This window comes from Mesoplodon bidens (assembly GCF_964165515.1).
Source record: "Mesoplodon bidens genome assembly, chromosome: 11".
Lineage (NCBI taxonomy): Eukaryota > Metazoa > Chordata > Mammalia > Artiodactyla > Ziphiidae > Mesoplodon > Mesoplodon bidens.
In genome coordinates this window covers 62,649,738-62,932,750 of record NC_138167.1, presented here as the reverse complement: position 1 = coordinate 62,932,750, position 283,013 = coordinate 62,649,738, and the positions used below count along the sequence as shown (strand labels likewise).

General features: G+C 52.0%; 5 protein-coding genes across 7 annotated transcripts; 3 read left to right on the top strand and 2 right to left on the bottom strand.

Moving 5' to 3' along the window:
• Positions 1-2,628: 2,628 nt before the first annotated feature.
• On the bottom strand, positions 2,629-33,696 carry SULT4A1 (sulfotransferase family 4A member 1). 3 transcript variants are annotated; one of them, XM_081247833.1, is made up of 7 exons: positions 33,346-33,695; positions 15,348-15,478; positions 13,998-14,078; positions 12,658-12,784; positions 8,549-8,643; positions 5,971-6,109; positions 2,629-3,088 (listed from the first exon to the last, which is right to left on the bottom strand). In XM_081247833.1, the coding sequence occupies exons 1-7, from the start codon at positions 33,512-33,514 to the stop codon at positions 2,976-2,978; spliced, it is 855 nt and encodes a 284-aa protein (XP_081103959.1). In that variant the 5' UTR covers positions 33,515-33,695; the 3' UTR covers positions 2,629-2,975. The 3 variants fall into 3 exon arrangements, with proteins under 3 accessions (XP_081103959.1, XP_081103960.1, XP_081103958.1); XM_081247834.1 differs by having other exon boundaries at positions 2,996-4,518; XM_081247832.1 differs by lacking the exon at positions 2,629-3,088 and having other exon boundaries at positions 5,778-6,109; positions 33,346-33,696.
• Positions 33,697-44,491: 10,795 nt separating this feature from the next.
• LOC308625749 (patatin-like phospholipase domain-containing protein 5) lies at positions 44,492-52,630 on the bottom strand (the record flags this gene model as incomplete). The annotated part of the gene is made up of 7 exons (XM_081250238.1): positions 44,492-44,661; positions 44,907-45,009; positions 45,252-45,363; positions 47,645-47,777; positions 49,727-49,912; positions 51,069-51,129; positions 52,514-52,630. 7 exons carry the CDS (start codon positions 52,628-52,630, stop codon positions 44,492-44,494), a joined length of 882 nt encoding a protein of 293 aa, XP_081106364.1.
• Positions 52,631-67,522: 14,892 nt separating this feature from the next.
• On the top strand, positions 67,523-93,965 carry PNPLA3 (patatin like domain 3, 1-acylglycerol-3-phosphate O-acyltransferase). Its single transcript, XM_081250321.1, has 8 exons — positions 67,523-67,770; positions 70,423-70,655; positions 71,828-71,893; positions 76,618-76,827; positions 78,118-78,178; positions 87,352-87,567; positions 88,686-88,818; positions 89,813-93,965. The coding sequence occupies exons 1-8, from the start codon at positions 67,584-67,586 to the stop codon at positions 89,952-89,954; spliced, it is 1,248 nt and encodes a 415-aa protein (XP_081106447.1). The 5' UTR covers positions 67,523-67,583; the 3' UTR covers positions 89,955-93,965.
• An 11,165-nt stretch (positions 93,966-105,130) lies between these two features.
• SAMM50 (SAMM50 sorting and assembly machinery component) lies at positions 105,131-137,992 on the top strand. Its single transcript, XM_081248892.1, has 15 exons — positions 105,131-105,324; positions 109,804-109,914; positions 111,353-111,454; positions 112,287-112,374; positions 115,263-115,369; positions 115,851-115,981; positions 116,219-116,306; positions 118,667-118,795; positions 119,289-119,360; positions 120,157-120,243; positions 122,806-122,876; positions 126,845-126,912; positions 131,406-131,552; positions 132,238-132,379; positions 137,780-137,992. Exons 1-15 carry the CDS (start codon positions 105,304-105,306, stop codon positions 137,823-137,825), a joined length of 1,410 nt encoding a protein of 469 aa, XP_081105018.1. The 5' UTR covers positions 105,131-105,303; the 3' UTR covers positions 137,826-137,992.
• A 23,545-nt stretch (positions 137,993-161,537) lies between these two features.
• Positions 161,538-278,056, top strand: PARVB (parvin beta). The gene is made up of 13 exons (XM_081250322.1): positions 161,538-161,746; positions 219,870-219,959; positions 223,784-223,854; positions 238,312-238,414; positions 245,985-246,125; positions 247,849-247,964; positions 251,062-251,120; positions 253,947-253,966; positions 260,481-260,542; positions 263,071-263,139; positions 268,156-268,257; positions 273,733-273,805; positions 275,057-278,056. Exons 1-13 carry the CDS (start codon positions 161,632-161,634, stop codon positions 275,131-275,133), a joined length of 1,098 nt encoding a protein of 365 aa, XP_081106448.1. The 5' UTR covers positions 161,538-161,631; the 3' UTR covers positions 275,134-278,056.
• The last annotated feature ends 4,957 nt before the right edge of the window (positions 278,057-283,013 follow it).

Here is a 283,013-nt window from a genome sequence, read left to right as displayed (position 1 = left end):
CCCAGATACTTTCTGGGATCTTTTTGGTCTGTGAAGTCAAAAGGCCAGGCCACCAGGGACACCCTGGAGGCCCCCAACGTGCAGGAATCCCGAGGGGTGTCTGTAGCATCAGCCATCTGCCCAGGCCTCTCTCTTCTCCATCTGTCCAGACGTTCCTCACCTCACGGCCCCTCAAATCCCATCCACACCCGGATGCTACCCCATGGGTCATTCCACTCTCCAAACTGGCTTCACTCGTGGGCTCCACAGCACCTTTTGCCTTGAATCATTTTGCCCTTGACTTTGCTCCGTGTGCACAAGGTAGGAGCCGGTTCCCAGCATACATGGCCCGAGAACACTTAGAGCCAGCTAAGAGTTGAAAATGCAAACCAGGTAGCATTCCTTCAGTTAAGCCCTCTTGTGCCTTCATTTCTTTGTACAAAATCCAACCCTCGTGACCTGCGAGGACTTCTGTGAGCTGACTCCTGGCCTCCCTCCAAACTGAGCCCCTACCGCCCAGTCTCCGGGCACTGCCCAGCGCACTCCCCCCGCCCTGCCCCTCCCCCAGGCGGCCCCAAGCCTGAGTCCCTCATGTCCTCCTGGTCTCAGCTCAATCAGCATCTCTGCACTGGGCTTCCCCTGGTCCTTCAGGAGCACACCAGTCCCTTACAGCCTGCTTGAGCCTGTACTCACCCCAGGTTTCGTGACGTCACCTCCCCACGAAAGCATGAACGCCATGCAGGCCGGGGCCCTCTGCTGCATCACTGCATCCCCAGTGCCTCTAGCAGGGCCCCGTGCAGCGCAGGTGCTCAAGCGTGTACTCAGTGAGTCCATAGGATGTGGTGAAACATCAACTAGGCAGGGCCAGAGTGGACATTCACTAAATAGCACCATGAATGTATGGCACTGCCCTGCTTCTTGATCCAACGGCTCTACCTTTATTGTCTGCTTTATTTTCCGTGATTTCTAAGTGATTTGGGAGCAGACCCCCTGGGACATAGAAGACTGGGTATTCCTTTAACTAACCTGGGGCCTGGGGGTCTAGGGTCATCCCAGGTACCAAAATTAATTCCGGGATTTCACCTGAGACCTAAAGGAACTAGTCCACTTGAAAATAAACATGACTTTTCAGAAAGCCGAAGCTTTATTCAGTACAGCAATGTCCTGGACTTTCCTTCCACAAGGAATTGGTTAGACGGACTCTGGAATTCACAGGGGCGAAGTGCAATCAGCCGGGTTGGTCTCTATACCACCGCCCACCTTGTTGAAAGTGGGACCTTCCAAGACAGAGACCAAGACTCCTGGACCCCCAGGTGCACCAAAACCTCTCCCATGCTTTTCTCCTTTCCCCTCACCCTTCCTTTCACTTCAGCTTTAAAAAGATATCAAAGGCGAAGGGACAAACAGTGAGGGAAATTCAACCCTCGGAACGTTGAGTCTTGAGTGACCCAGCCCGACACGGGCCCAATACCCTCTGAGCCCCAGCGACGGAGGTCAGCGGGGCTCCCTCTCGTTGCCCTGAAGTGCTGAGGGGACCACGCAGGACCCCCATCTCCACCTGTCAGCACAAGCTGGACACAAGGCATGGGACGTGTCTTTATTAAAGATGCAAGCAAACACAGAAGTATCATGTGTGGAGCTCAGTAATATCCATACAGTACTAGAAATAGAAAAATAGAAAAGAAATTTCACAGAAAGCTGCCTCTCTCGCAGATACACAGAAAAGGTGCAGCTGAGCCCACCGCGAGGCGCCGAGTACCACCTGCCCTGCTGCAGCTGCCCTCCTCAACCAGTAACAAAGCGCACGTCCGCGCTTTCCAAAGACACCACACACGACAGACCCCTCGCGCGCGCGGTGGCGACCCCTCCGGCCACCACTCCGGGCACTTCCCAGCCAGACAGCCGGGACGGCCCCGTCCCACCGCGGCGGCAGCGTGCGTACAAACTGGCCACTGGCCCTGCTCTCACCTGGCCGCCCTTCCGTCACTCCTCCGGACTAACGTGGGCCAGTTAACGAAGCGAGTGGCGGGGCAGTAAAGACCGCACCTCCGCTCCCTCAGACACAGCACCGAAGGGGACATCGCCAGCCCCGTCTGGGTGAGATAGGGCGCTACACTCGCACATCGGGTCTCTGGGGCGCAGAGTTGCGGGCCCAGATGGAACAATGAACGGTATGTAAAGACCCAGTAGTCCTAGAATTTACCATCAATCATCTGTTTGCCAACATAAGCAGGTTTCTGCTTTGGGGAATGAAAGTAAGACTGCAGAACGAAAAGTCAGGTTCCGAGTGGACTCAGTGTCTCTGTAGCGGGCTCTCCAGTCACCGCGTCGCGCACCCATCCCGCCGGGTCCTCTGCATCAGCCTCGGAGCCACTGGCCGGGGGTCGCTGGCAGGAGGGCATCCTCTCTGAAAACGCCCCAGTGAACAGTTCCTGCTGTATCCCGGGACGACTACCAAGAACTGAATGCCACCAGCAAAAACAAGGTCCCCCCAACACCCGACTCACCCTCGGTCCTCACCAGCGTCTCACAACCAGACAAGAACCGAATGGCTGTGCCTTATGGAAGAAAACTACAAAAATAAAGAGTCAACCCTGAGATCTTCCTACCATTCGGTGTGGCTCGCTCCTGAGTCCCTCGGAAATGAACTTTTATTTGGTTTACTGACATTTATTTAGATTTCCAGTGAAAAGCTCTATAAAATACAATAAATAATGTGGGTTGTAAAAGGTAGACATTCTAGCTGCATATGTTACAGACAGGATACGTATGGTCCAGGTCATCAGAACCGCAATCTTTGTAATCAGACATGTAGACTTCAAATTCCAAAGGTGAGACAGCTGCTCTGGATCGGAAATAACCCCACTTCCTCCATTTCTCCGCCGTGTCTTACACTGCTTCCAGAGTTTGTCCAGCGAGTAACAAATGAGTGCAAACGGGACTCTGAGCTATTAGTGTCTGGGTACTGTGAGCATGCAAGTTTGCTGTTGCTGTTATTATAAGTAAAAGTCGAACATGAGGTCACACTTTCCCATCTTCTGCTTATACACCAAATCAAACTTCTCGTTCATGGAGACAGTGAAGATGTCCTTCCACAGCCCGACTCTTCCTAGAACACAAGCGAGCAGAATGTGCTGAATTCACTTGCTGTCAGGCCAGCTACCAAACCACAGGAAATGGATCTGGAAGGTTCCAGATCTATTCCCGGACCCCTCTGAACCTGGCCTATTGGGGCAGGATGGGCCATGTGAACTACAGACCAGCTGAACCCTCTTCCCTGAGTCTGGTTATCCCGATGTGGTTTCCACCCAGCACCACAAGTGTGCAGAGCTGCGGGCCTTGCCCATCCACCACTGAATCCCCAGCACCAGGCCCAAAGCAGGTGAGTCACAACACCCCAGAGGACAGACAGTGTCTGTGGACAGATCTGCGGCTCCGGGCACCATGTGGATCTGGGTCCTCGCGACACCACTACTCAACTCACTCACGGCTCAACAGCTCCATCAAGGCAGGATTTGCTTCTGGAGAATTTTAAAAGGAAAAAAAAAAAAATCATCCAAAAAGGTAGAACATTTAATGGTGAGCAGGAAGCCGCCTGACCAGGTCAAGGGTGAAGATTTCGAGAAGCCTGCTCATGCAGCGTCAGGGAGGAATTTAAAGGGAGAAAAACAGTCAGAGCTCCCAACTGAACATCACAACGAGTCCCGGGCCCCCCAGCCACTCCATCACAGCCACAGCTCAGCGAGGCTTGGTCAGAAAATGAGACCTCCTCCTGGCAGACGTGAGGGAGGCTGGAGAGTGCAGACTGATGTGCAGGCACGGGCCTACCCATCCCTTTATGAAGGGAAGAGAGAGCTCAAAATGACGAAAACGGCTGAACCTGCTTTCCTTAACTACAAAATCTTCAGTTGTTCTGGTCACATATGAATGGCGACTGTGAAGATATCACTAGTGGGGGTCCCGCCCTCCTACCTACAGGAGCTGTGAACGCGTCACCTGGAGAGCCAGGGCTGTGCTTTTATATAGCCGCCTCGGGGGACTGAAATGCCCGTTTAGAATTCTATTTACCGTCAGCATCTCTGAGATCAGAGCTCTGACTGTCTCCAGCAAACATCCTTCGTTAGCTCTGTTATTAACAGTCGTCCTTGTCCTGGCAGGACCTCACATATGAAACTGCAACCCTGCAAATGCTGAGCTAATAGATCCAAAGCGACAAGGATTTTCTCTTTGGTGATGAAAAATTATATGTCAGTGTTGGAGAGGAAAAAAACTGTTCTTGCTACCCTCTGATGATACCTAAGGGACAAAACTAAAAGCTTCTAGACCAATCACACCATAAATATATTTTTCCATGATTATTTTTCTCAGCTGAGGCAGCTGAGAGCTCATCAAAGGAGTCACCCACCTGGTTTAGGATTTGGAATCAAGACAGTGCAATTTATGCTGTGATATGAATCAAATCTAAGCAATGCAGCTGGCTACTCAAGCCCCTGCATTCTCACCAACGCAAGGAGGTCTTCTGAGCAAAGAGGCAATATGCTAAAAGAAAACAAAATCAAAGAACTGAAATAAAGCAAAACCAAGGTAAACGATGATAAAGCAAACACATCGGAAGGAGCATATGGGCACGCAGTATGTTCTCGACACTTCTTAACCACACAAATGAACCGAAAGGGGGATTCTGGAGAAGGTCACACCCAAGGATAACAAAACACAGCGAAAGCAAAATAAAAAAGAGCAAATAAATTTTAAATAATAAACATTTGTGAAGATGCAGCCAGGAACGAAACAGCAGGGTGATGTGGCTTGTTAGTGTCTTCTTGGAGAGCGGCCCACCCGCCTTTACAGGAAGGCGCTCACCCCCTGACCTTCAGAACAGCCCTGGGAGCCAAGCGGGTTGGCAGCCCCGACCCACCCTCCTTAGAGGAAGGACAAAAGGCCAGAGAAGCTCAAAGGCGTGGCCCGAGCTTGGCCAGGCCAGGCCACAGCCCAGCTCTTCTCTCCGCTCCAGGCAGCTGCCTGCAGAGCCCGGCTCGTTTCTGGGCCCTCCTCTCCGACACCGTCACCGCCCAAGGGAGCTGGGAACCGGCCTCGCATTCGCATCCACAGCACCGAGTCAGGCGCGACTCTTGCTGAAGGGGCGCTCACAGGCCTCGCCGGCACCCAGTGGCGCCAGGGATTTTAATGCCTGGGCCCTCCACAGTCGAGCAGCCTCAAATACCACATGCCCTGAGGGCACAAAGAGCAACCCAAGTGGGTCTGGGGCGGATCCCTGCCTGGAACACCTGCCTCACCTCGAACTGCTTCACGCACAAGACACAGTTCTCGCACCAGGTGGGAGCGCCAGCCTCTGTGACGGCCGAGGCCTGCACCTCCAGCTCGTGCGCTCCTCTCTCTCTCTCTCTCTCTCTCTCACACACACACACACACCACACACACATGCGTGCGCACGCGCACACACCCCTCCCCGACGGGGCTGCTCCTCCCGTGCTGCGGGCTCCCCCAGGGATGGAGGGAAACGGCCCTTCCGCACACAGACTCTCCGCACCCTCTTCCCTCGACTCCCACGGGCCAGCTGGAGCTCAAGGAGGCCACGTGCACGCACTGCGCTTCTAAACATCACAGCCCCCAACCCATCCCCAGGGTCTGCCCTGGGGGGCATCTGGGAAGGCACCCGCCTGAAACACCTCTTGCCCACAGAGCCTGAGACATCCCGGCAGCCACGCCCACGAACTCCGACACTGTGCGGGGCAACAAGGCCAACTCCAGCAGGGAGCTCCGGGGAGCCTCAGCGACACTTCTCGGGTTACCTTCCTGCCCCTCGAAGAACACAGGGCTCCGGAGAAATGAGGCTCAGGGCAGTGGAACCCTGACATGGGGGGACTGTGGTCCAGAAAGCGCGAGGACACCGGCAGGAAGGGGGACGAGGCCCCCGGGGCCCCAAGCAGAGGCAAAGAGAAGGAGGGTGGGACAGGCAGGCGGCGCGCATACCCCGGCCCACAGGCAGGGCCTCGGCGTTGCAGCACTGGTCTACCAGCTGGTGGCAGTGCTCGATCAGGGACTCCAGCTGGGCCTTGTCACACGACACCCCCAGGAACCGGGCCAGCTGCTCCACCATTGTCACCAGGTCCTGCAAGACAAGAGCAGAGTGCGGGAGCCTGTCGGAGGTGGCGCCTTTACAGAACACGACCTCGGGTACCGTATCCACAGCCTTACTTAGTCCTCAAGACAAGCCTGAAATTGGCCTCGTCTGGAAATAAAATCCAGGTTAAGAAACTGCCCAAGGGCACTCAGCTCTCAAGTGGCACACCTGGAATTCAAACCCAGGTCCCACGGAAGCAGACGTGAGGTCCTGATATAGCTGCGGTCATTTTAAACAGCAGCAAGAAGGAAAAGCACTTTGGAACTGCGCCAGAAGCAAGAGCAGCTCACTCTCTTCCCGTCCCGCCACGCCATCGGCTGGGATCTGGACTGGCACTCGGGAGAACAGGGAGACCCTAGGGACCCCAGACAGGCCTCAGGGCTGGCCCACCTCACCGGGCAGGCGGAGCTGGCTTGGTGTGAAGCAAGATTCAGCTCTACTTGACTCGCTGACATAAAGCCATCTCTGGGCCCCATCGCTGCACCATTCCTGAGAGCGGAGCATTACGGGCGCAGCCCAACAGCCTCTGGAGGGGCCCCACCCACCTGCTCACTCTGGCCCACGTCCCTCTGGGCAGACACCCGGACCTGCACCCCGACCTGCAGGGGCCTGACAGCCGGGTCCACACTGGTTTCCATGCTGTTCCTTCAGCCTGTCAGGCGGGTTCTTTCTGGGACTTTACTTTGCTGTGTCCTGTCTGGAATGTTCTTCTCCAGGTGTCCACATGGGTCACTCCCTCACTTCTTTCAGGTCTCTGTCCCCATCAGTGACGCTTTCCCTGACCTACACTTAAACCTGCCACCCCCCTCCCCAGCACTTCCCTTTTCTGCTTTATTTTTCAGCATTTATCATCATCCAATACATTTTACTGTTTGTGTTTGTGGGGGTGGGGGGCGGGAGGAAGAGGCAGAGAGGCTGCAAAAACCCAGGCCACAGTGACACCGACCTGGACCAGGGAGACGGGGGCAGAACTGGGGAGAAACAGTCAGATAAGAGAGACGTTTTGAAGGTAGAGCCAACAGGATTTGCAAAATGAAGGCCAGGTGTGAGAGAGGGAGAAGTCAGGGATGAGTCCAGACTTCTGCGTGAGCCGTGGAGGACGGAGCCGCTGCCCTGGATGCAGACGGGTGAAAGTGCGGAGGACCCGAGGGGACACCTCCGGAGTTTGGTTGGGAGACGTTAAGTCTGCGATCTGCACCACACACCCAGGCAGAAAGGTGCAGTGGGTGGACGGACATGAGCCTGGAGAGGGTCCAAATCAGGCCTGGGGGCCTGAGGCCCAGCTGAGGCCACCAGGGGAGGGAGTGTGGATGGAGGAGACCGGAGCCGAGGTCTTGGGGCAGAGGCAGGGCTGCTGCCATGGAGGAGTCAAGGGGAGCATCCAGGGATGCGGGACGCAGGACCAAGTGTGACCGACTGCCTGTCTGTCGCCTGCTGCTAGGAGGGCGGGACCGTGGGACCCAGACACACGGGGGTCGTGGTGACCTTGACAGAGCAGCCTGGGGACAGGGTGAGCCTGCCTGGAGGGGCTCAGGAGCGGAGACAAGTCTGAGGCCCCTCGGCAAAGAGAAGCTGAGGAAAGGGAAGGACGTTGGGGGGAGGAGGGCTGGGCTGGGGGAGGTTCGCGCTGTCGCCGTGAGAAAGGAGAGGCGTCAGCACTTCTGCTCAGGCAGCGGCAGGGTTCAGACCCGGGGGCAGCGGGGTTCCAGGACCAAGGGGACCTCGCACACGCTCGGCACACAGCGAGGCTCTCAACGTGCTGAGGACGACGGTGCTGACACCGAGAGGGGACGGGACGTGCCGGCCCCCCTTCCAGACCTCGCTTTCCCGAGGGCACAGGAGCGGTCCTGCCTCGCTGCCCCAGCACCACCGCCCAGCCTGGCACAGGCACTCAACCACCACCTAGTGCCCGTCACCCTCTGTGCCAGGCACTCAAGAACTCGTCACAGGAATCGATTCACAGGTACACCCGCCGGGGTTGTCAGCACTTTGAGAATTGCCACCCTAAGGCAAACAGGCTGGGATGAGAAATTCGGACTCTGCCATCTCAGCCCTTTGCCCCAAGCTGGTCACCTACGGAGAGGGTGCTGGGCGGCAGCAGCGTGAGTCCGGCTACCGCTCCACTGCTGTTGAAGCAGAAAAACAATAAACGGGCCTCTCGAAAGCACCACATGCCACCAACCCAGAAGCTGTGCTTGGCCGGGGGCCAGGGCGGGGAAGAGGCCGGGGGGCCAGCACCGACTGGAGGCAAAACGCTGGTCAGGGGGACCCTGGGCCCACCGAGAACTCCTGAGTCCGACTGTCACCCCTGATGCTCGGGGGCTTGGCGCTGCAGGCCCCGCCCGCCCGCCCGCACTGGGGGCGGCTGTGAGACTGACGGCGGGGCCGGCAGCTGCCTCCCGTGGCGCTCACCCCTACGGCACTCACCCGGTGCATGTCTTCGTACTTGAGGAAAAGCACATTCGAGTCCATACGGTGCTCCCAGAACTCCTGCACGTGCTCAAACCAGGAGCCGTAGCCCACTGTGGAGACAAGGGGACAGGTGACCAGTCACAAAAAAGGAGCGGGCATGTGTGAGGTGGTCTTGCTCCCTGCCTTCCCTGCCAGAAGGCTGCCCTCCTCTGCCCAGTAGCTGTGTTTCAGGAAGCCCTGGGCTCCACCAGCAGCCCCCCGGATGAGCCACGTCCCCTGGCCTCCTGCCCAAGGCCTCGGCCCCTGCCTCCCGGATGCCTAGAAGCCCTGACCCTCACATGGAAGCCTCTGTTCTCCGGGGGTACGGATGGTACCCGGCACCCATGAGTTTCTCTAACAAGGGGTGACCAGGAAGAGAATGATACCCAGAGGAAGTGGGACACAGGACCAGTGAGTTTTGCTGTCGGGGCTAGGATGGGGTGCAGGAGGCTCTAGACAGAGCTGCGAATGGGGCCTGCCAGGCAAGCGCATCACAGACAGAATCCTGGAACCAGGCAGAACCAGGAAGGCACGGGGATGAAGGGGGGCAGCGGGCCCCATCCTGGCACACGAGGTCGGGCAGGACGGGACGACAGGTCACACCCACACCCCAGCCCTCGCATTTCCCACGCTGCTTAGGGCCTTGGTGTGGGGCTGAGGTCACACAGGCAGAGACAGAGATCAGTGTGGCCGGGCTGCTTCACAAGGTTTTTCATAGAAACGATTGATTCTCACTGCCGAGTCACACTGATGTGCCTGTCGCTGTGAGGACACCTCCCGAGGGGGCTTCCACACTAATCAGAGGAAGGTCTCGGCCGAAGAACATGGGGGCCCCTGGGCATCGGGAAGCAGGTCCGGCTGGATAACAGGGGCCAGTCAGGGGTGGTGGCCCTGCCGCCTGCGTCCTCACTCGCCCGAGCACCCGTCCAGCTCACAAGCACTGGGCCCTGCAGTGGAGCTCCCGGCCCGGCGGCAAAGCCCCAAGGAGACTGGCACGGCGACACGGAGTGACCGGCACTGGGAGGGAGGCCCCGCAGACACGGGCGGGCCCCGAAGGATCAGTGAGGGCTGGGCAGGCAGCGGAGGGGAAGAGGCAGCAGGGGGAGCGGCGCACAGAGGCAAGGCCTGCAAATGGGCCTTAAAGACATAAGCAGTGGCCGCGGGCGCCCGCGGAGCGGGTCAGAAGCAGCTGGCAAGGTCAGACAGAGGGCGGAGGGTGAAGGACAAGGACTCGGGACAGAGGCAGCCGGCCCCTCATCTCCTCGCTGGCCGTGAGACCCGGCGGGCCCTGAGCCTTTCTGCCGCCCCCCCAGGGCTGCCGCGGCGCCGAGAGCCCCGCGCACAGGAGGGCCTGCAGGGGCAGCGCCTGGGCGTCCTCCTCTCTGGGGGAAGGTTCCACAGGGTGGGACGGGCAAGGCGCCGGCGAGGGTCCTACGTGTAGCGCTGAGGCCCCTGGGTGGCAGGGCCGCTCCCGCCCCCACACAGGCACATCTCAAGGTGCTGACAATCTCTTACACTTACACGCGTGACCAAGACTGGGAAAACAGGGGTGACCCAATGCCTGGGTCCCAGCCAGCGCGACCCGACATCAGCCTGCCATCCCGCCAGCAGGTGGCAGCACAGCAGCAGCCTGGGCCCCGCAGCCGGACGACGACGAGAGGTCCTGAGGGATGGAGGTGTAGGTCAGGGGTCGCTGAGGGGCGGGCCCTGGGGACCAGACCAGAGCAACTAGGCGCCCCTCCAGTACTTCATGCGGAACGCAGGGCGGGGAGCTCTGGAAGGGGAGGGGTAAGGGGGCGGAAATGAACCAACACAGGGCAGGCTTCAGCCAAAGGCCTTGCTGGAGACCCACCGCTGGGCGAATCCTGGCCCTCTCTGGGCCCCAGTGCTCCCACAGCAAAGTTCTAGCTGCGGGGCCCTGGACTCCAGGCCTGGCACATCCCTGCTCCGTACACGCACAGGGCAGGACGTAACAGCCAGGCCAGCCTTCCCACTTTACAGGACAAGGGGGAGTCCAGAGAAGGAAGGGACCTGCGCAGCTCATGGACAGGCTGATGACCTCAGGGCCCCGAGCGGAGTCTCCCAAGTCTGGGCCCACAGCTGGCACGCAGACCAGGTAAGCCGCGCCCCGGGGCCGAGCAGTCTACTGGGCGTGGACACGGAGGTAAGAAAACCCAGCTCCTTCCCAGAGAACACTCGCAGACAGACAGCCAGGGCTGCTGGGGACGGGGACGGGGGAGGCTGGACGGGGGTGACTCGGGGACAGCGAGGACGTGAGGACAGGGTCACTCGCACGGGGACAGGGGTGACAGGACAGTGATCACACACAGGGACTCCTCCACCCTGCTCCTGTCCCCCAGGCACATGGCTCCAGGGCCCCCCAGCCCTGCAGCGTGCAGGTCACGACCCCCAACACAGGGCTCAGCCAGCATGTCCTCGCTCTGTTAGCAGACAGCATCATTTCACTGCCCCTTCTGCACTTCTTTCTTCAAGTTCTTCAGAACCTCGGACAGAGAAGGCAAGCCTCCTCGAGAGCTGGAATTGGGCGGGAGCACAGAGGATAAACAGGACTGGGGAGGCTAAGCACACGGGTGCAGAGGCTTTGGCGGGACCACAGCCAGTGTGTGCAGCCTTGAACCTCGGTGCCGGGCAGGGCTGTGACCTTCACAGCGTGGAAAGGCCTGTACTAGGCAACCTGTAACAGCTCTGGCCCGAGCGGGAGGCTTTCAGCCCCGCACCGCAGGGCAGTCTGAGCTTGGTGGGCACCACCATCTACGACAGTGTTGTCCCCACGCAGGTGACTGCTTCTATAAAGGCAGGGGTGCAAAGTGGGACTCAGAAATATGGCTTTGGGAACCACAGGAGTGGCTTGCTCCAAATGCCTGGCAGACCCCGAGGGGCCTGAGCCAGGCGGTGGGTGGGCTGGGGGGAAGGGAGGCTGGACAGAGGCCTTCAGCAGGGGCCAGGGGCCTTAGGGTACAGCTGCTGGGGCCACCGACGCCTGTCCCCTCCCAGCCGGGCCCCCCCTCCCAGTCCCAGCTGAAGCAAAGACTCAAGGGCAGGGAAGAGAGGGCCTTCAGGCGGCGCAGGCGGCACGCTCAGGAGGACCTGGGCTTCAGCCAGGCTCAGGAGGCAGCTCCAGTCAGGCCACCCATTTGAATTTGGGGCACTGTATTCCTGGACCGCCATTATGCACCTTACCCCACGCCTGTCCCATGACCTCACCACAGAACCCCTGACTGGGTTGGACAACAAGTGGACAGCGGGGCTGAGGGTTACTTGAGCTGGGAAATAAAACAGGAAGTGTATTTTCACACTCCTCGGGTGCAGAGAGTCTGGGTGCAGGTTTAGTTAACAGGTACGTAAGACCCATTTCAAAACCCTCCTGGGCGCAAGCTCTCAACAGAAGGGTGCCCAGAGAAGCCAGGGTTGGCGATGGGGGAGCCACCCCGGGGCTGCAGGGAACAGAACCGTAGTGAGGAGCTGCCACCCCTGTGCCAAGGCGACAGCTCCCTCCCTGGCCCGCTGCCTGGCCCACTCCGCCCTGGGGAGGGGAGACGTGGAAGGGCCTGGGCTCGCTCGGCCCCAGCTCACCCCTCTCCCCCAGGAACAGGCGTCCTGCCCAGAGCACTGCCTTCCCCCTCCCCCAAAGTGCAACCCGCCTGTCACACGGGCCTAGGGCTGGGGGCCAAGCCTGACCCTCAAGTCCAGCTAAAGGCCCACAGGGCTCTCACACGAAGCCACAGCCTCCACTCTGGCCTCAGGCACTGGTAACAGCAGTATCTGGGCCACCGTTTTCACTGCTCGGAATCCAGGAAGAGGGATGCTTCTTTTTAATTGGGGAACTTCTCAGAACCCCAAGGACGTGGCGAGAGAGAAGGGCTTCAGCGTTGGACACCCGCTCTGTCTGGCACTAGCTCGACCTCGGACAAGCTTCCTGACAGCCCTCAGCCCCAGCTCCTCTGCCCGCCAGCGGGAAAGCAGGCCAGCCCCACGGTGACTGTAGGACTGGGGGCACCGCGAAGAACACGCGGGTGCTCAGCGAGCAGTGACCACCGCCGCTGTAACGCCACACAGACACTTACACTTGTCGTTCATGAACCTCCGGCAGAACTCCTGGAATGTGCCTCGGTAGCTCATGGTCCGCAGCGAGCGGTGGAACTGGTAATAGGACACCACCAGGTCCTTGGGGTTCCGGGCCATGTATATGACCTGCAAGAGGGAGTGGGGGCAGAGGAACGGACAGAGGGACGGACGAGGTCAGTCTGCGATCCTCCGTCCCAGGCAGGCCGCCCTGTGCAGGTTCCACTGACCTACAACCCACTCTTTTGACCCCGTTTCCAACAGCAAAGTCAGCCCCTCGTGCACCAAGGCCAAACGCTTTTTCTCTATTATTCTGTTTCAGCAGAGGTGCACTCCTGTCCACGCAGTAGCATCAGCTAGGAAAACTACTTGAGTGTTTTAGTATATTTCTGTTCTCTAGCACTCCTTTTTTTTTTTTAATCGAGGTATAGTTGCTGTACAATATTATATAAGTTACAGGTGTACAATATAGTGATTCACAACTTTTAAAGGTTATATTCCATTTACAGTTATTATAAAATATTGGCTATACTCCCCATGTTGTACAATATATCCTTGTAGCTTATTTTATACATAATAGTTTGTATTTCTTAATCCCCTACCCCTATCCTGCCCCTCCCCCCTTCCCTCTCCCCACTGGTAACCACTAGTTTGTTCTCTATATCTGTGAGTCTGCTGCTTTTTTTATTATACCCACTAGTTTGTTGTATTTTTTTTAGATTCCACATATAAGTGATATCAAACAGTATTTGTCTTTCTCTGTCTGACTTAGCATAATGCTCTCCAAGTCCATCCATGTTGCTGCAAATGGCAAAATTTTGTTCTTTCTTATGGCTGAGTAATATTCCATTGTATATATAAACCACACCTCCTTTATCCATTCATCTGTTGATGAATACTCGGGCTGCTTCCATGTCTTGGGTATTGTAAATAGTGCTGCTGTGAACACTGGGGTGTCTCTAGCGCTACTTTAAAATCAGCGGAAGACAGAAAACTTACAGTCCTGACCCTGGTGATGAGAATTATAGGCCTCATACGTCTAATGCAGTTGAGAAAAAAGGAAAAAAATCAGAGACAGTGAAAGCAGCCATGAGTCCTCAGGCCTTCAATGGGCAGAGGCTGGGCTCTGGCTGGTCAAGTTCAGCTGTGAGGAAAAGCGAAAGTGAGAAGCATGGATAAAATGCTAGAGACACGGGGTCAAGGACAGCCTCTCCAGCGCTCTTAGCACACCGAGGTTGTCTGGGAACTTGGGCCTGTGACAGACCACCGTTTGGACTGGCACATGGGCCTCTGGTTCCAGGAACAGCGGGGAGTGGTGGGGAGCGACGGAGAGTGGAGTTACCTTGGAGTCGCCGCTGTGGAGGTCTGAGGGCAGGAAGCGGTAAGGGAGGTGGCTTTTGATGAGGCGGGGGGACGTCAGTTCCTGCAGCAGGGCAGAAGGGAGGCGCTCAGAGGACACGCGCCCTTTCTCTGGGGCCCAGGCAGACGGGGCTGCAGACGAGTCAGGACCGGCACCACCTGCACCCCGAACAACCTTCTCACCTGAGACAGGACCCCCCAGCCCCGCCCAGGCTGGACCCTGGGGGCAGATACGGGCCGACGCGGTCCCCGTCCTCGGCCCCCGTGGCCTGAGTCAGAGTGTACTGTCAGGGGTCTGCTCAGAGGACATGGGCCGCGATGGCAGCCCGGAGCGGCCACGGAGACGGGGCCCCGCAGTCAGCCTCAGCACAGAACTCCTGCGGCTCCTGGACCGGCCCGGCCCCTCCCTCGGCCAGCGCTCCGCTCCCGGGCCCTGACTCAGACGTGCCCCCCGCTCCCCGAGAGGCCCGGCCCCGTCCCACTTTGCTCCCGTCTGGTGTGGTCACCCTTCAACCACTAGGACTCTCAGTTTTCCTGCCCTGGGGGCTCCCTCACTGGGATCTCAGCTCTGCGAGGGCTGTGACATCACGGTCAGTTCAGTCCTCGGTGGGACCCCAAAGCCAAGAGTAGGGCAGCCCGCGACGGGGGCCCACGCAGCTCTACTGGAAGGCTCAGCGGTGGGTCAACACGGGCTGCAGCCCTGTGGCGGGCACAGGGGCGGGAGGGGCTGGACGCAGGTGGGCCAACGCTGGGGGCTGGGGTGCAGAGACCGGCTTATGCGGGGAGCCAGCAGTGGGGGGCATTCTCAGAGCTCATTTCAGGATGCTCGTCTAGCGGGAGAAGGGACAGGCAGGCCACACAGGAAATGAGGCCTGAACGAAGAGGTGGCAGAGGGGAGGATGGAGAGAAAAAACTCCAGATCTGTCTGAGGGGTAGAAAGGATGGGACTTGGGAATAATGTTTTTTTCACTCGACACCAAATGTTCGATGCAAACACATCCCACCCAGTCCCCTCAACAGATGGGATGAGCCACAGCGGGAGGCCCCTCACCCCTACACTCCCCACCATCTCCCCTACTCCTGGCATCTGCCTCCTTTCCCCCTCCAAGCCATCCACATCACCCACTGGTTCAGTTCCAGGGTCACTGCCACCGGCTCAGGCCCATCAGTCTTCCCCCCACCCACCAGCTACCTGGGGGTCCCGGGAGCTCGCTGCTCTCCCTCCACCCACGAGGCCCCCAGGGACCCCTCAGGAGCAACCGTCACTCGGGGTGCAACCGTGGAAAGGCCCCAGGGGGGTCGTGTGGGCTGCTGCCACCCGCCCAGAGCCCACCTTGATGATGTCCAGGCCCGGCTGCGGGTACTCCAGGACCGGGAGCTGCTCGTCGATGTTCATCAAGCCGATCTCATCAGGGTCTGCCCCCTGGCTCACCAAATAGACCACCTCCTGCAGCAAGCTGGTGCCTGGAGGGAGAGAGGCCCAGTGAGGGGCGCCAGAGGAAGCCCAAGGGCCAGCCCCACCCTCGGGTCAGCGCCTGCCGCCCAGAAAAAGGGCTGAAGGGCCGCAGAGCTGGGGGGCGTGCAGCGTCCCAGGAGTGCCTCGCGTCTAGTGGAAGAACACTGGCCTAGGCATGAGACCTTGGCCCGAATCCCACCTCTCGGGGTGACCGTGGGTGAGCCAGGTTTTCTGAGCTGTTTTCTTGGCACTAAACGCAGGCAGGAGATCTCTCAAGGCTGTTGTGAGGAGTGAACAGGACACACAGTACCTGCCTCCCCAGGGCTCGAGGACTGTCACGAGCGGACGATTCTCAGTCCTGGGTTTCCAGAAGCTGAATTTTCATTTACCCAGAAGTGATGAAGGTCCAGGGGAATGACTCGCCAGCCAATAATGATTTACAATGAAAACTATGTCTACTGGTACCTGCTAAAGTGAAACACAGGTATGCCCTGTGAGCAGAGAAATGTACACGACAACACCGACACACACATACTGGAACAACCCTGCAGTGCTACTGAGAAGAGCAAACCTTGGAAACAACAGGAACATCGGTCAGCAGCAGAATGAATGAATAAGCCAGGACACTCAGACAACGGGACACTAGGCAGCAGTGGAAGCCAGACGCCAAAGGGCGTCTGCTGTGTGATTCTGCATGTTCCCATTCCTACTGGGTTCCGGAATGGGGAAGTAAGCTGCAGCGACAGAGGTGAGGACAGTGGTTCTCTGGGGGAAGGCTATCGACTCAAAGAGGACATGAAGGAGTTTCTGGGGTGCCGGGATGGCCCTTTACCTTGGTCTGGTGGCAGTTACATGGAATTGTGCACACACAAGGCATAATTCAATTCAAAGGAAAACCACCTGTCTGCCCAGTGCTGTGGTCATCAGAACCTGCTCCCCAAGGAAGACGGAGGGGGTCCAACGAGCATGGAGATGGGACACCTCAGCCCAGTGACACCCCAGACCCTCCAAGACGGAGAGAGGCCCTCCAGGGAACAGGAGCGCTCATGTGTGTGTTGAGGGCGCCTCCCCCACTTGTGGGGCCGCAGCTGCAGCCCTGCCCGCCAGCTCCTTCCCCTCAGACCACCCCACGGGCTGTCCCAGCAACGCGGCTTGGACAGGTCCCCCATCCAGACTCGAGGACAGCCCTTCTGTGCCTTATGAACAGCGAATTTCAGATTCAGGGTGGATGGCTCCCAGCCTAGACCCTTCTGCAGCTTCCCAGTGTCCATACACTAGAGTCCGGTGGTCCCTTCACCTATTCTCTGCACCAGGTCCCTGGGGTGCGGGTTCCCCTCCCCGGGAGGCTCCCTGCTGGCCCTCACCCCGCAGCCTGTGCACAGCAGCTTCGAGTCGTCTCCTCCAGCAAGCTGGCCTTCCCGGACCCCCACGTCCCCCACTACTCATCCTCGCCCGGGGCGAATTGCTTACGACGCTCCCAATTACCACACCGACTGCACGGCCTCACTCCAGGGGCGACAGCGCCATTTCCCCGCCAACACCCCAGGGGCCCGGCACACAGCACACGGCAGGCAAACCCAACATCTGAGCATCTGTGCAGGAAGGAAAAGCAGGGGCCTGGGTCACGACACGCAGTGGGCCGACCCCACAAGGGCAGAGCCCCAGCGGCACCCCGGGGTGGCAGGGAGGGAGCCCGGGGAGAAAGGCGGCTCCCTGCGCTCCCCCAGCCCTTGCACGGCCCCACCCCGTCCAGGTTTTCAGCTCCACTCCGGGACCGCAGCCAGCCAGGGCCTGCCCGGTCATCACCCCATCCGACCCCCCAGAAGAGACACGCTGGCCAGGTCCTCCTCCCCAGCCACTCTGGGCCCTTCGCTTCAGGGGACTCGGTCTCTGCTGCCGATTCCTCATCTCCCCCCGGCCGAAAGCGCTGCCCCCTCGTCTCCCAGCTGCACACACTCCCCCGGGGCCTCGAGCAGCCCCACCCCCAAGGCCAGCTCCACGCTGACCCCCGCACGCACCAGCCCACGTGGAAGCTGCCGCCCAGCGCCCCGCCAGACCAGGTGCCCCACCTCCTGCCCCCCCAAAGCCCGCCTCACCCACCTACCATCAAGGTGAGCGCGGAGCTGACCCTTCCATCGGGGGCGCTGCTGGAGGCCCCGCAGCCCTCTGCCCTGCTCACCCTCCTTTCAGTCCAACAGAAGCAGCCAGGACCACCCGACCATCCCAACAGGGACCTACGAGGGCACCCCGCCCCTCTTAGGACCCCGCGCCTCCGAGGACCCTCCGAGGAGTAGAGCAAGGTCTCCCACGTGGCCTGCAGGCCTGCCGGCCACACTCCACGCCCCACGCCCGGCAGCGCGCTACAGCCTCTCTTCCTTTCCAGAGCTCCTACCGGCCTCCTGGCTGGTCCCATGTCCGGAGCCCTTTCCTCACTCCCTCAGGTCCTTCAGGTGTGGGCGCTCCCCTGACCAGCCACATGACGAGCACCCTTCGCCCTGCCCCGGTCCCCACTGCAGCGACAGTCCGGGAACAGCCTGCACGGTCCTCTGTGTGCCCCCACCCCGCCGCCCTCCACAGGGCACGAGCGGTTTTGTCTGGCATTTTGCCGGGAGAGCCAGCACATGGCCAGGCTCAGTTCACCTCTTCTGAATGCACGAACAAACCCTGGGTTTGTTCAACGGGATATGTCCATCAAGGAAGACTTCTTGAGGAGACAGCTTTGGAGCAAAGGCCCTAAAGGAAGAAAGTGGTGTGGTGGCTCTTCAATCAGAAAGAACTTCTGTCCATCAACCACAGGACCCTCACACCAACCTGAGAGGTGGGGACCACCACCCCCATTTACAGATGAGGCTCCTAAGGCCTGACTGTGCCCAAGGTTACAGAGCCGGTGTGTGGCTCCCACCTGCCCGCTCCTGCTGGTGAGGCCCGTCCACATGGCAGCTCAGGGCAGCTGCACTGGGCGGGTCCGTGCGCTTAGAAATACGACTGTGCGAAGAGTTTCCACCAAAATAGGCCTCTCCCAGGGAGGTCTTCAGGACGCCCACCCCTGCAGCCCCTGCAGGTAATGACCCAGACAGACCTCGTTAGTACGTCTTACATCAATATCGACATGTCAGTTCCACAAGCTCCATCCGTGCCTCCACTAAATATCTGCACCGGAAGACCAGCCTCCTTAGAGCCCACAGGAGGCGCTCTACCTGCGAGGCTGCACACGGCAGAGGGAGGGTTTACAGGCACCCCCGCATGGACAAGGAAGCTCAGAGTTCAGGTTCCAGTGCCAGGTCCCAGAGCTGGGAAGGGGAGAGCTACCCGGGAGGCGGAGCCCACGTCCCCACCTGCCTACGCGGCCTCCCCAGCACCCCCAGGGGAGGGGGGACGGGTGGAGGGTCTTGTGCGAGGCCCGTCACGTTGCTGCAGCAGGACGCTGGGGGGCCGCCCCTCCCGCAGGTGCGGGCAAAGCGGGGCCGCAGCCCCCACCCCACCATCCCCCTGCGTCCAAAGCCCCCGGGGAGAGGCGCCCGGGAGGCCAGCCCGCCGCCCAGCAAGTCCGAGGAGAGGCGGAGCACAGCCAGGCTTTCAACCCGGGAACACACAGGGCTGCCGGGTGGGTGGGACCGCCTGGCAGGGAAAACACAAGCCACTTGCTTTCCAACAGCTCGTTTTCAACTCAACAGACGTGAGGCAGTCCTGATGCAGTCCTTCACAGACGTGCTTCTGCTGACAGCAGTGAAATCACTCCCGGGTGGCACCTCAGCGTCGGCAGTGACTCTGACACCAGACCTCTGAGGCCAAGACCTGTAGGAAACCACTGGGGTTCAGGGCGGAACTCCCCAGGGATCCAGAGTCCAGTCCGAACTGCCACAGTCTGGGGTGGAGCCCATCAAAATTCCCACCAGAACTCTGGGGATGGGGGGACCAGCACTCCAGGGTCAGAACCAATCAGAACTGAGCCTCCAACCACCAGGATCCTGGGGCTGGAACCCTTTGAAATTCTTTTTTTTACTATTATTATTTATTTTCAGCTGTGTTGGGTCTTCGTTGCTGCGCACGGGCTTTCTCTAGTTGCGGCGAGCGGGGGCCACTCTTCGTTGCAGTGCGCGGGCTTCTCATTGCGGTGGCTTCTCGTTGCAGAGCGCAGGCCCTAGGCACGTGGGCTTCAGTAGTTGTGGCGCATGGGCTTAGTAGTTGTGGCGCACAGGCTTAGTTGCTCCGCAGCATGCGGGATCTTCCCGGAGCAGGGCTCAAACCCGTGTCCCCTGCATTGGGAGGCGGATTCTTAACCACTGGTCACAAGGAAAGTCCTGGAAAGTCTTTTATTTTCACTTTTATTATTTACCAAAGTCACACATTTACCTAGTTTAAAAGTCAAAAGACTCAGGACAGAAAATCCAGTTCCCCTCCCCACCCCACTCCCACGTCCAGAGCAAACCCTTGCTGATTCTTCTCTTACCCTCAGATTTCTGACATGCTTACATCATTGTTTCACGATCTGCATATTTTGATGGGCTACTAATTTCTGACTGAGCAAGACGATGACCCAGCCACGTTCCCTCCTGCAGGCTTCCCTCCCCCGACACGGTCCCGGGACAATTTTCAGTCTAATTCAAAGTACACCATGTAGTGATTACACTGCCTTTTTTGCACAAGATTTTGTGTTTCCTTCGCTTGCTTGCTTAGTGTTCTATGTACCTATTAATAATTCCTTCCCCAGCTCTGTGGCAAACCCTCTCCATACGGCCAAATGTAGGAGGTATGCTCTAATCCCATTTATCTCTTGGGGTGGTGCCCCTGCCCCTCAGCGCCCCACGACTGTCTTCCTGCAATCTCCCTCGGGCTGGATGGACTGCGTCCTTGACCCATGTGCCCCTCGCTGGTGTCCGTGCGCACGGTGGCAGAGTCCACCCCCAGCTGCCTCCTGACCGTGACAACTTTGTGGGACGGTATGTGACTACAAGCGCCTGTTTCTACCTCGCTCGGGACCGGCAGTTGGGCTGGGTATGGAATTCCAGGCTGGGGACCACGTCCCCTCAGAACCCTGAATGCACTATTCCCTTCGTCCAGCTGCCAACGCTGTGTCGCTGTGTCGAGAACTCTGAGGTCCTCCATTCCTAGTCCTTTGAACGTGGCTGTTCTTATCTTGGGAAGCTTTGCAATCTTCTCTGTATCTCAGGTTTGAAATTTCACAGTTAAGTGCTTCAGCAGGGCCTCTTACTCAATCACAGTGCCTGGGGGCACATTCAGACACAAGGGGAGTCTTTAACTCCCTCCTGGAGTTCTGGAAATCCTGGTTTCAGTAACTTTCTCTCTCCCATTCTCCCTCTTTTCTCCTTCTGTAACTCTGAGATCTTCCACTTTTTCTTCTCTTTTTGCGCCCATTTGTCATCAATTTCTAAAAATTTTTGCTCTACTTCCTGGGATATTTCCTCTGCTTGATCACCCAAACCTCATAACTGAGTTTTTAAAATTTCAACTACAATACCTGTCTTCACTCCCTGACGATATTACAGAGTTAGGAGTGCAGGTGGTAGGACTTCCCTGGTGGTGCAGTGGTTAAGAATCCACCTGCCAATGCAGGGGACACGGGTTCGAGCCCTGGTCTGGGAAGATCCCACATGCTGTGGAGCAACTAAGCGCGTGCACCACAACTACTGAGCCTGTGCTCTAGAGCCCACAAGCCACAACTACTGAGCCCGTGTGCCACAACTACTGAAACTCACACACCTAGAGCCCATGGTCTGCAACAAGAGAAGCCACCACAATGAGAAGCCCGCACACCGCAATGAAGAGTAGCCCCTGCTCGCCGCAACTAGAGAAAGCCCACGCACAGCAACCAAGACCCAACGCACCAAATTAATTAATTAATTAATTTTTTAAAAAAAATCATAGTCCTACATACTAGGGATTTGCAACTAGAAGCAGAATTTTTAAAAAAAAGAGTGCAGGTGGTGTTTTGTTTTTTAGGTTTTCTTCTGCTCTGTACAATGTCTTTGATTCCTCCAAGCTCCTTTTGCTGCTTTTTGTTTTGTTCTGGTCTTGCAGGTCTCTGTCCTTCATGTTGGAGATGTTAAGATCTGAAGACCTTGAGTCCATCCACAGGTAAGAACGAGCCACTGGACGCAGCCATCTGCGTCCAGGCTTGTCCAGGACAAGGCTTGTTGACTGCACGGCTTCACGTGTCTGTAAACACAGCCCAGCCTGGGTGCCCTCACAGCTGAGATGGGAGATGCCCACACACAAGTAATTTGTAAGTCTTTTCTTTGGGGTCAGTTTCTCCAGAGAAGATGCCTCCACTCTCTGCCCTGGGGGACCACAGGCATCCCAGAAGCCAAGGAGGGGAGGGCGCTGGGAACCTCCCTTTCAAGCATGTAGCTTTCATTTGACCCCCATTTCCAACTAAGCACTGTACCCCAGCCTGTAGCTCTGTGTGGCATACCCAATCCCACAGCTTCTCTGGATCAACTTCCCCCAAAGAAACCCGTCTTTGCAACAGCTGCCTGCTCTCAGCCTCCCAGTATCACGGCGGCCACCGAGGGGCCAGGTGCATGATTCCTGGGGCCCTGCAGTGAAGGGGTTCACGTGCCGGCTGCCCTGCCCTCTGCTGGCATTAGGTTCTCTACCTGCTAAGTCAGCTAACACTGAGCCACCGCATCTGAGCTTCCAAAATCCACAGTCACCACCTCTCCTTCTCCCTGGGAGGAGGGCCTCAGAGCTTCCTACCCCTCGATCGTCACGTAGTGAGGTTTGAAGAGGAAGCAACGATGAGCAGGCGTGCTCAAGTCTGCCCCACAGGCACTCTGCAGGCACCGGACATCAAGGTGTCACAGCCGGGGTCAGTCCAGCTCCCTTACAAACAGCAACAGCGGCGCACCCGAAGCTGCAGCCCACGGAGCTGCCAAACCAGCCGGGCCTGGGGTCCTGCAGGCCCCTCACCAGGGGTGGGACGTGCTAACCCAACAGACACTGAGAAGGCCTCCAGGACACTCCCCTTGGAAAGGAAGGAGCAAAGGGAGCCGCTCTCCTTGAGCACCTCCCCGTCCTGGGAACATTCACATGGGCTGTCTCAGGTCCTGAGACAATCCTGACACTCAGGGGACACGGAGCCCCACACGGACAGGCACAGCTCCCGTCTCAGGCTGCAAGTGGATGGGAACCAGGCCAAGAGGCCCATGCTGGCTCACACGAGGTGCCCTGCAGGCCCCCAGGGACAGCTGAGGACAGTGCCCAGCGCCCCCAGGTGCTGTGCCAGGAGCTCACACGGCCCTTCCCCATCTGAGCCACACAGGCCGCTCAGCGGCCTCTGCCACCACATCTCACACACGACAAAGCAGACTTGGAGGCGAACTGCCTGGGGCCACAGACGCGAGTGGGCTGTGAACCCAGGACCCAGAACAGTCTGACTCCAGAACCAGAGTGCTTCAACACACCACAGCACACGCAGACATGCACACCACGTCCATGTGCCCCCCCACATATACACAGACACCACACGCATGCAGTGCACACACACACAGACACCACACCCATATACCATACACACACCACACACATGCACACAAACACACACACACCACACACGGCTCACAAAGCAAGTGGGCAGCAAAACCAAGGCCACAAGCCACACGTTCTCATTTCCAGGCTAAAGCTCTAACCTCAGACCCCACCACTTCCCAGCTGGGGATGGAGCAAAGGTGAGACAGAGGGAGGAGGGGCTGGACCCTGGAAAGTGAGCCTGGCCTGTGCTCTGGGCCCTGCTGGACACAGAGGGGAAACAGACTTGGCCACTGGGTGTGACTGTCCCTCCTGTGGGACGATGTCAGATGCTGTGACACAGCTGGACCAACAGCCAGGTGATGAGGCTGCCCATCTCCAGACAGCCCTGGCTGCCACAGTCCCTGCTGCTGAGGCCTGGCAATCTGGGGCCCACATTCCCAGCCCCGCTCTGCAGTGACTGTGGGGGCCTGACGAAGTCACCAGGCTCCAGCCTTCAGTTTCCTTAGGGTGAAATTCTCCCGGGCCTTGAGCTCTCGGGTTCCCGGGTTCAGAGATGCGGACACACACTCAGGACCCCGCACACAGGCCCCTACCGAGAGGCTGCCGACCCCTCAGGCAGAGCGGGCGGCTCCCCCAGGAGGCAGAGGCCCCACCTCCAGGAAGGTCTGGGAAAGTCTGGGAAGGCTCCTCTTAAACAGCAGCCTTCGACCTGGGACCCGAAGGACAGGAGCATGGACCAGTGAGATGTAGCACGTCGGGGAGGGGCTGGGGGTACAGCGGTAGGAGTCCCAGTTCTCCACCCTGCGCCATCCACACTGTCTGCCCTGAGACTTCACAGCCCCTCCCAGAAGAGGGTCCCCATGATCGCGGGCACGGCAGGGACTGGCTGTAGCCAATGCAGGGAAGCGAAGGCACAGAGCTTTGCACGTTCCCACTTGCTCTTCTGTGCTTCTAGCATTGCCAAGGGAAGGACATTCCCAGGCTAGCCTCCTGGTCCAGGGACACCTGAATGAGAACCGCCCCAGCCACGACCAGCCTGCCGCAGGGCCCCCAGATGCACGGGCTGAGATCAGGACGGCGGACTCTGGGCTACAGTAATAACTGCTGTCTTTAGGTGCTGATTCTGGGCGGTCTCTTACGCAGCCACGGGCAGAAAATGCTCCAGGTGGAGCCGAAACGAAAGAGGAGAAATGAAAATAAGGGCTAGCAGCGTATCAGGGCTTTCCACGCCCATCACCACATCCGGTCCTCCCAACAGCCCAGCAAGACATCACCCCATCTGAAAAGGAGCACACCGAGATTCAGGAAGGCTGAGCGCCTTGACCCAAGTCGGATTCGGGCTGAGGTCATTACAACGCCTCCTCCAGCAGACCCTGTCAGCGCCCACCATCCACCTCGGCACCCTGGAGCGCAGTGGGCAGACCCCACACGAGGAGGTCCTGCACCCGCTCTCCCTGGGCCCCAAGCACCCTCCACTGCTGGGAGGCGGGAGCTGACGGGTGAGGCCCGGCCCCCACCTCTTTAGGGAGACCCCCGTGCTGTGCCCACCCATCTCCCGAGGGCACCGCTCCTGGCTTCCTCTTTGCCGCCCCTCCTGAGACCACCTCCCACCTCACTCCTCCACGCCGAGCCTTGCTTCCAGGTCTCCAGGCCCCAGGCTCACCCCCTCCCCGTGCTGGGCCTCGCCCCTCCCATGGGGGAGGCAAGACCACGTGGGCACGAGCTTCAAGAGGACACATCTGAAATCCCGGCTCGGCCGCTTCCTGAGGCCTGGACCCCAGGATGACTCAGCCCGTCCCAGCAGGTCTGCCCACCGCACCCCAGGGGAGGACCGCCCACGGATCAAACGCCAGGACCCACGTGCTGGGGCCCCGGAGCCAGCCCCCGTGGGCTCTGTCCCCAGGACCCGGGCCCGCTTCTCCTCGGGCCTCAGTTCCTCACCTAATAAGGGACATCTCTGACCGTGAAGCTCTGAGGATGACAGGAGCCCCCCGCCCCCGTCCCCGGCACAGAGACGGGCCACCCTCTCAGCTCCCAGTCTGCCTGAGGCTTGAGAAGGATCAATGCAGACTCGAGCATCTGTACCATCACCCAGACCACGGCCTGCCGCTGGTGGGAGTGGGAGGCCCAGGAGACCCTGGCCCATCCCAGGCTGAGCTGAGCCTCACGAGACCCACCTGGAAGCCCACACCTCTCTGGCTCTCCAGCCCCTCTGGAAATGACTTGTTTCGCTTCCGGAAAACCCCAGGAAGTCTGCAACATGTTTCGGGGGGGCTTCTGACTCCTGACAGCCCCTGCACTTGCCCTAACGTGCTCCAGAAGCCCCAGCTGGGTCCCCGCCCCCTGCTAACACCTGCTGTCCGACCCCCCAGAAGCTGAAGCACGCCCACCGCCTCACCTGACCATCAGGACAGCAGGAAGCAGTGCTGCCCCAGCCAGGGTGCAGAGAGCTGGGAGGAGCGCGGCCCGACACTAACCGGCAATGGCCAGACAAGCTGCCAGACCCCACCTGACTCAAGTCCGTCAGAGAGCTGAAGCTGCGGGCAGCCAAGAGGCTGGAATCCCAGGAGGACGGGCCAGGAGGAGGAGAAGCCAGGCACCACGCACGCAGGAAAGAAGAATCCAGGTGGAATTTCTACAAAGTGCAAAGGCTGACTGCGGGCTTGCAGAGCAAGAGACACAAGGAGAGAGCTGGCACCAAGCAGACTCTCCTCTGCAGACCTACTAGGCGCTCGTGAGAAAGACGAGGGGTGGCAGGGTGGACACAGCGTTCCTCAACATCATGGCTCCAGGAAAAGGAAAGAAACCTGCTGGGACTCTTCTCCTCTATGGGAAGAATGCATTAAGCCACTGGGGGAGGGGCAGCAAAACCTGTTACCCCCCAGGGCACTGGTGAAGACCCAACACGGCTGGAGACTGGGTGAAAGAAAAGAACTCTGCCCCTGTGGGAGAGGTAGGAACTTGCCCCTGGGCTCTGAGACCCCCAAATGCTGAAAGAGGAATGTGAAACTCTTTCCTGCGCAAGACCCACCATCAAGGCAGAGCTGGCTGCCACTAAGGGGCATCACTGAGAAAGCCCCACCAAGACCTAGGAACCCAGAGCCTGCCTAAGGCTGCAGCTGGACCAGGTGACAGAGGACCTCCCCCTCAAAACCTTCCCCTCTCAGCCAGCAACAGAGCAACAAGAAACAGCAGTCCACACCTGAGGTAGGGGACAGGGTGTGGGGAGAAACCCCTCTGAGACTCAGACCAAAAGCTGAGGGTAGGGCAGAAACACTGAGGAAAGACCCTCTGGAAACTCAGCTTCCCAAGCGAAGCACAAGGTGATGCTATAGGAATTAAAACCAGTCATCACTCAAGTGCCCAGGGGAACAACAGAACCCAACACAGCCCTACTCCTACCAGACTGACTCACCACCTACACTAATGGCAAGAAAAGCCAGGCCCATTTCCAAGCATAAATACAACTGACTCCAATCTCTAATGCGGGCACACTGTGTCCAGCATTAAATCAAAAAGTACTACACATTAAGAAAAGGAAAGAAAAAAAATTTATATATATATATACATATATATATATATATATCCCAGTCAAGAGACAAAACAATCAACAGAATCAGACTTTAAAATTAATCTGATTAAAATTTTAAAGGATTTCATGGAGAAGGTGGACAAAATGCATAAACAGATGAATATTTCAGCAGAGAGATGGAAACTATCGAAACAATGAGACACTAGAGGAAAAATAAAAACACAATAACAGAAATACAGAATGCTTTCAGTGAGCTCATCAGTAGACCTGACACAGTGGAAGAATCAGTTAACACATTACTGACCAGGGGATTTTTGCAGAAACTAACGTCTGTGGCCATAATACACCTCTGGTCAAAAATGTGTTGACCTGAAGATTGGTCAACAGAAATTACCCAAGCTGAAACACGAGGAGAAAAAAAGGGTGAAAAAATAGAATATACAAGAGCTATAGGATAGTATCAAACAGTCTAACACATATGTAATTGGAATCTCAAAAGAAGAGAAGACAGAAGAAATATTTGTAGGGATAATGGCTGAGAATTCATCCAAAAGAAGGAAAGGCATCAAACCATAGACCCAAGAAGCTCAGAGAACCCCAAGCAGAATAAGCATTCCCCTCCCTGAAAAAATACATACCTAGACACATAATATTCAAGCGCTGAAAATCAAAGATAAAGAGAAAATCTTGAAGGCAACGGCGGGGGGGGGGCAGGGAAAAAAGGTCCATTCCAAAAGGAACAAAGAATCACAGCTGACTTTTCAACAGAAGCGATGCAAGCCAGGAGACATTGGAGTGGCAGCTCTAAAGTGCTGAAAGGTAGGAGGGAGGCACAGGAGGACGTTCAGTCCCACAATGAACAGATGAGAGGAGTTCAAAAACGGGAAGTCCTCATCAGGTAATCAGAGGGAAGGAAAAGGAGAGGAAGGGAGGGGAGGGGAAGAGCACACCAGACAGAGGGAGAAAGAAGCAGGCGTGTTCAGACAGTCCTATGTGGCTGGTGAGAAAGGGGGCAGAACAGGTGAAATCAGACCACAAGACGATGGGTTACGGAGTGGAGTTTACCGTGGACTGAAGGCAATGGGGAGTCAGTGAAGAGGTGCAATGAGGGACTGCCCGAGGTCAGGTCTGTGTTTCTAAGAGGTCACTTCCGCTGCAGAGGGAAAGGTGAACCAAGGGGGGAGGCCACGCAATAGTCCAGGTGAGAGAGGAAGAGTCTCAAGACTGTCTCGAGGGCTGAGGGGGTAGACGGACCTGAGAGCTTACCGGGTGCAGGAGCCACGGAAGCAAAGTAACAAAGAGCATGTGGTGGGGGTGGAGTGCGGAGAAGTTGTCACTGTCTAGGAGGAGTGAGAAATGAGAAGCCCGGATGAGACCCTGGAGCTCAGAGTGGGGCCGGGGGTCTCTTCCTGTTCCACTGGTATCACAGAGATGCTCCTCCCGGAGGCCCTGCGCCTTCCTCCAGAATCCTGTGGGTGCCTCTCGAGGCCCTCTCTCCCAAGCCCCGTACAGTGACAAGAAGAACGTTCCCCTGGCCAGCCCAGGCACTAGGACTTGCCACCTCCTTCCCCAATTCCAAGCCCTCTTCATTATGTGCAAACATAGTGAGTAAGAGCAAAGGGAAGGAAGAGGGAGGAGGAAGGGAGAGGGAAGAGGGGAGAGGAAGTCGGCAGTTATCCTGCACAAACCTCCTGGTACCTCTTCAGGCCTCTGCACGCTCTCCCGGGAGGCAGGGAACTGAGTGCTGGGTTGGGGAGCACTCATCACCCTGTGTAGCTGGAAGGGAGGGACGGTCACCTTGATCTTGGCACAAACGTGAGCTCAGGGTGGGTGACAAGTCCCTCCCTGAAACCTTGCAGCCTGCTTCCTGATCCGCATTTGAGACCAGTCTCCTCCCCAGACTGTGGGAAAGTGCCATGTGATAACTGCATGTGAAAACCTGGGGAGCGTCTGGCACAGAATGGATGCTGGGTGGGCGCCGGTTCCCATCCCCACTGTCCCTCTGCCAGCTCTTCCTGTGGCTGCTTCCTCTCCACCGTCTACAAGTGAAAACTCTACACTCACATGCTGATACCGCCCTTTCCCCTCACTGGGCCTGTTTCTATCCAAAAAAGGAAACAGTCACAAGAACACGGGACTGTTCTGAGGCTCAAACAAGGGAGAGGGAGTAGCTGTGATTGCTAATCCCACCTGCCCTCATGGCTGGCTCCCTGCCCACCTCCCCCACCTCCTCCATGCAGGCGCCCAGTGGTCCTCCTCCTGCCTGAGCCCTCCTTCCTGGGCCCCTGACCTGACCCTGGGAATGACCACCCCGGCCTGTCAGACAGCTTTCGGCATCAGGGGCCTGGCTTCCCAGTGTTACTGCAAGCTCCCTGAGGACAGCGTCACCTCATGCATGACACTTCCCAAGGCCCCCTCTCCCGGGCATGGCGACACACACAGTCAAAGAAAACGAAGAGCTCTGCCAGCCTGGGGCCTGTGAGCCTCCCCGCCCCAGGATGTCTTAACATTTAAGACTTACATGAACCCATCAGGCCCAACCCTCTCATATTTCATGAGCAAACTGCAGTCGCACAGTGACAGGGCTAGAGCTGGCACCAGATGCTCCCCCCTCCCCAGCAGCAATGCACTGCTTCCCTCCTCATCAGTAACAGGAGAACGAGGATGCACTTCAAGACAGGTGGGAACCAAAAGGAAAAGAAAGTCAGGAGGTGGGCGCTCTGGCCGAGCCACGGAGCATGTTCCAGAGCCAGTCTCCGTGACCTTGGGGACCCCGGGGACAGACACGTGACGTCTCCCAGACACAACTGGGTTCAACACTCAACATCCTGGGACCAAAGAGGCTATAAGAATGGATGACGATCAACAAGCAACCATGAGGAGGGTCCCCCTCGGAAGGCACAATGGGCTCCCACTGCTGGCGTCGCGGTGTGAACCTGTGCCGTCCGGCAGAACTTCCGTGAGGATGGAAATAGCTGATATCCCATCCGTGCTGTGCAACACGAGAGCCACTAGCCACTGCGGCTCCTGAGCTCGTGAAATGTGGCGACTGCCACTGGGGAACTGAATCTCTAATTTTATTTCATTTCAATTCATTAAACTTCAATACCCACCTGTGTCTAGAGGCTCCTGTATCAGACAGCACAGTCCTTACCTGTCACCCGAGCTCAAACGTCAGAAACACAAAAAAGTTCTAGAAGTAGTGGAGTGCTGTGGGAAAAAAGCAGGATCCACTTACTACTACCTTTACCACCGGACGTCCCCTGTCCTGTGAACCCCAGTTCCCCACCAGAGAGGGTAGGGTGGACAAGGGACCCTGGGGCCACCTGCAAGTTCACTAAGACCTTGTAGACTTGGGCACTGGAAACCCAAGGGGCCCCGTGGTCCACTGCAAGGCAAGGGAAGGGGCCTCTGCTAGTCCTGACTACTCGCCCCAGTCCCAGCACCAACCACCCTGCAGCTGCCTGTCCCCCAGCGGACTGAGCGCTCACTGAGGACAGGCACCAGATGGGACTCTTCTCTGCACCCCCGGCACCTAGGAAAGCGTCTGGGCACCGCGGGTGCTCAGGGAGTGAAAGCTGGCATCAATAGCACGAGGCTTTCCTGTGCTTACGGTACATCCGGGATGGGAAGGAGCCCTCGCCCATCATCTCATTCATCCTCACAGCCACCGGCAAGGCATTGAGGTGGTCTCTCCTATCCCCGAGGAAAGCCCAGCTCAGAGGGGTGATGTCATCTGTCCGGGGCCATGCAGCAGGTAAGTAGCACAGCTGTGTTCAAACCCAGGCCTTCCAGCTCCAAAGCCAGGCTCTTAATCTCTAAGCACCAGTGCCTCCTACAAATCCACTCCTGGTGGGGAGGAGAAGGGGGGGAGGGAAGGGACGGGAAGGAAAGGAAGCGTGAACTGGGCCACCTGAAGTTCATGTGACTCAGAGCAGTGACAAAAACCCTAAAATCCCAAAGTGTCCTGAGACCTCCATCCCAAAGCGCACAGAGAAGGTGGGAGCCTCCCTCTGCCTTGAGGCCTGAGTCTGGTTGCCCTCCTCTGGAGGGGAAGGGGCAAGGCTGGCTGCGGACCAGGGGACCTGACTAGACTGACTGTCCTTCAGCAGCTGTGTGACTCTGAGCAAGTTCCTGCCTTCTCTGAGACTCTGGATTAACATGGCAGAGCACCTGGCACACGGGACTTGCCAAGGGGCTGCTTCATCGTTCCTAGGGCATCCCAGGTCCCATCGCAAAGTGTGAATGGCCTGTGTTCAAAGTAACAGTCGCTCCAAGGATCCCAGAGCCAGAGTCGCCTCTGCAACTTTGCAATTTATGATGTGGATTTCACAGCAGGGGAAACAGGGGCTCAGAATCACCCAAGGGCAACGACTTGGGAGAACCCAGATCCTGCCCCCCAGACTGCCCCTCCTGCTGCATCAGCTGCCACTGGAGATGACTTCCAGGGCCCTCCTCCTCTGGTTGAGAGAAAACCTTTCAGGCAGATTTTTGGGACCAGTTCTTCAGCCCCCTTCCAGATCATTTCGTGTAATGAACTTTACAGGCGGTGTGGGTTGGGGGAAGGGGGGATCCTCAGAAGCACTGGTTTCAGCTAGTGCAGGTCATCCTTCCTGAGAAAACTTCTCATCTATCCTGTCACCATCCCACAAACTGGATGAGAAGGATGGACTGGGCCAAGGTCAAGAACCAGGAAGAAAGCAAAAAAGGAACAGAAGATACTGGCCTACACAAAACCCAGGACTCTGCTTCTCCTTTACTCGTGGTCAGCTCAAACAAGCCTCATACCGGGCATGTGAGCTTGAGCACGTCACTTCACCTCCCAGAGCCTCCGTGCCCGACCTGTGAAAGGGGAGACCACCTCTGATCAGAGAGCTCTGAAGGGAGTTTGCTGTGATGACGAACACACACAGAGCGACAAAGCACGGCAGGTAGTCAGCTGTGCAGTTACTACTGTCATTACTCCTGGCTTACACATAGTTCTAACAAGGGAGTCTTCAGGTTGCCCAGCCCTCAGGTAGAAGGTAAAAGATAAAAGGAGCAGGCAGGGGGCAGACGGACAAACAACGAGGGCCTGGAAAGGTTATGAAGTCTGTGGAAAAAAATTTTTACGTTTCAAAAAGGAGGCTCTCTAGGGCTCTGTGCAAAGGGACCCCACACAAGTATCTCTGGCCACTGTTGGATTCTCCGTCACCAAAAGAAAGAGCCACATGTTTACTCTCCTTGTGAAAAACTCTACGATATGTTTTTGTTTGTCTCTGAAAGATGCAAGTTACAAACATGATGTGAGTTTTGGTTACCTAGAAAACTTCCTTAAACCTACACCCCATTCCCCATCGAGGTGCCCAGAAAGAACCCCAGCAGGCCCCCAGTGCAGGGCCCCTCTAAAGGATCCCCCAGAAGCCCCAAGTACATGCTTTTCAACTAAGCTCTAAGCCTGGTCCTCCCCAAGCCTGCCAGCTACTTAACTTCTCACCCTCCATCTCCTTGCCATGAAATGGAGGGAGAACACAGAACCACAACTGCTCATGTGCAATTCTGAAATCCTCAAGAGCGCCCCAAACCAAGTTTTTCGCAATTCATATGGCGGCAAACCCTGCCCTAAACTAACATGAGACAATTTTTAGTCTTTATTGATCCCACTTAACATGAGGGTCCAAAATACAGCGCCACCACACCCAGCTGGAAGGGGGCGGGTGTCTTACATGTAGGAATGGTATCTGTGGCTCTAAAATCTGACCAATTCTGAATCCCCATATCTCCTTCCTTTCCTTCTTCCCAAGGATGGCTCAGCAGCACCTCTAGACTCTTCCCCACCCTCCACTGACAGCCCCTTCTCCAACCTTCCTCGGAGGACTGGGCCTATTCCTCGGGCGTCTGGGACCCTGCACAGCTGGGACAGCCAAGTGTACAGCTCTTCCTGCAACCTACCACCCTGCTCCTCCAACACGACCTCCAGGCTGCCACCCTCCACACCAGGCGTCAGACGCACTGCACTGTCTGGATTCAGGCGTCTCCCTGCCTCTCCAATTCAGCGGCAGCAATCGAAACCCGCAGGAACGCTCAAACAGGAAAGCTGCTTCTTTTCCCTACAAACCTCAGAAGGCAGTACACGATAATAATCTCTTATATCAGGTACCGGGCACAGACCAGCCTGGCTTTAAATCGCTGCTCTGCCACTCATCAGCTGTGTGACCTTGGGCAAGCAACTTCCCCTCTCTGAGCCTCAGTGCCTAGACTGTAAAGTGGAGATGATCACCTCTACCTTACACGGTTGTCATGAAAATGACATCAGTTAATGCTAGGAAATGTGAATGCCCTGGGTTCTGCCCGACACCAGGGTGATGGAGGCGGCCCTGAAACAGGGGAACACACCAGGCACGCATTCCGGGCACGGCCAGTCCCATCCCCCACCCTGTGCCCACGCAGGAAATGACGGACGCACACAGCCCTGATGCCCGTTTTATCCCCTTCCCCAGATCACCACCAGGACTCTGCACTCATCAAAGGCTGAACCGGGCCCAGGAACAGAGAGGTTAAGTGACTGTCCAAGGTCACACAGCCAGCTGGACAACGGGAGGGGAAGCAGGGAAGCGTGGTGGGCCTGGGCCTATCCTCCTGGCAGCTCCTGCCAAACTGGCTCCATCCCCACGGACGCTAGCTGGCCATGGACACCGGGGCCCACCTCCAAAGACTGGTTTCCCCAAACGCGGGCCGACCACCCCCCACCCCACCCGGTCGGGCTCTGGGCACCGCGCCCTCGCCCTCCGCCCCCGACGGGAAGCCCCCGGCGCTGGCGCATCGTCTACGCGGGCGCGCCGCAGAGCCGGGCGGGGTCTGCCCGGAGCTCACCGGACTTGGGGTAGGTGACGATCCACACGTCGCTGGGCCGCACCGGGAAGTTGGCGATCTCCTCCATCTTCCCGCGGCAGAAGGGCGGTAGCCGCACGCCGTGGAACTCGAAGTACTTGCTCTCGAACTCGCCCGGCGTGCTGGGGGTCTCGGCCTCGCTCTCCGCCATGCCGCCGCCGCCGCCGCCACCGCCCGGCCCCGCAGCCGCGCCGCCCGCTCCCGGCCCGCGCCCCTCACCCGCGCCCGCGCCCGCTCCCGCCACCCTCAGCCGCCGCGCGGCGCTCTGCAGGCGTGACGTCACGGCGCCGCCCGGCCCGCGCCCCGCCCCAACCAGCGCTGGCGGAGGCACTCCGTGGCCGTGACGTCACGACGCCGCGGCGCCCAAGCTGGCGTGGAAGCTGCGCTCCGCGGGTATGACGTCATGGCCCCGCCCGACGCGCGCCGGCTGCCCTCCTCAGACTTGCCGTAGTGGGGCCTCCGGGCCCGACCCGCCCCACACCCGGCAGCAGCCACCCACCCGCCCCGAGGGCCAGCCAAGACCTCTGTCCGCCGTCCTCCTCCCAGCCCTCCGTCCGCATCACCTCCATCACGCGTACATTCACCAACCTAGTGACTCCGTCATTCAGCGAGCGTTCAACACAGAAACATTCCAGCTAGAAGTGACCTTAAAGATAAATTCATTTATTCAACAAATATTTAGGGAACATCCGATCTGTACCAGACTCTGGTCGAGGTTCCCGACCAGTGAGACTGGCAAAAGCCTAGCCCTCTTGGAGCTTACATTTGTGAACAACCGAGATAATTTCAGATCGTAATGGGAGCTGTGAATAACATGCTTCACAATACGCTGAGGGCAGAAAGGGGGCTGTTAATTGCAGATTCCCAGGGCCAAGCTGCAGACCTCGGGATATCCAAGGCTCTTGGGATAGTGCCCCGCAAATCTGCATTTAAAAAGTACTTCTTATGCAGACCACATTTTGAGAACAACAGGATTCTATAGAGGCTTTAGTACAAGCCCTCATCCATTCACTCAAGAAACAGACGCAGACATACCTAATTTTATTGTGTTTTGCAGATGTTCTGTTTTTTACAAATTGAACGTTTGTGACAACCCTGCATTGTCAAATGATGGTTAACAATCTTTAGCAATAAAGTATTTGTTAATTAAGTCGTGTACATTCTTTTTTTATAAAAAATTATGCTATTGCACATTTAATAGACTACAGTATAGTGTAAACATAATTCGTGTGACTGGCTTTATTGCAGTATTCACCTCATTGCAGTGGTCTGGAACCATTGCTGCAATATCTCTGAGGTATGCGTGTATTAAGCACCTACTGTATGCCTACGGGAACACAAAGATGAAAATGATAATGTCCTGGTCTAATTCTCTGAGGTTCAGTGTCCCTGGCTTTGAAAAGGGAACAATAATCTCTACCTCTAGGTACTGTAGTTGAGAGGACAGAGAAAACTACGCCAGCAAGAATCCAGAGCAGAGCAGGTGGACAGGACCTTCTTGCTCTCTCTCCTTCTTCCCCTGGACTGAGACACTTGCAGTCAGGCAAGGGAGCCACACACGTGGGCTGAGAGGTGTGGGCCACATGTACACGGTGGATGGAGAGAACAAGGAGAGCATTAACTCACCCGTGCCCCCTGCAGTGGAAGCGCGGAACCCTAACCACTGGACCGCCAGGGAAGTCCCGAGGATGTCTTTACAAAAATGAAAGAGAAGATTCCAAGCACCAAGACATTGTTAAGAACAATTAGGTAATGGCACAGAGACAGGTAGCCAAAGGCTAGAGGAATTGAGGGAATGAATAAGCTGATGTTTCAGATGAGGTTTCACTATGGAAGAGCAAGGAAGAACCCTTTTGCTCTTTTTAGATTTTGGGGTCTAAGGTATTGACATGAGTTTATTATTTGAAAAACTATCTATTTCTCATCTTTGCTGAAAAGGCCGTTAGGTTCTGTATTCCAGCAATACTAGGCACAGTCAGTGTCCAAATCTTGGTTTCTAAATACTTCCCACCAAAAGGAACCAGGGTTTCTTGGAGAAAAGACTAATTCCACAGCTGGGCAAAGAAAGTACAAGATGAGCCTAAAATATCTTTTGGGGCAAAAAAAAAATAAGAAGAAACTGTTAAAAATGTTGGGAATAGGTCAAAAGAACACAGGAGCTAGTTTGAAAGATCAAATTAGGAGCACTTTGCACATGTTAGACAAGAATTGGAAACAATTCAAATGTCCATCAACATTAGGCTGGATAAATTGTGATATATTCATACAATGGAATTCTTACTACACAGTGATTTAAAAAAAGAATTACTGGTATATGCAATAACACAGGTGAATTTCACAGTCAAAATGATGAGCAAAAGAAGCCAAACACAAAAGGCAATATGTTATATGATTCCATTCATATACAATTCAAGGACAAACAAAACTAATCTATGGTCAGAGGTCAGAAAAGGGTTTAATTTGGGGCAGCGGGAGGGGGTTGACTGGCAATAGACACAAGAGTACCCTCCAGAGTATTGGAAGCATTATATCTTGCTCTCAGTGATGGCCACAAGGTGATATAGGCATAAGTATAGATGAATATAGATGTGGATATAGATACAGATGCAGACACAAGGTCTGCTTCATGGTCATGCAACCAGGGGAGTCAGAAGTGCCCTGCACTTGGGGTTTAATGCTCTGTGTGTGGTCAGCATCTTAAAATTCTTAATAATTTTATCTTGGAACTTGTGCTTTATAAGTGAAGTCTGATGGACAATGAGGCATGTGCTGAGGGCTTGGAGCCTTGGCTCATGGGAGGTCCCACCTCCTGCCACCTTGCAAGGTCTTGACTGCCCACTCCTCTGTTCTCTAGCATCCCAACCCTGTGGCCATGGGGACTTGGGGCCAGCGCCAAGAGGGTCAGGTCTGATGTTGACACCCCATGGCATCTCAGAGTGGGGCATGATAGAAACCATCCCTGCCTTCTCTGTTCTAAACTGGCAGCACCCCAGTACATTTGGTGGATGAATCAACAAAGATGAGCCTCTCTCCCACCATCAATTCAGGTATCCATTTCTCTGGTGGGGATGTTGCAATTCCCTTGGGACATCAGGCCAGTGGGAAGGGGTGATGCCTGGCTTGAGGTCTTCGCTCCCAGCCAGGGCAAGATGTGTCAGCCCCACAGCTGACAGGAGGACATGGGCAGCCAATGGGCTGCTCTGGAAGTCATGGGCTGGGTCCCCCAAGCTCCTGTGATGGTCTGCAGGTACCCCGTGAATACCCCAGTTTTGGAGAGAGTGGCATTAAATAGAAAATTAAAAACACCATGACAGGCTGAGAGATTGTGGAAGAAAGCAAAAAGTTTTATATTTTAGTAATTTTAATGGCATGTTTTAATGCCATTACATTAATGGCCCTACATTTTAATCTTGCACTGGGACCTGCAAATTATGTCCTATATAGTTGTACATGTAAAAAAATTATTGAGGCGTACACAAGATTTGTGTATGTACTTTGTACCTAAATAACAATTTACTTTGTGTGTGCATATATGTATTTAAGCTAAACAAAAATATTTTAATGGGTATACGTTAAAATGAATTAGGAAAGGAACAGTGGGAAAAAAAGAACTTCCATACTGAAACTAAGAAAAACGAATGAATGAGGAAAAAAGAAAAAGGTCTTCTTTCCAGTAAAATGGCAACTAAGAAATATAGAAGGAATGATGGAGTTATCAAATCACCATTTTGCAGCCATAATAATAATAATGAATCAGATAAGTATATCATGTGAAGCGAAAACCATCAATGGGTGAAGAATCGTCAGGGAAAATGTATTTTTCCAATCTACCCACATATTACTTATCAATAACAAAGGAAAAAGGATAACTTTATAGAGAAGAAATCTGGCAGACACCATCTTAACCAAATGATCAAAATTAACATCACTAGTTTGTATGGCAAACTGACACCTGTGCCTCCTGATATGATGTACTGAGAAGGACACAGAATCACTTATGTGGTTTTCCCACCAAAAGTCCATATCCTGAATCTAATAATGAGGACAAAATACAAGACCTAAGCCAAAGGACAGTCTGTAAAACAACTGACCAGTACTCTTCAAAAATGTCAATGTCACGAAAGACAAAAAAAAAAAAAAAAAGTTGAAAGAACTGTTCTAGATAAAAGGAGACTAAAGATAATTGACAAGGACATTCCTGGGACAATTTGCAGCATACGAATATGGACTCTATATTAGCTGGTAATATTGTATTAATTTTAAATTTCATGAGTTTTAAAACTGTACTGTGGGTATGTAAAAGAATGTTCTTTTTCTTGGGGGTTACATGCTGAAGTATTTGGGAGTGTATAATTATGTCTGCAAATTATTTTCAAACGGTTCTGCCAAAAAAAAAAAAAACAATTATGACACTATGTGAGTGCATGTGTATATATACATTGAGAGAGAAGGAAAATGTGGCAGATGCCACAGTTGGTGAATGTAGGTGATGGTATAATTTCATTGTTGTATTCGTTTTCTATTACTGCTGTAACGAATTACCACAAACTGAGTGGCTTAAAACAACACGAATTTATTATCTTACAGTCCTATGTAGGTCATATGTCTAATGCACGTGTCACTATGCTAAAATCAAGGTGTCAGCAAAGCGTCATTCCTTTCTGGAGGCTCTAGGGATGAAGCCAGTTTCTTGCCTTTTCCAGCTGCTAGAGGCCACCCACTTCCTTGGCTCATGGCCAGTCCCTTCCTCCATCTTCAAGGCCATAAATGCCGGGTTTAGTCTTTCTCACATCATATTACTCTGATACTGACTCTCCTTCTACCTACCTCTTCCACTTTTAAGGTCCCTTATAATTATATTAGGTCTACCCAATAAATAATCCAGGATAATCTATTTTAAGGTCAGCTGATTAGCAACCTTAATTCTATCTGCAACCTTAATTCCCTTTGACATATAGCATATTCATAGATTCTGGGCATTGGGACATGGACATATTTTGGTGGGGGGAGGTTTTATTCTGCCTACCACAGTTGTATTACTTCTTGTACCTTTTCTTTGGGTTTAATTTTTTCAGAATAGAAATCTAAAGAAAAACCTCTGTTAATGTAGAAAACCCTGAGAACTCTACAAAAAAAGCTACTAGAGTGAATAAATGAGTTTAGCAAGCTCATAAGACACAAGGCCAACAAACAAAATCATCTATTTTTACATACTAGCAACAAACAATTGAAAATCGAAATTTTTAAAATACCATTTGCAATAGCATCAAAAAACGTTAAGTGCTTGGGAATAAATCTAACGTGCAAGACTTGTATAACAAAAGCTGCAAAACATTGATGAGATAAATTAAAGAAAACCTAAAGAAATGGAGACATATACCCTGTCCATCGATTGGAAGCTCAACATTGTTAAGATGCCTGTTCCTCTCAAAATTCATGTATAGAGTCTATGCAACCCCAAGCAAAGTCCCAAAGGGCTTTTTTGTAGAAATTAACAAGCTGATTCTAAAGTCTATATGGAAAAGCAAAATAATTAGAATAGTCAAAACTATTTTGAAGAAGAATAGCAAAGCTGGAAGGCTCACACTACCTGATTTCAAGACTTGCTATAAAGCTATTTACCTTAAAACTATAAATCAAGACAGTGTGGGATTGGCATAAGCATAGACATAAATAAATGGAAGGATGGAGAGCCCAGAAGTAGACACACGTGTATATGATTGATTCATTTTTGACAAAGGCATCCTTAAAGAGCAAGAAACAGAAGCTTCTTATGAGCCAAAACCGTCTACCAAGGCCTGGTCCTCCCCGTGGGTAGGGAACGTCCCTTATCTGGGGGTATGTAAGAGGCTGGATAGTCTTTTGTCCTGCAGAGACTCTTCCTAAGTAATATGGACCTGGAAGTTCTCTGCCCTCTGAGATCCCTAAGGCTGCAAAGAGGCAGGGAAGCCAGCGCCGGTCGCTGTCCGCGGTGCTGAAAGCGCACAGCTCACCAGATCCTAAGGCCCTCCCAATCTGGCACTCTGGGTAGCCACAACACACAGGGGCCCTGGTTGTGCTTTGTTTCATGTTCTATCTTGATGCATATTTTCCTATTTGTATGTACTATCAACTCTTTAAGGTTACATTCTCTTTTATTAAGGAAATGTCAAACAAATGCAAAATTAAAGAGTACATCATGGGCTTCCCTGGTGGCGCAGTGGTTGAGAGTCCGCCTGCCGATGCAGGGGACACGGGTTCGTGCCCCGGTCTGGGAAGATCCCACATGCCGCAGAGCGGCTAGGCCCGTGAGCCATGGCTGCTGAGCCTGCGCATCCGGAGCCTGTGCTCTGCAAGGGGAGAGGCCACAACAGTGAGAGGCCCGCCTACCGCAAAAAAAAAAAAAAAAAAAAAAAAAAGAGTACATCATGATGAACTTCTATATCGATGTGTACCCATCACCCACTGTCAACTGTTACCAACTCAGGTCTCATCAGCTCTCACCCACCCCTCCCCACTCAGATTATTTTGAAGCAACTCATGTATTATATCACTTCTTCCACAAACATTTTGACACAGATCTCTAAAAGATAAGAACTCTGAAAACACATTCCCAATACATTAACACAACTAAAAAGCAATGATTATTCCTTAACATCACCAAATATCCAGTTAGTGTACATTCTCAGATTTATGGGTGGGATGCTAAGCTCAGAGGGTTTGAGGTATCTGTGGATGCCTAACGTAGCCAGGATTTAGTGCTGGGGCAGAGGTCACCCACAAGCATCACGTGACCCCAGACACAGACTGGCACATACCAGCCTGCTTGCCACAGTTGACATTAAGGAAGTCTGAGTCACAGGGTACTGGCTCAGACAGGTGGTCATACCCACAGGATAGCCCCTGAGGACACTGGTGCCCAGGGACTACAAGCTCCAACCACATTCCTGCCCAGACAGGTCTAGTTCAAGATCAGAATTTCTGCAGAAGAAACCTGAGCGTCAATATTTCTACCCAGCATTCTAGTGTGAAAACAGGATGGAACCACAGCCTGACCTGGGCTAGAACTCTAGCTCTACCACTGACTTGCTGTGGGACCTGGGACAAGGCACGTCACAACCCTTGAGCCTCAGATTCCTTGTCTGTTTAACTTGCTACCCCCAAACTGCCTCTGCATATGCAGTCCCCACTCCTGGAATGTCTTTCTGCCGATCTAAATTCTAGGCTTCCATACAGACTCTCAGTTCAGAAACCTATTCCTCTGTGGCTAATCCCCTCCTGGAATCATCTCTCCTCCCTCTGACCACAGTGGTATTAACTGTCTATGTTATGGACTCAGAGCAGAGTTGGAGGCCCCTTAGAAGCCAACTAGTGATTTTAAAGACAAAGAAATGAGGAATTGATCGAGGAAAAAACTTGCCCAGCATCGTAGAGCAGGTGCACAATGAAGCTGTGATGCTCCAGGGATCTTTCTGCTGTCTGGAGCACACACTTGGACATTTCCAGCTCTACCACTTACCAATGCACATAACCTCTCTGTGCCTCGATTTTGTCACCCATAAAATGGGGGAGAATAATGCTTACCTCCCGGAGTTGCTGTGAGAATTAACTAAGATGACTGGCTTTGAAAACTGTAAGTGGTGTGCACGTGTGAGGGTTAGATTCCCTATTACCTCCACAGACATGGCAATAGAGGCATGTGAGCTCCTCGGGGCAGAGATCTGCCTCAGGCATCAGGACACACACAGCAGACAATTGGCATTCAGAAAGCCAGGGCGGGGGAGCTTGCAGCCAGCCCAGAAACGTGGCTCAAGAATAGAGCCACACGGCTCTACTAGGCCGCAGGGCCCTGAGAGGTCCTTGGCTGGGAACCCAGGAGAAAGAGGAGGGTGGTGGCCCCGTGACTTTAGCACACATGATGGGACACCATGGTGCAGGGTCCACGAGGGCTCTGACATCATAAAGGTCCTGGCCCCCATCTCAGCTCCCGTGACTTTTGTCTGGACTGTCCCCCACCCAGGGTCAGTATGAGGCCCCAAGGGGGCCCAGAGGTCCTCCTGGTCTGATGTCTAACACAGAGCAGAAGTGTAGCTAATGCACTGTCACTCCCTGCTCTCCTTCTCTGAGCAGCAATCCCTATCATATGACGTACCCTGCAAGGAGCGTTTAATTTTCTCAAGTAAATATTCCATGAGGTATGTGCTGTTGTGTCCATTTTATACAGGGGGAAACTGAGGCTCTGACAGGTAAGGGGATTTCCCTAGGTCACTTCAGTGCGAAGTTGCAGAGATGGGACTCCAACCTGAGTCGACCTGAATTCAGAGCCCAGGATCCGTCCTCTGTTCTGTCATACCTCAGGGCTGTGTCAGGAGTCCGTAAAGGTAACAAATCAGGGAGCTCTGACCTGGATCAGCTCCTGGGCTGTCTGCTTTGTCAGCTGAACCATCTTTAGGCTAAAGGAAGAGCAAGGCACTGTGGGTGGATGGTGGCTCAGTGAAAGCCACAGGGGTTGCTCAAACCAAACTCATTCTTTCCGAGACCACATTAATAGGGTGCAGTGACCAGGAGGTGGGAGGTGAAAGGCAATTCAGGCCCGGTGCTGCTCCTATCATATGGAGGGCAGTGCTGGACCCCATGTGTCTAGAGGGACTTGGACAAACAAGGGGCTGGAGCTTACTGAGCAGCCTGCCTGGGTTGGGGATGTCCCTGAGGAGTGGTCGTAAGGCATGGGCTGTTTTCCATGGGGAAGTGCAGCCTCAGAGGGACCAGGTCACCACCTTTCCATCCCTGCCAGGCTGCCCCCAGGCAGAGGGAGCAGGCGGGGTCCATGGGCTCAGAGTGCAGAGCTGGGATCAATGGGGGAAAGCCACATGAGACAGCGTCTAAGAGCTAAATAAAAGAGAAAGCAGGAAAGTACTTATGGACTGTGAAGTACCATGAGCGATGCTTGTGAAAAGTCTCTGCAATTATCAAGCTGAGAATAGATGACCTTGACACATGAGCCACAAATAATAAAGACCAAAGAATAGTTCTCAGAGTATTACAAGTAAGCCAGGAACATTTAACAACATGCAGCTGAGTGAAGGAGGATGATGGAGAGGAAGGTGGGATTCTCTTTCCCCATCTAAGACACAAAACAAAGCAATGGGGACAAAGGTGGCCCCAGGGCAAGCCCCAAAGAACTGACGAGAGAGGGGGTCATGAGGGGAGGCCTGATGCCCATGGGAATAGAGGCCTGTGTCCTTGATGGGGACAAAGGACAAGGGAGCAAGAATATTCTCAGAGGCTTCCTGAGTCTCTAAATCCTTAATCTGGAGACCCACGTGGCCAGGCCTCCCTCTCCACTGGCAGAGGAAATTCCAAGCCCAGAACGTGGGAGTGGGGACAGAGCATCCCAGCTCTGGTCAGAGAGGACCACCAGGGCCTGGAGATTACCTGACTCAGGGGAGGACAGCCCCCTTCCTGCTGCAGGGGTTAGTATCTGTGCCTGCCCCCACGCAGCTGACAGCAGGACGGGGAAAAGGCCAGCTCAGGCCCCTCGGCTCATGGAGATGGGTTGGGAGCTGGAGACCCTCCTGCAGGTCCTCACTCTCCCGTCCCTCTCCTCTCTCCCTTTCACCTCCACCCCCATCCCCAAGCCCTCCTGGATGCCACTCACTCTTCACTCACCTTTTTGCTTCTCTGCTCCCGACCCTCCAATGAATGCCCAATCGAAACACCTTTATCACGGCGACGGTGCCCTCCATGCCCCACCCACAGTGCACCCCGTCACTCTCATGGTCCAACCACACTGGCTGCTCAGTTTCTTGAACAGACCAACTTCATTCTCAGCCCAGGGCCTTGGCCCTTGCTGTTCCCTCTTGGCCCTCGCTGTTCCCTCTGCTCGCAAAGCTCTTCCCCAGCTCTCACTTCTCATCTCAGGTCTTACCTCAAATACCACCTCCTCCGAGAAGCCTTCCCAGACCACCTGGTCCCATGTTGCTCCTCCTGAAAACCTCCCCACCGTCATTCTCAGCCTCCCGTCTCCTCACAGCACTGCCACTCCTCGGGATGATCTTATTTTCACATTTTTCCCATTTGCGGTTTAGCATCTGCTCTTGCACCCACAACAGAATGCAAGTTTTGTTTACAGCTGTGTCCCCAGAGCCTATAACTCATTAAGTGTAAGTCAAATGCATGCATGAATATGTCTTTTGCTCACATATTTACCCCTTTGCTCCTTTTTCTCTCACACCCGCCTCCCTTTCTCCGCCCTCCCCACCCCTCCTCGGGCTGAGTGTCCCTACAGGGCCTGGCCAGGGGCGTAGTGTGGGCTCTGCTCTGAGGACAGGAACAGCAGCCACTCCTAGGAGAGGCCCAAGGCAGTGTGGTGCCCCAGTATCCTCTGTGCCCGAGAGGGGGAGGGGGCGGCGGGGCTGGAGGCACTGCTCCCCGCTAACCCTCCCTGAGGAACAAGGGGCAGGGAGCGCTGTGTGGTGGCATCCAAGGGCCTTTGGAACCCCAGCAGAAGCACATGCAGCTGGGATTCCGAAAAGATTTTAATCCCTCTCTCTCCTCCCACCCTCTCGTCTCCAGTCAGGGGTTCCCTGCCGATGGACCCAGAGGAAGTCAGAAATCAAGGTTTCTAGAGCGACGTAGACCATGGGTCACCCCCGAGGGCTGGTGCAGGACAGAGAAAGGATGTGAGGGGAGGCACACCCCACCCCATCATTTCAACTTGCTCCCCAATCTGATATGAGCATGTGGCATTTTTCCATCTTGCAGTGCCCTGCAAGCAGCTCTACAATGGCACCCAAAGCCCTCTTCTAAGGAGATTCTGCCCCCAGTTCCCCCATATGGAAATTCCAGAACCAAGATGTGTGTCTCAGCTCCCGCCTTCCTTTCTCCCACTGATGAGACAGACGCAGGGTGACTTGGGCACCTGGCGACCCAGGGTGGACTAAGAGGCTGCACCTTGCCCAGAAAAGAAGTACCCGGGGCCCCAGGAGCGGGGGCTACAGAAGGACTCGGGGGCCCTCTTCCAGCCCTTGGAGGCCACCTGCCCACAAGGCCTGGGACAAGAGTCTCTGTCCTCTCGGTCCTCCATGTGGCTGACAATTCCAGTGCCCACCCTGGGCTAGGGGCCAGGCTCTGAGCTCGGGGAGATGGGTCAGGACTCAAGGACTGGGGGCAGATGTAGGCACAGGACCAGGGCCACGATGGAATTCAGGAGAGGCCAGTCACTGGGCTGGTCCAACTTGGTCCCCTCAGGCCTGATGGGCAGGTCTGGGCTCCTTGGGAGGAGCAGCCTCAGGCTGGAGGGGGCTGGTGACCAGTAGGCTGCAGAGGAAGAAGAAGTCAGTGAATGTGGTTTTCAGAGCTTGGGGTTGGGTGAAGCCTGGATCTCTCTTCTCCCAGACCCTGCAATAAGCCCTTTTTCTGGCTGAGCGGAGACTGCAGGAAGGTTCCAGGGTGCCACTCCCTGGGAGCACTGCACTGATTTCCACTGGGTGTGGGAGGACTGCCGGGATCTCCAGCCAGAAGGGAGGGCAGGTCGGGGAGAGGCGGGCAGCCCCACCCCAGACCCCACACAGGGCCCATGGAGATGTCTGGAAAGATGGCAGAAGGACCGGTGGGGACCTGGCAGACCAGGGAGATCCACTCGTCCTCCGTGAGCTCAGGCCGTCTCTGTGAAGCAGGCAGAGTGACTCCCCCCAAACTGACCGATGTGATGGGTCAGCTGCTGCATCTAGTCCATCACAGGTCTGGCCCACAGCAGGGACCAAACACATGTGCTGGGGGCTGCGCGGATGGATGGACAAGGAAACGGATGGTGTGACTGCCTGTCCAGGGTCCGGGGAAACAGCTGGTGCCTTCCCTGCCCAGCTCAGCCACTCCTGCTCTGCCCCAGTCTGCCCGTCTCACCTGACCGGCCCGAGGAGCTGGTCCTTCGTCCTGGAATAGACTTTGAGTACCAAGTTCCTCAGGAAGCCCCGCATCCACCGCAGGTCGGCCGGCATGTCGGGCAGCCACACCACCACCCTGGAGGGAGAGGCGGCAACAGCTTCGCCACCCGGCCAAGCGCAAGCGTGCAGCCCCGCCAAGCCCACCCTGCCCACCCCACCCTCCCCTCTGGTCCAGAGCAGAGCCAGGGGGGCCCTGCAACGAGGCGCCGGGGCTAAAGGAAGGGGAATGGGGGGTATGAAGCACCAGCGGTGTTGGCTCCACCACAGAGCAGGTTGGACACACAGGCACCTGCAGAGGCCTGAGGGGGTGGGGACTGATCCCCGATGGACTCTGAACTTGGTGGAGGCCACTGGGCCCTTTGGGTATTCAACTCCACAGGGCACAAGTGGGAAGCCCAGGGGTGGAAAGGGTGGGGCTTTGGGGTCAGGCTGGCTTGGGATGCAGCCCGCTCCCCTGTTCATCAGCTGCGTGACCTGGGTGGGTCAGGGAACCTCTCTGGGCCTCAGTTTCTCACAGCCAAGTGAGGACCATTTCCTCACCTCCTCCGTGTTTCTGTCCCTTCCTCTCTCTCCTTCCCAGACCAGACCCTGCCCTCCAACCTCCACGCCCCTTCATCCACTACCCTCTCGGCAGCCAGCAACTTCCTAGACACACATCTGACCTTGGTCCTCTCTTGCTCAGCGCCCTCCCATGGCTGCTGTGGCCACTCAGGACCAGCAGAGGGCAGCATCATCCAACTGTGGCTGAGGGGATACCTGGCCAGGCACCGTCTCAGGCTTACTGGACACTGCAGGGCCTCCCCTCCCAATGTACTGCCCTTCAAGGGGCCTCTAAACCAGAGCCTCAAACTGGGCAGACAGTCAGTCCACAGGGTGTAGTGTGACAGTGGACTGTCCCCTCATTTATTCTGGACCTTCTACCTCTATTATTGCAGCCTACACATTGAGATTGTAGGTTACAGAAAATACCAAATATGAATTTCCCTGCGGTCTGGGCAGGCCTCCCCATCAATACTCATAAATGGATTTTTTTTAAATGCAAAGGCTAGCACTTGAATTTATCCTTTTTGATTTCAACCTGTGGTTTCAGTCTAGAAGCTCAGCATAAGAAAAATTCATGTCAGCAGAAAGCTGTCTCCCAGCTTTGGGTCACCAGCAATTTAGACGGCAGGGATGACCTAGTCATTAACTCAGCATGGAGCAGGACAGAGACTTGTGGCTCACTGTCATAGACCTTCTTGTAGGGAATAGAGAAGTTTTAAAAATACAGATCTCTCCATGACACTTTCCTGCCCAAACCCTTCACTGCCTTCATGCAACCATCAGGATAAAGACCACACCCCTCACCTGGCTACAGACTCCTGTCTGTCCAACCCTTGCCAGCCTCCTCAGCCCCACCTTGTACGCACTCCACATTTTGGCCCCAGCCACAGCAGACCCCCTTTCTGTTCCTCAAATGAGCCTTACTCCCTTCTGCCTTCTGCCCCAGGACCTTTGCACAAGCTCTTTCATCCATCTGGAACACTTTTCCCTTCCTTCTTTGCCTAGAGGACTCCTACTCATCCTTCAGATGATAGCTCAAAAGATATCTCCTCTAGGTAACCTTTCCTGACCAGACAGTCCCTCTTGTGAACTGTCCCAGTTCACAGCCAGTGTAGACCTCTCCTAGGAATCCACAGCCAGGGTAGACCTCTCTAGGTATCCCTAGGCTCAGCTGGATTGCACAGGTGAATGTGTGATGATCGGTGGGCTGTGAGCTCCACAAGGCCAGGGACTGGGTCTGAGTTAGTGCTGCCTCCCAGCCCCCAGCCCAGACTTGGCCCTTGGTAGACCCTCAATAGCTATTGATGGAATGAACGAACAAACAATGCAGAGTGATACAGTAACCAGCAGAGTTAGAACAGTTACTGAGGGCCTAACCACAGCCAATCTGCCCTGGAAAGGCCTCGTTTTGTAGAAAAGGAATCTGAGGCCCAGAGAGGTCAAGATACCTGGCCCGGGTCACAAAGTTAATCTGAGGCAGACCAGCCCCTAGAGTTATCCTCGGAAACATCACATTTTCTCTGAGGCTCTGACAGATGCAACAGTGGACCAAAGATCCTAGAGGCAGGAGGGGCCAGGCACTGACGGGCAGCCCTGTTTCCAATGGATTGATGGGTCACAGCTGCTACCCCACCTCCCCATCAGTCCCATCTTGCAGAAGAGACCACAAGACTCCTCGGGGTCATGCAGCCAACAGCAGGCGGCGTAGGGGCACCAGCCGGGCTCTGCCCCCGCAGTGTTCTGGCCACCCTTCCTGCCACGGGCACTGGTCTCAACGAGCCAGGCCCTTCCCAGGACCCCTGGCCGGGCCTCACCTTCTGCTCCAAAAGTAGACATACTCAAAGGGCAGTGCACAAGGCAGCAGCAGGTACGTTAGCGCCCACCCAGGGCCCGCCTGGCAGAAGGAAGCCCAGGTGCGGGGGTCCCTCAGACAGGCTTTCTTCAGCGCTACAAGAGAGGCCGTGGTGGCCCACCCCTCCCCCCAGCCACCCCCTCAAGGTCACCCTTAGGGAAGATAGCCCCAGCCCCTCTCTACCTCGCACAGGCCATGGAGGACACCCCACCCTCAGCTGGTCTGCAGAGGAAGCAGCTGCATTTATGGAACCCCTACCAGGCTCCCTCGTTATTCTTGAAATGACAGTGTGCCCCTTTCACAGATGAGCGGACTGAAGCTCAGAGAGGAGAAGTGACTCACCCAAGCCCATTGCCGGGAAGTGGCAGGGCCAGGATGGACCCAAGGCCTGTCGGGCTCCCCACGTTGCTTCCATCTCTCCCGCCCCTCTGGAAAGTCTGCTGTGGCCCCCAGGGTGAGACAAGTGTCCCTCCATACTTCCCTGGCTAACAGCAACACATCAGCGGTATTAATAACAGCAGCTGTGACCACGTGACCACTTCCCGAGCCCCAGCCTCTTAACGGACCAGAGTGGAAGGGCCCAGCATCCTGGCCGGGGCAGAGCCAGAGCCCGAATCCCGGCCTCCAGACCATGGCTCAGCCACGCACACACCACCAGCCTCGACTCGGGGTTCACGAACAACAGTCCCAGGACCCAGCACCCCGTTACATGCCATGTGGCCTAGGACGGGTCCCTTCCTGTTCCTGAGCCTAGGTCACCTCCTCTGAAAAATGGGGACACGGGCAGGACCTACCTCCCTGGGGAAGGTGAGGATCAAGGGATGTGTGTAAGGGCTAAGGGCGGGGCCTGCGGTGTCGGTCTAGTGCCCCATCTGAAAGCCTCTCTGGTGCCCCCATGTGGCTGCAGAGACACTGCCAGAGTCCCAGAGCCCCAAGCTTGGACCTCAGGGGCTCAGCGCAGATCCAGGCCCCCTTCTGCGTGCCCTGTGTGGTCTCCTGCGCAGAAGGAGGTGCCCTCCTCATCCCCTTGCCCACCCCCTTGTCCCTGCTCTGGCCTCGACCACCATCATCTCTCCACCCAGCCTCCCACCGTGTCAGCCTGTCCCCTCCTGGCTAAGTACAGCAAACACTAGATCCAGAGTTCAGAGCCCTAGCGAACTCTGAAAAGGAGAGGTCGCTCCCCACCCCGGGGGCTCTCCATCTCTCTCGCCTCCTGCAGCTTTCAAGGCCGCCTGCCCCACCCTCCCAGCCTCCCCAGGCTCATCTCTGCTACCCCACCCCTCCTTCAGCCACAGGGGCCTCCAACTCTCCCCCATCAAACCCAGGACATTTGCACCTGCTGTGCCTGCTACCTGGATGCTCATCTTCCCCCTCTTTTGCTTGGCTACCTCCTCCTTTCAAGTCTCACTTAGATGCCACTCAAACTCGCACTCCCATTACACGTGCCTATCCTTTCCTGTTGCGGCAATTGTGACGTGTAGGTCACCGAGCAGGGGAGCTGACTAAATGGTTTGTTAGCTGTGTGGCCTTGGGCAAGTCACTTAAGCTCTCTGTGCTATGGTTTCCTCAACTGTCCAATGGCGACAATTCAGTACCATCCTCAGAGAATTATTGGGGGGGATGACATGAGTCCATCTCCATCTGGAGAGTCCAGAACCTTCTGTGTGTGCCTCTCCTCTGTCCCTCAGCACCTCTTGCCCTTCCCTGGGCAGTGGGCAAAGACCTGGCTTTCTCAGACACAGACATGTGTTCGAATCCCCCAGTTGCAGGCTCTGAGACCTTGGTGAGCTCCTTCCCCTCTCTGAGCTTCAGTTTCCTCATCAGTGAAATGGGCTAAGAAAAACAGGCCCCCAGTTGTGGTGAGGAGTGAAGGGGGCAACATGAAAGGAGCCCCAGCACCACGCCTAGCACTTAGTAGATTGTCGATAAATGAGTCCTGTCCTCTTTCAGACCACGAGCACCTTCAGGGCAGGGTCCCTGGCCCCAGGACCCTGCGTGCAGGGCAGCTGGTAGGTGAGCAAGTATAGGACGGGAGGGGCAGTAGCAGCCTCCAGCTCCGGGGAGAGTTGCTCAACATCGAGCACATTCCTGACCAGCACATTGGGCGCTGCCCAGTTGAGAGACAGGCCCGCCTTCTGGCCTCTGTCACAGTCAGCATCCCGGGTCCCATCAGTTGGGGCTGGGGGCTCCTTAGATACCGACGTCCACAGCACTGGCTCCTTGGTGAGTCCTGGGTCAGGGAGAGGAGGGATACAATAGGTCAGCACATCTGGAGCCTCCCGGTGACAGTGACCTCCCCAGCTCTGGGGACCCGTTTGCCCCAGGATCGATGGACCCGGGGCTTGTCCTGAATGACTTCGTCCTGTGCTCCCCGGCCCTGCTCTGCCCCCTGATTCCTATGCACTTGCTAGTGGTTAACAGACCCCAGGCCCTGAAGACTCAGCCCAAGGTTCAGATCCTGTGGTCACCACCTGCTATAGCTCTGTGACCTAACAGCTCCATGCTTGCTTTCCTTCCCTGGGAAAGGGGAAAATTAAGATCTGCTGCATACGCTTGTTCCGAGAATTAGATGTGATAAATATATAAAGCTCAAGCCCAGGTCTGGAATTAAATGTGATAAATATGTAAAGCTCAAGCCCAGGTCTGGGCACATATTATGTGCTCAGCAAATGCTTCCAGCTGCTGTGTGTTTGGGGCTGTAGAGTAGGGGTCAGGGCAGGGGTTCTGGAGCCAGATGGCCTGAGTTCAAATCTCAGTTCTACCACTTTGAAGAGCATTGCCCTGTGGGATGACATCCAAGCTCTCCAGCTAAGAAAACCTCTCTGGCCCACCCAGTGCTCTGTCACTCACACACTGTGAGTGACACACACACACACACACACACACACACACACACACGCTCTCCTGTGGCCCCACTGAGGTATGTGCCCTCAAGGTACCAAGCTCTGTTCCTTTGCTCTTGCCCTTCTTCCCTCTGCCTAGAGTGCCCTCTTCCTTTCCATCCTCAATCTCTCTATAGTCTATATATGACTAGTTAAAACCCAGCTTATACATCACCACCTCCAGGAAGCCCTCCTTGCCCACCCAACCCATTGGGCTGGGTTTGGTGCCCCCACTGGACTCCCACGGCCCTGAGCATCCCTCCATCACCCTGGGGAAATGCTCTCTCTGGATCTGTCTCCCTCGCACCAGGTGGTGGGCAGCTTGAGAGTAGGACACGTGTGTGATTCTTCTCTGTGTCCCCAGCTCAGGCCAAACACAGAGCAGACACTGAGGAAGAAAATGAGTGAGTCGAGGTCGCTAAAAACTCAAGCAGCTGAAAAACGGGATCCACCGGGCACTCACATGGGGGGCGATCCCCAGCTACCGTGGAGGCTGCCACCTACCGCATCTCTCCAGGAACCTCAGGGCATCCAGGTGGCCTTGTCTGCAGTTGTCGGCCACTACCTGCCAACACACAGGTCAGGGTGGGATGCGGAAGGCCTGGACCTGCCCCTCGAGCTGGTGGTCACAGGCCAGAGACTCATCTTTAACAGGAAGTGATCCCAGGGCAGCCTCTGCTTCCCAAGAGACCCCTCAGCAGGGCTCAAGGACCCTGAGGGTCCCTGCCCAGCACTGGGCAGAGAGGGTCCCAGGACCTCAGGTGGAACAGATCTGCTTCAGCTGCCTTCTTCCCCGCAGTCTCATTCACTTTCTGTCTCTGAGATTCCCTGGCTGGGGGCTCTTGCTCCAGACCCTCCTCTCTGGCCTCAGTTCCATCCCCTGAGAAATAGGATAACAAGTCCTAGCCAGACATTCCTGGTTCCCTGTAGATCAATACATGGTGGTTCCCTTTGCCCTTTGATGTTCACCACCAGAACCAGCCTGAGATGACAGAGGAGTGTCGAGGCTCAGCCCTGTCTGTCTCAAACAGAGCCCCACTCATAGGGAAAAAGTACCCGCAGGTCCAGGAAGGAGCTCTGCCACTTTTAAATGCCACTTTGTTATAAAACAGAAACTAACACACCATTGTAAAGTAATTATACTCCAATAAAGATGTTAAAAAAAAAGTAAAAAGAAAGAGGTAAGATTACTTTTAATAATGTATTTTATTTAACTCAATATATCTAAAATATTATCACTTCAACTTGCAATAAATATAAACAAGAATTAATAAGAGATTTTATTCTTTTTTTCCCTAAGCCTTCTAAACTTTTTGCTTTTAAAACACATCTCAATTAGGATATTAAATTTTCAGCAAGCCATGTTTTAAGTGCTCAGTAGCACAAGTGGCTGGTGGTGATCACATTGGACAGTGCAGGTCTAGAACCCAAGAAAGAAAGAAATTGACATCTCCTGGCACGTACTGCTTCCTAGACCCCTGGTGTCTCCGAGAGGAGTGAGTGGGTGGCTGCCCCCAGGGAGCCCATCATCCATGGAGGAAGACACACAAGCAGGGATGACGGGCTGGGACGGGTTGGGATGGCCAGTGTGGGTTAAGAAGGGTGGAGTTCAGGGGCCAGCCGTTCCATGGAGACATGTCCAGTGATTCAGAGGAAGAGCAATGTTTGAGCTGGGCCTTGGAGATTGAGCAAGGATTCATCAGGAGGTTGAGCAAGGATTCATCAGGTAGGGGAAAGAGGACAGGCACAGAGGGAAGAGTATGAGCAAAGGCACTGGGGCAGGGAGGAGTAGGGAAGGATGAGAACCCAGTGTAGCCCATGTGGGCAGGAGGAGGGGCGGGACAGCAGGAGGCCTGGGTGTCAGGCTGAGTTTCTGTGTATTTTGTGCTTCAGGAACTGGATTTTGCAAACCTTGGGGTGGCTGTCCAAGGTCTCCCAGAGATAGGCACCCGGAGGCCAGTCTTGCACAGGAGCACATCCACAGAGCACCGGAGGCTGGTCACCACGTCCCACCAACCCTCCCTTCTCAATCGTGATCCCGCCTCTTTGCTCCCCAGTCCAGCCATCCTCTCTCCAGTGTCTACTGCTGTCAGAGCCCCGCCAGCCGGCCTGCCCCGCCCTCCCCCATTTTCCCAGTGAATTATTTGGGGAACAACCTTTATCTCTTGTGGTCTTCCTTGGCAGAGGTCAAGAATCCTTCGATGGGCTTCCCTGGTGGCGCAATGGTTAAGAATCTGCCTGTCAATGCAGGGGACATGGGATCGAGCCCTGGTCCGGGAAGATCCCACATGCCGCGGAGCAACTAAGCCCGTGCACCACAAGTACTGAGCCTGCGCTCTAGAGCCCGCGAGCCACAACTACTGAGCCTGCACTCTAGAGCCCGTGCTCCACAACAAGAAAAACCACCGCAATGAGAAGCCCGCACACCGCAATGAAGAGTAGCCCCCACTCTCCACAACTAGAGAAAGCCCGCACACGGCAACCAAGACCCAATGCAGGCAAAAATAAATAAATAAAATAAAATAAATTAATTTAAAAAAAAAAGAATCCTTTGAGTTGGTTTCCTACGGTCCCTGGCTTTTACTCCTGCTTTTAAGAAGTAAACTAATCTGGTGAATTCTTGTGTGATGACCACTGGGCCCTGAGGTCACCCAGATGCTGGCGCCCATCCCAGCCTGGTCCCGCCTTCCCCGAGGGACCCAGGTAGCCACATGCCCTACTCAGTCCTCCTGAGTGTTTATGAATCTCAGGCACAGAGGAGGTGGCCATGCCTGCAGCTTCTCTCCCTCTCCCTCCGGCCTCTCTGGGTAACAGGGCAGGCCCGCCCCATCTCAGGGCTGTTTCTGGAGACAGATTCTTGCCAGAAACCCCAGCCCAGGGGGTCTCGTGTTCCCTGAGGCTCCTTATGCTCCCTGGGGCAGCTACTCATGTGCTGGTGTCTCAGATGACCTCATCCTTCACATCTGTGCCCTGCCAGCTGGGTCAGCCCAGGGCTTCTGTTGCGAGTCAGCTGCCTTCTCTTCCAGAAAGCAGGCCAGCTGCTCCTGCTCAGCTGTGCCCCTTCTGAAGGCCGGTCTGTGAAGACCTTCCTTCTTCCAAGATCCGTCATCACAGCGACCACCATTCAGAGTTACTCTGGGCTTGCCATTGGCGGGGATCCTTCCCCGATGTTTTCAAAGTGGGGTGCGTGTTCTCAAGGCTGGCTTTGCCTCCTCTTTCCTCTGTAGCTCTCCTCCAAGTTTCTTCAAGGGGAACCTGTTGCTGTCATTGAAAATGCCTCCAGGTCACTTTAAATAGATACGAGGGGTTTTTCAAAGTAAAATTCTGTGTCTGTGTGCCAACACACATTGTGGAAACACACATTCCAGTCTTTTCAGCGCACCGTACACTGTTCCAATTTTTTAAATTGGATTTCGAGCTGGGGCGGGCGGGGGCTGCATCAGAAGCACTTGGGGCCCTTTCCCCAAACCTCGTGGTCCCTGTGCGCCCTCCACCCCAACACACACGTGGGTTCTGACATCTCCGCACCACCCCCACCTGGGCCCAGCCCCCCGTCACCTGGCGGGCTGGTGGCCAGCACCAAGGTGAGCCCTGCAGTCAAACTGAGGAAGAGGGCTGGGGGCCAGCATGCACAGGCATTCACGGTGAGAGGAAGGGGCCAGTGATAACGGTGGCCAGTGGGGCGAGGGAGTGACGGGGCAGGGCTGAAGTGAGAGTCTGTGGAAGGTGGGCTTGACCAAGGCTGTGAGAATCCGAGGCAGCTGGGGTGGGAGCTGGATGTGGACCCCACTCTGTTGTAAACGCGCTTTTTTTTTTTTTTGCTTTACGATGTTGTGTTAGTTTCTGCTGTACAACAAAGTGAATCAGCTCTCTGTATACACATATCCCCTCCCTCTTGGACCTCCCTCCCACCCATCCCCATCCCACCCCTCTAGGTCGTCACAGAGCACGGAGCTGAGCTCTCTGTGCTGTACCGCAGGTTCCCACTAGCTATCTATTGTATACAGGGTAGTTAAACACGCATTTCTGGCTCCTTCCTGTCAGACCCCAGGGAAGCCGTCCAGCAGAGAGATCACCCCCTCCCAGCGCGGTCCTGTCCTCACAGCACACTGCTGGCGGGGCCGCCCTCTCCCTGGTCCCTGGGGGACCGGCCCTGCCTTGGGGCTGGGACCCGAAGCTCCTGCTGCGAGGCTGGCGACAGGCTGTCCTGGTGAGCAAGACAGGCTGGCAACGAGGCCCGAGGTCCCAGGTGAGGCTGAGGCTCCTCACGCGTTCCTTCATCAGAGTCACCGAGTCCCCTTGGCCTGCCCCAGGGCCTGCGCTGGGCACTGGGGACAGAGATGTGGACCAGCCCACCTGTGTACCTGTCTCCAGGGGGGAGGTGGGGTAACTAAGATGTGCATGTGTAAATCCCAGAAAATGTCACCTTCTCTGAGAAGCCCTCCCTGACCTCCTTTCCTCCTCCCCAACTGAGGTGGCCTTTCCCTCGGTGAAGAAGGAATCTGACTGCCTGGGTTCAAGCTCTGGCTCTGCCTCTTGCTGGCTGTGGGCGCTGGGTCAGTCACTCCACCTCTGAGCCTCGGTTTCCTCATGTGTAAAAGGGGGTAACAATATTACTTACCTCATAGAGTTATTGCAAGCATTAAGCAAAATCCAGGTACAGCTCCTAGCATAGGGACCATTACATAGCATGCTCTCAATAGCATTAATACTAGCTACTATTATTATTGTTGCTGTTGTTATTAAAATCACTATTGCCCTGTTATAGGACTTCCTATCCTTGATTATACATGTATGTGTCTTGGCCACTAGCCCATAAGCTTCCAGAGAGCAGGAACCACGAAGCATTCATTTCTGCATCCCCAGCAAATTTCCTGGCAAACACAATATTAATAGTAAAAACAATGGGATTGACCTATATACACTACTATGTATAAAACGGATAACTAGTGAGAACCTACTGTATAGCCCAGAGAACTCTACTGAATGCTCTGTGGTGACCTCAATGGGAAGGAAATCCAAAAAAGACGGGATATAGGTATACGTGTAACTGGTTCACTTTGCTCTACAGCAGAAACTAACACAGCATTGTAAAGCAACTATACTCCAAAAAAATTAATTAAAAAATGTTAAAAGGATAATAAAAAATAAATAAAATGATTCTGTGCAATGCTGAAAAAAAATAGCAGCAGTAACAATAACCGTCACACCATCAGTTACCATTTCTTGAGCATCTACTCCCTGCTGGACACTGTTCCAGGCACTCCAGGTGGACTTTCATTCATCTCAGCGACCCTCCCAAGAAGGGGGCCTCAGCCCCATTTCTCAGCCCTGCCCCAGGCCACAGAGCTGGTACTTATGACCCCTATGCCATGAGCAAACCACAGTAGGTCTGGGGCAAGGTGGGGGGCCTCTGTGAGGAGGCCTGGGTCCTGATCAGCCCCCATGTACCCCCGAGGGCTGACTGGACCCTGCCCCTGTGGACATCACCCTGTCTGGGTGTCAGGGTGCTTGCTGGCCCAGACGGCACAGGGGTGGAGCGGGGGTCTGTCCTGCTGAGGCCCCTCCCTCCCTCCTTCACAATTTCCGGCTCTGGGCTCTCCACCCCGAACGACATTTGGGGCCTGTGGAGGCTCCCTCTACACCTGATCCTGGGCACTGCTGCTCTCAAGCGGGATGCAGTGAGGCCCGCCCCCCATGCCCAGCTGCAAATGTCCTGATGGGGTGGGGCTATGGCCCTGAGCGGGCAAGGGGCTGGCCCGGAGTCACATGGCAAAACCCAAGTTGCCTCTGATTCTGCCTGAGGGGGCATCAGAGGGGCTTCCAGAAGCCCCTGGAGAAGGTGCTGGGATGAGGTTGGGCCCGCCTGGGCCTCTCTCTGCTCCCGCCCATTGCAGAGCTTTGCTTCATGTCAGCCTCGAGGCACAGACCTGGACAGTGGGTGGGTCTTCACCCTCTTGGGGTCACAGACACTTTAAAAGTTTAAAGAAAGCACCTGGGACTTCCCCGGCGGTCCAGTGGTTAGGACTCCACACTTCCATTGCAGGGGGCACAGGTTCGATCCCTGGTCAGGGAACTAAGATCCCACATGCCACTCGGTGCAGCCAAAAAATAAATAAATAAAAATAGGGAAAGCAAGCAAACAAGCCCCGGGCCCTCCACACAGACTCACACACTGGGGTCACAGCATCAGGGACCCCGAGGCCTGTCACCAGAGTCAGCTCAGACCCCGTCTGCGGCGAGTCATCAGGGCCTCACCCCAAAAACACACTCACATGGGTGGGAACAAAACTACCTGCGCCTCCTCTGCATATGTGTAAAGAAGGCTGGTGAAGGCGTCCTGGTTTCTGGACATCTCTCTCCATACCAGGTGTGTAGATGGAGCACTCTTTTGAAGAGGGAAATTTCCAGAAGGGTTGAATTGAAGGTGTTCCCCTTTCCCACCTTAATGTCCTGCACTAGCTCCTGAGAGGAACAAGCAGGGGTTCACTTGTCAGGGGATTGGGGTGCAGCGATGGGGTGGTGTTTCTCCTCTAACACAAATCTTAGATACCTAATAAGATGCAGAGTGTTCAGACACCATCATTTTCCCACCAAATTCCACATTCAGGGAGACTTGGGCCTCTTCACTTTGTGCTGAGCTGAACACTGAGCCCCCAGGGGCCGCGTGCTGAGTACACACACCTATTTTACAGAGGCAGAAACTGAGGCTCAGCAAGAGTGTGTGACCTGCCCAGGTCACAGTAATCAGCAGTCAAACTGGGCTCTGCCTGGCCCCCTGGCTTGGTGAGGGGAGTGGAGGAGGGCTGGGGAAAAGACCCCCGAGAGAGGACAAAGAGTGGCTGCAGCTCAGCCCGGAAAGCACAGGTAGGAGGTAAAGATGCAGCGAGACCAGCCCACAGCCCGGGGCAGTGTTTGAAGTGCTCCAAGTTCCCTCCACCGTGTACAGACTGGACCTCGGCAGCCTTCCTGCATCCCGAGGCCAGCCCTACCTGGGCTGGACCTTTGGGTCTCTCTCATCTCCCCTCACTCATCTCGGAAGCCCCTCTGCCAGGATAAGGCCTCAGAGGCTACTGGGAGGGAGGTCCATAGGCATGACAGAATCCAGTGGAGCCAGGGTCACGGCAACACCCGCTCCAATGTGTGGAAAAAGTCAGAGCTGTCGCAAACCTAGGTTTGCACTTGATTGCCAAAGAGGGGGTGATTCCGTGGCTCAGGCATTGTCTTCTAAATACTAGAGAGGACGGTAAGTGATGGGGGAGGGACGGGAGGCTGGCTGGTGCCTTCACATGCCCCACCCCTCACTGCTCCAAACCTACACCTCTCCCCAAGGTGACAGTCACGCCCTCCCCAAAGCCCCTGACATATGAAACAGCAATCGGTTCCTCCTCCTTGGGAAAAAGATGGGGACGCTGCCAGTTGATTCTTACTGTGCCTCACCCTGCAGGCACCTCTCGGAAGGACAGCTGTCAGTTAAACATGTAACACTTACAGATTTTCGGTGCGAAGTCCTTGTTTCAAAACCGTGCCAGCCTATGCTTGGTTGGATCTTCTAAGGACAAGTGGCCTCACAGTGGACAGTCAGCAGTGCCCGGTGTGGGCCTTCCCCCAATAGCCGTTTCGTGCCACACCACCCCTACCCCCCACCAGAAGAGCTGGGGGTGCCCCAGAGGGCCAGATGTGCTTTAAAAAGTAGAGCACAGGACTTCCCTGGTGGCGCAGTGGTTAAGAATCCACCTGCCAATGCAGGTGACACGGGTTCGAGCCCTGGTCCAGGAAGATCCCACATGCTGCGGAGCAACTAAGCCCGTGTGCCACAACTACTGAGCCTGCGCTCTAGAGCCCGCGAGCCACAACTACTGAGTCCACGTGCCACAATTATTGAAGCCTGTGCGCCTAGAGCCCATGCTCCACAACAAGAGAAACCACCGCAGTGAGAAGCCCGCACACCGCAACGAAGAGTAGCCCCCGCTCGCTGCAACTAGAGAAAGCCTGCACGCAGCAATGAAGACCCAGCGCAGCCAAAAAAAAAATATATATATATATACATACATATATATATATATATATATATATAAAAGCATACATATATATATATATATATATATATATATATATATAAAAGCAGAGCGCTAGGCAACGCTGTGCAGAGAGCACTGAGGTGTGGGGAGAACCGAGGGCAGGTCAGTCATCCTTTGAAGGGTCTCCGGGCTCTGAGCCTCTGAACCACTGCCTCTGTTAAAAGAAGGAGAATTAGGTCTCTGGAACTCACCCCTGATTTTGACAAACCCTGATCCAAGTGTCTCAGGCCCTGCCACTTAGCAGGTGACCTGGGGTCCTCCCTCCGAAACCAAGCTCTGAGTCAGGGTCTCCCTCCACTTCGCTCTCTTTGGCAGCTAGAAAACTGCAGCCTAACCTTGCCCCTCTCCCGGCAGGCCCTGCATCCCTGCTGAGCCCCTTCCCATGCTGGCCCCCTCCCCATGGTCATTAGCAGCGTCCCCCCGCCCCATCCGCAGCCTCCGCTCTGCTGTTGCGCCCTGGAGATGCTGCATCTCACCAAGAGGCAGCCCCTTGTTCCTCACCTCTGCCTCCAGGCTGTCTCTCCACCCTCCGTCAAACCTATTTCACTCCCAGGCCTACTTCCCCATCCTGACCTGTCCCTGTCACCGTCAACACCCCCTGCTGGCCTCGTATCCTGGCTCGCTGCTTCCTCTCCACCCCGCTCCGGTCTCCATTCCTGGACACTGCACGTCCACATTCCACTGTCTCAGTCTCCGTGGGCTCCTCCGATGCCCTTGCCCTCCACCCCATGCCCGTGCCACACCCTCACCGCGTCACCACCACGAACTGCTCCACGCCAGGACCCCATTACAATCCTCTCATCCCAGGACCCCCACCCTTTCCTCTGCAAGCTGCTCCCCAGCTCCAGCGATGCTCCAGCCCCATGGACCCCCCAGACACTGACCCTAAAGCTTTGCCACGAACCCACAGTTCCTTTCAGTCCCTTATGTCCTCCTTCCTCAGCTTACATTCTTCTGGTCCGCTCGTTCAAAGATAAACTGAAGCATATTAAAACTGTCGAGTTTTCAGGACTTCCTTGGCAGTCCAGTGGTTAAGACTCCACGCTTCCACGCAGGGGGCACAGGTTCAATCCCTGGTTAGGGAACTAAGACCCCACATGCCATGCAGCACCTCCAAAAATAAAGCAATAAAAATAAAAATGTTGAGTTTTTTTTAGCAAAAACCAATTCCATTGGGGGAGTGCCAAACGGGGAGTGGTTAGGAGCACCCCACCCACAGGAACTGGGGCGGGACCTCGTAGAGAAGACTTGGGAAGCCAAGCCAAGCCAACAAGGACAGTGCTCCGTGGGCTGTAGCCTGAGCCATGGCCTTACATGGGAAGCCCCGTGGGCTGCGTGTGATTGGCTGTCCTCAGGCTTCCGTCTCTTCACCCCGAGGCGTTTACAGGCTTAGGTCTGGGCTTAGATTTGGCTGCTAAATCTAATCTAAGCGAACCTACGGGCTCCCATTCAATGAAGGAGCACGGGTCTCAGTGGCTCAGCATCTCCAGGCAGCTCTGCACCTTCTCCATTTCTCTTCACCTCTATGCACCGTCCTTATAACCCGCACCCTCCTCCCCACTCTCATCAGTGACCTGGTTCTTTCCAGAAAGCACGCAATCCCTTCCTTGCTGACAACACTCATGCCCGTCCCCATGGCGCCTGTCCCCATCACAGTCGTTGATGGCTTCCCAGCACGTCCAAAGGCAGTTGCTCCCTCGGCACCCTCCTCCTCCCACCGGGTCCTCTTCTCTAAGCACTGGCTCTAGCTACCTCCCCTTCATCTTCCATACCATCCGCGCCTCTCTCCTTGACCCACACCTGCTGCACGCAAACACACTTTAAAACCAGCCTCTTCTAAAAGGCCCTCCCTCGACTGACTCCCACCTCTCCCTCCACCTTCTTCAGAGAGCTGACGCCCCTGGCAGTCCCCATGCTTTCCCCCACCCATCCCCCCTGAGATTTTTGTCCCTCCCCGACACCCCGAGCCCCACGGCCACCTTCAAGATGGTCTTGTCTGCGTTGCCAAAGCCGGTGGGCAGTTACCTGCTCTCATTGTTCGTCTCAAGGTGTCTAGGACACCTGCTCTCTCCTTCCTCCCAGACCTCCACGTGGGACCACTGCAGGCTCTGTCTTCCCTGTTTCTCCGTTTACCGGTCCTGGACGTTCTCCTCTAGTCTCGTGACTTTAAATATCACCTCTACCCCAGCAACCCTCAAATCGTGTGCTCTGGCTTCTGCCCTGACCTCCAGACCTGCACATCCAACTGTCGACTTGACATCTCACTTGCTGGTCCAGCAGCCTCTCCAGCTCAACGTGGCCAAGGCAGGATCCCCAGTTGTCTTTCCAAATCCTTCCCTGTCCCCTCTTTCCCTTCACACTCATCTCCAATCCACCAGTAAGTCCACTTTTCTCTATACCTCCAGACTCCTCAGCTGCGTTCACTTCTCTCCATTGCCATCTCTACCCCACTAGTCTGAGCTGCCCCCCTCTCCTGGGTGCCTGCAGGGCCCCTAAGCGACCTGCCCACCCCCAGTTCCTCCTCCCCTCGGAGCCCCTTCTCCGCAAGCCGCCCCCAACCTGCTTCTCCTGGAGCCAATGGCCCCTTCTTAGAAGAATGTTTTTAAACATGTGAAATAAAATTCATAGAATCACAAAGGACACCACTTATTTTCAACTACAACTATAAAAGTACATTTTAATTGTGATAGCATAATCGATGTGCTTCTTTGTTCATGCATTAAATAAGATCTAGGGAATTCCCTGGCAGTCCAGTAGTTAGGACTCCGTACTTCCATTGTATGGGGCACAGGTTCAATCCCTGGTCGGGGAACTAAGATCCAGCAAGCGGTGTGGTGAGGCCAAAAATAATTAATTAATCGATTAATTAATACTTATTTTTTAAAAAAGGTCTAACAGAGGGTCTTTTCAGACACCATAATTTCAAAGTAATAAGCATAAATATTATCTTGAAATTTACAACCATAATACGATGTAGAAAGATCTGTGATTTCTATTGGGAACAAAGTCACAGGTACTTGTAAGAGTATTACTATAGTTTGTTTCCCATACCTGTGTCTGAAGGAAATCCCACATTTCAGGTAGAGGTTCTGCAAATGAACATGTATTAATACCTCTTTCCCATCCAAGTTTACAAGCCTAATGAATCCTGTCCACTGAGGTTTGGACTCCAGGCAGATCTTCCCAATTTGTAAATAAGACTGTGTCCCTCCCCTGCCTAAGCCCTTGAGGGCTTCCTACTGCCACAAGAATCAGATCTAGACTCCATACTGGGCCCTCCCAGGCCCCTGGTCGCCCCACACAGCCCTACTCCCAGCAACTCCCTCCCCTGTCCCCTTCTCTATCTTCCAGCCTCAAGGAGCTTTGCCCAAGACTTGAATTTGCTGATCTTGTTAATCCAGCTCAGCTGTGTCTCCTTCTGGCTCCCTCCCTCCCTCTCAATTTCATAAGCCTCATCCCTCTTACCCCCCATGTTTTTAGGGCACTGACATTCCAAGAAGTTTTCTCTGGTCACCCCAGTAAACGACTTCCCCTGATACTGAGTAGTTTATTGTAATCACTGTTTCTTTTCTTTTTTTTTTAATTTATTTTATTGACATATAGTTGATTTACAATGTTGTCTTAATTTCTGCTGTACAGCCAAGTGATTTAGTTATACATATGTATATATTCTTTTTCATATTCTTTTCCATTATGGTTTATCACAGGATATTGAATATAGTTCCCTGTGCTATACAGTAGGACCTTGTTGTTTATCTGTTTTATATATAGTAGTTTGTATCTGCTAATCCCAAACTCTGAGTTTATCATCCCCCTGCCCCCTTTCCCCTTTGGTAACCATGAGTTTGTTTTCCATGTCTGTGAGTCTGTTTCTATTTCGTAGTAAGTTCATTTGTGTCATATTTTAGATTCCACATATAAGTGATATCATATGACATTTGTCTTTCTCTGATTTACTTCACTTAGTATGATCATCTCTAGGTCCATCCATGTTGCTGCCAATGGCATTATTTCATTCTTTTTTATGGCTCAGTAATATTCCATCGCATATATGTACCACATCTTCTTTATCCATTCATCTGAATTTAGGTTGTTTCCATGTCTTGCGTATGCACAGTTTCTGTCTGCTTCCCCGCAGAGACTGAATATAGGAATGGACAATAGCCAGATCATATATAAAAAGAGAAATCTGACCCACAACCTGCAGCAACCAGCCCAGGAAACCAATCTATCGAGTACAGTAGCCAGCCCGGGACACCTGCTGGGTAAATTAGACTTGTAGGAAGTCAGACCACTATCTCCAGGAAACAGCCCAGAAAGCCAAACAATAACCCCATAACGATCAACCTCAAAGGACCAGGACCTGATTACTCACTGACAGCTTCCCTCATTTTTGTCCCTGCTTCCAACTTAGTACTGAAGAAAGCCAAATACACTCAAAAATGGTTAAAATGGTAAATTTTATGTTCTGTATATTTTATCATGATTGAAAAAAAAAAGTGACTTAGAGCCAGAGCTGGGAAGCTGGGTGAGGGGCGGGGCTGAGGGGTGAAGTGAGGGGCCGCCGGGGGCTGGTAGTGTGGTTAGGAAATGGCAGGCCAGGTGTATGGGGGTGGAAGGGCCACGGAGGGCAGGACGGTGGTAGGGTCAAGGCATCCGGCCTCCCACAGTCTCAACCTCAGGCACTGGGATTTGGTAACCAGGTGAAGGAGGCCTTTCGTCATCCTGCCCCGCACTGTAGAGAGGGGTGAGTGGAGCCAGCACAGCCAGAGCAGGGGTGGGTGGTGGGTGGGGGTGGGGTGGGGGTGGGTGCGTGGGTGGGCTCTCTGGACATCCAGTCCCACGAAGGAAACAAACCCCAGAGTTCCCAGCACCTCCCACTCCCCTCCCTGTTCACAGCCCCTTATGTTCTAGAAATTCACCAGTTCATCAGTGAATTCCAAATCGCTGCTCCTAGGGGAAATACAAGGTGGGGTTCCTGCGAGCTTCCGGTCACAACATTTTCATCAAGTGATCAACATACAACCTTGTGTGATGGGTGCTTCTGTTTAAAGAAACCTTGTGTGATATACACTGATAATTAACACTGAACTCACGGCCACCAGCACTATTACTCATGCTGGAACGAAGCTCACCCAACACACGCATTTTCTTCGTAAGGCCGTCACAGCCTCTTGAGCTTGGCAACACCAGATGGCTCTTAGCACTAGGCTTGGGGCCCTTTTTTTTTTTTTTTGGCTGTGTTGGGTCTTCGTTGCTGCACGTGGGCTCTCTCTAGCTGCGGTGAGCAGGGACCACTCTTCGTGGTGGTGCGCGGGCTTCTCACAGCAGTGGCCTCTCCTGCCGCACAGCACAGGCCCTAGGTATGCGGGCCTCAGCAGTTGTGGCACGCGGGCTCAGCTGCTCCGCGGCATGTGGGATCCTCCCAGACCAGGGCTCGAACCCATGTCCTCTGCATTGGCAGGCGGATTCCCAACCACTGCACCACCAGGGAAGCCCCCTTTATTTTGGGGGGGGGCCCATTTTAAACAGCAAAGTCACCACGAAAAAGCACCAAAATGTGAAAGAAATAAATAAACCAGCCACAAGAAGGACTCTTGTTTACAGCAGGGACTGAAACAAGAAGGGACACCGTGGCCTTGTTCAACAGCAGCTGGGAATGCGCTTATGGGGCAACTCCAATTTTTTGGCTGCTCTGCAGATGTCCATGAATGGCCAAAAAAGAGCTGTGAGTATTAATCTGGAGTTACAAATACGCTTCAGCGAGTAGGCGAGTTTGCAAATAGACAGCCCATAAACAACGAGGAGTGCTGAGCGTTTGTTTATATTCCGAGCCGGTCTCATGCTCTGCACCTTCTCATTGGTCTCCCGGCCAGGGGTTTGGCCATTTCCTATTCAATAAGATGAATAATCCTAGGACCATCCTCTTGAAGACTTACAGGCCAGGCAGACCTACCCCTGATATTTCCAAGTGTTGTGGGGTTGACCCACGGTCCCAGTTCATCTGGGACCAAAAGTTTTCCCAGGATGTAGGACTTTCAATGCCCAAACCAGAAAAGTCCCTGGCAAACTGAACCGAGTTGGACACTCTCTATACATGTGAAAATGATCTAAAAGTTTTAAATCTCAATTATTTAATATGGCTGAAAGTTAAAGCCTTATTAAATATTTGTATCAAGATAAAATCAGTTGCAATTCTACTGTCCCATACCCACCTAGCTGCCAAAGTAAAAAAGTATCAAGTTTCATGTGTTACAGCCAGGCCTGTGAATATACCAGCTTAATAGCAACATGAACTGCTTAATATTGCAAAGTATTCCTCGGTCTTCAGGTACAGCTGTTGCCAAAACATCCCTTGTTATATCACAAGTACCATGAATTAGAACATGAAGGGCCGCAAGAAAATGGACACTTGCTATTTCTGGGTAACACCACCCAGGTGTCCTGCGACCTTAATTGCCTCCAGGCTATCAGATGGAACTTTGACCCTTCATTCCTAAATGCTCCGGCTGCCAGTAAAGTTCTGAGTCCTGTGAGCTGTTCTAGCAAATCATAAGGGGGGAGTCGTGGGGTCCCCCGACATTGGCGCCAAGTCAGACAGAAGTGTGGGTACCCCGGGGACTCGATTTGCCCCTGGCATCTGAAGCGGGGCCAGTCTTGTGGGACCGAGGCCTTCACCCGTGGGGTCTGTGCTAACTCTGGGTAGCAAGTGTCAGAACTGAACAGAACGTTGGACACCCAGCTGGTGTTTCTGAGAGTCGTAGAAGTGGTGTTGGAAAAGTTGTTGACATAATCGGGGTCAGAAGCGTGGTGGGTAAAAACAGCTTACCCTGGGGACTTGCCTGGTGGTCCAGTGGTTAAGACTCTGCGCTTCCATTGCAGGAGGTGCGGGTTCGATCCCTGGTCGGGGAACTGATATCCCGCATGCCGTACAGCATGGCCTCTGCAAAAAAACAGCTTACCCTCACACGGTTACTTTCTCCCCATGGACCAGATAAGGAAACTAAGCTAAGAGGTAAATGATGCCTGCAAGGTCTAACTAACTCTGCTAATGAGTGGAGAAGCCTGCATTTGCGTTCAGCCATCTGATGTCAAAGCTCACAGACCCAGCCACAGCCTTCCCCGAGGGAGCACTGGGACATGGGACCCCTGCCCAGTCCTTTCTTCTCTTTGTTTGGGCAAAGGGGGAGTCCACTTGCTGTCAACATGCAGACACAAAGAGGAGGTCACTCCTCAGCCCTGCTCCTTTCCTACCTACATCTGGGTCACGCCAGGGAGGACAGATTTCCCAGGCGGCCTGCCGTGAATGTGTGTCTGTGGATAGGAAGAGAATACAAATGTCAGTGGGTGGCGGCAGGATGACTCATCTGGGGCCTGCAAGCACAGCCTCTAATTCCTGCCCCGAGCCTAGCCTTCCTGTCATTAGTCCTAAGGGTAGTCATGCAACGCAGGAGGGCTGGCAGGTGCAGGATGAAGGGGTCCCAGGTAAGGGGAGGAGGTGCGAGATTGTGGCCCCAGCTGACCCTGACAACAGGCTCAGTTTTCCCACCCAGAAATCTCATTTCTGTCCCAGCCCTGAGTGTAGGGTGGGTGTGGAGGGCAGTCTGCTGAGACAGACCTGTGAGTGCTGCCCCCCTCCCCCCGCCCAGCAAAGCCAACATGGTCAGGGACAGACAGAGGGACCAGTCCTTTCCTCGCTCTGGGCCTCAGTCTATGAAGTGTCTGTGTGATGTCGCTGTTGGCCCAGGTGGTCACTAGGGCCTGCAGCATCCACGCCCTGGGATTCCGGTCCATAGATGGGAGACAGAATGACCCACCCTGGGGGTCTGCTGTCCCTGAGGCAGCCCAGCCTCAGCCTCTGCCCTGATCCTGGGCCCCCTGACACCTCCAGGCACAGGTTCAGCCCAAGCAGGGGATGCCTCAGACTTGGGAAGCTGTGTGGGTGGGAGGGTCATGCATAACCCCTGTGTCCAGGGGCCTCACAGGTGGCATTTTGAATCCTGGCAGCATCTCCACCCGTCGTTTTACAGAGGACACGGGGCGGGAGGTGGGGCCTGATCCCAAAGCCCACACTCTGCACTCCATGTGGGCCTTGGTGGAGAGGGGAGGGGGCTCCTCTGTTCACAAAACAGGGGGTAGGATGGCCCAGTAACCTGGGTTGCTGGCTGTGCAACTCTGGGCAAAGGCCTAATCTCCCTGTGTGGGCTGCTCTGGAAATGCTCCGTGCAGTGTGGACACAGAGGTCAAGGGGATCCTAGACACTTCCTAAGGGCACCAGGAATCACCCAGGCCTGAGCCTCCAGAACTCCCATGGTCCTGCACTGCCCACCCCACCTCCCAGCACCAAGCACCTGTTATTCACAGTTTTTACTTAGAAGTGAAACTTTGAAAGGGAAGCTTCGTGTCATCATTAAATGAAAAATCTCTACCTCTTGCCATGAATTGAAGACATCATACAAAAACCTGCAGGAAATCAGACATGAAATTCTATTTAGATGCTGGTGTCTGCTGAAGGCTTGCTGACTCGTAAAAGGGAAATGATAAAGCGTCAAAAAGATACTAACAACCTAAGTGGGCCACTGTTAGTTTCTCCCTGGTTTAAGGGATGAAAAGGAACGGAAAAGGAGCTGTTTCTCTCCACGACACCCACTGCCATTGGAGCGTCGGAAACCTCTCTCCACCCTCACGCGGGCACGGGTCCTCCCCTCTCCTCCGCCCGGGTCCAGGCCCTCCCAGCCCTCCGCCGCCGCCCGCGTGCTGCCCCAGCATTGGGCGGCCCACCGGCTCCCTCGCTTGGTCCGAGCGGGGGCGGGGCCGGCCGGGTGACGTCACGCCGGGAATGCCTGGGGTGAGTGCACCCGGGCCGTCAGAGAGCCAGAGTGGGTGCCGGGCGGAGCTGCGGCGCTCTCAGACCCCGGACGCCCGACCCGCCGCCGCTATGTACGACCTCGAGCACGGCTGGAACCTGTCCTTCGCCGGCTGCGGCTTCCTGGGCGCCTACCACATCGGGGTGACCAGCTGCCTGAGCGAGCGCGCCCCGTACCTCCTCCACAACGCGCGCAGGTTCTTCGGGGCCTCGTCCGGGGCGCTGCACTGCGCCTTCTTCCTCTCTGGGGTCCCGCTGGGTAGGTCCGGGCCGCCGCGGGGCAACGCGCGGGGAGGGGGCGCGCGATGGAGCCGGGATTGGAGATGGAAACTGCGGGGTACACCCGGGGTCTCCCCAGACAGATGCCTCCTCCAGTGCGTCTTTTTGCCCCGCACCGGGGAGCTCTGTTGCCGGGCCTGGGAGGGGGGCGCGCCGGGTGGGTGGCTCTTTTGGGCGTGGGAATCCGGAGCGCCTCCGCGCCCCGACTCCCTTTTGGCGCCCGGGCTTGAAGAAAGCCCCCCCCGACCCAGCCTGGGACTGAGAGCCAGGTTGTCTCGGAGCGACGGGAAGGAGGGAGCGCGACGCCTGGTGGGGGGGGGCGGGAGGCGGGGAGTGGGGGTCGGAGGCCCGATTTGCCCTGCTTCCGGCCAGGCCAAGAAGGAGGCTTTGGACTGTGGCCCAGGGTGGCTGCCTTCTTCTCTCTGGGGACCAGAGGGACTGGAGACCCCTGGCCCCGGGCGCCTTTGATCTCCGCCCAGCTTTCGTGGGAGCGCTGGGGGCGGCTGGGTGCCTCTCAGGTAGAGGGCAACTTGCTGGTTTGGATTGAAAGGGGGTTGAGGAGAGGTGTTTTGTGGAGCGGGGGAGAGGGGGGTGAGGGGAGGTAGGAAAGTTGTCTCCTCCTTTTCCGGTGTTTGAGACCCTTCTTGGGGGCTGGACATCCCACATCCCCTCCTCTCCTCCCCACCACACCCCTGCTCAGTGCCCTGGAAACGAGGTCCTGTGCATTTGAATCTTGTCCTAACGAAGCATCTCTGTACTCGTGGGTACCAGTGAGAGGGGCGGACTGGGGCTTGTAGCCAGCCGGCCTAAATTACTAGGGTATGACATCCTGGGCCTGGGATCCTAGCCAGGGAGCAGGGCCTGGAGCAAGTGGCAACATGGAGCTGTTGGCATCCAAAGGTCCCCAGACAGGAAGATAATGCACCTTTTCATTAGCCCCTGTTTGTCTCGGCTTCCTTAACGGTTTACTCTTTACTCTACCCAGTGACTGCTGTGTCAGACACTGCCAGCAGGAATCCCTTGCCAGTAAGCACAGCCCTGCCATTGGATAGGACCAGGGAGCAGACCCTGGGCTGATGGAGAGGTGGGGATCAGGAGAGGCCACCGCGGCCGCCTTCCCCATTGAGGGGGAGAGGAGCAAAGGCAGGAAATGTGACCTCAAGGAGGATTAGACTGGCCACCTTGGGCTTGAGCAGTGATCAAAGCCAGCCCTTGTGTCCCAGGGTTGTTACCTGGAGACAGCCACATAGTCAAATGTTTAATTGGGACCAGATTCAAATGCACAGACCCCAGCACATGAAGTGCCCTGACTCCAGCGTAGAGGGCATTCGTAACAGGCAAGGACAGGTGCAGCCTGGGGTTGTGTCCTGCAGGGGGTGGCTTGGGACCACCAAGTCCCTGGAAAGTGGATCTGGAGGTCCTGGCAAGAACTACTCCGGAGGTTCTGGGTGCCCCATTTTCCTGCTGTAACTGCCTGTCTCACTTGGGGACCGCCAGGGAGCATTTCCCCAGGCCTGTGACTTGGGCGTGGCTCCTGAGAGCACCTCCAAACCCAGGCTGACTTGGCAGGAGAGACTGGCAGAACCAGCCAGCTGTGTGCAATTTTGTGCCTTCTGCCCGGGCTCAGTGGGACCACATGTGCAGGGAGAGCTGAGTGGAGGTCAGAAGTGGGTCAGGACCTGCTGATGTGTGTCCGGTCTTCTGCATCCCAGGATTTACAGATGACTAGGGCTCGAGCTGGGACAGGTACTCTTGCCTGCTAGGGCAGTGCAGACCAGCCAGAGGGGACCAGGCCAGTGAGTGAGGTCAGATGGACCATGCACGTGCCCTGTGCCCACTGGATGGTCTGGTAATTCTGACATTAGAGGTTAAAAGCTAAGTCTAGTTGTTTATTAGGTGCTTCATCTGGGTTGAGCACCTATAGATTGTAGTGTATCTAATCTTCTCTATTTCCAAAAGGTAGTTGAGTGTGGTCCCACATTAAAAACATGCAGTCTAACACTCAGAGAGGCAGTGAAGTGGCTTATTTTTGTTGCTCAGCTAGTAAGAGGTAGAGGCAGGATTTGAACTCAGGTCCAAGGCTGCGCTTGCTCTCTGCTCCCTTCAGTGTTAGGCCCATTCACGCTCAAGCTCCGACGCTGTGAGTCCCTGGCTTCTGGCCTTGATGGAGGGATGGAGGTGAGGAGAGGGCTCACTGGGCCTCTGGAGGGTCGTTCCTGTGGCCAGGGAGGGCCTAGAACAGCACTAACCAACAGAAATAGGCATAGCTTACATTTCCTAGTAGCCGCATGGAAAAAGTAAAAGACATAAGTGAAATTAATTTTATTTATCCCAGTCCAGCCAAAATATTATCATTTTCACATCTAATCAATATCAAACATTATTCATGAGATATTTTACATTTTGTTGTTGTTCTAAGCCTTTGAGATCCAGTGTGTCTTTTACCCATCTCAGTTTGGGCTAGCCACATCTCAGGCCCGGGAGCCACACGTGGCTGCTGGATCAGACAGCCCAGGCCTAGAGAAAGGGAAAGGTCAGCAGCTTCCCTGCTGCCAGGTTTCTGATCCTGCTGCAAAGCATTGCCATCTTCAGGGTGGTACATTCCTTTGTATATTTGTCTCTCTCCGCCCAGAGCAGACATTGCAGGCCTTCGTGGACCTTGTCCGGAGTGCCAGGAGTCGGAACATCGGCGTCCTCCACCCGTCCTTCAGTTTGAGCAGGCACGTCCGAGATGGTCTCCAGAGGTACCTCCCCGACAACGTCCACCAGCTCCTCTCGGGCAAAATGGTCATCTCGCTCACCAGAGTGGCCGATGGAGAAAATGTGCTGGTGTCTGATTTTCGGTCCAAAGACGAAGTCGTGGACGTAAGCAGTTTTCTTATCTGGGTGTTGTCAAGTCATAAAGACCGTTTCATTTCAGAAGCAACAAAGAGAGGGCTGTCGTAAGCCACCTGACCTGTTCTTTTCTTAAGATGCAAAAGAACCTGGTTGCCCACGATGCTGGTTAGCTTCCTGTACCAGGGCGATATCAGCTCTGAGTGCATCCAGCAGTCTGGTCCAGAGCGTATGCAAAACTGGAGTGTTCCAGGACAGTTTCAGTTTCAAATAACCCCTCCCCATCCTTCAAGACTTGGCTTATGACTGCTTGCTCCAGGGACCTCATCCCACATGTGTCCCTCCTCCCAGTGATGCCTGTTCCTTAATGAGGACCCCTCCAGTGAAGTCCCACAAGGGTGGGAGTATGTCTTATTTGCCTCTAGCACAGAGCAGCTCATTGGTAATATGAAAATACCACTTAGTTTGGCTGATACCTTTTATGAGAATTGCTTGGATATCATTTCACTTAACACAGGTCCCTACGAGCACGCAGCCTGGCACATATAACCAGCAGCTTCTCAGCAGCCAGTGCTATCTTCCACTTCACCTTGTTTGTGGAGGCTTTTTCTAGGCAGCCAGCACCTGTGCGTTCCCACGTGAGCCCTTTCTCTCCCTGCATCAGTGGTACATCCTGCTGAATGCTCGCTAGCGTGGCGTGACTCAAAGCGTGGGCCCCGGACCAGCAGTAGCAGCAGCGGCATCACCTGGGAGCTTGTTAGAATTGCAGGCTCTCAGGCCCCGCCTCCAACTTGCAGCATCAGAACCTTAGGGGTGGGGCCCCAAGTCTGTGGTTCGCCAAGCTTTCCAGGTGATTCTGATGAATGCCAGCGTTTGCAAAGCCCTGATCTAGCCCCTTCCCTGTCCATCAGCTAGTCACACACTTGGTTCTGTCTCTGATGGCCCAGTGTGACCCTCCTGGGGAGCAGGGGCAAGAAGCTACAGCCTGCAGATGGTGTCGTTAGAGAATTGATACTTGGGCCTGAAATAATAAGTGTGTAGGTTGGTTCATGTTCATTCAACCATTTATTAAAGCACCTCCTCTGTGCCAAGAGTGTTTTCAGGCTTGTTGCTCTTCTCGCTTGGAGAAGGCTTATCAGGACCCAGGGGAACAAAAGGCAGCCTGCTCTGGGCTGTGGTTTCACTCCCTTTTGTCTTCACAGGCCTTGTTTTGTTCCGCCTTCGTGCCTCTCATCAGTGGCTTGATCCCCCCTTCCTTCAGAGGTGTGGTAAGTCCGCTTTTAAACTGTGTTTGAGGGAATTCCCTGGTGGTCCAGTGGTTAGGACGCCTCATTTTCACTGCCAAGGGTCCAGGTTCGATCCCTGGTCGGGGAACTAAGATCCAGCTAAGCCAGGTGTCCAAAAAAAAAAAAAGAGGCACTGGGCTCAGGTACCCTGGGCCCCTGAGACCTGTCCCCAGACGTGGAGCCTTTTTGCCTCTCAGCCTTCAGACAGAGATTCCATAGCTGCCCCCTTCCAGGCTCTCTGGGCAGCAAAACCAACTTCGTGTAGAATAATTAGCTGGTTATCTGTAAGGTAAGCTCTTCACTTAATCTTTTTTTCTTTTTATTTTGGGAATTTTTTTTGACATCTTTATTGGAGTTTAATTGCTCTACAGTGTTGTGTTAGTTTCTGCTGTATAACAAAGTGAATCAGCTATATGTATACATATATCCCATGTCCCCTCCTTCTTGCATCTCCCTCCCACCCTCCCTATCACACCCCTCTAGGTGGTCACAAAGCACGGAGCTGATCTCCCTGTGCTATGCAGCTGCTTCCCACTAGCTACCTATTTTACATTTGGTAGTGTATATATGTACATGCCACTCTCTGACTTTGTCCCAGCTTACCATTCCCCCTCCCCGTGTCCTCAAGTCCATTCTCTACATCTGCATCTTCATTCCTGTCCTGCCCCTAAGTTCATTAGAACCATTTTTTTTTGATTCCATATATATGTGTTAGCATACAGTATTTTTCTCTTTCTGATTTACTTCACTCTGTATGACAGACTCTAGGTCCATCCACCTCACTACGAATAACTCGATTTCATTTCTTTTTATGGCTGAGTAATATTCCATTGTATATATGTATCACATCTTCTTTATCCATTCATCTGTCGATGGACATTTAGGTTGCTTCCATGTCCTGGCTATTGTAAATAGTGCTGCAGTGAACCTTGTGGTACGACTCTTTTTGAATTATGGTTTTCTCAGGGTATATGCCCAGTAGTGGGATTGCTGGGTCATATGGTAGTTCTATTTGTAGTTTTTTAAGGAACCTCCATAGTGGCTGTATCAATTTACATTCCTACCAACAGTGCAAGAGGGTTCCCTTTTCTCCACACCCTCTCCAGCATTTGTTGTTTGTAGACTTTTTGATGATGGCCATTCTAACCGGTGTGAGATGATACCTCATTGTGGTTTTGATCTGCATTTTTCTAATGATTAATGATGTTGAGTATTCTTTTATGTGTTTGTTGGCAGTCTGTATATCTTCTCTGGAGAAATGTCTGTTTAGGTCTTCTGCCCATTTTTGGATTGGGTTGTTTGTTTTTTTGATATTGAGCTGCATGAGCTGCTTGTATATTTTGGAGATTAATCCTTTGTCAGTTGCTTCATTTGCAAATATTTTCTCCCATTCTGAGGGTTGTCTTTTCATCTTGTTTATGGTTTCCTTTGCTGTGCAAAAGCTTTGAAGTTTCATTAGGTCCCATTTGTTTATTTTTGTTTTTATTTCCATTTCTCTAGGAGGTGGGTCAAAAAGGATCTTGCTGTGATTTATGTCATGGAATGTTCTGCCTATATTTTCCTCTAAGAGTTTTAAGTGTCTGGCCTTACATTTAGGTCTTTAATCCATTTTGAGTTTACTTCTGTGTATGGTGTCAGGGAGTGTCCTAATTTCATTCTTTTACATGTAGCTGTCCAGTTTTCCCAGCACCACTTATTGAAGAGGCTGTCTCTTCTCCATTGTATATTCTTGCCTCCTTTATCAAAAATAAGGTGACCATATGTGTGTGGGTTTATCTTTGGGCCTTCTATCCTGTTCCCTTGATCTATATTTCTGTTTTTGTGCCAGTACCATATTTTGTAGCTTTGTAGTAGAGTCTTAAGTCTGGGAGCCTGATTCCTCCAGCTCCATTTTTCTTTCTCAAGATTGCTTTGGCTATTCAGGGTCTTTTGTGTTTCCATAAAAATTGTGAAATTTTTTGTTCTAGTTCTGTGAAAAATGCCATTGCTAGTTTGATAGGGATTGCTTTGAATCTATAGATTGCTTTGGGTAGTATAGTCATTTTCACAATTCACTTAATCTTCACATGAGCACTGAAACAGGTGCCCAGTGGCCTATTAAGGTATAAGATGCTTAAGAGTCAGTTACTCACTTAAGGTAATAAGTTTTGTTATTTTTTTTTCTTGGCTGCATTGGGTCCTCGTTGGGGCACGCGGGCTTTCTTTAGTTGCAGCAAGTGGGGGCTACTCTTCGTTGCGGTGCACGGGCTTCTCATTGCGGTGGCTTCTCTTGTTTTGGAGCACGGGCTTCAGTAGTTGTGACACGCAGGCTCAGTAGTTGTGGCTCGTGGGCTCTAGAGAGCAGGCTCAGTAGTTGTGGTGCACGGGCTTAGTTGCTCTGCGGCATGTGGGATCTTCCCGGACCAGGGCTTGAACCTGTGTCCCTTGCATTGGCAGGAGGATTCTTAACTGCTACACCACCAGGGAAACCCAGTAATAAGGCTTTATTCTTAGGGGTTGAGGGTTATAATCCTCTCTGGGTCTGACTGTATCCTTTTCAGCCCGTGGCTTCGGGCAGAAGCTGCCGACAGGGCTGCGATTTGGTTCCATTCAACAAGTAGGTAAACACACGTGGCTAATCCTGAGCCCTGCCTCTGGTGGAAAAACAGAAGTTGAGGTGTTTGTCCTGCAGGCTCTGGACTGGATGCTGGGCTGTGCTGGACCACCTGGCAGCCTCCTTCTAGGGCAGCAGTTATCAGATGATTCTGTCCTCCCACCCGGGAACATCTGGCGATGTCTGGAGACAGTTTAGGTTGTTACAGCTGTGGGAGAGAAGACAACATCCCAGTGTGTCAGCAGGAAGGCACTTTAGAAACCCTCCTGGTTCACGCTTTAAGAGCAGCACGGTCCTCACATTGCAAAGCAAGTTGCAAAGGCAGGTTACACGTAGCCTCACTCATGCCCCAGAGCATCCCTGGGACAGACACATGGTTGCCCCTATTTACAGATGAGAAAACTGAGGCCTGGAGCCATGAAGTGATCACCTGCAATTCTAACAGCGCCAGCCTGGCAGACAAACCTAGAATCGCATGTCTGCTCTAGCGCATGTTAGCTGGACTACTTTGGACACATTTCTTAACCTCTCTGAGATTGAATTGGCAAGTGAGGGTTAATAATAATGAGGGTTAATAATAGTGCACAGTTGTAGTGTTGTTGTGGGAATTACATGCGATAATGCAGTGAAGATGCAGCATAGAGCCTGGCACAGGTAAGTATTCGGTAAATATGGGTGGTTTTGTCGTTGTTGTTATCTTTTCATTTCCCCCAGACTGCTCCAGCTGTGGTGCACACACAGTCATCCCCCTCAGTGTACTCAGATGAAACCTGCTGAAAATTAGAACAAAACGTTGAGGTTCCACTGAGCAAACTCAGAACATTCCTGTAGAAAAGTTAAGGGTGAAGGGAAAATTATACAAGACAGAGGAGTCATTGGACTTTATCCCTTGAGTGAAAAAAGAGTGGATATATGTATATGTATAACTGATTGACTTTGCTGTACAGCAGAAACTAACACAACATTGTAAATCAATTATACTCCAATAAAAACTAATTTTAAAAAATAAATAATAATTTAAAAAATAGTCACCTGCTTCCTCCCTCCTCGGTCTTAACTAAAGATTCCCGACATTTGGTCCTGTGTCCCTTTCTGCCAGTGAGGGTTTTGATGCCTTCCTGTATCTTCCATAGAAATCATGTGGCAACAATTTAGAAACTACTGCTGTGTGTGCACATCTAATCATTTTTGGACTCAAGGCAAGAATCTCTTGATAGCTAAGCCGTGGCTGAACGTGCCTGATTCTTTTTTGGACTTGTTTTAGGCCAAGGTGTGCCCTGAGATTTCTCCCTTTGGAAGGATTGGCTGGGGAAATTCTCCCAGTTGTGATATTTGAAGGCCCCCCCGTCTGTGGGCACCAACAGCTGGGCTGTGATGGTCGTGGGTTTGGGAATCATTCTAGACGTTGGTTTCATAGGTGTAGACTCAGTCCAAATTGTACCAAAACCTGCCTGCCCCAGCCTGGCTGTGGGCACTAAGGTTGTTCAAGGATATGGCTACAGGAAAACTGATTCTCACAGGACTTAGCCCAAATGCACATTTGTTGTGGGATAAGATGCCATTTTCAGAGAGCTCAAGTCCCAGGTTCACCGCGTCATTTAAGTCTCCAGTGCTGCTTCTCATTTCCCAGGTGTGGACGGGCTTACAGGTTAAGTGTCTTGTCCAAGATTCCTCAAGCAGCAAGGGGCCTCTGGAATTGAACCCATGACCATCTGTCTCCCTTAGGGCCAGGTCTACATCACACTCTGTCCCCAGTGCACACAGTGCCCCTGGTCTAAGCAAATTACATGGGTATGCCTAGGGGCGCCCACCTGGGCTCGGGACTTGGCCATCATAACATGGGCCAGACGCCAGCCTCTGTCTGCCTCTTGGCCAGGCACTTTTTTGTGCAGTGTGCAAACTACACAGCAGCATGTGGCAACCCTGAGCGCCAGCCTACAGCCTGGTCTGGCACAGAAATGCTCAGTAGGGATTTGCTGAAAGAGTGATTCAAAGCCCCTTACTGTATCTGCCTGCGGCTCTGAGAAGCCTCTGGCCATAATCTGAAACACACAGAAAACCCCAGCCCAGAGCTTCTGACAGTATGTCCTTTTTTTTTTTTCTCCCTTAAAAGCGATACGTAGATGGAGGAGTGAGTGACATCATACCCTTCTCTGATACCAAAACGACCATCACTATTTCCCCCTTCTATGGGGAGAGTGACATCTGCCCCAAAGTCAAGTCCACGAACTTTTTTCACGTGGAATTCACCAAGCTCAGTCTACGCCTCTGCTCAGAGAACATCTACCTATTTACCCGGGTGCTATTCCCTGCGGATCTCAAGGTGAGGGGGCCTGGGGGCATTTAAACAGCGCTGCTGTTCAGATCCCACCTCCAGGGGCTATGGCTTAAGTATGGGTAGCCTGGATAGTAGGATTTTTTTTTTAATTATCCCAATGATTCTTATTTGCATCCGTGGTCAAGAACTACACTGCAGGACATCCCTGGTGGCACAGTGGTTAAGAATCCGCCTGCTGAGCAACTAAGCCCACACACCACAACTACTGAGCCTGCGCTCTAGAGCCCATGAGCCACAACAACTGAGCCCACATGCTGCAACTACTGGAGCCGGTGTGCCTAGAGCCCGTGCTCCGCAACAAGAAAAGCCACCGCAATAAGCCCGTGCACCGCAATGAAGAGTAGCCCCCGCTCGCCGCAACTAGAGAAAGCCTGCGTGTAGCAATGAAGACTCAGTGCAGCCAAAAAAAAAAGAACTACACTGCATTTGGTGGTTTAATTTTTTTTTTTGGCTTGTGGAATCTTCAGAGATTGAACCTGGGCCCTTGGCAGTGAAAGCTTGGAGTCCTAACCACTAGACCACTGGGGAATTCCCAGTTTAATCTTTTTTTTTTTTTTTTTTTTTTTTTTTTTTACGGTACACGGGCCTCTCACTGCTGTGGCCTCTCCCATTGCAGAGCACAGGCTCCGGACGCGCAGGCTCAGTGGCCATGGCTCACGGGCCCAGCCGCTCCGCAGCATGTGGGATCCTCCCGGACCGGGGCACGAACCCGCGTCCCCTGCATCGGCAGGCGGACTCTCAACCACTGTGCCACCAGGGAAGCCCCTCATCTTTTTTTGATTGTTGTTGTAGCAACACCTAAAATAGTAAGAAAGTGGGTAGAATCTGCACAGTGCCAGTTCTCTGGGGAGAAGGAAGGCCGTGCCATGCAACGTATACGACAGCGTGTGCTTGTGGGGAGAGGGAAGGCTGGACAGCAGGATTGGTTTGCCCATGTGGTTTGTACACCGAGGAGCAAAGGAGGCAGCTCTTACTGTCCCACGACAAGTAGATCAGGCCCTGGTATTTGTTAGGGTGGAGGCTCGTCCAGGGACCCAGGGAGACCAGAGGAACCAGCACCCGTCATGCTGGGGTGCCAGCAAGGGCTGCACGGAGGAGGTGTCATTCGAGCTGAGTCCTGCAGGAAAGCAGAGCCCTGTCCCACCCCGCAGCAGCTGCGCTGGGCACATGGCAGCAGCTTGGAGCTTGGAGGGTTCTTGGCTTTGGGTCTGCCGTCTTCAGGTGATGTTGAAAGGAATGGTGCTTAGTGACTTAATTTACTTGATTTGTTCACAGGTGCTTGAGGAGCTATGCTTTCAAGGATATTTAGACACGGTCAGGTTCTTGGAAGAGAATGGTATGTATGGTAGGGCAACTGAAGTGCCCCTTTAACAAGCTTTCTGTTCATAGTCTTGGTCAACAGTCTTGGCTCCATCACTCAGCGCTCAGCACCTTCACCCACCGTCTCGCTCGGCCCTCTCATTAGTCCCGCGAGATAGGAAATATTTGCCCCATTTTACAGATGGGGAAACAGAGGCTTGGAGAGGCAGCCCAGGTCCGCACTCCACTCACTGGGAGCAGAGCTGGGACCTGAACCTGGATGTCACAGCCCCAGGGCTAGCTCTCCCTCTGCAGTGTCACCTATCTGTGTGCTGAAGGCAGTTCCTTTGTTTTTCTTTTCTGCTTGAACAATTGTGAACCTTTAGTTTGATAAAGAAGGAAGATAAACAGTTTCTGGGCCCCAGGTGACAGGAATCAGAATAGCTCCCTCTCCCTCGAGGCGGGTGTGGGCCACGCCCACTAGCCCAGCTGTGTTCTGGGGAAGGTTCCTGCCTTTGACTCATCCTGGCTTGTCCAAGCTGGGGGACTTGGGTTCTGGAAATGTTAGAGTGGAACCAAATATGTTTGCGGCTATTTTTCTTCGATACTAACGGTTGGTTCATGCATTAATCCTCTGAATTAGTCTTTGTCCAAGACCAAGGAGATGGTGTGGTTCACGGGACATACATGTATTTATCTACTCAGAAAATGTTTACTGCGTACTGTCTAGGTGCCAAGCAATTGACCACTCCACAGCAGACAGACGGATGTGGCCCCTGCCCTCCTGGAGCTTAGTCTCGTGGTTGTTGCCAAAATATCGGCTTCCCTGTGCACCAATGCCGAACAGAAATACGGAGACAGAGATTTTGGAGGAAGACAGAGATTGCTTTGTTTTTCTGCCAGGCAGAAGGGAAGACACGGCAGCCTAGGGCCTCAAGAACTGTGTCTCCCCTGCTTTGGGAATCGGAGAAGATTTTATATGTGGGGCTCGCAGTCCGGGGTATATGATAAGGATCAAAGTAGTGAAGGTCTTGCATTCTTCTTCCTGCTTTATTTCAAAATAACCACAGCTGGCGTCATGTCAGGCAGCCCGGTAACTGGGTTCATTTGTCTCTGGGTTATCGGCCTGTGACCTTTTTTCTGAAATGCAAATGCTGCAAGGGGTGATTTGCTACAAGGGAGTACAGGACGTAATTCACGTAATGTTACAGAGTAATGGGTTAGCTTTGTGAAGTACAGATTTACAGAAACTACAGATTAGTAACAGTTAAAAAAGAAAAAACAACAAACTAGGAGTGATTTAACTGTTTCAAGCCAGGTTATGTTTCTTCTCTAGCCTGCTCACTGTTACCTTTATTTTCCTTGTTCTCAGGAGAGGGAAAACTTCATTTCTGTGCTGCAACAAATTCCCCACTGCTAGTTCATTCCCTCCATAACAATGTAGGAAGGGAAACAGGCGTATTCTTGTCTGGCTAAGGAAAAAACTTCCGTTTTGCTCCATTTGACAAACACCAGCTGTCCGGCCCAGGGGCCCATCTATCTCCTATTTCAAATTTCCCGAGAGATGTGAACCCCAAGAAATCTTTATTGGGAGGATGAGGGACGACGGTCTGTCTTCTGTAGCTTCTTCAGGTTGGCAAGGGGCTCGTAGACCCTACCTAGTTGGGGTCATGGAGCTCTTGCCCTCAGGCAAGAGAAGGGCCCCAGCATGACTTATGTTGTTTTGGCAGGATCTGTTCTGAGAAATGGCTGGAATCTTTGCATCATCATTATCTTGATGTGAACCTATTGTAATCTGGAAGAGACAGAATTTAACAAGTAGTTTAAAAAAAGAAGCCAAAGATTAGTAAAAGAATTATTGTAGGGCTTCCCTGGTGTCTCAGGGGTTAAGAATCTGCCTGCCAATGCAGGGGACATGGGTTCGGGCCCCGCTCCGGGAAGATCCCTCTAGAGCCCACGAGCCACAACTACTGAAGCCCGCGCACCTAGAGCCCGTGCTCCGCAGCAAGAGAAGCCACCGCAATGAGAAGCCCGCGCACCACAACGAAGAGTAGCCCCTGCTCACCACAACTAGAGAAAGCCCGCGCGCAGCAACAAAGACCCAATGCAGCCAAAAATAAATAAATTTTAAAAGATAATAATCTGCCATCAATTTAAAAAAAAAGAATTATTGTAGCCAGGGGCCCAAGCAAGATTAAGAGCCATGTGTTTGGTAGTAATTTTGATCCTGATGTAGACAGAGTCAGTGCTTGGGTTACCCTGTTTAAAGGAATAGAGCCATTTGGTGTGGTCATATATATAATTTTATGTCCTATTAGCCCAGTGTGATTGATGTAGGTGTAACAGACCCCATTAGAAGTATTTGGAGGCGTGACGACCTAAACGTTAATAGACAAAATAGATCTCATTTCTTTTTAGCAGAATAAGCCTGAAACCCAGTCTAGGCCTGGCATTTCGGGGAGACTTGTAGCCAGGTAGCTGGTTATCTAGTTTCATCAAAGTAGGTTTTAACCTTTGATGTGGTATTAATATATAAATAACAGGAGCTATTGGTCACTACATGTGTGTTTTCTCTTTTTGTTAACATATGACCTAAAGCAGTTTTATCGTGTAAAAGTGTAGTAGTTACAAGAGGACACCTTTAAGAAGTAAGGTTGCAGTTACCAGCGTCAGCAGATGTTGTTTTGGGAATGGCTGGTGGCATCCCAAATCTGACACAGCTCAGAGAGCTCAAGTTCTTAGCAATAAAAGGACTTGGCTAAAATCACACCATAGTGTCACCGTTCATGATGTCAGTGTTTCTCTAGGTATGAGACAATTCAAGAAATGGGGCTGTAAAATCTTCTCCTGAAAGTATTTAACTCTCTGAAGGCCTGTCCTGTCAGTTTTTCCCAGAGCACAGAGGGCCTCATTTCAGATCTCCACCCTGAGCTCCTTGCTGGGGGTGTTGAAGGTCACCAGCTACAGCAACAGCTCATGATTTAATCCTTGTAGAAGTAGATGGCAAGTGTCAGTTTTCAGTCAGCGGGGCCCCTTTATGGTCATAATTTCAACCATGGTTTGGGGCATTTCATGACCATTTTGTCCCATGGTGCTAGGAACGCTCATTCCCAGGTCTGGCGAAGATTTTGCTGATAGGCCACTCCATGTGCAATTACTGGACTAGACCTTTACTAGTATCCAAAAGTCTCTGGACCACCTGTCTTCCTAGTCTCTTATGGTCCAGGACAATATTCCCTCTTGTTGTTTCTTCTCATATCTGGAGTTAGACTATTGCAATCATTGATCTCATATGGAACTATATATCATCATTTTATCGGAGGCTCAGTCACACATTTGGTAACGTAAGAAACAATACTTTTTTTGAAATAGGCAAAATACAAATAACATAGCTGGCAGTATTAATAAAGTCATACGTAAGAATTAAGCCAAGAACTTCCATTAGGTGCAGCCCAGTATATCCCAGGTCATCTGCCTTAGTCTGTTCTGTACCAATCCCTGTTGTTCAGGGAAATTGTCTATTGGCATTGTCCATAAGGTACTCAGCCCAGTTTCCTAGTGTTACTAGACTGATTATCCTTAGTATGATTTAACTGTTCCCAGCATAGAGTAGCCTTTAACCTTAAATTACCATAGCCTGGTGTTAATTACATAAATCCATCCCATAATTGTAGGAGGTTTTATTCCTTGGCTGAAATTTTGCTTGTTGTTCTGACTGAACTTTGAGTAATAGAGGAAAATTCATATTTATGGTCAGGGTCAGAGCAGGTATTATTAATTGGTCAGGTGAGGGGATCTCATCTAGTCATATCAATAGTGGCCTTGAACATGACAATAATTTTCCTTTTAAGATAAATTTCCTAAGAGTCAACCAATTAGAGCCTTGGAGTGGAGAAACCCACTCAGGTAACCCAGAAGTACTAGACATAGGTAATTGGCCACAAACCCAACAATTGGATTGATTTTTAAAACTAGCATAGGATCGTGCCTGTGATAGAAAAACATTTGATTCATATGCAAAGGTCCAAGAAGTCAAGAAAACACTATAAATGAGCATATGAGATTTGGGAAGTTGTATCCAAAAAATCAAAAGGGTTTAGAACACTCAGTCAGATAAGATCATAGTCACTGTGAAACAATAGTTTGTGCACTTAGCCAAAGTAACAATGAAAGATTTTGAAGACAAATATCAAACAAACAAACATTAATACCAGGTGTTAGTTTGATATTGAATATTTCCCAGGTCACGTAAACCTGAAATTAATTTTTCTTGTATTTATCTATCTATTTATTTATTTATTTTTGGCTGCGTTGGGTCTTCGTTGCTGTGTGTGGGCTTTCTCTAGTTGGGTCGAGCGGGGACTACTCTTCGTTGTGGTGCATGGGCTTCTCATTGCGGTGGCTTCTCTTGTTGCGGAGCACGGGCTCTAGGCACGCAGGCTTCAGTAGTTGTGGCTTGCAGGCTCTAGAGCGCAGACTCAGTAGTTGGGGTGCTTGGGCTTAGTTGCTCCACGGCATGTGGGATCTTCCCGGACCAGGGGTTGAACCTGTGTCCCCTGCATTGGCAGGCTGATTCTTAACCACTGCACCACCAGGGAAGCCCTTTCTTGTATTTAGAATTGTTTGATTTGTAAGCGTTTACTTTTCTTTTAAGCCAATTAAATAGAGCACATTTACAAATTAACCTCAGCGACATTATGCAAAGACAAAAACACATACTGAGACATACACAGATAACAGACAGAGATCTCATAGTTTCCACTTGAGATTTAAAATGTCTCTTTGCCTCTTTTTTTTTTTTTCTTGGCCTGAAGTTCTACTAATTAACCCAAGGCTGAAGTCTCAGGCAAAGTGGGCTTTGTTTGTAGCTCAAGGACATTATACGAGTTAACTTCAAGCTTTGTCCTAGGCATATTTTTGTTCTCTCAGGGTCAGAATTTTGAAGAAAAGTATTTTAACAAGCTAGCTTTTTCTAATTGCACATGCAAAAAGAACTTGTTTTGCAATTTCAAGAAAAGTTTTATTTTAACCAATTTTCTCCAGAGTCTAAAGAATATTGTGGCCATACTGTCAAAAATCATCTTTCTCTTTCTGTGGTCATGGTTTCATAGCTAAAATTTAAACTAGATAGTGCTCAAATTGGCTCTGATAACAGGGGCAGACTGGCTGATAAAATGTCCCAGCAGGGATTGTCCCTCTGGGGAGGTGGGGTCTTAGTTTGGTCAGAAGAATCTGAAGAAGTGAGGGAACTTGCAGGAGTGGGGAAAGCTTGGTTCCCCCACCCCCCGCACCTGAGAGCTGGGAGAAGTTAGAAGAGGATCATTTAGAATGTCAAGAGAGTGGATTGTTTTGTTTTGTTTTGTTTTCTGATTCCTCAGGCTTTTGATTATGGAGCCACCTAGAGCGGGATTATAATAAAAGGGACATAAAGTCCTGAGCATAAGGGAACCTCAGTCCATTTTTCCCATCCTGTGGCAATAAAGATCTAATCGTAGGAGACCCATTTCTTTGTCATTGGATCATAGCTATAGGTCCACCAGTCATTTAAAATTTTCCCTAAGGGTTCCCAGGGAGGAAGTGCTTCCCATTTTAGCTCGAGCAGTTGGTAACAGAAGTTAGGTGTTAGCACGCTCAAATCAAAACATAAACCTTCACCTCATCAGCTGGAAGTCACACATAAAACATAAAACATAAAAGGAAAGAGCAAATGGATGCTCAAAAAGAAAAAGGAGAAACATATGGCGGAGACCTGCCCAGACGTGACTTCTGAGTCCCACTCGACCTGAACCGTTGCCCCAAAGTGGCACCTTACATCAGAATCTCCCTTTGCAGGGAGAATTCCACATCAGGATTTCCATTTGCAGGGAAATCCCCAGATTGGAACCGAAGTTCCTGTAAGGGGACAGTCAAAGGTCAGGGAGTGCACTCCAGGAGACTCACCGTAGGTGCTGACAGGTGCGTTGCGCCCTCTTTCTGATCCTCCAGTATTCAGTGTTTTCTCGGAGTGGAAGTCCAGGCCGGTGTGGGCAAGAGAAGAGAAGGTGTCCTCAAGGCAAAAGGAGCCTTGGCCGCTGCTAGGTCAGCCTCTCCCCCGTTCTCCGCCGCAGCCTCAGAGTTCCACCGCCAAGTAGGCAAGGCAGGCCGGGTGTGATCGGGGCACAGCCCTGCGGCAGGGAGTCCCTGGTGATCTGGCCTCAGAGAAATCCTCCAGCCCTCTGCTTTCCCGAAGGAGGCTGGTGTGGAGAGAGATCCCCGAGCTTTCGATCAAGCCTAGGGGCCCTGCGGGGCTGCCTGCCCGCGAGCAGATCCCAGACGGGCCCGCATTTTCTTGCCGAAATCTCAGCTTCTCTGTGCACCGAGGATGAACGGAAATACGGAGACAAGAGATTTTGGAGGAAGAGAGAGATGGCTTTATTTTTCTGCCAGGCAGAAGGGAAGACACAGCAGGCTAGTGCCTCAAGAACTGTCTCCCCCTCCTTTGGGAATCAGAGAAGATTGTATATGTGAGGCTCGCAGTCCGGGGTCTATGATAAGGATCAAAGTAGTGAAGGTCTTGCATTCTTCTTCTTCCTGCATTATTTCAAAACAGTCTCATCTGGCATCATGTCAGGCAGCCCTGTAATTGGGTCAGTTTGTCTCTGGGTTATCGGCCTGTGACCTTTTTTCTGAAATGCAAATGCTGCAAGGGGTGATTTGCTACAAGGGAGTGCAGGATGTAATTCACGTAATGTTACAGAGTAATAGGTTAGCTCTGTGAAGTACAGATCTAGTTATAGAAACTACAGATTAGTAACAGTTAAAAAACAAAAACTAGGAGTGATAAACTCTTTCAAGGCCAGGTTATGATTCTTCTCTTTCTCTAGCCTTTATTTTCCTTGTTCTCAGGAGAGGGAAAACTTCATTTCTACTTTTGCTGCAACATGGTTGGGGACAGATGTGTAAAGAGAAGGCTGACGGCGTGCTCAGTGCCGTGGCAGGAAGATACAGGATGCTGTAGGATCACACAGGGAGCGAGGGGATCTGCAAGGCAGGGGAAAGCAGGGCTTCAGGAGGATGTGAATCCATGTTGACGCTTTGAGGGTGAATAGGAGCATTCTAGGCATGGGGGACATAAGCATGAGGTGCAAAGAAGGCGTGTGTAACTGGCGTGGCGGAGGTGGGGCACCCAGAGAGATGGACAGAAAGGAGAGGGGCAGGAATGGGAGTAAATGAAAAGTGGAGGGACAAGGTTGGGCCTCATGGACGTGGTGAAAGGGTCTGCATCCCACAGCAATAGGGAGCCATGGAGGGCTGCCGAAGTGGGAGTGAGGGCGGTCAGAGGGAGCTTTAGAAGGCCCCCCCCCACCGGCTGCAGTGCAGAGAGGGTGAGGGCAGCATCCAAGAGGTCAAGGAGGCCGCCGTGGGCTTGGCCGGGGTCACGGCAGCAAAGGAGGTGGAAGGGGCCTGAGGGAACAGGACTTGGAGGCAACCAACCAGAGATTCGGGAGGAGGAAGACTTAGGGATGAAGTCCTGGCCTCTGGCTTCTGCAGCTGGCACTGGGGGAGAGGGACTCTGCTCAGTGTTCGGGCCCTCAGGAGGGCGAGGGTTCTGCAGGGAAGCTCAGGCCCCGTGTGTGGTGCCCCGGGGGCATATTTGGGTGGTTGTGCAAGGAGCACAGTGATGTCAGAGTCCGAGGTTCTGGAAAGCAGTCTGGACTGGGGATGCAATTTGGGAGCAACCTGGGAATAAATAACAGTGATGGACCCTGTGGAAGTTACTAGGTGACTTTGGGCAAGCCACCTCCCCTCTCTGGGCCTCCGTTTCCACATCTCTAGCAAAAGACATTTGGATTAAATGATGCCAGGTGATTCTTAGTAATTCTAAAGACCGGCATGCAGCTGGGCGCTTGCAGCATCTGTGCTGGGTTTGGGTTTAATGATCTAAGAGAGGTCCTCCCTCGGCCAGGCTGGCCTCCTCGGGGTCCTGCAGAGGACGTGTGGGGCTGGGCCAGGTGTCCTCTGGGAACAGACATGCCTAAGGGAAAGTAAGTCCCAGGGTGTGAGCTATGTGTCTAAAAGAGGCCGGAAAGATCCAGGGGAGCATAACTGGGAGCTGTAACTTGGGAGCAAGGTGTGGGCATCCAGGGGCAGCCCCTGGTCTTTTGTGAATTCTTCTTCTTGCATCCTCTTTTATTTTTTTAAAAATTTATTTATTTATTCATTTATTTTTGGCTGTGTTGGGTCTTCGTTGCTGCACGTGGGCTTTCTCTACTTGTGGCGAGCGGGGGCTACGCTTTGTTGCGGTGCGCGGGCTTCTCACTGCGGTGGCTTCTCTTGTTGCAGAACAGGGGCTCTAGGTGCCCAGGCTTCAGTAGTTGCGGCACGCTTGCTCAGTAGTTGTGGCTCACGGGCTCCAGAGCTCAGGCTCAGCAGTTGTGGCGCACAGGCTTCGTTGCTCCGCGGCATGTGGGATCTTCCCAGACCAGGGCTCGAACCCGTGTCCCCTGCCTTGGCAGGCAGATTCTTAACCACTGCACCACCAGGGAGGTCCAGCCCCTGGTCTTTTAATCTGAGGTTGGAAGCAAGAGGTGAGCCGAGGCAGGCGTGGGCATCCGAAACTACCTGTCCCGCTGCCCCCACCCAGTGTGCAAGCAGGAACCACCCACTGGTATCGGCTCCTGAGCCCCGGCGCCTAGGGCAGGGCCTGCACAAACCCCCTGACCTAATGCTTCTTTCGAGGCCGTGTGATGGAAGGGTGCCATCTTTGACATCATATCTTGATTCGATTCTCGCTGTGCCACGTATTGGCTGTGTGGCTTTGGACAAATCTCTTAACTTCTCTGTGCTTCTGATTCCTCAGCTGAAAAGCAGAGATGATGATAATGGTAGCAGTTGAATGGCTGCTGCAGGGCCTGGACCGCTGGCTTAACCAGTGGTTCCGTTACTATAAATTAGTTATAACCCTTAGCTTTGAACATCAAGAATCCACACGTGGCTCCAGAGCCCACACAGCTGGTGAGTGATGGAGCCAGGCGCCCTCGTCACATCCATCCGGCGTCAAAGCCCCGCCCTCCTTTCTCCCTGCTAGGACTGCCTGCCCTCGTTCATCTCCGCCTTGTACTAATAACAGGCCTGCGGCTTCCCTCTAATTTGGTGGGCAGGTGTGTGTGGGTGAGGACCGACCCCGCCGCCCGAAATTGCCTGACGGGTTTGTTTCTGTGCCCTTCGCAGGCATCTGTGACAGGCTCCCTCTGTGCCTGAGTGCATCCTCAGCAGAGTCGGAAGTCCTCGAGGCCCCCTGGGAGCACGGGAGCCTGCAGTCTTACCCGGGCATGGCCGCCCGGGAGGCGAGGCCTGAGGAAGACAAGCTGCTGGATCAGCCGCACCTCAGCATCCTGCCCTCGGACGAGAGCATCCTGGAGACCCTGTCGCCCAAGCTCACCATAGGTGCCGGCTCTGGGGGCGGGACGGCAGAGGCTCTCTGTGACCCTTTATGAGGCAGAAGGGGTGGCTTCCCTGTGTGTCGTAGAGGAAGGTCATGTCGCCGCGTGGGAAGAGATGGGGCGGAGCGACCAGGGCAGGCCCGTGGGGACCCGCACCGCCCAGCACGGGCCTCCCATCCCCCTGGGTCCTTGCCCAGCCTCCCTTCCCATGGGGTCCTGGCCAGAGGAAAACACCCTCCAGCTGAGTTTTGTGTTAACTGGCTGTGCTCTCTGCTCCTGAAGTCCAGGCACGCTGGATATTGGGGGGACCCCCGGGGTGGCCTGTTCTTTGAGAATGCCGTTCTCTGCCTGTCCTCCCATCTCAAAGCCTTTTCTCTCTCGAGAAGCCCCTCCTAATTTCTCCCTCCCCGCAAAATCACAGTTTTGAACCTTCACTGAATCTGGTTATTTTATCATGTCATCGATTTTTTAATGGATAGATGAATGCACCGTCCAGCTTCCAGCTGGGCATTTGGGGAAATTCAAAGATGAACAGGACAGGGATTTCCCTGGGGGTCCAGTGGTTAAGACTCCGAGCTTCCAATGCAGGGGGTTAGGGTTCAATCCCTGGTCCGGAAACTGAGATCCCACACACCGCAGGATGTGGCCAGAATAGAATACAATAAATCAAAGACGAATGGGATGCCGTTTCTTGCCCCTCAGGCACTAACACCCCAGGAGTTGCACTAACCAGAAGCTGCTCAGATTCATGTGATTTGAGGCATCCGCAAGGTCATTGCAAAGGGGAAATACAAGGCTAGGGGGTTCCAGGCAGAAGAGATGGAATCCAGCTGCAGGTGCAAAGAAGAGCTCATAAAACTGGGGCCAGGGGCACTTTGAGAAGTTTGTGTATGCCTCCAAAAATAGTCAGTTTAAAAGAGAGTCTTTAAAAGGGACCCTATACCCTGTAGTCGATCCAAGGGCTACTTGGGCACATTCCCCACCTGATCTCATTTGTGGACGCTTCTGATTCTTGGGCTGCCAGGATTTGTATATTTCACAGAAATTCCAAGTGTCCCCCGGGGAAGATGATTTGGTTTTTTTACACTGGTGAGAGACAGACCTCCGAATTATATTTTTCAGCCCTGAGGGAAGCAGTTAGAAACCAAGATGGGTACATAAGCAAGATGTGCAACTTCTTACCAATTAAGGTCATGTCCTACATGGTGCTGCCCTGCACGCTGCCTGTGGAGTCTGTGATTGCTGTGGTCCAGAGGTGAGCGCACCACGTGGCTTTGTGGCATCCTCATGGAAGTGGGGAGAGGATTAAGTGGGAGAAGCTGTGGAAGGCCCTCGGCCTGGGGCCTGGCTCCTTAAACATCGGGGTGGAGTTCACGGCCAGCGTGGAACACCCTGGAAAGGTGCCTCGTTGGCAAGCCCCTGCCCACCCCTCCTCCTTTCTCGTTGCTGTTACAGGTTTGTCACTTCTTGTAGGTCTGCACTTCTATTTTGGGATTTTATTCCTGGTGTGTTGGAGGGATCTGAGGCCAACGCTGGGGTGCCTGCTGGATTCCTGGGCATTTGTTTTCCCTCAGTTTTCTTCTGATTTACTTTGGTGTTTATTTTCTTTTTAGCGAGTTAGTCAACATGTCCCTCAGTCCATCTTTTAAAGTCCCAACCGTCCTTCAAAATCCAGCTCAGTTCTCCAGGTTTGGGCATCCTCCCCAGAGCCCTTCTCCACCCTGCCAAATCAGCCACCCGTTCCCGCACAGCCTTGCCCTGGGTTGAGGGCTGCTCTGGCATTTCCCAAAGCCCGAGATGTGGGGTCCTTTTCATGTCCTGGGTGCAGGGAGTCTGGAGGGCAGTGGTCAGTCCTCCTTGGGCAGCTCCCTCTGCTGCGCTCGCACGTGGCCAAGCCCAGGAGACCTGGGCGCAGGGGGTGGTTCTCAACCGCAAGATGCTCTGCATCGGTGGCCATGTTGCCACAGAGGAGGAGGATCCTGGAAAACCAAGGTCTTTTCCTTTTATTTCCACGTAAGTCCCTTGAGCGTTCCCAAATCAAAAAATGGCCTAATTTTCCTTTGGGCTCTTAGGTTGGCTTGTCTTTGGGAATTTATCACAGCGGGGTTAGAAGTGACCCTGGCAGTTTACCTGGATGATGGTATCGTTGTAAGATGTCTGCCTTTGGTTAGGGTTTGGTTTTGTTCTTTTTGTTTTGGTTTGTCTTCCTGCTCATACGACGTGGGTGTCTCTCTGTTTTATTCCTGCAGACTGGTGACGTGGTTTCCAGACATGCCCAGCGACATCCAGTGGCTGTGGTGGGCGACCTCCCGGATTTGTTCTCGAGTGATGATGCATATGCTCCCTGTGGAGCCCTACATCAAAGACACAGGACAAAAACTCTTGAATTAACCAAGCCGCTATAGCAACTGTTGCCATGGGCTCTCCTAATATAAACCGGACAGCCCCGCGACTGCACAGTAGGTAAAATATTCACCATGTAGCAACCTTGTAGCACCCTGACCAATCGCCTGATGCCATCCTGCCAGCAGGAATTTTCTTTGTCTTCAGGCTATAAAAGTTGGCCACTAACCCACAAAGGGGGTCGGCTCTGCCTGGTCTGTCAAGAAGTGGGCCCGCTGTATTCACAGTGCCCCTCACTAACTCTGCGCTTTATTCTCAGTAAACTCACTCTTTTCCAAGATACTTCTTCGTGTCTGGAAATTCTTCTTCCAACCCACGTGCGGACCACGACGTTTTGGTGGCCTGTACGGGGATATCTCCTGGGGGGATCTCCTCCCCCACCTCCTCTCCTCATTCCTTAAGACAGACTCTCTGTGAACAGGCAAGCTGCCGTGGAAGCAATGGAGGAACTCTGGCCAGGGCCACACCCTGGTGTGTTCCGAAGGCTCCACGGCTCACTTCGCCCCAGTAACTGCCGCCCAGACGGGGGAGGATCCCTCTGTCTTCCTTCCGGCTGAGGACTAGGCCGATTGTTATCGTGCGGGCACGGGTCAGGCATTTAAAAGCCATTAGGGCACCTGCCGCTTGAAGACTCCGTGAAAGGATAAGGGGGTCACAGAACAGACCAGGCTGTTAGAGCATCTGCCCCCAGCAAGACAACTTCCGTGCACCGTGAGGCACGTATTGGTTCAAGCAAATCACGGAGCCCCCTCCCCTTGGCCGCCACCTGCCCGGCAGGACTACGAGGCCGATTCCTCAGCCTGTCTTCTCTGTTACTTTCACCTTTTTCTCAGTCCGGATTGACTTACAGGAGCCTAGGCGTTGCCTCTGAGCCGTCCCCGGAGTGCCTTCCACGTTTCAGGGCATCGCCAAGCGGTGAGCCACCCGGTGGGTCCCGGGAATCTCCCTCTCTTTTCTTTCTTTCCCTGCCTGAGTCGCATGGTGCCTCAGTCGCACGCTCAGGGGTCACCTCTCACGGTCGGACACGATTGTTGGGACGGTTGGCCCATTTTGTGCCTTAGTCGCACGGAGAGATCACTGGGACAAAGGGGACGCCTCTCTGTCAGCCGGTGACTCTCAGTATGCCCATTCTATGGCGTACAGGCTAAGAATGGGTTTTGCGACGTCTCGGGAGCCTCCCTCGGACTCACCCCTCGGCTGTATCCTCAGGAACTGAGAAAATTTGACCCTGAAAATCTCAAAAAGAAGAGGCTCATTTTCTTTCGTAACATGGCTTGGACCCAGTATAAACTGGGGGACCGAGAACAATGGCCTGTCAATGGCACACTAAATTCTAACACGATCCTCCAACTTGATCTCTTTTGGCGGAAACAAGGAAAGGACTCAGAGGTTCCTTAAGTCCAGACCTTTATGGCCCGTAGTCAGAATCTGGACCCGAGGGACTCATGCCGCATGTGTCTTTCTGTTGCCGCCTTATCCCCCCGACCCCCTCTGCCTCCCTCTCCAGCAGATCTCCTAGGCGACCCTCCACTCAACCTCTCCTGTTCCCCACCCCATGAACCCTCATTGCTTCAGCCCCTGCACCCACCTCAGCACAGCTCCCCAGTAGGTACCCCCTTATCAGGGTGAAAGCCCCCCTCCCCTCCCCACACAAGATCCAGGACTGCCCAACGCCAGGAAACAGATTCTAATATACTTCCCTTAAGGGAAGTGGCAAATGGAGACATGGGCACTATTAGAGTCCACGTTCCCTTTCCCGTGTCTGACATTTCCCAAATTCAAAACAAGTTACGTTCCTTCAGTCAGGATGGCCACAATATTCTTTAGAGTCCAGAGAAAATTGGTTAAGATAAAAATTTTTTGAAATTGCAAAACCAGTTCTTTATGCATATGCAATTAGAGGAAGCTAGCTTGTTGAAATACCTTTTTCAGAATTCTGACCCTGAGAGAACAAAAATATGCCTAGGACAAAGCTTGAAGTTAACTCTTACAATGTCCTTGAGCTACAAACGCAGCCCACTTTGCCTGAGACTTCAGCCTTGGGTTAATTAGTAGAACTTCAAGCCAAGAAAAAAAAAAGAGGCAAAGAGACATTTTAAACCTCAAGTGGAACCTATGAGATCTCTGACTGTCTGGATATATGTGTATGTCTCAGTATATGTCTGTGTCCTTGGATAACATTGCTGAGATTAATTTGTAAATGAGCTCTATTTAATTGGCTTAAAAGAAAAGTAAGTGCTTACAAATCAAACAATTCTAAATACAAGAAAGGGCTTCCCTGGTGGTGCAGTGGTTAAGAATCAGCCTGCCAGTGCAGGGGACACGGGTTCGAGCCCTGGTCCGGGAAGATGCCACATGCCACGGAGCAGCTAAGCCCGTGCATCACAACTACCGAGCCTGTGCTCTAGAGCCTGCAAGCCACAACTACAGAGCCCACGTGCCACAACTACTGCAGCCCGCACACCTGGAGCCCGTGCTCTACAACAAGAGAAGCCACTGCAATAAGAAGCCCGCGCACTGCAATGAAGAGTAGCCCCCGCTCAGCGCAACTAGAGAAAGCCCACGTGCAGCAATGAAGACCCAATGCAGCCAAATAAATAAATAAAAATTAATTAATTAAAAAAAAAGAAAATACAAATGAGATAAGAGCTTTGAGTGAACTTTTTAGGAATAATTATGTTTTAGGAATGTCTACTTAAGAATAATCTCTCCAGATATTTGACAATTTAAAACATTTAGAGTTGTGCTAAATTAAATTAAAGGATGGAATTTTATTAAGTAACTAGTCCATTTCCAAATAAAATAAGATACTGAAACATTAATTACTGAACACTGGCTTCCTTTTACAGAGAAACAAAAGGTTTAGAACTACTAAGAAATGTGTGGTGCTCACTGAGATACTTTCTGTAAGAAGCGTATTTTTCAAGGAATCATTACTTAGATTTATGTTTACCAATCTACAGAGTGCTGCTATGAAGGACAGTTCATGGTTGCTTAAGGAAAGTAGGATGTATGTTTTCAGTAAAGAAGGTGTGAGGAATGGAGTTACATTTTATTAAGAAAAAAGGAAGTAGGTCTAATTTAGAGTTGACTGCTTCTGAATGGGAAAATAAAGTGATGGATACAGAAAGTGATAAAAAGTTTTGTGAAAAGTGGACCCTGAGGAAAGAGTTTTTTGTTTTTGTTTTTGTTTTGCGGTACGCGGGCCTCTCACTGCTGTGGCCTCTCCCGTTGCGGAGCACAGGCTCCAGACGCGCAGGCTCAGTGGCCATGGCTCACGGGCCCAGCCGCTCCGCGGCATGTGGGATCTTCCCGGACCGAGGCACAAACCCGTGTCCCCTGCATCGGCAGGCGGACTCCCAACCACTGCGCCACCAGGGAAGCCTGAGTTTTATGCATAGTCAGGATTGACTAAGCTTAGAATAAATTTAATTAAGTAAATGAATTTTAAAAGTAAGCTGGTGCAAAACTTGAATTTGGCTTTTCTTTCTGTTAAGAGGACAAGTTTTCTTAAAATGTTGAACTGCCTTTGATAACAGATTTTAAATTTCTTTACCTCTTAAGTGATCTGTTCTGTATTTGCCTTTGAAATCTTTTATTGTTACCTTAGCTAAGTAAAGAACTATTGCTTCCTTACGTGTTGTCATCTGTCATTAACAGTAACCAAGTTACTTTGTTAATTTTACTGTAATCAGATTTTAAATGCGCCTTCTTAACATGCCTTCTTAAGTCTTTTTTTTTTATTTTTTTTTGCGGTACACGAGCCTCTCACCGCCGTGGCCTCTCCCGTTGCGGAGCACAGGCTCCGGACACGCAGGCCCAGCGGCCATGGCTCACGGGCCCAGCCGCTCCACAGCATGTGGGATCTTCCCGGACCGAGGCACGAACCCATGTCCTCTGCATCGGCAGGCGGACTCTCAACCACTGAGCCACCAGGGAAGCCCGCCTTCTTAAGTCTTTTGTCATTATAGACACTTACAGTTTCACTCTAATGCCTTTACAAAAATGCTTCCTCTTCAAGAAGATTTATAAAAAGGACTTTTGGGTAAATACAAGTTTCTGACATTCAGACTATAATGATAACTAGGTAAGAAATTGAAGAATTCTAATGAAAAACCTGATGGCTTCATAAAGCTGTTAACAAAAAGGATTATAAAGGACTGAATGAACTGGTAAATACGGTTATAATTTTATGGGTTCTATCTGAAAAATTACTGGTTTGAATCTGTGTTTTCCAGGTGTAAGGAAAACCTTCCCCTCAAACTAATTCTGACTTACAGTAATTTGGTAAATTATACCTTTGTAAGCAAACTTGAAACATTTACATTTTTCCTCTGTCTGCTCACTCCAGAGATGGGAAACTCTTAGGTTCCCAGCAGCTTTATCAGATAAATTAGGAAGGCAACCTCACCAACAGGTACAGAAATCTCAAGGTATTTTGGGAACCTTGAAAAGGGAGGAATTCACCTAGATCTGGTAAGCGAAATCTGTGACAAGCCCTTGGTGTGACTTTCCTAGCCCTGAGAGGGCTTTTAAAAGTTCAGTCTGAGACTCCTTATGAAAATTGCTGCAAGCAAAAAGCCTATATGATATTAAACTTAAAAATAAAAAAGTTTATTGAGACCAGGATGAAATTTGGTTCTCTGTTAAGAGAACAAAGTTTTCTTGGAATGCTTTTAATAACAAACTATGTAAATTCCTTTGCCTTTAAGTGATTTGTATTTACTTTTAAAATCTTTTGTTACTTTAGTAAAGTAAATAAATATTATTTCACAATGATCTATGAAGATCATGGCACGCATAGATAAAGTTCATTCTGCTTCTACAAAAATTAACCCCTCATTGCCAGACTTTTGCCATCCTGATGTCCTTGAAACATGACGACAGTCTACTCCTAAATCAGGGAATTTAAAATGGGTTAACAATAGCTGTCAGTCAAACAGTCAGGGCTGTGGAAAACCCAAGACGGCTGCTTGGCTTTTTCCAGCTCCCTGACAAAGCTCATTTTTTTATTTGATGGGATAAAGCCTTCCCTGGCGGCAGAGTTAATTCCCTCACAATGAAAAAAAAAAATTACATTTCACTGAATATTAAATTCTAGTTTTGTTCATTAAGGTCTGTGTTACCAAGACTCACTTCCCAGTTAGTTCCTTGCTGTCGTGTTATATTGCTAAAAAGTTTAATTGAATTATTAAAGGACACTCTTAAGTTCGTTTCTAAAGCTTATCTCAGTAATCTATTTTCGGATGAAGATCAGATGCCCCACGACCTACAATCAGGGGATTATGCATACTGGAAAAGACATAATTTAAAGGACTGTCTCCAACCTGGATGGATGGGGACCCATTTGGGGCTGGCTAAATGACTCTCTTTGTAACTACACCCTCAATTTTAATCACACTAGCCTGGAGTGGGATCCCTAGTCCGAGGAGGATGAATATGATGTACATGAAGGTAATTTCACTTTATGTTGGGGAAATTCAAGGAAAAATGCAACTAAGAAATATATTAATGAAGACCATATCCCCATAAATAGCTCGGCCCTGGGAACTAAATATGTGGGGATCGGTGTGACCACCGGACACTTACTTAGTTTAACCTCCCAACAAGACTCTCCTCCAAAGTATAACATAATTCAGCTAATATTCAGAAATTTGTTATGCCAATGCCCCTGTGACACTCATAATCAGTCAGAGTCCAGATTCTCCCCTTTATGTATAGATGATTACTTCCTCGGAGTTTGGCCTTCCCAGTATAATCCTAGGCCGTAGGACCCCAGTCTGTTTCCAGAGGAAAACTCCCAAAAGGTCAGGGCCTGGCTCTGGGGACCCACAATGGGGGTATCCTTGAGGGGCACCGGATTTTCATTTCTGTGCGGTAACGGGGTCAATCTGGATCTTCCCACACTTTGGAGGGGCTCCTGCACAGTTATTGCTGTGGTCCCAAGGCGACCATTATGACTGCAAAGGATTTAGCTTCCTTAGGAGACATTCCCAACCTTGGGTCCTTCCTCCAGGAGGCCTTAAGACCTGTCCTGGAGAGAAAAAAAATGAACCGCTGATTGCGGGGGGGACATGCTTACGATAACCCAATTTTTGTTTGCCCCGAAATAGTGCATAGTGTCTTTAGAGGGCTCTCCTGGTTTGCAGGCATACCCCTTAGAGAGGAGCGTTCGCCACCTCACCATCAAGGTCCAGGAACCTTGGAAGGCTACGGTAGCAGCCACTGAGGAACAGCAGTCAGCCCTAGGCTCTCTGGCCAAGGTGGTTTTACAAAATAGGAGGGCCCTTAATGTTATAACAGCTGAGCTGGGGGTGTCTGTGCCCTACTAAATGAGACAGGCTGCTTCTATATTAATACCTCCGGCCAGGCTGAAGAAGACCTCCAGATTCTAAAGAAAAACATCAAATTAATAGAAGATTTAAAAGAGAGCAGGACAGGGCCCCAGCTGGCTTTCCAGCCTCCTCTCCTCTCTGGGGATCCAGATATGGACATGGCTATTGCCCTTGCTGGGACCATTAATCCTGATAGCCCTTGTTTTGTTGTTTGGCCCCTGCATTATTAACGCATTATCTAAGTTCATTTCCCGACAGGTTCAAAAGATTCAATTCCAGATCGTGCAACAACAAGGGTACCAGCCAGCTGGCACATCGACTACGTCAGAACAAGCTGCCTTATCATTCCACGGGCTCTCATCTCCCTCCATAAATACACCCTGACAGAGAGCGGGCATTGGGACCCAGGGCCCCACGACACCCCTGTCCAGCAGGAAGAAGCTAGGAACGGTCATCGCCCCTTTCCCCAATGACCTGGGTTCCTATGGCCCGAGATGGGGATAGGCAGATAGTCAGTCATGAGCGGGGTGTTAAGGGGCCAAAGATTTGGCCCATATATAAAAAGAGCGGGAAATGTGGAGCCCTACATCAAGGACACGGGACAAAAATTCTGGAATTAACCAAGCCCCCATAGCAACTGTTGCCATGGGCTCTCCTAATCTAAACCGGACAGCCATAGTCTAGACTAGACTAGGGCTCTCCTAGTCTAAACCGGACTCCATAGTAGGTAAAATATTCACCATGTAGCAACCTCGAAGCACCCTGACCAATCACTTAATGCCATCCTGCCGGCAGGATTTTTCTTTGTCTTCAGGCTATAAAAGTTGGCCACTAGCCCACAGAGGGGGTCGGCTCCCCCTGGTCTGTCAGGAAGTGGGCCCACTGTATTTGCAGCGCCCCTCACTAACTCTGCTGTTTATTCTCAATAAACTCACTGTATTACAAGATGCTTCGTGTCTGGAAATTCTTCTTCCAACCCGCGCACGCGGACCGCGACACTCCCCGCTTCCACGCAGATGATTTGGCTGTGGGGCTGTGAGTCCGACAGTCACCCTCTCATCTGCTCAGGCCTCATGTGCCATTCTAGAAACGTCGTCGGGCCCCGGATAGGTGGCAAGGAGCTTACCCTCTGGTGCAGGAGTTCCTGTCTTAGGGGAGGCAGCTGAGCAAATCAGAGGTCTCAGAGCACCTGCTGAAAGCTAATAACCAAGACTTAGCTGCACAGGAAGCAGTGAAGCCCAGGGAGGGGGCGGGGAAGCGCGTCCACTGGGCTTAACTTTGACAGCAGAGGGGGAGAGAGCCGGCCGATGGAGCTGGGGCAGGGCAGAGGGACAGGTGCAGGTCAGGGAGGGTCAGGTAGCATTGGTTTTCCTAAAGGAAGTAGCTCTGGGTGCTGGTAGCACAGGGAGGGGGTGGAGTACGGAAAGAGAGGCAGCGCCAGGCAGGGCCCCTCAGAGTGTGTGTGTGTTGGGGGGTGGAGGGTGGGATGAGGTGCCTGTTAATGCAGATTCCCGTCTGACCTCAGACTTGCTGAATCACCGTCTCTCCAGATGGAACCCGGCAATCTGCGTCGTTAACACGGCCCGGATGCTGCTGCTGCTTTCTGAATTCTGAAAACTAACTCGGAGGAAGAAGGGCCTGGTGTCGGTTACCAGGATGGGATCTTATCCTGAAGATGGTGGGCCCCGGCTTCCTCACCTGTTCCATGGGGGTAACCCTCCTCTCCTCAGTAGGTTTCTGCGAGGCTTCAGGGAGCCCCTAGCACAGTCCTGGCCACGTGGTGGGCACTCGGGAGAGGAGCCCACGGTTGTTTTTGCTATTAGCAGACACGGAAGTGTTTCAAGTAGGGAGCGGAGGGATCCGGTTTGCTCTGGGAAATGACGGTAGTGGCCACGTGGAGGAGGCCGACCACCCGCAAGAGGACTTGCCGCCCGCTCAGCTGTCCTGGTGGAGGGTCCTAGAATGACTGGTGTTTGGAGGGGGTGTAGGGTGGGTAGAGGGAACTCTGTGGCTGGGGGCTGGGCTGCCCTTTGTGCAGTCTTGGGGGTTGGAAGGAAGAAAGGAGTACGGTCCCATCTTTCCGTACAGGAAGCAGTTACTGTGGGGCGAGGAAGGTGCCATCGTCCGAGGACACCCCTGGTTAGGGGGGCATTAAAAGATGGTAACTTATTTACATTCTGGTACATCTTTTTGACCTACTCTAAATATTTGATAGTTTTATATTAATTATAAGGGAATCTTCGTATTTCCTGTTGAATTATGTATTATGGGAATCAGTGAGATATTAGTAGAAGAAGCCTTTAAAAAAAAATCCAGTTCAGGGACTTCCCTGGCGGTCCAGTGGTTAAGACTCCACGCTTCCACTGCAGGGGGTGCAGGTTCGATCCCTGGTTGGGGAACTAAGATCCTGCATGCCGTGCGGCGTGGCCAGAAAAAAAAAGAAAAAAAATCCAGTGCACAAGATGGTCACCCTGGCACCCCCAGGTCCTCACCTGGCCTCTCCACTTGCAGAGCCCTAATGGAGATGAGCAAGAGGCAGGCACCCACCTTCTCTCCAGGGTGGTAATTTGTTGGCAAGCACAGTGCAATATGACCCGAGGTGAAATGTGTGTGTCTGTTTTTCTTATTTATGCATTTGAGTATAACAAAAAGAAAAGAAACAATGGTAAGCTCAAAATCCTAAATGTTGGCCCCAAAAGTTGCAACTCTCACCCACACTGTGTATGTGTCCTGGAGTTGAAGAACCAGCAAGGTCAAACCCAGCACTCCACTGCAAGGACGTACACTTTAGAGGAGAGTGTGGTTCTGGGGGCAAAGCCTGCGTGAGCTTGGATGTGATCGTGAGCACCTAGAAGGCAGCGGCTGCTTGTGAAAACACGGGGTCGTCACGCGGTGCAGAGCTGAGCTCCTCGAGTTTCCAGGGGCTCCCATGCTGGTAGCGCTCCCTCCCTGAGTGAGGCAAGGCTGTGAGTGGTGGGCTCCCCCGGCCACCTGGGCCCCAGAACAAAGCACTGCCCCCTATGCTGAGCTGGCCTGGAGTGGGGGAGGTGACGCCTGCCTGACACCCGCCTGGACTCCTGGTGACGCGCCCTCATACCTTCCCGGAGCCCGGCTGTCAGGGTTCCCAGTGGCCTTTTCTGTCAGAACCACAGCGTAGGTCAAAGCAGATACAACCACACTTCAGCAGTGTTTTATAGTAGCCAGGATATTTCCATGTAGATAGTATTCTATACACCAGTTCTGTGATCATTATAAGGAAAGAAATATGTTAAGATGGGATTACATGGGACTTATTTTCTTGCTACTTTTTGTGATTATTCAACCTTCTTATGATGAGCATGTGTTTTATAATTTTTAAAAACTGGACAGTGAGACAAAGAAGTGTATTACTTTCTTAGCAACAGCCAAGGCTGCTCTCCCACCTGTGCCTTAAGTGCTACCCCATCTCCTCCTCTTTGTGCTCCCCGAAGTCACTCGTCCCACATCCTCACCAACCCCGACCAAGGCCCTCACCTCTCCAGCACGGCTGGTTTCTCATCAGCATGCAAAACATCCTCAAGTTCCTCTCACCTTGTTAAATAAAAGCCTCCCTCTATTAATGGTTCATTTACGCCCTGGGGAATCATCAGTGTGCAGTCTGTTTAATGCCAGGGAGCAACGGTCTATTTGGTAAACAGCAGAACTCGGTGCAAAGCATGAGCCCAGTCCTGTTAAAAATTAATATGTGGGCTTCCCTGGTGGCACAGTGGTTGAGAGCCCGCCTGCCGATGCGGGGGATGCAGGTTCGTGCCCCGGTCCGGGAAGATCCCACATGCCGCGGAGCGGCTGGCCCGTGAGCCATGGCCGCTGAGCCTGCGTGTCTGGAGCCTGTGCTCCGCAATGGGAGAGGCCACGGCAGTGAGAGGCACTGAGTCCCCCCCACCCTCTCCTCCAGCCTGCCCCTGCCCTGGGCTGCTACCACGACTTCCCGGCGGGCTCCCGTGGCCTGCACCCCGCCTCAAGCCATCCGTAGGCTCAAACCCGGTCAAGTCACCCCCACCTCACCACACGGAGAAGCCGCCTTCCTCCTGGGCATCCCTCCCTCGGTGCCCCCCAGCAGCTCGGAGCCTGGTCCTCCGGCACCTGCCTGCTCACCCCGGGCCTCTGCCTCATGCCAGTGCCCAGAGGCCCGTGCTCTTTCCTCTCACCGGCTCACCTTCACTCCTCAGGTAGCAGGCGCTGGGGACATGGGGGATGGAGGCGAGCCCCTCACTCAGGGTGCCCACCCTCTGGGAAAGGAATAAGGAGGCCAAGGCTGCAGCCCCAGGGAGTCCACACCACAGAGTGCCCCAAACTAAGAGTAGGGGTGACCTCTGCGGCAATCTGTGAAGACCCAGCATCCCTTCCTCGTGGCCTCTGAGATTTGGGGTTTGACTTTATCCAGGGAACCAGTGTAGTCACTAATCTTCATTTCTCTGAGTGATGGGACCAGATCAGCACTTCATAAACCAAATTTTCTGGAACGTTGTGTCCTTGCAGATGGCGCTAGGGATTTTATCAGTTAGGATAGACGGGGTTATGCTGTGTTTAGCAAAGACTCCTAGACTCCCAAAAGGTTCACTCCTCAGACTACATGCCTATCGGACTTGGCTGACCCAGGCTGAGCCTGTCCCAGGCCCTCGAGGGTCGGGGTGGATGGTGGGGGAGGAACACGGTGCTTAAAGGTCTCCATCCAGAGTGACACCTCTCCCTTCTGCCTATAGCTAGTGGACCAAAGCAAGTCACATGGATGGGGGCATGGAAATGCAAGTTTACCTTTTGCCCAAAAGAGGAACAGCAGAAATTCTGGTGAACAGTGCCACTGAAAGCCACAGAAAACCTCAAAACCCAAAAAATCTTTAAGACAGAATAAATAACCCAGGAAATACTGAGTTAAAGAAAGCAAAACAAGTGTATGTACTGCAGGATTTCTGCGAGCGTTTAAAATGTTAATGTACAAGGAATTCCCTGGCAGTCCAGTGGTTAGGACTCCGAGCTTCCACTGCAGGGGGCACAGCATGGGGTGTGCCCCTGGGTGTTGGAACTAAGACCCCGCACGCTGTGCAGCAAGGCCAAAAAAAAAGTGAATGTACATTGTGACCGTCAGAGAGGGTAGAGCTGTGTTTTTGTGTTCCTGACGTGTCCTCTGCCACCCTGGCCCTTGTACACAATAGGCCTCTCAAATGTTATATTTGGCTCAGGACTCTTGTTGTAATATGCAGGGCAAAGTCATGGCTTATCTTTGAGAGGAGGCTTATTTAAGAGAATAACAAGGAAATGCAGGAAGAAAAATTTAGTTTATTCAGTGTTTACAGTGTGCCAGGTCCCATGCTTTATTTCATTAAATCCTCACTTTATGCTTTAAGAACTACTATCCCCATTTTACAGATGAGAAAACTGAGCTTCAGGGAACCAGGAGAATGAATTTTTGAATAAGTGTCCAGCCTCTGTGACTTGTGCTTAAAATTTGTTTGGTCTCATAGATTATCTTTAGAGATCTCTGTCCAAGTTTTCACACCTCAAACAGCCTTTTGAGTTTGAGCTGGGGGTCAGTGAGACCCATGAAGCCCCACTTTGGTGGCCAGAGGCAGGTTGGCCGGGCCTGTGGGCATTGAGCCCTGGGCACTCGGAGTCTTGCTAGGTAACAACTGGGCAGTGTTTTGAGCTTCTCCCACTCAGACACGTGGTGGCTGCAGCCTGTTATGTATGCCCCACCCACCCCACCCCCACTTTAAAAATTGCCAGAAGAGGGGAATCCAGGGTCGGGAGGCTTCTGAGACACCATCTACTCCACCCCCACGCCCCCCAACCCCCGAGACCCTGGGACACGTGGGCATCATTCAGAGGTGGTTAAGAGCCAGAGGTGGGACCATGTCACATTCTCCTTTGTTTGGGTCCCACCTGGATTTAGGGTAAGTCACTTAGTCTCTCTGGCCCTAAGTTTCATCTTCTACAAAAGCCTACCTTACTGTGATGGTTAAATAAGACCATTTATGAAAAGCACTTGGCACCTGGCCTGGCACATGGGTATAGGGACAGCTAATCCTTGTGGGGGGGCACTCTCCCTGGGCCAGGCACAGCTTTACATCTATTAATTCACTGAATCCTCAAAGTGATCCTGTGAGGTGGATGCCATTACTACCCTCACTTTACAAAAGAGGAAACTGACCCAGAGAGGTAGGGGCCCTGCTTACAGCCACACAGCTTAGCAGTGGTAGAATCACGGCTGAACCCCAGCCAGCGGGTCTGTCCATAAAGCCAGCGTCATAACCACTAAACGGGAGCTAATCTGTGATTCCCTGGCAAGTGATGATCCAAAATGACTTAAAAGCCTGCAAAAGCCCAGGACCTATTACTTCCTAGTGGGAAATACAAGCCAATTAAAAAAAAAATCTTTTGTTCAACTGGCAGGGTCCTTAGCAATCTCATTATTTTATAGTGGAGAAAAGTGACCCTTAAAATGGGTGTGACTTGCCTGGGGTCAACAGCTAACTTACAGCCCAGTTCTTTCACCAGCTTGCAGCCTCTTGAACACACGCCCAGGCCCAGACGTCTCTCCCTGCAGGCCTGGCCCTGCACACCTTTCCCCTTTACGTTCGAGGCCGTCTTGCCTGCCTGTATCACGGCCCTGCATCCTCGCCCCCATCTCCCGCGGATGCCCTGCTGCCGCCTCTGCCTCCCCCTCCTGCTGAGCTCCTCTTCCACCCATTTCTGGCCAAGTTCCTTATAAGCAGGTTAGCGGCCCCATGTCTTCAAAGACGTTATAAACTAGTGATGAAGTCAGACATGGACATAAAGAGTTTTTTGGTTTTTTTTTTTTTTGCGGTACGCAGGCCTTTCACTGTTGTAGACTCTCCCGTTGTGGAGCACAGGCTCTGGACGCGCAGGCTCAGCGGTATGTGGATTCTTCCTGGACCGGGTCACGAACCCGCGTCCCCTGCATCGGCAGGCGGACTCTCAACCACTGCGCCACCAGGGAAGCCCTAAAGAGTTTTTTAAAATGAGGGGTTCTTTTTTTTTTTTTTTTTTTTTGCGGTAGGCGGGCCTCTCACTGTTGTGGCCTCTCCCCTTGTGGAGCACAGGCTCCGGACGCACAGGCTCAGCGGCCATGGCTCACGGGCCTAGCCGCTCCGCGGCATGTGGGATCCTCCCAGACCGGGGCACGAACCCGTGTCCCCTGCATCGGCAGGCGGACTCTCAACCACTGCGCCACCAGGGAAGCCCATGGGGTTCTTTTTTTTTAAATAAATTTATTTATTTTATTTTTGGCTGTGTTGGGTCTTTGTTTCTGTGCGAGGGCTTTCTCTAGTTGTGTTGAGCGGGGGCCGCTCTTCATCGCGGTGCGCGGGCCTCTCACTGTCGCGGCCTCTCCTGTTGCGGAGCACAGGCTCCAGACACGCAGGCTCAGTAGCTGTGGCTCACAGGCTTAGCCGCTCCGCGGCATGTGGGATTCTCCCAGACCAGGGCCCGAACCCACGTCCCCTGCATCAACAGGCAGACTCCCAACCACTGCGCCACCAAGGAAGCCCAAAATGAGGGGTTCTTAAACCTAGTTGTCAAAAGAATTACCTGGCACACTTAAAAAAAAATTCAGATCTCCAGGTTCTGCTTTCCAGAGGTTGGTTCAGTAGGTCAGGGCTGAGGCCCAGGAATGTGCAATTTTAATAAGCAGTGTGTGTCTGTTTGCCCTAGCCTACGGCAGGGGAGCAGTAATTCAGCAAATATTCACCAGGTCCCTGCATCACGCCAAGCACTCTGCTAGCCTCTGGGCTCGTGGAGGGAACCAGACAGACTGGTCCCCACCTCTGGGGACTGACAGCCCAGCTGGGAAGACAGATGGATAGGTCAACTGGTAAGGGATGCAGTGTGGGAAGGAGAAGGGCCTGGGAGGCAAGAAGGGGAATGTGGACTTAATATTTACCTCAGGGATGCTGGAGGACGTGGGTGCTGCTACTCAAACAGAAAAGTGTCAGGGTCTCTGGGAAGGGGTGGAAACATTAGTGCACATGATACTGAAAATCCTTCTCTCATTTTGTCTCTTACTTGTTTCTCTCACTGCATTTATCGCCACGTGACTATTACTTATTATATACTGTCTTCTGAGCGGGGGAAAGCTGTTTCCACCACCCAAATGAAGCCCCAGGGCTGTCCTGTTCTCCGATATGAGTGGCCCCCATGCGAACCCCCGATGACATGCACGGACATTTACTGCAGTTGAAAGAATAATGGTCATTTATTCGCTGCTCACTAAGTGCCCTGCCCTGTGCCAGGCGTTAATAACACTCTCATGCGAGCCTTGTAATCCATCCTTGCGAAGCAAATAAGACCGTCACACTTCATTTTGCCAATGAGGAGGCTGAACCCTGTGGGGGTTCAGTGACTTGAAAGCTCCGCGAGGCCATCAGGAGAGGAGCAGGGCGCTAATCCGGATTTGTGCGGCTCCAGACGCCGGGTGAGGCCACTGTTGCAGCCGGGTGTGGCGAGCCTCGGCCAGAGCATGGGGACAAGCACTGCACCATTGGGCCGAGGTGCCAGGAGGGTTAAGGGAGACACGTTAAAAAAAAAAAAAAAAAAGGGAGACACGTGAGTGAAGTCCCGGCGCGCCCACCAGCTGGTCTGGTCTCACCCAGGGCAGCTCCGGCACTCCCAGCGGGACCCTCACGCAAACCCCCCACCACGCGCCAGCAGCGTCCCGGGAGCCGCAGAACGCTCGGCGCTCTGGCGGTCTCCAGGTCGCAGAGCTTCCCGGCGTAGGCGTGAACATCCGGGTCATAGATTCTTAAGGACCAATGAGCGGAGGAACCGGGAGCCAGGAGGCGGGGCGAAGGCGGGACATGATGGCCGCCCCCAGTCAGCCGCGTCCGGGGTCTTGTGGGTGTTGCACCAACCGGTAGCTCCGCCACCGGGGACTCGCCCTCTGCCTCACCCGCCGAGCCTTCGTCGGGCCAGGGCAGCTCTGGGACGCGGCGGCCAGAAGAGGAGCTATGGGGACAGTGCACGCCAGGGTAAGAGGCCCAGCGACCCACGGGCTGCGTGACCTCTGGGTGGGCGCCGCGGGGGACGCCCTCGCGGCTGCGCCCGGGGTTCCCTGGCGAGGGGACTGTAGGGCCCCGAGGCTGGTGCGGAACGGGGCCGGGGATCTCCGCCTGTAGCGCCCCAGCGCTGGGCCGCCGTGGGCCGGGTGGAGGAGGCCGCAGAGATGCCGCCAGCGGGTACCGCAGGCTTCCGAGCAGAAAACGGATACTCAGAGGAGGGGCGTGACTTGCCCAAGGTCACTTAGCGAGGCAGTGGCCCGGAAAGGACTCTCGGGCTTTCCGTGATGTCCTACAGCGGAGGAATAAGTTCTTTCTATCCTCAGCGGTTTCGGGCGTCTTAGTTTCTTACCCGTCACCTTTTCCGAACTCTCCCGCCCAGGCGCTCCTGGGGTCTTGCTAGACTCTTGGAGCACGAAGTAGTGTCTTCCAATCCAGACCCAGCTAGGAGTCCTCGTGTCTCTTGGTTACCGTGCAAAGACAGAACCTCGCTGAGCTTTAGTTCCTCCTTTTAAAGTCGAGGCAGTGATAGTACTCACTCACCGAGCTGTTAGGAGAATTGAAAGACACAATACACGTAAAGCACTTGCTTGGGTGCTTAGCGCGGCACCCAGGCTGCCCAACTGCTCTTTATCGTAATCTTAACTGAGACCCAGAGAGTGACTATTTGTCCAAGGTCACACCGATAGAGTCTCAGAATGTTCTAAAACTCAGACCTCCTGAGTCCCAGCCCTCAACACAACTTCTCTTCTACAACGTGGATTGTTTCAGTTGCCCTGCTGCGAAGTTTTCAGGAGTTTCCCAAAAGAGTTTAGCACAGACTTCTCAGCCTGGTGTGCGGGAATGGACTTAACTTCCATTTCCAGATACTTCCTGCAAATGAAACACCGTTCCTCTTCCGACACACTTTGGACGGAGCTCCCTCTCTCATCACTCACCCCCACTCCCATCTTCAGCTGGCAAAATAGTCCCATCTTGTAGAACTCAGTTCAAGTCACTTCCTACATAAACCTCCTTATCTCTCCTCATTTCCTCATTTTGGATGTGTTGCCAACCTCCTTGACATTTCTACTCTGGTGCCCTGTTTTAGCTCTGCATTTTTGACTTATACTTTTAAAGTCTAAGTTTCTAGATGACAGTAGGAGCTGCATCTTACTTGCCTTGCATCCCTTGTAGCATCTTGGCAGAGTAAGCATTCATTCGTGTGTTCAACTAATATTTACCAATGGTCAGCTCTGTGCCTGGCACTGTTATAGGTGCTAGGAGTATAGGAAGAAAAAGTCTCTGCTTTTATTAAGCTCCTTTGACACTAAAACTGCTGCTCCTTTGATTAATGTATTGACAAGAAATAATTTCAGTTCTTTAATTTGGCCTTTACATCTCACTAGCCAGTGTTGTTTGAATTTTGGTCAGGACTCACAGTAAGAAAACATCCCATATTTGCTACCTAGTACCTTCATGCATATGTGAAACAAAAGTTTTTGGAAACAGTATTTAGCCTTGATACCTATTATTTTTTCTTGTATTTTCTATCTGATTCTAGTCTATATCACTTTAAAGATGCTGTTCATAACTCATTAAATTTATTTCATGTCCTATTTCTTCAGTTAGCACTGGCTTGCCTAGTGCCTGGCACGTGGCGTTTGATAAAATTTGTCGACTCACTAGTAGACTGATCTGCTTAAAGGTTAGAGGCTAGATCCAAATATTTATTTTATTTCATTTCACTAAATGCTTACCCAGACACTGGGATGTAAATTCTGTGAGGGTGAGGACCTTGTAAGCGCTTATCACATAGTGGGTGGATATTTGGTGAATGAATGAATCTCTAGTAGTGAAACAGTTAATTTAGGACATTGAGCTTTAGTGCAGTTGTGAAATTGTAAAGACATCACCTTTTGAATTAAAGACTAAATTTCAGATTTAAGAATACAAATGGGTCTAGCATGTCTTTGGTGAGGTGTGTTTCATGCTTTTGAGGTTTTAGGAACCGTAATGGAAATTTTTTAGCATAGACTTTATGCCCAAAGTCTATTTGTCAAGCATTCAGATTAAGAAGAATGAATATGTGCGTATATTCCTAACCATAGTATATGCTCTGCATAGACACATCTGCGAATCTATAATATACTTTTTTGCACTACATAAACTTAAATACAGAAAGCGTATTCATGAAATGTTGCATTAAAAAGTTACTATTTTAATTTGTTCATATTTTTGAGAAATATAGTAATGATCTCATTTTAAAAATATTTACACAACAAAAACGAGAGGATAATTATGTGAAATAAATTCTGTTTCTTTGCCCAACGTTATCTTCCCTTTTTATTTATGTAAATAATCCACTTCAGCCACTGAGGGAAGGACTGGTTCTGTCTTATTCACGGCTGCGTTCCCTGCTCTTTAGGGGACAGTAGGTGCTCAGATGTTTATGAAATGTCAGAACAAAAGAAAAAAATCATTCACTCACCCATTCCGTAAATATTTGAGTATTTCTGATATAGCAGGGCAGATAAAAATAAGAAAAAACCAGTACCTGTAAAGGTCATAAATTTTCTCCAAGAGGTGTCTTGTGAAGGCGGGACTGATTCTCCCTGAAGAAGCCAGGGGCGGCTCCCAGAGGAGACGGCACTGAAAGTGGTTCTTTCAGCTCTTTCCGGGGAGGCAGGTAGTTAACCTGGGCGGAGAGAACCAGGTGTGCACAGACACAAAGGTGAGGGTCGGGGGTGGTGGGGATTTAATCTGGAGTAGCAGGTGGGGGCCGCATGGTGGAGTTCCTCATGTGCCCTGCTAAGGAATCTAGTTGCATTTGCCCCCGAGAGCACCTTTGAGGACTATCAGAGTCTTTTAGGGCAAGGATGGGAGAGAGGACATGGCGCTGTTAGGTCATTACCTTTCCAGAGGACCAGTGGATGGAGGATGTGCTGACAAGAGGCTGTGAACGTTCCAGGGAGAAGGTGAGAGGGGCCCGGAGTCCCCACTGCTCCACATTCTGCAGATGTCAGACGCTCCTGTGCCCTTCAGATGTGCTTATCTGTAGAGAACTGGTGGAGTGAGGAAGCAGCCAGATACTGCTTCCCATAGTTTTCCCCAGAGTTGCCTGTTTATACCATCACCTGGTGCCACACTAGACCTTCTGAATCCACTTCCACGAGTGTCTGGGAATCCCTGTATATATGTAATAAATACACAATGTTACGTGTTCATTATTATACATACTATTATATTATCATGTCTCCATAATTATTATTATAGAATCCTTATTCAGAAGATGCTAGAATGCTTTTGAGACAATGTCAGTTTAGACTGAAGGAAGGGACTGCTTTCTGGCTGGCCCGTTTTATGAGCATATGCAGTTCCCCTTAGTGTGTGAGACTTTCTGGACCAAAACGAATTATCAGAGTCCAGAAACATTTTTTTTACTAATTTGGCTGGTTAATGTAATTATCCTAGAATGTATCCAGTTTTGATTTTAAAAATTAGGATACTTTCTATAACGGGAAAGCAAAAAAAAAAATTTTTTTTGGGGGGGTCTTCAAATGGGCCTCAGGTGTACAGAACTAGGTGCAGTATAGTCCTCGGTTCATGGCGCAGCCATTGTAGGTGTGTGCCTGACCCTTTCGCTGATGAATTTTCGTCTTTGCTTTATGAATTAACAATACTCTGGACAGCGAGGGCTCAGTGCCAGCCTAACACCTGTGCGTCAACAGCCGCTTATGCTGCCCGTGTGCCCCCCACCCTGCTGCCTTCAGCCCCAGAGGGGACCGCGGTCCTGAGTTTTCTGGGGCACCATCTAAAGACAAAACTAGCAGCTATTTTTTTTTTTTTTTTTTTTTTCTTTTTGCGGTATGCGGGCCTCTCACTGTTGTGGCCTCTCCCGTTGCGGAGCACAGGCTCCGGACGTGCAGGCCCAGCGGCCATGGCTCACGGGCCCAGCCGCTCCGCGGCATATGGGATCCTCCCAGACCGGGGCACGAACCCGTATCCCCTGCATCGGCAGGCGGACTCTCAACCACTGCGCCACCAGGGAGGCCCTAGCAGCTATTTTTTTAATTAATTTATTTATTTTTTATTTGGCTGTGTTGGGTCTTCATTGCTGCGCACGGGATTTCTCTAGTTGAGGCGAGCGGGGGCTACTCTTGGTTGCGGTGTGCGGGCTTCTCATTGCGGTGGCTTCTCTTGTTGCGGAGCACGGGCTCTAGGGCGCAGGCTTCAGTAGTTGTGGCACACGGGCTCAGTAGTTGTGGCTCGCGGGCTCTAGAGTGCAGGCTCAGTAGTGGTGGCGCACAGGCTTAGTTGCTCCGCGGCATGTGGGATCTTCCCGGACCAGGGCTCGAACCCATGTCCCCTGCATTGGCAGGCAGATTCTTAACCACTGTGCCACCAGGGAAGTCCCAAGCTTTTGTTTTTTAATATAAGTTCATTTATCTGTGGTTTCTCCCTCCCTTTCAGAGTTTGGAACCTCTTCCAGCCAGTGGACCTGATTTTGGAGGATTAGGAGAAGAAGCTGAATTTGTTGAAGTTGAACCTGAAGCTAAACAGGAGATTCTTGAGAACAAAGATGTGAGTATCCTGTTGAGGGCTGGATAGAGTTGTTACTAGAAACACTCGCTTCCACAAGCCGCTGGGGAAACATAAAGGGATTAACCTGTGTCGACACCTTTATCAAAGGAGAGTTTGCAGCCAACTACATTTCAGAAAGACTGGACACTTGGAGAAATAGTTTCTGGTTTTAGAGGAATAGTTTTTCCTTGGTGATTATTTACGTGGCCAGTGTAAACAAACACATTTTTGAATTTATGTTACAAAAAAAAAAAAACCAAAAGTATTTCAAAGAGAAACTCTAATTATGCTTAAGTTTATTCTTTGTTCCCTGCTCCCAGAAAAAAGACCTTGGGTTTTGAATAAAAGTTTTTCTAAACTTTGTTGCCTTTGAAATTAAATACAGTGGGAGAAATGTAAGCACATTTTTCATTGATTTTTTTTTTTTTTTTTTTTTTAGATGTTGGGGATAGGAGTTTATTAATTTATTTATTTTTGCTGTGTTGGGTCTTCGTTTCTGTGCGAGGGCTTTCTCTAGTTGTGGCAAGCGGGGGCCACTCTTCATCGCGGTGCGCAGGCCTCTCACTATCGCGGCCTCCCTTGTTGCGGAGCACAGGCTCCAGACGCGCAGGCTCAGTACTTGTGGCTCACGGTCCTAGCTGCTCCGCGGCATGTGGGATCCTCCAGACCAGGGCTCGAACCCGCGTCTCCTGCATTATCAGGCAGACTCTCAACCACTGCGCCACCAGGGAAGCCCCCATTAATTCTTTGATTAAGATCTTAGTATAGTATTCTGATCACCTGTAAGTCATACGTTTCCCTACCACTCCCCATTATCCCTGCTTGGTTTGTCTCTGTTGCTCACTACCATCTACTGTACCGTGTATGTTGCCTGTTTCTCTGCCCTTTAGAATATAATCTCCATAGAGGCAGGAATTTTTATGTTTTGCTCGCTGCTATATTCTCAGTGTTCAGAATGATACTTGGTTCATAGGTAATCAGTGCATTTTTATTGAATGAATGAATGAAGTGAGCATTTATAGACAGGTGAGGGGCTCTGAGCCAGCATTTATCAGGCTATATTGAAATGCACACAAGATCTCTGGCAAAATACATGCCGTTACTAAACCAGGTCACAGTCAGCGTCATCCAGAGGCCAGTGCTTGGGGAACATTTGGGGAAGAATGTGTAGGGGACCTCTGCACCCTGCCTGGGTTTAAGACTGACCTGGTCCTTGGTCACCTGGCTGCAGAGACCTGGTTGATCTCATTCACAGGAAGTAAAGACCTAGTCAGTTCAAGTGACCAGTTGTTTGAAAAGGTGGGGAATTAAGAAGCGTGGATCATTAAATTAAAAAAAAAATCTTTGAAACTAATTTCAGACATTTGTCTTTAGCCTCAATGCCTGATCTCTTGCCCTGTCTGGTACTCAATAATCTGCGTCCCCTTGTCACGTCTAGGTGGTCGTCCAGCACGTTCATTTTGATGGGCTTGGAAGGACTAAAGATGACATCATCATGTGTGAAATTGGAGATGTTTTTAAGGCTAAAAACCTTATCGAGGCAAGTATTCCCTCTGCTTGGCCTTCTTGTCCATTCCCTTCTGAAGATCCCATGAAGCTCTGTGTGCTCACACACTGAGTACCCCGCCCCAGCCTCCGCGGATGACCTTGCCGCCTACGCTGAAGGGGGCTGAGCCCCCTCAGTTCCCAGAAGCCTCCTACATACTGACGTGCGTTTGCCTTCGCCCTTATCCTGGAGAAGGGGTGTCTGTCCTCCCGTCCACGGCTGGCCCCTCTCCGTGTTCCTCACAGCTGTCCCAGCGCTGCCGTAGAGCTGGTGGCAGTGGGTGCCGACCCTTCCCGCACCCCGTTAGCGCTCAGCGAGCTTCCCCTTGAGGGCCCTCAGCGACCGGGCGCGCGGGCTCTTGGTAGTTCCCCAGCCTCGCCGTCTCCTCGGGCCTCTACTCTGTTTATCCATTGGCGTCTTTCCTGGGTTGCACTGTCGTCTTCTCCTCCGTGGCTTCCTTCTGTCCTTCTGCCCTCGGCACCACATCTCCCTGCCTGGGCAGAGTTGCCAGCAGCCTCCTGAGGCCACGTCCAGCTGCCTTCTTCCAGTCCCCGTTTTACTTGACCTTTCAGCAGTGTTCAGCCATTCCCACTTTAAAAAACTGTATTTTTTTTTTTTTTTAAGCTTAAAGTAACTTTTTACTAAGGAATCTTTTTACTCAAGTAGCGGCTCACTTGTCTGGTCTTAGTGGGGCTCTCTTCTCGGGTATCAATACTTCACACCACATGCTGAGCCCCCGGCCTAAATGCTACAGCCACCATTTACAGTCCTGTATCTTAGAGGAATGCAGTCTCTATTTTTATTATTATTTTCTTCTCTCTTATAGGTAATGAGGAAATCTCACGAAGCCCGTGAGAAACTGCTTCGTCTGGGAATATTTAGACAGGTGGATGTCTTGATCGATACATGTCAAGGTGCATATTATGGTGCAGTTTCTCTTTGATTCCCTCCGTCCTCCAGGATCACAGACACCTTGTGTCCAGGCAGAGAGCACCTGTGGCCTCAAGGAAGTAACTGGATCTTTACGTCAGGCCGAGGGAGGATGGGTGACTTTGAAGATGCTGTTGTCTGAGCCCCTGGATGGTACCAGGGCTCCGAGAAGGATCTCCTTCCGAGAAGGAGAGAGCCAGGCTTTTCTGGATAGCCCACCCCAGCAGGTGTCCGGATGGGCTCTTAGCAGACTCCACCAAATGTGTGTTAAAAAGAGGAGGGCGGTAGGAGTCAGATTTCACCTTTGGTTTTGGTTCGTTTGCTCGTTTGCCGTGTGATATTGGGCAGTTCTGTCCACTTGGCCAGTGTTTATTCTTTCGTTAATGAGTCCCTGCCACGGGGGGAGACAGTAGCAGACAAGGCATAGTCTCCTTCTGAAGGAGCTTCTGGTCAAGTGGGAGCGCGTCGGGGGCAGACGGAGAAGTGAGGACAGTTCAGCTGATAAGTCGTGCTGTAAGCGGGGGGTGCTGGAGGAGGAAACTTTGCCTCTCCTGGTGGGGCGGAGGGAAAGACGGATCAGAGATTTCCCGGAAGGGGTGATACATAAGCTCAGACCTAAAAGATGTGTGTGAGTTCATTTGGGGAGCAGGGCTGATGAGGAATGTTCCAGGGAGAGAGAGAGAGCGTTTAATAGGTCCAGTGGCCAGAGAGAGAAAGGGTCATTGGATGGACCACAGGGCTCCATAGAGCCAGAATGCAGATGTGGGGAAGGAGAGTGATGAAAGATAAGGCAGGAAAATGATCAGGAGACTGGATCGTGAAGGACTTGCTATGTGGCTGCGGGCTTCATTCTGAGTTGAGTGTCTAGATGTCTATTGAAAAATACGTATTTGGAATGAATCAAGGAACAAGTGAACTCTTCTGGATTGAGTGGAAGATAGTTTTGAGAAGATAAAAATGAAACAGTATATGAAAGTGCTTGCAAAAATATAAAATACTATATGAATGAAAGGGATTTCTATTATCTGGACTATAGATTCATCTGTGACTGACAGAGACACCAAATACCAGTGGCTTAGGCAAAGGAGATCTCTTTCCATGACAGAGGGGAGGCCACCATCTGGGGCTGGTGTCGTCATAGCTCTGCTCCCTGAGGTCACGACCTGGGGCGGGTGTGGTTTTCTTCTGGTGCTTGTCACTTCACCGTCTCTAGGGTCCCCTGGTCCCTGCGATGGCTGAGCACCGTTCCAGCCTCAGGAAGAAGGAAGGAAGGGTGAAAGGGCACACCACTCTCCATGAGTGCCTGTCCCAGGGGTTGTACACGGTTCTCCCCTCTCATCCCACGGCCACATGGAGCTATAGGGCAGGCTGGGAAGTCAAGTCTGTGTGGCCACAGACCCAGCCAAGACGCGAGGATTCAGTTACGATGAGAACCGTGGTTCTCAAAGTGCGCCCCCAGCCAGCAGCTCCGCCCTCCTGGGGACCTGGCAGAAAGGCACATCCCACTGAAGCCGTCTGGCACGGCGGGCCCTGCAGGTGACTGATGAGTGCTGAAGCATGAGACCCACTGGACTGGTACGCAGCGAGAAGGGGTGCTGGGAGACCGCCGGCTGTCTCTGCCCCCTCGGAGTCGCAGTGGTAATAACAGAAGTGTCTGTGCTGGGCTCCGCGGGGAGGGTTTCTGCACACGACCCAGTGGGGGCCTTACAAAAACCTGGTGAAGTGTCATGGTTATTCTTTTAGAAAAAAAAACATTTTTCAGCTAAGGAAACAGGCTCAGAGAGGTTTAAGCGACTTGCCTCTGGTTGAACAAATGCATGACAGAGTGGCCCTTGCCGCTGCTCCGGAGGGCTTGCTTGGTAGCAAGTCTTGTGGGTGGCATTTAGTTTCAGCGCTCTCCTGTCTGTCGCAAATGTGACGTGTACGTGGTCAGCTGGTCCACTTCTGTCAGTGGTTCTCTGCCCTGGCTGCCTTTAGAATTACCCGGGAGCTTTCAAAAAAGAATGGATGCCATCCATTTGTCAAACACCTAGAATGTACAACGCCAAGAATGAAGCTTAGTGCAGATCACACTTTAGTTCGTAGTAACGTTTCACCATTAGTTCATCAGTTGTAACAAACGCACCACACCACTGCAGACTGAATGAGAGGGGAGATGTGTGTGAGGGGGTGAGAACTTTATGCTCAGTTTTTCTATAAGCCCAAACCCGCTCTAAACAGTAAAGTCTGCTAATTAAAAAAAAAAAAAAGTGCCAGGGCTCCACCCTAGCCCTAGACCAGCTGAATCTGAGTGTTTGGGAGCCAGTGCCTGGGCGTCTGTGAGTCTGACAGCTCCCAGATGCGGCTGGTGTCCAGCACCTGAGGGGTGCCCAGGCTCCTGCAGCGCTCAGCCCTGCTCCCCTGCCCCCCAGGGCCCACAGCGGCTAAGGGGTAGCTGCACTGAGCTCAGGCACCACGCCCCCGGCTTGAGGAAGGACAGAAAGATCCACCTCCTCCATCTGTGTCGACTTGTTGCTTCTCCGCCAGGGTTCCTAGAGCCCCTCTTGTCAGAAGAATTCCACATTTTAATGTCAGCTGAATTGAGGCCCCAGGTATTCTCAAGGACCTCACTAGTAGGGGAACAAGTACGTCTGGCAAATAATGTAAATAACGTGTGTTTAAGTAACGCTGCTGCTGCTTATTCCTTGCAGCAAAGTCCGTTTTTGATACCTTCCACCACGGAAACCAGACCCAGGTTTTTGGCGTCGAGGTGTAGCGGGATTTTGTGTGCGCATGTTCTTGGGCTTTAAACCCAAGCGTTTTGTCATTTGCAGCAGTGGGACCAAACATAAAGCTGCGTACTCGAGCTGTCTTCATCTTTTTCACTTATTAGGTGACAATGCGCTTCCCAACGGGTTAGACGTTACCTTTGAAGTAACTGAATTGAGGAGATTGACGGGCAGTTACAACACCATGGTCGGGAACAACGAAGGCAGCATGGTGAGATACAGGTTTTTCCCTTCCTAACAGTGGAACTTTCAATTGGGAGCTTTGAAAACACGACTGGTGGTAGTTCTGGAACTCTTTCACGCCCCTCAACCTTTGTTTGTAAACTGTCCCGTGGTTCTCATTCATCTTAGAGTTGATTATAACATGCTTTGTTGTAAATGTGGATTGTTTGGGAATGATGTGAGGATATCACATGTTCATATTAAGAGTTTCCTATTGAAATTCCCCTAAACTCCAAACCCATAGAGTTGACTTCTCTGAGCTTCAGTCAGCAGGTTTAGCCTTCTTGAATTCACCAGTTGTGTGCACTCAGCAGAGGCAAGCTTGAAGGCAGAAGAGCAATCACAAATGAAAGGCAGACCCGTATCTACAGTTTTGTTCTGTTTTTGAGTGAGTCCCTTAGCTCACACAGTCTTTCTAAACAGTTATCATTCCTTCCATTTAAATCCCTGCTATTTTTTTTTCCTCCTAGGTACTTGGCCTCAAACTCCCTAATCTTCTAGGCCGTGCAGAAAAGGTGACTTTTCAGTTTTCCTATGGAACAAAAGAAACTTCGTATGGCCTGTCCTTCTTCAAACCACAGCCTGGGAACTTCGAAAGAAAGTAGGAAGCCAAACAGGTCATTGAGTTCAGTGGCCTTGTTTAAAAGTTAAAATAGGTGGCTTGATTGTGAAAAGAAACTTTGCAGAATCAGCTTACCCTTCTACAGTGTTACAGCAAGCCCGTAGATTTCCTCGTGAAGATGAACCCCTGAAGTCTATTTTTAAATCTGTTGATTTAAATGTGTACAAGTTATAATCACTGTTTCAGCTTTTAAAGCTCTGTCCCATTGTCTCCTAGTTTCTCTGTAAACTTATATAAAGTTACGGGACAGTTCCCTTGGAGCTCACTCCGGGAGACGGACAGAGGAATATCAGCCGAGTACAGTGTAAGTAGCTTTTCAGTCTTTCCCTTCAGACACTTGAGTGGGACCAAAGAGTCTGTTGATTGATTGATTCCCAAAGACGGCAAGCGTGGGCGGGGCCAGGCACGCACAGCCACTGTGTGGTCTGGTGCTCGGAGCCTCAGGCACTGCTGCTGGGGTCGCCCTCTGTTCTCTGCCCTGCCGGCCGGGCACCTCTTCACTAGCCAAGTGCACGTGCCGGGGCCAGAGAGTGGCTAATCTCCATGGTGGCAGCTCCTTTGACCTGGTCAGATTTCTTCCCTGCTCCTGACTTCTTGGGACACCATCTGTTTGTCCGTCCTTGTACCTGCTAAGATCGAAACCTGACAGCCAGTGAAAGTTACTTCAAATTTCTGGAAGCTTTCATCATTGGTTTACAGTTAGTTGATGTCTAGCAGGATGCAGCGCATGGAATTACTATCGTTTGACCCTTTTTTGGCTTTACGATGAACGCTGCTCTTTTTTTCCTTCCTTTCTAGCTCATCCTCATTCCTCCCGTCCTGTTCTAGGCTTTAGTTAACAAGGAAAGACCTTGAGACACAATCCCGTATAAAAGTAGTTCCCCAAGTCTTGAGACCAGCAGCCTCGGGCTCACCTGCAAATTCATGGTCCCGAGTGACCTGCTGAGTGAGCATCACCAGGAATGGGGCCCAGGAAGCTGTCTCAGCACGCCCCTCATCGCCCCTGCCCCGTGACTGTGGTCTGAGTCCCAAATCCCTGCCCAGGCTTGCCTCCTGCTGTGTGCTCGGCCCCCTGTGGGCACTCGAGAGGCATCAGCCACTCATGCTTCTTACCCTTGCAGCCCAAAGTCATGAAAGCTCTTGAGTGCTCCGAGGTAGCCAGGAGGGCGCAGCTCAGCATGGAGACGCACGTCCATTCTCACCTCGGTGTGGCCGCCCTTCTCCATGTGCAGGGAGTTGCCCTCAGACCCTCCTGCCCAGTGCTGGGGATGCGGCAGCTGACACCCTGGCAGACACTCTTCTCTCCAGCCCTGCCCTCCCGCAGGACGCGGAGGCTACCAGCAGGGTGGGAGGTTTTTCCCCACCTTTCTCTCCCAAGTCCCCTTTTATCTCTTTCTTTTAAGCCTTTTTGAAAGAGCAGATCCTCAGGAGAGTAGAAACACCTTGTTTGTCCACATGGGATAGAGATGCAGGACATCAGAGTGTTGGAATAGGCCGCGAGGGAGGGCAGGCAAAGGGACGCAAGGTCTGGAGCTCCTGCAGCTGCAGCCCTGCCGTTGAGAGCAGAGGCTGCGGAGGAGAGGACTGCATCCTCCTCATGTGTGTCCTCGGGGTCTGCACCAAGTAGGTGCTCACTACGCAAGCCCAGCGGCGTCATCGGGACCCTGCCTCGTCCTCCTGCCGGGAATCCAGAGACACAAATGTGTCTCCTCTGAGCAGTAGTGTTTCTCCTGTTAAGAGCCGCCTTATAAGGGAGGGAGGAAGGCTTTAGGTCAGCTCTCCCCTTCCCACAGGCATTGGGGAAGTAGCTGAATCTTGGGGCCCTCAGTGCAGAAAAGGCGGCTGGGAAGGCCTGCCCTCCCACCATCTGCCTCCCCAGGGCCCGGCCTGGTGCCTCGTGGCAGCTTCACGAGGAATCGTGCTGAGGTAGTGGCCCCACGTTGTCACCCTGGAAGCCACGTGGGCTGTCTGGGCCTGAGTGCCACGAGAACGCCCAGCGTGGGACTCGCTCTGGGGACTGTGACGTGACGTGGCTCCCTTGTAGTGGTTACATCACTGTTATCCTTCCCAAGGCCACCAAACTATGTCATGCGCTGTTCAAAACCAACCTGGGCATTTCTCTAAGACGGAAATCTAAGGCTGGCTTGGCTTCGAGGGAAGAGGGTCAGGCCAAGAGGCAGGTCCCGCTTGCCCGGACCCCAGCGTTCACTTGGCTCAGGCCTCTCTGGCCGCAGGGAGGAAGCTCTTCACTCAAGTGTAACCTTGTCTCCTGGCTCTTCTACAGGGGCTGATGTGGGTCATCTGGGTCACCCTTCCTGGCTGCAGACAGCCGGCGGGGTGTGTCCGATGGTCTTAGACTGGAAAAGAAAGCAGTCAGTTACAAAGCTGTATGCAGCTTTCAGACGAGCGACCCTGTGTCCTCACCCAGAGCACAGCCCTACCCCTCGTGCAGTTTTTCCCTTTGATTGCGGCCACGGCTTTCTCCCCTCCTCCCTCCTGCCTCAGCTTCCCTTCGTCTCTTCCTGTCGCCCATCCATCATTAAAAACATTGTGTCTTAGCTTTTAGTCCATCCACTTAGTGATGCCTCATCCCAGGACCTGATTTGGGACGGCCCCCTGTCCGCACAGCACAGAAGGCTGACGGTTTCCCATGTTTGCCTGCAGTTTCCCATTTGGAAGACCAGCCACAGTGTCAAGTGGGAGGGCGTGTGGCGAGAGCTGGGCTGCCTTGCCAGGACAGTGTCTTTTGCCGTCCGAAAAGAGAGCGGGCACTCGCTGAAGTCATCTCTCTCGGTAAGGGCAGATGTGTAGATACTTTGATGCAGCCGTGCCTTAAGTTGGGAGAATAGCCTTCGCCTCCATCGGGAGGGATTGAGAAGCGTCACAGTTTGGGTGGCTAAAATGGTGCCTTCTGGTCACTTTGAATTTCTGGACACAACCTCATGTCATTTTTTCTAAGTAACATCAGAGGTAACGGGCAGTGGCGTGCGTAAGAGCTGACCGTGGCATTGTAGTCAGGAGCTGGCTGAGTTGACTGGTCAGCGTGTCGAGCTCCCTGAGAGAACAAGGCTGGCGATGGGGTCGGAATGGCCCACCCAGTGGATGTGACTTGTTTCCCCGACTCTCCCAGGTCCCTCACATGTAACATGGGGTTTCCGTAAAGATGAAGTGGCAGAAGAGTTATGGAACGCTTAGCACAGTGCCTGGCATACAGTTCGTGCCCAGTGAGTGTCTGGTGTTGTGTCAGAGGCCTGTTTGAAGTGCAGACGCCCCTCATTTCTTTCAGCACGCGATGGTCATCGACTCTCGGAACCCTTCCATCTTACCGAGAAGAGGTGCTTTGCTGAAGGTTAACCAGGTAGTATTCCTTCCCCCGTGACCTCTGCAGGCTCCGTGACCGTGGTGGGATAGGGCATCACGCAAGGGTAGTCACGTTTTTAATACTGACATTTTCCTCTCATTGTGAAAGTCCTTCTAGAATGGCTTGCAAGGGTGTCCGTCCCCCTCGGGGTTCCTAGCCCTGGGTTTGCTCCCTGTAGCTCAGGTTTTGCCTTCACAGAGTGCAGAGTCAGGATAAGGTTCCGGTCTCTTTGATGGTGTCACTTACTAGGCCATTAGGAAAGCTGTGATTTGATGGGAGTGATTTCCCTGGTGACCCTTGAAGAACACCCAAGGCAGGGGTTGTGACTCACATGCCGGCAGGGCCCGGCAGGTGACCTTGGGGAGAAGCGGGGCTCCGACGCTCTGTTTGCCTGATCTCAGTGTCAGAGGAGCAACTAGAAATCAGATTTTCATAGGAAATGTGCCAAATTGTAAAAGGTGGGCTGATCTTTTTCTCCCCGCAAACACTGATTAGGCCAAACAAGCCGTATCATCCTTAGCAAGCTCTGTAATGAAATGTGATGTCGCCAGTGTTTTACTCTCACACATAAGGAATGACATTCTCTGCGGTTACTCAATGTGTTTGGTGACTGTGTAGCTCTGTCAGGCCCCTGGTACCATCCAGAGCAACTAGGACGTAGCTTCTAGGAGACAGAAGTGGTGTGTTGCCTTTCTGAACATACAAAACAGCAGACTTAAGGGCAGTGACACTGTTTAGAACCCTCTGTAACAGGTCTGTTGGCTCCCTTTGACCTGAGGACCCTCGCCCACAGGAGCTGGCAGGCTACACCGGAGGGGATGTGAGCTTCATAAAAGAAGATTTTGAGCTTCAATTGAATAAGCAGCTCATACTTGATTCAGTGAGTATCTCGCCAGAATATTGTCGCCTGTGTTTTTATCTCTTATTTTTGGAATCTTATTAGAAGGTCTCAGTTCCCGAATATCTAAAACACTAAAGAGGAAGTCAGAACACCTGATGCTTGAAAGTCAAGCGCTTGATCTTTTCAGTTTAGCCAGACTTGAAGCTACCCTGGGGAGAAGTGATGAGCAGTCCCTTTAAAACCCGTCTGTCAGTCATTTTACGTAAAAGAGCCCCTTCCCCACTTACCAGCTCAGGGCTGTCAAGCAAATGTGTCTGGAGGACAGGGCTGCCGCTTTCTTTGCCTCCTGATGTTACTTGCAGAGAAATTCTGTGTCTTCACCTCGTTCTGCTAGGTTGTCAGGGCTCTGGGTGCCTCCAGGAATTTCTGTGTTACCCAGTTTGGTTTAGTTCCTCCTGATTCCCTCAGGACCTTAGGAGTAAGTGACTGGATTCTGAGTAAGGCAGTGGAGCCCCAGGCTGGGAGACGCCATATGCTTATTCTCCAGTTTCCCAGCGCCTGGGCGACTGAGGGACAGCTCTCCACATCTCCACTGCCTCCTTAGACCCTGGGGGCCAGGAGTGAGTTTTAATGAAGTGGGACATGCGTCTCGTTTTAGCATCATTTGTCGCTGCTGCCGGTCAGTCCTGGACTCAGTGCATTTCAGATTTGGTTCCTGCCTTTTTCCCCTGCCACTGCTCTTCTGGAGGCTGCCAGGGGCTTCTCGCTCAGTTCAGCAAGCTCTTTCTGGTCCCCTCTGTGCTCCCCCCATGGCACGCTGTCAGCCACTGTTGACTCCATAATGACGGCTTCTCCTTCCACGCCTCGGTTTCTCTTTCTCAGCCTCCTTTCCCCCCATCCATGCGGCACCCACCCCTCCCTCCTTCCCACATATACTGGCTCCCAGGCAGTGTCGGGGCACTAAGAATACCTCAGTAAAAAACACAGTTCCTGTTCTTACATGCTAGTGAAGGAAGACCTACAAGCAAATAGATTTATATACAGTTTGGCAGGGGTTCACAGGTGACGTGAAGAACGATCCAGCAGAGTTAAGGGACAGAATGCCGCCAGGGGGGTGCTGCCTTATCTTAGAGGGCCAGGGGAGGCGTCTTCGATGAGGCCCGTAGCACTTAGAGCGACTTAAGGTGAGCCCTCCACCCTCGGTGGCGTCTCCCCAACAGCCGGTCGCCCAGACACAGCTGAGGGGGCAGGGCGGGCTGACCAGGCCCAGGGCTGCCAGCTGAGCTGAAGACAAGTCGGTGAGTCCTAGTGACCGACCGTGGAATTTCAGCTGGGTGAGGAGGGGAGGGAGGGCAGGAGAGAACGAGGGGGCCGGTTCGTAGGTCCTGCTGGCACTGAAGACTTGGGGGGCTGATGCTAGAGGGAACAGCTGGAGAGGTCTAGGTGCTGGGGGTGACTGGGGGCCTTGGGCCCTCGTGGTCACCGAGGTCAGTGAGACACGAGGCCCGTTGGGCTTGTCTCAGGTGGGGAATCAGTTCTCCTTGTTGCCCCTCCTTAGGTTGGGACCCTTAGGCGAGGGAGGAGGGCCGTGCCGGGAGCGCTGGGAGCTCCTCGTCGCGAGGGGGACTGCTCGAGAGCGCGCGGGGCTCTGGCGCCTCGCTTTGTTCTGCAGCATCTGTCGCGCTGTTGAACAAAGACTTGAATTTCTCAGAATAGAGTGTTCGCTTGGCCTGCTCTGCCCACTCTGTCCCGGTTTTCGTCTGTAATCCTTCCTACGGAAGCTTCTAAAAAAGAGACATCTGAGCAGCTTTGAAGGACATGGGACTTTGCTCGTCCGAGAGAGGACAAGGTGGGCAGAGGCCGAGAGAGGACAAGGTGGGCAGAGGCGTGGGGATGCTCAGGAGAGGTGGGTAGGTGGGGGCCACAGCGGAGGCCTGGGGTCGGGAGCCCAGAGAGCCTCGCTGTGGTTTAAGGCATCCCTGGGTCAGTTCTGTGCATGGATTACGTGAGTGTGAAGATTGGATCCCTGACCTAGGGTTAGGTCACTGCCCCTGACCTGTTAGAGGCAGGGCTCCGTCCCCGAGGGTTGGATTGGACGTATGTCTCTTTGCATTTCTTAAATGTAGCAGCCTTGTACCCGCTACCTTCCTTCTCCTGAGATGCCATGTGCCCTCAGTCCTCTTAGGTTTTGAGGCCGAGCCAAAGAGGCCTGGGTGGATGCAGAATCCCTTGTCCAGGGCCCTGGTCTCCCCCTTCAGGCCATGGCTTGTCCCACTGGGCTTGGCTTCTCAGAGAGGAGGGAGCTGCCCTGTGTTGGAACGGAATCCAGGCCCTGCTTAGGGTTTGGGCTTATGTATAGTGTGTCTTTATTCGAAATTTGAAGTTGCCGGTTATAAAAGTATCCACAGAACACTTGGAGCTGTTGCTCTTCCCCTGCAGGAGCCAGGTGTTCCCCTTCCGCAGCCCTTGTGCCCCGACCCAGAGCTCTGCATGCTGCAGGCACTGGGCACGACCAGATCTCAGGGTGATTTCTGTCTGCTAATGCTCTCTGGAAGGAAAGAAACAGTGGAAGAAAACGGTTGTTTGTTTATATTTCAACAGGTTTTTTCAGCATCTCTCTGGGGTGGAATGTTGGTACCCATTGGTGATAAACCGTCAAGTATTGCTGATAGGTAAGTAATAATAAATGAATGGGTGGTTTGCACATGGTGTCCTTTGGATCTTTCTGCTTGGTTTATTAGAAGATATTTTAGAGAAGTTTAACTATTTAGGAAAGCAAATATTTCAAATTTTAATTTAGTTTTTATGTTTAAGCTAATTTCAAAATACCCAGTATACCTCATACTTAATATTTTTCGCTTTTGGGGCAGAGAGGTACTTTATTATACTAACAATTTTGTATTCTCTTTGATTGTGAAAGAATACAGTTCATACATGTTACAGAAATATAAAAACAGAGAAACATTTAAGGAAGTGACAGAATCCTGCTCATTGATGAGCGGAGTTAACATTTGGGACCACGGTCGACTCTTGAACAACCTGAGGGCTAATCCCAGTGACATTTGTAGTCGGCCTTCCGTATCCATGCTCCCTCCACAGCCAGAGCCAGCCAGCCACTGGCAGTGTAGTGCTTTAGCGTCTGCTGTTGAAGGGTATCCACCCGTAGGTGGGCCCATGTGATCAAACCCACGTTGTTCAGGAGTCAGCTGTATTTCCTGTTAGCCAGTATTTTTGCGGGTGTGTATTTGTGTGAGCTTGTATCCATATAAATTCATGTACACATCTGTATTAAAGTGTTGAGATACTGTATTTTGCATACAATTGTGTGTCCTCCCTGCTTTTTAAAAATGATAGAGTAAATCACCGAGTCATGGGAAATTTTTCGTAAGCAGCGTTTTAATATTTCGTTATTTGCATATACATAGCACTGTGAAGAATATAACTTTGTAAATAATTTTTGTTCGTTTTATTTTCTGAGGACAGATTCCTCAATGTGGTATTACTGTCTCAAAAGAATATGAATGTTTCTAAGGCTCACAAAGGATATTGCTGGAGCCTGCTTTTCCGAAAACCTGCTTTTTTAGGAGTAGCTTCTGCTCCTGCCAGCAGAGAATGAAGTTGTATTTGTTGCTATTATTAGTTGCTATTAGTAGAAATACTCACAATTGTCTTGGGGTCAAGGAACTCTTTCTTTAATCTTGCATTAGTTAAACTGTTATTTTAGCTTAACCTAGTTCAGCCTTTTTGGATGGCAGTTTGGGAGTAGAAAAAATTTTAATTTCTAAACTCTGAGACTTAACAGTTTCAGCTCCGTGAATCTAATGTACAGAAAAACATTCATAAGAGTACAAAGATTCATGTACAAGGGTGTCCATCGGGGGCATTATTGAGAACAGCAAATATTCTAAAACTACCCGTAGGGAAATGATTAAATTCAAACACAACCATTCTAAAGGGACTGTGTAATCATTAAAAAGGATGAGATAGGTGTCCCTAAGTTAAAATTTGCATGGAAGTATGTTGAGTTGCTTGCTCTCTGATCAGGGGCAAAGCTTCTGTGTGCACATGTGTGTTTGCAGGTAGCACCAGGGGTCTGGAAGTCAACCACCAAACCAGTGACAGTAGTCACTTCTGGAGATTCGAACACGGTGGACAGTAGGGAGGAGAAGAGCCTTGTCGCTTTTTGTGTTTCCTGGATCATTTTAATTCTTTCAGAAGAATGTGTGTGATTTATCATTTAAAAAAATAATAAAGGGACCTTGCTCTTTGTTTCTGTAATTAATGTTAATGAGCTATTCAGAAAGGCTTTGCTTAGAAATCCCAGATAGTAAAGACACATTTATAGACTTTTAAACTCAAGTTCAAATGAATAAATTCATAAAGGCTTTTATCCAGCGGGACAATGAGAAAAACAGTGCCCTGTTCCCTTTGTGCTGAGATGTGGGACGTTTGTGGCACCGCAGGTCAGTGAGAGGCTGGGGGCGTCTGCTGGTGTGGCTTCCATGACAGCCATGTTGGAAAGACCATACACAGCTTCTCTGGTCATTTTAATTCATTATTTAATAATTACCGTGATCTGACAAAGGATTAATCTCCAAAGTTTATAAGCAGCTCATGCAGCTCAATAGCAAAAAAACAAACAACCCAATCCAAAAATGGGCAGAAGACTTAAATAGGCATTTCTCCAAAGAAGATATACAGACTGCCAACAAACACATGAAAGAATGCTCAACGTCATTAATCGTTAGAGAAATGCAAATCAAAACCACAATGAGATATCATCTCACACCAGTCAGAATGGCCATCATCAAGAAATCTAGAAACAATAAATGCTGGAGAGGGTGTGGAGAAAAGGGAACACTCTTGCACTGCTGGTGGGAATGTGAATTGGTACAGCCACTATGGAGAACAGTATGGAGGTTCCTTAAAAAACTAAAAATAGAACTACCATATGACCCAGCAATCCCACTACTAGGCATATACCCTGAGAAAACCATAGTTCAAAGAGAGACATGTACCAAAATGTTCATTGCAGCTCTATTCACAATAGCCCGGAGATGGAAACAACCTAAGTGTCCATCATCGGATGAATGGATAAAGAAGATGTGGCACATATATACAATGGAGTATTACTCAGCCATAAAAAGAAACGAAACTGAGCTATTTGTAATGAGGTGGATAGACCTAGAGTCTGTCATACAGAGTGAAGTAAGTCAGAAAGAGAAAGACAAATACCGTATGCTAATACATATATATGGAATTTAAGAAAAAAAATGTCATGAAGAACCTAGGGGTAAAACAGGAATAAAGACACAGACCTACTTGAGAATGGACTTGAGGATATGGGGAGGGGGAAGGGTAAGCTGTGACAAAGCGAAAGAGAGGCATGGACATATATACAGTACCAAACGTAAGGTAGATAGATAGTGGGAAGCGGCCGCATAGCACAGGGAGATCAGCTCGGTGCTTTGTGACCGCCTGGAGGGGTGGGATAGGGAGGGTGGGAAGGAGGGAGACGCAAGAGGGAAGGGATGTGGGAACAGATGTATATGTATAACTGATTCACTTTGTTATAAAGCAGAAACTAATAAAAAAATTTAATGATTACCGTGATCTAAAACCGGGTTCTAAGAAGCTGTTAGATTTTATAGCAAGTAGATGGGATTTCTGATTTTTCTTTTGGCTGTGTTGGGTCTTCGTTGCTGTGCGTGGACTTTTCTCTAGTTGTGGCGAGCGGGGGCTACTCTTTATTGTGGTGCACGGGCTTCTCATTGCAGTGGCTTCTCTTGTTGCGGAACACGAGCTCTAGGTGTGTGGGCTCAGTAGTTGTGGCTCGCGGGCTCATTAGCTGTGGCACGCAGGCTCTAGAGCACAGGCTCAGTAGTTGCGGCGCGTGGGCTTAGTTGCTCCGTGGCATGTGGGATCTTCCTGGACCAGGGATCAAACCCGTGTCCCCTGCATTGGCAGGCGGATTCTTAACCACTGCGCCACCAGGGAAGTCCCTTTAATATTTTTTTAATTCATTGTTTTCATTTTACTCAGATATAGTTTAAAAGAGTATGATAACCCAGTCCATTAAGGAACACAAGGAATTCATTAAAAAAATTTTTAACATATACTTTTTTTCTAATTAAAAATCACTGTAATAATACAAAAAAATTTAAGATAACAATAATTCTATTTTGGTCTGTTTCCTTCTAGTATTATTTTCCTCTATTTGTAAAATTCAGATCATACTATTATATAATTTGTATCCTGCTTTTTTTTGAAAACTTAATTAACTTAATTATTGTGAGCATGTAGGAGGCTGTTTTGAAAAGGTGCTGCGTGATGAATTCTCATAGGCTTCAGATAGTTCCTTTATAACAGACAGTCCACCCAAGTGTCTTTATTTGTGCCTTGTATCTCACCTGTGTCCCCAAAAGTTTGATGTGTTTGTTTAGATGTATAGTCTTAGGTTAGATTACAAGCTTGGGTCTTTAGGAAATTTACCATCCTCCCGTGCGTGTTCCTAATCCTGAAATGTTCCACCACGTGGAGATGTGGACGACCCAGTAGCAAGTGTGTGCCTTTTGCACTTCTGTTGTGCGATGGAGACTTTCTCCAACGGCTTTACTCTGACGTCTGCATCCTCTTCCAGGTTTTACCTCGGGGGACCCACAAGTGTGCGAGGGTTCAACATGCACAGCGTTGGGCCACAGAGTGAAGGTCTGTCGTTCCCCACAGCACACCAACTTGAAAAACTCGAAATTACGGTTACTTCTCATTTTTGAGCGCATGTATTTGTTTAAATCACCCCAATAATAGATACTCGTATTTCACCAGTGGAACTGGTACCTAACACAGCATCCACCACACAGCAGGCACAGAAAGGTGTTTGTTGAGGAAACTGTAGAAAGTGAGAAAAGATAGCTAAGCAGAAGATACACGACAGTCCCTTGTGATCCCATTGACCAGAGATGACGTATGTGAGCGTTTTGTTGTTTAAACATGCACATCCATGCACACGTGTGTTGTTTACATAACTGTTCTAACCTGTTTCTCCTACCACCCCTCAGTAACAGTATATGAATAGATTTTTATAGGAATAAGTACTTTATCATTTTGAATGGCAGCTTATTTCATCTTACAGACAAACTATAATTTTTTTAAACTAATGCACTTTATTAAAGTTTTTTAAAATATATATATATAAAATAACTTTAATATTACAGTAAACAATAAACATGCATTTTTTTAAAAGACTTAGGGAAAATACAGCTAAACATTAATTATGGTTTTATCTGGGTGATGGGAATTCTGAATAATTTTAATAAGCCTTTTAAAATGCATTTCTGCACTTTCCAGATTTTCCACAAGTTTACATTAAGCTTGTTTGTTTATTTATTGAGGTATAGTCAATTTATAATATTATATAAATTTCAGGTGTACAACATAGTGATTCATAAAATATTGACTGTATTCCCTGTGTAATGGACTTTATTTTTGAGAGCACTTTTAGGTTAGCAGAAAAATTGGACACAAAGTACAGAGTTCACCGTACGTGCCCGTAGCATCCTTTATTATTAACATCTCGCGATAGTGTGGGACACTTGTCACAATCGATGAGCCAACACTGTTGTGTTACTACTAACTAAATTCCATAGTTCACGTTGGGGTTCACTCTTTGTGTTGTAAAGTTTCGTGGGTTTTGACAGTTGCATAGTAGCATGTATCTACTATTACGGTATTTCATAGAATGGTTTCACCACCCTAAAAATTCACCAGGCTCCACCTATTCATTCCTCCCTCCCTTCCTCCCCCTCAGTTACTGGCAACCACTGACCTTTACTATCTCCATAGTTTTGCTTTTTCCAAAATGTCATATTCTTGGAATCATACAGTATGTACCCTTTTCAGACTGGCCTTTTTGACTAAATAATATGCACTTAAGTTTCCTCCATGTCTTTTTATTTTTTGGTCAGTGTACTTCTTAAATTTTTGTTTATGTATATATATATCTTTTAATTAAAGTGTAGTTGATTTACAATATTATATTAGTTTCAGGTGTACAATATAGTGATTGAGTCCTCTGTGTCTTTTTATAGCTTGATTGCTCATATCTTTTTATCACCAAATAATATTCCATTGTATGGCTGTACCACAGGGTGTTTATCCATTCACCTATTGAAGGACATCTTACTTGCAGGACATCCAATTTTTTGCAATTATGAGTAAAGCTGATATAAACATCTATGTGCAGTTTTTTATCTGGACATAAGGTTTCAGCTCATTTGGGTAAATACCAAGGAGTGTAATTGCTGGCTTGTATGGTAAAACTATGTTTAGCTTTGTAAGAAACTGCCAGGCTGTCTTCCAAAATAGCTAACATTTTGCATTCCCACCAGCAATGAATCAGAAAGATAAAAGCCTTATCATTTTTAATGGCTACATATTTCATCTTCTTGCCTTACTGCAATCTTTTTAAACCAAATCCCAAGTTTTAGACACTTAGTCTGTTTTCTTCTTTCTTACATTTATATAACAGTGTATCAGTGAGTAACCTAACTGAATCTTTGTGCTCATCTATAAGTTTTACTTTATAATATAAAGTTCTAGGTGTGGAATTGCTAGGTCAAAGGATTTTGAGTATCCTTGAATATCCTTAAGGTTTTATATTGTCTCAAGAAAGCTTGTCTCAATCATACTCTGTCCAGCAATGTGTGAGAATTCCGGTTTCTGGAACTCTCTCCAGTACTTGACATTATATCAGAGGATCTCCACGTGTTATTAAAAACTACAAAAACATCATTTAAGTAGATTCATGTTATGACATTATAAAATATTCTATCCTGATTTTCTTAACTTTTTTTAACATCTTTGTTGTTTCCACTTTATGTTATTATTATTATTATATATATATATATATTTTTTTTTTTGCAGTACGCGGGCCTCTCACTGTTGTAACCTCTCCCGTTGCGGAGCACAGGCTCCGGACGCACAGGCTCAGCGGCCATGGCTCACGGGCCCAGCCGCTCCGTGGCATGTGGGATCTTCCATGACCGGGGCACGAACCCGTGTCCCCTGCATCGGCAGGCGGACTCTCAACCACTGTGCCACCAAGGAAGCCCCTAGAGTACTTTATTAGTGTGTCTTTTTTTTTGAAAAGTAACATAATTTCTTTTTCACTATAACAAGTATTATTTAGTGACTAGATGAAAGTTTTGGAGTCTTCCATTTTCCTGAAAATTAAAACACAGTGATATTTCATTTAATTACCTATTAAAAGGCTATTGGTAAGATTATATGAGCAAGAATGTAAATTGCTGTAACTTTTCATGAAAAAATTTGACAATATTTATCAAGAGCCTAAAACATATATATATACAAGGACTGTTGATGATAGAACCAGACTGAAAACTGGAAGCCCAAATGCCCATCAACAGTAGAATAGGCAACTAAACAGTGGTGTCTTCACACTGTGGAATATTATACAGCAATGAGGATGAGCAAGTTAGAGCCACTGGCTGGGTGGCATGAACAGGCCTCAGAAACATGCCAAAAAAAAAAAAAGCCAGATCCAGAGGATGCATACTGTATTATTCCATCTGTGCAGAGTTTAGAGACTGGGTAAAGTGACCTATACTGTTGGGTGAACAGGTAGACAGGTAGTGCTGTACTTGGCGTGGGTGGTGGGTAGTGATTAGAAAGGAGAACAGGGCCTTCCCTGGGGACTGCACTTGTCTGTTTCTTGGTCTGGGTGCTCATTATATGGTGTGTTCTGTGCCTGGAAATTCACTGTGCTGTACACTTAGGACGTGTATACTTTTCTATGTGTATATTATACTTCAAGATGGTTTAAAATACCTGTGTGTGCAAGGAAGTCCATCACAGGTTAATGTCCACTATCAAGAATTCAACACCAACATGACGGTAGTCAAGGGGTAGATCATTATATTATGTTACATATATGTGGTTATTCAGGCATCAAAATCACATCTTCAAAGAATATAAAGTATTAAAGGAAAGTGCTTATAATATAGTAAACTAAAAAAAAATATCAAGACTGAAATGTATAAATATAAAATGACTTACATTTTGTTTTCTTATTTAATTATTCATTATAATTCACTGGATGAAAGAACACCAGGTGTTAGCTGGTTATCTCTTAATGGTAGAAATTAAAGGAGAATTTCCTTTTTTTCTACTTCCATATATTTATCACATTTTGTACAATGAGTATATTACTTTTATGTTGAGAATAAAATAGGTTATTTAAGAAAAGAGAGGAACACTTGCTGGGAAACGAGAAGCAAACCCAGCTGACCTCCTGCTTTTCAGTCCGTTCTTTGTTGCCTCTAGAACTTCAGTATTAATAGCGGTTGAGGAGATGCCGGAGCCTTTAAGTGAATAAGCAGTTCATTCCTTGAGGTTAATCTTGGAGACAGCCATATTTTTCTTTTTCATGGTCTGTCATTTTTTATTAAAGGGGACTAAGGCACTTTACAACTAGTATTTTGTAACAAAGTATAAACATTTCAGGGTTTTTTGTTGTTTGTTTAATGTTGTGGCTCTTTATAGTAAAATGAAATGGTAGGGACTTTTTTAGAAATAACGCAAATGTATACTCTCAGTGGATAGTCTTGAATTTTGGCAAAAGTAACCAAAAAAAAAAAAAAACCCAAGTGGTCATGAACCTTTAAAAACGAGCCTCTTCTCTGAAGATGTTGAGCTGAGACAGCGTTCTTGTGCAGCAGGGAGCAGACACTGCATACCTTTGTCCAGCCACTTCCAGAAACTGCAGAGACATTTTCTTCATTTTGTCTCTCTATATTGTGGTCTTGAAATTTTTGCAAAATAATGCATTTCATTTGCCGAGTGACAGTGATCTGGTCATCTGCAGTTGTGGAAAAAGTGATTTCCATGAGTTTACTTGTTTTATTCCAAGCATTTTACAGATATGGTAAATTACTGGCTTCATTCTTTCCTAAATTACACATTAGCTTTTTTTTTTTTTTCTCCAGTTGAAGCAAATCAGGAGAAGAAGAAAGATTATTTAAGAAAGGCCGACAACGTCAGGAGTTATAAGGGCAGCTTGTCACAGAGCTCGGGCACTGAGTGTGTTGTGTTCACAGCACACACCTCGCTCGTGTACGTGGTGGGACGTCAGCGTGGTTTTGAACCTGTGACCTTGTTTTGATCCGCACTCCTTCCTTGACTAGGAGACTACCTGGGCGGAGAAGCGTACTGGGCCGGTGGCCTGCACCTGTACACCCCGTTACCTTTCCGACCGGGCCAGGGCGGCTTCGGAGAGCTCTTCAGAACTCACTTCTTCCTCAACGCAGGAAACCTCTGCAACCTCAACTATGGTAAAACTTGGACTATTTAGCAACCATTTGGCACAGCTGACCTTATGTTTAAAACACAGGACACAAATGGGTGTCTGTGTCGCATTTAGATTGCATCGTCTCTAAGAGTAGGCATTGTGCCTGCCTGAGGCACCTGCAACACCTGATACAGTGCCCAGAGTGAAGCTGTTGGTCGAATGGCTGGAACACGCATAACGAATCATCATCGAATGCTGCCTTGCAAAGAGAAGCCTATCTGTTTAGCAAACATTTCTTGAGCAGTGGCCCTGTGCCAGTCGTTACGGCCACAGAGCTGAGTGAGACCTGGTCTCTCCCCTAGGAGCTCAGGGCCGGGCGAGGCACACAGATGTCCCCGGCTTGGGGAGGTGTCTGGAAACCAAGGCTTGGAGTAGGGCTTCCTGGGCGGTCAGCGGTGGGCAAATGCCATTCTAGGCAAAGGGAACAGAACGTGCCAGGCCCAGAGAATTGAGAGGACCTGTGTTCTTCTGGGACGGTGAGGAAGTACGGTCCCCAGCCCTGTCTTGAGTTTGGGCCTAATCTCACTTCATGCATTGTCCTCAAGTATCTAGGCCTGGCTTAAAAGATGACCAGAGGCCACACAGAGGGGGAGAGCCAGGGCTGTCCAAGGACAACGTGTGCGGGGGACCACGTGCTATTGGTCACACCTCCTCTTCTCTCTCTTCAGGGGAGGGCCCCAGAGCTCACATTCGAAAGCTGGCTGAGTGCATCCGCTGGTCTTACGGCGCCGGGATCGTGCTCAGGCTGGGCAACATCGCGCGGCTGGAGCTGAACTACTGCGTTCCCATGGGCGTGCAGGGCGGGGACAGGTAGGTGCTGGGAGGTTCTCTCCACAGGTACACGGCACTGTCTTGTCACTTTGTTGTGGACATAGTTAATCACTTCACCAGCGGCCTTTACAATTCAAGACTTCAGGAGAAATTGAATAGTTAGCAAAAGAATGAAAACACAGGGATTTTTGTCCATGGGGTTCTCCATTACAGTTTGGAGGAAAGGCTGTGTGATGTGTTCCCATCCCCCCACCTTATGCTGTTTGCACTTGTCATCAGGTAGAGGGAGCTCCTCTGGCGGCCTGGCTGGAGGTGGTGGCCGCCATTTTGGGTCCTGCGCTGAGGAGAATGAGGTGTTGCCAGTGGGGACTTTGCAGGCCGGGAGCCTGGAGGCTGGGTGGGCGCAGCTCTGCTCGGGCCGCAGAGGACCTGCCTTCTGGCCCTTCTCCCCCGGTCATTTTACTGAACAAGATCTCCTGAATATTCATGGATGAATATGGTATAAGGCCGATTACAGCTACAGAAATTAATTCTGTTTCTTAAAGTATTGGGTATGCATTGTAGAAATTTCAAGAAGTCCAGAAGTATTGTCATGATAGTATGTAAATAATACCATGGACTGGGGGCTTAAACAGCAGACTTGTATCTCTCACCATCTGGAGGCTGCAGATTCCAGGACCGGGGTGCCGGCAGGTTCGGTTCCGGCTCAAGGACCCTCTTCCCGGCTTGCAGACGGCGCCTCCTCACTGGGCTCTCACCTGAAGGGGGCAGAGAGCAGGCTCTCTGGTGTCTCTTCTTACAAGGACACCAGTTCCACCAAGGACCCCATCTTAATTAAGTTGCCTCATCTAAGGTGACTTAGTTACCTCCTCAAGGCCCCACCTCCAAATACTGTCACATGGCAGGGCTCGGGGGGTGGGCGTTTAGTGCTTCAGCCTGTGAGGACTGGGGGACACAGACATTCTGCCGGTCACCTAGTGTTTCTGTACATTTCAGGACTCTAGGCTGTATTTTGTTCTTCTCGGTGTTCTGTCTACATTCAGCTGTGATGCCGAGTCATAGCCGGGCTTCCAGCGTGAAGTTGTAGTTTGTCCTCGTTTAAGGAAGTACTGTACCAGTCTTACTCTCCCTGTCTTCTGCTTCAGCATGGTGGGTGATGGTGTTTTGAAGGGAAGCCGCATTAGGAAGCTTTTAACAAAGCTTTGTTCTTAGGTGCACGTCAGTGTCTGTCATCCAGATCCTCTGTGGCCATCGCTTCAGGAGAGTCTGCCCTCCTCCACTCTCCCTGGAAGGCTGGCTCGGCACGGGGCCGCTGTGCCGCCCTGTGATGTTGGAGCCCTTCCTCCCCGTGCCCTCACAGGTCTGCTGCTCTGACGACTGTTAATTCCCCTCCACGCCTTGCCTGTTCTTGGCACAGAGCAAAAGCTGAGAAAGGTCTAGTTGCTCAGGCTGAGTGTGCACTGGAGCCCAGCTGCACAGGCTCAGAGCGCAGCCTGGCCGCCCCGTGGCTGTGTGGCCCGGGGTGAGTTACTTAAGCTCTCTGAGTCTCCGTTTTCACAACTGTAGAATGGGTGCTAACGGTAGTGATTACTTTGCAGGTTTGAGGACTGAATGAATTAACACACACGCAGCTCGTAGAGCAGCACCCAGCGTGTTGTCAGCAAAGCTGGTTATTTCTTGTGTTGTTGCTGCTACTGGTGCACTCGCCCTGGCCAGCTGTTCACAAAGGAAGCAAACCGTGTGTGTGTCCCCCGCCATCCGCAGTGGCACTGTGCGCGCCACCTGGCTGGCTATGTTTGAGACATGCCGTAGATGGGATGATGTGGCCTGATATCAGGGATAGTGAAATGTGGGGAACTGTGCACCTTCCCTAGAGCAAGCTTTGTGCATTAGATGACATCGTAGCTTCAGGAAATGAAGCTAATGTTGTGGGTTGCTTTCTGCAAAACCTTGTTCCCACCACGGGCATGGGCGTGGGGCTCCGTGGCGTAACAACCAGGTGCTAATTGAGTCCTTGCAGGGAGCGGCAGAGGTGCAGGAGATGAGCCTGCACCAACACCGGGATGAGGTCAGATAGAGCCATCTAGGCCTGCGCTTCTCAAACTGTAATGTGCTTGTGGGTCTGGAGTGGGCTGCACGGCCAGCCCCTGCCCTGTCCGTCCCTGGCTGTGTGACCTGGGCAAGCCCTGCTGGCTCTGAGCCCTCCGGTCCTTCAGACTGGAAGGCGCTGCCGTCCTGTGGCTGCAGCATCATCGGAGGCCACTGGGTGTCGCTGTGCTCCCGGAATCCGGGTGCTGCTCTTGGGAGCCCGGCTTCGACTACTTGCCTTCCCGAATCTCTGCAGGGGGTGGAGCGGGTACGTTCACCACTCCACTCTGCTCTCTCTCTTCGGGTTAAATTTGAAAAATGTGTGTCAGCCATTCATTTCCAATGTGGGTTCTGAAAGGAGGGAGCATGCTGTGCAGGTGATATTTAAAGACCGGAACATAAGGACGCTCCTCTGCCCCCCAGGCTGCTCTGTTCTGGGGTCATGGTGGTTGCAGCAGATGCTTCTCATGTGCAGCGTCCCTGAGTAGGGGGGCTCGCCGTCACTCAGCGTATGGCTCTGTTTGAAGTTTTGTCATCAAAATTGGAATTTCGTGACGTTTGAGTGATCTTGCCAGGGTTTAATCTTCATTTCTAAAATTAAGCAGCTAGCAGGATGGGGTGTTACATGTGTGCCAGTCATCCATAGGTGCCCTGCCCAGTGAGTGCAGTTGCTTTGTAATTAGGGTTTCAGGCCTTTACAGAAATGGAAACCGCTTTGAAATATTTGGCAAGTTTTATACCAGAGGTGATGTGCGACACCGTTGTCTCTGCGCTCTGACGGCGAATGCTCTGTGTCTTACCGAGTGTGGTCCCTGGAAATGCGCTGGTGACTGAGGCAGCTGGCGGAGAGGGCAGCGCACAGTTAGTAACAGAGAAAGACCAGGCAGGGAGTCGTGGAGGGCTTCCCGGGGGAGGTGATAGCTCCAGGCTACAGAGCAGCTGGAGCCAAGGTGTGCACGCATGGAACGCCTGTGGGCGCCAGCGTCTACCCTTGCGCAGGAGCAGAAGTGAGGCGCGGGGCGGCCCGTGATGCAGGCGGGGCCTGAGTTCCGGTCACTCTTGTCCCCCACCCGTCTCTGCCTTCCAGCCTCTCTGGCCTTTTCCCTTAGGGCACATGCCAGGGTCCCTGAGTTCTGGCCCTCGTCGGCCTGCTCCCTGCTGAATTCCCCGTGATAGACCAGCGCCTGGCGTTCCTGGGGGCCAGCTGGGGGAGGATGGGCGCCTGACACTGGGGGACCCTGGTGTGGCCTTCATCACGAGCCCTTGGTGCTGAGTCCGAGGTGGGCTGGGTGCAGGCAGGGAGCCTCTGGGTGGTGCTGGAGTGGCGCAGCTGGGCCGCCCTGAGACTGCCGGTGGGAGGGGGAGGCTCGAGACTCGGGGCCTTTTCTGAGGCGCCTACTGGATTATAAGCATATAGGCACAGGGGACACAGAACAGGAAGATGGGCGTTTGGTGAGGCTGTCTCCGTGCACCTGGCGTCTGCGACACTGTTCTGGATGTTTGTGGTGGGTATTTCTCCTGTGACACGTTTCTATGGTCTCTGGACACAAACCTGTGCTTGTAAAGTTGTTTAACCTGTTTACAGTTGGAGTGGACGAGCCTTTATCGGAATGCCTGCTTGTTTCTGAATCGTGTAAACCCGGGGCTTGACTTGCTTTGATTTTGATCAAGCCTATTTTCAGACATTTTTCTAAACAGCGAATGCAGGCAGGGACCACTTTTAAGGACCTAATGATATAAAAGGTAAAAACACCTCGTTTAGATCTGAGCGGAACGAAGTTGTCCAAGCACAGTCATGGTTCTGACTGTGGATCTTTGCCTTTTAAGGACGGTGGTGAGGTTTACTCAGGGTCACACGGGGACTGTAGCTGTCCCTTTTGGTCAGGTGACTTCTGCTGATATGGTTGATTACTGAGCCCCCTTGACCCTGCAGAAGGTCAGGGACAACAGTTAAGAGTCTCTCTCTTGAGTCCCTTAATTGATCAGATATTTCATTCCCACGCTGAAAAAGAAAAACTTTCTGCCAGTTTTCAGGTGCTGTAAGTTCTGAGATTGGGTGATGGCACAAGTGTTGTGACAATAGAAACATTAGCTTTCCTCTGAATGAGGGGGCTGTTCTCATTGTCCAGTTTTTCTGGAAACTCTCCAGAACTTGCAAAACTGCTGTGTTCCGCAAACACTCCGTCAGCTGCTGGTTGGGATTCGGAACGTTTTTTCCCTGGAAGCTCATGCTTCCTGGTGTTCAGGTCCCAGGGTTAGGCCCTCTGTCCCGAGTACAGTACTGGTTCTGCCCCTGGGCACAGCCAGCAGGTGGGCAGCACGGGAGTCCATCCTCCACAGTGCGGGCTGCAGGGGGAGCGGTTCTCGGCCTGGCGGTGCACCATCATCACTGTGGAGTCTCAGGAATACAGCTGCCTGGGCTGCGGCCGGTGATTCTCACCCTGCATGTGGCCGGGGCTTGAACCAGGACGTCATGGAAACAGCAAGGCCTGTAGCGGGGCCCGCGGACGCGCTTGCGTTTGGGTCCAGAGTTCTGCTCTGAGGCTCCTGCCGTGACCGCAGCCATCTCCTCACTGCCCAGCCCGTTTGCTCATCTGAAAATGGGCTCAGTGATCTGTCAGCCGGTGAAAGAGCAGCACGCTGAATGTAACCTGCACAGCGTCAGCGGGTACCAGATGTTGCAACCCACGTGCCCTCTTTGCATCCTTCCTTTCCTGGGAAAGGAGCAGGTTCTAAAGAGGCAGTCAGGTTACACCCTTCGGGGCTGTGGGTTCTGCCATCCTCCCCGCCCCCTCCTGGTCCTCCCTGTGTCCTGTGTTTTGCCAGGGGCCCTTCCACGGCCACGTCTCTGGTCACCTCTCTGCTCTGCGCTGCGCAAAAGGGGCCTCTTCTCTGGTAGCCTCAGAAATAAACACGAGGCTTTTCTTCCCGCCCCAGGAGTTTTGTTTTCATGAATATTTCTCTCCCAGGTCCTTCTCTTGTCTAGTTGCCGGTTGGGTCAGGACTGGGGAGGAAACAGAGAGGAGTAGAGGGGGGAGCAGGGGAGGGGGATTCGTGTCTCCGTTTTGTTCCCTTTTCCATCCTCCAAAGGCTGGTTTTCAAACCAGCAGAGGAGGCAGCAGTGCCTGGGGACCTCTGGTGAAGCCGGGTAGCCAGGAGGCGGGGAAAGAGGCGAGAGGCGGGCAGGAAGAGCCTGGGCCTCCCGAGAGGCAGGGCCGCCCAGGCATTGCTTCTGAGACGTGCATGTTTCTGGAATTGTGCAAATAGCAGGGTGAGCAGAGCGGACCACAGTGTTGATTTTCTGCCTTAAAAAAAACAACAAACAAAAAAAAAAAAACTCTTTTTTTTTAGGATCTGTGATGGCGTCCAGTTTGGAGCTGGGATAAGGTTCCTGTAGCTGATGCAGAGCGTCCTCTGTCCCCTCCAGCAGGAGCTCTGGGACTTGGGCAGCAGTGAGTCACTCGGTGCCACACACTTTCTCTCCACATACACACGTTTCATGTGATTCTTTGAATGCAGTCCTTGTGGGCAACCATGTCAATAAATTTTACAGACAAATACTCAGATGCACTGTGGATGTGATTTGCTTTCCACAGCCAGCGTGCCCCATGCCGGCTCTTCCTGAGGACCAGGTCAAGTCGCCGAGCGTTCTCTCACGTGTGCCCCACCGCGGGGAGGGACATCAGATGTCTCCTGATTCCTCATCATCCCGCACTCTTCGGGTCTCAGTGTTCGTTCCCATGAGTCAGAGTGGTCGGCAGAGAGCTCGGAGGAGGCGCAGGCCCACCGCTAGGGAGCGCATGTGCTCTGGCTTGATGCCGGCTGACCCGAGGGGCCCGCATCAGCGGGGGCTGCAGTCGCAGGGTCATCTCCGTGTGTGCGAGCGCCCTGCAAGAAGGAACCGTGTGTAACGTCATGGACGGGGAGGCAGAGAGGGAAGAGTGTTCTCTGGAGGGAACAGCAGCATCATTTATAAAGATGCGTGAATCAGCTCCCTGTCGCTGCTGTAAGAAAGCACCACAGACCTAGAGGCTTAACTCGACACAGAGCAGTCACCTTGCAGTCTGGAGGCCAGGAGTCCAAAGTGGGTCTCACTGGGCTGAAACCAGGGTGTCAGCAGGGCTGCGGTCCTCCTGGAGGTTCTAGGGGAGGATCTGTTTCCCAGCCTTTCCCAGCTTCCGGAGGCGCCCCGCTCCTTGGCTCGTGGCTCCTTCCTGTATCTCAGCCAGCAGCTCAGCGTCTTCCAGTCTCCCTCCGGATCTTTGCCTCTCAGTTCCGTCTTGTGGGCCCTTGTGACTATACTGGGCCCACCTGGACACTCCAGGATGATCTTACTATTTTAAGATCAGATGATTAGCAACCTCAACTGTATCTGCAATCTTAATCCCCCCCTTGCCATATTACGTAACATGTTCACAGGTTCCAGGAATTAGAACGTGGACATCTTTGGGGGACCGTTATTCTGTCTGACACACCTAGTATCTCTCAAAGTAATACTTCAGGATATACTTTGTTAGCCACATGAGAAAAAGAGTTTAAGAAATTTGAACCTCCTTTGAATTCTTCTAAAAATGGTACCATATAAAAATGTCCAGGGGTGCCCGTGGTGCCCCAATAGGCCTTAGCTAGAGAGCTTACTGTTGGATATTCCGCCCCCCCCAGCTGGGACTGAGTCCCCTTCCCCTTCATCCTCCTGTAACCTGGTTTATGTCTCTGCCAAGGGCGCTTGGGGTTTCAGGAGCAACCTGAGTCCAAGGACCCACCTGCTCTCAGGCCTCCGAGGGCCATCTCACCCTCACTGCCCGCATGAACTATAGGGATAGAGAACATGTAAGGGGAAGCAGTTTACCTTTCTTAATAGTTGGGAACCTGGGAAAATACACATTTTTCCCATGAGTTGTTTTATTGTTTCCAGTTTCACATTTATGCATTTGGCAAAATAAGAAACCCATGTTACAACACTGTAATGTTCAGACTATAAGTTAAGAACAATAAAATCCAGATAACACAAACTCTCAGACACCGTGACCTTTGTGAATTCATCTCCCACTTCGGTGGAATATCCAAAAAGGAGTCATTTTTTAAAAGGTACATGTTTAATCAAGCAGGGCCAGGTTACCCCAGGTCGCTGGCCCAGATCCTTAATGGAAGCGCGTCAGGTCCGGCTGCCCGCCGTGTCGGGAGCCGGGTTTCAACAGCAAACACGCTCCCGAGGCTGCCCCTTTGCAAGGTGAAGTGGAAACAGCGGAGACACTGGGTAAAAATCAGGATTCTGTTCCTTCTCAGAGGTGTTAAGTGGGCAGACCGGAGCAGAAAGCCAGGAGCCCTTCACAGAGCACTTTCCATGAAAGACCAGAACCCAGGCGAGTTCACTGTGGGGGGTAACTTCATAGCTGCTGTTTTGTTTGTTTTTTCCATGGCCGCTGTTTTAGGGCATCTGGCGTCATAGAAAAGAAGCATGAAGAGCATCACAGACTCCTTCCCAAAGTACCACCCTGACTCAGTGAGGCTTTGCAACTTTTTTTTTTTTGGCCGCACCGTGCGTCTTGGGGGATCTTAGTTCCCTAACTAGGGATGGAACCCAGGACCCAGCGGTGAAAGCACGGAGTCCTAACCACTGGACCACCAGGGAATTCCCTTTGCATCTTAATTTTACTCCATTTTTCTCTAAATACCTGAGCATTTGGGATTAGAACAGAGTTCCATACTTGTTCAATCAGCTTTTCACTCCACTGTGCAAGGAAAGGGTCCCGAAGCCTTCCGTGGCTTCATTCTGAAGGGGAACGCTGCCGTCTCCCTTGCTGGAAACCTGCTGGGTCAGTCATCTTGCATTTGTAACAGAGGCTGACTTTAGCGAAGCTGATAGTCACAATGCTCACAGAAGAAAACCCTCTGTGGTGGGTCTCGTCACCCGTTATCATGAACTTTTGGTGGTCTGTGTACACACTGACCTCTTACAAGGGTTTTATCAGCCAAGTGCTCTCCGATCAGTGCCATGAGCCACTCGTGTCCCCGACTGTTGTCTGCAAGCCTTTTATGATCCAGTGAGGAAACAGGCTGTACTGCCAAGTGTCTCAGTTACTAGAACAAAGGGCACTCAAGCAGGCCCCGCTGATGAAGATCAGGCCACACTTCCCCTTAGGTTGATTCTTGCAAAGGCCCTGCACTTTGACATCCTCCTCATACCCTGCAGCTCCTGAGGCTAAGAATTCTCTTCTGTGCATTTGCTTTTTCTTTTTTAAAGACCAGATAAATTTACCTTTAGGATAACTAGATGTGCTCAAATGCACCGTGTGTTTAAGGATCACCAAAGAGTGAGACTTCCCCTGGCGGTCCAGTGGTTAAGACTCTGAGCTTCCACTGCAGGGGACGTGGGTTCGATCCCTGGTCGGGGAATGAAGATCCCACATGCCGTGCAGCGCAGCAAAAAAAAAAAAAAAAAAAAAAAGGAAGAAAAAAATTTAAAAAAGATCACCAGGGGCTTCCCTGGTGGCACAGTGATTCAGAGTCCGCCTGCCAATGCAGGGGACACAGGTTCGAGCCCTGGTCTGGGAAGATCCCACATGCTGTGAAGCAACTAAGCCCATGCGCCACAACTACTGAGCCTGCGCTCTAGAGCCCGTGAGCCACAACTACTGAGCCTGTGTGCCACAACTACTGAAGCCCACGCGCCTAGAGCCTGTGCTCCACAACAAGAGAAGCCACTGCGATGAGAAGCCCGCACACTGCAATGAAGACCCAACGCAGCCAAAAAATAAATAAATTTATATATATAAAAAAAAGATAATCAAAGAGGAGCGGATTCCTTAGTCTAGGATAAAAACCGCAGAACTGCGTTTGAAATGAAATGTTTAAAGTAAGGTGGCAGTACTCAAAATTCACATTTCTAGCTACTCTTAAAAAACTGTGTCTGATGACACAAGACCTTCATTCTTACAGGGAACGGGGCTAGAGCTGGAGTGGTGTTCCTTCAGCCCTGAGTCTGCACTCCTGGGCGCCCGTGGGCCCTCTCTGGCTGCTTCAGTTATGTAATTGTCCCTGCCTGTGGCCCATCAGGAGGGGAAGCATCTGAACATGTCCAGGGAGGAGGAGGCAGGTTGGGGGCCGAGGGGGCCAGGGCAACCGTCAGAAGGTGGAGTCGTGGCCCTAGTCATGATCCTGGCTCTAGTCCTGTGGGCTTTTTTTTTTTTCACCACACCGCGAGGCATGTGGAACTTCCCTGACCAGGGATGGAACCTGGGCCCCCTGCAGTGGAAGCATAGAGTCTTAACCACTGGACCGCCAGGGAAGTCCTCCTGCGGGCTCTTTACCAAACCCACTCCCTTCTTCCCTCTGGGCCACAGCCGGTCTTCTGTCAAGGGAGAGGATTGGGTTTGGTACCTTCCAGTTCAGGATTCCACAGTCACAGGGATGCCGCCTGTGGGTTTTCTGAGGCTTTGTGCCCCCGTGTAAATGCGAGCTGATGTGTAACACTGTAGAGAGTATTTGGGTTTGGTACCTTCCAGTTCTGGATTCCACAGTCACAGGGATGCCGCCTGTGGGTTTTCTGAGGCTTTGTGCCCCCGTGTAAATGCGAGCTGATGTGTAACACTGTAGATCGCTTTGCCTGTTTTCGAACATTAGCTACAAGGAGTGAGCAGTGGGTACTTTGTGATTCAGACTGGACTCGAACCCCAGCGCTGTCACCAGCCAGACACAGCATTTTCTGAATCAATTATGATGCTTTCCCAGAAATTCTCTCCCAAGCCATCAGTACCCATTCATGAAATATTTACATAGTCAATGATCTCCACAGCATAACCACTTATTGGATGGTTTTTAAAAGCTTGTTTACAGCATCCAACATTTAACCTCAGGAACAATAACTAAATATAAATTTCTTTGCCTCCTTTTTTAGCTTTTTACTGATTTCTTCAGATGATTGTGTATAACAGCAGTTCTCAAACTTTTTGGCCTCAGAACCCCTTAGCACTGTCAAAAATTGTGGAGGACCCGCAAAGAGTTTTTGTTTATGTGGGTCGATGCTAATACTTACCGTATTGGAAATTAAACCAAAAATTTTAAAAATAACAAACTCATTGCTTGCTAACATAAATAACACTTTATGAGAAAACTGTATTTCCAAACACATATAGTGAAAAGAGTGGCATTGTTTTGCAATTTTGCAAATCTCTCTACTGTCTGTCTTCAAAAACACATGGATTCTCCCATCTACTTCTGCATTCAATTTCTTGCAATTGAAGTGGTTTAAGAAGAAAATCCATCCTCACATAGATAGGTATTTGTAAAAGAGGAGAGTATTTTATTTTATTTTATTTTATTATTATTTTTTAACTTCTTTATTGGAGTGTAATTGCTTTACAATGGTGTGTTAGTTTCTGCTTTATAACAAAGTGAATCAGTTATGCACATACATATGTTCCCATATCTCTTTCTTCTTGTGTCTCCCTCCCTCCCACCCCTTCAGGTGGTCACAAAGCACCAAGCTGATCTCCCTGTGCTATGCGGCTGCTTCCCACTAGCTATCTACCTTACGTTTGGTAGTGTATATATGTCCATGCCTCTCTCAAGAGGAGAGTATTTTAATAGCCTTTTCAGATGACAGTGAGTATCCTTTGATACTTCACCAAAATTCAACAAGTGATGATTTTTCAAAGGTTAGTTGCAATTTGGAATTCGGAACCACATCAGTGACTTTTCACGTTCAGTTCCATCAAATGCAGTGGTCCATCTGGCACTGTGACTGGGTCTGTTACCCAGGCATGATTTTGTAGCATCATACATTGATCATTTGGGAAATACTGGTTCACAAATTATGCAAATCTTCCAAATACTGACACATGTCATGATTATGCAAAATTAAAAGATCAGTTCATTAATGTCACCACTGATCTCATCAGAAAAATCTTTTAAGTACTGAAAGCTGCCAAGCTCATGGTGGTGGATACAAGTTTCTCCAAATTCCAGTTTTCACATGAAAGCTCCTTTGTTCTCATTGGCAGCAAACACTGTTAGTTGCTTTCCTTGAAGCTCACTTCATTTCATTTTCAAGGAAACATCTGCCAAAATAACTCAAGTCGGAATAACCCTAGGGTGTCAGTCATTCCTTCAAGTAACAATGATTGATGTTCCGTGGGAAGAGTGGCTGGTTCCCTGCAGCCCAGCCACACAGTTTTTCCCTGAGACAGATGTGCCCTCTGTGCTCCCCGTGTCAGCAGGCAGGATGTTAAAGGGCTGGGATTTAATGAAACTGAGCATTTTACCTCGAGGATGTTGTCCGGTGAGCCTGGCATTTTCTTTCTTTCTTTTTAATATTTATTGATTGATTGATTGGGCCGCACTGGGTCTTAGTTGCCACGTGCGGATCTTTGTTGCGGCATGCGAACTCTTAGTTGTGGCATGTGGGATCTAGTTCCCTGCCCAGGGATCAAACCCGAAACCACCCCCCCAAAAAAAACCAAAACCAAAAACCTGGGCCCCCTGCATTGGGAGCATGGAGACTTGGCCACTGGACCACCACAGAAGTCCGAGCCTAGCATTTTTGTTTCAGTCCCTGGGTGCAGGATACAGTGACCACAAATGTGGGCTGGGGCTCCGCCCTCCCCCGTGCTCACACCCGGGCACTTTTACCCACTGTCACCTTTGCATAAGTGCAAATGTCACCCCAGTGAACTGAGTCACCAAGTAACATCTTAATGTTATTATAAAAATTGTTTTGACCTCGCAAATCCCGTGAAAGTCTCAGGGGCCCCCAGGGGCCCGTGGACCACACGTTGAGAACCCCTGATCTATCATCATCCAAAGCAAGTTATTTCAGGGACTTCCCTGGCGGTCCAGTGGTTAGGGCTCCGCACTTCCACTGCAGGGGGCAAAGGTTCGATCCCTAGTCGGGAAACTAAGATCCTGCATGCCGTGTGACATGGCCAAAAAAACCCAGAAAAACAAACCAAAAAAACCCCAAAGCAAGGGACTTCCCTGGTGGCACAGTGGTTAAGACTCCGCCTGCCAATGCAGGGGACACGGGTTCAAGCCCTGGTCCGGGAAGATCCCACATGCCGCGGAGCAACTAAGCCCGTGCACCACAACTACTGAGCCTGCGCTCTAGAGCCCGTGAGCCACAACTACTGAGCCCGCATGCTACAGCTACTGAAGCCCACGCACCTAGAGCCCGTGCTCCGCAACAAGAGAAGCCACCGCAATGAGAAGCCTGCGTACCGCAACGCAGAGTAGCCCCTGCTCTCCGCAACTAGAGAAAGCCCGCGCACAGCAACGAAGACCCAATGCAGCCAAAAATATAAATAAATAAATAAATAAATAAATAAATAAATTAAAAGCCCAAAGCAAGTTATTTCAGCCTGTGGAGGTCCTCCCCAGAAGGTGTTCCGATATTTGCACTAGAGCAATTGCAAGATGACTACGGTAATTACTGGAGTAATTGTGAGGGTCTCTGTATGGACCTGAATGAGCAGGGACTCTGTCTTTGCTGAGGGACAAGCTGGGAATTAAAAACCCTCCTTTTATCATCAGATGCAAACCATATTCCCCTCCCTGACCTCACATTTCTCTTCTGTGAAATGGGGCTGCTGGGACCTATGTGTAACAGGAGCTGTATGTGGAGGACCCGGCACACAGTGGGAGCTGAGAGCCACAGTCCCTGACAGCTGGGGCGGGTGGGCTCTGCCTTGGATGCAGAGGATGGTGTGAACAAGGGAGAGATTTGAGTCTTCCCGAATTGTTATCACCTGGGAGTGCTGCAGAGAGAAGAGATTGGTTTAAATTTGGAATAAAACATAGGCATGTTTTACATTTATACTCACACATTTCAGTTTGCAAAGTGAACTGCGGGAAGCTGTCTCAACACTGCTTTACTGGGGTCAAACCCTACGCCTTTAAGCACTAACAATGCTTTGCCAGAGGGGCTAAGGGTCATCCCGTTGTCCCCGAGTCTGGTTGTGACTTTGTACGTGGCGTTTTCCTGACAAGTAAATTACTGGACTCCTTTGCCAAATCATTAGATAACTTTAAAGAACAAAGAACGTTTGTGCAAAAGGAGATTCAGCATTATCTTGCTAGGAAAATAAACAGTAATCATTTTTGAGAAGAATGTTCACCCTATGAATTTGGATCAACTACGAAAATTACAGCCTCTCTACCCAGTTCCCACCCGCCCACCACTTTTCAGTCAATCAGTTTCTAACAAAGGAAGCATTTCCTACATTTGTCAGTAGATAGATGTGCTGGTCAATTAAAATATTCCGACTTCTCATGGTTGAGATAATAGCCAGCCTGGATCCATCCATCATGTGAAACAGGTGACCTCCCTAGATTGAGTCAGAGACCCAAACACAATTGCTTCGATCTTCTTATCGTACCCAGAAATTACGGCTCCTCTAAACGTAATTTCCCTGAAATACTAAGCGGGCAGAGCTACAGCTAGAAATATTAGAACATAATAGACCATGGTAGGGATTGACATTGAACATGTAGGGGTAGAAATGGACATGCTGTCCCTACTGAGAGGAAGTGTTGAAATCCAATGGGATGGAATTTCCTGAGCTGTTTCTGTAGTAAAGGTTAAATAGGATTCATCCCTAAGCTTTAGTCCAGAGCTGTTACCTAAGCACTCATAGGAACTAGTTGCAGCAGCTGCGCCATGACTGATCTCCCTCGAATCTTTTTTTTTTTTTTTTTGGCGGTACACGGGCCTCTCACTGCTGTGGCCTCTCCCGTTGCGGAGCACAGGCTCCGGACGTGCAGACTCAGCGGCCATGGCTCATGGGCCCAGCCGCTCCACAGCATGTGGGATCTTCCCGGACCGGGGCTCGAACCCGTGTCCCCAGCATCGGGCAGGCAGACTCTCAACCACTGCGCCACCAGGGAAGCCCCTCCCTTGAATCTGACCCTTCCCATCCCCACAGCCTTAGCCCTGGGCCCGGCCGGGCATCGTTTCCTGTCTATCGGAAAACAGCCTCCTCCCGGCTGGCCCTTCCGGGACTGGGGAACAGGAAGAGTGCATGATCAGGAGCCAGAGTTGGCCTTGAATCCTCACTTCCTCGGCTCATTTGCTCAGTCACTCAACTCATGTGCCGGGCACAGTGCAGGTGCCGCCTCCCTGCAATTTCAGAGTAATGTCTGGCCTTCTTATTTACCACCAGATGCCTCGCGGCATCTTGTGTCGGTTCACCCCTTTATTCCCCGTCTCACCCCAGGTATCCCCTTTTCCCCCAGTCATTTCAAATGACCTTTAGCTGCCAGCTGTTGGTCCTTGTTTCTGCAGGGCCTGCCCCTCCCCCTCCTTCAGAGCCGCTCCCCCTCAGCCCAGTGGTCTCCGCCATGGGGGAAGCCCAGGATGGTTCTCCAGTGGGTCTCAGAGATCCATCGAGGTGCTGGGGGAATGTGTTGATCCTGGTCTGGGGTGTCAGAAGAGGCTTCTCTGAAGACAGGGGACTTAAGCTGAGATGTGAAGAATGAGAAGTAAGCCAGCAGGTGAGCAGGTAAAGGGAACAGCTAGCTAGGAAGGGGAATAGCCGATACAAAGGCCTCAGATGGAAAGCAGCTGGGATTTTCCAGGAATTGAAAGAGGGTCAGGGTTCTCCAGAGAAACAGAATCCATGGGAGATATATGCATATAAAAGGAGATTTCAGAGCTTCCCTGGTGGCGCAGTGGTTGAGAGTCCGCCTGCCAATGCAGGGGACGGGTTCGTGCCCCAGTCCAGGAGGATCCCACATGCCGCGGAGTGGCTGGGTCCGTGAGCCATGGCCGCTGAGCCTGCGCGTCCGGAGCCTGTGCTCCACAACGGGGGAGGCCACAACAGTGAGAGGCCTGTGTACCACAAAAAAAAAAAAAAAAAAAAAAAGGAGATTTCATATAGGGAATTGGCTCATTTAATTACAGATGCTGAGAAGTCCCAATCTTCTCTCTGCCAGCTAGAGACTCAGGAAAGCTGGTGGTATAATTCAGTCTAAGTCCAAGGGCCTGAGAACCAGGGGAGCCAATGGTGTAAATCACAGCTGGGGGGCAGGAGAAGAGGAGATGAGATGTCCCAGCTCAACAGTGAGGCAGGAAAAAATGGGCAAATTCCTTCTTCCTTTGACCTTTGTTTTATTCAGGTCCTTAATGAGTCAGATGAGGCCCACATTGGGATCTGTCTCTCTCTATCTCATTATGTAGGAGAAGACTATATCTATCATCTATCTATCTACCTATCTATTTATCTATCTATCTTTCTACCTACCTACCTACCTATCTATCTACCTACGTATCTATCTATCTACCTACCTACCTACCTACCTACCTATCTATCTATCTGTCTGCCTACCTACCTACCCATCTATCTCTCCTGATATGTGTGTGTGTCATCTCCTGTTGGTTCTGCTTCTCTGGACCCCCTGACTGATACACAGTCCTTCCCAGTCCTTGAGGTCTAAGACCCTAGAGCTAGAAAAGAGCTTATTTTTCTGCATGTCATTCTCTTGTCAGAGAACATAAGGAAATAAGTCCCACCTTTTCTGGGTTTGACCAATCAAAAAAAAAAAAATCATACTAGGCAGTTGCTGTGGATGACCACATCCATCACCAAGTAGCAGAGGCAAAGGCACAGAAAAGGCAAATGCATCTCGTGACTCGAATTCCCCCTGCCAGCCGCAGGTGCCCGTGACAAGCGAGCAGGCTCTTAGCGTTGCTGCGTGATGTCTGTGGAGGTGACCCTGTCTGTGCGTAGCAGCTCTCCTGGGGTCCCCTTGACCTCCCCTCGGTTAGCTTGCACTGCTTCTGTCTGCTGACTAAGCCAGAACGTGCAGGAGGGTTAACACCTGAAATCCATTTTAAGAACCATTGATCCAACAGGATTTTAAAAATATCTGATCGATTTGAAAAGGTTCTTGGGAGTACGCTGCTGCGTAATCATAACAGATTCCCCAGCTGACCTCCTTGTGAGCTTTGAAAACTCTGAAAATCTTTATTTTGTAATAAAGGTGAAAAAAGTACCACTGTTCTTTAAAAATCGATGATGATATTTTTAAAACTAAACTTTCCGTTTTACCGTTTTAGATTTACAGAAACATTTTGAAAATAGGGCAGGGAGTTCCCATACACCTCTCACCCGGATCCACAAACCTCTCACCCAGTTTTCCCGAGTATGAACACCTTACATTAGTCTGGGTACGTTTGTTACAATTAATGAACCAGTAGGAACACATTTTTATGAACTAGTCTAGTCTCAGATTTCCTTAGTTTTTCCCCGATGTCCTTTTCTGGTCCAGGATCCCACATGACCTTTAGTCGTCCTGTCATCTTAGCTCCTCTGGCTGTGACGGTTTCTCAGACTTTCCTTGTTTTTGATGACCTTGGCAGCTTTGAGGAGCGCTGGGCCGGTTGTGTAGAACCAACTGGAGTTTGTCTGGTGTTTTTCTCATGATTAGATGGAGTTACGGGCTTGAGGGAGATGACCATAGGGGTAAGCTGTCATTTTCATTCCATCACATCAGGGCACATGCTGTCACCGTGACCGATTGCTGTGATGTTGGCCTTGATCCCCTGGCTGAGGTGTGTTTGTCAGGCAGGTTCTATAAAAAATATTGTTTTAAAAGAAAAACATGGATGAGATAGGAAAGGTGTGTATTCTTCAGCGATTTAAGTCTGATCCAATCTTGATGTTTATCTTAAGACGTATACGTGAAAACCTATAGCTTGCCTTCGTGAATGAGATGGGACAGCCCAGAAAACAAGTGGAATCAATTTGAACTGCAGACAGAGCTAAGAGGACTGGTAAAGGCCAGGCATCAAAGCGGCTCTTCCAACAAGTTTGTCTCTAGATTTGACAGTTCCCAAACAGGGCTGCCGGTGACTGTTGGAGCCTGGATGATGCAGGAAGACCACAGTGACGGGGGCTGAAGTTAGTGATTCTCTTGCAAGTTTCTGACTGCTTCATGGGGAAATGAATAATGTATCTCTGAAATTAATAAGGCATCACTAGACACACAGGCAAAAAGCTTCAGGATAAAGAATGTTCCAAGTTCTGTACAGGTGCCCAAGTTTAAAATCCAGCAACGAATGTAAACCTCGACCAGCACCAGTCATCTCTAAGGGCCCCTGCTATGGAGTTTAAGCTTCTATTTCAAACATAGTTCTCTCAAATATTCTGGGTTAATATTTCCAAATAATTGGTAGCAGAATTAAAGAAAAATCAAGCATTTAAAAGATGTGTTCATTTCTCCAAGGAGAATGACTCTTCTTATATTAAAATCTGCAATAGTGGCAAAGAATCTGATTGTTAAAAGAGCAAAAAGTTGCCAGGAGACATTCTTTTGTTGATATTTTTTCGCTATTTAAAAATGTAAAAACCATCCCTAGCTCTTGGGCCTTACAAAACAGGCACAGGCTGGATGGTTTTGCTGGTAGTTCGCTGACCTCTGAGGTTTGTGGATCCGGAGCCCAGGGGCTCTTGGACCAGAGAGGGAAATGTGGGAATCGTTAGCATCAACATGGTGTTTAAACCCGCATATATATATGTATATTTTGGCCATGTGGCTTGCGGGATCTTAATTCCTGACCAGGGATCAAACCCACACCCTTGGCAGTGAGGCAGGGGAAGCGAGGAGTCCAAGCCACTGGACCGCCAGGGAATTCCCATAAACCTGCATATCTGCCCTTCACTTATGACAACCTACTATTCTAATTGTGTGTGTGTGCGCACACACGCGCGCGTGTGTGTGTGTGAGCTTCTGTCCCCTAGAATGGAAGCTCTGTACGAGCAGGCACTCGATACGTTTGTTGAATGAATGAACAAGCAAATGAATGATTAAGTAAATGCCGCAAACACCCGTTGCCACCCAGCATGAAGACTCCACCAGAAAAGCGTCCAGGGAATGGAGAGATGCCAAGGAGGAGATGACCAGCTGGGCCTGGAGGGAGTCAGGTCAGAGAAGTAAAGTGGGAAGAGAACAAACCGTGTGTGCAAAGCCTTGGGGTCAAGGATGGCTTGTTTAGGACAACTGTGAATCGGATGCAAAGTTGGAGAGTTAGGAGGTGATGGGAGGTGATGGCCTCGTCTGCCAGGCCAGAGAGACTGGTGAGCCTTGGGAAGCCTTTGAAAAATTAAATCAGGGGGTGTCTTGATTTGATTTGGGTTTCACTGGTTAGCAGACCCTTGCCTTGGTCCAGGTGAGAGATGCGGGGCTGTGAGCTTGGGATCTTACAGAGAAGGACTGAGTAGGGCGTGTGAAGACAACAGACCGACAGGCTGGGGAGAGGGAGGAACCCCTGTGACCCCATCTCCCAGCAGGGGGCCAAGTATGGCAGACTGTCCTCTAAATATGTGTGGTCCCCTGGGGTGCACCTCTCTGCTCCCTTGGGGCTGGCTGTGGATGGAAAGTCCGAAATCAAGGTCCAAATCCACAGGGACACACTCTCTCTGAAGGCTCTGGGAGAACTTTTCCACTCCTTTCTCTAGCTTCTGGTGTCTCAGGGAACCCTTGGTGTGTCTTGGCTTGTGGACGCAGCCCTCCCATCTCTGTCTCCATCTTCACCTGGGCTCTGCTGCTCACTCTGTGGACTAAGGCCCAGCTAATGACTCATCTTAGACTCCATCACATCTGCAAAGACCTTACTGCCAGATAAGGTCACAGTCCCGGGCACGGGGGTTCAGGCTTCCATGGGTTTTGGGGAAACAATTCAATCCATGACTGGGTCACTACGTAACATGCCTTGGGAAGGACGGAGCCAGGGATGGAGGAGTGAAGGGGGTGGTGGAGAACAGAACGTTCTTTCATCAGGAGAGTCAGGAAGGGAGAAGAGAGGCAGAAGGCGAAGGGGGTCAGGATGGGAGAGACCCTCGGCCTGGCCTTTGGAGCCTGGTTCCGGTGACAATGGTTCCTTTACTAAAATGAGGAGCTGGGTTTCAAAGGGAATTTTACACTTTGGTTGGGGGATGACCAACCAGACTCACAATGGCCTTCTGTGCCCTTTCCTCGTGCAGATGGCCCGGGCGTCTCTTCACTCTCAGGGGTCTGCACGCCCCCATCCCATGGCCCGGGTCCCACCGAGTCTCCCTTTCACAAAAAGGGGAGCCGCCAGCATACATTTTTAAACAGTTAATTATTTGAAACAAGTAGTTGGATAATTTAAAAGAACGTTTCGGGGACTTCCCTGGAGGTCCAGTGGTTAAGACTCTGTGCTTCCACTGCAGGGGGCGCAGGTTCGATCCCTGGTCAGGGAACTAAGATTCCCCATGCCACGAGGCACAGCCAAAAAATTAAAAAATTAAAAAAAAAAATGTTGGGAATGCCAGAAAGCTCCCGGGCCCAGGCCTGGTCTCTTGGGTTCCCACTGTGCTCTTTTCATGGTAGGACTGGTGCTGTGGGTCTTTTTAATACAGCTGATGCCTTAAAGGGGAGTCTTCTTAGCATCATACACTTCGAAATTTCTGAGAAAACAAGTGGTGTCTCTGGCGGGCAGCTGTCTTATCCCAGAAGCCCACGGTGACCCTTTAATAAAAGAGTATGGTATAGCCTTGCCACTCAGAGTGTGACACAGGAACTAAAAAGCCAGAGGCATCGGGTGCATTAGAAATGCAGAGTTTCAGGCCCGGTCCAGTCCTTCTCCTCCAGGACCTACAGTTTCTTACGGTCCCCAGGCGACCGGTGTGCATTAACAATTGAGAAGCTCCTGGGAGGTTTGGAGTCAATGCAGTTTGATCCCTTCTGGCTCCTCCTCAAACACTAGACCCCAAATCTCCCACCAGCACAGGCTTTGTCACGGCATCCCCGTTTCCTTCTGAACAGGCAGCCGGAAATCAAGTGACAGTAAAGCTTTGCTTCCTAATATTTCCTTGTATTTCCATGTCACACCTTACTCTCTCATTTCCTCATCACCAAATCTGTCGCCGGGGCTGAGTGTTTGAAGGAGTCATAAATAATTTGCATCCATGGATAAAACCTTTTCTGCATGGATGCAAACGTCACAGTAGTCCCAAGTGGCAGGAGTAATCTCCTGCAACAACTACCACCAACCTCCTGTCATCAATCATTTGCCATCCATCCACCCATCCACACTTCCATCCATCCACCCATCCACCCATCCACACTTCCATCCATCCACCCACCCACCCACCCACCCATCCATCCATCCATCCATCCTTCTATTCATCCATCCATCCATCCATCCATCCATCCATCATTCATCCATCCATCCATCAAACACTGATTGAGCTCTGAGTGTGTGCGAGGCTCTGTGCGGGGTCCAGAGGCAGAGGCGATGCTGCCTGTCTAGGCGGAAGGGCCATGATGGGGTCAGCGAGGAGCTCTGGAAAGCTGGAGGCTGGAATGCCACGGAGGATGGGGAATAAGGTGGGGAGGAGGATGGGGAGGGCCGGGACCATCTGCAGCCCCTTCTTCTGGGAAGCTGGTGATTCCCTCCTGTGCTCACTCTGCAGTTCAGCTGGGGGCCTTCTTGCGAGGCCGTGCACCCCACCCTGGAGGCGGCCAGGATTTATGGGCATTTCTCCCATCCCCATCTTCCCATCCAGGTTGCTCGTGCAGCAATCTTTCACTCTCTCTTTCCCAGGGCTGGCCCTCTGGTTAACCCTCTTCTGCCTCTAGGGGACTATTTATTCTCTGTTCTTCCATCTTTGGCTGGTTGGCTTATTCATCCATCTCTCTTTCCTGTTACTTCTCCTGCCTCGGAAAGTCCTGGCCTTTTCCCACACCCCAAGGCAGCCCTTTTCAGTTTAGTACATTACCTTTCCTTTCAGGGCCTGATTTACTTTGGGTCTTAGACACAGGCTTAAAAAATGGTGGTAAAATATACCTAAGATAGAAGTCGCTATTTCAACCATTTAAAATGTACAGCTCAGTGGCATTAAGTTCATTCACATTGTTGTACAGCCATCACCCTCCATCAGCAGAACTCTTTTCATCTTGCAAAGCTGAAACTCTGTCCCCGTGAAACTAACTCCCCAGTCTCCCCTCCCCCCAGCCCCTGATGACCACCATCTACCTTCTGTCTCTATGAACTTGACTCCTTTTGGTGTCTCATGTGCATGGAATCATGCGGTATTTGTCCTTTTGTGTCTGGCTTATTTCACTGAACATAATGTCCTCAAGGTGCATCCATGTTGTTGCGTGGGTCGGAATCTCATGCATATATGTATGGTTAGACCACATATTGTTTATCCCTTCATCTGTGATGGACATTAGGTTGTTTCTACCTTTAGAGACAGGCTTTTCTGATTCAGGAAATATTTACTGAATATTTACCACGTGGAAGGCATAATGCATCTAGGGAAAAAAGACTCATTTTGCATTTTTCTTTCAGATTACAAGAAAACTACAGCATTTAGTTGTAGAAAAGTGTTTTTCATTGCAGTCTTTTGAAAATTGTATACAGGTAGAGCTGCACGGTTGGGCATCCAGAGGGCAAGGGCCTAGGCTGTTGCTGCCACGGTGCTTCTGAAAAAAAAATCAGCTCCATATTTTAGTAGTTCTTCATAATAAATAAATAGCACTGATGATCAAATAGCCTTGTCAAGCCTTGCATTTTCTGATTTCCTTGCAAATTTGAAATTTTGACAGTCTTAAGACAAATTATCGTACAGAGTTGAGTTTTATGGTTTAATACTCTCCTGATTCCAGAGCATAATTTGCTTACAGCTGCTCAGCCTTCATGTCTCTGTTAGCAATGAACTCCAGTAGGTGTGCTAGGTGGATAATCACAGAACATATTTTAATGTACGAGTCGTGGACCTGAACAAATGAAAATTTGTCTCACTTATGCACGAGACTGCGCTTCTCACTGACGATCACGTGCTTCCTGTCTGAGTATCCACTGTCTCAATCAAAATGTATTCTGATTAGTCCTGAAATCAGTTCTATTCACTCTGCATCAGCATCCATTTGTTATTGTTTGTACTGCCAGATAGAAAGGCAGAGTTCAAATCAGCCGTTTCCCCTTGACAAAGTGAAGATTAAAAGTTGGACTTCCATAAAGGTTTATATATGTGTAAAATGTATAACACATATATGTAAAATGTACACATGTATGTACATGGGTTATTTTTTTTGAAAACTTCCTTTTTAAAAATATTTTATTGAAATATAGTTGATTTACAATGTTGTGTTGGTTTCAGATGTACAGTAAAGAGATTCAGTTATACATATATATATATTCTTTTTTAGATTCTTTTCCATTATAGGTTATTATAAGATACTGAGTATAGTTCCCTGTGCTATACAGTAGATCCCGTTGGTTACCTATTTTCTATATGGTAGTGTGTATATGTTCATCCCAACTCCTAATTTATCCCCCATCCTTCCCCCTTTGGTAACCATAAGTTTGTTTTCTATGTCTGTGAGTCTATTTCTCTTTTGTAAATAAGTTCATTTGTATCATTTTTTTTTAGATTTCACATATAAGTGATATCACATGATATTTGTCTTTCTCTCGTACATGGGTTTTCAAAATTGCTAATTTAATTTTCCTGCCATGAGAATGTAAGTGCCACTGGGCAGCCTTTCTTGGGTTTGTGTATGGTGTGTTCTAAGGCCTGGAATCACGCCCAGAACCTACCTTGACACCCAATGTGCGTGGAATGAGTGAGTATGTAAACGTATGAGGTAGAAGCACAACTTGCTTTTCTGTTTAACCCCACATCATGGGTGGCGTCGCACACCAGTCAGACAGCCCTGCCCTGCTCCACGTAATAGTTCCTGGTGCTGCTGGACTCTGCTTTGACTTATATAATCAGAGATGCACGTTTAGGTGGTTCCCATTTTCCAAAAAAGACAAGCCATATTGCAATATACTCCTACCTTCGTGTAACAGTGTGGAGAGTTTTATAGAATAAATGACAGAAGTGGAACTGTTACTGATCCACTTTGAAAGGGTTGTATTAATAATGCATTTCTTTTTTTTTTAATTTTTAAAAAGTTTTGGCTGTGTTGGGGTTTTTTGTTGCTGTGTGCAGGCTTTCTCTAGTTGCAGCGAGCGGGGGCTACTCTTCATTGCAGTGCACAGGCTTCTGATTGCGGTGGCTTCTCTTGCTGAGGAGCACGGGCTCTAGGTGCGCAGGCTTCAGTAGTTGCAACACGCGGGCTCTGTAGTTGTTGCTCATGGGCTCTAGAGCACAGGCTCAGTAGTTGTGGCACACGGGCTTCGTTGCTCCGTGGCATGTGGGATCTTCCCAGCCCAGGGCTCGAACCCATGTCCCCTGCATTGGCAGGCGGATTCTTAACCAGTGTGCCACCAGGGAAGCCCAATAATGCATTTCTAATGCAAGGGAAGATTTTGTATACTCCCTTGGAGTTCAAAACAACAGGCTCTGAATCCCTGGCACCTTTTTCTTTTTTCTGTTTGCGGTACGCAGGCCTCTCACTGTTGTGGCCTCTCCCGTTGTGGAGCACAGGCTCCGGACACGCAGGCTCAGCGGCCATGGCTCACGGGCCCAGCTGCTCCACGGCATGTGGGATCTTCCCGGACCAGGGCACGAACCCGTGTCCCCTGCACCGGCAGGCGGACTCTCAACCACTGCGCCACCAGGGAAGCCCCCCGGCACCTTTTAAACATTGATTTTTAGTGGCACCATCGTTGTTACCATTATTAGGACTTTCAGGCAAAAATATGCAGTAAGTGAAATGCAGTTTGGGTACCATCTGCTTCCAAATCCGGCCTGTTTTTGTACGGCCTGTGAGCTAAGAATGGGTTTACGTTTCAACTGGTTTGAAAAAAAAAATCAAAAGAAGAATATTTTATGACATGTGAAAATGATATGAAATCCAAAGTTCTGAGTGCAGAGTGCACTTACATTGGAACGTAGCCACTCATTTGCTTATATATTGTCTATGGCTGCTTTCAGATTATGACAGCAAAGTAGAGTAGTTGCAACAGGCTGTATGGCCTGAGAAGTGGAAAATATTTCCTGTCTGACCCCTTACAGATCCCTGCCCTGGTCCACTGTCTTCCCCAGCCCTAGTGATGTTCTCACACGTGCTGTGGTGGCCAAGTCTGCTGCTCCATCCAGCAGCAAGCTCACCGCCCCAAAGTGCCCCCACCCGTCATCGTTTTCCCCTCCGCCCAAGGCACAGCTCTCATTCTCACAGCTCTTACTGCACCCAGTTAGGTGGGAGGAGGAAAGCAAAGCCTTTTACTTTGCAGGCAGGTGATATATATATGGCAAATGAATGGTTAAAGAAATTTAGACTATGGTGTGAATGTCTAACAGGCCTGGCCTTTGTTCTCCCACCCACATAAGAGGTCCTGGCATTTTTCAAGGAACTTGCTCTCTGAAAGCTAGGGGTCAGTCTTCTTTTGAAGGGGGCATAATCTTTTAGGGGCCTTTACCAATTTCTCCTCCGTGGAAGACTAGGAATGAATAAGTTGGTGCCAATCTTTCATTCATTCCTCATCTCTAAAATATTTACGAGAACAAAGTGTATGCATAGTTTAATTTGCCTACTATGCAAAAAGAAAACTCTAGAGAATTTGGCAATAATGAAAATCCAACTTCCCTTGTCTCAAAGTTTGCTGATGTTTCCAAAATCACTTGAGTGAAAGGCAGTCAGGGATTTGTGTTTCGCTCACGTGTGGTTCAGGAAAAAGTGTTACCACCACAATTTTAAGATTCCAGGCAAGTATGGTCATCTTTTATGCTCCTAGTATTTAAAGTGAAAATCACAGGTTCCTCTCTTGCCAGGTCACTAAATTAGCAAGGTGATTAAATCACGCCATTCAAAAGACTGCTTTGGACACTATGATTACAGCACACTTGAAAATGCTGCCCCAAAGGGCAGGAAGATTGCATCAGAAGTGTAACCTGGGGGAAATAAGGTATTTTCTCCATCACTGAATCAATTAAGTATTTCCATCACTTCCCTACACACTTCTAACTCTCCCGAAATTGCTAGGAGGTTTGAAAATGAACAACACAAGGAAACACTTCACAGTCTCAATCCTTCCTCGTATGAGCTCCCTTTTCTCTCCCAAAGAGCTAAGGGCTGTTTTTCATTTTTTGAAAAGATATCTCTTCTTTTTAGTTACACGGAAGCAAAATGAGAGAAGGCATGCAGCTTTTATATAAAACTCCCTTTAAATGCTTCCTGAGCTGCTGTATTATCACAGGAGGCACATCCATAAGGAATGAAACCCAAATGCAGGTAAGGTAGAGAGCTCAAAGGATCCTGCTTAGGGGTATTGTTCATATATTTTCTTTTCCCCAAGCCTTTATGGAGGTATAACTGATACACGGTGAAAGGTACAGCTCTCCAGTGTACCAGGTGATGGCTTTTTACTTAGGTATAAACCGTGTGACCACCCCCCACAGCCTGCGGCCCATGTGCATCACCCAGCGTTTCCTGGTGCCCATATCCAGGCAAGACCTCTCCCCCTGAAGGTGACCACCCTCAACGTAGAAAAGAGGCCACCTGCTGTTGAACTTCAAATAAGTGGATTCCCCCAGTATGCACCCTTGCACTTGGGCTTCTTTTTCTTTATTATTATTAATTTATTTTTGACTGCATTGGGTCTTCGTTGCTGCACGCGGGCCTTCTCTAGTTGCGGCGAGCAGGGGCTACTCTTTGTTGCGGTGTGCGGTCTCCTCGTTGCGGTGGCTTCTCGTTGCGGAGCACGGGTTCTAGGCATGCAGGCTTCAGTAGTTGTGGCACGCAGGCTCAGCAGTTGTGGCGCATGGGCTTAGTTGCTCCGCAGCATGTGGGATCTTCCCGAACCAGAGCTCGAACCCGTGTCCCCTGCGTTGGCAGGCAGATTCTTAACCACTGCACCACCAGGGAAGTCCCGCACTTGGCTTGTTTTGCTGAACGCATTTTTGAGATACGTCGGGCCATTGCTCTTTCTGCGGGGAAGATGGAAAGAATGGCAAGAGAACCTGGAACTGAGGCTGCCTGAGGCCACCCGGTGTGGCGCCCCGCCCAGGGCCTGGAATCAGCACGTGCTCGTAGAATGCTTGTTCCTTATTCTTAATTAAGGTGATAAAAAACTGGACCCTTTGGAAGCCACAGTTCAAAAGCAAATCAAATGGTTTTCTGTAATGAGGGCAGCTGCATGTAATCTGATTTTCATAATTATTCTCCAAATGTAAAATGCATGCAGAGCCATGGCGCAGGCTATACGTAGGCGGCATGCTAAGAAGTGGAAGCCCGAGTAGGTGGGGACAGGAGCTAAGATCATATTTCTGCTTCTCATTGAATTCTTTCTTATTAACAACCAGCACTTTCTGACCTTCAAGTGAATATAGATGTTTGCTGCTCTGAAAGCCATTTGGAAAGTTGCTCCACAGAGAATGCTGTGTAAAGTCCCCAGGAGCCAGGCCAGGAGCAAGGGAAAGTTTCTGGGGTTTAGATCATGGTCCCTCCAGCCTCTAACCCTGAAGAAAACCCCAGATTCATCCACAGCACTTCTTGATTGTCATCTGTGGCGCACACAAGTCAAAAAAAAACCATCACAACTAACACAATAATTTTTTTTTTTTTTTCTTTTTTTTGTGGTACGCAGGCCTCTCACTGCTGTGGCCTCTCCCGTTGTGGAGCACAGGCTCCGGATGCGCAGGCTCAGTGGCCATGGCTCACGGGCCCAGCCGCTCCGCGGCATGTGGGATCTTCCCGGACTGGGGCATGAACCCGTGTCCCCTGCATCGGCAGGCGGATTCTCAACCACTGCACTACCAGGGAAGCCCATGATTATGTTTCTATACGCATGATGTCTACAAGATTCCAGAACCCTACTGTCATGTAAGAGCTGGGTCAGTTTCTCTTACAAACTGGGCCGTCATCAGGACTTAAGTATCTTCTAGAGAGATTCTTTTGTGGTGTAATGGCATCTTTTGAAGTAGGATCCGACCTGTCTTTGCGGTGTTCAAATTAGCAGTGACCGAATGGAAATAGTAAATTCTGTGTATCCACTGGGAAAGCAGACCCACTGATGAAATATCTAAACAATCAGTTATTGACTGGGCACTCACCACATGCCCAGGACTGCGCCCAGGAGCTCCGCTCTTTCCCATTTTCTTTCCCAAGTTTTCTTTTCCGTTCCTCTCCCCTGATTGCAGGCTCTCCCGCTGGGGTCTGTGGCTGCGAGGGCGGGGTGGCTACAGTCCCCTGGAAACACTGTGCAGCATCTCGTGCGTGTATTTCTCCAGAGAAGACAGTCTGTACCATGCATCAGATTCTCAAAAGGGCCAGAGACCCCCTGCCCTAGATGACATTCCCTTGGCATTCAGAGCAGTGTAGACCTGCGTCATGACCCCATCAGGATCTCAATAACCACATTCACCATCTTTCTGTGTTTTCCCCAGAGTGGTTAGTGACACCCCAAATCAGGCCATGCTGGTGAGAAGCCTCAGAGCCCTCTGACCCTTCACTGTCCCTAAACCCAGCCTCCAATTATTCCCCACATGTTGTGGTCTGCAGCCCTGAAAGTTCATTGTTTTTGTTTTGGGATTTTTTTGGGGCTGCACCGCGCAGCATGCACGCGGAATCTTAGTTCCCCCACCAGGGACTGAACCTGCACTCCCTGCAGTGGAAGCACAGAGTCTTAACCACTGGGCCGCCAGGGAAGTCCCTGAAAGCTCATTCTTATCTCTTCCTTCCCTCTGCCACTGGCAACTCTGGCCTCGCCTGTTTCAGCAGCTTCCGAATCGGTCTCTGGCTGGGGGTTTTGCTTCAACCATCCTCTGCATCAACCCTCTGCTCAGACCCCTTCAGCGGCTCCGGGTTCCTTGTGCGGGATTACTGATCTCACGGCCTCACCCGCTCACCTAGTCACACGGGGCAGCCTGCATCCCTGGCTTCTCTCCCGTCTCCCAGGTGCCCGGGTCCTCCCTGGCATTCTCCCTTTCCGTCCTGAATCTTCTCCCTCGAGGGAATAAGGGCCTCTGTGTCCCTTCATCTCCTGCACCTTCTCCTTCTCCTGCTCCCCTCCCACCTCACTGGGTTTCTAACTTCGGGGCGTGCACGTTCCCCTGGATCACCAGCTCCTGGAGGGCAAGGCTCTGCCCCTGTGGTCAGCGCATCCCTGCAGGAGGACAGGGCCTGGCACCGCTCGGCCAACAGAAACCTTTGCTGAGGGGAACTGGAGGAGTTACAGAGCGCTGTGGGGCAATGAGCCAGCCCAGGGGAGGTGGAAAACCCTGTTGACCACACGTGTGGACCTAGACTCCCCGGCTCCTCCCCTGCTGACCTCCTCTGATAGTCCTTTATCTGCTGGTGAAGGGCCCCACCCGACCTGCTGGGCCCAGCAGGAAACAGCCTTAACTCTTCCCACGCCAAGCCTGGGGCTCCTTCCACCTATGAGCGTCTCCAGAAACCGTTCACGTCCCTCCTAAGTCACCGGGACCTCGGAACTGGTCTCCCTGCCTCTGGCTTTACTCCTTCCCTGCCCACGGTCACACGTCACCCAGAGTCCACTTTGTAGAACCCAGATCCACCATGTCACCTCCACCTTGAACCCCTTCCCCGCCTTCCAGCCCTTACAGGGCCTGCCTTGTTCCCTTCTCTCTCTCCTCCCTGGAGCTCCCACAGTGTCCCCTCTGGTCCTGCTTTTCCCTCCGCCTGAACACCTACCCTTGATTCCACAGCAGGGCTCTTTCCTGTGTCTCCACAACGCCTCTTGGGGAAACATCCTGAGCTCCCCTAGGACAGGGTACTATGTGCGGGTATTGCCCACCATACTGCAGGCTTCTAGAGGGCAGGGATAGGTCACAAGTGCTCCCCCAGCCCCAAGCCTGGTTGTGGGTAAAAGCTCAGCAGGTGAAATGACCTATCTGTGCGGTTATCTGATGCACATCGGCTGCGCAAAGGTGGTGGCCCTGGCTGCCTCGCTGCCCCGCGGAGCCCAGGTACGGTCACCAGAGCCGGCTGAGCCCAGGGCTCAAACGTGTAGAACAAAAGGAGACAGTGAGCCCTCGGTCCGTGCCGGCGGCGGCACTTGGGAGCGGAACCGCCGCTTCACTCTGAGAGTGAGTGTGACGCGCACCGTGGGAACGGCCGACGGCCCGCGGGCTGGAAGCGGTGAGCGCAGAGCCCGAGACGGCGCAGACCTCCGGCGGCGGGCTCCGCAGGGCCAGGGGCGGGCGCGGGGCGGGGGCCGGCGCTGGGGCCGCGCCCTCCCGGCCACTCCCCGGGGCGAGCGGCGGCGCCGACCAGGGCGGCTCCCACACGCTCTGCGCCCGCGCCCGGCTGCTGGGGTCCCCGCGCGCCCCATGTCCTCCACGCCGCTGCGCTCGCCCGCCCTGCGGCCCCACAGGATGAAGAAGGACGAGTCGTTCCTGGGCAAGCTGGGCGGCACGCTGGCGAGGAAGAAGAAGGCCAAGGAGGGTGAGTGCGCCGGCCGCCGGCCTCCTGTCGCGCACGCGCCGCGCCCCGCCCCGCGGACCCAGGCGGGTGGCCGACCGCGCCCGCGCCCGCGCGCACGCCGCCCAGAGTCCCGCCGGGACCCGATTGAGTGGTAGCCGGGACCACGCGGCCCGAGACCCGCCCGGCCCGCGCAGCGCGCAGCCGTGACCTTCGGGACAGCCCATGACCCTCGCTCGTTCCTCCTCCGAGACCTTTAAACGCCGGCCGGGAACCAGCCGCGAGCCTGGCCACCCCCCTTCCCCGGCGGCTCGTCGAGCCTCTTTTGGGCTCCCGGCGCCCTGTAAACGCGCATCGCCAGCTCCTGCTGAGGGCAGGATGTTGAGCAAATGTGGGGCGAGTCTCCCGGCCGCGGAGGACAGGCCCGTGCTCACCGCCGCCTGAGTCGCCGTTTCTTGAGCCCCCTTCCCCGCCCAGCTCGTTCAGCTCTTGTGGCCACTCATTCGATGAGCATTTATTGGGCACCAGTGCTGAGCGGGCAAGGCCCGGGGCCCGCTGGTGTTCGTGCGGTGCTCTGCCCGGGATGCGGCCCCAGCCCCGGGGAGGGGAGAAAGGAAAGGGATGCCAAGCGGGCAGGCCAGAGACTGCGAGGCCCACCGGCAAGGACTACGGAGCCCCCTCCATTTTTAACTCCATGTGTCCACGAAAATGATTCTCAAAAACTTCCTACCACCTCTTACCTTTTAAAAGTTTTTTTTAGAGTTGTGAGGGATGTGACTTCTGGCCTCTTGTTTGTGTTCTTTAAATCCAGCTGTTTCCTGGGCCTCTCCCAGGGCTGCATTACTGAATTTTTCCTTTGTTCTGGCCCGGAGATTCCTCCCCTGGGCCAGATTCCCTGTGGGTAAGAGGGTGAGTTATACTGCGGTGGCTGTGAACAGGCTGGTGGGAGCTGGCCTCAGGCAGGACATTAGACCAGAGAGGATCCCGAGTCAGGGGTGTGCAGTGAGTTCCTTAAACCATGGGTCCCCAACACCCGGGCCGCGGACTGGTACCGGTCCCCGGCCTGTTAGGAACTGGGCCTGAGCCTAGGGCTCAAACGTGTAGAACAAAAGGAGGCAGAGTGAGCCCTCGGTCCGTCCCGGCGGCGGCCACTCCCTGTCGCTCGCATTAGCGTGTGAACCATCCCTCTCCCCTCCCCCCGTCCGCGGAAGAATTGTCTTCCACGAAACCGGTCGCTGGTGCCAAAACGTTTGGGGACCGCTGCCTGAAACCACCTGAGCCTGACCTGTGCTTTAGAAAGTCTTCCTGTACCTGGAGGATGAGTGTAGCCCCCAGGGACGTGTGTACCCCAAGGACATACTTGCGAGGCACACGTGTCCCCGTATTAATTTCTCCCATTGAGGTGTGTATTCCTAGGGATACCTGTGATGCCTTACCTCTAGGGATGTGCGTACTCCCACACACTTTCCGCCCAGGGATTTGTGTGAGTGTGTGTGTGGGGGGAGGGGTGCCTATGCATTTCCCACCAGGGACGCTTTTACCGAATTAGATGATTCAGTTCCATGAGGGCAGGGCCTTTCACCTTTAGTTTATCAGTGAAAAAATGTTGCCTGCCATATCGGTAAACAAAGGATGTTGCAGCCTTTGAGCCCCTACAACCATCCCGGAAGGTGAGCCCTGAGGCCATTCAGGGTGGAAACAAGAACTGCCAAGCCCTCAGGCACTGCAGCCACCCCGCTTCGATGCACCCGAGGAGACTCAGGATGAGAAAGCACAGGATGCTGGCCCCAGGGAGCTGAGGTGCAGATCAAAGGAATGATTTCAGTGAGCCCAGACTCTTGCATCTTCCCATACATAGAAAAGTGCTAAATTCCTCGAGATATCTGGTTTTCTTTAATTAACAGTAATCTTTTGATGCTCTGATTACCTGGTCTTTGTTGCGAAAACCTTCTACATATCCTGGTTCCTCCTTTGCCTCTTTGGAGCGGTCCCTCAGAGCTATCTGAGACGCTGTGTCCAGGGCTTAAGTCCTCGAATAAAACATAATTCTCAACTTGTAGGTTGTGCAGTTTTTTCAGTCAATAAGTTGTTCCAAGCAAATGAGCCCCTCCTCTCTGAAGCCTGACATTTAGGATCCAAACTGGCTTGTGTCAATCTCTATCCAGTCACACCTCCGAAAAGATGGTAAATGGCCTTCACCCTTCCCTTCATCATTCCGGCTGCCTCTCTGACCTGCGGTCTCCCTTGCAGTCCTCATCACCCTCACCAAAATCATTTCAGTTCCTCTTTCTACCTTACGACAATTATAAACACAAATGTCATACCCTTTCCAATTCATTCGTTGCCTGCTGTGAGACCCTAGGAAGAAAAGATAGATAAGGCTTCCATGGAACAGGGAATCAGTCGTAATAAATAAATAAAACAGACCAATCATGCTGTCATAATATGTGCTAGGAGGAAGATGTAACAGTGCAGTCAGCCGGATGCCCACGGAAGGCCTCAAAGCAGGTGGTGTTTGGGTTGAGACCTGAAGGAACCAGGAAAGCAATCTCTCACAGAATAGCAAGTCATCAGAATGTTCTAGAGGATGACAGCTTTTTATAGGTGACATTTATGCTCTTGAAATACGAAGAGCACATTCCTGAACTCATGGACTGGCCCCAAGCTCCAAAGCGAAGTGCTTGTCCTTGCCTTCATGAACTAGCCAGCGCCTAGAAAATCGAGGGCCAATCTGCTTTAAGTATAACAAGAATCACAATAGTCAGAGTCATCCTGTGATGAATAAAATAGGCACAAAAACAGCAGGAGAGAGATGCTTCCATAGCACAGCTCTTGTTGTTATTGTTGTTTTGGCTGCACCACGTGGCTTGTGGGCTTTTAGTTCCCCGCCCAGGGATTGAACCTGCGCCCTCGGTAGTGAAAGCCCCGAGCCCTAACCACTGGACCGCCAGGGAAGTCTCAGCTGTTGTTGCTTTGGTGTGTGACTTAGCTGGGTCCCCTGCCTCGTTTCTCAAGATTGGGGTGCCTGGCACCCTCAGGGGTCCCCCCATACAAACAGAAGGTCACGAACACTAATTGGGCTCGCACGCAGGAATTCAGGGAGGACTGGCCTTGGAAGGGCTCAGTGGCTTCTGTCTGGTCTTGCGGGAAGTGGGGAAGGAGTCAGGAGCCGGAGGCCGAGGTGTGAAGGCTGGAGAATGAGGTCCTCAGTGATTGAGAATTGCCAGTATTCCTGCGGGCCCGTTGCCTTGGCAACCTGCCCTCTATGCCATTCATGTGGTTCACAGCTGGAGCAGTTCCTGGCCCAGCTCGGGCCCCCGTGGGGAGGCGCTCATTTGCCTGCCAGGGACCGATCAGGACGAGGAGGCTTCGAGGGGTGCCGGGCGCTGCCAGCTGCACAGTGGGTTTCGTTTCCTTTTTGTTAGAAAGTCCACGGTGAATTCAGGAGCGTGGGTGGAGGTCGGGGGGGAGGATGCTGGGACGAGGACGGCATTGCCGAGAAGTTAGAGATCTGGGGGCTCCGGGGGCATTCGCCCCCACCCGGGTCGGCAGAACTTGGGGCTGTGAGAGGCACGGAGGGACGCGTTGGGGTGAATATCCTGTCACCTTCCAGGGGAGGTCACGTTAGGAAATGTGTCCTGAGGTTTGGAGGAACCCGTGCAGGAAGTGCCCGTGGACTAAGGCTGAGGTCCTGTGGTAGGGAACCAAGTCATGTCATGTGTCGGCCCGGTTTAGAAAACGGAACTGTGAGGAACTGTGGGCTGTTGGGAAAAGAGGCAGGGAACACTTAAAAAACCCCAAAGCTCCCCTTAGAAGGCCTGGGGACTGTTAAGAGCCACTCATTAAAGTGGTTTGGTTTTACTGGAGCTGCACAGAGCAGGCGCAGAGGAAAACTCCCCACGAGGGCCCCCTGGTGACCACGGGTGATAGCCCTACAGGTCCAGCGGGCCAGGAGGGGGGCAAGGGGGCGCCCCAGGGACAGATGCCCCAGCTGCTGTGTGAAGTCCTTAGAGGCGGGCGGCCAGCTCTGGGTCAAGGAGGCCCTGGATGGAGGAGCGGGATGGGGTCCACTCCACCATTTGTATGAGAGGCCCCTGCCTGCCCTTGGCCTCCGCCCTCTGCCCAGACACCAGTGACCGGCACCGGGCTGCACAGCGCCAAACCTGCCACAGCGAGCCTGGAGGCTCTGTCCCTCCTGCTTTTCCGAGGAAAGCAAGCATTAAGGACGTTCCTGTTCCCTGATTGCTTTTTTTTTTTTTTTTGAATTTGATTTAATTTAATTTATTTTTTTTACAGCAGGTTCTTGTTAGTTATCTATTTTATACATATTAGTGTATATATGTCAATCCCAATCTCCCAGTTCATCCCCCCGCCCTTTCCCCCCTTGTTGTCCATAGTTCTTTTTTTTTTTTTAGAAGATGTTGGGGGTAGGAGTTTATTAATTAATTAATTTATTTTTGGCTGTGTTGGGTCTTCGTTTTTCTGCGAGGGCTTTCTCTAGTTGTGGCAAGTGGGGGCCACTCTTCATTGCCGTGCGCGGGCCTCTCACTGTTGCGGCCTCTCTTGTTGTGGAGCACAGGCTCCAGATGCGCAGGCTCAGTAATTGTGGCTCACGGGCCTAGTTGCTCCACAGCATGTGGGATCTTCCCGGACCAGGGCTCGAACCCGTGTCCCCTGCATTGACAGGCAGATTCTCAACCACTGTGCCACCAGGGAAGCCCCTGCTGTTTTTTTTTGTAAATATATTTTTTAGAGCAGTTTTTGGTTCTCATTCCCTAATGACTTACGACGTGGAGTGTCTATTTCTAGGCTCAGGTGTCATCTGTGCCTCTTCTTTGGTGAAGTGTCTGTTCAGATCTTTGGCCCATTTTTTAATCAAGCTTGATTTCTTTTAGTTGAATTTTAGGACTTCTTGGCATATTTTGGATATAAAACCTTTGCCAGATGTGTCTTTGGCAAACACTTTCTCCTTCTCTGCAGTTTGTCTTCTGGTTCTCTCGACCCGGGTCGTCTTCTGAGCACTTGATGCAGAAATGGAGGTAAATGAGCAAGATATTGACTGAAACCTCATGAATTTTTTGGTGTCTAAAGAGACACCAGTGCGCTGCGACCTTGAACTGAGGGCTGAAGGTATTAAGTTTCTTTTGTGCACTTTAAATAACTTCCAGGAGAGAATCTCAGTTTCAACCACTACTGTTAACCCCTGTGCGTTCCCTTCAGTTCTCCCTGTCCTCTCCAGAGTGATCAGCTGCGTAGACGCCGTGTTATCCCCAAATACCATCCCACTTCAACACTGCTCTATAATAAGAGTACCTGGACAGAGGTGCCTGCAAGGTGGGACTTTTCCCCTCATGTTATTATTTATTCATTTATCTATTTATTGATCTATTTATAGGATAAAATATATCAGTATTTTAAAAAAATTTTATTGAAATATAGTTGAGGTACAGCTTTTCCCCTCATGTTATTATTTATTCATTTATCTATTGATCTATTTATAGGATAAAATATATCAGTATTTTTAAAATTTTTTATTGAAATGTAGTTGATGTACAGTGTTGTGTTTGGTGCAGGCGTACAGCACAGTGACCCAGGTATTCCCATCATTTTACAGTTGAGGAAACGCAACCTTGCCCCATAGCCACTTCATGGCAGTTTAAATCAGTGGTTCTCAGGTGGGGATGATTTTTCCCCCAGGGGACATTGCCAGTGTCCCATCTGGGCTGGGGTGGGGATGCTAGTGACATCTAGTGCCTGGGGGCTAGGAATGTTGGTAAACATCCCATAATGCATTGGACAGCCACACACCATGTCGGATAACAGTGCCGAGGTGGGGAAACCTGGTGTTTCTTTCCTGAGGTGTCTCCAGAGCCAGGAGGAGGTTGACCAGCCTCAGGGGGTGGGGCAGCTCCTCGGGGCCCTCGACTGCCAGGGTCTGGAAATGCCCCCCAGAGCCTCCCCCCGCCACCCCGTGAACCCGTTCTCTGCGCAGCGCCTGGGGCCCTCAACTCAGTTTCTCGAGGGGGAGAATCCGCACGGCTCCCCCGGACCGGGCACATTAGGCCGGGCACACATGGCTGGGGCAGCTGGTTCCAGGCAGGTGTGGTCCAAACATGGAGTCACCTGGTGAGTGGGGGTCCTGGGGGGAGATGCGATGTCCTTGGCAGACACCCCTCTCTGGAGATGGAGAGTGAGAAGAAATGGAAAACTTCCATGAAGGTTCAAAGGAAATGCAATCAAACCCTCCATAATTGCTTCAGCACAACCTTGTAAATCAACTATACTCCAATAAAAATTAAAAAAATAAAGATAAAACATAATTGTTTCGGGTGGTAGATAGGAAGGAGAAGGTGAAGGCCCACTCGGCCCCGTCCCAGGACGGCAGAGGGAGGAGGTGCCCGTGAGCTCCGAAGACCTAAGGACACAGGGAAATGAATCTTTACCTGGCAGGCTGGGGGCTGGTGGCAGGCGGTGACCTGGGCCAGGCCTGTCCTTAGGAGCCTGTGGGCGCTATGAGGAGGGGGCAGGCCGGTGTGGTGATGGACACCCAGGGGAGACACACATCCGGGATTTGGGGGTTCTGGGTTCTGGCTGGAGGAAGTGGTCCCCTGGTTGCGTGTAAAGGCTGGCTAGGAATTAGAAGAGGAGGGGCCCTGGAGGAGACCCCAGCTAGTCCCGCTGGGGAAGTCCAGGCCGTTCAGAGTGGCCGGACTGTGGTGTGGTGTGTGGGCCGTGGTCAGCCTCGGGGCAAGCTGGAGCTGTCACTGGGCCCTGTCATCCCCGCACGTGGGAGCAGTGGGCGACAGTTAACAATATCAGCTAATTTAGAGAGGCCGGTGTCGAATGGACTGGAGCTGGGTGACCGGCAGGGAAGCAGCTCCAGCGTAGGTGCAGGCAGGGCAGGCTTCCTGGAGGCAGTGTGCTGGGCTGGGAGCAGCAGGATTCCTGAGACGTGAGGAGGCTACAGCTGCAGGGCGAGATGCAGAGGCAGCAACCCAGAGGCCACTCTGAGATGGAAGGAACTGCATAGAAACAGATTAGATGAGGGCCGGTTCTCCAGGCCCCTGACCCTGCTCCCACTTAGTTACTCTCGGGGCTGAGGCACCTGGGGAGGCGTAGAGTTCTGGCTGTTTGGGGTGTTTGCACAGAGAACTTGCTGGGGCACATAGAGACTTTGAGGTGATTTCCACATCCTCTTTAAGCAGATCTCAGCACACCCTCCCACTTACTTTTGAAAATAAAAATGGGATAGTATCCTTCTCTGTTGCAAGATGTAGGGAAAGGATTTGTAATGAGTTTGGTCTCCTTTGGCCAGGGAGGTGGGACTTTTGGGGGATTCTTTGCCTTTCCAATCCCTCTTTGCTCACGTGATCGCCTTGATGATCTACCCTCAGGAAGTTGACTACCCATCACGGTTAAGGTGGGTTGGACTCCTAACTTACAAGAAGGGAAAGAGGGTGGCTGGAAAGAAGGGGAGGGAGGTGAGCAGGTGAGCGACCGGGGCCATGTACACGATGGGTTCTAGAATGTTCTATGGGAAGAGAAGTCAGTGTAGGTCCTATTTGAATCCAGCGGGCTGTGAGGTTCTCTGCAGACCCTGCCATGTTTCTTGCTGCAAACCCTAAGTCATCTTCTTTGAACAGGGCTGCCTCTGTCCATGGGGGCTGCTCTTGGTCAGAGAGGGAGGTACAGTCTGTCGGCTCCTGTAATGCAGGCAGTCCTGAGGAAGTCACTGGAAACCACTGTTCTGTTTTCCTGTCTCTGGCCTCAGAGAGGAGGTAGCTTTCAGGGGGCTTGGTGTGGCTTTGTCAAGTTTCCTTTGATTATTATTCTGATTATAATCTTCAAATCCAGCACTTCTCCTTGTTTGTTCCACCGTTGTCCAGATGCACCCGGGGCATTTCAGAGAGAAACACGTAGGCAAGTCAGCGTGTCCCACACCGGGCTTTTTACCTGGCCATCTACTGAAATCTCTCGGAAACTTTGCTTCAGTAGAGAATGGAAATGGTGACACTGGGCCTGGAGTGATGACTTTATGTCCCTTACCTTTCAGGAACAGTTAACTCTCTGTGGTCCTCCTAGCATCTTGGTTATACCTGCGTGGTCCCAGGGAGTCAGGTCGCCTTGGCAACTTCACACTCGTTAGAGGAGCTCAGCTTTGAGTTCCTGTCTCCACCCCATGGAATTAATATTTATCGCACATCCCGAAGTTGCTTACCCTCGCGTTCCCTGTCCAGTCGTCAGAATAATTAAGGGATGGTTCGAAGGTATAAGCGGGTAAGCGCCTGTTGTGAGTGGATTTTAAGTGCTCCCTGTGATTGATTTCTCCCCTGTTGTGGTTGGCAGAGGGCAGGTCCCTTTACCCGGCTGTTTTCTTATGTTCAAATATGCAGTTCCATCGCAGGAAAGAGGTACCCAAAGAAAGCACATTTTCTCCTTGCATTAGCCGTACACTTGACTTCTTAGGTTTCAGATGAAAAATGGCTTTACCTCCTATTGAGTATATTTATTATTTACTATATTATGTAGAGGCTGAAGAAACATATTAGTAAGTCTAAGAGTGCCTTATAGACATATGTGGGCCTAGTGGTGTCAATCTGCTAGTCTGTACTTAGTGCTGTTGGGGTAAAAGAATATAAACACGAGGGCTTCCCTGGTGGCGCAGTGGTTGAGAGTCCGCCTGCCGATGCAGGGGACATGGGTTCGTGCCCTGGTCTGGGAAGATCCCACATGCCGCGGAGCGGCTGGGCCCGTGAGCCATGGCCGCTGAGCCTGCGCGTCCGGAGCCTGTGCTCTGCAACAGGAGAGGCCACAACAGTGAGAGACCTGCGTACCGCAAAAAAAAAAAAAAAAAAAAAAAAAGAATATAAACACGAGCTGCAATCAATTCTAGAAGCTTTTGGTGGCTTTTGCCTCATTGAGATGCTACTATTTTTTTTTTAAGTATAGTTGATTTACAATGTTGTGTTAATTTCTGGTGTTCAGCAAAGTGATTCAGCTATACACACACACACACACACACACACACACATATACATATACACACACACACTTTTTCGGATTATTTTCCATTATAGGTTATTATAAGATATTAAATATAGTTTCCTATACTATACAGTAGGTCCTTGTTGATTATCTGTTTTATATATATTGGTGGGTATATGTTAATCCCAAACTCCCAATTTATCTCTATTCCCCCCTGCCGCCGCCTTCCTCTTTGGTAACCATAGTTTGTTTTCTGTGTCTGCGAGACTCTTTCTGTTTTGTAAATAAAGTTCATTTATATCCTTTTTTTTTAGATTCCACGTATAAGCCAGATCACCTGGCATTGGTCTTTCTCTGTCTGGCTTATGTCACTTAGTATGATCATCTCTAGGTCCAGCCACGTTGCTGCCAATGGCATTATTTCATTCTTTTTTATGGCTGGAGATGCTGCCTCTTGGTAACATTAAAGGAGGTACCGCTTTCTGGTTAAAAGAAAAAATGGAATGAGCAGCAGATTCTGGCATCATCTGGTCTCTGGGGCTCACGGCACTGAAGTGTCACGTGATCGGCCCTGGGAAGCCAGTGGTCCTTTCGTTTTCTACTTCCTCTGGGTGTCAGGCCGTGGAATGCCCTTTTGCTGCTATGTGTTTCGCCCTCTGAGTGTTAAAGCTTTGGGGCATCACTTCCTCACTTGTGAGGCGGGGAAACATGGGGGAGATACCAGCTCTGTGTCTCCATGGGCTCGTTGTTTCCCAGAAAGGCAGCATGTCCCTGAGGGAGGCTACACACCGGTGGGTGGAGCCAGGTCTCCGCTCCCATCCCTGCTCTGCGGGTCTGTTACTCCACCTCTCTCAGCCTCTTTGCCTGACCAGCCCACGTGGATCACGTGGCACTTGCCCTTAGGTGATGTGAGGATAAAATGTGATGAAGGTCTTATCAGCAATTGAGTGCTCAGTAAGTGTTAGTTATTGATAATGTGGACAAGTGAGATATTGACCCAGAGCTGGTTAGTGGTAGGGCAGGGCTGGCAAGCCGTTTCCATCCACCCGAGAGCTCGACCAATAATGGCTGCCTGCCCCTGTGTTAAGAAGGATTCTGAGGCTGCATCTGGATGGAGGGGTGGGGGGGGGAAGAACACCGGGACTAATTAGTCAAGCCTGCCGTGTATATGGGAGGGTTAATTGCTGACTGATTGTCAACCCCAGAATAGAAACCTCTTCTCACTCTGGTTCTGTATCATGTCGACAGCTCTGGCTGCTTCTTTCACATTGTGTCTCATGAAGGCGCTAGTTGGCGGGTGGTAACAGAGTGACACAGATACTTTAAATTATTTGCATTTGGGGAATGTTGGGATCCTACTTCTTGTCCTGGACCACCGTGACCAGGAAGCACTGTGCACGCTACCTTGAAGTGTGCACTGCAGAGAAACGGAAGTTCCTGTGTTTGCAGAGCAGCAGGAGTTTGAGCTGGGACGCCGTGGTCCTGGAGTGTGACACCAGCTCAGCAGGCATCCTCGCCTACCTCACCCGCTCGGCCTCTGTCCTTGTCAGCAGCCTAAGGAAGCAGAGCATTAGGCAAATCTGAGCAGTTTCTTACGCTTGCAAGTTAGTTAGTAGTTGAATGCTTGCTCGTTAAGCTTAGGCATTTTGAAATGATTGTCCTTGGTCTGGGTCTTTGAACCTTTACTTGCTAGTAAAGCAGAGCGGGTCAGGAATGTTGGTTTCCACAAGTAAGACCATCTTAATAGGTGACGCCTGTCATTTTCGTAAGTTAGGCGTTTTCATACTTTCATTTGAAAAATTACAGTTCCAAAGGATCTAGCTTTTACTCCAATATTAAGTTATTAATAAGCTAAAGAGGGGCGGAACGTTTCCTAAGTCCTAGGGCTTGCTCAAAGCCAGCACTCCCGGAAGCAGCTGTCTGGTTCGATGGAAGCCGCTGTCTGGTTCGATGGAAGCCCAGCCGCCCTCAGTGTTTGCTGCTTCTCCCATTACCATGGAGTCTGCTAGAACCATCCAGGCGCTGCTTTAAATATGTGGACAGAGCATCCTTTGAGCAGGCTGGGGAAGGGGACACTGTGTTTGTGGTGTTCGAAATTCATTGTTGGTATAAATGGACTTTGAGGGACATCTCTCCCAAAACCTCACTGGAAGTGTCTTCATCCCTCTATTTTCTCTTGTTTTGAAAATTAATATTATCTTTCAAAGTAAGACCTGAACAAATCCATGTGTGATATATACAAACTTAATAGATGATCAACTAAGAAGAAGTGAGGGAAAAGTTAAAAGAAAAAACAAAACAAAACAAAACCACCCAGGCTGGAGTCTACAGTGGTCGTGCTTATGGCCGAGGCTTGTTGGCACCCGTGGTGTTCCAGGCACGGCACTAACCTCCACTCGTTTAATCCCCACCCAAAGCCGAGAAGTGGGTACTGCATGGTTATTCCCATTTTGCAGATGAGCAAACAGAGGCCTAGAGAAGTGAAGTCCTTTGCAGGAGGTCACTCCGCTGGCTGCTGGTCGCTGGCCGGTGAGATTAAAACCTTGGCAGCTTTGGTGCTTAATTGCCACCAACCTTGTCAACTGGAAGAGTGATTCAAATGCGAGTAGGCTTCCCAGCTGGCTCACAGTGAAGTCATTTTCATTCCTGGCATTTGAGATGCACTCAGCCCTGGTGGGAGGAAGGTGCTCCCTAGGAGACGAATGAGATCCATTTTGTGCTGAATGGACCCGTTGGCATTTGCAGAAAGAAGACAGAACCCCGGCGACTTGGTGCTGCTCTGGGACCTGGTCCAGGTCCCCGCTGGTTGTCGGTTGCCTGCCCAGCTCTCGGCCAGTCTCCTCCGTCTTCCTTGGCTCAGGGCCCTCACGTGTGCTGTTCTCTCTGCCCCATCGGCTTAAGTGTCAGCCTCCAGCAGGTGGGGGCCCTGCACTGCCAGATCACCCACCATGTCCTGTGCCTTCCTGCCAGAGGTGGTAGGCTCTGTGACTATCTCCCGCTAGCCTGGGTCCCCCGGCCCGGGGTGTCGTCATCTCTTCTCCAGAGATGATAAGAAATGCTCTCAGCCACTTAACGTGGTCTTTGTGTATTTGCTGAGAGAGCAAGAGGCGGTCTGTGCAGTGGTTACGGCCACTGAACTTGGGACCCACCTTTGAGGGTTGCAACTCATCCTGCTGCGCTCTGGGGCTTTGACCTGGGGGAAGGTACTACCCTGAGCCTCAGTTTTCTCTTCTGTAAAGAGGACTTAACTCATAGGGTTATTGGGGAATTGAGTGAGTTATTAAATGAAATGATGTAAATTCAGCTGGGCCTGATCAGGCGATAGCGTGGGAGAAAATATTCCCATAATTCGGGTACCAATTCCACTTCTGATCACCAGCTGTGATTCTGACACCAATGCTGATGTGTGTGGGTTTTTTGTCCACACCAAGTAATTCTCTGACTCTAGTATCAATTCGGTTCTGATACTGTCTATCCGGAGATGGCATCAGATTCCACAAGTTAAGGGCTCAGTCCCACAAGACTGCCCCCTACTTTGGATGCTAATCCCAAGTTCATGTTATTTACTACCTGTGCTTCTGAACGACTGGGTATAAATCAGAGGTTTTCACGACCCCCTCCTTGGGTTTGATTAATTTGCTAGAGGGGCTCACAGGACTCAGAGAAACATTTTACTCACTAGGTTACCGGTTCATCATAAAAAGATAGAACTCAGGAACAGGCAGCTGGAAGAGATGCACAGGGTGAGGTGTGGGGAAAGGGGCGCCCTGCTCACCCAGTACCTCCTTTGTTCACCGACCCAGAGGCTCTCTGAACCGAGTCCTTCTGGGCGTTTATGGAGGCTTCATTACGTAGGCACGATTGATTAATTCATTGGCCATGAGAGATTGCCCAAATCAATCTCTAGCCCCTCCTTCCCCCTTGGAAGTTTGGGGGAGGGCTGGAAAGTACCAACTCTCTAATCACATGGTTGGTTCCCCTGGCAACCAGCCTCCATCCTTAGGTTACCTAGGGGCGAGGTATGTGGAGGAACTGGAACGCTCATACACGCTGGGGGGAGGGGTTTACGGTGGTGCCATCACTTAGGAAGTCAGTTTGGTAGCTTCTCGAAAAACTAAACCTACATCCTCCCTGTGACCCAGCAATTCCAGTCTGAGATACTTAGTTAAGAGACATAGAAACCTGTGTCCATACGAAGCCTTGTACCAGAATGTTCATAGCAGCTTTACTCAGGATAGCTAAGACCCGGAGACAGCTGCCCATCAACAGGAGAATGGAGAGGTGGGCGGGGCTACTGGGCCTTGAGAAGGAGCAGGTACCAGCGCACGCGACACAGTGACTCTCAAAACTGCTGTGCTGAGCAAAAGAAGCCAGACCCAAGGAGCACATACTGTGACTCCGTTTCTCAGGAGAAGGAGTTCTAGATGGACACAGCTAATCTCTGGTGGTTGCCTCTAGAGTGGGATGGGGCCTGGCTGGGGAGGGGTGGGACAGAACCTTCTGTGACTATGAAAATGTCCTTTATCTTGATGGGGTTTAAGAGACACAGGGGCACGCATTTGTCAAAATCTCTTGAATGTGCACTGAAGAATGTGCATTTCAATGTATGCAAATTTTAACTAGAAAGAAGAAAAGGATTATAAATAAACACTGTACTCTAGTTAGTGATATGTATATTTAGGGGGAGAGGTATCCCTGTCTGCAGGTTACTTTGAAATACATAAAAATTAAAATGGTGTGGCAGGCCCCCAAAGATGTCCACATCCCAATACTCAGCCCCTGTGACTGCATCACCTTAACGTGGTAAAAAGGACTTAGCAGATGTGATTAAGTGAAGGAACCTGAGATGGGGAGATGATCCTGGATCATCTGGGTGGGCATAGGGTCCTCACAGGAGGGAGGCAGGAGGTCAGTGTAAGGGAGAGAGGTGTGTCGATGGAAACAGAGGTTGGAGTGATGCAGGGCCTCAAGCCAAGGAACGCTGGCACCTCTAGAAGCTGGAAAAACCAAGAAGCAGATTCCCCCTACACCCTCCAGAAGGAGCACAGCTCTGCTGACATCTTGATGTTAGCCAATGAAACCTATTTTGGACTTCTGACCCCCAGAACTATAAGATAATACATTTATATTGTTTTAAGCCACTGCATTTGTGGTAATTGGTTAAGGGAGCCACAGGCAACTAATACAGATAGATTTCTGGATAGATAGAGGGATGGATGGATACATAATGAAACAGTTACAGAAAAATGTTAGTGGTAGACTCCAGACAGTGGGTGTACAGGTGTTCACCATCAAGTTCTTTACATGTTTCTATACGTTTGAAAATTGTAATTGTAAAAATTGGGGAAAATGCCTGGGTTAGGCCCATAATAAGCTCTACATAGGTGTTAGCCATCATTCTCATCATCATTACCATTACAGCCACTCCCCACTTTATCCATCAAATACAGAAGAGGTGCAGAAAGAGAAGGCCATGGGCTGGTGGTAACTGGACAGAAATAATAAAATATAATAAGACCATCATGACCTATTTGGATAGTTGCTTCCATTTAAGAAAACTTGATAGAAGAGATCAAGTGAAGGGTTGGGAACTCAGGAGCCAGAGCCCAGTCAGTGTCATTTCTGCCAGTTGGCCGATTGGGTCCAGGCTGCACACAGGTGCAGGGATGGGATGGAAGACGGTGCTCCGGGAACTGCGCCTTCATTCTCAGACTCCCTGAGCTGCTGCTGCTTCTGAGGATGTCTGCACTTTGTTAGGGGAAGAGAGTGTTTTAGTTAAGTTGATCTAGAAAACATATTATTAGTATAATGAGATTTTAATGATTTGAAATTTTGTTGGAGCTGCACACAGAATTTCAATCTGATTGTGTGCAGCTCGGCTTGGTTCTGTTTTATTTTTTGCTCAGGCCCCATGGCAAGGACACATTTCTACAATGATTATTTAGCTTTTCTTTCTGAGAGCCCTACTTGCAGGCTGCTTTTAATTTTCTTGTTTTGAAAACCCCTCGGAAGAAAAGAATATCCTTTTCATAAACACTTGGCTGGCTCGATCAGAAGCAGAGTGTGAGTATTGCCACTGAAGAGATTTATGTTTGTTTAAGGGTTATGCCAGGTCTCTGCTCATTATTCGTGATTGCCACGAAGCGGAGACAACCCAAATGTACATCATCAGCTGAACGGAAATACACAGTGTGGCCTATCCATGCAGCGGAATATTATTTGGCAATAAAAAGGAGCGATGTACTGACACAGGCTGCAACCGGGATCGACCTTGAAAACATGATGCTCAGTGAAAGAAGCCAGACACAAAAGGCCACATATTGTGCACCTCTATTCGTATGGAACGTCCAGAGTAGGCAAATTCACAGAGACTAGTGATTGACAGGAGCCGTGGGCAGGAGAGATGGGAGTGACTCGTGATGGATCCAGAGTTTCTTTCTGGAGTGATGGAAACGTTCTTAAATTGATTGTGGTGATGGTTACAAAACTCTGAATATACCAGAAATCATGGAACTGCACACTTTAAAAGGGTGAATTGCATGGGGTGTGAATTCTTTCCAATAAAGCTGTTAAAAAAAATAGTGTGCGGCTGAGAGCCCCAGCTCAGAGCTTGTCCTGGCTTCCTCCAATCATGGATCAGTTTCCTTGCATGTTTCCAAGGTGAGATCCTTCACCTGGTGGGGAGGATGGGGTATCCTCCAGGAAGCACGTTGACTTTTTCTATTTATTCTGTTTCATTTTCTTAGAGAAGTGTGCTGGTCACAGCTTTCAGAACTGATTTTATGACCCATGGGGTCAAGAGGATAATTTTCAAACATTGCTCTGAGAGATGCAGGGAAGGGGAATGAGTCGGTGGGTGTTAAGGGGTCCACATACTTTTGAGGGATTTATTGTTGGCTCTGGTGTTCGGTGCTCCAACCCGGGTTCTCAACTCTCTGGTTTGTTCATGGTTATTCGTTAATTGTTCAGCCTTCCAGGCACATGGTCATTCATCAGCGTATTTACTGAGCTCCCTCAAGACCAGCCACCAGGGTGGGACGGGCGACCAGTGGAGTGGCCCTGCCCTGGATGCTGGCCCAGCCCTCGTGGTGTTGATGCCCTCCCTCGCTCTTGCTGTCCACTCTTTATTCCCCGCTGAATGACCTTGACCCCCTTGCTGAAAACCAGTTGGCCATCAGCTGTGAGTGTATTTCAGGCTCTATTCTAGTCCATTGGTCTGTGTGTCTAGCCTATGCCATCATCAGACTGTCTGCAGCTTTGTAGTAAATTTCCCCCACTTTGTCCTTCTTTCTTTTTCAAGACTGCTTTGCCTATCCAGGGTCCTTTGAGAGTCCGTATGAATTTTAGGGTGGATATTTTGTTTCTGTAAAAATTGCCCCTGGGATTTTGATAGGGATTGCACTGAATTTCGAGATTGGGTCGTATCGTTGTCTTAACAGTATTAAGTCTTCCAGTCCATGAACACGGATGTCTTTCAATTTATTTAGGTCTTTCTTCCTTAGTTTCCTTTTGTGGGGTTATGTAGTTCTCAGTGTGCAAGTCTTTGCCTCCATGGTTAGATTTGTCCCTGGGACATCTGTGTCTTTGGATGCTGTTATAAGTGGAACTGTTTTGTATGCCAGGTTTTTACCTGAGCGTGCAGCCTGGGCAGTGCCTGGTTCCTGCACTTCAGGGCCCCTCTCTCTTGCCCACTTGCCTGGTTCTTGCCACTTTGCTGGGGCCTCACCCTCGTGGTTGGATGTCGCTGACAACCAGGGGAGGTTGCGCCCCTGGCTGCGCTTGGCCGATGGCAGCGGGGATGCGGGGCTGACTGCAGGAGGGGATGAGCCCAAGTCCCTGGAGGTGGACCAGGTCAGCTCTCAAGTGGCTACCTGGCAAGTCTGATAGAGGCCGGGGGTCCGGGCACAGAGGATGGTGCAGTCGTGAAGGTGAGGCAGGCTGTCTTGGTGACACGTTATCTCCTTACGCAGCCCCTTGGAGACACCTGATTAAAAGAGGGGTGCAGAGGGCACTTACTACCCTGGTCATGTCAGCGGAGTGGTGTGCGAACAGGACGGTTCTGTAGAATCCCTAGCGGGACCACAGGGTGTTCTTATTGGCTCGTTTCCTTCCCGGGTTCAGGACGGCGCTGCTGGGGACTGGAAGGCTGAGGCCAAAACCGAGCAGGACCCTGTGGGCTCCTGGGCACGGAAGCCTTTCTGTCCACCCCCCCCCCCCGCCCCGTTTCACGTAGGCAAGACTCCAGCCTCCAGGACCTTCCCTGAGTTCCAAAGGGCAGGTTCGAACAGTTGCCAGTTAAGGGAGGAGCAGCCAAGAAACCACGTGGGGCGAGACTCACGGGACCAGAGAAGCTCCCTTGATCAGCACCAGGGTTTCGTACCCAGGAGCCTGTGTAGGGTCCTGCTCGGTTTCAAGGCCAGAGTCTGCTGACTGAGTCTCAGGGACCTTATCAGTGAGGGCGGGGGGTGGCAGCCTGATCTCCGGTGACCCTGAGGATTAAGCGAGGTCCTACACGGAAGGCTGGAGTGCAGCCTGACCGGAGGGCGGCCTGGCAGGAGCTGGGGTTTGTCTTCCTTCTCATTTTGGATGCCTCGCCCTCCCCAGCATCCTCCCTGGCACTGCACACTGTCAAATCCTCTGTCCTCACAGCAGCGTGTTGGGTGTGGGTGTGTTGTGATCCCATTTTGCAGATGAGGAGAAAGGACAGAGAGGAGAGGGGCCCCGCGGCTTGTCCCGGAGGAGCTGGGATGCGTGTGAGCCTCTGCCCACTCCTTGCTGAGGACGATACTTTGGAAGCTCAGGAGAGTACCTGGGCCCCCCGGGCACTCCAGGATGTGCTTTTTTTTTTTTTTTTTTTTTTTTTTTTTTTGGTGGTATGCAGGCCTCTCACTGCTGTGGCCTCTCCCGTTGCGGAGCACAGACTCTGGACGCGCAGGCTCAGCGGCCATGGCTCACGGGCCCAGCCGCTCCGCGGCATGTGGGATCTTCCTGGACCGGGGCACGAACCCGCATCCCCTGCATCGGCAGACGGACTCTCAACCACTGCGCCACCAGGGAAGCCCCAGGATGTGGTTTTAACGACATTTGGGGGAGTGACTGAGAGAGGATGGGCCAGACTTGTGGTTCTTCCACTGCCTTCTATAGGGACTACTGTGAAAATGCCATGAGTCATTCATTCATTCATTCATTCATTCATGCTTTAGTTGAGCAGCCTTGGGAATAGAGCCTGGAATGTGCCGGCACAGCCCCTGTTCCAGGTGGTCCCAGAACAGACAGACCAGACCCCCCCACCCCCATGCTCCCCAGGGACGAGGGGACCTTAGCACACGTAGTGGGTCCAGTCCTGGCCTGGGGTTGGGAGGCAGGTGCCCCTGCAGGGGTGGTACTTGGGCTCTGAGCTGGAGGTTGAGTTGCATTTAGCAGGAAGGGTGGGGACAGACGGAGGGAACAGCTCGTGGGAAGGCTGACAGGCGAGTGGGAAAGAAGGTCGTGAGTTGTGCCCCCCGCCAAGTTCAGGCTCTGAAGTCCTAACCCCTGCTGCCTCAGTGTGACCTTGCTTGGAGGTAGGGTCTCTAAAGAGATAATTAAGTCAGAGTTAGGTCATAGGGTGGGCCCTCACCCAATGTGAATGATGTCCTTATAAAAAGGGGGAATCGGGACACAGACACATGGAGGGAAGCAGTGAGGACACAGGGAGAGGGCAGCCGTCTGCAAGACCAGCAGAGAGCCCTCAGGAGAAACCAGCCCTGCATCTTGGACCTCCAGTCTCCGGACTGTAAGACAATTCACTTCTGTTGTTGAAGCTGCCCAGTCTGTGTACTTCCTTACAGCAGCCCTAGGATAGGAAGACAGTGTCTGCTTGGAACATGGAGGGAGTGGCCAGGATTGTGACGGGCGAGTCCCGGGCCCCTCTCTGGCCGTGACCACCGTTGGCAGAGGTGGTACTGTCCACTCAGCTCGAAGATCAGTGCTAGGCCAGTCACGCACCACGGGGAGCCCTGCTCCATTCTGAGCCTCCTCTTTCAAGATGTATTTGTTTCTACAGAAGATGCCTGGCAAAGTGGTCCAAGTAACGGAGCCTTGCTGCAGCGTGACAGGAGGGCAATAGGGCTGTTAACTTGGGGGCATTCGGTGCCCGGAGGGGTTGCTGTTTGGAGCAGGGTGTGGCCCTGGTCATGGGTATCCATCTCCCCACTGACACTCAGGGTCCTTCCCATCCCAGAGAAGTGTGCGAGCAGCCTCTTCCGGAAACCCACCAAAGAGAAACAAAACAAAACCTCCAAACCAAGACAGACCAGGTCTGGGGCCTTGCATTTGAATGGGGTGAGACTTAAAAGAAATCCTTTTTACTTCCTTGTGGAAGGAGATGTCTCAGCTTTGAGCCAGAGAGGCGCTGGTCAGGATCATTTTGGTGGTAAGTGACAGAGACGCAGTTGCATAATTTCAAGCAGAAAGGTTTGGCTTAGGTAAGCGAGCCTTAGAAGAGACAGAAGGGGCTGGTCTGGGGAGGCCTGGCCCAGAGATTGGCCCTGGTGTGACCCTGTCCTACATGTGTAGCTCACATCCCCCCAGCATCAGGGGCCCCGCCTCCCCTCCCCCACCCCGAGTCAGGTCACAGGTGCACCCTCAGCATCATGTCCTATCTTGTGTGTTCCATCCTGTCGCTGGGGCGGGCAGTGGGCTGTGCTTAAGATTGGATGACTCAGCACCGAGGTCTCCAGCTGCAGGTCCAGCTCTCTGGCTCCAAGGCTGTGCCCTGTGCTATGCCTCCTCCCCAAAGAAATCAAATGAGAATTGAGTCTCATTTGCAGATGAGGAAACTGAGGCCCCGAGATGGGGTGGGAGCGAGGTGTCTTGTCGAATGGTCTTCTCACTGTAGGTCTACATGAGCTCAGTGTACGTGGGTGTCAAAATGAAGGCCACCAACCGTGAATGTGATAGACGATCAGTGTAAAAGGGACTCCTGGGGCTTCCCTGGTGGCTCGGTGGTTGAGGGTCCGCCTGCCGATGCAGGGGATGCGGGTTCGTGCCCTGGTCCGGGAAGATCCCACATGCCACGGAGCCGCTGGACCCGTGAGCCATGGCCACTGAGCCTGCGCATCCGGAGCCTGTGCTCTGCAACGGGAGAGGCCACAGCAGTGAGAGGCCTGTGTACTGCAAAAACAACAACAACAACAACAACAACAACAAAAGGGGACTCCTTTTCTCCCGCCTTTCCTCATTTCAGGCACTAGCCAAGAATGGAAGGTCCATTTGTCAAGGTTAGCTCCGGTCTGATTCAGTTTGGATGTTGTTCCACACTTTGAACTGGGGTAAAAATATCCACCCAGTGAAAATGTGAGCAGGGGACACACAGAGTGCAGAGGTCGATTTGATTTCTCCAGTGGTAAAAAGTCCTCTGAGACTGCGTACCCACTGCTATGGTGGCCCCATCGATTGCTTTGATTGTCCCCGGTGTTGGAGTGATCCAACTTGAAGCACGATTTCTGAGCACGTTGCAAGGAACTTTGGGGACTGTGGAAGCCCTGGAGATTCAAGCTGGAAATCAGACTCAAATTGGTGCTTTGTTCCTATTAAAGGCAGCAGATTTCTGCCCAGGACGCGGACTCAGCCATCTGGAACACGGAGCGAGTGGAGTTTAGTGCCTGAGCAGTTGGCACTTGACTCAGCCTCTGCTTGTCTCTGGCGGGGATTGGATCTGGATGTTTCCACCGTGAACGAGCCCAGCGCAGAGTTTCATGGGCATGCAAGGCCCTGGCTGCGTGCCCGGGGCTGGACTTGCCCAAATTCCTTTCGCCTCCTCCCAGCCATCATCCATAGAGGGGTCTGCAAACTTTTATTGCAAAGGGCCAGACAGTAGATATCTTAGTCTTGTGGCAACTATTCAACTCTGCCCTTGTAGCCAGCAGGCAGCCATGGAAGTACTAAACCGATGGGCCTGGTCGTGTTCCAATAAAGCTTATTTACCAGATTAAGCCAGGGACCAAAACTGGCCATGGTTTGCTGACCCCTGATCTATGGCATAGGTTCTACTCCCTGGATTTGGGGTGTTTTTAGTCCTTTCTTTTTTTTTTTTTTTAATTAATTAATCTTGGCTGCGTTGGGTCTTAGTTGTGGCATGCAAGATCTTTCGTTGTGGTCTCTTTGTTGTAGCGCACGGGCTTTCTAGTTGTGGCGCGTGGGCTTTCTAGTTGGGGTGTGCGGGCTCAGTAGCCCTGCGGCATGTGGGGGACTTTCCGCCAGGGAAGTCCCTGTTTTTAGTCCTTTCTGCTTTGTTAAACTTATTTAAAAAGAAGTCCCCGGGCCTTCCCTGGCCGTCCAGTGGTTAGACTTTGCCTTCCAATGCAGGGGGTGTGGGTTCGATCCCTGGTCGGGGAGCTAAGATCCCATATGCCTTGTGCCAAAATACCAAAACATAAAACAGACAATATTGTAGCAAGTTTAATAAAGACTTTAAAAATGGTCCACATTAAAAAAAAAAAAAAGAAATCCCCAAACCCCCCTGCCCCACAGCGATGTTCCTCACCCTTTAAGACTCTGTGTGCAGATTGATGGGAAGAGGGATACAAGAGCTGTGTCACTTGTCCCCTCTTAGCTCGGTGACCTTGAGTTGAGCTCAGCCCATTCGCTTCTTGAACAAGGGGATTGATGGCAACGCCTCCCTCACCTATCTCCTGGATTGCCTGAAGAATTACACTCGATAGTGTGTGCGAAAGGGCCTTGTGAGCTGTCAAGTGTCTTCTAAGTGTGCACGCATTTGTCACCAGGTGCACGTGTGGAGGAGCACATTGGGCAGAGGAGTGAAAAGAGAAGCCGAGGCCGGGGCAGGCAGGGATTTATTTCTGCTTGTGCCACGCTCACACCCCTTTCGGGGGCCAGGTGTCTGGCTTTTGCTGTCTAATCTGCAGAATCGAGTCCCCGGCGGCCTGTGTTTCTCCCCTGTGTCGCCGGCTTCCGAGCTCCATCTGTGCTGAGTAATGACCACGCAGGGAGAAGCATAGATCTTCCGTGACACTTTAGCCATAAAAGTCCTTCTGTCAGTTAGTAGAAAAGGTCTCCTTTGACAGGTGCCATGTAATCAAAGACATGTGCTTCGTGGCTGCAAATTCCCTGCTGCAAAATAGATATAATTCTTATGAAGCGAGAGAGAGGACCCAGAAGAGCTGTTCCGCCGCTCGGGCTGTTTATAGGCATGCACTGGGGGATTAATGACAAAGCGGAGAAGGTTCTGCTGGCCCAGCTGGAGCCGGATATAGCCTGTGACTCCATCCCTGGGCTTTTGGCCACAGGCTTGACCTGTGCCAGGTCAGCGAGCACGTGAGCAGATGATGGTAGCGCGTGGGCGTGACCATGCCAGCGTCCAGCTCTACCCCAGCTGGAAAGGGAGACAGGCAGCTACCCACTTCCCCTCTCAATGGCAGAAACCCTGTGGATAGTCAGCTCTGCACTTAATAAATGAAGCTCAGGCCAGGAAGCGCTTATTTTTTTCTCTCCCCCTGCCCCGGCCATGCCATGCTGCATGTGGGATCTTAGTTCCCCGACCAGGGATTGAACCTGTGCCCCCTGCAATGGAAGCTCGGAGTCTTTTTTTTTTTTTTTTTTTTTGCGGTACGCGGGCCTCTCACTGTTGTGGCCTCTCCCGTTATGGAGCACAGGTTCCGGACACACAGGCTCAGCGACCATGGCTCATGGGCCCAGCCTCTCTGCGGCATGTGGGATCTTCCTGGACCGGGGCACGAACCCGTGTCCCGTGCATCGGCAGGTGGACTCTCAACCACTGCGCCACCAGGGAAGCCCGGAAGCTCGGAGTCTTAACCACTGGACCGCCAGGGAAGTCCCCAGGAAGCACTTTGCTTATGTGAATGTTGTCAGCAGACCAAGAATGGCCCGGAATGGAACATGAAGGAAGATCTGTGTTATGGGGTTGGATTGTGTCCCTCCAAGAGCTGTTCAAGTCCTAATCCCCGGGACCTGTGAATGTGACTGTTTTAGGAAATAGGGCCTTTGCAGATGTGATTAAGATGTAAGTAAACACGAGGTCATCCTGGAGTAGGATGGGCCCTAATATGACTGGGACCCTTAGAAGAGGAGGGGGAGAGACAGTCCCACGAGGTGGGGAGGCCGTGTGAGCACAGAGCAGTGTTAGGAGTGATGTGGCCACAAGCCAAGGACCGATGGCCACAGCCAGACACTAGGAAGAGGCAGGAAGGGTCCTCCCCGGGGCCTCCAGGGGGGTACAGCCCTGCCCACACCTTGATCCCAGACTTCTGACCTCCAGACTGTGAGTGAGAATGCCTGTTGCTTTAAGCCACCCAATCTGTGGGCGTTTGTTGCAGCAGCCCCAGGACACGAACACAGTCTCAGCTGGCCTCTGACCTTCCGGTTGCCTGGTTCTCCAGCCAGTGCGGCTGTGAGTGAAATTCGAAGGTCGCAGGGAGAAGTCAGGTTAACCTGGAGGCATTGCACGAAAGCCCCGTCACCCGAGAGGTGGTGTGAATGGGGACCGGCAGGCCATGCTTGACTTGCTTGGATGTTGCTGGGTAGACCCAGGGGAGACGGAGGACTTCAGCCTACTTTCCTCACCTGGTTCCGAGAATGCAGAAAGAATTCCTGTTACTGTCATCACCCCAGCCCTAAATCCCCCACGCCTTGAAAATATTAAAAGATTGCGTTATGATTTTCGTTAAGCATTGAAAAGTCAACCATCTTTGTCTGGAAAGGTCCAAATACTTGAGACTCTGTGAGCCATCTGGTTTCTGTAGAAACGACCCAACTCTGCCCTTATAGCATGAAAGCCACCGTAGATGATACATAAATATACAGGTGTGGGTGTGTGCCAGTAAGAGCTCATTTACAAAAGTGTGTGGTGGGCTGGATTTGGCCCACTGGCTGCACTTTGCCAATCCCTGCTTTAAACCAACAACGAAAAAAACCCCATTTGTATGACAAGTTCTACTTTCTAGAATGTTCTTAGATGGCCATTTAACGTATTCTGTTATTGCTACCTGTGCCTTTTACAGGGACCCCCCTGAAATGAGTTATCAGAGCGTAATGTGGACATTATGGATCAGCAACCACAGTTACTTTCCATGTGAGAGGAGGGAGGGCCTGGTACCCAGGAGGTACTTGGTGTGTCTTTTCCCAGGCTCCCTCCTTCTTGGGAAATCGGGTGTTAAAAAATAGATTGTGACACAGCTTGACTAGCAATGGCCCTGAAGTGAAAATAACCCATATGTCCATGGATGGAAGAAATTAAGCAAAATGTGACTTACCCATACAAGGGAATATGACTCAGGCTTAAAAAAGGAGGAAATCCTGACACGTGCTACAACACAGATGAACCTTGAGGACATGATGCTGAGTGAAATGAACCAGTCACAAAAGGACAAATACTGTATGGTTCCGCTCACGTGAGCACCAAGAATAGTCAAGTTCATAGACACAGAAAGTAGACTGGTGGTTGCCAGGGGCTGGGGGGAGGGGGAAAGGGGAAATTATTGTTTAATGGGGACAGAGTCGGGAAATGACGCATTCTGTAGATGGATGGTGGTGATGGCTGCACAGCAGTGTGAATGGACTTAATGCCACTGAACTGTCCACTTAAAAATGGTAAATGTTATGTATACTTTACCACAATATTTTATTTTATATTTTATTTTTATTTATTATTTTTTTGGCCACACCATGAACTTTGCAGGATCTTAGATCCCCGATCAGGGATCGAACCCGTGCCCCCTGCAAGGGAAGCACGGAGTCCTAACCACTGGACCGCCAGGGAAGTCCCTACCGCAGTTTTTTTAAAAATGAAAAAGTATTGTGAAATATATTGCACTTACAAAAGAGTCTACATGTGTACAGTGTAAAGTATAATGGAAAAGTACCCACGGTCCTACCACTCGGCTTAGATAACGCTGTCTGCACCCCTCCCCTTCGGGGCCTCTCCCTCCCAGCAGAGGGGACCCACTGCCATTAGCACCTGTGCCTTTCCTTGCCGTGTGATCACACATGCACATGCTCTTCTATGGTTTGGGGCTTTGCCTGACTTTGAACCTTATGTGCCTGGAGCCACTCTGTGCATGCCCCCCAACACTCTGAGGTCGCCCACAGCTCAGCCCGGCTCTGCCGGGCAGCCACGCCGCCCACCTTGGCACTGTGTCACATCCCTCCTTGGACCACTATCACTGTGGAGCTCAGGAGAGGGTGATGCGGCGCCTGGGCTGCACGTGGATTTGCTCCAGCTGAGTTTTGATCTGAGGCGGGGGGCAGGCGGGGACGGAGCTGACTCTGATGCTCAATGCCCGGCTCCCGGCTCTCCTCCTGATCTCCCCTGGTGAGTTACTGTACCTCTCTGTGCCTTCGCCAGTTTTCCGAAGCGGGTGACGGGACAGCATCAGGGTGTGCGGGTGACCATGTAAGATGCCCAGAGAGGCAGCTGGGCGAGCTCGGGTGGCGGAGTGCTTGTTGGACGGGCCCCATGCTGGTAGTTTCTCTTCTTTTGTTTTTTTTTCGGCTGTGCCTCTCGGCTTGCTGGATCTTAGTTCCCCGACTAGGGATCGAACTCGCGCCCCTTGCATTGGAAGCTCAGGCTCTTAACCACTGGACCACCAGGGAAATCCTCTCTTCTCACTTTTTTGCTGCTTGTCTCAACCTGGCAAAAATACTCGGCTTGTAAGCTCATCGTTCCATTTGAGGGAAAATTAAACACATTTAAGAGCAAATTAAATTAGGGGATTTTGATCGTTAGCTGAGTTAATTTTTGGAAAAATGTAATGTACCAAGCAGGATATAGCACATGGTGGCATGCTCAATAAATATTTGTTAGAACAAAGGGTAATTTTATAAGCCAATCAAGTCATATATAATGGGGTTATTTGGCTCTAAAACTAATGAAGTGGCACTAGAGCAGTAACGGCTGCTAAAGATCGTCTGTGTGCTTGTAGAACGTCCGGAGACCAGAGAAGACGCTCGTGCTGGATCTCAGCCCAGAGTGAGGCCCAGAGAGAGCCGGCACACTGTGTCCCGGGAGGGGTGCAAGGAGCATCTATGCCCATGTTCCGAAGCCTGAAGTTTTCACCACTATGAGCAGACCTGTCTCGGGGCCGCACCTGCCTTAGCCACACTCAGGAGCCAGTGGGTAGAACTGGGATGCCCACTTTGTGGGTTTTTTTTTTTAATTAATTAATTTAATTTATTTATTTTTGGCTGCGCATGGGCTTTTCCTAGTTGTGGCGAGCGGGGGCTACTCTTCGTTGTGGTGCGCGGGCTTCTCATTGCGGTGGCTTCTCTTGTTGTGGAGCACGGGCTCTGGGCACGTGGGCTTCAGTAGTTGGGGCACATGGGCTTCAGTAGTTGTGGCGCGTGGGCTCAGTAGTTGCGGCTCATGGGCTCTAGGCACGCGGGCGTCAGTAGTTGTGGCGCACGGGCTTAGTTGCTCCGCGGCATGTGGGATCTTCCCGGACCAGGGCTCGAACCCGTATCCCCTGCATTGGCAGGTGGATTCTTTTCTCTCTCTCTCTTTTTTTTTTTTGCGGTACGCGGGCCTCTCACTGTTGCGGCCTCTCCCGTTGAGGAGCACAGGCTCCGGACACGCAGGCCCAGCGGCCATGGCTCACAGGCCCAGCCGCTCCGCGGCATGTGGGATCTTCCTGGACCGGGGCACGAACCCGTGTCCCCTGCATCGGCAGGAGGACTCTCAACAACTGCGCCACCAGGGAAGTCCCCCGTCGCTTGGTTTTAAATAACACTTGTCACTCTCCTTATGGTGTGCTGCTTAGCACGATGAAGGGGTGAGTATGCTGTCCCAGGTCGGATTTTCCTCCACTGCGACGACTTCTCTACTTGTCATGGGCGGAGACCTTCTTGCTTATGTTCTGAGAAGGTGGAAAGGACATTCAGAAATGGAAGGTGGCTTCTCGCGTGAGAATTTCATAGCTGGCTGTCACGGGAGCATCTTTAGCTGCAGTGTCTGGGACGAGAGGTACCGCCTTCAATGAGAAACTTGTAAACCCTGGAGCAGGAGAAGCTTGGGCTGGGCCAGAGGTGAAGGAAATTGGTGGTGAGGAAGGTGGGTGAAGGCGGGAGCTTCGGGGTCCGAACCCTGGGGTTTCAGGTGTGGGTGTGAGTTACGCCCAGTGGGACTTACTGGGTGAATGTCATCTGGTGACACAGCTGTGTTAGACATCCATACCTCCCTGGAAGTTGGAATAAACTTGGGTTCTTTGAGCATGGGCCAGGGAGACACAGTTTGATGTCTCTCAAGGAAAGCAGAGGAAGAGCTGAACCAGCTGGCCAGAGTGAGCTGCCGGATTTGGTTCATTCCTTCTCAGATACAGTCGTTCCTCTTCTTCATGGCAGCTGTGTTATGTGGTGATGCTGAGCCTCTGCCCCTGGGCAAACACAGAGGGAGGTTTCCGATCCATGGAACCTTGTTTTCTGTGTGTTTCTGTTTAAAGACACCTTATTTAATGTGTATTGACGATTCAGTAACGTTGAACTCCAGGCCACCTGCACTATGACACGTGCCTGAATGAAGCTCATCTGACACATGTGTTTCTTCTAGAAGGCTCATCACAGCATTCTTGCATGTGGGAACACTAGACAGCACTTCACTACGCTTGGGACCATTTTAAACAGTGAAATCGCCAACAAAAAGCACAAAGATATGCAAAACGTAGCACTAGCTGGACCACGAGAAGGATGCTTGTTCATTGTATGTGAGTGGAATAATGTCATCTGGGAACACGCGCATCAGGCACTCAAATTTTTGGCTGCTCTGCCCGCACGTGTCTGCGAATGACTGCGTACGTGCCAGGAGGACCGCTTGGGGGGGCTACAAATAATTTTGGTGAGTAGGTGGACTTGCACATACAGAATCCACAAACAGTGAGGATGGACCGTACCTTATTGGACAAGCATCTGTGTTTCCTCTGGGCCTCTCTCGGCATCGTGGTTTGGAGGCTGGCAGAGGGGGATGGCCGGTTGGGAGAGGGCTCTCTGGGGCACGGGGGTCCCAGGGTCAGGCCCCTGCCCACGGGCGTGGGGCGGTCCAGCACTGTCACAGCCGCCTCTGGTCCGCTCACTTCTCCAAGGCTGCTGTGTGGGGATCCACACTCAGAAAGGACAGGGTCTCTTTGCTCTACAACAGAAATTAACACAATGTTGTAAATCAACTATACTTCAATTAAAAAAAATAAAGAAAGGACGGGGTCTGTGCTCTCGAGGACCCGGCCGTAGCTGCTCCTCAGCGAGATGGAACCGCCAGCCCCCAAGCTTGTAGCCACGCCGTCCTGGCCGCTTGGTGACAGTTCAGTCACAGTTGCCGTCCTGTATGGGGGCGTGTCACCCGGGCGGCCTTGTCTTCCCATCCCTGGATTCTCGGATTTCTTTTCCCTTCGTGTGTTTTGAGGAGGGAATAGCACATGACCTGGAGCAGAAGGCTGTGTTAGCCGGGCAGACAGCGTACGGGAAATACCTGTGGACTCGGGTTTGTTGAAAGGCTCAGGGAGTTTCCCCGAGGCTGGGGTTAGTGCTTAGGAGCTTCTGGAGCTTCGGATCCTGAGGCCCTTGGAGGATGACGTGCATGACCTTGAAGGGGGGCAGACCTCCGGGGCGGGGCTGGCAGGGTCCCTGACTCGGAGGTGTGCGGCTGTGAAGCATCACTCAGCTTTGCAGCTTATTCTTTCCGTTCATTTCCCGGGTGTGACTGATTGTACGAGCCGACTGGGGCATTGGCGGAGGAGGAGGGTGGCGTTTATCCGGCTTTCCTTGGGTGGCGCCGGGTGAGTCCCCTGGAGCACCTCTGGGGGCTCCCATCCTGGCCCCAGGGAGGCTTGTCAGAGTCCATCCTCACTGAGACCGCTAGCAAGAATGAAAATGCTGAGGCAGCCAACATGTACTGAGTGCCTACAGTGTACCAGGCAGGTGGCTCCAGTGGAATCACCTGCTTTGAAGTCACCATCCAGGTCACCCTCTTTCCTGACATCTTTTGTCCTTCAACTTAATGTGTTGTTTTTTAGAACTTAGCACTTGGGGGATTGCCAATACAGTGCCCATGATTGATTCAAACAGAAGGGGGTAGAGAAGCGCCTTCCTTCCGGACGGAAACGTTTCAGTAAAAAGATAGAACTTGTGTTCCTTTGGCTTTTCATGGATTGTATTGAAATTGATGTAACCTGCCTGTAACAGGAAGAAACAGTTAACCTGTATAGAAAATAAACTTACTGGGACTTCCCTGGTGGTGCAGTGGCTAAGAATCCACCTGCCAATGCAGGGGACATGGGTTCAATCCCTGGTCCGGGAAGATCCCACATGCCGCGGAGCAACTAAGCCTGAGCACCACAACTACTGAGCCTGTGCTCTAGAGCCCGCGAACCACAACTACTGGGCCCACGCGCCGCAACTACTGAAGCCTGTGCGCCTAGAGCCTGTGCTCTGCAACAAGAGAAGCCACCGCAATGAGAAGCCCGCGCACTGCAATGAAGAGTAACCCCCGCTCGCCGCAACTAGAGAAAGCCCATGTGCAGCAACGAAGACCCAACACAGCCAAAAATAAAAATAAATAAATTAAAAAAAAAAGAAAATAAACTTATGGTTACTGGGGGTAAGGGATTGGGAGGGATAACTCTGGAGATTGGGATGGACATATACACACTACTATATATAAAATAGATAACTAATAAGGACCTACTGTATAGCACAGGAAACTCTACTCAATACTCTGTAATGGCCTATATGGGAAAATAATCTAAAAAAGAATACATATATATATGTATAACTGATTCACTTTGCTGTACACCTGAAACTAACACAACACTGTAAATCAACTATACCCAATAAAAATTATAAAAAAAAGAAAAAGCAAAAAACCCCCCAAAACAGTTAACCTGTGCTTGGTTTAGTCTGAATTAATTATCTTAGTAAAGTGTTGCCTCTGTCCCCTTGCCTGTCTGCATAGCACGTAGCATCCTCTGAAATACCGTATTTACTTATTGATTGACTTTTCTCCCACTTTGAAGCTGAGGCCTTTGTCCTCTCACTGCTGTGCCTGGGCTTGAGTGACGCCTGGCACATAGTAGGTGCACAGCGCATGTCTGGGTTGGGGTCCTGACCTCGAGCAGCCTGCTTCACACCTCCCAGCCTCAGTTTTGTCATCCATTAAGTGGGGGTGGTAATAAGAATTCTTTCTGGCTGCCTTAGGGGGCTGTGATGAGGGTCAAATGAAATAATGAATGTGCAGCCCCCGATTTTATTCTAAAAATGGCACATAAGGAGCTGGGTTTTGCCTGCCTGGCCCAGCATCACGGAGTCCCCAGTGCCTCGCAGGTAGGAGGCTCTGGATGCATAGATGGTGAATGAATGAAACGAGAGCTGCCCTGCAGTTAAAATTGTCAAAACCTGACTCTTTAAGATGACACCGTGGGGTTCCTGATTCTTTTATAATTTTTTAAGCACAGCCGTTTTCCTTTAAAAGCTGGGCAATTTTCCTTTCATGACTGACCCTCTGTTATTCTTGCCCCCCAGGAGCTGAGTGCTGGCTCTGGGCATTTGCTTGGCTGAGCTGGCAGGCGCAGAGGTGCTGAGATGCCCCTGCTCCTGCCCCAGCTGTCCTCTGGGTGCAGACCTCCGTGGGGCGCTGGCACTCTTGGATGTGGCTGTTCTGGGTCTTGCTTTCTGAGCGCCCACAGGATACCCTCGTCCTGCTTGAGCTGAAGAGGCGTGTCCTCAGGCACCATAACGAAATACCACAGCCTGGGGGGCTTAAACAGCAGACATCTGTTCGTTCACGGTTCTGGAGGCTGGACATGTGAGATCCAAGTGCCAGCAGGGCTGGTTTCTCTCCTTGGCTTAGGGCTGGTGTCCCCACTGTGTCCTCAACAGTGGTCATCCCTCTGTATGTGTCTGTGACCTCATCTCCTTTTCTTATAAGGGCACCAGTCACATGGGTTTAGGGCCCACCTATATGACCTCATTTAACCTTCATCACCTCTTTATAGGCCTTCTCTCCAAACTCAGTCGTCTTCTGAGGTCCTGGGGGTTAGGACTCCAACAAATGGATTTTGGGGGAACACAGTTCACCCCTAACAAGCTCCGTCATCAGGTGGCCCACATAGAGGAACCGTTAGATCACGATCAGCTTCGGGACCGTATCGGCCTTGGGTTCCTCGCAGCTGCTGCCTCGGGTCCCGGGTATCGACTCTGGATTACCGTTGGTTTGCACCAAGTCTGGGGAGATCCCGTGCTGCTGATTCCTTTGCCTGGGCTTGGGTGGGTCCACTGGGCAGTGCTGGGAGCAGGTGGCCATGTCCCGTGACTGCCCGCTGCCCCGAAGCCCCTGCTGGTGGTGGGCCTACTCCGGGTACCAGCATCCCTGTTGGGCTCACATACTCCCTGCTTGAGCAGACCTGGGGATTGGTTGGTCATTGAAGCCACATCTACAGGAAGCATGCATTTCCCTCGGGAGCTGGGGCATTGCTAATAACTGTCATAAATAGGAGCGAGTAGTGTCTCCTACCAGGAACCATACAAATGCATTTATCCCTGAAGCAACCCCACAAGGTTGGTCATTGTTATCAACCCCATTTTACAGACGAGGGAACCAGGCACAGATGGGTGGCCCGCCCGAGTCACCCAGCTGGTAGGTGACTGGTTCAGCTTTGAGGCCAAGCAGTGTGTCCAGCGGCCAAATCGAGGAGGAGTTTTGGGCAAAGGTGGGTGTGGTTCTACTTCTGCACCCTCCCTCCCCATTCTAGCATCTTCCTCTGTCCCCCCACCCTGAGAAGCCAGTGCCAGAGGAAGCACATCTGCCAGTTTGGGCGGCCTCAGCTCCCGTACAGCTTTGTTTCTGGTATTTGATTTCTGTTGTCGTGGAAACGGGGTGACAAGAGTTCCTCGTTAGCGCTGGTCCTCCTGACGTGGTCGGCGTCCAGGAGATGCGGCGTGGGGACGCGAGCCTGCGTTCTGCGTTCTCTTTGGGGTTGGGACAGGGAAGCAGGTTGAGTCCACTCTCGGACCCTCCCGGCCACCTGCCCGGCAGCCGGGTCTCCAGGCCCAGGCCAAGATCGAAGCCTTATGGGAGGCCGAGGTCTATTGTTCAGCTTTTTGCTGAGCCAGACAAACACGTCTGAAGTCACACACAGGAATGGATACTCCCTTCCTTCCTTCTTCTTGCCCGTGGGTTTGTTTCCTGGGGAGCAGCTTGCCGTGAAGCCATTGGCAGCAAAGATAGAAATAATATTTTGTGGTTAGCAGTGTCTTATCATGTAAAAACAACCCCGTCCTCCCGGCAGCTTGATCCTCTGTGGCCTTCCTCAAACTCACCCAAAAGGGGCCTTTCCCTCGAATTGCAAGTCACGGCAGCGTCCCTGCCCGCGGCCCTATGTGACCTGGCGTGTGTCTCCTACGTCTCCCTGCCGATTCCCCGCTGGCCTCAGGCTCACCTGCACTTACCCGCTTCACCAGTGAGTGCTCCCCGGTTTCCTTCTCATCGTTTGCAGCAGAAGCTAAGCCCAGGGCAGCCCTTATTCCCTCTCTGCTTTATGGGGGAAGATCATTTAGACCAGAACGGACCCTGGGCTGGCCGTTTGACTTTTCCCAGGAAGGTGGCAAGGATGTGATGTGAGGACAGTGGGAAAAGGGGGCCCTGGTATCCCCCTTGGCCCAGATGGACGGGCGCCTGATGTGCAGGATGAAGCGTGTTGGGAAGTTCCCAGCACTCTGGTGGGTCATGTGGGTGTTTGGGCCTAGGTTGAGGAAAGAGGTTGGGAGCATTTTCACGGGCAAGTTGCAATTAAGATTTTTTTGGGCTATCTGATATGATGGATTTCTCTTTAGTGACCTTTGGGTTCCATCTTTCCCTTTAAACTGGATGTTCTTGGCCAGCATTTAGCTCTTCTTGTCGTCACTGGATGAGAGATTCGTTCTGCCTTTTCTTCGGAGGCAGCATCAGTGGAGGGGGCTTCGCGTCGGGTGGTCTGCCCTGATTAGCACCGATATGGCAGTTGGCGTGGTTCCTCTGATGCTTGGCTTTCCCGCCTGTGAAATGGGGACAGCGGTACAGCTGATGTGTGCCGAGCTCTCTGGCCCCAGGGACTGTCCCAGTCTCTTTATGTGCTTTGTCTCGTGTAATCCGTGTAACAACTTCATTTTACAGCAGAGGAGACTAAAGCACAGAGAGGCTAACTAACCTGCCCAAGGTCACACAGCAACTGGGAATGGGAGTCGGAGTTTAGTTGGAGCTCTAAACCTCGGCTTGAGGCTTGAAGGCCATCTCCCTGGGACCTGCTGGGGGACAGAGTGAGATGATAGTTATTCAGATGCTCCTGTGCCTCTGACACCAAGACGGCTCCCCCACGGGCTCCTTCCTGTCTGATGGAATATCGGTCACACATCCTCCCTGGGCTCTGCCTGGTGTTTCCTTAAAGAAAGGGACATTGGTGCCCAGGTTTGCAGGTGACCAAGATAGCCCTTCCTTCAAGGACACAGACTGAGTTTTGTCTTGGTCATTCACGTAGGTGTGTGGGGACATTTCTAGGGGAGACACCAGCGATCGAGGGAGGGGCGTAAGGAAACTGAATGCCGGGGGGATCTTAGTTCACACTCTGAAGCAGCCCTTTGAGGACAATAGAGTTTACAATAAAAAGCACAGGGCTTCCCTGGTGGCGCAGTGGTTGAGAGTCCGCCTGCTGTTGCAGGGGACGCGGGTTCGTGCCCCGGTCCGGGAGGATCCCACATGCCGCGGAGCAGATCGGCTGGGCCCGTGAGCCATGGCCGCTGAGCCTGCATGTCCGGAGCCTGTGCTCCGCAATGCGAGAGGCCACAACAGTGAGAGGCCCGCGTACCGCAGGAAAAAAATAAAAATAAAAGCACAAAGTGATTGAACCAGGCCAAGTGGCCCTTCCTGGGCAGTGCCAGGAGGGGATGGGGGATGAAGGGCCTTGGTGGTTGGTGGAGGGGCAGACCCTGTCTGCTCTCCCAGTGCTATGATGGACTTTGTTCCTCTTTTTTTTTTTCTTTGACCGTGCCTCATGGCTTGTGGGATCTTAGTTCCCCGACCAGGGATTGAACTTGTGCCCTTGGCAGTGACAGCGCTGAGTCCTAACCACTGGAACTGCCATGGACTTTCTTCCTCTTGCATTTTCTTCCCGAGGAGGTGGATTACTGAGTTCTCCACGCTCCCCTGGGAGAATCACAAGGTACATGGCACAGTCAAGGATCTGAGAAGTCCTGCAGAAAAAGACACCTGTTTAGCTCTGCTTCACCCAGTATTTCCTCCAGTCCCTTGACCCTGGCTTAATTCATACAAGACCTGTGAACGTCCACGTCTGTGGAACTCACTTGGGGAGATAATGATGGGGACCAAATAAATAAGGATCTTGCTCATAGATATACTGCTGTTTTCCAGTTTTGCTCAGGTTCTGTTGGACTTCAAAAAACTAATTTAAAAACTGTGCTGCAGGGCTTCCCTGGTGGCGCAGTGGTGGAGAGTTCGCCTGCCGATGCAGGGGACACGGGTTCGTGCCCCGGTCCGGGAAGATCCCACATGCCACAGAGCGGCTGGGCCTGTGAGCCATGGCTGCTGAGCCTGCGCATCCGGAGCCTGTGCTCCGCAGTGGGGGAGGCCACAACAGTGAGAGGCCCGCGTACCACAAAAAAAAAAAAAAAAAAAAAAAAGCTGTGCTACAGTCTGTTTTCACCGTCTGAAAAGTGCAACTGCTGATGCAAGGAGGAGGTCTGTTAAGTCTTCTGTTAGGAAAGAGAGGGATGCCCAGGCTGTGAAAGCTCGGGGACCCAAGCCGAGAGCCCCCCCTCTCTTGTGGCTCTGTGGCCACCTGCCCTCCCCACCCCACCAGCCTGCTGATCAGCCACCCTGCTCTGTCTTTGTACTCAGAGGTCTTTTCTGGAATAGCTCTTGTCATCTGTATGTTTTGTCCCCTCCTTCCTGGCTGGTGATGCTGTGTATGAGGACACAGAAGTTATGCTTGGGCTCAAGTCAATGAATGTGTATTTATTCTGGCTGCTCTACTAGTGAGATCTGCAGGATAGATCCCAGCTCCATTCCTTACTACCCATGGGACTTTGATGTTATCTTTCCAATCAGTAAAATGACAATGACCGAGGCAGCCCACTTGCTCCATCAAGGACCGCTGAGGCCCGTCCCCGCCTGCCCAGAGCCAGACTGGGAGAGCCAATCAGCTGCTGCCTCTTCTTCTGTATCGCTGCTGCCTGCTGCTTTGTTCTGCCTCCCCCTCCCCCTCCCTGCTAATTACCTGCCTAAGGGATCCAAGACTGTAAGAACTTTCTAAGATGTAAGCATCTGTGACTTCCCCACATCTTTATTTTGCGGAGAGGACTTTGTAGTTGGGTAGATTGGTTCCAGTAGGAATGCCAGCATTTAGCTGCCTCCTTGGCCAGGTCACCTGCATGTCCGGCCTCCGTTCCCTGGTCTGTAGTGACACCCCTGTCCCCGGCTGTCCCCGGGAGCCTGAGAGGGCTCATATATGAGGATGTGGGGTGGGCAGGCCCTTGATAGAGGCAGACTTCCTTCCTCCCTGGTGTGGGCCTGTGGTCTCCATCACCACCCTGCAGGCCTTTCTAGGTTGGGGGACTTCAAGTTAGGCACGAAATGGGACAAGAGAAGGGAACTTGAGAATGAAGAGCTGGCAGTTTGCTGAAAGGGACCTGAGAAGCATCCTCTCTCTTCGCAGCTTGTTAGCCAACGTCCTGCTACAGGACAACAACCCGGGGCAAAAGAACAACTTCCCCTACCCTTTGGGAACGTGAGGATGGAGACTGGCACCCTCTCTCTCTGCCCTGCGAGCCAGGCTCCTTTAGGACTCAACTCCAAGGTTGCCTCCTCCAGGAAGCCTGCCTGGGCTGTCATCCATTCCCCTCTGGGTCCCCAGCATCCTCACATACCATTATTTGTATCCTGGACACTGAGGCCCTTGGGTCAGGGCCTATGCCTAAGTCGTTGCCCAGCCAGCCCGGCACCAGGCCTGATACGTTCACTAAGTGGTTGTTGGATGAGTGAATGAACAGGTGCAGACAGATCCCATCATGGTTACACTGGAAAATGGGCATTAAAAAAAAAAACAGATTTCTTTTATTGAGTGGAGGAATTTACATTTACACCTGAAACTAACACAACATTTAAAAAATATATGTATATTTATTTATTTATTTGTGCTGTGTCTTAGTTGTGGCTCGCCAGCTCCTTAGCAGTGCCATGAGAACTCTTAGTTGCGGCTTACATGTGAGATCTAGTTCCCCAACCAGGGATCAAACCCGGGTCCCCTGCATTGGGAGCATGGAGTCTTAACCACTGTGCCACCAGGGAAGTCCCTAACACAACATTGTTAATCAACTATACTCCAATATAAGATAAAACGTTAAAAAAAAGAAAGAATGGATTTAATAACCTTCTACATTTGCATTTTAACACCTAAAACTTGCAACTATTTGTGTATTGTGCCCTTTGTTGAAAAACATAGCTGCTTTAAAAATATAGCCACTAAAAGGTACAAACTTTCAGTTACAAGGCTAATAAGTTCTGGGGATCTAATGTATAGCACAGTGATTATAGTTAATTAACTGTATTACATACTTAAAGCTGCTAAGAGAGTAGATCTTAAATGTTCACACCACAAAAAGAAAATTGTAATTATGTGACATGATGGAGGTGTTAGCTATGGTGGTAATCATTTTGCAATATATAAATGTATCAAATCAACACATTGTTCACCTTAAATGTATACAATGTTATATGTCAATTATATCTCCATAAAGCTGGAAAAAATAAAGTAAAAAAAAAGCAGATTCATATCGCCGCCCCTACTTTCCCCATCCCCTGCCTCTCCGACCTCTCAGTCACCAACTACAAATAAAGGGAACCAAGAGACGAAGTGTGTTCCTCCATCATTTCCTCCAAACAGATGCTTCCATGCAGCTGGGGAAGTGGGACACTCCTTTAAACTTGGGGTGCACTTCAACAGAAGCCTTCATCGCTTATAGAAGGCACAGAGGAGGCCCAGGAGGGGAGGGAACATCCCTCTGAAGGGGAGGAAGCAGGTGGGCCCCAGCAGGCTTCGGTCCGGGACAGGCTCAGGGCACGCCTCCCTCCCCTCCAGCTATGCCATGACCAGCTCGTACACAGCAGGTCCTCAAAACTCTCACAGCGTACTTGCCGAGCATCTGCTGAGGGCCCGTGCCTGGCATTTTACGTGTTCTGTCACGAGTCCACAACCCTGAGGGAGAGGAGGTGTGGTTAGGATACATATTTTACTCGGGAGTCAGAGGACATCTGTTGAAGGCCTACTGTGTGTCAGGCCCTGAGCTGGGCTTTGAGGGTACAGACAAAGGACCCTGTGCTCGGGGACTGTCTGTTCAAGCGGGAGACTATTTTTTATTTATTTTTTAAAATGTATTTTATTGAAGTATAGTTGATTCACAATGTCGTGTTAATTTCTGCTGGACAGCAAAGCGATTCAGTTATACATATATATAATAGTTTGCAACTGCTATGCAAAACTCCCAATCCCTCCCTCCCCCACCCCGCTCCCCCTTGGCAAACACGAGTCTGTTTTCTGTGTCTGTGAGTCTGTTTCTGTTTCGTAGATAAGTTCATTTGTGTCATATTTTGGATTCCACGTATAAGTGATACTATATGGTTAGCCAGCCTCCTGCTACAGGATGAGCCAGGGCAAAAGAACCCACTTCCCCTACCCGCTGGGAATGTGAGGATGGAGACTGGCACCCACTCACTCTGCCCTGTGGGCCAGGCTCCTTTAAGACTCAACTCCAAAGTTTCTGTGTCTCACTTACTTCACTTAGTATGATAATCTCTAGGTCCAACCATGTTGCTGCGAATGGCATTATTTCATTCCTTTTTATGGCTGAGTTGTATTCCACTCTATCTATATATACCACATCTTCTTTATCCATTCATCTGTAGATGGACCCTTAGGTTGTTTCCATGTCTTGGCTATTGTGAATAGTGCTGCTCTGAACATAGGGGTGCATATATATTTTTGAATTATAGTTGTGTCCGAATATATGCCCAGGAGTGGGATTACTGGATCATATGGTAGCTCTATTTTTAGGTTTTTGAGGAACCTCCATACTGTTTTCCATAGCGGCTGCACCAATTTACATTCCCACCAACGGTGTAGGAGGGTTTCTGAGACAGACAATTTATCAAAACATAAAATAACAGAGTGATGACTTTGGGGCAGGAACGAAGGGTGCTGTGCCAGTCGCCCAGGGGACTTAGGGGTGGGTGTTTAGGAAGGGCTCCCGGAAGCATGAGAAGGGGCTGGTCGTTCAAAGCTGGGGTGAGGCTTCCGGCAGATGGATCAAAGGAAGCCTGGCCCCGTTGGGACAAGCCCTGTAGTTTGGAGCTCCGTGGTCCACCCTGTTGACCAGGGGGAGCCATGCCGACAGAAAAGGGTCTGTGACCTTAGCTCTGTGACCCCACGATGGGGTCAGTGGAGCCTCCGGGCAGCAGCTGTCCGGGCCGCTCAGGATGTTGGCTCACACTTGGCTGGTCCGGCTGTCCACGCCTACCCCCAGCTGTCACCAGTGTCCAGAGCTCTCACCCTGCCAGAGCCTGTGGCTTCCTTGGGAGGGAGGATGCCCAGTTGCCAGGGCAACCAGAGGTGGGAGGCCAGGGCCTCAGGCAAGCCGCTGAGCTGCCTGCAACCCCAGGGATCGAGGACCAGGGCGGGCTGATCCTGGCCTGTGGTGCAGAACAGCGAGGACCCCTGCTAGTACCTCGCCCCCTAGGAAGGAAGGGGGTGCAGGTTGGGGGAGCATCACTCACCGCCTGGTCCCCGTGCCTCCCACGGCCTGCTGCAGCCCCCGGCCAGGCTCGTGAGGGTGTGTGGGCGATTAGTATCTGCGGGTGGCTGGCACAGAGCAGATAACAAAGGTGGGTGGACACGGCTGCGGGGCTCACCCCTGCCCTCGGGCCCCCACCTCATGTCCATACTGGGCCGGAAAGCGGAGGGATAGAGGAGTCCAGGCTGCCCTCTGTGCCAAGGAGACCCACCCTGTGGGCTCTCTGGGGGCTGGAGGCTCTGGAGACAGGGACCCTGCCCAACCTTGGTCCTGAGGCTGAAGCATGCCCATACTGTACTTAGTTAGCACTTAAGGTTTGCAGAGCCAGGACAGCCGGGATGGGGTTTAAGCCGCATGCTGACCCCAGGAGGTGGGGAGCGTAAGACCGTGGTGCCGTGGGATTCCGACCTGTGTGAAGGTGCTGAAGGAAGGTGCTGGACTCCCTGTGGGTAGAGCCCTTGGCTGTCTAGCCTCTGGGCTCCCGAGTCGGGTCCAGCAGGGTTTCTCCGCCTCAGCACCCTGCACGTTTTGCCCTGGATGATTCCCCATGGGGCGGGGGGTGGCGGACATGGCAGGGTGTCGATCAGCATCCCTGGCCTCTACACACCAGATGCCAGTAGCACCCCCTGCTTCCGGACGTGGTTGCCTCCAGTGTCCCCAGACTCTGCCACATGTCCCTGGTGGGCAAAACTGTCCCTGGTTGAGAACCACGGAGCTAGAAGAAGGCTGCCTGCATGGATAGCGTCCTTAGGACCTCCACCAGAACCCCACCTGACCTCCCACCCCAGGAGTAGGGGATCAAGGGAAGGGAGGGCTTCCGGCGACTACTGACCATTTTTTCCAGGGCCCTCGGTACCTGGGTGCCCAGAATCTGCCCAGAACACACACACACCTGCACCCCCTGTGACCCGGAAGGGGTCCCCTGCTGCTCTTTTTAAAAATAAAAAATAAATAAATTTTACTTCTTAGATCGGTTTTAGGAAGTTCCCAGCAATATGGCACAGAGGGTGGAGATTTCCCATATACCCCCCACCCTGCCCGTGCACAGCCTCCCCGATTCTCCCCACCCCCAGAAGAGTGGTGCACCTGTGACAATCAGTGAACCTACACTGACACATCAGTGTCACCCAAAGTCCATAGCTGACATTAGGGTTCATTCTTGGCGTTGTACATTCTGTGGGTTTGGACAAATGTATAATGTCATGTATCCACCTTTACAGTAACATACAGGGTGTATTGTATTCACTGCCGTAAAAATCCTCTGTGCTCTCCCTATTCATCCCTCCCTCCCCCAGTCCCTGGCGACCACTGATCTTACTGTCCTCATAGTTTTCCCTTTTCTAGAGTGTCATGGAGTTGGAATCACACACTATGTAGCCTTCTCAGATTCGCTTCTTCACTTGGTAATATGTATTTGGGTCCCTCCATGTCTTTCCGTGGCTTGGTAGCTCATTTCTTTTTAGTGCTGGAGAATATTCTATTGTCTGGATGGAGCACTCCTTTTTTTTTTTTTTTTTTTTGCGGTACGCGGGCCTCTCACTGTGGTGGCCTCTCCTGTTGCGGAGCACAGGCTCTGGACGCGCAGGCTCAGCAGCCATGGCTCACGGGCCCAGCCGCTCGGCGGCATGTGGGATCTTCCCGGACTGGGGCACGAACCCGTGTCCCCCTCATCGGCAGGCGGACCCTCAACCACTGCACCACCAGGGAAACCCCCCTCCTTCTTCTTTTAAGGACACCAGTCATCAGTGTCACCACCCTAATGACCTCATCTCAACCTGATCACATCTGCAAAGACCCTATTTCCAAATAGGGCCACATTCACAGGCACCGGGAGTTAGGACTTCGACACGTCTTCCTGGGGGACACAGTCCACCCTATGATGCATGGTGAGCTCTTCCAGACCTGCCTGCTCCCAGGGTGCCGGGGCAACCCACGGAAGGTTGCCGTCGGCTTGCGAGGTCTGGTGGGGGTCCTCCCGGGGGATGAGAAGGGAGGCGTCAGGTGGACTCCTGGGGGCCACGAACTTGCCCAGGTGTGTGGGGAACTGCAGGGCTTCCTTGCTTCTTTGCATTGATAGGAAGGTGGTCTGCTCACAACTTTAAAAGTCAGAGATAATATGGGCAGGTAGTTAAACTTTACAGCTGGGGAAGCAGTTGTGTGATGGGCGGTGAAAAGATACCTGGGCTTGTTAGGCCGTTGGTTGTGACATAAGTACAAACAGCAGGGTCCTTGAAAGTCGGGGGCCGTCGTGCAGAGCAGCATTGTGGGAGCACTGGATTGGAGTCCCAGGCTCGGGCCCTGGGTCCTGGCCCTACGCCCTGCAAGTCCTGCTTGCATCCTTCAGAGGTGATGCTGTCAAACGTGGTTGGCAGGAGGTCTCTCCCCTCCCTCCAGAGAAGCCCTCCCTTAAGGTGGTGTCCCCATTTTTACTGATGGCAAAACCAGCCCTGGGAGGAGCGAACTTGCTCAAGGTCACACACCCAGATGGGTAGTTAGACCTGGATCCTCGCTACCGAGTCAGTCCCGCCTCTTTCCCTGGCCAGCGCTCTCGTGTCGGGGCACACGTGGGAGAAGGGAGGGAGGTATCTGTACGCAGCAAAAGGCAACTGATTTCCTGCGATGAGCATCCTTTTCTCCATTGGTTTGCTAATGTGCTCCCCACGCCAGGTGTACTGTAGATGGGCCTGCCCGGGTCCAGAGCCCTGGCGATGACTCTGACGTCTGGGCTGGTATTTACTGTTTTTAGTGACTTGAACGATGACCAGGCCCAAGAGCTTGTGGGCCCTGCAAGCATTTGAAAATGACCAGTCTGCTACCTGAGGACCTGGTGGGTTGATTCCTGGAAGGACGTTGGCAGGATGGAGAAGCCAGGTTTTCCCGGGACAAAGAGGACACACGAAGGTCCAGGGCTGGGAGGGGTTGTGGAACACAGTTGTGGCTGAAGAGGTCAAGCCATTAGCACATCCCTGGCTACTCCAGGCTGAGGAGGAGCGTGGTGGGGGTCTGACCCCCTCCCCTCCGACTCAGCCTTCGCCTGAGGTGGCCGGGCTGAGAAGCCACTGGTGGAGAAGCGACTTCAGGTCTTGCCGATCGTGAGGCTGTCCTGCTCTTTTTGCACCTAAGTTAGTACATTTTAGTGGATTCGCCATTAAGCAGCCAACCTCCTCGGCTTCACTGTCACGTGAGTGACACGTGGGGACAGTTGTGTCTTCATCCTCTGTGTTGATTGGATGCGTTCTTTGTGCTTCTGTTTGTGCTGCTCGTGGGACCGAGGCCGTGCCTGTTTCAGTAACGGTTGTGCCCTCGGAGCTTAGCCTGGCGCCTTGTGCGGAGCAGGTGCTCAGTGAAGCATGTGCAGCCAAAGAATGTTCTGGGCCTTTTGAAACGACATGGAGTCGCTGGGGCTGCCTCGAAGGTGCGTGAGTTTCCCGTGGCTGCTGTAAGAAATTACCACAGATTTAGTGGCTTAAAACAGCACAAACTTACTATCTTATAGCTCTGGAGGTCCTAAGTCCTAAAATCCAGGTGTCGGCTGGGCTACGCTCCCTCGGGAGGCTCCAGGGGAGGATCCTTTTCCTTGTCTTTTCCAGCTTCTAGAGGCTCCTCCATCTTCAAAGCCAGCAGCCCTGCATCTTCCAATCTCTCTCTGCTTGTGTTGTCACGTTGCCTTTTTCTCACTCGGACCCACCTGCATCCCTTTCATAAAGACCTTTGTGATGACACTGGGTCCACCCAGATAATCCAGGATTGTCTCCCATTGCAAGATCCTTCACTCGATCACATCAGCAAAGTCCGTTTTGTTTGTAAGGTCACAGTTTCCAGGGATTCGGACGTGGACATCTTTGGGAGACAGGGGACATTATTCAGCCTACCATAGAGGCCCCCAAAGAAGTAGAAAATAGCTCTTATGAATTCCAAAAAGAAACACCAGAAAGGAATGTTAGAGTTCTGCAACATGCATTCATTCATTCATGAATTCATTTATTCACCATTAACTCGCCAAGTGTCTCTGACTGCTTCCTGTGGGCTGCGCCCTGTGCAGGGAGCTGGGGAGACAGGCAGGCCTTTTGCCTGCCCTTACGGAGCTATGGACACGAATCCAGTAGCACAGACGCAAGCGGGCCTCAAACGTGGTAAGGCTGGGAAGGAAAGGAATGGAATGGAACAGGGCGCAGTGGGGGCCGGGGGTCGGGGGGCTGGGGAACCTGGCTTCGTCCTGGCTGGCAGGGAGGGAGTCTCCACGTGCCTGTGGCCCCACTTGCTCCTTTGGGGCCCTCCCTCCAAAGGCCCATCCCCGGGAACCCCAGTGGGTGCCGAAGGTCCTTTGTACTTTGTTACCTTGAGTGTCGCATCCATTCCGGGTGGAGCCACCAGCCCCAGGGGCACATGGCTTCCAGCGCCACCAAAGCCGCCTGCCTTTGGAAGGCACCCCTCTGCCCTGCAGCAGATTCTCTTGTTGAGATGAAACCTTCGCAGGCCGTGCCTGGCTCGCACCTTCAGGGGCAGATGGGCCGCTAGAGGGCGCCGTGCTCCTGGCGTTTCCTGCCTGCGGGTCCCAAGTTCTCTCCCGGTGGAGCGTTTGTTTCGGCGCAGGTGCACAGAGAATCGGTTCTTTTTCTTAAAATGACTTAATGATTTAATCTTCTTATTTTCTCAGCAGAGCACACTTTGGGCTTGCCTGGATACGATGGAACAGTAACGATCAGGCTAATTAATACGAGTTTCACCGCACAGGAAGCAGCCCAACTTGCTTCAGCGGGCTTATTTTTCCCACTGCTGTTTCTGTTTTCTCTCTTTTTTTTTTTTTTTGCGGTACGCGGGCCTCTCACTGTTGCGGCCTCTCCCGTTGCGGAGCACAGGCTCCGGACGCGCAGGCTCAGCGGCCATGGCTCACGGGCCCAGCCACTCCGCAGCATGTGGGATCCTCCTGGACTGGGGCACGAACCCATGTCCCCTGCATCGGCAGGCAGACTCTCAACCACTGCGCCACCAGGGAAGCCCTGTTTTCTCTTATGAAGCACATTTCTTTCTGAGGGTGTTAACCTCATCGGGCTGGTCCTGTTGAGGTTTCTTTTCATCTCCCCCTGGGTGGGACACATCACACAGCTCAGCTCCAAGGGGCCGGAACCGTGACCGACAAACACAAGACATTACTGTGACTTTTTTTTTTAATTGAAGTACAGTTGATTTACAATACTGTGTTGGTTTCAGGCCATTTGCAGCAACATGGATGGACCTAGAGATTATCATACTAAGTGAAGTAAGTCAGACAGAGAAAGACAAATATCATATGATATCACTTACATGTGGAATCTAAAAAAATAATACAGATGAACTTATTTACAAAACAGAAACAGATTCACAGACATAGAAAACAAATTTATGGTTACCAAAGAGGCGGGGGGGGAGGATAAATTAGGAGTTTGGGATTAACAGATACACACTACTATATATAAAAGAGATGTGGCTTTTTTTTTTTGAGAACTCTGAGCAGAACACCCCTCTGCTCCCACCTTCTGCCTCTTCTAGATTCTTTTTAAAATTTTATTTATTTATTTATCTTTGGCTGTGTTGGGTCTTCATAGCTGCGCGGTCTTTGTCTAGCTGCTGCGAGCAGGGGCTACTCTTCGTTGCAGTGTGCGGGCTTCTCATTGCGATGGCTTCTCTTGTTGTAGAGCATGGGCTCTAGGCATGTGGGCTTCAGTAGTTGTAGCATGTGGGCTCAGTATTTGTGGCTCGCGGGCTCTAGAGCACAGGCTCAGTAGTTGTGGCGCACGGGCTTAGTTGCTCCGCGGCATGTGGGATCTTCCCGGACCAGGGCTCGAACCCGCGTCCCCTGCGTTGGCAGGCAGATGCCCCTTTTCTAGACTCTTTTTCCATGATCATTAACTAATGATAGATTTTCATGACCAGTGACTGAAATTGCTTTCATCTACTCACTTAGAACCAGCACGATTGATTGGTAGACATGTGACAGATGGGTCATCCCCAAACCCAGGGGACAGAGCGCTCACATCAAAGGATCTACCATCAGGTTAGGACCAGTGGGGCCAGGATGCCGTGATTGCCAGGAACCTGAGCTAAGGGGGCTGAGAAAACCCGAGGATTCGGGGGCCGCTGGCCTCACGAGTGTGGTCCAGCTGTTCGTCAGAGGGGTGGGGTAATGCACACGTGTCCGGGGGCTCCAGGAGAGCCCGCTGCACGATGGTGGCCCTTGGGGTCCCTGGCGTGGCTGTGCCCTTGCATATCCCCGGACAGGCATGTTCTCCTAACCCGGCCTGATCAGCCCCCTCTGCCTCTGGTGCAGCTGCATTTTAATTTCACTCCGAGTCAGTTAAGCAATGCTTCTGAGCCTCCTGCAGACTCTGAGCTTCCTGCCTGGACACCGGTCACTGGTCCCATTGACGGCAGCTGGCCTGGTTCTCTGCTGGCGGACTCTGGGGGGCACTTCACACTTTTCAGGATGGGCGTGGGGGGCTCGGGTCAGGCTGTGTTGCTGGCCTCATTACAGTGTCTGTTTTAAATGCTCAGCGACTGGCGAGATGTTTGTGGTGATGTCTGAGCTGTATGTTCAGGATCTTCGAGGTTAGATACGCCTGGTTTGCAGTTGGGGGGGGTGTTTCAACGTCTGGATTCTTCGAGAATTGGTGACCTGGGGATACGTGGCCCCTTGTCATCCCAAACAGTTAATTAGCGAGACTGTTTCACCCTTGACACTGGCAGATAACTCAGGCTTTTGGGTTCTGGTTTGATTCTGTTCTGTTCAGGTGAGCACACTTTTCTAGGGTCTCCTCTGTGTGCGGGGCCCACCTCTGGGGGCACAGGGGTGATAGGACTTGAGCTCTGCCTTCTGGGAGTTTATTTATTTATTTTTAAAAGATTTATTATATTATTTATTTATTTATTTATTTTTGGCTGCGTTGGGTCTTAGTTGAGGCATGCGGGATCTTTTGTTGCGGCGCACGGGCTTCTCTCTAGTGTGGCATGCAGGTTTTCTCTAGTTGTGGCGTGTGGGTTGCAGAGCGTGTGGGCTCTGTAGTTTGTGGTACACAGGCCCTCTAGTTGAGGCACGCAAGCTCAGTAGTTGTGGCGCACGGGCTTAGTTGCCCTGCAGCATGTGGGATCTTAGTTCCCTGACCAGGGATCAAAGCCGCATCCCCTGCATTGGAAGGCGGATTCTTTACCACTGGACTGCTAGGGAAGTCCCCTTGTGGGAGTTTATAATCTAGCAGTGAGACATCCGCACATCTGCTAGATTGGTAAACATGGGAGCTCAGGGGCTGGCTGACCTTGCAGCTGGCATGTGCCTGGTGCGCCTGCAAACTTGTTGAGTGGATGACTCTGGGACACCAAGCCCTTCTGGTTACCCAGCGCAGGTGCGAGTGGTGGGACAAGAAGGGAGAGACCCAGCATTTACCACGTGACTGCTGCTTGATGCACCATCTTGTTAAATTAGTTGTCATGACGACAGGTCTGGTTCTAACCCCTCTGCAGAGGAGAGATGGTGAAAGACGAAGGACTTAAAGCCCAAGATCACAGGATGTTTTGTAATAGTCCTCCAAAGCCTCCCCTCTCTCCGCTATTCTGTCTTCACCGTCCGCGACCCTGGGCCAGGGGTTTGGAGGAGGGACAGGGCCATGGAAGAGGGGACGTTTGCAGCGGGCTTTGCTTCCAGGCTCAGGCTCTGGACATGGAGCTCCTGGAGGGGGCACAGGCTGGCAAAGGCCCGGAGGGGTGACCGAGCCTGGCCCTGAGCTCTGCACTGGAGGAGGGGGTGGGATGCAAGGGGAAGGGTGTGGGTTTTGTTTTGGGAGTGGTGGAGTGTCAGGACAGCCCATGGGCAGAGGAGTGACCCCACGGCCTGCATTCTGTGGATGAAGTCTGGAGACACTGTGGGGGATGGATCAGAGGAGGATGAGACCAGGAGCAGACACCTGGCCGTCCGCAGATCGATCCCCTGTCTCAGGCCCCCCAGGGATTCTTTCCACCTGATGCATTCTGAGAGGTGACTTGAATAAGCTGACCCACTTGCTTTCCGTCTGAAAAGCCCACCAAATCATCACTCGTCCCTAAAGGATCAGTCATTCTTTTTTGAGCAAGAAGCCCAGGGCCCCTCCGGTGTCCTGGTTTCTGCTCGCCAGGTGGTTTATTTGGTAAACCTGACATTGAAGGATCACCTAGAAGTCTTTCTTCCTATTCTCCTTCCCACAGACAATTCGTTTTTCTGTGGTTCTCACATTTTTCTGATCATGCAAGGCAAAGGGGAGGGAAAGGACTGCTTCTGGTTGGAGGGAATCATCTGTTTGATGTTGGCTTCTGAGCCCCAGCCTTTTCTATACTTAGACCTAAGCAGCCTTTGGTATTCGGAAGACCCAGTGTCCGGGAACCAGGGGGATCGCTTCCTTCCTGGTGCCCGACCCCCACCCCGCCCTTGGCCGGCAGGAACTGGCTCCAGTGGGCGAGGTTTGGGAATGTTGCCCCAGAGGCAGCCTGTCCCAGTAAGTCCCTAATTGCAGAGCAGAATTCTTCCTCTCGAGGCCTCGCCCTCCACACGGCCCCATTGCAGTAATTGGGTTCTTGGTGACCCACGACTGCCAGGCTAATGTAAGCCTTAATGGAAATGCTCTTTTTCCACCCGAGTGGCTGGAGGTGGAATGTTTGGCAAGAACGGCCTGTTCGTAGTGCTTCTGACTTTGTGTCTCTTACCTAAATTCTCTCTTCGGCTCCATTTTGCCTACGTAAATGCAGTTACAGTCATTTATTCATTCTATGAATGTTTGTCGGATGCTTGTCACGTGCTGGGTTTTGATCAGCATTTGGCCACTCGGCGGGGGCGGGGCGGAGGGCACACCCCACCACTTCCTGTCGGGGGATAAGGGTTTGTAGCTCTCACGTGCACAGGGAGCTATGGGAACGCAGAGGAACGGCCCTAATGCTGCCCAGGGGGTGGGGTTACAGAGAACGCTTTAATGAAGAATCTTGGGGAATGGGTGGAATTGGCTAGATATAACGAAAAGGGCATTTCAGGTGGTGGGGATAGTGGGGGCAAAGGAATGGCCTCATTGAAAGGTGATGCAGAAGCGTGGGAGCTGCATCTGGGTCAATGAGAGGTGGGGTTTCTTCGTCAAGAGTCTTCAGGTACGACTTTGAGGGGTTTGGGTTTTTCCCTGGAGCCGTTAGGAGCTCTGGGGTGCTCTATACCAGGGAGTGACAGCCAGACACTCAGTCTGCAAATGACAGAAAACCCAACTCAAAGTGGATTAAGAACAAAATGGCATTCATTGGTTCACTTGACAGAAAGGTCCAGAGGTTGCCAGCCTCAGGTAAGGCTTGATCCAGCAGACAGCTGGCTTGGCTAAACTCTGTCCTCTTAGCTCTGTGGACCCAGTGCCTTCATTTCCAGGTTTTGTGTGCTGGTAAGATGATGGGGCAGCTTCCACCTGCATCCTTTCTGGGTCAAGGCCAGAGGGAAAGTGTGCCTGTCATTCTGCATTCCTAGGAAACTCTCCTTGTTCTGTTGGCTCTAACTGGGCCAAGCCCATCCCTGACTGTATTCTGGAGAGTGCAGTGTGCCCACTGGCTGAGGTCTGGGATATTGAGTCCTGTTTGACCAGAGGAAGGGCATATGGATGCTGGGGAGGAGGGACAGCAGAGTCCAGTTGGTCTCCTACAGAAGGGGAGAGGCTGGCTCGGGGTGGGAAGAGGCCACAGCAGAGTCTGCGGGAGGCCGACTGGCTGTCCTGGTGAGAGATCCCCTGGTTGCCCTAAGGACAGGACACGAGATGCAAAATCTGCAGAGGCTGGTCCTAGGTCTAGCATCTTGGTCCCTGCCTTTTTCCTCTTTGCACTTGCGTACATGTTGGTCCTAGAATCAAGTTATCATTTTGCATGAGTCATTTTGCGTGGTCGGGGCTGTGATGTGTGGTTCCCTCTCCCAGCTTCTCTTTTCCTTTAGGTTGTCACTGTGTCCCCTGAGGCTGGCAGTGCTGCCGGGAAAAGCCCAAGCCTCCCCTGCCTCCCAGAGCCATTTCTGCTGTTGAACCCATTCTGCTGGGACATGGGAACCAGCCCTTTAAACTAGAGGGTCTTGGGAAAAGCCAGGGTGGCTGGTGAACGCATTTATTTTTGCTGCCAAGAGGGCAGCTCTGCATTTCGCTCAGGAGTGACAACAAGGATTCACGGAGAAAGGATGAACTTCTGGATTCTCCCCACAGGCAGGAAATGGTCTGTACTTTCCTTTCATCCCACCGAAAGCTGAGAGATTATGTAGTTTTGGGGTACCACAGGCCTCAAGTGGGTTGGAGCCATCCCTGACCAGCTGGGCCGGCTTGGGTGTGACTCAGTCGTTTAGGGAAGACCTCACCTGTCGTGGGAGCTTAGCATGACAGCGTGTGAGGTGGGCGCCCAGTCCTTCTTTTTTGAATACCGGAGCCGTGGCGGGTGCTGGCCAGGTTGGGACTTGTTGAAACGTGGCCCCCGTGTCGATCTCTAAAAGGAGCACAGAGTCGCTTAGCAGCTTGGGTTTCAGGAGCAGAGGGGCGTGGGAATGTCCGCTAAGTTCTCGCTACTCAGGTGTGGTCTGTGGACCAGCACCAGCAACATCACCTTGGGCTGGTTAACGATGCTGAGTCTTGGACCCTCCCCAGACCTGCTGCGTAGGAATCCACCCGTTAGCCCCCGGGAGCCTAAGCGCTTTGACGTTTGGAGTCTGGGCTGAGTGTTCAGGAGGGTGAATGGTTAGCCAAGGCTCCCAGGCTGGTTCCCGCTGGTGATGGGAGGGGAGATGAAAGGGAGGTCCCCATGGTGACGGGGTCACTCATGGGTGCTATCCCAGAGCTGGTCCTTTCCTACCCTACAGGACTCCTGTGCTGGGTTCCCCGGGGACGCGGGGCCCTCAGCTCCCCTCACACAGCTTCTCCAGGCACACCCAGGCAGCACTGCACTGCCTCAGCGTCACCTGAGACAGATGCTATGGATTGACCTGCTCAGTAAAAGCACGGATGGGCTAAAATGATCCTGAGGAGAGGCAATTCCTAGGTTCTGAGCTGTGTGGATGCCCCTTGCATTCAGAAGCAGCGGTTTTCCTGAACTTGGAGGTGAGGATGGAGTTGCCTGGGGGAGATCAGTGACTCCACGCCACAAACTCACTGCTTCGGGCGTGGCCGTGTGGCCCTCTGTGACTTCCTCTGGGATCTCTGCAGCTGACAAATGGTCTCTCTCCCTGCAGACCCTCCCGCAAGGAAGCCCAGGGTCTGAGGCTTCCAGGCCAAGGCTTCACCTAAGGCAGATAGGGACCACCAGGCCTGGGCTCTGAATCCTGCGTCTCTGCCTTTAGAAACCTACCCAGGGGCTGAGTGCCTCAGGACAGGCTCAGCTCTACAGGCAGCCTCACCTGCTGCCCACTCTAGTCTCCTTCCCTGTAGAACTGGGTGTTACCTCCCTTGGGTCCCTGCTGTAGAGCATCTATTTGTTGTCTATTCTTTTAACTTTATTTTAATTTTCACAAGTAACATATGAACACAGTCATGACAAAGCCTTCCCAATCGCCTCCTTTCCTTCCGTCACTCGTCCCCCCCAGAGGTGATGCTACTCTTGTCATGTTGGGGCACATCCTTTCATTCCTTTTCCTTTGAATTTAGTTGTGTACACATAAAAATACATAGTTCTAAGTTTTCTTTTTTGAAAAAAGTATTTATTTATTTGTTTTTTGGCTGTGCCGCAAGGCATTACAGGATCTTAGTTCCCCGACCAGGGATCGAACCTGTGTCCCCTGCAGTGGAAGCTCAGAGTTGTAATCACTGGACTGTCCCGGAATTCCCAGTTTTGAGTTTTCTGATTCTGTATTTTACATAAATATCCGGCTGTATTATTTGAAACCTGCTTTTTAAACGTCAACACTGGGACTTCTCTGGTGGTCCAGTGGTTAAGACTCTGCACTTCCACTGTAAGGGGCACAGGTTCAATCCCTGGTAGGGGAACTAAGATGCTGTATGCCGTGTGGCACAGCCAAAAATAAAAAAAAAGTCAACACCATCACATGTATTGCACTTAATTAATTGTACGTTTGCTTCTCAAGAGCCTTCTCTGTGCCAGGGGCCAGGCCAGGCTGTTGGGTGCAAGTGGCCAGGACACCTCCTTCCATATGTCTGCACCCTGTGCCAGACTCCCCCAGCACCAGGGCCGGCTCTGTTAGCCTTTAACCAGTGTTCATTAGATCGGCATGCTGTAAAACCCGAGGCCTGCTGCTGCCTGAACAGGACAGATCTTTAGCTGTCAGCTCATGATGCGGGGTCAGTAACGCCTGTTGACCTCCTTTGCATTTTGCCTTATTGAAATGCTCACATATTTATTTTAGCCTCTCAACTTATTTCATCTCAAGAAATGGCATGGAATCTTGTGGCCCAGCAGAGCAAACACCATAAATCAGATGTTCAGGCTGAGTGACCCTCACAGTCACGGTGCTTTCTTGTTCCCATGGTCTTGTCAGAGCAGTTCAGAATCTCATCTTCCGCCGAGAAATTACAGTGAGTTAAACGTACATAAATATACTGAGCTCGTTGCTATGGGCTGGCATCCCCATGGCAAGGCCAGAATCTCTTCCTCAGTAAAAGCATACCAGATCTGCCACTTTAAAGGTTAAGAGGCTCTTTCATGTCTGTTTTGCTACATGGATCATTGAAAGTAATTTCACTCTTTACCCACATCCCAGTCAGGCAGGGCAGCTGCTGTCTCCAAGGCGGGTAGCCTTCCCTGCCTTTTACCCTGGGCAGGATGCGGTCATCCATCCACTGCAATCCCAGGAATCTGGGAGACGGAGCCTGGAGTCTTGACCTCCTGGGAAGGGCCGGGCCTCCCATCTCAAGGCCTTTACAAGGATGATGCGTTTGAATTGTGATTGGTAGGTCATTTGATCACCTTGTCTTTGGATGTCAGGAAGGGTTGTCCTGCAGCATCACCCCACGGCCGTCCCGTCTGTGGATATCATTGTTCTTGTTCAGATCTTATTTGGGCCCTGTTTTCACTCCACTGAGCTGTGAGATCTTTACATGAAGTACAATTTGGTTTATTTTTAGAAGAACTGCTCTGCTAAGAAGACCTTCATGGCTGATGAATTTAGTTATTCTGATAAATTGTAACTTCTGCAAAGATGCAATCCTTCTGAGTGCAGATGGGTGGTGGAGATTCATAGAAAGCTCTCCCTTCCCCGGGGAAGCCTGGAAAGCCTCATTTAGCAGAGATTTTGTCAGGTCCTTCTTGCACACGTGGAGTTGATCGCAACTCCCCCTCCCCAGCCCCGGGCGGGGTGGTGGTAGGGGGCAGGGGTCTGGGGGCCGTGAACTCACGTGGGGACACTCCTTCCTTTATCCTCCTTTATTTTTCCTGGCAACTCTGAGGACCACTCCATTTCTTTGAGTAGGATCAGTTGTAGCTGGAAGTGGGTACGTCTCGAAAAGGGCTGGTTAAGTGTCCAAAATTGAGGCAGCTTTCCTGCCATTGCCAAGTTCTTCTTTTAGCTGTGGAGCCGGGTGGGGACAGCGCGGCTGTTTTTATTGGGGTTTTCTCTGGTGTTGTCGCTGCTTCAGCCTCCAAGGGCCGTGGCTCACCCACCATGGGGTCTTTTTAATCCTCGCTGAGCCCCCCGCAGGTGAGCCCCAGGGAGCTTTCCGCACCCCATCTTTGCAGGGGGTGCGTGGTGATTCCCCCCTCCTGCCCTGGCACCCCTCATGGAGAGAGAAGACTTTGTGTTTTCTGATCTGTGCTTTCCCTTGCGGGTAGCCTTGCTCTTTTAAAGCAGGCTGCTTTCAGAGTTGTGTTTTCCTAATAATGAAAAAAGAAAAAAAAAAACTGTCTAAAAGCCTTTTTTTGAGGGCTTTTTTTGAGGTTCTTTCGAGCCTGGGCATAAATAAATTAAATATGAATAAATAAGCGAAACCCATACAAAGAAAAAGATTTAAAAAAAAAAATCAAGGATGGAACCTTTGCGCTCAGCCTGGGGTATAAATGGCAGGCTGTTTGTGAGACGTTTGAGGTTTTAGCTTTTGATTCTCTTTCTTCCTTTTTATGCGCTTGTCGTTCCAATCAGGAGAGGTGGTGTGTTTTTTAAACCTTGCCCGGTCTCTGGGTGGAGTGATGGAAAGAGAACGGGCTTTGGAAACACATGCATCTCCTTCTGTTCAGCAGAAGCTGGAAGCTGACGCTTACTGAGCGAGTCCCGCACGCCAGACATTGTTCTGTGTGTTTGGACTGTATCAGGCCCCATTTCACAGATGGAAGCTGAGGCGCAGAGAAAATACGTAGCTTGCCCAGGATCACCCAGCTTGTCAGTGGCTGATCTGGGATCTGAAACCAGCAGACTGGCTCCCAGTTTCTAAGCCCTTCATTGTGCTGCTCCTCAGATATAAAGACCTACTATGTGCAGGAGCTCAGTTAGCACTGGTGTGGGCAGACAGTCCAGGAAAGAGGTGGTTACAGGGCTGGCTGCATGATGTGAGCTGGGCAGAGGGGAGCCTGGGATGGGAGGGGAGCACCCAGGATGGCTTCCTGGAAGAGGCGGCCAGCAAGCTGAGTCTTGAAGGTGGGTAGGACTCAGCTGAGCATAGCGAGTGAAGACCAGGTTGAACTGGGTTCAGTCCTGACTCTAGGACTCATGGTTGGTGTATTTCAGATGCCTTCACATCTGATAGACGCTGGCCCAGCATTGACCCAGCCGGGACCAGCCACTCCCTCACATACTTGTTAGGAGATTAGATGAACAGACGACAGAGAAGGTGCTGGGCACATAGCAGGTGCTCAGGAAACGCTAGTGGCCCTCTCCCACTGACAGGCAGGGACGTGGGTTAGACTTTTACTGTGACCGGGGGTTGTAAACCGGTGACCCCTGGCTGGCCCGCAGAATTTGAATTACTTGCTCACATTTATAAATTGGGGGATTCTACACAAAACCCAAAATTTCCAGCATCTTTGGAAAGCTCCTGAGATCTGGTGACCGCGGTCTGCGTAGCCCACTCTGCGCCCCGGGGCTGAGTGAGGTGTGGCTGTCCCCAGAGGGGCACTGGAGCTGTCACACGCTCTCCCTGGGTCTCCTCCAGCCTTTCTCCCTCCCGGCACTTGCCCACCCCCATGTCCCCGTGTGGCCCACGGCCCAGAGTGTCACCGCGGGAAGGTGAACCTGGGTGCCTTGGGAACACGTTGGCTGTAGGGTGTAGGGTGGACAAGGGCAGACACTTAGGACCATGATGAATCCTCGGCCCCGGCACATCGAGCCCCAGGTCCTTTGAACGCCCACACCCGCCGTGCACACCAGGTGCCCCTGGATCTTTCTCCGTGACGCAAGATAGTCGGCATTTCCAGTCATTGAAGTGTCTGACTTTCTGGCAAATGGACGAGTACTTTCAAAACCAAGACATTCCTGGGATTAGGGAAAAGCCACTGACCTGGCAGAGTGGGGTCCTCGGGGAGAAGCTGTGGTCCAAGGGGAGCCCGTCCTTCCAGGCCCTGGAGTGACCCTCAGAAGACCAAAATCAGATTTCAACTGAAGAAGAAGGGGCCGTGTCCCTCAGGGAACCCAAGCCGTGAGCAATAGCAGAGCTCCAAAGAGGCCTCACTGAACCCCGCTGTGGTTCAGCATGTGGCCACAGAGGGCTTCTGGAATCCCAGCTCTGATTAGTCACCCACAGGCTTTACATGGAGTCCCAAAATCCCTTTTTCCGGGATTCCTGCTTCCTCTAGGAAGCCTTCCCTGGTTTTCCCTGGGATGAACTTCACTTATTCCTCAGAAGCCCCTGTGAGGTAGGTACCGCTGCCACCCCCGCGTTCCAGACGGTGAAACTGAGGCTGAGCGAGGTGAAGGGACTTGCTGGAGGCCACATGCCAGCACGTGGCACAGAGAGATCCGAACCCTGGGCTCGTGGCCACAGACCCTCCTTGTTTTCCTCGGGCTTTGTGCTTAACAGGCCTGTGGAATATGCCGTCTGGGTGGGTCTGTGAGAACATTTCTCATCTATTAAAGCCGAGAGATCCTAGGCCCTGTTTAGTGTTATCTTTGATGTTGCAAGGGCGGTGTGGAAATTTCTCCATTTTTATGTGACCCAGTTTCTCTGCTTTGAAAATGTCGTTCCTGTTCTCCTCCCCACTCCCTGTTTTTGAGACCAGGCAGCAGGGCTCCTGGAAGCATCTCTTCATCTCTGCACCCCACGCCCCCATCTGCCACCAGTTGTTCTGGCCCACGGCCCGTGTCCAGGCCAGCGGATGACCCGCGTGGCAGCTCTGGGGCTGGTAAGGACGCACCTGCGTGGCTCACCTGTGCCCTGAAGCCCACCTGTGCCACCCTCCACTCATATGAAACCAGGGTCTTTTGTTCTTCCTCGGCCGTGAACATAACCATGGCAGGCGGCCTTGACCGGAAGGGACCTCCCTGGCCTTTCTGTCCTCCTGTGACGCTGGCCCAGGAAACCAGAGGGAGGAGCCCACGGCTGCCGCACACACACCCTCGCACAGTTCACGTACGTGCCTCTAGAATATGCGAGAACTTTTGTGAAAAATCCCCTTTTCCTCCTTCCCTTTTCTGCCTTGCAAAGCTCTTTGCTGGTTAGGAGACTCTTTGTAAGTTGTTATGTAGTAAAAATAATTGCTGAAATTGGGTCTGTTTTCTCAGCGGGACTGAGTGGCCGGAGGGGATCTTTGGAATGGGGCGCGGGGCCGGGTGGGGCGCGTCTCCAAGTCATTTGCTTGTGAAGGTGTTTAACACGTGTCCGCTTCTCACACAGAGTTAAGCTTAGGATTTGGGGATCAAAAGATGGCTGTAGGCTTCCCTGGTGGCACAGTGGTTGAGAGTCCGCCTGCCGATGCAGGGGACACGGGTTCGTGCCCCGGTCCGGGAGGATCCCACTTGCCGCGGAGCGGCTGGGCCCGTGAGCCATGGCCGCTGAGCCTGCGTGTCCGGAGCCTGTGCTCTGCAACGGGAGGGGCCCCAACAGTGAGAGGCCCGCGTACCGAAAAAAAAAAAAAAAAAAAAAAATGGCTGTGCATGGGGTCTGCTCCTGGGATCTGGGGCGGCAGGGACACGGTGACTGTCGCCAGGTGCAGGGCTGGCCTCCAGACTGGAGTATTGTTGGGAGAGGTCCATTTTTTCTTCCCTCTTCTTTTAAATTGGGATAAAATATACATAACATAAAATGTACCATTTTAACCCTTTTTTTTTTCCCGGTACGCGGGCCTGTCACTGCTGTGGCCTCACCCGTTGCGGAGCACAGGCTCCGGACGCGCAGACTCAGCGGCCATGGCTCACGGGCCCAGCTGCTCCGCGGCATGTGGGATCCTCCCGGACCGGGGCACGAACCCGCGTCCCCTGCATCGGCAGGCGGACTCTCAACCACTGCGCCACCAGGGAAGCCCCTTTTTAACCCTTTTTCAGTGTACTGTTCAGTGGCATTAAGTTCATTCACGTTGTTGTGTAGCCATCACCACCCTCCATCTCCAGAACTTTTTCATCTTCCCAAACTGAAGCTCTGTCCCCGTTAAACACGGACTCCCCATAATATCCCCCTATTTTCAGCCCCTGGCACCCACCATTCTACTCTCTGTCACTGTGAATTTGACTGTAAGGACCTCCTGTAAGTGGAATCATACAGGGTTTGCCGTTTTGTGTCTGGCTTATTTCACTTAGTATACTGGCCTCAGGATTCATCCATGTGGTCATATGTGTCAGAATTCCCTTCCTTTTTATGGGTGAATAACATTCCATTGTGTGTATGGACCATATTAGTTTATCTGTTCATCTGTCAGTGGACGCTTGGGCCGTTTCCACCTTTTGGCTGTGAATCGTGTTAAGTCATTGCTGCTGTAGGGTGTGGGTGTGCAAGAGAGCCCATTTTTTCACAGTCTTGTATCAGGGCCTTCCTGATGTTAGAACCCAACGTCCTGGGCCCCACTGCCGTGTTCCTTGTGAGGGACAGAGGGTGGCTTGTCCCCAAAGCTGGGTCTATGGCTGAGTCCAGGGAGCCCACCGTGTGCCCAGCTCCGGCCTCAGAACCTGATGTTCATCGTTTCATTAAGTCCTTCCAGGGGACCCGACGTTTTGAGAAAACAGGCAGAGAGGTTGCCAGGCGTGCCTGGGGTTGGGTCACCCTGGCCTGCCTGTCCCAAGGCCATCACATCCTGTCCCCTTACTACTCTGTCCCCTGTCCCCTCAGGTCCCGGAATTGGAGATATTCAAGGTTCGGGGTGACTGCAGTATTGAAAGAGGAAGTAGGTTTCCACCTCTGAGGAGGTTTCATTACAGAGGAGAAGGCCTTGAAACTAACACAACTTTGTAATTCAATTACGATTTAAAAAAAAAAAAAAAAAGAGGAGAAGGAAGTCTGGGCACTTGTCACTGGAGCTCACCGAGGAAGAGGCTGGTTTTGTGGCGTGTGGTCGGGGACTGTCACCCAGCAGTTCTCAGCCAGGGCTGGAAAGGTGCCCAGCGCCCCCTGCACCCAGTGGATGGGCGCTGGAGCCTGGAGTCCGATGCAGTTATGGCCGGTGGAAGAAATGCGCCATTAGCTCCCGGTGTCCCGGGGTGTCCCCCTGGCCAGTGTAAGTCGAGATGCTTTCCTGGAAGGTGTCTAGCGCGGGGGGGCGAGGGATCCTTTCTGCACCGTGGCATCCACGCCGCCCCTCTCATCGCGTAGCCAGCCCTGCGGTCCCTGCGACTGTTCAGGGCGCCCTCCTCCCCAGCCCCCGGCACCCTGTCTGCCCTCTAGACATGGCCCTGTGCTCCCAACTCCAAGTCTCCAGATCCGGTTTGTTAGATTCTGCTGTGTGTTTCACTGCTCCCGACCCAGGGCATTACCTAGCGTCAGACCAGCCGGATTCTGTCCCGTGAACGTGGCCACGGACAGCGGCACTGCCTCGCCTGCTGCATGCCGGGAGGGTCTTCACACCTGGAGTCCACGGCCGAGGACACTGCTGTCCGGGGCGGGGGGGAGCCTGCCCTTTTCAGGCCCCATCGCTGTGATCCAAGGTTCGTCCATCTCAGCAGCCTTGGGTGGATCTGGAAGCATCCAGAAGCTTCCATGATATAATCATGCATTGCAAAGAGTGGTGAAAACAGCCTGGCCGGGCTTGGTGAGAATCGGGAACTCTCCGGCGTGGGTGAAGAATTGCAGAATGTATTCTTGGTTCGGAGCATTTTTCCCTGGACTCTTTCTGGGCAACCAGCCATTTAGGAATGTTTGTTAAATGCTTAAAAAACAGGAGTTGATTTCTCTCTGTTTCCACTGCCAACATGTGAGGCCACAATATTCCATTTATACTAACTGGCTTTTTCCTTTCTCTTTCTGCCTGACAGTGAGTGACTTGCAGGAAGAAGGGAAAAATGCCATCAACTTGCCGATGTCCCCTGCCTCGGTGGAGATCCACCCTGAAGACACCCTGCTCGGTATTATCGGTTTCTCCAGTGCCTTGTGGTGGGCAGGTTGAGCTTCCCAGCTTGCGGTTGGTCTGGGAGGGGCTGAAGAGGCGCATTCGTGGCCTTTTGGTCAGACTCAGACGTCACATGGGGCTCTCAGCTGAAGGTCATGTTTAGAAAAGTCTGTAGGAAAAAAGCAAGCCTTCCCTTGTAGGTTACTGCCTTTCTGATTGTAAATGTCAATTTTATTGTGATTTAAGTATGATGAGGCCAACGGATCAGGAGCCGACTGCCACGGAAAAGGTGGTTTGTTAAACTCACGGTTCCCAAGGTGATGGGGGAGGGCAGCGGCATCGGGCAGGAGGCAGAAGGAGTGACGGGAAAGCATGGGCAGAAGCCTTTATTGTGGTTTTCACAGGGAGGAGTGAGTGAGGCAGGGTTAATAAGCAGGTTTGGATGGGCTGGTCTGGGTAATTTCAGGGGCCTCTGGGACACAGGGGCTGCCCCGAGTTGTCTGAACCTGGTCCCAGGTGATTAGGGCAGGGGCTGTTGGCTGGGCGTGTAAGAGCCCTGTGTGAGTTCAGTTAGAGAGATGTCTGGGGGATGTGGGCTCTGGGTTGGTTGTTTGCACATGGAAGGCACTCACAGGGGATACGTTTGTTGTTTTGGGAATCAGCTAGCTCTGAGAGGGGAGTCCCTCTAGGTACCCAAGGCCCCAAGATGTCAAAACATTAGAAAATACAGAAAATAAGAAACACGATTAACATACCCCCCCATCTCTGCACAAGCCGGAGTGGCCTCCACGCCAGGGGCCTGCTAGGTGGGACCTACCAAGTGATACCGGCCCTGCACTCACCTCCTCAGGAGGTGCCGCATCCCAGCCGGCACTGATGAAGTGACGGCCTGGACACACTAGCCTTAAAGCGTGTTTTGGGATCCGATGGATCTGGAAGGCAGTCTCGAAACATTCCGCTTCTTTCCAAACCCTGCCTGGTTCAAAGGGAAGTCCCGGTAGATGCCTCTGTTGTGGTTCCCACGACAAGGCCAGGCCAGCAGGAGCTGATGGGGAAGATATGCAAACGCACGTCCAGGCGGCCGACCTGCAGCCAAGTGCTGGACGGGCTCAGAGGTGCCGCCGGGGTCCCCTGCGGCTTCCCCTCTGCTCTAAGAAGAGCGTGACCCTTCACTGACGCTGTTGTGTTTTGTCTTCAGTCTGGCTGCAGCTGCTGCCCAGGCAAGTGACCCTCTCCCAGGAGAAATTGGGGATAAACTGTCTGGAAATTACCGTGATTCAGAACAGGGTTTCTCCCCAACCCACCCCGTGCTATGGGCATTTGTCACCGGATAATTCTTCTTTTTTTTTTTTCGCCGTACGCGGGCCTCTCACTGTTGTGGCCTCTCCCGTTGCGGAGCACAGGCTCTGGACGCGCAGGCTCAGTGGCCATGGCTCACAGGCCCAGCTGCTCCGCGGCATGTGGGATCTTCCCGGACTGGGGCACGAACCTGTGTCCCCTGCATCGGCAGGTGGACTCTCAACCACTGCGCCACCAGGGAAACCCCGGATAATTCTTTAGAGTCGGTCAAGGTGTTGATCAGCATCCCTGGTCTCTACCCACTAGATTCCCCTGGCACACTCCCCTTCCCCACCCCCCCGGCTGGGACAACCAAAAACGTCTCCAGACATTACAGTAGTCCCCTGGGATGGGGGTTCGGGGGACTTGATTGCTTCTGACTGAGAACACTGCTTTAGACCAACAGGAGTGCTAGAAAATAGATTTACTGTAAACGTGTGGCAAGCTATTGTTTTGTCAGTATTCTTTGAACCTGCTTTTCCCTGGACCCTAAGCCACCTGTCTTACCGTTTTTCTAAATAGCTGCTCTTGGGCTGGGAGTTGGCATTCTTCCGTTTGCTCTGTAAGGTTTTGCTGGTCCCTGAAGCTCTTGTGACCTTGATAAGAACCACCCTGGTCAGTACCTGGAGCTGAGAGTGACGGGTGAAGGGGATGTGAAGTGGGAGGAGAGGGTGTTGGACAGGGAACAGCATGTCCAAGGCCCTGTGGCCAGCGGTCGTGAGAGGCTTGCTGACGGGCCGGTCAGGGCTGGAAGGGCTGGATCAGAGGGTGCTGGGGAGAGCTGGGAAGGAGGCTGCAGAGGGCCTCGGGGGCCACGTGGAGGATGTGGCCTTGATCCCAGGAGTGGCAGGAAGCTGCTGAGGGCCTTAGCAGGGATATCACAAGGAACTCCAGTGGGGTCCCCTGCAGGCTACCCGCAGCGTCTCTCTCAAGCATCAGGTCAGCGCGACTCCAAAAATAGCTTTTCCACTTTGTCAGGTTTTAAATTTTGCTGTTGGGCTTCCCTGGTGGCACAGTGGTTAAGAATCCACCTGCCAACGCAGGGGACACGGGCTTGGTCCCTGGTCTGGGAAGATCCCATATGCCGCGGAGCAACTAAGCCCGTGCACCACAACTACTGAGCCCACGTGCTATAACTACTGAAGCCTGTGCGCCTAGAGCCCATGCTCCGCAACAAGAGAAGCCACAACAATGAGAAGCCCGTGCACCACAGTGAAGAGTAGCCCCCTCTCGCTGCAACTAGAGAAAGCCCACGCACAGCAATGAAGACCCAACGCAGCCAAAAATAAATAAATAAAATAAATTAAAAGATATATATAGAGAGAAATATCTTATAAACAGTCACAACAAATAAACTTTAAAAAAAAAGAATTTTGGGCTTCCCTGGTGGCACAGTGGTTGAGAGTCCGCCTGCCGATGCAGGGGACACGGGTTCGTGCCCCGGTCCGGGAAGATCCCACATGCCGCGGAGCGGCTAGGCCCGTGAGCCATGGCTGCTGGGCCTGTGCGTCCAGAGCCTGTGCTCCGCAACGGGAGAGGCCACAGCAGTGAGAAGCCCACGTAATGCAAAAAAAAAAAAAAAAAAGAATTTTCGCTGTTGTGAAGCCTCTGTCACTCAAAGCCATTTCATTCCCACCAATGTGGACAGGGTCCCAGCCTTGGGAGCCTGTGTGGGCCCCGGAACCCTGGTCATCTTTGCCTGCACGTCCTAGGGGCCAGAGGCTGTGCTTCTTTTCTGTCCTTTTTTTTTTGTGTGCTACGTGGGCCTGTCACTGTTGTGGCCTCTCCCGTTGCGGAGCACAGGCTCCGGACGCGCAGGCTCAGCGGCCATGCCTCACGGGCCCAGCCGCTCCGCGGCATGTGGGATCTTCCCGGGCCGGGGAATGAACCCGTGTCCCCTGCATCAGCAGGCGGACTCTCAACCACTGCGCCACCAGGGAAGCCCTCTTTTCTGTCCTTTTAACACCCCTGCTTAGTTTTGTTCTGCGACGTGTCTGGTGTCTGTGGGTCTTTCCCCTCTGCCTCCCACTTATTACCACTGCGTCACTCCCTCTGTACAAGCTCACTGGTGCCTGTGGTCCATGGGTCAAGGCCAGACATGGAGGGAAAAACAAACAGATAAACAGAAACAGAATATGGATAAACACACTTTGCTGTGAAACATCCTTTTTTCCCCCTGCTCTTTCTAATATTTTTGTCCGTATCACTTTATGTAGTGGTGAGCTTTCTCAGTGAACGACAGGTCTTCCCCGGGTTTATTAATAGTGGCTTTTCCACAGATCCGATTCAGGCCTGTGTGCACCCCCCCTCCCTCCTGAAAGGTGGGGGTGGATGCTCCGTTGCACCCTGGGAGGCATTTCTGCCTGGGCCGTGTGACTGGCTGCAGGGCTGCTCAGTGAGAGGACCACGGGGTCTCTGCTCTCAATTCCCCCATCTGTGCAAGGGAAGCCGGCCACCCCCACTGACGCTAACCCGCCTGTCCTTTGTCCTTTGTCCCTGCAGAGGAGAACCAAGAGCGCACGGTGATCGACCCCACCTCCAGGGACGACCCCAGATTCAAGGAGCTGGTCAAGGTGAGGATGAGTGTCCTGGCTGGGATGTTCTTGTGAGGTCAGATCTTGGGGTTCAGGCTCTTGTGGGCCAAAGGAGCAAAGCTGGGGGCTGGTCAAGGGGCCTTACTGCTGTGTTTGGTGGGGGGATGTGAAGGATGAGGCTGGACTGCCTGGAGCATCTCCCAGGGGCCCAGCCCCATGGGGCCTCTCAGACGGCCCTCTCCCCGTCATGTGCTGGACCCAGTTATGCAGGGACCCTTTTCTTAAGACTTGGAATGAGCAGCTGCAGTGAACGCTCATGGTGCCTTGCAGACGGGTTCGAGGCATTCAAACCCTTTCTGGAGCGAGAGGGGCGGCGTTCAGAGGAAACTCTGAAAAGCAGGCATGTGGGCCCCCTCTGGCCACACCTGTGGATCCTCATTGGATGCTGGTGGCCCTGCACGGGGCAGCGGTCGGGTTCTGCAGCGTCTGGACGTGTGGGGACCGGCGAGGCCAGAGGATGGCCGCCTGGTTCCGGAAAGTCAGGGAAGCAAGGCCAGCCCGGGCCGCTGGCTCTGGGCTCCTTCGGGGCCATGGCGGCTGCACGTCTCTCCCCACTGGTCTCTCGAGCCTGGCTTAGCGGTGAGGCTTCATTCGTAGCGTTAACCCGTGTCCGAGCGTGGGTTGCAGTTTGATTGCTCTGATCTAAACCACAGCAGGGCGTCAGAGGTAATCCCTGAGCCGGCAGGGGCTCGAGCCCAGAGGCCAGTGGGCCTGGGCTGTGCAGACGCAGTTTAGGGCAGTGCCACACTCATATCCTATGAAAAGGGCTTTTTCAAAAGTTTCTCCACCTTAACCACTGCGGTTGGGCCCGATGAGGGCACGACTGCCTTTTCACGAGGGCTCCTTCAGGATAAACAAAACCTTTGCAAGTTGTTGCTTTTAAAAAATTGAAATGGAAAATGTCTGTTTTCAGGCCCACCCTGTAATGTTGATTCTGAGCATCTTAAATTGCCTAGTTTATTAAGATTTCTTTTTTTCCTGAATACCCACTTGGTTATTCTGAACAGAAGATTGTTGGTGAGGAAAAGTAACCCTGCACTGCAGCCACTAAAATGTTATCCACGGGCGATATTTAAGTAGTAGAAGGGGATGCCCTGTTTTTGTCAGGGTTCTCCAGAGAAACAGAATCCACAGGAGATGGCCCTATCTCTCTACCTCTCTATCTCTCTCTCCATCTGTCTATCTCTCGCTATATATATATCTCCTCTGTCTCTCTCTGTATCTATCTATAGAGATTTATAAGGATTGGCTCACGTGATTATGGAGGCTGAGAAGTCCCATGATCTGCCCTCTGCAAACTGGGGACCAGGAAAGCTGGTCCGAGGGCCTGAGAGCCCAGGACAGGACTTGGATGTCCCAGGCAAAGAGAGGGCGAGTCCAGCCTTCCTCCAACTTTTTGTCCTATTCAGGCCCTTACTGGATTGCATGCCACCCACCCATGCTGGCGAGGGCCCTCTGCTTTACTCAGGCCACCAATACAAATGCTAATCTCTTCCCGAGACACCCTCACAGACATGCCCAGAAAGAATGTTTAATCAGCTGCCTTGGCATCCCGTCCAGGCCAAGCTGACACATAAAATTAACCATCACGTGCCCCGCTCTGATTTTTCCTTCTTCGACATGTAAGCAGAGCTTGAGAGCGCGTGAGCGTCATCTCCTTGAAACAAGACCCAGGGGGCCTGATGTCACCCTCACTTCCATACGGGGGCTCCGAGAGAAGTAACTCCCCCACCCCCAGGTTACGCTCTGAACCAGTGAAGTGTCCGGTCTTGAATGAGTCTGTCTGTTTGATGCCTCATTCGCTGAGCCCCGGTTGAGGGTCGGGAGCTGTGCTGGGCCCCGGGGCTGTAGGATGAACCAGTCACCTCCCTGCTCTACGGGATCCAGGTCCGCTTCGTGTTCCTCCTGGACTCACTCCCTCGGCCCCAACCCACCTCTGCTTTGCCGCTTTGCCTCAGGAGACTACAGGCATTTTTGGCCTCTACCAGGTGAGGGCTGGGCAGCTGCATGTCCTTTATCCGCCCACACAAAGGGACCACAGCATCTCTGCATCCGGGACCAGCCTGACGGGACCTGTAGAGGCTCTGGCAGCCCCTCCTGCCCCGGATTCCGGGTTCAGATGAATGACCACGTCTGGGGCATGGAGTGTGCTGACTGGAAGGGCTGGGAGTGCAGACGTCAACATCTTGTGGGGCAAAGCAGGACTGAGGACCGGAGGGAGTGGGAATGCACGCCTCTCCCTTTCTTCCCCGACGGGCAGTTCTGAGAGCCGTGCTTCCACAGGAAGTTGGCTGTGTGCTGGGCGTCGGCTGGGTGTTTTTCCGAAGCTGCGGGCGGCTCAAGGGCGCACCTGCCTCCCTTCCCTCTCCCCTCACTCTTGCTAGTCTGGGGTTATGGTCCCCCCAAAAGCAGCAGCAGTGAGCTTGGCCCTGGGCTCTCTTTCCTGGGGAACCCAGGTGTGGTGTGCTGAATCATGGCCCCCAAAGATGTCCACGTCCTAGCCTCTGGAACCTGTGACCGTTACCTCCTTATATGGTGAAAGGGACTTTGCAGATGTGATTAAATTAGGGGTGTGGCGGGAGGGATGACCCTGGGCTGTCTGGTGGGCTCACAAGTGTCCTTATAAGAGGGAGGCAGAGAGAGATTTGACTGCAGGTGATGGTGGCAACATGAGGATGGAAACGGGATGCCACGCTGCTGGCTTTGAAGATGTGGGAGGGGGCCATGTGCTAAGGAATGTGGGCTCCCCTAGAAAGTGGAAAAGGCCAGGAGGCCTTCCCTAGAGCCTCCAGAAGGAATCAGCCCTCCTGACACCTTGGCATTAACCCAGTGAAACTGATCTTGGACTTCTGACCTCTAGGACTGTGAGGGAATACACTGGTGGTTTGGAAGCCCCAAATTAGAGATAATTCGTTACAGCAGCCAGAGAAACCAGTACCCCAGGCCGAGTTACCTCCTGTCCCTAAACCGCCGCATCCCTTAGCTGTAGCTGAGGGTCCCCGTCCACTTGGGAGCAGGGCCGGCCTTGCTGCCTTGCCAGTTTCCAGGAAGGGCCAGCTGCCAGACACATAGAAATCTGCTCCCATGGCCATCCCGCCAGCCTGGAGCACATACGCCTGGAGATGGGCAATTTCTGGAAGGTTCCCCCTGCCCTCAGACTGCAAGTCGTACCTCGAGGCTGGTGGCTTATTTTCGAAAATAAGCATAAACATAGCAAGCAGGACAGCGCCGTCAGCCTGTCTGTCTGTGGCTTGTTGGTTGCTGTAGTGGCACGTGGAGGGGATGTATGTGAAATACTAGTTCTCCATGACTACGGGGCTTTTATTTTTTTATTTTTTATTTTTTTTGCGGTACGCGGGCCTCTCACTGCTGCGGCCTCTCCCGTTGTGGAGCACAGGCTCCGGACGCGCAGGCTCAGCGGCCATGGCTCACGGGCGCAGCCGCTCAGCGGCATGTGGGATCTTCCCGGACCGGGGCACGAACCCGCGTCCCCTGCGTCGGCAGGCAGACTCTCAACCTCTGCGCCACCAGGGAAGCCCTGACTACAGGGCTTTTAAACAGAGATGCACGCGTGCCAGTGGGGGTCTGGGAGATGCCTGGGCTGAGCGCCGGCTACTCTGGGTTGTTCTTGTTGGTCAGGTAAGGGGGAGGCTCAGCGTATCCCTGAGGTGGGGTTCACTCACGACGGGGGGCTGTCAGCACCTCCTTTTCTTGGCGTGGGGAGGAGCTGGCCCCAGGGCCAGGCAGCCTGCACACGCAGTCGGGTGAGCTGCCCGTGGCCTGCCTTGGGGTGCTGCCGAGCCGGGCACCCTTAGACGTGCTCCGGGCTGGCGCTCACTTCCCGCCTCCCCCCGACTCCAGTGCTCCAGCCCCCGAGCCTCCTTGTCCCTCCCTCCTTGAGCAAGCTGAGCACCTGCCCGCCTGGGTGTGAGGTTAGAAAGACCGTTTCCCCCAAGCCCAACCCCACTTCTGGTGCCGGTTGTAAGTTTGGGAGCCCCAAGACTACCCACAGGTTTGATACTTTGCTAAAAGGACTCCAATTATACTCACGGTTATGGCTTATTCCGGTGAGAGGACACAGGTTAAAATCAGCCGAGGAGAAAGCGCAGGTTGTTTTGGTGCAGGGTGTGGACCACGTGCAGGCCTGAGCTTGTCAGGGTGAGGTCTGGCTGACCTCCCGACCACTGGCCACGTCCCAGCCTTGGAACCAGCGAGACCTTTCTGAGTTAGCATGGTCGGTCCCCTGGCTTTCTTTTTCTGTTCTCCATCATGTGTACTTTGTTACCTCTTGTCTTGGCCCCTGTCCTGTCTCTCTCTGTAGCTTACCCCCACTGACCCTCCTACCTCAGGACTGTTGGTGTTTAAAACGTTGTGAGCTGCTCTCTGCTTCCCGTAAAAAACCCCGGCTCTGGCTAAGCCCGGCATTAAGAATGAGGCCGTTCACTGAAACATTTTCTTCGAGCATCTTTTGTGTGTAATGCAGTGTGAGCGGGTGAAGAGGTGGGTGTGATGGGCTGTGGAATCGGCTCCCTGGATTAAAATCCCGGCTCGGATTAAAGCAGGAGAACAGTCGTTCCCGTCTGCAAGCATGAGGGTGATGTCAGATGCCACACGCTTGCTGTCCGGCAGGTGCTGTGCCGGGTGCTGGAACATGGGCACAAACAGGGCAGAGCTGGGAGGGAGGTGCATGGGCAGGTCTGTGGTTCAAGTTTAGAAGTGAGTATCCTGTGGGCTCAGGAGCCGAAAGACTTATCCTGTGTCCTGTATGCAGGTGTTTGTCCTGTGGTTCTTTTCGCTAGCATTCCCCAGGAGTGCCCTGCATCTCTTAACAGGGTGAACAGCTGGTGCCGCCTGGGGAAGATAGCAGTTTACAGATGAGATCCTTTATATTTTTAATGATCTTTGAAAGAGGGAATGGCAGTTCTCGTGCTTTCCAGAGTGAATAGCCACAGAGGGGCCTCCGCACTTGCGGGTGCGTTGTTCCAAGGCAGTCTGGCCGTGTTGTCACCGGGGTACGCATTTGAAATCCCTACAAGCAGATTTCACATCTCATCTCCCAGTTTATTGGACAAGGCTCCTTCGGGTTGTTAAGTTCTGTTTTCTCCCTCCCTTTGCCCCTATGAAGAAAGTCAGCTGCACAAAGATGGTCTTCTGGGCAGAAGACGGTGCTGTCATCGTTGTGTGGAGATGCCCGGTGATGTGGCTGGCACTGCACCTGGCCGGGATGCTCTCCTGCCGGTTGCAATAAGCCTGCGTCCTCAGTCCATTAAGCCACGGCAAGCCTGTCTGAAAGTGATTAAAATGTAACTGTCATAGCTTTGGGGGAGACAGGCTGCAAATCCTGATTATCATTTAGAAGTAACTCAGGGGGAAGTAATTTTTTATTCTGGCTAAAGCAAGCTTGTGAAAAGTCTACACAAAGAGCACTGTGCCGAGGGCATCATTAATACATGTCCTAGACACGTGCCTGCAGGATTCGGGGTTTGCAAATGAGTACATCCTTAAAAATAAGGACGGGTGCCATCTTTAAAAAGTCTTTTGTGCAACAGAAGATTAAGACGGATGACCTGGGCAGTACAAGGACAGGGTGATTGGTGGTGGCCGGGAGGGGACTGCATCTCTATGGGGGCAGCAGTGAAACTGGGCGGTGGATTTGCTTTTGCTTTCCCAGAGCTGACCTCTGTGGCCCGTTGCGTGAAATGTGATTTTCATCCCCTTCTGTCTGTTGTTTTCGTATTTGGACTTTGACCCGGTCAGAGATCCAGATGGGATTTTTAGTTTTAGTTTCTTCATAGCAGAAACATCTCTTGTGTGGTTTCCTACAGGACCTTGCTCTGGGCAAGGCAGCCTCTAGAACTAAATGTCTGCATGCCCCAGAGGCTTTCCTAGGTCTGTAAGCAGCCCTGCAGTTGATTTGAGCGCCTTCCGTGGGTCTGTTCCTAGTTTAGCCCCTGCGGTGATGGCCTTGAGCGGGCTGGTGGTCCAGCTGGGGAGACAGACATGTCGAGGGATGGATGAGTATGTTTCCAGGTGGCATGATCGCTTTGAAGGAAACTGAAGCAAGAAGCAGGGTGGTTTCTTCTCCCCTCTGTTTTTGGTGGGATGGTCGGAGCTGGCATTTGAGCGGAGACCTGCTGGTTGGTACCTAGGGAGGCAGCAAGTGCAGAGGCCCCCTGGGATGCCTGCGCTGGCAGGTGTGAAGGCCAGTGAGGGGGGCAGCGTGGCTGGAGCCTAGACAGCAAGGACGAGGGTGATTGGAGGTAAGATCAGAGAGGTGGCAGGGGTGCGAAATGGTGTTTGACTCCCGGGGCTGGTTTGGGGGGGCACAGGGACGTGGGAGGACCAGCAAGCAGCTGTGACACCTAACTGTCCACGTGGGGCAGAGACTAGGTCATGTTTCTTTATAGCTCCAACACCTCGGGTGGTGTCCACATATCCTAGGTGCTGCTAGTTAGGCTGAGTAAATCAGAAAGGGGTTTCTGACATGCAGAGAAGCCGTGGGTGGTGATGCTGACATCTGTGTAGATCACTATAGTTGATTAGCACTGGCCAGTAGATCATCTCACTAAATCCTCAAAATAGCCCTGCAGAGGTAGATGCTAGCACCTGCATTCTAGAGGTTCATTGCTTAATAACAGGTTTATTGAGATAGAATTCCCATACCGTACAATTCAGTGGTTGTTAGTGTACTCCCAGAGCTGTTCAGCCATCACCTCAATCAGTCAAGGACATTTTCATCACCCCAGAAAGGAACTCCATAACAATCAGCACTCAGTCCTGTATCCTCCTTCCTGGCCCCTGGCACCCACTTTGTCTCTAAACAATTATTCCGTCTCTATAATTCGCATATTCTGGATATTTCATAGAAGGGGAATCATATCAATACGTGACTTTTGTGTCTGACTTCCTTCACTTGGCATAGTGTTTTTAAGATTCATCCATGTTGTAACAGGTATCCAAACTCCATTCCTGGACTTCCCTGGTAGCGCAGTGGTTAAGAATCCGCCTGCCAGTGCAGGGGACACAGGTTCGATCCCTGGTCTGGGAAGATCCCACATGCCGCGGAGCAACTAAGCCCGTGCGCCACAGCTACGGAGCCTGCACTCTAGGGCCCACAAGCACAACTACTGAGCCCACATGCCACAACTACTGAAGCCTGTGTGCCTAGAGCCCATGCTCCACAACAAGAGAAGCCACTGCAATGAGAAGCCTGCGCACCACAATGAAGAGTAGCCCCCGCGCGCGGCAAGAAAGACCCAACGCAGCCAAAAAAAAAAACAAACTCCATTCCTGTTTATGGCTGAATAATATTCCATTGTATGGATAGACCACAATGTGTTGATCCGTTCTTTCTCGACAGCATTTGGGTTGTTTCCACATTTTGGTTATTTTGAATAGTGCTGCTGTGAACATCCGTGTACAAGGTTTTGTATGAGCTTGTGTTTGCAGTTCTTTTTGGTATATACCTGGGAGTGAAATTGCTGGGTCATATGGTGATTCTGTGCTTAACCTTTTGAGTAACTGCCAAACTGCACCATTTTACATCCCCCAAAGAAGTGTATGAAAATTCTTCCAATTTCTCTACGTCCTTGGCAGCACTTACTGTTCGTCTTTTTGATTATAGCTACCCTGGTGGGTATGAAATGGTATCTCATAGTGGTTTTGAGATTTATTTCCCTGATGGCTAATGATGTTGAGCATCTTTTCATGTATTGGCTATTTGTAAATCTGTTTGGGAGAAATGACTATTCAGATCCTTCGCCCATTTTTTTTTTTTTTCAAAGTTTGTTTGAACTGAAGGTCATACAATTTGGGGGAGGAAGGAAGTTTTTTTTTTGTTTGTTTTTGGCTGCGTTGGGTCTTTCATTGCTGCGCGTGGGCTTTCTCTAGTTGTAGTGAGCGGGGGCTACTCTTCATTGAGGTGTGCGGGCTTCTCATTGCGGTGGCTTCTCTTGTGGAGCAAGGGCCTCAGGGCGTGCGTGCTTCAGTAGTTGTGCTTTGCCCATTTTTAAATTGGGTTATTTGTCTTTTTATTACTGAGTTTTAAGTGTTCCTTATATATTCTAGATACAAATCCTTTATCAGATGTATGATTTGCAAAATCTCGCATTCTGTGGGTTATCTGTGTATTTTCTGGGTAGTATCTTTTGAAGTACAAATATTTTAAATTTTGTTTGTCAAGTTTATCTGTTTTTTCTTTTGTTCCTTGTGCTTTTGGTGTCACAGCTAAGAAATCATTACCTCATCCAAGGTCATGAAGATTTACCTCCACGTTTTCGAAGAGTTTTATAGTTTTAGTTCCTACACTGAGGTCTGATCCATTTTGAGTTGATTTCTGTATATGGTGTGAAGTAAGGGTTCAGTTTTATTCTTTTGCATGTGGATATCCAGTTGTCCCAGCACCATTTGTTAAAAAGACTTTTTTTCCCTATCGAATTGTCTTAGCCCCCTTATGGATGTCACTCGGCTGTAAGGGGAAGTTTATTTCTGACCTCTCACTTCTGTTTCATTGACCTCTGTGTCCTTCTGCCAGTATCACATGTTTTGATACTCTCGCTTTGTAGGAAAGTTTGAAATCAGGAAGTGTCAGTTCTCCAACTTTGTTCTTCTTTTTCAAGATTGTTTTGGCTTTTGGGGGTCTCTTGACTTTCCATTTGCATTGTAGGATTTGCTTGTCAGTTTCGGCAAAGAAGCCATCTGGATAGTGATTAATTTTGATAAGTGGCATCTATTATTATTTTTTCTAATTACCAAAGTAATATATACTGCTGAAAACCTGGAAGACAGAAAAATCAAACAGAAGGCAGTGATAATTTTTTAATTTGTGTCCCTCCAGGCTTTTTCTTTTGTGCATTCAGCTTTTCCTACACAAAATTTGAAATCATTTCCGAGTTGGTAAATGTCTAGGAGCACATTTGGATTGGTACCTTGGGAGAAATTTCTGGAAGTGGAATTGCTGGGTCACATAGCACACACAGGCCCAGTGTGGAGGCTGTTTGGGCGGCAGCTCCATCCTCCGATGGGCACCGGCCCCTCCCGGCCTCCCTGCTGGGTCCACATTGGGATAGTGGTTCGCTCCTCCGTGGCCCGGATCTCGCCACCCCGCCACCAGGCCCGCCTGCCCCATCCCCCGGGCACCCTCTTTCTGCTCAGCTGTTTCCTATCCCACCCTTGAAGGCCGCTTCCTCTGCTCCTGGGGCCGCATGACCCCTCGTGTCAGAATCCTTTGTGATGGCTCATGCTCACCGTTCATCTCTCTCTGCTGCATCTCCCGGCTGGACCTGGACTCCTGGAGGGCGGGGGATGCGCCTCCTTTGTCCCCACGTCCTGGCACCAAGAAGGCGCTCAGTGACAGCCGTTGAGCTGCGTGTAATACTGCCACTTAGCTCCAGTAGTTGCTGTGAAATCCCTGATGAAAGGCCAACGTAGCAGATTCCTAGAGCTTTGTGGAATTAAGGGCCCGAGGATCAGGGCGCTCCTGCCAGGAGCCTGGTTGCTGGTGGCTGGAGAGGTAAAGCTATGGGGCAGGTCTGTCTGTGATCCTGAATCTGCTGTTTTTGGCCGTGTAACCGGGGCCCAGAAGGGTGGATGTTGGGGTCTGGAGAGCTAGGTGGGTCTCTGTGATGTCGGGGCCTGGACGCGCAGGCGTCCTCCCAGCTGCTTCCAGACCCCCCTCCGTCCCCGTACTGCCAACTGTGCCCCGCCACCCCTCCTGGTTCTCCCCTTCGTTCATTGATACCTACAGCCCCTGGCCTGGCGTCTTGCTCTTTGCCCCGCCTCCCCCATTCCTGCCGCTCTATCCACCGAGATGCCCGTGCACCAGCTCCTTCCTCAAGCTCCACCTCTGCATCTGCGTGTACCCAGGGTCAGGGTCAAACCTTGCTTCTCCCCAACCCCCTCCCCGTGCCCCTCCAGGGTCCCCACGTCCAGTCCCCACTGCCCCTAGTGCCCACGGTCACTCATCTCATCCACTGCCCCTTCCCCTCCTGGCCCAGGTGAGAGTCCAGGGCTGGCCCCACCCCCCCGCCCCTCTTGGCCTTGGAAGCCCCACCCCCTGGCCTCCCAGGTGGTTCCAGGTGGCTACAGGGCTCACCCTGCACCTTCTTCCTGTCTCTGCTCAGACGCCACTTCCTCCAAGAGGCCCCCGAGCCCCTGATCCCCATGACCCCTCTGCCCTCTCCATCCCCAAACTCTGCCTAATTCTTTTCAACAGACTTATTTTTAAGAACCATTTTCAATTTACAGAAAAAATAGCAAAGATAGTGCAAGAGTTCCCATATTTCCACACCCAATTTTCCCCATTATTAACATCTTAGATCAACATGGTACATTTTTAAATTAATTAATTAATTAATTAATTTTTGGCCACGTTGGGTCTTCATTGCTGCGCACGGGCTTTCTCTAGTTGTGTCGAGTGGGGGCTACTCTTCGTTGTGGTGCGCGGGCTTCTCATTGCGGTGGCTTCTCTTGTGGAGCACAGGCTGTAGGCGCGCAGGTTTCACTAGTTGTGGCACGTGGGCTCACTAGTTGTGGCATGTGGGCTCTAGAGTGCAGACTGAGTAGCTGTGGCGCACGGACTTAGTTGCTCCGCGACATGTGAGATCTTCCCGGACCAGGGCTCGAACCCGTGTCCCCTGCATTGGCAGGCGGATTCCTAACCGCTGTGCCACCAGGGAAGCCCCAACATGGTACATTTGTTATATTAATGAACCAATATTAATACATTATTATTAACTAACACCCACCATTTAGTCACGTTTCCTTAGCTTTTACTAGATATACTTTCTCCATCTCAAGACCCCACCTGGGATCCCACATGATATCCTGTCTCCTTAGCTCCTCTGGGCTGTGATGGTTTCTCAGACTGTCCTTGTTTTTGATGACCTTGACGGTTTTGTGGAGGACTGGGCAGGGGTTTTGTCGGGTGCCCCTCTATGAGGGTTTGTCTGATGTTTTTCTCAAGATTAGACTGTGGTTATGGGTTTGGGGAGGGAGGCCACAGAAGTGAAGTGCATTCATCCCATCACATCAGGGCACACACGACAACGTGATTGATCACTGTGATGTTGACCTTGATTACCCGGCTGAGGTGTGGTTGTCAGGTTTCTCCACTTTATTCTGACTTATTTTTCTCCGTAACATCGATCACAGCCTGGAAGTCTGTGTATTTGTCTTTTAATGTCTGATTGGAAGGTAAGGTCTTCAAGGACAGAGAACTCTCGCCTCCTTTTTATCCCCAGAGCCTGGCACATAGTAGGCCCTCAGTAAGTTAATTGATGAACTCAATGCCTGCTTATGGAGCTCCAGTGCCAGGCAGTGAGCACTGGAGACAGAGCCACAAACAAGAGGTCCTAGTTCCTGCCCTCACAGAGCTTAAAGTCCAGCAGGGAGATCGTTACAAACGAAGATGTGTTCCCATTGCAAACGTGAACAGGGTCAGGGAAAAGGCCCTTGGGTGCGGTGAGAGCCATGATGAAGGGATGTGGCCTGGGTTGGGTGGGGGGAGGTCAGAGGATGATACGGAGCTTGAGACCTGAAGGATGAGTGAGGGCTGGCCCGGCAGTGATGGAGGGGAGTGTGTTCAGGGTGGAAGGACTAGCACATGCAAAGGCCCTGGGGCAGAGAGGAGCTCAGGGATTTGATAAACACCAGTGAAGAGGCAGGGTGCTTGGTGGAGCTGTGGCAGTGGCCTGGGAAGGAGGTTTGGACAAGGGTGGTGGGAAAGGAGATGGCGGGAAGTGGATGCAATTAAGAAGTGGGCTGAATGGATGAAGGGGTGAAATCCAGGCTCCTGAAGCTGGAAGATGGTGTTCTGTTTCCTTCTCAGAGAAGGGGCAGGTTTGAGGAGGGGCAGGGGCGAATTCAGTTAGAGATGCTCATGGAACACCCGAGCAGAAGGATGGTGCAGAGCGGAGACTGGACGTTGAGGTGTTTCTGGGACGGGGTTGGGGGGGGCATTGGATATCGTGGGAGGGCCTGAGCTGGCCTTGGAGGAGGGTGGAGAGAAGGAAGAGGAGCCATCCAGGGTGATGCCCTTTAAAGATCCAGAGGAGAAGGCGGTGTCAAGGAGGACCCCCGACGCAAGGAAACTGGGAGGGTGGTGAGAGAGGAGGGTGGGAGCTGGGTGACGGGAGAAGGGGCTGCAAGGTGGGAGAGAAGGCAGCTGGGTGGAGAGGTCCAGCTCCCAGCCTCCCAGGATTCTCGCCCCCCAGGGAGGGAGACGGAGCAGGGCTGCAGCGTGGAGCCAGCTCCATCCTGCCGGCCTTTCGGGAATGGCTTCGACAAAACCAGAATGCCACAGGGCTGAGATGGAGCAGGATGCTGTGGTCCTTCCCCCACTCCATGTGCTCCGCCTGCCTTTTGTCTGTGGAGCAACTTTAGCCAAAGATTAAACCAGAGAAGTGAGAAAATGCAGAAACAAAGGAGAACAGTCTAACGAGACTAAATAATTGTTTAGTCATTAAGCATAGTCAAGGACCTTGATTTCCTCCCCAAGGGCTCCAGATAATATTCTGAGCTGCACGTATCCTGTGAGGTGCCTTATAGGTACTGAAACCCCCACCAGGTGGAAGAAGTTAACTACATGATGACCAGACTGTAGCCATGACATAAGCTGCCACAATTCCACGAATTGGCCTCAAGGAAATGGGAACAAAGTGACCCTGGAACTAAAGAGTAATTGTAGTTAAAACAATCAAGATGACGCTGGTCAGACCACCAAGGACCAATTTCAAGATGACCATCAAAGCTGCCTGTGCTGTTTCTGCATGGAGCCCCCTCCCTCTGTCTATAAAAGCTCTTGCCCCCGGTTGTCATTGTTGGGGGAGGGAGTCGGCCTTTGGACAGGCGTCCACCCTCTCCCACCCCCTAGTTGCCGGCATACAAAATAAAGCAAACTTTCCTTTCCACCATCCTTGCCTCTTTATTGGCTTTTGAGCGGCAAGTAGCCGGACCCCAATTTCGGCTACAGAGCTGCTGTTTAATTTAATCCCTTTAATGTACTTTTACTTCTGTTCTTCATGGGATTGTGTGTCTGATTTAATGTTTTCGAGTCAGTGGGAAAACAGAAATTTCACAGAAATTTGCTTTGTGGCCAATTTTGCAGGTGGCATCCATATCAGAGAGTGACAGAGGATACTCTAGTCTGGATTTGTGTCCTTTTGTTTATCTCTGAGAGGGCCAATCAGTGCCCATTTCCAGGAGGTTATTGGGACCAATTAGTTAGTTTTATTGGTTTTGCTTGCACAGGGAAACCATGTAATAAGTATATTTTTGATCAAGTCTGTTCAGGCATCTGTTTCATTTTGCGGAGAAGTGCCTTCAGCAGCGTCAGGCAAATGGAATTTTGTTCAGTGGGAGCCCTATTTCTCCGTAGATATTTTCACGATTGAAGCTGTCTTCTTTTATGATATATTACTCAGCAAATTGAAGGAAAACTTGTTGAGAAGAGGCTGGTCTAGAGAAATGAACACATGTTGACGTCCATGTTCATAGCAGCACTGTTGACAATAGCCCAAAAGCGGTGACAACCCAAATGTCCATCAGCTGGTGAATGAATCTGTGAAATGCGTCTCTCCATACAATGGATTCAGCTGTAAGAAGGAACGAGGTCCTGACACGTGTTACAACTTGGGTGAACCTTGAAAACATCATGATAAGGGAAAGAAGCCAGACACAAAAGATCACGTATGACGTGATTCCTTTCATATGAAGTATCCAGAACAGGCAAATCCGTGGAGAAAATGGTTTTGTGGTTGAGAGGAGGTGGGGGAGGGTAGAAGGGGGAGCGACTGCCGATAATACAGGGCTTCCCTGTGGGGCGATAGAAGTGTGCTTCAGTGCATTATGGTGATGGTTGCACAACTTTGTGAGTATACTAAACAATTGTGTGGAATGTAAATTCTATTTCAATAAAGGCTTGAAAAAATTAGGGTGCCGCTGGGAGCAGGCTCTCAGAGCTTGTCAGTAACGGCCCCTCCGGATCCCCTTCGGTCCACAGCTTTAGGCCCAGGGCTATCAGGGATGGTTTTAGTGCGGATATTAAGGGAGGGAGGGGGGTGGACGTTTTATGGCTCGCCTGTGCTGTCTCGGGCCATGGGGGGCAGTGTTACTGACGTTTCCTCATTTGATCCGCCCGCCTGCATGCCATGGTGGGCGTCATCTTTTCCTTTGGCCGAGTTCCCACACGTATCCAAGTCCCCGCTGGGAGGAGGCCAGTCTGCCCATGGTGCCGCCCTCCACCCGTGCTGCTGTGAATCCCACGGGAGCCCCGGCAGCCTGGGTGGGAGAAGCTTGCCTATCCCCTCAGGCTCTCCTGGCCCCTGCACTGGGGGTGTCTCGGTGTCCAGCAGCTCTCCGTTCCTGCGCTTGCTCTGGTCATCGCCTGGGCCCTCCTGGCACCAGCGAGTGAGGCCGTAATGCCTGTCCACCCCGCAGGTTCTCATCGACTGGGTCAACGACGTGCTGGTGGGGGAGAGGATCATCATAAAGCAGCTGGAGGAGGACCTGTACGACGGGCAGGTGCTGCAGAAGCTCCTGGGTGAGTCCACGGGAAGGGCGGCCACCACGAGGGGTGGCCCCAGGCTGGACCACAAGATTCTCTACATGGCGACATCGGTCACTCGTCTGTAAGCCGCAGCCCTGAGCCCATGGCTCCCAGGCAGTGGCCCCTGGGGCCCCGGGTCACCTGCCCTCACGTCGTCTCTCGGGTGGGGGTCCTGCCAGAGCTTCCAGCCACGGGGCTGCAGAGGGTCATGCACAGCTTCCAGAACCGTCTGTGGCCTCTGCTGTTGGATGCATGCGTACAAGGGGAGCACGGAGATGGGGCACGAACGGGATGCCGTCTCCTCTCTGGGGCAGCCCTTCACACTGGCCTGCGTCTGTCCAGCTGTGAGCACCTCCAGCCTGTGCAGGCCCATCCAGGGCCAGGGTGCTGGAGGGGGTGGCCCCCAGCCATGCCCTTCAGGGACATGATTTAGATGGGGCGTGGTGGGGGAGTGGTGAGGAGGGAGACTGACTGCGGATGCTCTTTTTATGTCTGTCCCTTGGGGACAGAGTTCCTCAGCAAAGTAACATCTGTAGAGCCCTTAGCATGGGGCCGGGCACAGGGCCTGGAGTCAGTAAGGGGTTATGAACAACAACACAACAAAGACAAAGACAAAGACATGAGGAGTACAAGCAGGGCTGGTGGGTCCCCCGAGTTCCTCTGAGCACCAGGCACACGGTAACCATGCGTTGACCAAGTGAGTGAAGAAAGCCCTGCAGTTTCCTACCTACAAGGGCATGGGCTCCTTTTTTTTTTTTTTTTTTTTTTTGCGGTACGTGGGCCTCTCACTGTTGTGGCCTTTCCCGTTGTGGAGCACAGGCTCTGGACGCGCAGGCTCAGCGGCCAAGGCTCACGGGCCCAGCCGCTTCGCGGCATATGGGATCTTCCCAGATCGGGGCACGAACCCGCGTCCCCTGCATCGGCAGGCAGACTCCCAACCACTGCGCCACCAGGGAAGCCCGACATGGGCTCCTTTTATAGGAAGTGAAAAGGCCCTGGATAGGCGAGTACTTGTCTGGATCTGTTGGACGTCATCACCATCCAGTCTCCAGGAGGGACTGTTTGCTGAACAGTCCCCAGGAAGCTCTGATGTATTTTCCGGGTCCCCAGATCCCTGTGAGTGTGGCCTGGAGGACTCAGTGTCCCCCTGTCCGTTAGGGTAACTCACCTCCTAAAGGTCCCCGGGAGGCCCTGGCCCCGCATCGGTAGGGTGCAGACCTGCTCCCTGCGCTCTTTCTACTCACACTCTCACCCCTTAATGACCCCACGGACCAGCGCTGTCCTGTGCAGGGGTCTTCCCAGCAGACCGCTGGAGGGCCACTCCTTCCAGGCAGGGCCAGCACTGGGGTGGGATCATGTTTTGTTCCACAGGGGTGTGCTGGGGAACCCAAGTCAGGCACCTGGAGTTTGGGGGTTGCTGTTGTGGGGGAGAGATACTGAGGGGAAGCAGACAGGAGGGGCTGGGGCCGGAGAGGAGCATCCCGAGGGGGGCTGACCCGCAGGATGCACCCCTGCAGCTGCCCAGATGGTGGCCTTTGCTCAGCCTCTGTGTCATTCCTCAGTCCCGGGTCCCTGCGGGCGGTTTGCACACTCAGCACAACGGCTCTTAACAGACGGTCCAATCTTGGAGGGAAGCCTGTAGGGTCTTGTCACGTAGACCTGGCTCTGAAGACATGGTGATGGATGGCCCACACGTTGTTTTGTCCTTGTTCAGTCAGTCCTCAAAAAGCACGTTAGGAAAGAGAAGATTTTGTGTTTATTTTGGTTATCCCTTCGTTGGTTGAATGAATATCCTTTGGCCTATTGTGTGGCAGGTGTGGAGATGCAGTGGTGACAAGAAGAAGGAAGTCCCCATGCCCCACTGCCAACACCCGTTCTGGCAGAGGGGAGAAAGAGAACTATTGTGTGGTGGTTCAACCTAAAACACAAATAGATGCTTTAAGAGAGTGACAAGCGCTAGGGAGAGAATCAGAGAGGTTCTGGGGCAGCGGGACTGGGTCGGGTGGAAGGGCCGGGTGGTCAGGGGCAGCCCCCCTGGGGAGCTGACATCCAAGCAGGCTTCTGCACAGTTGTCATGGAAAGAACCTTCCAGGCTGAGACTCTGAAGAGAGGAATAGTCTGCACTGTTTAAAGCGCAGTGAAAGGTGGCTGCAGGTGGCAGGGGTGGACAGGTGGGGCCAGATCACGTCCAGTCCTGACAAAGGCTTTTATTCCAAGTGACAGGAAGCTGCTAGAGGATTTGAGCAGGGCCGTGACAAGGTCTGAGTTAGCGTTTTAAAAGGTTGCTTGGGCTTCTGGGTACAGAATAAATGGGGAGGAGGGTCAGGAGGGGGGCCTGGGAGGTTAGGGCGCCATCACAGCAGCCTGGGCATCAGAAGAAGTGGCTCTGTCCAGGATGGAAGTGGAGGATATTTGGGAGGTTAAAGCTGATAGAGGCATGAGGACTGCTGGCCAGGTTTGTGGCCTGAACAACTGGTGAGTGAGAAAGCCCTTGGGAGTAGCATGATGAGCGGGAATGAGGAGATGGGTGTTGCATCTGCTAATAGGGCTGATACCCATCCTGCCCGAGTCAGCTGCGGGGTAAGGGTGGAGATCAGCAGTGCAGAGATGGTTAATGCCGTGGGACCGGGTGGCCTCACCTGGAGGGGATGTTCCAAATTCAGTATTTGGCTGAATGCCGTGGGCCAAGAGTTAAATAAATCTCTGTTCATCTAAGCTGAGAACCCCCATCTTAAAATGAACTTCTTTGGTACAAGAATAAATCTGAAATATTATCAAGATCGTTTAGTAACTGTCACAATTTTATTATTAAAAATGTTGGTTGGGGCTTCCCTGGTGGCGCAGTGGTTGAGAGTCCGCCTGCCAATGCAGGGGACACGGGTTCGATCCCTGGTCTGGGAGGATCCCACATGCCGCGGAGCAACTAGGCCCGTGAGCCACAACTACTGAGCCTGCGCATCTGGAGCCTGTGCTTCTCAACAAGAGAGGCCGCGACAGTGAGAGGCCTGCGCACCGGGATGAAGAGTGTCCCCCGCTTGCTGCAACTAGGGAAAGCCCTCGCACAGAAACGAAGACCCAACGCACCCCCCCCAAAAAAAAAATCTTAAAAAAAAAATGTTGGTTGGATCTTTGTAGTTTCATAGTGTATCATTGGTCCAGCCATTCTCAGCACTGTCAGGTGCTAGATAGCTCTTGAGGTCACTGAACCAGACATTTGTGATGACAGACACTTACTTTCAGCAGAGAAGGATGGAGGAGGCATGTCTCTTAGGCTGGCACTGTCCACAAGGATTCTACTGATGGTGAAGCTGCCCTGGGTTATCAGCTTCCCTCCCTCTCTATGTAAAGACCTAGCTTCCCTCTGACTCTTGGACTTGAAGACTTGGCTGTTGGTGACACTGCTTGTTTATTGAAACAGTCCTTTGAACTGATGCTTTGCTCACTGCCCAAAGGAGATACTTTCTAATATTTTCAGAAGCAAACATAGGAGTGTTGTGCTCACTTACACTTTTATTTCTGATTCTTTTTGCATGCAGCTGTGGCTTCACTCACCCAGTCACTTGAAAAACTTGTATCCCTAAGCCTTAGATCTAGCGATGTGGTCGTGGAAGTCTGTCTCTCAGGATCACAGGATCGGCTCTGGATGTGCATCTGCATCTCAGCCTTAGACGCCTATAAATGATGCCAGTGCCCTCTCTGGAGTAGCGTGTCAGGGGTATCTTAGAGCAAGTACCCTGTAAGAAAGCCTTGCCTGCTCAAGGCACATCCTTTTGGTTCCCTCTTCAGTTGGCCCCAGCAGATGCAGTACTTGCTCTGCAGTGGCTGTGGTTGTCATTGAGTCCTGCTACGTCCGCTTTGTTGTCTCTGAGGTCTAACAAGAGGCTGACTTTGCCTCAGGCAGCCTTTTTAGCGTGAAGTAGTTGCAGTTCCATCCTGTTTGAATATCTTGCATAAGTACTCCTAGATAGGCCATTCTGAAGTCTCTTGTGTGTCAAGTGCTTTGACATACCACTTTGTTTGAAGAAGAGGACAATGGAAGAGAATATCCAGATATTAACAGAATGTGACAGGGTCTTGCCTGGTCGTATTAATGTGCTGTTACACTGATCAGATGCATTAGTAACCTACGTGATCACATGATCCTGGGGCCCAGGGCTGCCAGGAATGATACTGATGGAGGCATTAAACTCTTTACTTTTCAGAGGCAGAAGCTAAAATGAAATAGGAGATTTTGGCTGAATGCCAGGCCAAAGCTGACTTCTGTGCATCTGTAGAGAGAAGAGGTCTGGGGACTGGGCCCGGGGGTGGGTGGTCAGTGATCAGAGGAAGGTCCAGTACAGGCGTCTGGAGGGTCCAGCCAGGAGAGAGGAGGAGCCAGGGGAGCACTGCATTCAGGAGGGATAGAGGAGGAGGAGAAGGCAGGAGTGAGGGTGATGAGGACAGAGCACAGACCTCTGGGTTTGGCCAGCTGTGCGTCACTGCACTAGGAGGCCCCCAGATGTGCCCGTCTCCTTAAGAGCGGATTCCGGGGGCAGCTGCCAGACCCTCTGCCAGGGCAAGTTTCAGGGGGTGTAACTCTCCTGCATTTGCAGTGTGGTCCAGGTGAGCCACCTGTGGGCAGTGACAACGCCCACGCTGGAGCATTGAGGCAGCTCCCGGGCTGGCTGTTGTCCTGCTTCTGACTCATGGCACACGCTTCTCCTTGTGAAAGGCAAGGCCTTCCTTGTGTACTAAGTGTTCACAGCCCCGCATTCGGCCATCACTCACGTTTTCCAGCCGCCGCTGAGAATCCACCCCATCTTCCTCTGTCTCTTTCCATGCTAGGAAGATAGGGGTCCTGGCCACGCCCAAACCCTGAGCTGCCCCTGCAGCCCCATCAGCGGGCAGAGTGATGCTGGTGATGCGGGCGGCCAAGGACCTCGTTCTCTCCCACTTGGGGGAGTTACCTGAGACGCAGCCACAGGCGGCACCCAGGCACGGCCAGCCTCCTTGGTTTCTGTTACTGGCTGAGTTGCGTCCCCCCCAGAACTCGTAAGACCTCGGGATGTGACTCTATTTGGAGACAGAAGCTTTAAAGTTAAAATGAAGTCAGGGTGGGCCCTCAACCCATCAGATTGGTGCCCTTATAAGAAGAGGAGGGCTTCCCTGGTGGCGCAGTGGTTAAGACTCCGCCTGCCAATGCAGGGGACACGGGTTCGAGCCCTGGTCCAGGAGGATCCCACGTGCCGAGGAGCAACTAAGCCCGTGCGCCACAACAACTGAGCCTGTACTCTAGAGCCCGTGAGCCACAACTACGAAGCCCATGTGCCACAACTACTGAAGCCCAAGCGCCTAGAGCCTGTGCTCCGCAACAAGAGAAGCCACCGCAGTGAGAAGCCTGCGCACCACAACAAAGAGTAGCCCCCGCTCGCCACAACTAGAGAAAGCCCGCATGCAGCAACAAAGACCCAACACAGCCAAAAAAAAAGAGGAGACTAGGATGCAGACACACACAGAGGGAAGACCAGGTGAGGATGTCTACAAGCCTAGGAGAGAGGCCTCAGGGGAGACCAACTCTGCTGACACCTTGATCTTGGACTTCTAACGTCCGGGACGGTGAGAAAGCAGATTTCCACCGTTTAAGCCATCCACCCTGTGGTACTTTGTTACGGCAGCTGTAGCAGGCTGATACCATTTCCTTCCCTTCTCCATCAACGACTCCTTCTCCCCCCGGCATCATGGCAACCAGGTTTGGCTGGCGGCAGGGACAACAGAGATGTGCTGGGCTCCCCGTCTCTCCCAGCGGGCGAGGCTCTAGGACCACCTGGCTCTCTGCAACCCTCCTTCCTTCCCCAGGGCCCCTGATCCGTCCTGTCGCTGGCTTTTGAGCACCTGGGGACCTGCTGTGTATTTTCAGGGGGTTCATATGGGCAGACAGCTGTGGATTATTCAGCTAAGACCTATTAGACACAGATGGAGGGAAATCAAAATGCATAGACAGGAATCATTTCCATCCTCTGTTGAGCTGCTTTGTTTTGCCGCGAGCACTCCCTGCCCCCCAAGCTGAGGTCCTTCAGGTGTGGCTGACTCCCCGGTAGAGCTCTGTCTCTCGTGTCTGTGCTGCCTCTGGTCCTAGGACAGTGCCTGGCGCACAGTAGGTGCTCAGTAACTGTTTTGTAAGCGAATGAATGAATGAATGATTGGACTCCCCTGAGCCCAGCCGATATGTTTGTGTAATGAGTGGATCCTGAAGGGGGGATATCGAAACTGCTTGTTCTTGTTCTCATCGAGGGAGGGGAGGGTCGGGGAGACAGTGTTGGCGGAGCAGGGGCCTCTGGAGAAAACGCCTTACACAGAACTTTGCTGGGGAGCGCTGGCAGCAGCTCTGTGCCGAAGGCTCACCGCGCATCAGGCTCCATGCCCAGCACTTTGTCATCACCCTCCCGCTTCCTGATCTCGCCGTGTCCTGCGACGTGGCTTCTGTTGTTGTGCGGAGGAGATCTATCGGGGAACCCTGAGTCTTGGAATGAATGAATAGGCGGGACGCCTGGGGAGCCTTCCTCGCCTGCCCCTTATCGGGTGTGGGGTGAGGCGTCCCTCCTGCTCCCCTTGGGAGGGGAGTGAAGGTGCACGGGCTGGGGCTGGGGTTCAGCTTCAGTAACTGGGTCTTGAGCAGATGTGACCGTGCTCCAGGTTGCTCCCTGCTCACTCTTGCTGAGGAAATGGTAGCAGGTCTCTGAATATCTCATAATCCTTCTTACCGTGGGGTCCAGCTGTTAGAGAAAGAAGAATTGGGAGCGTACGAGTGCAGGGAGGCTGAGGCAACCCCTGAGGCCCTTTTGATTTTCTCACCAAAGTTCTTTTCCCTCTGGGGACCCACTGGCCCAGCCTCTTCACCTCTGGTCCCTTCCCCACAGGTCACCTCCTTACCTCCCAGCTGCACCTTGAATCATCTTGTTCATTCTCTGTGCAGATGCTTGTTCCTGGGTGGGACGCCCACACTTTAATCCTTGAACTCCCCGCCCCCCTTTCATCCTGGAGTGATTTTCTTTCTTTCTTTTTTTAAAAAAAGTTTTATTTATTTTTGGCTGCGTTGGGTCTTCGTTGCTGTGCGCAGGCTTTCTCTAGTTGTGGCGAGCGGGGGCTACTCTTCGTTGCGGTGCATGGGCTTCTCATTGCGGTGGCTTCTCTTGTTGCGGAGCACGGGCTCTAGGCGCACGGGCTTCAGTAGTTGTGGCGCGTGGGTTCAGTAGTTGTGGTCCACGGGCTTAGTTGCCCCATGGCATGTGGGATCTTCCCAGACCAGGGCTTGAACCCGTGTCCCCTGCATTGGCAGGTGGATTCTTAACCACTGCGCCACCAGGGAAGCCCTCTGGAGTGATTTGCTAAGGAAGAGGAGTGACTTGAAAGCTCAGAGTTCCGTGGCTCAGCATCCTGGCAGTCCACACTGTTGCTGATGATCTGCTCCACTTTGCAGCCCCACAGAGGATGGGGAGACCTCAATGCAGCCGGTTGACCAGGCGGCCCTGAGCCCCTCCAGCTTTTCCTGACACTCTGCCTTTTGCCCTTGTCCTTCTTGTTGCAGAAAAACTGGCAGACTGCAAGCTGAACGTGGCCGAGGTGACCCAGTCCGAAATAGGGCAGAAGCAGAAGCTGCAGACAGTGCTTCAGGCGGTGCAGGAGCTGCTGCGGCCCCATGGCCGGGCGCTCCAGTGGACCGTGGACTGTGAGTGGCCGCCAGGATGGGGGCAGGGGAGCGGGGGAGCCCGGCCTCTGAGCTTCCTGCCGTGTCATTCGTCTTCCTGTCTGGCCTTGTGGGGTTGTTTTTGTTTTTTTTTTGACATCTTTACTGGAGTATAATTGCTTTACAATGGTGTGTTAGTTTCTGCTGTACAACAAAGGGAATCAGCCATATGCATACGTATATCCCCATATCCCTCTCCCTCTTGCGTCTCCCTCCCACCCCCGATCCCACCCCTCTGGGCGGTCACAGAGCGCTGGGCTGATGTCCCTGTGCCATGCGGCCGCTTCCCACTAGCCATCCGTTTTACGTTTGGTAGCGCGTGTATCAAATCTGGTCACACACCTGCCCTGAGGGAGGTAGCCAGGAGAGGAGCATGTCAGTAAGGGACTTAGTCACGTCCGCGGTGCTCTGGTTTCCCCAAGCTTCAGGGTGGAGAGGCGCTGTTTCTGGATCAAGAGAGACTTCCAGCGGACGTCTTCCAGATTTGGGTTATAAGACAGAAGAAGCTCTGTGGGGTTCTTGGAAGGACCCTCCACCCCGGATACCAGTGGTCCCAACACCCAGTGAGCTGTGCTACTGGTGACTCACCGATGCGGGTCCTCAGAAGGTGATTCAGGCCGGCCCCCGGTGTATGTCTCAGAGAGCACTGGCGTTAGGAATACGTGGCATCACAGTATTTCCAGGCAGGACATAAACCCAGAAAAGTGAGGCACTGACCAGGACAGACTGGAAAGGCCTTTGTCCTGCTGCCCTTCCCCAGCACCGTCCCCATGGCAGCGCAGCCAGGAGCGGCTGAGATGCTCTCCCTGCCGCCAAGGGCCCCTGTTCTTGGGTGAGACCGAGGCTGCAGTCAGGTTCACCCCTGGCTTCTTGACATCGAGACCTAGGACAGACCCAGGACCACCTCCGGGGTTGCAGGGCTGGGGGAGGGGAATCAGTAAAGCCCTGGACAGCATGATGATAATCGTCCACATCCTGGAGAAGAGCTAGTGGCCGGGGATGGCAGCCAGGGCCCTAGGTGGGGCAGGAGGCACGTCTAACACCCCCAAGCACCGTTTGCCCTGCAGAGCCTTCCCTGTGTAGACGGTTGATTGCATAGAGGGAGAACTTTTAAGCACCCGAGATAATAATGCACATTGTTGTGGTGGGTAAGTGCCCAGGTGACCTGTTTCTCCCTGATCTTTTCCCTTCTCTTGTGCTGACTGTATGTTCCTGCTCATTCCCTCTCCTCACCACCCAATTCATTCCTTTTACAGACAACAGGCTTTTGAAAGTGCTTGCATAAGTCACCTGAGGTCAACAGGAAAGAAAAAATTAGAAGCCAGCACTAAATTCACACAGGCTGCTCATCAGCTTTTCTCCATTTTTCCATGGCCTGTGGTTCTGCCCGTGGTTTTCCTCTGAGGTCTCATTTTCACTCAGCATCTTTATTGCCTCCCCCCTCCCGCCCCCTGTTTTTCTTTTTAAATTCAAGTATAGTTGATTTACAATGTTGTGTTAGTTTCAGGTGTACAGCAAAGTGATTCAGTTATACATATATATATTTTTTTTTCAGGTTCTTTCTCCTTATAGGTTATTACAAAATACTGAGTATAGTTCCCCATGCTATACAGTAGGGCCTTGTTGGTTTCACCGCCTTTTGGACGTGGGCTCGGGGTTCCTGTCTCATGATCTAAAGCAGCCCCCTTCCTCCCTCCCCGACTAGCGATTCACGGGAAGAACCTGGTGGCCATCCTCCACCTCCTCGTGGCCCTGGCCATGCACTTCCGGGCCCCGATCCGCCTTCCCGAACACGTCTCTGTGCAAGTGGTGGTCATACGGGTAAGTATCACCAGCCCGGCGGTCGGCTTGCCCGCGACTCTGCCCCAGAGGCTCCGGTACTCGTTCCTCCTCTAGTTTGCCTGCTTTCTTCTTTTTCCCCTTAAAAGACTACCTCCTCTTTTCTCCTCTTGACGAAATGTATGCCTTACTCTGGCTTCAGAGTAAACGACGGAGCAGGAACAATGGGCTTGATTTGAAGAGAGGCAGGTTCAAAGGCATGAGTGCGTGGAGGTTTACTTTTCCACATTTTGGAAAACAACATTCATTTCCCTGCAAAGCCAAGTAGCCAGAATTCAGGCCTGTTGAATGAGCTTATTACTCACTGGAGAGGGCTGAGACCAGCGGAATGAAACAGACACCCCAATACCCCAATCAAAGCCTCTCTCTGTTCCCTTCCAATGACATCCATCATCTCCCATCATGTTTTTGAGGGTCGATTCGCTTGCTCCACTTGGAAAAATGTAACTGGGAGCCAGGGTCCTTCTGACGGAGGTGGAGACACCTTTCTTGTCGATTTCCGCTGTGTTCAGGGGCACAGATCCTGCCTTGGCTTCGTGTGTGCAGTCTTGTCCAGTAAACGTGTATTAAGCACCTGCTGTGTCCCTGTGCCCCTCGCCCTGGTTACTTACCGGGGACACTGGTTGAGGAAAGTGTGCTTGGGTCCTGACGGATCAGCTGCTTCTGCCAGAGCGTTGAGGTTATGCTCGGAACATGGCTGTCTCTCGTGTTTCTGTTCCTGCAGATGTCCAGCTCCACACTCTCCTCTGGGTTTTAAACTTATCAGTCCCGTTGTCTCTGCGGTCTGCAAGGCTCTGGCTGATCCTGTGTTTTCTGAAGCCGTCTGACCCCTCCGTTTACCCCGGGAGCTTGGCTCCGACCTGATGGGCAGGAATGTTCCTTTCTGGCATCAGGCGAGGGTTACCTGCCGTTTGGCCCCGTTTGCCTCCTAAAGGGGAATGTTTGTGGTCGGTGGTGGTGTCAGGGACAGGGGACCATTCCTGCCACCCTCGTCTTGGACTCAGGATGGTTGGCCGGGAAAGGCTTCCCAAGGACACATGAGCACGTGGTTCCCAAACCCACGTACGTCAGACTCTGGGCCCTAGGAACACTCTGCAGCTCAGTAATTGGGGTATTTCCTTTCAGGCCTGCACTTTGGTCCAAGAAAATCTTTGGGGTTTTGCAGAACGTTCTACTTGTCCGGGCAAACAGTCACTGGCGCTTCCTTCCTTGACCAAGGTCACAGGAGGACTCTTTGGGCCACTCCCAGAGTGGGATGAAGCGGGGAGGGGAGGCCCCTGGGGACTGGCTGGTCTCAGGTCTTAGAGCTGCCCCTGGCCTGTCCCTCCACTCCTGGTTTTCCAGTTGAGATGAGGAGATGTAAGAAGTGTGTCAGTCCGTGGAGGGACGGAGTGAGGGAAGGGTCGCGTTTGCTATCTGGCAGTGTGGCCTTGGGAAATCACTTGATTTTCCTGAGCTGCAATGCTTTCCTCAAAACATTGAGATTCTACTACAGACTTTTAAAATATTCAGCCTTGGGACTTCCCTGGTGGCGCAGTGGTTAAGAATCCACCTGCCAATTCAGGGAACATGGGTTCGATCCCTGGTCTGGGAAGATCCCACATGCCCCGGAGCAACTAAGCCCTCGTGCCGCAACTACTGAAGCCCGAGCGCCTAGAGCCAGTGCTCCACAACGAGAGAAGCCACCGCAATGAGAAGCCCGCGCGCCGCAACCAGAGAAAGCCTGCACGCAGCAACGAAGACCCAACGCAGCGAAAAATAAATAAATAAATAAATAAATTTAAAATATTCAGCCTCGTCTGTCCCGTACCCAGCCGTGGGCCTGGTATCTAGTGGGTGCCTGATGCACATTTGATGTGTGAATAAGTGGATAAAATGTCTCTGGGCCTCCCCTGCCACTGTCCCCCGTGGGCACTCCTGAGAATCAGCCAGGGTGAGGCCGTGGGAAAGCTGATGGCCCCCGACGCCTGGCTTCTCTTCCTTCACTAGAACCAGTGGTGAGAGTTCCCTGGGAGGCCGAGCTCAGGAAAGCTCGGGGATCTTGGATCTCGAGAGGCGTCCAGGTGGGCTGCCCAGCAGGTAGTGAGCTCCCCCGTCCCTTGAGGCATTCAGGTAGGGGCTCACGGTGGCGGTTGGGTTAGCGGGCTGCCGCGCTCCACCCTGAGGTCCGGGGCACACCACCACCGCCTCCTTCCTCTCCCCCACCATCGTTGCCTCTCCGTACCTACCAGCCTCCGGGACAGGTGTGTCGCACACCGTGTTACTGTCCTAGGGCTGCTGTAACAAAATCCCACAAACTGGGTGGCTTAAAACAACAGATGTTTGTCCTCTCACATAATAGAGGCCTGAGGTCCGAATCAGGGAATCGACAGGGTCCCTCCGCAGGCTCTAGAGGAGGATCCTTCCGTCCCTCTTCCAGCTTCTGCCGGCTGCTGGCACCCTCAGCTGTCCTGGGCTTGGGGACACATCCCTCCAGTCTCTGCCTTCATCATCACGTGGCCTCTTCCCTCTGGTCCACGTTCCTATGTCTCTATTATCTCTTCTTCTAAGGACACCAGTCATTGGGGAGGACCCACCCTAGTCCGTTATGACCTTATCTGAACTCATTACATCTGCGAAGACCTTATTTCCAAATGAGGCCCCATTCTGAGGTTCTGAATGGACGTGACTTCCGGGGTGACCCTGTTCAACCTGGTGCACGTGTGTTATTTCATCCGATGCCTCCCTCATGTTAAGTATGTCCCTTCATGCTCTTAACCTTTCCCAGCTGCAGGGCGTCGAGGAGTTCTTTGGGAGCGGGGATGTTTCTCCTGAGACTTCCCACGGCTGCCAGCTCTCAGAGGGCAGGAGAGCAGGGGGTGAGGGGGTGGGGCAGGTTCCAGCCACCAGAGGGTCACCCGTGTGGTCCCCTGCAGTCCACCCCCCGAGCATAGCTCAGGTGTGGTGTCGAACCTTTGTTTTGTTCTCTCTTGTCCCCAAGCTGGTCTCCCGGCCCCGGGGCCGTCTGTACATGGCCTCAGCTGCCCTCCTGCTCTGTCTGCCCAGGTGTTGATTTATTTGTTCATTTTGGGGTTTTCAGAAGCGGGAAGGCCTGCTGCACTCCAGCCACGTCACGGAGGAGCTGACCACGACCACCGAGTAAGTGGACCCGCTGCTCTGCCCTCAGGCCCTGCACCAGCCGGGGACCTGCACACACGGGGGGCCATTTTCCCCTCCATGTCCCTTGACCTTGAGATGAGATTTTATCACAAGCGTCCACCCTAGCTTTCTATCCTCCGTGCACTTTCTTCAAAGTTTGTTTTGTTTTTGTTTTTGTTTTGCTGAGGAAGGGCAAGATAGCAGTTTGGTTTGGTATTTAAATGAGAAATTCTAGATCTTTTATTTCTTCCCAGATAGAAAAATGAGCAAATATGTGTGACATAGGAATTAGAACTTATTTACGCTGCCTGAAATCTTTTCTGGAAAGAGACAGGGAATAATAAACAAAGAAAAATATAACTGAGCACATTCAGAATCTCTTATAAGGAAGAAAAGGATGAGGGGAAATTTAAAACAGTGAACTTTCATATGGTAGGTATGCTAAACACTTCAAAGTTTTTAATGTTGGAACTAAGTTATTCTCCAAAGACTTTGGACTGTCATTCCTTATTTTGGAAGGTGAGCTTTAAGAATGTTGCGAGAGAGGGTGGTGGGGAGGTGTTTAGAATGGTCCAAGGGACCTGTTGTCCTGATTCATTTAGCCATCTGTGTTAGCCCTGTCAGAGGGAGGGAGCCACGCCTCTAAACTAGACTCTTCCTTTGAGATAGTCCTGAGCCATCCCTTGCCTCTTAGAGAAGGCCAGAGGGCAATTTTTAAGAAGTCTAAGAGGCTTCAGATCTGTTGAAAATAGCAAATCAAATGGCTCTATTTTGCGTGTGGTTTTTAGGAGGCAGACCCTGTGAAGTATCCTTAAAATTCACTGCCTTTGTGCCTCCTGACTAAACCTGTTTCAGATGAAACAGAGCATTAAAAATGGATCGTCTCAGCTCACCCACCTGCTCAGTTCACAGAGTGATTAATTACTGTGTCATGAATTCATGTATGGTCTTTCAAAAAGCAAGCTGACACAGGAAACCGCTCCTGGTGTGGGAGCTGCCAGGTAGATGGGAGAGATGTGCGGCCTGGCATGTGGCCTGACGTGTGCGCACATCTGTTCCAGGCCCACAGGAGGGGGATGGGGACATGGCGCTGAGCCTGGCACGGGGGGCCTCAGGCACGGGGGGCCTCGGGCAGCCCGCTTGGCCCATTCAAGAGCAGGAGGAAGGCGGCTTGGGAGAGTCAGGGGTGCGCTGGCATCTTAGTTACCCATCATTGTGTGACAAACCACCCAACCCAAGGGGCTTAAAACAACGGTCATTTTATTTGCTGACAGGGGGTCAGCAGTCTGGTGGGTGGTGCTGGCCGGTGGGGCCCACTGTCCCTCCCTGTGTCTCTCGTCCTCTGGGCTTCCTCCCTGGTGCCCTCAGGGTCCCCAGAGAGTGAGAGGGCAGCTGCAGGTCCCTGCACCCCCGTATGCTGTGTCCCCACCTTCTGTGGGTCAGAGCAGGTCAGTGGTCACCCTGGATGGGAGGGGGAAGGCAGATGGCCCACTGAAGGGGGCAACGGCGAGGCCCGTGGTGGGGGGTGTGCAGCAATGGGAAGAGGCTGTGCTTGGCTTTCCCGGTCTTGCAGAGGGTGAGGGAGCCCTGAGAGGGCGGCGGGGGGCAGTAGGAGCTCTGTCACCAGAGCCGGCCCCTGGGAGCGTGGCCTCAACGATTCACAGCAGCACCTGGCACCCAGAGGGCCTGCTTGGACACCCAGAGGGCCTGCTTGGACGCCCAGAGGCTGAGAGGACGCAGTTCCCCTCGAGGGCTGGCGGTTTAGCTGTCAAGAGCGGTTGTGTCTGTAGAAATGTGAAACCCAACCCAGGGGCCTTGTACGAAGTGCCGTGTGACCCTCAGGAAATTTCGGGGGCGGGGGGGCACCCTGAAGTCAGAGTGGAGAGAGGTTTCCAGCAGAAGCCGACCAGCCTCCTGCCTGGTCTCCCAGGCTCCAGGTTTGCTCTGTCCTATGGGTCACCTCCTCCAGGAAGCCCTCCCAGTTTGCCAAGCAGGAGTGGCTGCCTTCCTTTTAGTTCCTATAGCATCTGCTGTATGTCACATTTCTGGTGCACACGGGCTGTGTGGAAATGTGGGCTCATGAGTCTGTCTCACCATCAGGCATCATGCGGGCAGGGCCATGCGGTGTTTATTTCTGTATCTCCATGACCTACGCATAGTAGGTGCTCGAGAGACTATTTGTTAAATAATATGGAGGCAAAGAACTTGAGTCTAGAGGGGTTTGGGGATCAAGCAAAGGTCTCTTTGCCTCTCAGGACGCTAGTACACAGAGGGGAGCTGGGCATTCGTGATCTCAGATCCTCAGGGAGGAGCCAGCCGCCTGTCCTTTGTGGTTTCAGCTCTCACCTTGAATCAGGGCCCAGCCTGTGGTTCTCCAGCATCCTTTAGTTTTGTGATTCCCTGGAAGTACATGGTGCTCACTCCCAGAAATGTGACCTCTGGGTAATCTGCACCCTTGTATTTTAAAGTTTAAACTCAAGGTTTAAGCTCACGGTGCTGGAAGACCCGTTTTCTGCTAAAATGTTCTGCGTTACCCACTCCCGTGATTAAACAACCCCCAAATGACATCAAAGGGGTGGTTTAAATAACGATGGCAATTTGCTGCGGATCTTGTGCAAACATTTAGAATCCACATAAGCACCTCTCATTTGTAATTAACACGGGAGAGAATTTATCAAAATGTGACTTACATTTATATAAACAACCCTTCGACTGGGCAGCAGGGGGCTCCGACTTGCCGGTCGCCTCCACCACCTTCTACCATGCTGCTTATTAAACGGGGTTCTGAGCAACCCGTCTGATGGTTCTCTCTGTTCTCGTTTGCAGGATGATGATGGGTCGGTTTGGTAAGTAACCCAGGGGTTGGGGAGAGGGGATGGGGAGTCTGAGGTGTCCGGGCACTGTGGGGCTGCCCCAGGAAGCCCCCGGGGTTCACGCAGTCACACGGGCAGCAGGGCCCTGGGTGGGTTTTGGCATGTGGTTTGCTTCTCAGAGCTGTGGGAGCCTGGGCGGGGATAAGCAAAGTACGGTGGAGGGAGTGAACCAGGATAAAAGGGAGGGCGGCGACGTCCCAGTGAATATAGAGCCTAGTCAGCTAGCCGGAGGGAGCTTCCTTATGGGATGTATTTTCGTATATAGTTTTCCACCTTAAATCTCCAGCTTAACAGACCTTAGGGTGAGGCAGCCTTGGCTCTGGTCCCAGCTGGGTGACCTTTGGCCTGCTCCTTCACCTCTCTGTTCCCCATCTGTGAGACGGGACCTCGGGGTTGTTGAGAGGATTTTGTGAGACAATAAATGTTCACTCTGTTTGGCCCAGGGCCCGACTTTCTCTCTATTCGTGTTAGTTTCTCTATTACTGTTACTGTTAGTAATAATAAACTCTTGCTGTTCCCAGAGAACTGTTCCCTGCCCTGTTAAAGACCCACGACCCCATCTTCATCTCAGCGAGGGATGGCAAATAAAGGGGCAGCTTGTGGCAGTGTATAGGTCCTTAGGGATGGGAAGCCCCAAGCTTTTGGCTGCAGCAAGAAGCAGCCTGAGCCAGGCTCACTGCTTTGGGGAATATTTCAAAACAAGAAGCCCTCAACACCCCCCACCAGATACCGTGTTCTCCAGGGAGCAGAGAGGGGAGCATGGCTGTTAGAAGGAAAAATGGAAACCAAATAGAAGTTTCCCCCCGTGCCTTGGGAGCCTGCCAGCTGGAGCTGGTCCCTAGCTGCGGGGGCCTCAGTGTGAGGGGTGCACCCCAGAGGCACCCCACGGGCTTGGCCACGGGGCCTCTGTGACCTCATGGCGATTATGGGACAGATGGCACCGCTGCCCCCCGTGTACAAAGAGGGGATGCGGCTCTTCAGTTCTCAAAGGTCTTGAACCAGAGAAAATGCAGCAATTACATGTCCTTAAGCTTTCTTAAGTAGTTCTTGAGCCGTGCTGGGCAAATTCAGTCTTCACTATTTTCTTAAAGTAGCAATTCAGTTCTTTTTAATAGCTTTATTATTAAAAAAACATTTAAAAACGGAGAGGAAAGGAAGCCTCCTGTGTCCAGTTGCTGAGGGCGCAGACAGGGTGGGGAGGGCAGCTCCCAGGGCGGCATGGGGCGCACAGCGTGGGCGACGTGGGCGGCCTGGCCCTGCCCTGGGTCTGGGTGGGGGCCCGTTGGGAGGGGGGCCTAGAGCACCCTTCTGTCGCTTCCCTGTCCTTTCTGCATGGAGGGGCTCAGAGCCCGTGGGCCTGTAGAGGCCCAGAGTTGACTTGAGCGGGGCCCTTGGAGCATCTTTAAGTGTTGCTTCGTTTTCTGTGTGTTTTCACTTCCGTGGGCGGCATGGGCCTGGTTTGGGGTTTGGGGGGCTTGGGGAGACTCAGTTCAGCTGGGGGCTACGCGCGGCCTCCCGTGCAGAGGGGTAGCAGCTCGGCCAGGAAGGCCCTGGCAGCCCTGAGAAGGGGCCCCTGAGGGTCTGGTGGACAGGGTGGTGGCTCCTTCTGAGAGCCCACCGGAGATGGCTGAACATCGGGGGGCTGTGACATCCTGAGAAGCCGAGGAGTCTGGAGTCGTTCTCAGTACTTTTGAGGCCGCCCATGCTCGTGAAATGCAAACAGGCAATTAGTGGGTGACAGGCGACTCATCTGCCCCCAGTTTCGGCTTCTGCTGACACAGGCCCCGAGGCCTCCTGGTTACCCAGACATACGGCAGCTTCCGCTGGCCCTTCTCCCGCGGCAGCCTTCGGGGCCCCCAGAGCCCCACGGCCCTGCTGAGGTTGAGGTCGGACCCCATCACCTCCCTCCAGCGTGCTGGTCCCCCGATGGTCCCTCGAGTTGGTTCCTCTGCACCCCTCAGTCTTCTCACTGCCCCCAGCTTGCCGTAAGCTAAAGCCGCAGCCCTTGCTGGGGCCTCCCAGACCCCCTTAGACCACTCCTCCTCTCTGCCCTCCTCGCTCCGCCTGCATGTCTGTCACCCACAACAGCACCCCGGGGCTCCCCCTTCCAGCTTTTTTTTTTTTTAATTTCTTTATTTTATTTTATTTATTTTTGGCTGCGCTGGGTCTTGTTGCTGCACGCAGGCTTTCTCTAGTTGTGGCGAGCGGGGGCTACTCTTCGTTGCAGTGCGTGGGCTTCTCATTGCGGTGGCTTCTCTTGTTGCGGAGCGCGGGCTCTAAGGCGCGCGGGCTTCAGTAGTTGTGGCACGAGGGCTTAGTTGCTCCCGGCATGTGGGATCTTCCTGGACCACTGCGCCACCAGGGAAGCCCCCACTTCCAGCTTTTGTACTCTCAGTAGCCTCGGCCGGAAATGCTCTCCCTCTAGATCCCTCCGTGGCTCACTCCCTCAGCATCTCCAGCTCCACTTACCAGGGAGGCCCTCCCTGACCCCCTGGCCTGAATCACCATCCATCCCCTGGCTTGCCACCCGCCGCCCACCTGCTTAATTATTTCTTTATTCATCCCTTTGCTCACGGGGAGCACTTTGCTTTGCGCCCTGCCTGCCAGCCTCAGGGGGTCTGGACAGTCGGGGACCCTCGCTCGGCCCTTCGCTCTTTCCCTTCACATGTGGCTCCTTGAGCTGTAAGCATCCTGTGGGCTGGAGCATGTCTCCCCCGAGTGCATCCCCAGCCCTGGGCCGCACACATTCCAGGAGCTTCCGAAACAAGAGGCTTGGCTAATGTCTGCCCCGGGCAGGGGGTCGGGGGGCGGGTAGCTTCACTGGGAGCCGAGTTCTCGTCCTCAGTTTCTCACTTTAGCACTCGGAGTGGGGGATGGGGGGGTCCACGCTGCACCTCCCCCAGGAGCCCCCCTCCCCCTCCCCGCCTCCTGCTGGCATCACTGTCCTGGCTGAGGTGGATGGGAGGCCCTTCTCTCCCCAGGGGAGCTGGGGAGCTGCAGCCTGATCTCTATGGCAACGGGCTTGCTGGCTGCCTCTCCTCCGCAGGCGCCCCTCCCCCTCCCGGGCTTCAGGAAGTTGGGGAGAAGAGAGGAGAAGCTTTCTTCCTCTTCTTCCTGGTCTCCTTGTAGCCCCTGGTCTCTCCCCATCACACCTCCCCATTTCTGTGAACACCGCAGCTGGATCACACCATTCCTGGTCACCACCCTCCACAGCTGCTCACCCTCCAGATGTACCCAGCCCTCTTAGCCTCCCCTCCAGGCCTCACCCTCTGGAACCCACTCTTGGCTTTCTGCTCCCTCTGCCTGGAATGCCCTTGCTCCTCCGCTTGCCCCAGCGAGGCCCCGGCTCAAACGTCGCGGCTCCTGTGGGAAGCCTTCCTCTGACCCCGGGCCTGTGTCCACGTCCCCAGGCTCGGGTGCCTCAGAGAGCAGGCCGGTCACATGGAAGAGGGAAGTGGCTGGAATATCGAATGATGAAGGGCTGCCCCTCAGCCTCCGTGTTGTGTGCAGCGGGGAGTTCTGGGGTCTGGGACAAACGGGGGAGTCTGTGCCCCCGCTTCCGTGGGCGGCTCATTGATCTGGAGAGGGGGCGGGAAGAAGGTTCACTGTTGCCTCAGCTTCCATTTCTTCAAGAGAGTCCAGAAATTCAGAACTTTTGGACAGATCTTCCAATTTAAAAAATGTTGACTCAATCAAAAACCACTTTATTTGGAGTAAACTAAGCGTCCCTGAAAGTTGAACTTGGGTAGCCACTGGGGGCCCCTGGCTGATTTGGCCGTTTTCTGCATCTTTCAGGCCTTTTTGGTACCCGTGCTTTTGTACCATCTCCCCCAGCCTGTGCCCTCCCGGGGGCGGGATTGCTCCCTGTTCATCCCTGTGACTGCGGGGTAGGATGAGAAGGCATCAGTGAACTGAGCATCAGTGACACACCTGCCAGGCAGTGGCTTGGCCCTTTATTCACCATCTTGCTTAATTCTTACACTGACGGTGAGCCTCGGGACTGTTTTCACTCCGGCCTTATGGCGGGAAGCGCTTTGCCTAAGTCACGGGCACCAGGCTCTCAACTGGATCTGTTTTCATTCCCAAGGCCACACACACCGCCCGGCTGTGATGCCATTTAGTCCCCCGGGCGCAGGTGAGCGGGGCGCAGGGGCGCTGGCCTCCAGACCCTGCGATGGCTCCCCTGCCGCCCTGACTCTGCCAGCCCAGCGGTGGCCCAGCTAAATATACCCAGCTGACGTCAAGGCTTCTCTCCTCCTGGGGGTTTTCTTAAGCTGCATTCAAAGTTTGTGTTTTGCTTTGTAAAGATTTAGCTTTTCTCCCCCCATCTTAGCAGACTGTCTTTTTGAGTATAATCTGACTTAGATGATTATGAAAATAATTTACAGCTGCTGCGGTAGACAAGCTGGATGAGGGAATTCTGCGGGGCTGGGCCTCTTGGTTGCTGTTGGCCTTTAGGTGAAAGAAGTGGTGTGCCCCTCCCCCAAACGCACTCCCCACCCATGTGTTACACGTGTGTGTACACACCACAGACACACCGCACACACGCCTTCCTCTTTGCCTCTCACCTTCCTTCCTGCCACCCGCCCCCAAGGCCGAGGAGGAGGCTACCTGGTCTGGGCTGGATGAGGGCGTGAGCCGCCTGCCGGGGCCCTGGCCTGTGGATGCTGAGTGCCTGCCTTTTGGGGCAGCCTCGAGGGAATGGCTGGGGTGCCTCCTCCAGAAGCCCCAGCTCCGGCTCACCGAGTCCCGACCTGCCTGCTCTTTGCCATTTCTCCCCACACCCCTCTCCCTGGGTCAGGCAGCGTTGTCCTGAAGCAGGCCCTGGGTTATCTCTGGTTCTGGGCTCCAGGCCCCTCCAGACACGTGGAGGGGTCTTCCTACCCCAGCGCCCCAGCACTCCGTCCTAGCGTTTGGGTCCAAGCCCCCGAAGTAATAGAGGGCGTCTCTGCTGGCCGAGGTCGGCTGAGCATATACCATCCACAGGCAGTCTGGGGGGATGGGTGGCTCCTTGAGGACAGGAGTGGGGGCCCCAGGGCCTTCCAGATGCCCCCCTCCCCCAACCCCTCGGGCCTGGCAGCGACTCCCCACAGTGCTGTGTCCACCCTGGAGACCTCAGCCCTCCTGCCTGGGCTCCAGGGCACAGTGGGCTCTGCCCCCATGTGACCCGCCATGGCAGCGTCTGGCTAGAGCCAGGCCCCTGGCCCCCAGCCAGCCCTGCTCCTGTCTTGTGCACTGAGAGCTGTGTTGCCTCGGCCTCCGGTGACCTCACAACTGAAAGCAAAGGGGCTGATCCTGTGTTAATTTGGAAGACATGGTTGGGCCCAGGAGTGGCAGTTAGAGTGGGCCAGGATCCCTGGCAGAAGGAAGGTCCCTGGGATGTGGTGGAACGGGTCACTTCAGGCCCTGCAGATGTTCCAACAGAGGCGGACATCCTGGGGAGAATAGCTGGAGAGGGATTCTGAGCAGGATTTCTTGGCTCTTTCCTTTCTTCTGAGCACTGGCTGTGGGCCCTTCACTGTTCTGGGGCTGGTGACGGTGCAGGGAACAAGTGAGACAGTGACCCAGCCTGCAAGGAGCGGACAGTCCAGCAGATAACGAAAACTAAAATGTGCTCTCAAGGGGCGGATAGGTGCCATGAGAGTTGCACCGGGGTAAGGGGACAGATAGCCGAAGTGGGGTGCTCTGTTAGAAGCAGATGGTCCTGGAAGGTCCCTCAGAGGAGGTGACATCTCAGAGCAACCTATGGAGGTGAGGCTGGTAAACAGCAGGTGCAAAGGCCCTGTGGTGGGCGTGTGATGGAGGAGCAGGGGGAAGCTGGCGGGTGGAGTGAGGTTAGGGAGGGTGAGTGTGTTGGTGGGGGGAGGCGATGCTGAGCTCACTGGACCCTGTGGGCCCATGATAGAGTGAATTTTATTCTAAGAGTGATGAGACGCTGGTGGAGACTTTTAGTCAGGGCAGGGATGGGGAGGGGCAAGAAATGATCCAGTTGACACTTTAAGGGGCTCACCGTGCCCGCGAGGGAGAATGGATGGGAGGGGCTGGGAGTAGGAGGGAGACCGATTAAGCAGGAAGTTGTAGCTGCCCATCCCCCAGTGAGGGGAGATGGGGCTTGTATGGGGGTGGCAGCCATGACCAGCGGGGGAGGTGGTCAGATTTATTGATAAGATTTACCAATAAGACAAGGAGTGTGGGGAAAGGGAGAGAGGCAAGGACGCCTCAAGTCCTAGGATGTGATGGGGGCGGCTGTCCAAACGCTACCCCTGTATTGTAGGTTGAAAGATAGAAACCACGTTAGAAGGACCCTTCAAAGCATCTTTTCCTTGATTTTGCTCCTCATCAGCACCCGCCCCTCAGTTCTGGCAGGAATGCAAAGGATTCTAGGCAGGCTGAACATCCAAGGGATTAGAAGCTGCCTGGTCCCCGGGCCGGGCAGGGATTAGAGCAGCGCCCGTGTCTCCTTAAACCCTTCTCTGTGTCTCTGCAGAGCGGGACGCCTTTGACACACTCTTCGACCACGCCCCGGACAAGCTCAGTGTCGTGAAGAAGGTGAGCTCTCCATCCGGCTGTGTTTCCCTCTGTCTCTGGGCTTTTCTTACGGCATGAACTCCGTGCAGGGAAGAAGGTGGGAAAATGTTTGAAATCTCTGAAATGTTTGCCACTTGGATTGAAGTGTAATTATTCAAAAGCGTAACTGCAGTGCATAAAATTAGCACCTTTTAACTCAGCATCTCTGCTCCTGGGTATCTTCCTGCCCACCCACCCCGCCGCTGTGGAGTGAATTACCCCACCAGCACCGGGTGGCGGTTCATTCCGAATCAAGGCTTTTTTTCAATGTGGAAATGTTTTTCAGCGTGTCAGCTTGCTGGCTCGTGCTGGCCTCTTTACATGGAAGCCGCATTCACGATGTGCCTGGTAAACAAGCAGGCGTCGCTAGCAGAGCTGTTCGGAGCTGCATTTGGCCCGTCTCTCCCAGACGGGAGCACGAAGGAGAGGCCCTTCCTCAGCCCAGGCAGCCTTCTGGTCAGTCTACGGGTGGACAAAACCGGACAAAACCGTGTGAACGAGGCTCCGGAGTCAGGCTGGGGAATAGCGAGCTTCCAAGGGGATCTGCCCAGAAGCCTTGCTCTCCCTCCAAAGGAATCAAGACTCACTGCACATCGAGTTATCTGAGCATCTGTGGACCTCTCATTCAGGAAGGCAGCAGTGGGATGGATCTGAGCCTATATAATCTGCGCCCTTAACCCTGGGGAGAGAGCTCTCTGTCTTGGACAATTTCCCCACACAGGTTTCTTAATGCAGGACTTCTCAGAGCCTTTAATATGCTGACATGCTTTGCAATTCTCCAAGAAGGGGCTTAGTAGGAAGCATTTTCCAAGCACCGTTTGTCTGTAGTGAGATCTGTTTATTTATGTGGGGATAGAACATATTAAATTCCCATGGAACCCACGTTTGGAAAATGTTGGTCCAGGCTGGGACAATGAGATTATTAGTTCTTGAAGCACTTTGCAAAAGGCTGGCAGAACCATCCCAATGGTCCTTCTGGGGCAGAGCCGTCTTAGCGTTCTCGGGTCACGAGCGACATACCCTGGGGCCTCAGAGCATTGCCCCCCACCCGCCCCCGGCCACATCTGACCCCCAGAACCCTGACGGAACGTATTCAGTGGATGCACAAGAAGAGGATTCATATCTGCCATGATCCCCCCTCTGCCCCCCTCTGACCTGGGCAGATTATAACCCCTCGCGGCAGGTTTCCCATCTGTCAGGACAGAGGCAGCCGCTGTGAGAATACAATGCGATCGATCTCCCTGTGCGAGGGCCTGGCTCGAAGTAGATAGTTGCTCGGTGGCATTGAATGTGATATGGAGTAATGTTGTCTTTCAGTAGGTCTGATGCTGATTTATTCTTTGAAAAGGAATGCTGGGGGGACCCCAGCAGTGACCAAGACAAAATCCTTTAGTTTCCCGACAGCTTCCTGCTTCCAGTCTGGCCCTTTCCCACTCCCACACCGGGAATTGTTGTGTTCGGGGCTCCCGTCCACCTCTCCAGGTCCCTCCAAGGTCATGCCCTCCTACTCTCTCCCATACCACCTACATCCAGCCCCAGCCGGAAGATGCCGGTGGGTTCGCACGTGTGTACGTGGCCTGGGTGGCTGCTCCGCCCTCTCCCCACGCTCTCATCTCCCACTTGGCTCACCCGCCCCGGCTCAAATGCTAATCCCCCGTGCGCCACATCTTCCAGGGACCCACACACTTCTCATCAACACCCTCCGCCCCGCCCCGCCCCGCCCCGACATTGTGTGTTTCACAGGCTTTGCTGTTTTCTCTCGATTCTTCGTGGCCTCCACTGGGTGTGTATATGGAGAATTGTGCCTCAGACTCTTCAGGGTGGGGCTCTGTCTTAGTTACTGTCTCGTGTCTCTAGCATGAAGCAGAGTGCCTGGCACATGGTAGATTTGGGTGGAATGAAAAAAGGATGACATCATGTCCAGGGTAGGCAGAGGTGGGGTTGGTGTTGAGTTTCCATGAAAGTTGGGTTTGATTATCGAGAAAAGTTACACGTGGCAAGTTTTAAACTTTTGCCAGAGAGGAGAAGCCAGTGGCCCTATGTACATATAAACCAGGGCTCAGAAAATCTCTGGCGTTTCTTCCTTTACTGACACTGTGATGGGTGTGGCCCCAGGCAGCCTTTCTGTCTCAATCTTTTGTAGTTCAAGGTTACATCTAGCCTACATTTAAGCATTTATCTCCCCCTGACAGTTATATCCTTCTTGAGGGCACTAATTATTCTTCTGTAGGCTTGTTAAATATGGAATGTGTGTGGATCGCGTGTGTGCACATGGGCTGGGGAACAGAGATGTATGTTTCTTCTCCAGCTGGGATAGATTTAGGCATTATCCCATTAAAACCAAGGGTTATTGTAAGAACATTTCACTTTAAACACAAGCACTTTATTTTAGCAAACAGAGGAGATTATGGAAGCATTGCATAAAGCCAGTGATGGCAAATGTCACATCTGTCCCCCAACGTGGGAGCTGAATCTCTTGCTCACGGTTCCCGTGTCTCTTTGCTTTTCAGTCTCTCATCACATTTGTGAACAAGCACCTGAACAAGCTGAATTTGGAGGTGACGGAACTAGAGACCCAGGTAAGCTGTGTTCTGGGCCGAAGGACCCTTTGTCCGGTGTCATTGTCAGCCAGCTTTCTGATCCCCGGTGGGCGGTGTGAACAAAGTATGTTCGTCTAACAAGGAATGCCCATCCCACAGCCGAGATAGCCCCAGCCCCAGCCATCCTGGCCTTCTCCCAGACCCTCTGTCTTAATTTCTTGGGGCTACCTTAACTAGTACCTTAAACAACAGACATTTATGTCTTTATAGTTCTGGAGGCCAGAAGTCCCAGATCAAGGTGTCTGCAGGGCTGGTTCCTTCTGAGGCTCTGAGCGGGGATCTGTTCCAGGCTCTCCCCCACCTCCTGGTGGCTTGCTGGTAATTTTGAGCGTTCCTTGGGTCATTAGATGTTTCTTCCCAATCTCGGCCTTCTTGTGGGCGTTGTATCCAAATTTTCCCTTTCTGTAAAAACACAGTCACGTTGGATTAAGACCCACCCTAATGACCTCATCTTAACGTGAGGACTTCCGCAAAGACCCTGGTTTTCCAAATAAATTCACGCTCACAGATTCTGGGGGTTAGGATCCCAACACATCTTTTTTGGGGGGGATACAATTCAAGCATAACACCCTCCAAGGTGCCATCGCACCTTCACCAAAGAGCCTCTGCGTGTACGGGTCCCTCAGTCTGGAATGTCCTGGCCCCCTCTGCTTCTGCTGTCCGTGGCCGTCCTACAGGCAGCGCAGCGGCTGGCACCTAACAAATGCTTGCTAATATCCCTCTAATGAATACGCACAAAGTATTTCTCCTACAGTAAGTATAGAAAGTATACTTCCCCACCCCCACTCAGAGCGGAAGCACCATCGTGAAAATATGTTCCAAGTGCTCGGCAAGCATTAAAGACAAAATATAATTTCCCCAGGATTAGCTGGGTGCTTGAATTTGGCGTCTTTTGAGTTCTCAGTGCCGATTTCTCCAATGCGCAGCTGATCCTTCTCAAACCTCTGGGTGATTGCATTTATTCCTTTCTCTTGCTTTAACTTTTCTCATTTGCTTTTCTAATTAAAAAAGTAATTCAGGTTCATTGTAGAAATGTCTGAAAATGCAGATAAGCAAAACAAATAAAAATCATCCATGGGGCTTCCCTGGTGGCGCAGTGGTTGAGAGTCCGCCTGCGATGCAGGGGACACGGGTTCGTGCCCCGGGCCACGAGGATCCCACATGCCACGGAGCGGCTGGGGCCGTGAGCCATGGCCGCTGAGCCTGTGCTCCGCAACGGGACAACGAGAGAGGCCACAACAGTGAGAGGCCCGCGTACCGCAAAAGAAAAAAAAAAAAAAAATCATCCGTAATCCCATCGCCCAGAGAGAGTGGTGCTGGAGATTTTATTCCACATCATTTCTCTACACGGATAGCTCATCGTGGGCAACACGGGTCTGTGTTTGAAAGCCGAATGGTCCATTTTTAATGTGTATATTTATTTGTGCATTGTTTGCAAACACACTTATTTTTTATCAGTTTACTAAAAAATTGCACACGTAGCCTCTGATTATTTGCAGCTTGAAATATTAACAGTCCAGAAGTGTACTCATTGAAAAGCAACAGTCCTTTTTTCTACTCCCCCTAAACTCTCCTGTCATCCTCTCCAGAGGTAATGAACTACAGTTAATGGTTGGATGTGTATTTTTCTAGGTGGTTTGTATGCGTAAGTGTATTTTTTGAAATGGCAATGGATCATACTGTACAGCTGTTTTGTAAAGTGTTTTTTGTTACTAAATAGTGTGGGCATGTTTTTGTGTGAGTGGGTATGTGTTTCTGTCTCGTCCTTTTTGTGCTGTCTGGTCTGTCTGTCTGTGTTTGTCACTTTTAATAGCTGCCTTCGATTCTGTTCTAAGGCTGTGTTGTGCGTCATTAAACACAGTCCTCATGCTGGGACATTTGCCGACCTTGTAAATAGCTGTTCGGCGGGCATCTTTGCACACAGCTGTTTGTGCCCTTGTCTGCTTCCTTAGGATAAACTTGTAGAAATGGGGTCGTTGGAGCATTTCTCTGTGGTAACACGGAGGGCCCAGGAAGGTTTGCCCGCCTGAAACTCTCACTGGCGCTGGTGAGAACCCACATCCTCGCCAACTCTTTCCGACTGTCACTGCCCAGGTGGGCCTGCACACCAGTATTAATAGCCAGACATCTTAGGTTGAGACTCTAAACTTCAATTTGCGTTGATCTCTATTTACTCAGTATGTCCATTTTTTTTCTATCACCACACAATATGAAGTAATATCTTAAAAATATTTTGAACCAGCGGTCCACCAGGAAAGATCACTGGCCATAGAAATGCAGATTTTTTTCCTTTTGTGGCAAAGGATTTTGGGTATTTTTATAAATATGTTCATCATTAAAGTCTCGATGTCCTGGAAGTCAGAGGCTCAAATTCCTGCTCAGGGTGTGTGTGTGTGTGTGTGTGTGTGTTCCTTTCTTTTTAAAACCACTTTTATATTGTGGGCGGCTTCCTAGCTCTGTGATACTGAGCCAGTTCCTCTTTGAACCTCTCCCCACATGTTTAAACTGGAATGGAGAAAGTGCATTTGAAAGGTCAGTAATACATGCGCATGAAGACGGCGGTGATGGTGTCTTCGGGCCTCCGTGGGGATTTCCATCTCCTGCAGAGCCGCACCGTGGGTGCTGAGTGAGGGCACCCCGTCGGAGGGCCACTGCTCTTGAGCGTGTGAAAACCGAGGGTGCCACTCATTTGCTGATAAGCCGGCCCGCTCCTCCTAGCCCTCACCCTCCTGGTACCCCATCCCTCCCCTGTCTTCCTTTCTGCGTGACCACCTCTCCCACACTCCTGTGACACGGGGGTCCCAGGGTGGGTTAGAAGATGCCTTGGAAATCAGCAAAGGCTCTCCGGGCATCTTGGCGCCTCAGCACCCATTCCCCACGCCTCCCGGCGGGTGATGGGGATGGGTTCTTCTGTTTCCCTGGAAATGGCTCAGTGTTGGTGAGAGAGCGGTTTTGGGGGTGCGCTGGCCCAGTGTCGCTGGGGAGGGGGCAAGAGCTGCTAGAACATTCCACCAGCACCGTCGGCCAGAACAGGAGCTGAGTAAGTGACGTCTGCATGGCGTGGAAGCGTGAACCTTGTGACGCACAGGCAAAGGATCAATCAGATCACGTTAAACCAGGGTCTGGAATGCTCTCCCCAGGAAGGACCTGCCCGTTCACACATTATGATCATGTCTGTCTGCCTTGGGCTGTTTCTTAGCGTCCCCTTCCCCTTCCAGAGGACAGGGCTTTCTGATGTTGGAGGCTTGTGATTTTGACTTTTCATCCTCGGCCGCCTGGCTGTGATGGTGGAGGGAGCTGCCGCGGTTGCCTTTAATAAAAACGTCCTCGCTTCTGCAGGTTCTCTTTTTACCACTGCGGTTGCTGGTCTCAGGAAGCTGAAAGCCTCCTGGGTGTCGGCCCCTTGCAGCTGTCCAGCTGTCCTGCGTGGTAGCCTTCTAGCCCAGGGCTGACCAGTGAAACTTTCTTTTGTGATGGAAATGTTCTATCACTGCACCATCCGACACAGTAGCCACTGGCCACGTGTGGCTGTCAAGCACTTGAAATGGGGCCTGTGTGACTGAGGAACTGAATTCTGTATTTTATTTAAATTTTTTAAAATTTAAACTTAAGAGTTCTGGAGATTGGTTGCACAACAATGTGAATGTACAAAATATGACTGAAATGCACACTGACAAATGGTTAAAATGATACATTTCGTGTTATGTACGTTTTACCGAAATAAGTCAACATCATTCAAAAAAGTTTGTAAAGGGACTTCCCTGGTGGTCCAGTGGTTAAGAATCCACCTTCCGGTGCAGGGGAAGCAGTTTCAATCCCTGGTCAGGGGAACTAAGATCCCACATGCCGCAACTACTGAGCCCATGCCACAACTAGAGAGAAGCCCGTGTACGGCAACGAAAGATCCCGCATGCCGCAACGGAGACCTGTTGCAGCCAAATAAATAAATTAATAAGTTAAAAAAATTTTCTTAAAAAATTTCACTAGGCACATGTGGCCAGTGGCTACCATACTGGACCACACAGTTCCAGAATCTGGAGGCTGGGGTCCTCACGAGTCCTCGATCTGCAGGAGGCCTCAGAGATACCATGTCTGCCCTCTGGGAGGATGGGCAGGTCCTGCCTCCCCTGCCCCGCCCCGGGGGGTGGGGGGTGGGGCTGGTCCATGTCCCAGAGACCAGGCTCTGCCTCCTGAGCCTTGGTCCCCTCCTCCCCTCTGGCAAGTTGTTCTGCCCTCACTGGTCTCCATCACTTTATCTGTAAAAGGAGCAGTTGCTCCCTGTCCTGGCTTATTGGGTGGTGGGCAGCAGAGTGGGGTGAGGGGCCCGGGCAAAGAGCAGAGTCTTTGGCTCTAGATTCCTGGGCCCCTCCTGTGCATGGGAGGTGGTGCTGGGCCGGGTAGCAGGTTGAGGGGCTGGGGGTGTGTGGTAAGGCTGCAGCCTGCTGATTAGGGCCCAGCTAGGACGGACCCGTGTGCTGGGTACACACAGAAGCTCGTCGTCACCGGGGCACGGGAGGGTCTCTTCCTATGCTGTGAATACCGCTAGAAGAAGGAACTCAGGCAGCTGACAAAGTGAGGAAGCAGAACAGGGCAGCAAACCCCAATCCAAAGCATAGGGCGCCCTGCAGGTTGTGGATTAACCGTGCCCACAGGCCCCTGCTCACTGATGGAGCGCTCCCTGCGTGCTGGGTGCTCCTTGCCCCCCACCTCCCGCCCCGCAGGGTACCCACGACATCCCAGAGAGTTGGGAGCTAGTGTTACCCCCAAGGTCAGCGGTCTGCTTCTCTCCACGCAGCGGCACAGGTCATCACATCCAATCCCAAGCGCGTGCTTTGCACCCTCATCCTTCACCTGACTGCAGGCTCGCTCTCCTCAACAAGGGGTGGATTTTTTTTTTTTTTTTTACTTTAAAACACTTTCCTCCTTTTGAGTGGCTGCAGATCATTCACTGACCCCGTGTGTGGCCCAGAAACCTCACCATGTGTCCCTCTGTAGTTTGCAGATGGCGTGTACCTGGTTCTACTCATGGGGCTTCTGGAAGACTACTTTGTACCCCTGCACAACTTCTACCTGACCCCGGACAGCTTCGATCAGAAGGTACGTGCATGCATGGTCTCCATCCCGGCAGTGGCCCGGGATGCGCTCGTCCAAGGGCACAGTGTAGAATCCCCCAACCACTCTTTCTGGAGTCTAGCTGCATTCTCCAAAAAATAAGTACTGCCCAGAAAATGGTATTGCAATTGGACGTGACCCTCAGGAAAAGAAGGAAACCCGTGGGTAGTGCCTGACGCATCCAAGTGTCGTGTGCCTTGTTCTCCTCGGGGTCTTTCCCCCGGGACGATGCTGGTTTTAATAATTGTGGCCAAAAGTCAGTAGAGTTGCAAATCCCTCCCCTGTTCATGACACACGGACATCCTGTCTGGTTTTCCTGCTGCTTCATGAACTTCCTATATATACCATCTTAAGTGGCTGCACAAAGTCTATGGAGTGGCTCTGAGGTCACTGTCTCCCTGTTCCCCACTTTTGGGCGATCAACTTGTTTCTTTTTCACTATTAAAACAGTAAGGCAGGGACTTCCCTGGTGGCGCAATGGTTAAGAATCCGCCTGCCAATGCAGGGGACACAGGTTCGAGCGCTGGTCCAGGAAGATCCCACATGCCGTGGGGCAACTAAGCCCGTGCACCACAACTACAGAACCTGTGCTCTAGAGCCCACGTGCCACAACTGCTGAGCCTGTGAACCTAGAACCCATGCTCCACAACAAGAGAAGCCACTGCAATGAGAAGCCCGCGCACTGCAACGAAGAGTAGCCCCCGCTTGCCGCAACTAGAGAAAGCCCGTGCACAGCAACGAAGACCCAAATGCAGCCAAAAATAAATAAATAATCTATTTAAAATTATTTTGAAACAAAACAATAAGGCATTGTCTGGAATATATATACACACACACATAGGTATGTGTGTATATATATTTTTCATTCCTGTGGATTGTTTTCTAGGAAAATCCCTCAAAGAGGATTGTCTGGGTCAAAGGGCATGACCTTCACATTTGGGATGCCCTTGTGACCAGGTGGTCTGCCTCCTGCCAGGGCTTCCCGAGGTCCGGCCATCTCAGCAGTATTTAGCGCATTGCTTTTAGAAATTTGGCTTGTGGACTGGCCGTATTGCTTGAACTTGAGAGCATCTGTCATTTTATTTTCCCAAAGTGCTAGACCGTGAGTTGGGGAGACAGACAATGCAAGCAGGGGGCAGCAGTCAGAGAAACCTGGAAGCAGGGCCCGTGTTTATCAATCTGCCCACTTCTGGCACCTCGAGGGCGGTTTGCTCGCGGCCAAATGTCGCTGCCATCTTGCCTGCTGAGATGGAATCAGAGCAGATCAGCGAGGTCCTGGCAGGTTTGCATCCGCAGTGAGCGGGGATGCACAGGGCTCTGCGGGCCAGTCAGGAAGCAAGAAGACAAGACAGTTGGGTGACTGGGCTCATCTTGCATTTCCTGGCCACGTGGCTGGCTGCAGAAACGTTGTTTTGGAGAGATCTTTTCTTTGTTCAGATGAGTATGAAGGCTGTCAAGAAGGGTGAATTTATTCAGGCCGTCTGGAGCTGGGCTTCTTTCCAGGACAGGCTCGGTGCAGGGGCAGCGGCGTCCCCTCCCAGCTCGGTCTCCTTCCCTTTGAGACGGAATGAAAGTCTCTGTCAGTCGCTTTCTGGCCTGGGAGGTGTGAGGCCTGTTCAGTCCACCTTTGCCTCTGATCGGGAGCCAGGAAGGGAAGGCTGCTGTAGGGGACCGTGCCCAGGGTGGTGCTGGCCCATCGACCCTCGAGGAGGGGACCCAAGGGCCGCTGGAGCTCTCCTCGGAAGAGGCCGGCCTTCTGGAGGGTCCTTATCTGGCCACGTTAGCCCCCAGCTCCCACCCCTGGATTCTCTGCTTTCCTCCCCCAGGGAGTCGTGACATCACACCACCACTGGTTGGTTCCTCGTGAGCCATGGTGGTTATTAGCCTCCAGGTCTTCCCAACCACCTCGCAGGTGGTAGCCTTTCCCTGTTGCACAGACCTGAACCCACTTCAGGCTGGTCCCAGTGCCCGAGCTCCCAGGCACCTCGTCTAGATGTGGCCAGGCAGTGGTGACATGTGCAGAGAGACCGTCACAGAGCATTCCCGGGCCGAGACTGCAAGGCGCTGGGAATCTTTGCAGCAGCGGCAGGAGACTGAGGCTCAGTGAGCAAAATCAGGGATGCGTCGTGGGCTTGTGTTTTTAAACAACTGCACTGGATTTTATTTATTTATTATTTTTATCTATTTATTTATTTATTTTTAACCTGGTCTGGATCCCTGCTCTGCTTTCTCTCTCCTGGAAGCAGCATGTTTTTTTGGTTTTTTTTGTTTTTTAAAAAAATTTATTTAATTTATTTATTTTTGGCTGCATTGGGTCTTCGTTGCTGCGCGCAGGCTTTCTCTAGTTGTGGCGAGCGGAGGCTACTCTTTGTTGCGATGCACAGCCTTCTCACTGCGGTGGCTTCTCTTGTAGTGGAGCACAGGCTCTAGGCACGTGGGCTTCAGTAGTTGTGGCACGTGGGCTCAGTAGTTGTGGCTCACGGGCTCTAGACCGCAGGCTCAGTAGTTGTGGCACATGGGCTCTAGAGCGCAGGCTCCATAGTTGTGGCGCATGGGCTTGGTTTCTCCGCGGCATGTGGGATCTTCCCGGGCCAGGGCTTGAACCCGTGTTCCTTGCATTGTCAGGTAGATTCTTAACCACTGCACCACCAGGGAAGCCCCTGTACTGGATTTTAAAAAGACGAGACCAGATGTCTCCGACCCTGTAGGTTCCTGCAAACAAATGAATGGCCCCTTTGAACTGTCTCAGAGGCATGGGTACCACCGACAGGTTCTTGTTTTAGGCCCACCGTTTGAGCCTTGCTCTGTGCTGGCCACTTTGCTGGGTCCCTTGGGCCCATCACTCATCTTCTGGAAGATTCCACAGCATCCCTCTCTCTGGGGGTGGAGTGTGTCCTGGAGACTTGGAGGTTATTCCTAGAAGCAGATCCCAGGAAGGGCTTTGCAGTTTCAAGGCACTTTCCCTTCTGTTTCCTCGTTTGATTCCCTACCCCAGCGAGGAATCGGGACCTCGCACGGGGGCTGGGGGCATGGTGGGGGGTCACAGTCAGCAGGGGCAGAGCCGGAAAAGCCCACTCCTTTTTGGGACACTCTACTTTTCTCTCACCTGGCCAGGTTTTTGCAAATCCTTTGCATTGCAGAGAGGAAGGACTTAGGGTCCTGCCCGTGGGCTGGCTTGTAGCAGCAGTGTAGGGCCTTGGGGTTCAGCTCGAGGCTGGGGGGTGTGTCACACTCTGGGATCACGGTCAGGGAGGTGACCCCACATCCTCATCAGGAGCTGTTTACTGTTCTTTGTGCCCAGTCCGTGGGGCTGGGCTCTGGGGATGCTTTTCTGGCAGGGCAGAGAAGTTGTGCGTGGTGAGGCATGGCTCTGAGAGAGAATGGGAGGAGGATGGGGGGCAATTTCCTATCTGGCGGTTTCCTCCGACTGAGAAGAAAGCAGAGGGGAAATCTTGCTCACTGTTGGGACGTCCCTGGTGGTCCAGTGGTTACAACTTTGTGCTTCCACTGCAGAGGGCATGGGTTCAATCCCTGGTCAGGGAACAAAGATCCCCAATGCTGCACGGTGTGGCCAAAAATCTATAAATAAAATAAAGTAAAATAAAAGCTTTAAAAAAGTCTACAAATTATTGTTACTTAAAAAACCACGAATCACTGTTGTGCTGAGCAGCTGCGGAGAAGTGGGACGTGGAAGGGTGCTCCCCCCTCCCCCAGCTATTCTTTCCTTGGGGCAGGGGCAGGGCCTCATGGACTGAACCGCACTCCACACCTGTGCTGGGGGCGGATCCTGCAGGTCTGGAGGGGCCACGGAAGACATCCGTTCCCATGTTGGACTGACGGTCTAACCTGACTCTTGTTCCATTTCCCCCTCTTTGCCATCTTGACTCTGTCCCCACTCAGATTCTGTTGTGTGTGTATGAATTCGGGGATCTGGACGGCCGTCAGCCGATGGCCGAGGAAGCAGGATGCCTTTGGAGACAGGGCCCAGGCTCCGAATCCAGACTTGGGTGGGCTGAGTGCCGGCCCCATCTCCTTGAACCTTGCGCCTTTCTTGGCACGGACGTCCTCATCCGTTTAGCCCCGGGACCTCCTCTGTGAAGTGGGAGATTACAGACCCTCCTGTCCGTTTCCCATGCTCGTCCCAGCTCGAGGCCCAGCCCAGTGCAGCCCTCCCTCCCGGCCGGCTCCGGGCACTGCAGGTGGGGCTCTGGCAGCCTGACTCCTGTCTCCCCACCGCCTCTGCACGGCCTGAGAGCCTCTGGTCGTGTGCAGCCCTCCCTGCCCACTCTGGGCCGTGTCCCCCATGCCAGGGCCCGGCTCGTGTCGATGCCCAGCAGCCCGTGGCTTCCTTTGCTTCTCTAAGCGCGGCCCGGTGCCACTGTGGCCTGGATGCTTCCCTGCCGTACCCCAAGCTCTTGTGGGCTTGACTAGCTGAGGGTTATTTTGCCAGATGTCTTTCTCCTGGTTAATTATTAAACCACATCGCAGGTAAACTTGTTAGCATGTTTCTGATTTCATTTGCAGTGAAATCATGAAAATGTTATTGTTCAAAGGGTATTCGATTATGAAGAGCCCTAAAGTCCTTTCTAGCTCTGACACTGGTGATTTCTGTTAGTTTTTGGTCCTCCACCCTACACCAGCCTTTGCTCGAAGCAGACGTTGGGCTGCCTGTGATTTGGTTGATTACCAGCATCTCTCTGGTTCAGGTGGACTTTAAACACAGCAGAGAAGGCTCCGTATCTAACCTCTGTGGCAGCCATTAGCAGAATGCGAGCTTCGAGCATCCTTGGCGGGGGCCGAGTGCTGGAGGGGGAGGTCGTGTGGGGATGCGGATGTGTCCACCTTTCTGGGGCCGTGCAGGTGAGGGCCAGGACCAGAGCCCTGCTGCAGCCACCAGCGGCCTGACTTCAGCTGCAGCAGGGTCCAGTTGCCTGCCCCTTACCAGGGCCACCGCTGTCCTGCCGAGAGCGCAGCTGTCACACTCAGCTCGTTTAGGCCCTTCTGGCAGATGGTGGGTGGCTGCTTTATGCTGGGGATGGTGCACGGGGCTGGGTACCTTCGGGAAGTGACTTGTCCTGTCTGAGCCTCGGTTTCCTCATCTGTAAAAGGAAGTCACTGTCACTTGTCATCATGTGGATGTGTCGGGACCTGGGGACCCCTAGCCCTTGAGGGCAGGCTTTGTGCCCGCATCCCTGCATGTCCCAGCCGCCCCCGATCATTGGTGAGGGGAGTGAGGACCACCAGGTGAATGAGTGTTACCCTCAAAAGACTCCCTCACCCTCCCTCTGCCCATCCTGTTGCTCTGCCCAGGACATCCCCGGTCCTCGTGGGCATAGTTATTGTGAAGGCTCCCTCTGTCCACACTTGCTCCCATCCCGTCCTTTTAGAAGGAAAGCAGGGGGCAGCGGGCGGGCCTGGGACCAGCTGCAGCCCCGGTGCTAACTCTGGCTTCCTCTGCAGGTCCACAATGTGTCATTTGCCTTTGAGCTGATGCTGGATGGAGGCCTTAAGAAGCCCAAGGCTCGCCCTGAAGGTAACGCCCTGACCCAGGTCTTAGAGGGGCTGCCCGGCCAGCCATGTCTCTCCCTTCAGGCCCTGCACGTGTGGCTCAAAGGCTGGGCTTTGCCGACCCCAGCTCCACATGTCCCTTGTGCTCAGGGTTTCGGGGACCAAGAGGCCTGCACTGGCAGAGCCACCAAGGCTGATTCTTTAGGAACCACTTGACTTGGAGGACACGGCCTCTGCTCCACGGCCTCAGGATTTAATTGACTCTCCAGGCTCCATTGCTTAGACTAGAGATGCCGCTTCACGTCTTGAAAGGATATTAAAGGTTTACTGCAGTTTAATGCCTGTCGGGTCAATGTCCTGATGCCCGGGCAATGCTCGTGAGCAGGGACGTGGCTCGGTCATGCCCCATGAGGTCTGAATGGCAGTGGAGACCCGCAGAGCCCCACCTCGCTGTCATACCTGGCTCCTATGTTAAATGACCTATACCAGGAATCCCTAATGCAAATGGGCATCTGAATTCCGGCGGGGAGGGGTTTCCTCCAACACAGCTTCTGATTTGGGGGGCCGTGGAATGGATCCTCCAAGTCCTGTTTGTAACAAGTTGCCAGGTGACGCTAGTGCTCCTGGTCCGGGGACCCCACTTTGGGAATCACCGCCCTACAGTGACGGCATGAATTCTGGGTGGGGTGTCCTCCGCACACACACCCCCTGGGAGGCTCAGCAGCCACTGCTGAACACCCATCCGGGGACAGGAATTCCGTCCTATGACCCATGATCCCCCTAGCCCTCCCCAAGCCCCTGGTCTGAGCTCACAGAGCAAGTGAGAAGAACCAGGTCCCTGACTCCCAGGAGGACAGAGCCCCTTCCCACCAAACAAGGCGGCTGGGACTTACTGGGCCACACGCTGTGCCTGACCTTGAGGGGGTGGGACAGCAGCTCCCACCTGCCCTGCCCCAGGAGGCCCGTGGTCCTGGCACAGGATGGCCTGTGGGTGTTTGGTCCCCAGTAAATGTCCTTGGTTGGCGTAGACCCTGCACCACGCAGACTTGTCCAATGCAAATCCTAGAAGGGATGAAGGAGCATCCTCACCATCCCAGGTGCTCATCCCACAGGTAGCGGCCCGGGGGCCCTCACGGCAGTCTGTATCTTGGGGGATGGCAGAAGTGCCCTGCTGGGGACACAGAGGATGTCCCACATGTCTCCCAAGAGCTTGGGGCACCACGGCTTGGGGTGCACTCTCTCCTCCACCAAACGGTCTCTCTGTTTCCTTCTGCAGATGTGGTGAACCTGGACCTCAAATCCACCCTGCGGGTTCTTTACAACCTGTTCACCAAATACAAGCACCTGGAGTGACGGGCGGGGAGTGGCAGAGACCGCGGCGGGGACGGTGCTTCGGGAGGTGCCCTGGCCTCCCCTCCAAGCCCGCGGCTGTTCCCCATACCCACCCCACCTTTTTCTGGTTGATACTCTTAGCCTCCTTTCCCTGTAATTCTGCAACGGGCGGCCTCTTCTGAAATGCAGGTTCCAAACACCAGTGCTTGAGTTTGCAGCCTGGCTTCACCTGGGGTGTCCCGGGTGCTGTCCCTTGTTTGATCAAAAGATGGAAAAGAAAAAAGCCGGAACCCCTGGGAGGGGGCGCCCGGCCTTCCAGCTGACAGCCGTCAGTGACCACAGGGGATGAGAGATGGAGCTTTGCAGCAGTGGCAATGGCTCGTCTGTCCCGGTGGAATCTCCTGGGTAGGGCTCCCCTCGGCAGTAAGGGCTTTTTACTAAAAAGTGTTTTGCAGTTTTACAAACTTCACTCTTAAGTCTCAGAAGCTTTAGCTGTGACCGAGTGTCCACCCACATCCCTGCTTCTCGGCCACTCAGTTCTGTTTTCATTTAGCTTTTGCACAGACATCTGGGACCCAGAGGACCCAGCTGCCACAGTCCGAGGGAGGAAGGATTTCTGAGGCATTTCTTTATTTCTTGCTACGGCCGAGTGGGCTGTGTCGGAGTCAGCTCTACAATGCCTCTGGAGTGGCAGAGGCACTGTAGACACCTTCCAGTGGGAAGTGTCCAGTCCCAGAGCTCCTGTTTGGGAATGGATGCATTTTAAAAAGCCTTTAGAAAGCAGGGTGTTTTAGTTGGCTTGGGCCGCCGTGACAAAGTGCCACAGACGGGGGCCTGAGACAACAGACATTTATTCTCTCACAGTTCTGGAGACTGGAAGTCGAGATCAAGGTGTCATCAGGGTTGGTACCTTCCGAGCTTCTCTCCTTGGCTTGTAGATGCCATCTTCTCCAGGCATCCTCACGTATCTCCCCGTGTGTCTGTGTCCTAATCTCTTCTTTTAAGGACACCAGGCAGATTGGATTGGGGTCTACCTTAATGACCTCATTTTACCATAATTACCTCTGTAAGGACCCTGTCACCAAATACTGTCACATTCTCAGGTCCTGGGGGTTAGGACTTCAACATGGGGGGGTGGGCACAGCTCAGCCTGTAACAGGGAGATGTGAAGTGTTCACCTCTCTCCTCCCAGAGTACCAGCTTTCTGGAGCCCTGTCGGCATCCTTTGGGGCACCCTGTTGAAGGAAATGCGATCCCTTGTCTGCGTGCTCTTCAGCCCTCGCCCACCTTGTCTCGGGAGAGAAATGGGGACTCATAGGCTGGGTCTGAGGCGGGTCCTATGCTGGGTCACCCCCTCCCCCAACCCCTGGCTCCCGAGCTGGGGTTTTTATGACGCCGACCACCTGAGTTCACCCAGCATTTGCTACCCCAGCAAGATGGGCCTTTCTCTACTGTTTGATTTTTGCCTTCCTGCTGTAGATCAGAGCTGCTGAGGAAGTTGTTAATATTACATTGAATACCAGCGCTCAAGACTTAGAAAACACTTTCATATTCTGTCTCAGCTCACGCAGCTGCCGGGCTGGAGATGGGTTCAGAATAGCCGTTTTGATGGAGGTGGTTACCCAGCAGGGGAAAGAAATAATGAAAATGGCATTACGGTGTCTCCTGCGGGATGCAGTGACATTTAAGAACCAACAAAAGAGCTGAGGCTGGAACATTCTGGGCCGCCTTCATTACATGTGTAGAATCACATTGACTGCGGCTGGTGGAGGCCCATCCACCTGCCTTGTCCACAGGTGGGTTTGGCAAGGGTGCTGCTGCTTCCTGGGGGCCCTGGGGGGGATGGCGGAGGTGAGGTTGGGGTTTGGAAAAAAGCCTCGAGGGTCTTCAGCCCAGGTGGGCGGCTCCAGCCTATTCCACGCCCTGGAGGGGCGGGATTGGTTACTCTGGGGATGGGGATAGGGGTCGGGGTTCAGCAAGCCCACTTCAAGCCCTCTGTGTTTCAAGTAGGAGAGTAACAGGAATGATAAGATATGTGGGAAAAGTATAAACAGGCACTTTTGTGTCCTAATGCTGACTGTTTAAGGCCATGCTCCAGCAGAGAATGTGATCTAGTCTCCAAATTATTTTTTTTCAAATTGGTGCAGAGGTGTAGGTGTGCCTTCCACCCACCCGCGAAGGACCTCCTCAGGCTGTATGCGTCTCGTTTTCCTCCCCTTGACTCAGAATTGAAAGTGGGGCCTGGATGGGTGTGGAGGTGAGGGTTGGTGAAGCAGTTTCCGGGCAGAAGTCAGGGTGAACCCTGCAGTAGGGAGACTCCTCTTGGGATCCACCCATCGTCCCTGTTGGCTTGGGGACAGGAGTTTCAGGGCCTGGGATGTCCCCTCTGTGGGGTGCCACATGCTGGAGCATCTTGGGGTAACTGGAGCAGCAGAAACAACTTTCTCTTGATTCTCACCGGGGGCTCCTTGGAATGCAAACGCTTCCCTCTTAGACCTTAATTGAGGAAAGTTCTGGAACCCTTCCTCCTCCACTGACCCCCATTTTCAGTGAACGGTTTCCTCCCCTGAAGAGGGACCCTCGTCCTCAGGGAGCAAGTGAAAGCAAGACTGTTGGCACCTGTGTGGTGACGGGCAAAGGCCGTGAAATGCCTCCTTTTATTGTCCTCAGGGTGGGGTGTCTTTGAAACCCACCCCACTGGTTTTGGGGAGCCTACTTGCAGCTCTGGTTCCCCTGGAACAGCCACATGGCCTCATGCAAGCACTGAGCCCAGAGCCCCACACACCCTAAGGTCCTAACTGGATGTGACACAGAGCTGTGTTGTTTTAAAGCAACCGAATCCTCTTGCCCAATTTGTGTGCCAATATTTTATTGTCCTTTTAATTATTTTAAGCAGTGTTTACTTTGGATTTCTGGGTATTAAATAAAAGCCACTAAAACCCTGGCTGTGTTGTCGACCTGCCTGTGGGCTGGCGGCGGGAGCCGGTGCGTTCCAGGGGCGCAGCACCCAGACGATGTGCTGTGGTTTATCCCAAAAAAGGCCGCTGCCTCCGTCTGGCTGCCGTGGTTTCTTTCGTGCCTTTAGCTGTCATGATTGTGCCAGCCCTGTGCTTGGTGCCGGGGCCACAGGATGCCAGCACAGCCCTGCTCCCTGGGAGCTGCCAGCTGGACGAGGAAGGAGCCAGCTCATGCCCTGTGTGGGGAATGGGGCCCCGGGGGGGGGGCTGCAACCAAGGGTTTTATGGGCGGGAGCCATGGGGAGAAGAGGGTGGCGGAGTCACAGCTGCGGCTGAGTCGTAATAAAGAACAGAGCAGGCGAGTACCTGGTTCCAAACCAGAGCGGGAGATGCCAGCGGCCAATGGCACGGGCTGGATGAAAGGGCCACTACAGGGAGATGGTCCCCTCCTTACACGTTGGGGCAAGAGACCCTGAGGTGACCCGCAGTGCGGCCAGATCTTGGGGGCTGCACGCTGGCCCTGCTGTAAACCCTCCCTGCAGAAGTTGTGGGATGCTTCAGGTGCATCTAACTTTTCTCTACGAAAGGTTAAAATTGTGACTATGAAAGTATGGCTAGCCTGGGGGGTGAAGCAACAATGCTATTAAGAAATGCTGAGGGCTTCCCTGGTGGCGCAGTGGTTGAGAGTCCGCCTGCCAATGCAGGGCACACGGGTTCGAGTCCTGGTCTGGGAAGATCCCACATGCCACGGAGCAGCTGGCCCCGTGAGCCACAATTACTGAGCCTGCGCGTCTGGAGCCTGTGCTCCGCAACAAGAGAGGCCGCAATAGTGAGAGGCCCGCGCACCACGATGAGGAGTGGCCCCCACTTGCCACAACTAGAGAAAGCCCTCGCACAGAAATGAAGACCCAACACAGCCATAAATAGATAAAAATAAATAAATAAATAAATAAATAAATAAATAAATAAATAAATAAATAAAAGAAATGCTGAAAATTGCAAACTGTTGCTAGAAAGATCCTGGGCTTTGGAGAAACACCTGGGTTTACATCTGGCTTTGTTCCTGTGTGACTGCTGGTGAGTTAATTAACCCACTCTTTCCAGAGTCACCCCTCACCAAATTCACCCCTCCCTCCCTTAAAATTCCTACCAGGGTGTTTCCCCCACACACACACCTGGCAACGTCTGGACACAGTTTGGAGGGCGGGGCATCTTACGATACACAAGACCGGCTCCCCTCCTCCCAACAAAGAATCCCCCAGCTCAAAACGTCCGAGATGCTGAGGTTGAGAAACCCTGCTGTGAATCGCCAAGTCCTTGAGCCTGTCTAACCTGTGGTTTTCTTGGATGGGTTAATCTATGAATATTGACGAGGCTAAAGCATCATCCTGTGACTGTGACGTCAGTTCTTTCAGGCCAGCAACGGTGCCTGACCTTCCAGGGGTCTTCTTGTTGGTCCTGTTCAGGGGACATTCCCCGAGGGTCTGGTTTGTCCAAGTGGCCAGGGACACAGCCAGGAGAGAGAGACAGGTGTGTGGGTAATTCCCAGGGAGAACCATGATGATGGAGGGGCCCCGGGTGTGGCCTGGAGAGGTTAATGCTCTCTGGGGAGGGGCAGTGAGAACTTCCGGGAAAGGACTGAGAACAATGCCTCAGGTCGACCTGCAGTGGAGGTGGGCACGCTCTAGGCCTCCTCTTTGATAACTTCTGTCCACATTCTTCCTGGCTGACCCCCTGGTGTGAGTGGCGTGCTCTAAGGAAAGCTGCTCAATCCAGCCATCCCCTCCCCACAGGGATGCTGCTGGGGGTGGTGGCGGGGTGGGGGGGGCATCGGAATCTCTGCTTAGGTCAGGGTCCCTGCTGAGTGGCCCGTCCCTAGGGAACTGTGACATTACATGCCACCTGTCCTCAGCAGAATTTGTAGACTCTGAAATTTCGGAGAAAGAAGGGGCCTTCTGAGGTCATCTTGTTTAAGCCTTTCCCAGGCAGGAGCCAGCTCAGCACTGACAGAGGGTCATAGACACTGCAGGGGAAGTTCAGATTTTGTCAGGTTTCGGTTTAAGTGGAAATCCACTCTTGGGGGTATCGTTTGATTCAATAACTCATCATTATCCTCACTAGCGACCAGGGTTAGGTGTTACCCTGGGGTGGGATGTGGGAGCTCCACACAATAGGAACTTGACATTCATTTAGTCAGTATTTATTGGGGGCTGACCGTGTACCAAGCTAGGTCCTGGGGATGCAGCCGCTGCCTGGGAAACTGGAGCGTGGAAGGGTACACAGACTGGGGGGAGGGTGTGGACAGGGTCGGTGCAGACAGGGCAAGTTCTGGGAAGAAAATAAGACCGTGATGTACTGGAGAGATGCGGGTGGGCTGGGAGACTTCGGAGGCAGAGGGAATTGAGCTAGGACCCATGATTCACACATCCCCCTCCCCCCGGACCTAGGAGGGACCCGTGGCTGGGTCCAGCAATGGGCTGAGGACTGCCATGATAGGGTAAAACGTTTAAGTCACGTTGTACATCTAAATCCTGTCTCCTTTGCTGACCCTCGGTGTGCCTTTCCAAACACCTGTGCAGGATTCTGATTTTTCTACATGTTCGGAATGTAGCTCGAGATTTCCGACCACGTCAGTTGTTTACATACACTGACATTGTGCCAGAAAGCCAGAATGAGTATTCGAAGAGTGATGGGACATGTCGTAGGACATAGGAGCCGTCTTAAAGTGTGTGCATGTTGTGGACAATTGAACATCAGAAAATATAGCACTCTAAATTCAAAAAAATCCTTGTGTTACAGTGACACTAAACAAGGACGAAGGTGGAGACCTCCTTTTTCTTTTCATAGATTTTTTTTTTTTGGCTGCACCATGCGGCATGCAGGATCTTAGTTCTCCGACCAGGGATGGAACTCGTGCCCCCTGCATTGGGAGCGTGGAGTCTTAACCACTGGACCGCCAGGGAATTCCATACGTATTTTAAATTGTCTGTAAGCTCCACATAAACGGGGCTTTTCTTGGTTCTGGTCCACTACTCTATCCCTTCCTCTAAACGAGGAAGTCCCTTGTTTAACATTTTATATTTATATAATTTCAGACTTAGAGAAAAGTTGCCAGAATAGTATAAAGAATTCCTGTATTTACCCCAGTCCCCATAAATGTTCACATTTTACCGTATTTGCTTTATCCTTTCTATCTTCTCGATATAGATGCAGGTATTTAGATATAGGTCAGTCTATGTAGATAGAGATCTATGTATCATCTGTCTATCTTATCTAGATCATTATCTATCTTTCCTGAATCTTTGAGAGTAAGTCACATAGGTTATGCCCTTTTATCTCTAAATACTTTGATGTATGTTTCCTAAAAACAAAAACATTCTCTTACATAATTTTAGTACAAGTGTCATTACCAGGAAATGACATTGATGCAATAGCGTTATCTAATCTATAGGCCATAATTCTATTTTTCCAGTTGTCCCGATAATGTCCTTTTCCCCAAAGAAATGCATTTGGAACAGTTCTTCCATCTCTTTACTCTTCGTGACACTGATGCTGAAGAATACAGGCCAGTTATTTTCTAGAATGTTCCTCAGCTTGCATTTGTCTTATGTTTCCCTCATGATTAGATTCGGGTTGTGCGTTTTTGGCAGAAGCTATGTGTTCTTCTCAGCTCCTCTTTTTTTTTTTTTTTTTTTTTTTTTTTGCGGTACGTGGGCCTCTCACTGTTGTGGTCTCTCCTGTTGCGGAGCACAGGCTCCGGACGCGCAGGCTCAGCGGCCATGGCTCATGGGCCCAGCCTCTCCACGGCATGTGGGATCTTCCCGGACTGGGGCACGAACCCACGTCCCCTGCATCGGTAGGCGGACTCTCAACCACTGCGCCACCAGGGAAGCCCTCAGCTCCTCTCATCAGGAGACATAACACGTTGATCTGTCCCATTTTTGGGGATATTTATTTTGATTACTTAGTTAAGATGATGTTTATCATGTTTGTCCACTGAAAATGTACCTCTTCTTTCTAATTATCTCATGGGGGAAGGATTTCTATGGTTATAGGGTTAACTTTCCACCAGAAATCATTAGAAAACGGGGCAAAAATGTAGGAGAAAACTATTTCAGACATTAGACCAGAGGCAGGGCAGGTCTATGAACCTTAAAAAAAGGGTGAGACAAATGAGGTAAACCCTACGATTGCCCAGCCTTCCTGCCTGGACGTTATTCCTGGACGGGGCTGCAGGAGTGGGAGCTCAAAGAGCCCAGTGGTCTCACTGAATTGAGGAGACAGAGATCAGAGTTTGAGGAGGTCAAGGTTAAAAGCAAACTTTAAAAGTATCAGAGTAATTCACAATTAACTGCCTGCCAGAAAAATGCCAACAGTATTTAAAGGAATGCAGCGAAATTCTCCCAACAATGTAAAATCCCTAATGTCTACATTCAGTTTAAAAAATTACTAGAGGGCTCCCCTGGTGGCGCAGTGGTTGAGAGTCCGCCTGCCGATGCAGGGGACGCGGGTTCGTGCCCCGGTCCGGGAAGATCCCACATGCTGAGGAGTGGCTGGGCCTGTGAACCATGGCCGCTGAGCCTGCGTGTCCGGAGCCTGTGTTCCGCAACGGGAGAGGCCACCACAGTGAGAGGCCCGCGTACCACACACACACAAAAAAATTACCAGAAATACAAGGCAGAAGAATGTGACCCATAACCAGGAGAAGAATTAGTCAATAGAAGCAGATCCAGAAATGATAGAGATGGTGAAGTTAACATTCTACAAGACAACTGACCTGGACTCTTTAAAAGTATTCATGTCGTGGAAGACCATTCCAGATGAAAAGACTCTAAATTAGAGACATGACAGCCAAATGCCACCAAGTGGAACCTATGATCCTGATTGGAACTTGCAGTAAAAAACAAAACAAAACAAAACAAACCCTGTAAACAGCATAATAAT

Excerpts from the sequence above, each read along its gene's own strand:
- SULT4A1 (XM_081247832.1), bottom strand. The coding sequence starts at position 33,514 with ATGGCGGAGAGCGAGGCCGAGACCCCCAGCACGCCGGGCGAGTTCGAG. Across the intron at positions 12,785-13,997 it reads TCCACAGCGGCGACTCCAAG|GTCATATACATGGCCCGGAA; the intron begins GTAACTCCACTC and ends TCCCTCTTGCAG. Across the intron at positions 6,110-8,548 it reads AGTACGAAGACATGCACCGG|GACCTGGTGACAATGGTGGA; the intron begins GTGAGTGCCGTA and ends CTTGTCTTGCAG.
- PNPLA3 (XM_081250321.1), top strand. The coding sequence starts at position 67,584 with ATGTACGACCTCGAGCACGGCTGGAACCTGTCCTTCGCCGGCTGCGGC. Across the intron at positions 67,771-70,422 it reads CCTCTCTGGGGTCCCGCTGG|AGCAGACATTGCAGGCCTTC; the intron begins GTAGGTCCGGGC and ends CTCTCCGCCCAG. Across the intron at positions 76,828-78,117 it reads TATTCCCTGCGGATCTCAAG|GTGCTTGAGGAGCTATGCTT; the intron begins GTGAGGGGGCCT and ends ATTTGTTCACAG.
- SAMM50 (XM_081248892.1), top strand. The coding sequence starts at position 105,304 with ATGGGGACAGTGCACGCCAGG. Across the intron at positions 118,796-119,288 it reads CGCTGAAGTCATCTCTCTCG|CACGCGATGGTCATCGACTC; the intron begins GTAAGGGCAGAT and ends CATTTCTTTCAG. Across the intron at positions 131,553-132,237 it reads CCTCTGCAACCTCAACTATG|GGGAGGGCCCCAGAGCTCAC; the intron begins GTAAAACTTGGA and ends CTCTCTCTTCAG.
- PARVB (XM_081250322.1), top strand. The coding sequence starts at position 161,632 with ATGTCCTCCACGCCGCTGCGCTCGCCCGCCCTGCGGCCCCACAGGATG. Across the intron at positions 219,960-223,783 it reads CCCTGAAGACACCCTGCTCG|AGGAGAACCAAGAGCGCACG; the intron begins GTATTATCGGTT and ends TTGTCCCTGCAG. Across the intron at positions 223,855-238,311 it reads GATTCAAGGAGCTGGTCAAG|GTTCTCATCGACTGGGTCAA; the intron begins GTGAGGATGAGT and ends TCCACCCCGCAG.